The sequence below is a fragment of the Podarcis bocagei genome (assembly GCF_964188305.1).
Source record: "Podarcis bocagei genome assembly, chromosome: 8".
NCBI classification, from domain to species: Eukaryota; Metazoa; Chordata; class Lepidosauria; order Squamata; family Lacertidae; genus Podarcis; species Podarcis bocagei.
Genome location: NC_138133.1, coordinates 46,423,671 through 46,712,028, shown reverse-complemented (window position 1 = coordinate 46,712,028; position 288,358 = coordinate 46,423,671). Strand labels below are relative to the sequence as shown.

At 42.1% G+C, this 288,358-nt stretch overlaps 6 protein-coding genes and 1 long non-coding RNA gene across 14 annotated transcripts in view; 2 read left to right on the top strand and 5 right to left on the bottom strand.

The window, feature by feature from the left end:
• Positions 1 to 16,206, top strand: part of NPC1 (NPC intracellular cholesterol transporter 1) — a 43,801-nt gene extending 27,595 nt beyond the window's left edge. The window contains exons 17-26 of one of the 2 annotated variants that reach the window (XM_081205496.1): positions 569 to 658; positions 811 to 1,001; positions 1,551 to 1,666; positions 2,714 to 2,843; positions 3,796 to 3,993; positions 5,397 to 5,628; positions 6,992 to 7,105; positions 7,743 to 7,905; positions 8,250 to 8,300; positions 15,532 to 16,206. In XM_081205496.1, coding sequence (XP_081061622.1) covers positions 569 to 658; positions 811 to 1,001; positions 1,551 to 1,666; positions 2,714 to 2,843; positions 3,796 to 3,993; positions 5,397 to 5,628; positions 6,992 to 7,105; positions 7,743 to 7,905; positions 8,250 to 8,300; positions 15,532 to 15,536 — 1,290 coding nt within the window. In that variant the 3' untranslated portion in view covers positions 15,537 to 16,206. Of the gene's footprint in view, positions 1 to 568; positions 659 to 810; positions 1,002 to 1,550; positions 1,667 to 2,713; positions 2,844 to 3,795; positions 3,994 to 5,396; positions 5,629 to 6,991; positions 7,106 to 7,742; positions 7,906 to 8,249; positions 8,870 to 15,531 lie in introns of those variants that run through there. The other variant, XM_081205495.1, reaches the window with a different exon arrangement.
• Positions 8,780 to 35,645, bottom strand: RMC1 (regulator of MON1-CCZ1). 2 transcript variants are annotated; one of them, XM_081205497.1, is made up of 20 exons: positions 34,763 to 35,645; positions 31,397 to 31,473; positions 29,745 to 29,829; positions 28,524 to 28,580; positions 26,535 to 26,621; positions 25,643 to 25,783; positions 24,583 to 24,686; positions 23,387 to 23,476; positions 23,160 to 23,265; positions 21,558 to 21,669; positions 20,373 to 20,417; positions 19,438 to 19,491; positions 18,928 to 19,056; positions 18,511 to 18,617; positions 17,163 to 17,282; positions 16,290 to 16,367; positions 14,841 to 14,945; positions 14,571 to 14,639; positions 10,405 to 10,630; positions 8,780 to 8,966 (listed from the first exon to the last, which is right to left on the bottom strand). In XM_081205497.1, the coding sequence occupies exons 1-20, from the start codon at positions 34,871 to 34,873 to the stop codon at positions 8,887 to 8,889; spliced, it is 1,983 nt and encodes a 660-aa protein (XP_081061623.1). In that variant the 5' UTR covers positions 34,874 to 35,645; the 3' UTR covers positions 8,780 to 8,886. The 2 variants fall into 2 exon arrangements, with proteins under 2 accessions (XP_081061623.1, XP_081061624.1); XM_081205498.1 differs by lacking the exon at positions 34,763 to 35,645 and adding an exon at positions 34,227 to 34,361.
• Positions 35,646 to 40,282: 4,637 nt separating this feature from the next.
• RIOK3 (RIO kinase 3) lies at positions 40,283 to 53,765 on the bottom strand. The gene is made up of 13 exons (XM_081205395.1): positions 53,561 to 53,765; positions 51,344 to 51,465; positions 50,554 to 50,699; positions 50,339 to 50,446; positions 49,496 to 49,605; positions 46,540 to 46,683; positions 46,071 to 46,198; positions 45,445 to 45,633; positions 44,388 to 44,547; positions 43,353 to 43,433; positions 43,179 to 43,268; positions 42,533 to 42,640; positions 40,283 to 40,518 (listed from the first exon to the last, which is right to left on the bottom strand). Exons 1-13 carry the CDS (start codon positions 53,633 to 53,635, stop codon positions 40,411 to 40,413), a joined length of 1,569 nt encoding a protein of 522 aa, XP_081061521.1. The 5' UTR covers positions 53,636 to 53,765; the 3' UTR covers positions 40,283 to 40,410.
• Positions 53,766 to 55,486: 1,721 nt separating this feature from the next.
• TMEM241 (transmembrane protein 241) lies at positions 55,487 to 104,662 on the top strand. Of its 3 annotated transcripts, XM_081205767.1 has the most exons (16): positions 55,487 to 55,707; positions 57,948 to 57,994; positions 59,621 to 59,698; positions 63,208 to 63,289; positions 66,585 to 66,662; positions 67,714 to 67,739; positions 69,419 to 69,470; positions 71,832 to 71,880; positions 73,231 to 73,276; positions 75,307 to 75,342; positions 76,636 to 76,670; positions 77,913 to 77,982; positions 80,104 to 80,197; positions 97,196 to 97,260; positions 101,974 to 102,032; positions 103,183 to 104,662. In XM_081205767.1, exons 1-15 carry the CDS (start codon positions 55,636 to 55,638, stop codon positions 101,981 to 101,983), a joined length of 840 nt encoding a protein of 279 aa, XP_081061893.1. In that variant the 5' UTR covers positions 55,487 to 55,635; the 3' UTR covers positions 101,984 to 102,032; positions 103,183 to 104,662. The 3 variants fall into 3 exon arrangements, with proteins under 3 accessions (XP_081061893.1, XP_081061894.1, XP_081061892.1); XM_081205766.1 differs by lacking the exon at positions 101,974 to 102,032 and having other exon boundaries at positions 55,495 to 55,707; XM_081205768.1 differs by lacking the exons at positions 66,585 to 66,662; positions 101,974 to 102,032 and having other exon boundaries at positions 55,491 to 55,707.
• Positions 104,034 to 106,622, bottom strand: LOC308593432. Its single transcript, XR_014010953.1, has 2 exons — positions 105,438 to 106,622; positions 104,034 to 105,074 (listed from the first exon to the last, which is right to left on the bottom strand). It is a non-coding gene; the product is annotated as an uncharacterized lncRNA (long non-coding RNA).
• A 3,043-nt stretch (positions 106,623 to 109,665) lies between these two features.
• CABLES1 (Cdk5 and Abl enzyme substrate 1) lies at positions 109,666 to 160,397 on the bottom strand. Of its 2 annotated transcripts, XM_081205752.1 has the most exons (10): positions 158,821 to 160,397; positions 129,850 to 129,921; positions 125,276 to 125,368; positions 121,911 to 121,988; positions 118,323 to 118,425; positions 117,908 to 118,064; positions 117,040 to 117,143; positions 114,848 to 114,954; positions 113,641 to 113,848; positions 109,666 to 113,400 (listed from the first exon to the last, which is right to left on the bottom strand). In XM_081205752.1, the coding sequence occupies exons 1-10, from the start codon at positions 159,504 to 159,506 to the stop codon at positions 113,260 to 113,262; spliced, it is 1,749 nt and encodes a 582-aa protein (XP_081061878.1). In that variant the 5' UTR covers positions 159,507 to 160,397; the 3' UTR covers positions 109,666 to 113,259. The 2 variants fall into 2 exon arrangements, with proteins under 2 accessions (XP_081061878.1, XP_081061879.1); XM_081205753.1 differs by lacking the exon at positions 121,911 to 121,988.
• Positions 160,398 to 176,128: 15,731 nt separating this feature from the next.
• On the bottom strand, positions 176,129 to 212,656 carry RBBP8 (RB binding protein 8, endonuclease). 3 transcript variants are annotated; one of them, XM_081205747.1, is made up of 20 exons: positions 212,522 to 212,656; positions 207,794 to 207,836; positions 203,046 to 203,174; positions 202,798 to 202,893; positions 201,965 to 202,077; positions 200,294 to 200,369; positions 199,048 to 199,199; positions 198,434 to 198,535; positions 197,546 to 197,634; positions 196,648 to 196,727; positions 194,730 to 194,875; positions 194,032 to 194,213; positions 193,641 to 193,767; positions 193,103 to 193,194; positions 192,161 to 192,275; positions 190,539 to 190,709; positions 189,946 to 190,015; positions 188,981 to 189,077; positions 181,023 to 181,164; positions 176,129 to 176,672 (listed from the first exon to the last, which is right to left on the bottom strand). In XM_081205747.1, exons 1-20 carry the CDS (start codon positions 212,631 to 212,633, stop codon positions 176,575 to 176,577), a joined length of 2,232 nt encoding a protein of 743 aa, XP_081061873.1. In that variant the 5' UTR covers positions 212,634 to 212,656; the 3' UTR covers positions 176,129 to 176,574. The 3 variants fall into 3 exon arrangements, with proteins under 3 accessions (XP_081061873.1, XP_081061871.1, XP_081061872.1); XM_081205745.1 differs by having other exon boundaries at positions 194,032 to 194,875; XM_081205746.1 differs by lacking the exon at positions 203,046 to 203,174 and having other exon boundaries at positions 194,032 to 194,875.
• Positions 212,657 to 288,358: the final 75,702 nt, after the last annotated feature.

Below are 288,358 nucleotides of genomic sequence, written 5' to 3'. Positions count from 1 at the left end.
TGGTAGTTTGTAAGCTCTAATTGTTGCTTCCACCACATTGCCAATGCAGTATGGTATACTTTTTATTCTGGAGTTCTTGTGATCAATATATTAGAAGATATTAGCTACCGTATTTTTCCATGTATAAGACTAGGTTTTCCCCCTAAAAAATAATGTCAAAAATTAGGGGCGGGCTACATCTACAGATACATCTCCCCCCATTTTATTAAATCTGAGTCCCCCAAAATAGGGGGCATCTTATACATGGGGTGTCTTATAGACAGAAAAATACAGTATATTTTACAGCAATATTAAGTTGACTAGCAGCCTTCTGTCCATCATTGCTCAGGAATTCTAAGAAACCGAAAAGCCACTGCAGTAAAATTGGTGGTTAAAATCAGTTCAGTGTTGAACAGTTCAGTTCACTATCTTGATTCAAAATAGCATCCAATTATATCCAAACATAGATGTGAACCTGAACCTTGATATCAGGAACCAACTTGTTTAACAGATGCATAATTCTTTGAATGTGTAAATAAAAGTTGTTTCTGTGAATTAAATCACTTTTTGAAATATCACCTATTTTTAGATATCCATATTTGTGGGTGTGCTGTCATTCAGCATAGCAGTTGCCAACAAGGTTGAGATTGGCCTGGACCAGAGCCTGTCAATGCCAGATGTAAGTGACTTTTGCATGCTATGCCCCTTTTTTTCTGTGGGAAAAACAACTGCAAACAACATACTACCCTTGTCTTACCATATATAGGGTAGAGAGAAGCATTATAGGTAGCTTCATATTTTTCTCATTCCTTCTCACCTTTTTTGTATAAGGACTCGTACATGTTGGATTACTTCAGCTCTCTCAGCAAATACCTGCATGCAGGTCCTCCAGTATACTTTGTGCTAAAAGAAGGACATGACTATACTACTTTGAATGGGCAAAATATGGTGTGTGGTGGAACAGGATGTGACAACAACTCCCTAGTTCAAGAAATATTTGATGCAGCAGAGATTAACAGTTAGTAAGTGTTCACTTTTTTCTTCATAAAGTCTGTTCAGCAAATAAACTGACCCAGACACTGCAATCATAATCTGAGGCCCTTCTTCATGTGCCTCTTTGGCGAGAGGTCCAGAGAGTGACAACTTGAGAATGACCCTTTTCTGCAGTGGCTCCCTGCTTGCGGAATGCTCTCTCCAAGGAGGCTTGTCTGGCTCCTTCATTACATATCTTTGGACGACAGGCAGAAGCATTCTTCTTCTCCAGACTTTTGGCTAATTTCATAAGGATGAAAGCCACTTTTCTGTTAAACCCTCAAAATGATTTACAATCAAATTAAGTATATTTTATGGTATGGCATTTTGTTGTAAAATACTCATCCAATGGCAGTTTAAGTTACATGAGATGAACTTTGAAATTCTGAACACTTCTACTTGTAGTCTAGGAAAACAATTGCTAATCCTCCAGACAAACTAGACTGTTGTGCATACTTAACATTTAGTAGGAGAAATGTTCTGTTTTGAAAGTTCATTAATAATGTTTGGGTAAAGGTGGCTTGTTTTTCATATTTTAGCACAAAAATTGGCTATGCTCCTTCTTCGTGGATTGATGACTACTTTGATTGGGTCAAACCACAGTCAACTTGTTGCAGAATCTACAACACCACTGGGCAGTTCTGCAATGCTTCAGGTACCATTTGTTGCCTTTGTACACTCCCTTAAACACGTCTTGCTCAGAATTCTCCTGTTGGGATGTGTGGAATTCTTAGCATGCTTTGATGCCAGCCATGCCTACCTACTTCAGCTTGCATATTTTACATGGGGGCAGGATGTGGAGTATGCTTTTAAATTCCTATATTTTGACAAATACAGCTAATAGTTTAGTGTTGATAACACATATTGTAGATTAAGAACTGGCCTGATTCATATCAGCATCATGGAGGCAAGTCCCCTTTCTTGCTTCCAGCACTTTTCACAATGTTTACACACAGCTGAGTAATGTGTTGTGTGGTGTAGCAGCAACTGCTACTGCTATATAGGGAACTGCTTCCTGTAGAGCTTGCTATGTGAAGCACTTCTGTTTTAAATTTAGGAAAGTAGACTTCTTAGCTTTGTGCCATCTTCATTTGGGTTGGATTATAGACATAGCAACATTTGAATAGACTCCAATGGCAGTTGCTGCTAAGAAAATGCTTACATATGAAGATCCTGCTGGATCAGGCCAGTTGCCCATCTAGTTCAACATCCTGTTCTCATAGTAGCCAACTAGTTGCTCATGGGAAGCCTGCAAGCAGCATGCCTGAGCGCAAAAGTGCTCTTCCCTCCCGTTGTTTCCAGCCACTGGTATCCAAAATCATACTCCCTTCAACTATAGAGGCAGAACCTAGCCATCCTAGCTAGCAGCTACTGGTTGCCTTATCATCGCATGAATTTGTCTAATCTTTTATAGTTGTCCAAGTTGATGGCCACCACTGCTTGCCATGGGAGCAAATTCCATAGTTGAACTATGCACTGTGTGAAGAAGTACTTTCTTTAGTCTGTCCCGAATCTTCCAACATTTCATACATAGTTCAGCTGGGGTGTTCCTCTAATTGAGTAACTGCTTGGGTGTCTTTTGCACAAAAATATGGGGCTCTTCAGCTAAGATCTTGGTTCTTTGATGAAACTGCTTTATTGTGAAGCAGGGTTTTTTTGTGTGTAGCCAATTAACATACATTTCCCAACAATGTTTATGCAGTTGTGGATCCATCCTGTGTGCGTTGCCGGCCACTGACTACAGAAGGGAAGAAGAGACCTCAGGGTGAAGACTTCATGAAATTCCTGCCCATGTTCCTCTCTGATAACCCTAATCCAAAATGTGGCAAAGGGTATGTGTCAACAGGGGAGCATTTAGAGGGGGCACATTTTCCTTCAAAGTAAAACTTATTCTGACAAACACTGTAGTCATAAAGCATAAGAGGCGCAGACCACCAGTGGTAAATGAGGCATTTGTGTGTGGAGTGGCAGCAGTGCCGCATCTGATGGGATCAGGGAGTGTGAGGTGATGAAATCAGGGCAGCTCTGGGCTGGCGACAGTTTTGTCCCACAGATGTGTGCACACCTTTGCAAAGTCTGTCTTAACTTGGAGCTTCCCTGTCCTCCCTGCCACATCCCAGAAAATGTTGTGCTGCCGCTTTCCATACGTACCCCTGCTGTTGCTGTGCAGTACCAATCTAAGTGTCAGGCCTTCATTCTGACAGCCCAGAACATTGCCTTCTATTGTTTCACATATCTATCATTGCGGTCCTTGAATAAAGCATCACAAAGCTGGCTCCTGCATTCATTTTGCAGAATTGCATATTTGGGCACAATTGCGCTGGGTGTTCAGTTGGATCCATAGGTTCTCTCCTTTCACACATCCTTCCATCAGAGAGGTGCTTTTTTGTGTGTGGATCCAACTCATAGGGTGCTGGTTTCTTTGCCTAGAAGTCAGACAGTGGTAGTCCAGGGCCTACTGAGGAAGATGACAACACAGTATCTGGGGTGAAGCGAATGACTGTCTTCCACCATTTTACATTTGCTCTGTGCCTGTTCTTCCATTTGCCTTCCTTCTTGACAGATGAGAATGATGTCAGTTGAAGGACACTGGCCGCCTGCCTTGGCAAAATACTGTGTTCCCTTATCTCTCTAGATTAGCAAATTGTTACACAATCATAGAGTACTGTGCCCAGGAGTGTCCTAACAGCATTGTAGAAGCTAGTTGTCTCTTGAATGCCTTAGATAATTTTAACCTAATAATCATTCAGTTGATTTGTGTGCTAACTGTACTTTTCTTTACAGAGGACATGCAGCATATAGCTCTGCAGTTAACTTTATAAACAACTCTGAAGTTGGAGCTACCTACTTCATGACTTACCATACAGTGTTGAAAACCTCTGCAGACTTCATTGATGCAATGAAGAAAGCACGTGTGATAGCAGACAACATTACTAAATCCATGAGCACTGAAGAAAAGAACTATCATGTATTCCCCTACAGGTACGTGGCTCTTTCTCCACCTCTGTTCCCCCCTCCCCCTGCCAAATACTTAAGTGTTACAGGGTGTTTTTTTCTTTGACTTACCTATATATACCAGCTTTTAACAGCAAGAAGTTCTCATGGCAGCTCATGGATATTAAAACAGGAAAACAAATGGAACTGTTATACACTATTAATTTCTGAAGACCTGGTGCAATGAAGTTCCATCATGTCTCCAAAAAGAGACCAAAGAGGAACATAACAAACCTGTCAAGGGCCTGCACACCAGAAATCTAGACCCACAGCTGTGTTTCTATTAGAAACTAATTTGGGCAGCATTTGGATAGTGCCTAATCAGCTAATTTTAAAACCTTGGGGGATTTGTATGGGAAAGCGCGTCCATGTTTAGGCTATACGGGGGACGGAGACGGGGGGGACAGCACTTTTAACAGAATGTGGAAGCAAACCCAGTGGTAATATGTTTTTGCCAACCTACACAGATGGGGCATTTTGTACTAGTTGAGGCTTCCAGACAATGTGTGTAAAATCAGTACAATGTAGCGTGTGTTAAATAAGCCCAATCTTGGGTGAAAAATATACATTCTGGTGGGTTGAATGTTGGTTGTTACTGAACCATGGGGTGATGATGTTGACCTAGTGTGCAGTAGCTGTAAAAAAAAGTGAATTCCATGTTGGGAGGTCATTATGAAAGGGATTGGACATAAAACTGAATATCAAAATGGCGTTGCACAAATTTCAGAGCCGTAGTTTTTAAGAACAAGAGTTTACACCCTGTAATATACCGGTAACAAGGGTTACTGAATTGTCCTGAAACTTTCCTTTCCTTTGATGGAATGCTGACGGCCAGGTGGGTTTAGCTCTCCCTAGTGTTCAAAGGCAAGAACGCACGTGCCTCTCAGGAACTTTTACCCAGCCCTTTCAAGGACACAACCTAGGTTACGTTCCTCCCAAGTTGCTTGCAGCAGTAGCTTAGCAATTCTTTCAGTATTCCTGCTTTTTCAAGCCTTCATATTTTTCCTTGATCTTTAGTTTGATTTTTGGGAAATTACTTTGCATAATTTCCTTTAATGGCGAAAACACTATAAATAATTGGTTACTCTCTGAATGAATGATTTATTACAGTCACAGACCAGAAATATAGACATATAGTGATAGAGAACATATACATAGGTTAAAATTATAAGCGAGAGCATGACTACTCTCTCAATCCTGGTTTTTTAAAATGTCTAGATTAATCCTATTCCCTCTGCCAAACTTTTTGAAAAATCTGAAAGTGGCATTCTCTTTTGAGAACTAGACGAAATTAGTAATTTAGAATTAAGGCATCAAAGTAGCCAAGCATTCAAAAGACTTATTCTGTTAATCTGTTACCAATGTGAACATTTTCTATTCTCTTTATATAGTGTGTTCTATGTTTTCTACGAACAATATCTCACTATTGTGAAAGACACCGTCTTTAACCTCAGTATTTCCCTTGGATCAATATTCTTAGTAACAATGGTGCTGCTTGGTTTTGAAGTGTGGGCTGCCATTGTTGTTACCCTTACCATTGCTATGATCCTGGTCAACATGTTTGGAGTCATGTGGCTCTGGGGCATCAGCCTGAATGCAGTTTCATTGGTTAATCTTGTCATGGTAAGTTCACCCTCATCTTTTTTTTATCTGCTCTCTCAACTTTTGGCGTCAACAGCAAATGCTATGTGCCGTTAGCCAATGTGGTGCCCTTCAGATGTTGCTGAAATAGTACCTCCCTGACAATTGGCCAGGCTAGCTGGAGCTGATGGGAGTTGGGAGTCCAGCAACATTTGGATGGGGAAGCATGTTGGCCATCTCTGCGCTTAAATTTCAGTGTGGGTACTTCATACTATGTGACTATGATCTTAAAGGGCTCTTAGACACTATCAAAACGTGTTTCCAAAAATATCTGCCAAAATCTGGTTCAGAATACTGTAAATCCACTGTTCCACTGTAATATGTTATGTAGGCAAATTTAAAATCATAGAACAGGAGAGTTGGAAGGGACACCAAGGGTCATCTAGTCCAGCCTCCTGCAATACAGGAATAACAGCCTGGATACCAAATTGTAAAACAAGGGCTCTTGGTCCACCCCACCCCACTGGAAAATGTTGCAGTGTACCCTTTAGTGTATGTTATCAGATCCTTTGGCCAAGGGGTCTAGAAAACAGAAGTTGGCATCAAATCCAAGGGTCCCTGTTCTTACTTTGTTCTCCCCTCCTCCCAAAAACTTTCTTGCAAAATAACATGAACTTTCCTCTTTTCAACTTTGGAAGGGCTGAATGACACTGAAGCCTAATCCCAGCTGCATTTTTTCCTCTGCTATGTCTTCCTCAGTCCTCTTTTGTTTTCAGAGTAGAAAGAACATGAGGAATATAAGGTGCTCCCATTCCACTCTCTCCTCTTTGCCTTCTCTCCGCTAGCCTCACCTGCCAGCTGATTAAAGCATCCTGGGGCTGTTGAGGCCCTGCACTCATCAGTAGGCCAGAGAGTAAGAAATGCTTTAGCACAGACATAGCTCTCTAGCCTAAATGCATAAGTCATTTTCTATGTCAAGAGAACTACTTCTAGGTGAGGAGGCTTTTTTACTCAAGGGCTGAATGTTCTCTTATGAGAAAACTTCCATATACTAGTGACAGGCAATTTATTTCAGACATTTATATACCACTTAATATTCAGAACTTCTAAGTGGTATACAGAAAAAGTTTTTTTAACCATGCAATGAATAATTTAAAATGAATCATAAGACATTAAAAATGAGTCCAGGAAAGGTACAGAGCTGATATAAAGGGAATGCTAAATGTTGGATAAAGATGCCTGGAGGACCATATCAGGCCTTTGACCCCAAGGTTCCCCATTCCTGCTGGAAGTAAAGATACATAAGTGTAGGAAACGTCCTTAAAAAAAATAATCAAACCCAGAATGTTGAAAATGGAGTATTCTGTGGCAGTAAGCTCCTTAACCCATGCTGTCTTCTTTCCAGAGTTGTGGTATCTCTGTTGAATTCTGTAGCCATGTGACAAGAGCATTCACTGTTAGTACAAAAGCAACCAGAGCAGAGCGCGCTGAAGAAGCATTATCCCACATGGGCAGCTCTGTAAGTATTTTGTTTTGAAAACTATTCTGTTGTGGCACTAGAAACCACTTAAGGGTATGCTCCTATCTCCTATCTCAAAACTCCCATTGTTCTAGGTGCATTTTGTGACAGGAATTTCATTAGCACAAGCGGCTTCTGAGATCTGGCCTAAGGTTTCAAATTAAAACTGCAGTGGAAGGAAAGGACCTTTTTCTGCCTCTCCATTTCCAGCTACTCTCTGAAGATTGGAGAAGAGACTCTCTTAAGGATATTAGGGGAATATCCTTAAGGATTAGTAGTGGGAAAACTAGACCATGTGAATAATGAACATAATATTTTAGCAGCAGTTCATTCATTTTCAGTGTTGTATTCTTATTATTTAAAAAAGCACACCTAGACATTGTTGTTGCACCCATAACCTAAGCTTAAGGTGCCATTTAGCTCCTAGCTTTCATATCTGTTTCTAACACTGCCTATCTCCCTCTCAAGGAGGCCTGAAAGCTGGTACAGAGCATAGCCTGTAGTGACATACTTACTGAGAGTGCAATATAAAGTTAATTAGAATAAAAACAATGCTTTATAAATGACAGTAGCAATTTCCTGTTATGTTTCAATTAATGCATTGCATAAAACTAAACACTGTTTCACCCTTTGTCAGGTTTTCAGTGGCATTACTCTCACAAAATTTGGAGGAATAGTAGTGCTTGCCTTTTCCAAATCCCAGATTTTCCAGATCTTCTACTTCAGGATGTATCTAGCAATGGTACTACTTGGAGCAACCCATGGTCTAATATTTCTTCCCGTCCTACTTAGTTATATAGGTAAGATCTTGCTCAATATGTACAAGTTGACCTGAAATTTTAACTCTCAAGGAAGTGTGCATAGGGGTGCAGCTTGAGCTTCATTCTGTATTAATGTGATGTCTTGAATTGGTTTGTTTATGCTCATAGTGTGTAGGATATGACTCCACAGCATGAAGGCAGGAGTCAAAACTGGTGGGGTAAATGCAGAAGTCTCTGCCTGCAAGGACAGCTCTCATCCCATCTGAGAACACCTTCACTCAAAGGAAAATAATTATTTCAAGCAAACTGATTTTGGGATACTACTTCTGTCTCTGCAGAACCAACCACTATCAAACTGGTAACTTTTCCCTTTTCCTTCACAGGACCCTCAGTAAATAAAGCTAAAGCACGTGCAGCACAAGAGAGAAACAAAGGTACAGAGAGAGAGAGACTCTTATTCTTCTAGCCATTTTAAACAAAGTGGTCAGTGGACTCGTTGAATTCTACCTGAAGCCCTTTTCACCATAAGTTTCAGCAAGTTTCTATGACTACTGTCGCACAACTACAAACCACTATTACTGGACAGATTAGAGATCTACCCAAGTAGATGACCAGTAGTTCTGAACAACTTGGACCCAGGAAGTACTGCATATTTCAGTTACAGTGTTACTAAAATTGGAAGGATCATAAATTATTATTATTTAATACATTCTAGTTTTTATTCTTGTGAAAGTGTTTCACACAATGAATTTGCTTTCCTGATGAAATATAAAGTGACATGTATGAGAATAGATTGCTGACCCACTGACACTACTTTTTAAATGCAAGTCAATGCAATTTGTGGCTCTATTTTTAGGAGAGACAAATGAGCCATTAGTGGAAAAATAAGATTTTAATAATTTGCCAAAGGGTCTGTGTGTATATATACTTTATTATAAAATAGGAATTTTTGTAGGTCAAAAGTATCAGTACATAAAATGCAATAAATTAAGTTTATACATTTCGTATAGCTTTTCTACTTCAGAAAGCAGTAGGCTTCATTAGTGCTTGGTCTCCAAATACCTGTTTAAAAAACACAACATGCTCTTCACAGTGCTCTCCTGTAAAACAAACAAAAAAGACTGTGTGGAATTAAATCTGAAATACCTTCCCACTACTTTATTTAATTTGAATGCAGTTCCTGAGGATTTCTAGACTGGTCACACCTGTTAGACAGGACCACTGGTCCAGCTCAATAACATAGTACATCAAAAAAATTGCACTGAAACTTTGTACCAAGAGTTGATGAACTGGAAGTAGTTTAATATGTACTACTGTTGTATGCTAAGTTACTACTATGACAAAACTGGATTCTCAGCACAATCAAAATAACATGCCACTTCAGCCAGCACTAGAATAGTTTCTCTACCCTCCTCTTGTCCAAACTTCAGCACAATTGTCCATGACACTATCTTGGCAATATCTGTCACAGTATGAAATTACATTCAGACTAGCCGATTCCCATAAGCCTTGTATTGCCGCAAACACTGGGACATACCTAATCAAACTGAGGGGAAGGAGGCCTTTCTGTGTTCTTTATCACTGTTATGCTTAAACCCTGCTACTAAGAAATCCACACCATGGTATACCTGAAAGAAGGCCTTTCATGATTTGAGTGTGGAGGACTTTCAAGGTAAAAATGCATGCATCTAGGCACCTATACTCTTCCCTGGCCAAGGGAAGTATTCAATTAAGTCATATTCAGAGTACCTCCATTAAAATAAAGAAACAAGTTAGCCACAGTTAAGTTAAATGTGGTTGATGTTGAGTATAATGTATCTAAACAGCTACAGCGAAATAAGTCCTCCTTCTACTTGCACTCTGACTAAAAGTGAATTCCTAAAACCCAAAACATATAGCAGCAGACTCCCCACAACCACTACCCATCTATTAAATGGTCTTTACTACAGTTGTCATTGTCTATGAGAATCTGTCAAATCAGTATTCAAAATGTAGACACAGTGCCTTTAATTGCAGAAATGATATTTTAAGAGCAAAACAGTACAGTTTGTGGTGGGTTATCTTTATTTGAACTCTGTAAATCAGTGCTTTAAACTTCTTTAAAAGGTAGTGTGTTCTAAAAATGTATGGTCTAGACAGCTTACGGAGGGCAGGGGCAATTTACCACAGGTTGTGTATTAATACCTCAACTGTTCAGTTATCTTAATAAACTTGTACGAATATTCACTAAAATGTGGCCAAGCTCCATTTAAATGGCTTAGCCAAGTCCCTAAATTCACTCTATAAACCACAGCAGTTTTTCCAATTTTCTCTTAAGCAGGCTCACTGAAAATATTTACCAGTAAAGCAGATTTGGAACCAACGTTGGTTGTAAGTGGCCAAAAGTACAAGAACAGATTGCTGAACCTTGAGTCTATCCCAGCTTACTAAGATTTACAAGACACAATCTTGTTTAATAAACTTTTCTATAAAAAGATAAAGGCTGGCTGGGATTATCTTGACACACTTCCCTCCCCGCTTTGCAAATGGACACTTTACCTGGAGTGAAGCTAGGGTTTCCACGCAATCGCTGATTTCTCTGCTCAAAGAACCTGAATATGGTATAGAATAGCATCTCATCTTCCGTCTGCTTTGCTGCATCAAGAAACTTTCGAGCAGAAATACTATCATGGCCTCCAATACCTCTGATGAATCTCAAGGCAGCCAGTACCTGATGTTTAGACAACAAAACTTCCACTATTTCATCATTTGCAGTAGAAAGTCTCTGAAAGCAAAGTGACTACAATTAGTGCCTGCTGAACTAATGAAAGCCCTAAATCCAACACACAAGGGGAATGATCTTGCCATTTATTACGGTGGACGATGAAGTGTTCAGATTGGGCTGTTCCTCTTGCAAGACACTCAGGCAGGAGCAAAGAATTGTGGGAGGTAGACCCATCTCTCCTCAGTTTTTCCCCCTCCTGCCTAGGACTGAGCAGTTTGGCTCTCCCAGCTCTCAATGTTTTGTTGACTGCTAGTCAGCTGAGTCCTCTTTAACTACTTTCTTTGTTATTCTTAGTTACTTAGTAATCTTCCTCTTCCTTAGTTGTTTACTGCAGTGTTTCCCAACCGGTGTTCCGCGGCACACTAGTGTGCCGCGAGACGTTGCCTGGTGTGCCGTGGGAGGGAGGCGGGCGAGTCGGGCGGCGAGAGGCGGGGCGGCGGCGGTGAGGAGAGGAAGTCGGTGAGGAAGTCGCCGCGCTGGAAGGCCAGCAGCGCGCGCGCCTTGGCCAGGCTCTCGCCCGCCTGCGCCTCCAGGCATGGCGCCTCGGTGTCGGGCGGCAGCGAGCCCAGGAAGCGGCCCAGCCGGCCGGGGTCGCCCGCCTGCAGCAGCGCCTCGCACACGCACGAGACCTGCTCCGCCGAGAAGCGCGGCGAGCGCGGAGGATCGGGCGCGGCGGAGGCCAGCCCCACGCTTGGAGAGGACGCAGCAGCCGTCGCCAAACCCGATCCTCCTCCTCCTGCTCCGCCGCCATCCTCTGGCTCTCGACCGGGAGGAGCCTGCGGCGACGGGGCGGGCGCCGAAGTTGGCAGAAGTTGGCACGCCTCCTCGGCAGTGCCTTCGTCCTCCTCCTGCCTCTGCTCTCCTCCGGCGGCGGGGGCGCGCCACCCTCCCCGGCCGGGGGGCTCGGCGGGGCCCGCGGGGAAGGCCATGTTCACGGCGCGTGGGATCGCGGCCCCCCTCGCCCGCCTCCGGCCCGCTCCCCTCCCCCTGCGCGCTGCCCTAGCCGTGCGGGTCTCCTCCCCCTGCGCCGCCGTCCCCTTTCCACATCCTAGGAGCCGCGGTCCGCCTACCGCCCCCGGGCCGCGGCGCGGCTCCCAGCCCGGGCTGGCCTCCGCCTCCTGGGACGCGCGCCCACCTCCGCGGCCCCCCAAACTTCGGAGCAACTCTCCAGACGCTTCTCCCCCGCCTCGGTCTCCCTCCTTTCCACTTCTCTTCCCCCCTTCCTTCCCTCTTTCTTTCTCTTTTTCTCCCACCCGCCTTTCCTTCTATTAACTTTCCTTTCCCCTCCCTTCGTCCTTCCTACTTTTACTCCTGGGCTCCTCCCCCCTTTGCGCAGCCACAAATCAATCTCTCTCTCTTTTTTCCCCTCTCTCTCTTCTTTGCTCAGACGCAAAAAAGCGCCGCTTTTTGGAAATCCGGACTGCTGTCCCCGCTGAAATGATACTTTAAAAAAGGAAGAACCCACTGGCTCTTATTTCTGTTTAAAGCAGTAGATCCCGAACTCTTTTGGCCCACTGCCCCCTTGGTTCCACATCCCCCAGTGCCCCCTATGCTTACTCTATAGAAAGCATTACAGGGGTTAACGCGGCTCGCTAAGGAAGATATTAATAGAATTCTGCATTTGGGGGGAGACCCTAACAGTCATCTACCATTACCTTCTATGCTGTTACTATTTTTTTTTTTTTTTACATAAGTAAAAAGTGACCTTTCCCCATCTGGCATGGTGGTGTGCCTCGAGATTTTTTTCATGAAACAAGTGTGCCTTTGCCCAAAAAAGGTTGGGAAACACTGGTTTACTGGCAACTTTGCCTGTCTTTGTTACTGTTTGGTGTCAGTCCTTTTATGTGTCCTCTGCTGAGGTAAAAAGAAAAAAGCACCATTGTCTCCCTGCTAAACATGTTTCCCTATTCTATGTTCAGTGTTTTACTTCTATTTTTTTATTAATTTCTTAATTTTTATCTTTTTTCCTTGTTGCTGGCTGTTGCCAGCGGTTGAGTTGCCTTTTCCTTCAACTTTTTTGCGTCACAGACTGCCTGCTGCAGTGACTGTGCGCTGCTTCCCTAAACAGCCGCTCAGCGCCTTACTCTCAGCGTCCTTTTGGACCCTTTATTCAGCGCATCAGCTTTTCTACAAGAATTGCTGCTTCTGCAAAGAAAGGTTAAGGGACAAAGATAATAAGCTTCCAACTTCTTTTTCTCCTGTCCGCTGCAAAGGGCAGTTGCGACATGTTTTGCCTGCAAAAATAACGGAATCAGCAGTCTGCTTCAGTGGCTCAATTTCTTCCCACTAAATTTTGATGGCGTTCTTATGAGTCTCTGCAAGGCTTGGGTGCCTCTCCACATAAAAAAGTGAAACAAAAGTTGAAGCAGCTAAACCTTTCCGTGTTAAGGGCCATCATTTCCCCCCCAGTGTTGTTGGTAAGGTAAACAAACCTCCTTCAGAGCAATCCATGACTCAGCCACGCAGCCCTGGCTCAGTTATCTAGTGAGGTTTGACTGCCACCTGCTGGCAATACAAATGACATAGCCATGTCCTCTGATTCTGAGCCTGAATTTCAGGGTTTTGCTGATACCCAATTAGGGTCTAATGAGCAAAGTTCATTGTCACCAATGGGTCAAGGTTTATCAGAAGTTTTGAATGTGAACTTGCCTGCTTCTTTAATTGATCCGTTGAAGGATGCCCTTCTCACCTCCTTATCATCAGACCGTAAGCATGACTGCCTTATCACTGGCTAAACACTTCTGTATTTTCCACAAAGACGAGGTTGTGCTTCACACTGATCCTACTTTTGTACCAAAAGTACTTTCAAGATTTCATATTCAACAGGAGTTGGTGCTTCAAATGTTTTGTCCTAATCCGCAGCATCCAAAAGAAAAGGCTTGGGCATTCTTTGGATGTGCGGCGGGCTTTGAAGATCTATATCCATCGTACAAAGAAGATTAGAACTACAGGTGTCTTGTTTGTGTCTCTTCATACTTCAGCTCTGGGAAAGAAAGTTTCTTCTGCCACATTATCCAGATGGCTACGTGCTTGCATACTGTCGGCTTATGAGTCTCTTAAGTTACCTTCTCCATCACATATATTTCCACGTTCTACCAGTTCAGCTTCTATGTCGGCGGTCTTTGCTGCCAATGCTTCCCTGCTGGATATCCGTAAAATAGCTACTTTGCATTGGCCAATATGTTCACGAGACATTACAGGCTAGATCTTTTACCCTCAAGTGATGCAGCCTTTGGCCGCACAGTCCTTCATCAGGTTCTATAGTTAGCTCAACTGCAGTTGGGTCCCGCCCAGTTGGGAATTGATGTGGTATGTCCCAATCCAAACACTTCATCGTCCACCATAAGAAATAGGATGATTGGTCTTACCTGAATAGCAGATTTATTAGGTGGACAATGAAGTATTCAGAACCATCCCTATGTGGGTCTGCAGTTGAGTCATTTTCATGAGCAGGGTTTATTACCGTATTCATTATATGACATTATAATTTATTATATGCCTGAGTTTTATCATGGAGGGTTTGTTTTCTTGACATGCAGGTTTTCCCCCCATGCTGCTGCACATTACTTTCTTTACTTTCGTTCCTGTTCACGTGTGAGGCAGGGGGAGGTAGGCCTTGTGTTTAATTTAGTTTTAGATTTTTGTCGTGATGCTCCTGCTTGGCAAGTCGGAAAAACTGAGGAGAAATGGTCTACCTCCCACAATTCTTTTCTCCTGTCTGAGTCTCATGCAAAAGGAACAGCCCAATCTGAATACTTAATCATCTACCTAATAAATCTACTGTTCAGGTAAGACAAATCATCCTTTCTATACTCTGGACATGAAGATTATATCTTTGCCTTACTTAGAACCTCTGATCATTTATACTTGTTCATGATTGCTTGTTGGTATATAAGCAGACAAGGAAATCACATGTTAAAAGTTTTCTCTGTGTACTTACCTTTAACATATCCAGGGAGAGCTGATGTGCTGGAGGGTAAATGCTCTCTAACGACAGTAACAAGCAGGCCTGAAACAGGAAGTTCAACAGTGTCTTAATACTTCACAATTATGTGTTAAAACCTAAAAGTAGCATGGTTGAAAATAGTGTGAGCCAGAGTCCAGATTCCTGCTATGAAGATATACCTACAACGTCTGGTGAAAGGGCAGCATAGAATTAACCAAGAAGCAATGAAAGCCGTATGGTGAAGGACGAAAGAAACTAACTTACCAGAGGTTTTGAATCACTGAGAACATGATATTGCAGGAACTGGTGAAGCATATAGAATAGGTTGTGCTGAACAAGGGTTTTGATAACCAGTTCATATAGATAATGCTAAGGAGGCAAGGAAAAAGACTGCTTAAACCAGTAGTAACTAGGCAAGTATTTAACTACTATGTTATCACCTTAGTTCTAGGGGGTGAAACACAAGAAAAGTTAACTGAAAAAGGGCACATATACATGCAGGGTGTTGTTGTTTTTTTAAAAAATACTATAATTTTCTGAATTCAGTACTAGAACTTAGTAGAGCTAAAGGCTACTAGTCTGTATAGCAGAGATGGGGAACCCGTGGCCTTCCAGATGCAAACGCCCATCATCCCTGGCCATGCTGATGGGAGTCTGAGTCCAATCACATGAAGAGGGCCACAGGTTCCCCTTGCCCTGCTCTGAACTCTTCAGATAGGTTAGTAAGCTCTTTGGCTGCAGCTCGTCCTACTTCAACCTCTCGGCCAGCTGGCCAATGAGAAGAAGGCAGCAGGAACAGATATGAAGTCTGAACAGAGCAAGGTTGATCCTTGAAGCCTCTGGATTTTTCTTCAACTTGAGCTAAATTCTTTTCAACTCCATACTTTCTCTGTTGGGAAGGGGTTTACTGGGTTTAAGAATACTCAAACAGATTTTTCTTTTTTCTCTTCTGGAGGTTGAAAGGGAATTGAGACATTTTCTCATGAGCCTGCCCTGTTGATAGTTCCCTATAGCATTTGTGGCCTTTGGAGCAGGAAGACTGGACAAGCAAACGGAGGTTCAAGTGCCTGGATGGAAGGAGCTGTAGCTGAAAGCAACTTGAAACTCAATACTACCTTTAAGACTAATCCAGCCTACCTAACACTATTGGGTGAGCAGAGCTCTCCATTTGAAGGAGGGTAATGCAGTGTATGAGAGGTGGTGGCAAACGAATGGACTTTCTCCAACTGTATGGGTGCATGTATATTCACATGTGAACTAGAAACCTTACACTGAAAGATGCCGACACAAGGGCTCAAAATTAGCACACTTACAAAGGCTCATTTCCAATCCTGAATATTTGACTAAGCAAACACTCCAGCGTTTCAGAAGGAAAAAAAATTGTACAATTGTAGCTTTGATCCCAACACATCTGTTCATTGCTAGCCCAAACTCTTCATAGTGCTATTTGTCATATTTATACTTAGTTGATATCTATAAGTTGCTCTGTCACCTCAAATTACCTCTAAAACTTCATATATCATTACATGCAAACTAATGCAACGGTTCTGTAAAAGAATGTGGAATGTCTGTATAAGGGGAATGAGCACATTTTAATTTTACTTAATAAACAGCTTTAATATTTCAAAAATTGGTAACCAGTGTGCAGTCTAAAAATAGTTAACCGGGATAGAGAATCATAATCTTATATAACAAGACATTTTAAGTTTTTACCTGAACAGCTATCTGGAATTGGTTGAGTGAGCGAATATACTCCATTAGGACAGCTATAGTGAACTTGTGAGGTGCTTCCTAAACAGGAAAAGGAGAATTTACTAAAGGAGATGCTTCAACTCCAATAAAGAATCTGTTTAAATCAGGAGTCATTTTTTTTAGTTTGTGGACTCATTTCTACCTTTGAGAAAGTGTCACAAAATGTCTGCCGGGGGGAACGTGTCCCATTCATGACCATCATTAGTCGCAAAACATTCATTACAGAAGTCAAACTGGTGAGCCTAGAAGGTAAGTAACTTGCCCAAGAGGCAGTACAACAAGGCAGAAGTGGGGTCTGAGCCCCAGAAAATACGCGCTCTCTCTCTCTCTGTCAACCAACTTCCTCTCTCACACCCCACCTGCAGCCATAGTCCTTGCTTCCGCCTTTCTTCCCATGGCCTCCATCAACTCAATTTTTGTCCTTGTACCTACAACACACAGGTACAGAAGTCCTCTCTGCTCTTCAGCCAGTGAAAAGGTTGGCTATCATTTTAGGAATGATGTGGGCATGGGCAGTAAAAGCTCAGTGAGAAATAACAAGCAGCCAGAGGAGGAGCACTACACACTAGGGAGACCACCTGTCAGATAAAAAATATATCTGGTGCAATGTGAAGAAGACAGCATGTGGACATGATAAGGACCCCCAGGTTTAAAGTGTCTGATTGACAGCTATTCAGACTTTCTTCCTGCTTCAGAGAGACTGACAAACTACCTTCTGTTTACCACAACAGTATTAGTTACTGTCAGCTGTGATTAATACTCGCCTCCCTTTGAACTAACATATGAAGACCTATGAAGTTAAATCAGCGTGCTGGTGTGTCTTTATCAACCAACCTTTTTTTCTGTAAAAACAGACAAAACATGCGTATACATGTCTGACTGATCAATAACTGCCTGGGTACGAACGGGCCGTTTGGGAGGTGGATTGCTTCTGCTCTGCCCAGTTTCTAGTGCCTGAAAAATACCAGAAAATATTTTGAGATATAACATATATTGAAGGGCTGATAGCACTTACTAATTTTATACCTCAACACCTAGATACACTGGGTTGTATTTGACAAAGCCATACTCGAGTATACCCACTGAAATTACTGAATTTAAGTAATGTTTATTAACTTAATCAGTCTACTCAAAAGTGACTTAGTCAGCTACCACGCCTTACTTGGTAATAGATTCCAATGACTAACCAAAATCCATGTTTATGTCTCGGGTGCCTCCTCCATGAGGGTGGCAACATGAGAACGGGCCTTTTCTGCAGTGGCTCCTAGTCTGTGGAATGCTTTCCCCTAGGGGGGCTCACCAGGCGCCTTCATTACGTATCTTTAGGCACCAAGTGAAAATGTTTCTCTATAACAGAGCTTTTGGCTGATTAAACTATCTATGGCCTTTAAATGTGTTTGTGGGAGGGGGGTTATTGGTTTGTTTCTGGTTTTTTGTTACAAAATGAGAACACAAAAGATGTATTTTTATGTAGCGAACTGCCCTGTGATCTTCAAAGAAAGGAAGGTATACAAAATAAGTAAAATCAGGATTAAACCAGAACTATAACTTTAATTAAAATGGCAATGCCTTCAAATACGTAAGACTATAAGAGCCTGCTGGATCAGACCAATGGCTGTCCTGTTCTCACAGTGGCCAACCAGATGCCCATGGGAAGCCCGTAAGCAGGACCCGAGCACAAAAGCACTTTCCCTCCTGCAGATTCCAGCAACAGGGACTCAGAAGCATACTGTCTCCATAGTCATTATGGGTAACAGCCAATGATAGCCTTTATCCTCCATGAATTTGTCTAATCTTCTTTTAAAGCCATCCAAGTTTGTGGCCATCACTGCCTCCTATGGGAGTATGTTCCAAAGCCTAACTATGCACTGCCTGGAGAAGTACGTTCTTTTATCTGTCCTGAATCTTCCAACATTCAGCTTCACACATTTAGTGGACTTTGGTGTGGAATTATTTTTCCCCAAAAATTAAAAATTAACTAGTTCCTTTTTTAGGGATTGCAGTGATCATATTTGAGCATTAGTTACGTGTGTGTGTGTGTGTACATATATTAGAGAAGCTACTTTTCATTGTGCAAGGAATTACAGATTTGAACACTGTCAAATCAGTGATCAAAGATTACTGCTAATCAGAAACGGTATATACAAGGCCCATGGCAAAGAAAATGATGTTCATAACTTGCCATATTGTAAGTCTGCTCTGCTTCCAAGTATTTCTTATATTCATGATTGAGTTTGTCAAAAACGGTAGCAACCACACTCAATGATCCTCCGTCTGGTTCACTTAACACTGCAACAAAAAACACACACGATGAAATTAGTGGCAAGGAACACTGGCATATTAAATTCTGCAAATACCTCTGAAAATTAGTATCTGTATTTATGCATCGCTCCGAACCACATTTCATACTACAATAAACTAGCTGGTAGTCACCATAATATAGTTAACCTTAAATCTTATGCTAACTAGAGGCCAGATAACTGATACTTTAGGTACGTAATATGGGAATGGCATAGTGTGCAAGAGAGTGCTTTTAGAATTAACTTTTTACAAAGTTTTTCAAAAGAACATCTCCTGGAAACTGGAAGCAAAATCTTACTCTGAGAACACACAGCAAGAATAACCATCTTGCAATCTTTTCTCTGAAGAAGAAAGTCCATTAGTTTTCCTTTGTCTGGTAAGAGATTTACTATAGGCTCCAGTTTCACCTGCAGATTCCAGAGGTAACCTGGAAAGAAAAAAAACCCAATAGCAAATCCTTTTCCAAAAGGAATCTAAACTTACAACAGTAATATGAGCCACTTCCAAGCCAGACTTTACATATAGCATCTTTGTCCTTATATAATGCTTGTACAAACAGACTCCAACATCAGACCAAAACATTCCCTTACAACCACATTATGATACTATACTACATTAGAAGTTACTGACTCATAACTAGCTTTTCATTGAGTCAGATATTCCACCAACCCGCTTGAGTGTGGTTTTTTAATATCTTAAATATGAGGATACAACATACTTGGTTGTGGTTTGGTTTTTTTTAAAAAAAATAGCATTTTAATTACACAAACTGATGAAAACAGAAGAGTTCTGACAGCTTCAGACATACCTTCGCTTGCACTGATGATAATATCAGGCTGAAAGACAATCCAGGATGAAGAATCTAAATGTTAAACAAAACTCCACAGAAATGTATTGGCCGTAGAGTCTCTATAAGGTCTCAGGGGTCTACAAAGTCACTTCATGGCACCTCTTAAATGGTGCCAAAATTACTATTAGGATTGCTATTTGTCAAAATTGGGGGGAAATGAGAACACCATCCATGAAAGAATGACTAACAAAATCTGAAACACAGTATGTGTGGTTAGGCTGACATATATGAAGAGAGGGTAGACAACTAGATAATATCTTCATTGAGAAATGGAGCCATTTCATAATGTACTTGAATAATAAGGTACAGAAGAAAGTAAACCAATTTGTGCTACTCTGAATTTTGTGTCATTAATTTGTTATGCTTGTGTGTTTGTGTATATATATAAATCTTTTCCTCTATTGTCAGCTCTAGATATCCCATTACTCTATTTTTATTCTATATTCTTTGGCATATGTTATTATATTTGGTTATGTTTTGTTAGAAATAAATATATGATAAGGGAGGGGGGCAAAAACAAAGTCACTTTATGAGATGGATCCAAACAGTTATGTGACTAACTTAATATACAAAAGGGAGATGTGCAAGATTAATCCTGGCACCCCAACCACCCCCAAGTCTTATCACATGATAAAGTTATTGATTCATAAGGCTGGGGAAATAAGACTGAGCACACTTAACTGGGCATAAACCCATCTGAAGGCCCAAGCATAGGACTGTGTTGCATGCCAAATAGTGCTATTTTATACTCTTCAAGATTCAATGCATATTTCTATTGCAATATTTTTCAATTCTGCTCCCTCCAGATATAAAAAGCAACATGTTTATCAAACAAGAGAGAGAAAATATCTGGGGTTCAGTTTCAGAACAAAACACAAACTGTTGAAGGATACAGAGTTTACAGGGAACTGGGAACTGACTGGTTACAGAAGCTGGACCTGCACATGGAGAAAGAAATTGTATCAATTACTCATGATCCTGAAGAGATTAATTTGTTTTGATAAAGATTCACAGTAGAAATCTATTCCATATCAATATACCTTGAAGAGTTAAGGCTATGGTCTAGGAGGATTATGCCCAACAAATTCATATAAAACAACAAATTCACATAAAAAATAGATAAAATAAATATATTGCTTATTAGCATTTACTAATGAATTAGCTACAGTACTAAATCCTTTATAGCCAACACAGAGGTTGACTATTTGTTGCACAGGGTCCCCAACGCCTTCCCTCAAGGGATCACTTTTGTTTTAGAGCTATAGGCATATTTAGAATTCTGGGTGGAATCTGGAGAAAGTGCCCATGAAATGGTGGTTAAGGAGCAGCACCACTCCTCATCTCCTGTGTACCATGTTGTGACCCAAATGTCAGAACTGAGCCTGCAGAGACAGGGCTTGCATAAGGGCAGAAACAGACACCCAGGTGACACAGGATGGAGAAGGTTATTTGCTAGGTGGTTTAAAGCTCCCAGCACCTGGTCTTCACACTTTCCCTTGATACTCCGGCTACACTCACTGTGGGTGGAGGCATATGGTGGGGAAGTGACCGAAAAGGGGCTTCTCAGTACATTTTCATACAGCTCACTCAAATTTCCATCCATCTTTGTATAAGGATCAGGAAGCAAAGACTCTAGCCAACCTCAGAGAGCTAGTCTTCATTTTCCAAATCCCGTTCAAATTGACAACTGAACATGAAATTTTCAGTGTTTCACATGGAGCTGAAGACTACTCTGGTGTAGAGACACAGGCTGCTTAAAAGCTGCAATCATGGGGGGAGGGGCAAACACAAGAAGGGGAAGCTTCTAAGCAAGGTCAATCCCGGCTAGGGGACCTGCTAGCTCTCTCCAGGCAATGACAGCCAACGGCTGCCTAGAAAGGATACTATTTCTTCCCGTGAACAAGATATTTGAAACATTTAGCAAAAGTTAAACAATATTATTCCTTAGTTGTTAAATAAAATGGAAACCCAAGTGATAGATGCACAGTCAAATGTTACATTTTCCAGTATCTCTTTCTTTAGATCTCTCTACCAACTAGATTTCCAAGCTAGTTAAACAGAAAACAAAAGACCCCTACCTGCCACAGGAATCTGATAGGGTTGTATAGATCGAGCTGGAAGTACAAGCTGGTGAAGGGTAACTGTGCCATCAGATTCTCCTTTGAGTCTGATATCAAATATAATAGAGGTCTAAAATTGACAAAAAGAAATAAGTTCCTTTGTGATGCACATCAAAACTAGTTCATATGTATATGGAAAAGTGCAAAAATGGTGGAGTAGCCTTGTCAGACTTCTTATATGAGGTGTGGAGGACCTTCAAGGGCCAACTGCTAACAGAGTGTGGGGCCAAAGCCAAAACTCACATACAGCCCATTTACAATCAGACCACATGCACATACTTAGATGCATGTCAGAATTACAACTTGTCCATTTAACCACCCTAGCAAAATCCAGTGCTGCCAGTAACCAGCTGTCTTTTGCCTAAACTCACATGTGAAGTTATACTAGCAATAGGTCAACATGCATACAATCTCATTCACCAATGTCCCCCAAATACTGAGCACAGCTATTTTGCCTGCAGGCCCCCTTTTGCCTCTCCTTTCCCCACTCCTCTTGTTCTCTTGGTTTAATATGACTTCTCCCCAGTTTCATCACACCACAATATGCAGTTATTGATTTACTTCTCTTCCGTCCTCCTCCATCATTCTACGGTATGATAATTACACACATTGATTTTTAAAATAATCCACTAATGACACATGGTGGTGGGCTTTGTTCCTAGACTATCAACAGCCATCGACCACTGGAATAGCAAAGGCAGGGCGGAGCCTCTGGAACAGCGGAAGTTCTGTTGTGCTAGTGGAATTCTTTTTGCACATGAAGGTATCTAGATCTCACCAAAGGGCTATTGGGGGCTACTAGTTGTAATGGCATGGGACGCGGGTGGCGCTGTGGGTAAAAGCCTCAGCGCCTAGGGCTTGCCGATCGAAAGGTCGGCGGTTCGAATCCCCGTGGCGGGGTGAGCTCCCGTCTTTCGGTCCCAGCTCCTGCCCACCTAGCAGTTCGAAAGCACCCCCAAGTGCAAGTAGATAAATAGGGACCGCTTACTGGCGGGAAGGTAAACGGCGTTTCCGTGTGCTGCGCTGGCTCGCCAGATGCAGCTTGTCATGCTGGCCACGTGACCCGGAAGTGTCTGCGGACAGCGCTGGCTCTCGGCCTATAGAGTGAGATGAGCGAACAACCCTAGAGTCTGTCAAGACTGGCCCGTACGGGCAGGGGTACCTTTACCTGTACCTTTTAGTCGTAATGGCTATGCTCTGCCTTCACAGTTGGAGGCAGTAATGCTTTTGAACACCAGTTCCTGGAAAGCACAGGAGGAGTGAGGGCTGGCTGCTCTTGTGCTGGAAGCCTGTTTGCTGCTTTCTCACAGGCATCTTGTTGGCCACGGTAAGAAGAGGATGCTGGACTAGAAGGACCATGGCCTTGATCCAGCAGGCTCTTTCCATGCTCCTAAAAGATTTGTCGTGCCCGACACAGCTACAACTTTCAGCTAACTTTATTCTTGTATATAATGAATGATCTTAACAATCTGAAGCACAAGCAGGCAAAGGAAGATAAAATGGAAGGCTTCAGCTGTTCATGTTTAATATGAGAAATAAAACCACAAGGAAAAGTAGTACCTCAGTATCCTGATGATGAACTACCACCAAGTTGTCCACAACATTTAGTGCAAACTTGCCAGTCCTGTATAACTTCAATATATGCAACTTCTTGCAGGAGCCTTCTCTGTGGTAGATTGAAGCATGGAGAGACAGAGAGCGTATTATCATCAAGAGCATTGATTTTATTATTATTTTATTATCCTTTAATCTTAATAATCAAAATTATAAATAACAGACAAACTTGCCTTGGTAAGTGATAAAGAACTACTTCAGCTCCTGTGCTGTTGGATGTCCGTGAGTGGTGTCTCAAGTACAGAACATAAAGTTGCCCATATCTAAGGAGATAAAATTATTCTATTTCATTATGAACTCATGAGTAAATTTCAAAGTAAAGGGTATGGATGGATTCTAAGGTCTCTCTTGAAAGCCATTATAATTTACAATACTGCACTGTGGGTTAAACCACAGAGCCTAGGACTTGCCGATCAGAAGGTTGGTGGTTCGAATCCCCACAACAGGGTGAGCTCCCGTTGCTCAGTCCCTGCTCCTGCCAACCTAGCAATTCCAAAGCACATCAAAGTGCAAGTAGATAAATAGGTACCGCTCCAGTGGGAAGGTAAACGGCGTTTCCGTGCACTGCTCTGGTTCGCCAGAAGCGGCTTAATCATGCTGGCCACATGACCCGGAAGCTGTACGCCGGCTCCCTCGGCCAATAAAGTGAGATGCGCGCCGCAACCCCAGAGTCGGCCACGAGTGGACCTAATGGTCAGGGGTCCCTTTACCTTTACCTTTATATTGATCATGCTTCTAAATAAAGGCTCACAATTCCGTAAGTGGAATCCATCACAGTAGAATCATTATTTCCTTTGAGGAAGACTTAAAAGTTTCCTTAACTCCTGCACTGAAATTAATACAGAATTAATTTTAAAAAGGTGCCAATCCATGGAACTAAGGATAGGTGCGACTTCGAAGCTGCACAGAAAGGACCAGTATTTTTCAAGTTGAAAGGAAAGCGGAATTGAAAGATTCTGGGCTGAAAAGATGAAATGCATTATTGTAGTAACCAAATAAAGAGAGTATAGTAAATATAGGGAGGATTGGGCCAGGGTCTCTGCCTGTCTCAGGCAGTTCCTTTTAGGGGAAAAAATCAATTTTAAGGTGTTCAAGAGGGGACTCTTGAATTCAAAACAAACTAGGCTTCAGTAACTTGCTCTGCTGTGTACATTTTAAGTTTCTTCTTTCCTTTGTTCATTGAAATAAGTGGGCTTAGAAAGTGGCTGTTATCTGTAGCTATTTCACATCCTCTCTTAGGAAACAGAACCGTAGAGCAAACCAATTGCTCAGTAAGAAAGAAAAAAAGGAAGAGACATTAAGATCAACATGTCCACATTTTAGAACATAAATCTAAACGGAAGGAAAAACCCCCAACGATAATACTTACATTGTAGCCATAGCAATATCTCTTTCAGAAAGACTGAGTTTGGACGCCTTTGGAGCTGCGGGTAATTCAATTTCAAACTTGGACAGCTTTGACATAGTTCCACCCTAGAAGAAAGCATGTTGAAAGGGTTGCATATAATTCTAATTCTATGTGGTTCCTCTTATGGTTTTCATAAAAATTATCGCCTGCCTATAATATTTTCTCGCAGAAACTTGAGCGTGCCCAGTACCAAGCAGTAAAATGAAGTTTTAAACTTGCAATTCTAAATTTGCAACTTAATATTATACTCGTTGATTTTAATGATCCACAAAAATAGGTTTATGATTGAGTGAACTGTTCATTAAATAACCTATCCGAGGCATCCATTTCGCTACTTAATATTCCAACATTAACTATTAAGTAAGCTAGCACAAACTGAAGCTAGAAAATGTCCAAGGAACTTTGTCATCTAAAAATATTCTGCTGGCACTGAATCTGTCCGCCCCCCGCCCACCTTACAGTTTTTTTCTCAAAATTAATTTGCAGCTGTGACCTGCACTACTAAATCAACTTACAAAAACCTCATCTTTGGGGGAAAGGAAATTAAGTCATGGGGTTAAAACAAAAGTTATACATTATGACTGACTTCTGACATGTTTGACTGGAGACTTTTCCTTTGAAATCTTGACAACATAAAAAAAAATCTACAGGTCAAAGCAGGTGCTGAATAGAAGGTGTGTTTTTCATAAATTCTGGGGACAGATGGTAGATATATGAAAAGTAGCAGCGATTCGCTGCAGCTCCATGATGCTTCCAAGTTCCAACACACACACACACCCTCCTCACAAAACTGTCTTCCAGATAAACCATTTGCTGACCAGAGCATACAAACAGCACCTCCAAATGCCATATAAAACATAGCCAAGCTTAAAACCAAAGGCAGTAGGAAAGGTGTGTATATTTGGGAGCAAATGAAAGGCAAGGGAATGTAATGAAACGAAGCATAGTTTTAAAAAGCTCTCTGAGCAGCTAAGTAAAGCAATGTGGATGATAACACTGGAAACTCGACTACTACTACTACCTTAAAATAGAACGGCTGTAGAACATTTCCAAGAACTGTGGTAGACAGAAGAATTACGGAACTCTCAGGACAGTACATGTACCAGTTTACGTTGATATTCTGACTCTTCAAAAGTTTTAAAATTCGCTTCTCTGGTAACACCTGAAGACACAAACAAATTCCAGTATATTTCCAAAAATGCAATATATTTTACAGTTGCTAATCCTAAGAAATATTTAAATTTGCTCTAGGTGGGAAGACGGCATGTGCAGAATCTGGTTGTCAAAACTTCTGAGTTGTGTGATGATGATGATAATAATAATAATAATAATAATAATAATAATAATAATAATAATAATTTATTTATACCCCGTCCATCTGGGTGGCTTTCAACCAAATATTAAAAACACAATACACAGCATCAAACATTAAAACTTCCCTAAACAGGGCTGCCTTCAGATGTCAGGTGTGTATCAAAGTGGAATCAGGTAACACTGATTCTTCAAGCAGCTGCACTGGCTCCCTATATGCTACTGAGGCCAATTAGATGTACTGACATTATGATATAAAGCCCTGACACAAATACTTTAAGGAGAGCCTCTCCCAACATCCATCACCTCAAGTCTTGCGATCTGGAGGGGAGGCCCTTCCTGTGGTCCCACTAACTGCTTAGAATTGGGAGCACTGCTGATAGATCTTTCCTGCAGTATTCTATTAGAATATTCATTTCCTTCTTCACCAATATGGGATTACTTAAGTGTGGAAAGGAAAATTTAAATTTCAAAAGCCAAACACAAAATTACAGGATTTAGCTCATCTGGCACTGAAATGTCACTTGGCCTTTAAAACAGAGCAAATATGGCAGAACAACGTAACATACTTAAAAGAAAGGAGATCAGATTGTTTTTCTTACCTGATAAAATTCAATTCCCTGATCTGTTATGAAGACGATTTCTGCAGAGCCTGTCCAGCAGAATCCTAAAATGTTGGCATTCTTGGTCTTTAACAGCAAACAACATTCAGTTGAAATAGGCGAATATGCATACAAGTTCATTTAAGGCAGAATTATCATGGGTCTCCTGTTCTAGTTTACATGTTTCAGTTCCAGCAGTAAATCTAGAAAGGAGTCCCCCACGTTCAAGAGTGTCACAAGTGCTTGTGATGTGCAAGTAAAGCTTCCAAGCAAATATGAATCCTAATTGACAATATTTTATCATATACAGTACATTCTGCATGTTTGTCACTATGCAAATACAAGTATTATAATATCATATACCCTTGTCAAGCATCCTAAAGCTTAGTTTATAATAAAGAAATATGAAACTAAACTTAGAATCTCATCCTATGCATGCACACTCAGAGCAAATTCTACTAAGTTCATTGCAACATTAAGCTTTCAAATGCAACTGAAATATTCAGTGAAGATTTGTAGCAGTTATACTGTAAAACAGGACATCTGATAACATGGCTATCTCATCACCCTCTCACAAAAAAATGCAAATCCACACATGTTAAGCAAAGGCATCCAATGTCAGTCATGCAAATCATAATGTTGTATCTGTTACTTGTATCTGTAACTATCTGTGCTAGATGTTACTCATAATGCTCCATTCCAAATGACTAGAAGCATGGTGAAAAATGGAGAAAGCAAAATTAATCTGAATTAATTCTAATCCCCTGAGTTGTGGGGGGATTGAAATATTCTGCATCAGTTGCTAGGTTTAAGAAATATAAAAAATAACAGGAGAATGTTTGTTGCATGCTAATCACACTGCCCACTAAGGATCACACAAGAAGCAATAGGCTTAAACTACAAAAGATTGACTGGAGCATTAGAAAACACCTACAAGCAGTCTTGAGGTTTTCAGGAAAAGTTGGTCAGCCATGTGTCAGAGACACCAGAATCACAGAATAGTCTGTCTTATGACACAACTTGTGTACTTTTGCAGAAAGGTGAGGAAATTCATCAAGAACACCAACAACAGAAAACTGCTGTATTGGACTCTTTCACAGTGACTCTAAAAGCTGCTTCACATAATTAGAATTTATCACATGGATGTAGGTTCTATGAGAAAAATTGCATGTACACAGTTCAGACTACCCTCTCCATGCATTCAAGAACACATGATGAAGAGACATGGGACAGCATGAGCTAGGATAGCTGTTTGCGCAGAGTTAGTGGTTTCCTGAATCCACTCAAACAGGTAAATTACAAAACTGGATTTTTGAGAAATATGGGAAGAATTGATTCATATCACTATGAACATCAGCACAGTGAGCTAGCTTTTTCAAGATAGGATAACTGAAATTTTATCACGTGCTTACATTGAATAAATGTTTCAGAACAGATTGCAAGACTAACTAAATGGGAAGAGAAACTGCACTTCAAGGGTAGATTATTTGCACTGCAATCTCATTAAGTGGCTGAGTACTTTTCAAAATTGATTATAAGCAAGAGAGGTTCCTAAAAAAGCAGAAGGGCTCTGCCTCTTGAGAGAGGACTGTTTATTATACATGCTTGGGAATTCTTTGTTACTTTCTACTGCTTGTTCAAGAACGGATTTGGGGATTTTAATACTTCCAACTATCAAATCTGATCCACTTAAATGAACAAGCTTTCTCCTCCTCACCTCCCAATGTTCATCACTGTAAAATGAGAGCTACTGGCTAAACCTTGCTGATGGTCAACATTATTTTTAAAGGCAAGAATACTGGTGTTAGTGGTCAACTAGAACCTAAAGCATTCTGAAGAACTACAATAGCAGCATAAAAGTGAGATGACTCCATTCTGCATTTTGAAACTTTTTTTATGAACCAGCAAACTGAAGGTTAATGGAGGTTACAATATTTTAAAGAGTTAACTTGGTTTAACTAAGTTAACTTAGTATTTGTTTAAATGTACCTTGCATTCTTGAGTATATTCTATCTGTGGGAAGTCTGGAATGAAGTTCAGAAAGTCCTAGAACAACAAGAAAAGCAGCAATTAAGAAACACGTAGGCTGAAACCACACAGTGTTAGGTACATCTAAGCTCACTGATTTTAATTTACTTAGCCAGGGGTGAGCAAACTTTTTCAGCAGGGGGCCAGTCCACTGTCCCTCAGACCTTGTGGGGGGCCAGACTATATTTTTTGGGGGGGGGAATGAACAAATTCCTATGCCCCACAAATAACCCAGAGATGCATTTTAAATAAAAGGACACATTCTACTCATGTAAAAACACACTGATTCCCAGACCGTCCGTGGGCTGGATTTAGAAGGCAATTGGGCCGGATCTGGCCCCCGGGCCTTAGTTTGCCTACCCATGGCTTAGGCACACCTAACTGCATAGAGCAAGACTATTAATATACTTGAATCTCTCTTCTTCGAAATTAAGACAGGCACCTAAGAGCTTCTTTTCTGTTTTAATATCCTACTTTCCACCTAAATGCTCCCTAAACTTTAATTGGACATGGAATGCAATACTGTTCAAGACACTGAAGAAATGTAAAGGAGAAAATTATTTACAGACAAATGTAATGGTGAGTCATAATACTGTCATAATTCAGATCCCAAGCTCTTGCCTCCAGAGCTGCAGTTGCACTCAGGGTAAGCTAATAGTAAATATATTAATACAAAATAAAAGGGAAAAAAACCTGCAGAGAACCCATTACAAGATATCAGCCACCAAGGACAAAAGAAATGGCTATAAACACTCCCACATGCCCCTAGACAGAGGTTTAAATAGAATAAAGAAATAAAACCCAAGAGGCTCAATTCGATCAAGTTTCTTTAATCTTCCTTTCCCTAATTACAGTGGTACCTTGGTTTAAGAAAGATTTGGTTTACAAACTCAGCAAAACCAGAAATAGTGTCTTGGTTTGAGAACTTTACCTTGGTCTAAGAACAGAATCTGAATGGTGGAAGGGCACTGATGGTGGGATGCCTCGTTAGGGAAAGCGCCCTTGGTTTAAGAACGCTTTTGGTTTAAGAACGGACTTCCGGAATGGATTAAGTTTGTAAACCGAGCTATCACTGTACTTCTAAGCCACAGTAACTGTATTAACATTATCAGCTACTCTATTAGTCTACATTTCATTGTGCTTGACTATCTGAGTTATTTTTTAAAACTTGCAATTTCTTACCACATTCTTTGATGTTCTCTGGACAGCCAATATTTTGTTGCCCAAAGAAAATTTGATGCACTTCACTTCCCCTTTGTCTTCCATTCTATAAAACAATAAATTGTCAGAGGAGATAATTTATGGCCATTTTACACAGCAAACCTATACACATTATTCAGAAGGCATGCACACAGTGGGCACCGCTCCTAGTTATGCCAGGAAGCCAAAAATCAAAGCACAAAATAGATAACTGAATACTAGCAATATGCCTGCGATTATGGCAGGTTGGAAAGCATGTATGTCTGTGCTAAGGGAGGTCCTCTATACTACCAAGGTTCCAGTACATACACTGCCCTCCCTGCCGCCACAAATTCCTTGTTAATCATAGATGTCAACCTTCCCTTCTTTTGCAGGAAATTCCCTTATTCCAGCGCCGTTTCCCGCTGCTTCCCCGGATTGTTAGATATCCCATAGATTGTTCCTAGGTCAGGTGAGGCTGCTGATCCCTTATTTTCAAGGCTGCTGATCCCTTATTTTCAAATCTAAAAGTTGACAGCTATGTTGTTAATGAGTGCTGGATTTGCTCAGTATTGTGGATAAAATGTATTATTATTACTACTAATTAAATTTCTATATTGCCCTTCATCTGAGGATCACAGGGCAGTTGACAATATGAAAACAGAAAAATATATACCATAGTAACTAACAGAAACAATACCTCCCCACACTAGCTGACCCTTCTATTGTGTCTCCCACAGTGATTTATTTTTCTTAAAGGAATGAATGGCAAGAGAAAGTAAAGGGACACTCTTAAGGAAACCATCAGGAAAGGAGTTAAAACCAAGTCCTGCCCCTGCTCACCCTGGGGTCTGAGGGAGGGAAAAAACAAGACATCTGCTATATTGAAACAAATAGCATTCTTTATTCAGAGGGACTTTTGGAGGATGCTTCTTTGTTTAAGTTTTGCACAAAGTTTATTAACAAACAAAAATAATTTGAATTTGTTGTGTCTTAAGACCAAAAGACAAGGACCTCCTGACCCCTGTATACCGCAAGCCGATCACTAAGACTGCTTTCTGGAAGGCAAAGCACCATCACTAAATTTCAGAAACCAGATTTAATCTGTTTAAATTCAGGAGCTCTTCACGCTATGAATGTGGTGCTAATATTTATATTTCTGATGTTTTAATCTATGTTTTAAATGCTGTATTTTTATGTTTTATTTTTCACTGTAAACCACTTTGAAACATATACTGAAAGGCAGGATGTAAATCCCTTAAATAAATGGCCAGATTATGTTTCACCTCAACTGTAGAAGCTTAAGACTGCTTATAATTCAAAGGAACACCTGAGAAGTGAGCCAGTCAGAATGACAAAGATAACGAACCCACAGCTTTATGCTATGATGATTCCAAATATGTCACAATCTAAAAGCAGTCAGCCAGAGTAGGCTGTATACATTTCTTTAAAAGTTGTAAGTCTTGTGTATTAAATGAAACACAAGTGGCCTCAACTAGTCACACAAATCAGCATTTTCAAAGAAGCATTCAGTTTTCTCTTACAACAAAAAAATTGTGTTTTGTATCAAGGTAGAATCTTAGACACTGCAACTAAAGCCCAACTCCAGGCTATCAAGAGATTAAGCAGCACACTCTGTTTTAGAGCACATTTACCTGAATGAGATGGGATTGCGGTCTTCCAAGCCTTTAACTACGACCCCAGTAGCTCCACCAGATCGAACAGCAAAAACCTAAGTAATTAAAAAGTTAATATCCAGATTTAGGTTCATTTTAGTACAGGGTTCTTAACTAACTGTGGTCAGTGACTGAAATAAATCAATTCATTCATTCATTCATGGTTCTTAACCTGTGGTTCATGGATGGGCTTCACAGGGTCAATGAACTAGGAGCAAAAAAATAAAAAAAATAAAAAATTGATGCAAAAGTTTGTGTATATATGATTATGTGCATTTTTCTCAGGAGGGGGTCAATAGCTTTCATCAGATTCTCAAAGGGATCCATGACGCTAACAAGGTTAAGAACCACTGCTCTAGAAACTTTCAAAGTAAGATAAACATCAGATTTTATAATTGCAGTGGTACCTCGGGTTAAGAACTTAATTCGTTCCGGAGGTCCATTCTTAACCTGAAACTGTTCTTAACCTGAAGCACCACTTTAGCTAATGGGGCCTCCTGCTGCTGCCACTTGATTTATGTTCTCATCCTGAAGCAAAGTTCTTAACCCAAAGTACTATTTCTGGGTTAGCGGAGTCTGTAACCTGAAGCGTCTGTAACCTGAAGCGTATGTAACTCGAGGTACCACTGTATTCCTTTCTAATTATGAATGTAGTTTAATTTAATGCATTACTCATTTAAAAAACTGGTTTAACTATTTTATTTAAAATATAAAGGACCAGTTCTCATTATTTTCTCTAAATGTCAACAGTTGCAGTTCCTTCTTGGCCACTTGCATGCTGCTCATGGGTCCTCCCCAACTAGGGCAATGTGAGGCTTGCTTCCAATGACTTCTCCCTACTGATAAATGCTAGGTTAGAATATGTCAGTTGCATAATTCATTCTTACATGATACCACTCCCAAAGATTGCGCAGAAGCTGCAACTCAACTGTTGGTGGCCTTGGGCAAGTGGTGGCATATAAATTTGTACAAGCTGCCAGTGAGCTTATGAACCCGAAACAAGGAACTCAAAGGCAGTCAGAAGTCACATGCATCTCAGAGATCACATCTCCTCAAATACACTTATCTGCCTGCTAAGACAAGGCTCTGCTCCAAGTTCCTATTCAGGTAATGGTGGCTGGAATGAAGGGCAGTGCGCTTTCAGTAGCTGCTCAAGTTTCGCAGCTTCCTTTGCCTCATTAAGGGAATTACCCAAGTGCTTTAGCTAGTGAGGACAAGGAAATGGGTTGGCAAGAGTGAAAGTAGAAACTGTTTTCTACAGTTATTTTGTTTGTACTTATTTGCTCTGGGATGTATTTTATGCCTGGGCACATTTAGAAAGGCAGGATAGAGATGGTTTAAAAAACCAATATGCTTATTGGAAATGTTTACTAATAACCAGACTGTGAACACACAGAAAAGCCACAACGTCCATAACCATGAACAGCTAAAAAGGGTGCTTCTGAGATTGTGAAAATTTGTGTCAAATGTTCAACAACTACAGGCACACACACAGTCAAATGTGTGTTGCAACAGTTCGCACGTGGGAGAAAATGTTTTTTTGTTTGTTTAGTCCAATTACCAGCAGAAGGATGTCACAGCACATATCTGTTTAACCAGACCAAAGAGATGTCAAAGCTACAGTGTGGCAAACACAGGCTTTGATGTCAAATTTCAGATTCCCAGTTGTTTTTAAGACCAAGCTCACACGAAGCCCGTTCAAGAAACTTAAGCAATCACATGGAGAATCTGTAACAAAGAGATCACATGAAAGCACCCACTAATTAAATTAGTGTTTCAGACATGTGATTGTCACTAGAAGTTGTATTTTTCAAGAAAAATATTGCAAATTATATCAGTTTTCGCTCTTGCATTAAGAAAAGGGATAGAATTTTATCTCATGAGTTATTTATGGCACCTTTAAAAAACTGATTCAAGAAAAAACTATCTCTGCTAGCAAATTGAAGTGCTGAAGGTAAACTCATGGTAGGTGCAGAGATTGTGAAATGGACACCCAATTTGGCCTTCACCTTTCTGCCCATAGCATGATTTGTGTTCTATTAGTAAACTGAAGCAAACTGTCTATATGATGCAACAATGTGGACATCCCTACCAGGCAAAGCAAGTACTAATTCCAGAGAGCCAGAAGAACACCCAAAAAAGCCAATGTTCAGAACAGAGAGGGAACTGAACATTTAACATTTTTGTAGAACCGAAAGCATCAGTAAGGGCAGTTTCCCCACAGCCTAAGACACAATGAGCTGCACCTGAACTTCCCCTTCTTTGCAACTATTAAAAGAAGTTCCTTGTTCCACCTGGTCATTTTACAGATACAAACATTTCACAAGATAATAGGCAGTGCTGCCCAACATCCACCCTTCTTACTGGTTATATTACTTCAAACATATTGCAGGAACCATTTTTCTGTAAAAAGAAAAGCAGCCATCCTACAACCAAGTTGGAGAGCCTTGCTGCAGCTCCAACAGCTGTGGGTCAAAATTCTCACACAAGGCCTGCCTACAGCACTAAATCTCTTTCACTGAGAAGACTCTGGATCACAGTAATTCTCAGGGCTGTTTCCATGACTGAGTTGTTAATTTGTGTGTTAGTTAATAGATCTTTATGGACACATAACTTTTTTCTGTGTATATATTTGCTATTGTTTTTATTTAGTTGTTCCCCACTCCGGGATTAAACTATGTGATGATGACCAGGCTATAAATATACATCATCATCAGTATTTACAGAAGCCACCCATTCCAGTAGATCTGGATTCTAGCAGTGGCTTTCAACAGCTGAATCCGGATTTGCAAGTGGATGGAATACACACCCTTCTAAGATGGTCCACAAAGCACAATTCTTTCCAAGGAAGGCAAAGAGAGGAGATTCATAGGATTTTTATTTTTTTAAGACCACAGGCTTCCTGCACATTTAAACAAGTTTTTCTCAAATTTCGCCTACCGCCCTTTTCCCTCTCATCCCTGCATTAAAAATCCCACCTGCGGAGCAACTGTTGAGAGGTAGAGGAGAGCCCCACTCCCCCAGGAGAGCCCCAGGAGAAAACAAGGCACGAAGATGGGCCCACACTGCGGGAGGAAGAGAGTGGCAAGAGAAGCTCTGGAGCTATAGACTGCAGCTGCAGCTGGGGGTTTTGTTTCTGAAGGGAGGGGCCGGTCTGGGAAAGTTGGGAAGCTCCTGCCTTTGCCGTATTTATTATTATTATGAGGCGCCTGCTATCCCAGGGGTGGCGGCGCCAGCGAGCCGCGTGACCGGCCGGTTCCACGGGGGTAGGAGCGGGGGGGGGGACGGGCTGCCCGGCGGGTTCCGCCCCTTCCCTCGGCCCTGAGCCCCACCCCACCCCCTCACCTGCTTATTGGCCTCGTCGAAGAAGACGCAGTTGACGGGGCTCGCCTTCTCGAAGTGCACGGGCCGCGCGCACAGCGCCAAGTAGTAGTCCTGGCTGGCGGCCGTCGCCATGGCAGCGGGAGAAGAGCCCCTCGGCGCCAAGCAACCGGCCTTTCCCCCCGCGCGCCGCTTCGGGCCTTCCCGCGCCTCTTCCTCTCACTGTCCCCCTCAAACCCGCTTCCCACACAACAAGCCGGTTCGTGGTGGATGCGGCTCTTCCTCCTCCTCCTCCTCTGGGCGGCCGCACAAGCGCTTCCCGGTTAGGCGGCTCTTGCGCATGACGAGGGAGCTGCCGGCGGCCCTTAAAGGCGCCGCAGGACGACGCGGCAAAGGTGCCGCTATAGGCCGCTTGACTGGAAATGTCGCTCCGCTTTTCCCACCGGCAGAAAGGGGGGTGGGAAAAAAAATTATTGCTGTTCTTTATTAAATTTGTACGCCGCCCTATACCAGCAGGTCTCAGAACGGTAACAAAATAAATTCACAGTATAGAAACAAAAAATACACGATGAAAATAAAAGCGAAGACCACCCAGCAGAGCATCTGATCAGATCGGGCCGGCATTGCAGCTTCTCCCGGTGGCCAGGCGGCCTCTGAGGCGACGCTCTGCAACTGGCCTTTAGACGTCTTGCCACCCAGCGGTTGGGCGATCTGGGCCTCCGCTGGCGTCCAGCTGAGGGGTCGTCACAGCAGGAGCATCAGCAGCGTCATATGCCTTAAGCTCGCCACCTATCCCTTATAATAAGCGACTGTCCCTTATTCCAAGGGGAAATGCTGCTATTCCTCCTCCTCCTCCGCTGAGACGAACACTGAGCTCCTCCCTCCCGTCTCCGCCGTTGCCTCCCTCCTGCGTGCCCGCGTTCTCCGTCTCTTTCTTTTTCTCTACCCCTTCCGTTACACTAAATCCAGGGAAGCGGGAGATACTAGGATGCTGCTGCCGCTGCTGCCTGGATCCTCGTTGCTTTTACGTGCTTCCCTGACCCTGTTCCTTTATAGAGGGGGTAGGGTGGATATTGCAAACCTATTTGTGTACCAAGGAACCCCCCCCCCAAATAAAACCCCACCACCCAGACTATTTAAAGTGCTTTAAATGTGTACTGCAGATGAGGACTCAAAATCCCCTTGCAAGAAACTGTCCCAGTCCTAAATTCACTTTCAGCTTTGAAAATAAGTCCCAATTAAGTTCAATTGAATTTACTTTCAAATAGAGAGGATGGAAACCTTAAAATGGTTGTTGCCTTTATTTATTTAAATAAACTGATGCAAATATTGTATAAAGGACAGGTCCAAAAATAAAGCACACATGGTAACCCTAGTGGTTAGATGAACTTATTTATGATGCATGTGTGTGAATGTGTGTGGCATTAGCAGCCACATGGAAAAGGATGCTGGAGGCAAAGCTCTGAGGAAGAGAAACAGAATTTGTTGCTATATTCACCTCTTTCTTTTTATCTGGTTTCTACATATACCATTCTTTTGACAAGGAGAAATTCAGCAGGTGGGGAGGATGTGAGTCATTGAAATTAATGTGCATTGCGAACTTAGAGCCGTAAATTTCATTGGGTCTCCTCTTTACGAGTATGACCGGCACTGGAAACAGCCCATTGCAATGGATTGCTTTAAAGTCATTTCTGCATCAGGTAAAGTAATTTTTACACACACACACACACACACACACACACACACACCAATTCCCCACTCCCAACTTGCCCCATATTTTGCCTGACCTGTCCCTTATTTTGCCCGGCCAAAGGTGGCAACCCTAATGTCAGTGCATGCTAAAATGTCAAGAAATGGTCCCCAAAGGCATGTTTGAGTTAAAAGTGGGTCCTGGGTCTGTTGATACTGGCAGCTGGCAGCTTTCCATGGTTGTGGGCATTCCCAGGCCTACCTGGAGATGCCAGGGATTGAAACCTGGACCTTCTGTGTTGCAAATGTACTGAGCTACAACCCCAATTTAGCAAACAAACATTTGCTGCAATTCTGTACATGTTTATTTGGCACCAAGTTCCATTGAATCTAGTGGGCAGTGCTTCTAATGTACAGGATTACATAAATCCTAGACATTTGTCTAAACTTCAAAAGCAGATTTAACTAATAGCTATCACAATTTCTTGACCCCGACCCCCAGATTTCATAATTACACATTGTGTGACCAAGTGTCCAAATCTGGCCATCATTAGGCAATGAGGTAATAGCTACCTGCAAGCTCTGCACTAAGTTGCCTGCTACTCTCAAATGCTGAGGAGCAAGGTGGGTCATTGCCTTAGTTAAAGGAAGATGCAGTTGCCCATCAGGTCAGCTTCTGGACAGAGAATAGGCGATGCACACCATCTTGCACATCTCTTCTGCCAACAAAATGCCACAGAATAGACATGTTTCCCACTTTGGGGAGACATGGCCCTCAACATGACAAATATTAAAGCATTTTACTTTCAATGCTTTTGTAAGCCAGGGAAGGATCACTTCCAGAAGAATCCTGCAATCAGTATTGGGTTGTATAAACAACTGTATCCATTATAACTGGATACGCAGAAGCATACTTGTACTAAGTTCCCAGAGCAGCTAAATGTCAATGTAATGCTACTTTGTAATATTAAAATGAGAAAAAAGTTTCTCATGACCTCAGGATTAGCATTACTCTGGGGGAGGCCTTCAAGATGTGTTTAGAAAAAGGCAACAGTGGATGTACTATTTGTCTTTGACCTCTTTGGACCAGTACTGTCAAGCCTCTTACGTCCTACACACACTGCCCAACATAAAATCAATCAATTGCTGTATTTGACTAAAAGCCATTACAAATCCAGTTACAAAACCAGCAAATCCAATAAAACCTGTTAAGAAAGATCCAGAAATAAGCAACCATTTACAATAAATCAAATTAATGAATCCCCTGCACAATCTAGTGTTGTCTTTTATGTGACTAGCACAAATACTTTTAGTGGCTTTTGCGAATAAAGCTGCTTTATATGTGACAAGTGTGGCGCAGTCATATAATAGCCAACATATTTTTACTTCAGGGTTCTGCAAACATCTGTTCCAAAAATCTTTCTGGGGTTTTGATAGAGCTGAGCTGACAATGGAGTATGTATGTAATGGGGAAGATTTTCTAACTTCACCTGCCCCACAAATACAGAATCTTAAATGCATTGGAACTTTCCTGTATCTTCCATCTAAGACTGATGTGGGCATTGTTTGAAAGTGTAGAATTGTAAAAGCAGTTCTCAGGGAGGCAAAGGGAGGCCTTTTGCTGTTGGAGAGGGTTTTGGTTTTACTTACAATACCAAAATTTGTGAAGGTGGCTGTAGTAGCTGAATCGTTAAGACCACCATACCATTTCCAAACAAATGCTCTTCTAAAATGTGTTGGGGAGGGGGGATTATTGGGCTGTCCTTGTTTTTATTTCTATTATGTATTTTGCATTTTTATATTGTGATTTTATGTTGTTGAACCGCCCTGAGACCTGCGGTTATAGGGCGGTACACAATAATAATAAAAAATGCAGGTCATCTGAAAGGTTGGTCAAAGGGTATTTTAAATAATAAAAAAACAAAGAATTTTCAATAGTTCTTAATACCCAATTTAGTAAAAGCCTATCAGGAACATCATAATAGTTTTAAAAAGCATACATTACACTTCTGCTACATTCATTGGATGGCTGCATTTGATTGTACTTGCCAATGTCTTATTTGAAAATTGATCAGATTTTATATGGACAGTTAAATACAATGCTTACTTTAAATATCTTTTCTACAGACCAGCCTCTCAGCATGTTACACTCATTCACTTTTGTGAGAATGATGGATTTTGAACTAGAATGTAATTTTTAAAGCTGGACAAAGACAAAAGCTGGACACAAAAAACCCTACACGAACACAGGGACAAGATCAGATTTGTTTATTATCCCTCTTATTTTTGCATGGAACGAGCTTTTCCATAGGCCACTATGAGAGCTTCACACAGCAACAGTCTCTCACTACAACATAATGAAGGGATCTAAAAGAAGAAATCTGAAAACAAAAGGTGACCATTCTAAAATTTTACCACCCTACTAAGTCCATTAATCTAATAAATCTGTCAGTGAATGAACTGTTTTTTAATACTGACCTTAGTGAAATGATACAATTTAGTTACACTTAGGTACACTCCAAGAATGAAATCAACAATACATGAATAGACAGGCAAGTCTCTCCTCAACTTCCATATAAGATCTTGTAGACATGTTCATTGTTATAGGACTCTAGATTTCTTATACATATGCATCACCAAGGATTTGTGTTCTATTGGGTTTTTTGTTTATGTGGTCATATCAACTGCATCAAATTGTATTACAGTGGTACCTCGCAAGACGAATGCCTCGCAAGACGAAAAACGCGCAAGCCGAAAGAGTTTTCCGTTTTTTGAGTCGTTCCGCAAGACGAATTTCCCTATGGGCTTGCTTCGCAAGACGAAACGTCTTGCGAGTTCTTGCGAGTTTGTTTCCTTTTTCTTAAAGCCGCTAAGCCGTTAATAGCCGCCAAGCCGCTAATAGCCGCTAATAGCCGTGCTTCGCAAGACGAAAAAACCGCAAGACGAAGAGACTCGCGGAACGGATTTCGTCTTGCAAGGCACCACTGTACATGAGAGGCTACGTTTACATACACATGCGGAGACAAAAGATGTTTTCTGAATCACACCTAAAGAATTTCTTGTGCAAAGATGTAAATTTACTATCATCTCGTTTATGCATTTAGGATACAACTGTACAGAAGCTTCTTCTGCTGTGCATCCTTACTAATTTTGTGTAATTTAGACTTGTTTATATTTTCCCCCAAAGCTACCTCCATGTGAGAATCATACTAAGGTGCCTTCTGTTCAAGTATTGTTCAAGAAACAAAGACCAAATATTTTTGCTATTGATAATCCAGTATCAAGTTTCTTCTTTCAGCATTTAACATAATGGCCTGCATATTTAAGAATCAAATTACAGGAAAAGAGTTTTTTTATTATTGTGTAAAAATCATATAAAATGTTTTAGGCTGTTCTTAGTGATTAATATAAATTTTGTATATCGAATATTAAAGTTTTTGTAAAAATAGTAAACTTTTGATATGAAATCAATGTTGAATATAGTTATGAAACATAATGTGAGCCTCCCTTTAACCATACACTATTAAAATTAAAGTCTGTGCATAAACCATACGCACAAAAAGTTTTAATCTTTTTCCTCCATCAGGTATACCAGTATGTAAAAGTGTAAGGGGAAGGAAAGAGTATCAATCACTCTTTCCCATTTTTATGTAGTACTTCAGTTTAGTCTGAAATTGTGATATTAAATAAATTAAATATTTCATCACACCATATTCTTAACTCAGCTGCACTGACCTGAAAAATTCATGTCAGATTAAAAAGGAAAATTACTTTCCATTGTCAGAGAGCCATGTAGTTGACAGTCCCAGTGACCTAACGTGGGCTTGTCTGAAAAAACACACCAAAGCACCAATGCACGTTCCCTGAAGTTTCATTTATGGCATTCTGAGTTGACCATAACTTCTGTTGCTTTTGGCAGCTGACATTTAATCACTGCACTTAATGTAAGATGCAAAAAAGATGTTTCAGTTCAACTCAAAGTGCTATTCATTGCAAGATGTTGGTGGACTCCCATAATCACTCGGATATAGAGACACCTTTTTCCCATGATTTTGAACATGATCTTCACTCATCTTCTCCAAAGCTTCAATCTATAAAACAGAAAGACACATAGTAGTCAGAAACAGACTATATTTAAATGTACTGCAATTCTGCTTGGCATGATACCAATTTGCTGAACTTGTACTGCCTTTGTCTTCACCTTTTATTGTTGCCAAATTACTGATCAGCTCATGTTTAAACAATTGTGAGTTCATGCAGCATACAAAAAGCCTGTTATTGAGCTTTGCCGATTTTATTTTCTTCCTGTTTCACCAGCATTACGATCCTTGACATTTTTTCCCTTGCAGAAACAAAAAACAGTGGTGCCTCGCAAGACGAAAAGAATCCGTTCTGTGATTCTCTTCGTCTAGCGGATCGTCTTGTGAAGCAAGCCCATTGAAGGATTAGTGGATTAGCGCTATTAGCGGCTTTTAGCAGCTTATCTGCTGATCGGATCAGCTGATAAGCGGCTTAGCAGCTTAGAAAAAAGGGGGGGAGGGGAAAAAACCAGCAGGAACTCGCAAGACATTGTTGTCTTGCAAAGCAAGCCCATAGGAAATTCGTTTTGCGAAGCACCTCCAAAACAGAAAACTCTTTCGTCTAGCGAGTTTTCCGTCTTGCGAGGCATTCGTCTTGCGGGGCACCACTGTAGATTGACACACCATATGCAAGATAGTCTCACCTGGTAACAAAACATCTTTTGTGCTGGGGAAAATGGACAAGGCATAATGGGAAATGCAGACAACAGCACCATCAGCTCAGCCCATGCACAATTATGTCATAAGAACAAGGAGTTAGTTGGGATTTTCATACATAGTTTAGTGAAAATACTACTTCTGTTGAACCATTCCCAGTGGTTCCTATACAAGCATATTCAATGGAAATATTACCTGCGTGTTTAACTAAGAGCCAAATTGAAGTCAAAATCACAGACCCATATTAGTGAAAACAAAGTCCACAGAAACCAAACAACTGCAGACAACTAATTCCTTTGAGCCTCAGATCAGAGGACCTTTGGTCTCGAGTTTCCCCAAACAGCAGCAGTCTATGCCATATGGCAATCTACTACTGAAACTGCTTTGAAAAGCAGTTTGTGTACACCTGACTATTAGCTTAGGTCTTCGCTGAAATGTAATGTTAGTTTATGGCTTTGGTGGTTGCAATTACATTGTTTTGCTGATATGCTGTTTGGTGTATAATTTATGTATATTCTACAGTTTCATTGTTACCACTCTAGAATTGCTAACTGCAGTGAAAAACACAATACAATTGTTTAAAATAAATGTTTATTGTATGTTACAAATAATTCATTAATTTTAGAGTTTTAACAAGCCTGTTTTCAATTTGAAAAATTCTCTTAAAGTTGACATTGAACGCCAAACCCAAATATACTATTTTTGAAGTTCACTACTCTAACTCACAATACTAAAAAAAGAAAGAAAGAAATCCAGCAGGCTTTTTATCTGAGTTCTGATTTTATTGTTTTAATTCATTTTTGTTTCATTGTACTGAGCCTTCTCCATAGCACTCAGATTTGACTGTAATTAAGCAGTGAATATAATGTCTAAAATTAGTAGCAAAATGAGTATAGCTAAAGCAAGAACAATTTCCCTAAGAACACATTCACAGCAGAAAGCAATATATTGTCAGATCAAGTTAGGTCTGGTTAATTCTTTGTGCCCCAAGACTCAGGATTTTCAGGACTATGATAAAAACGGGTTTTCTGAAAACCCTACATTTGCTCACTTTATTGGGCAGGTTAACGCTTTGTATCTTGCAGAAACCAAGGGTTTCACTAAAATGGTACATGAATAAGTTTCATGAATAGTACTCACACATATTCCTAGGGGGACTGCTTCATATTTAGACAGAAAGGCTGGGTCACACAAAGATAAGAGGCATCTCCAAATGCATGAATAACAATGCAAAAAAATTGGGCTCAACTCTGCCTTCATAATGCAGATTTCTCTGCACATTCTAAGAGCTTCTCGGAGTGCAGCCTAGTGAATAAGATCATATTTATACTCCCCCTCCCCCACACACACCAAGGTGGGGAGAACTTACCTCAGCTAAGAAGTCCACTTCATTGTCAGCTGCTAAGTTTAAACCTGAGACAGCATTGAAGAGCTCTCTTTCACCGAGTGTTTCAGATACACCATTCTTCTGGAAGAACTTTCATTAAAAGCAAAGATAAGTTTAACCACTGAATTCATAAAAGCATTCCCCCCCCCCCTCTTTCTCACTTTCTTTCTTTAGTCTAGCAGTTGTTTGAGGTAGCTATTATTTGTGGACATTTGGACTTGCAATAAGATTTTCCTAAGCTTTCTAGCCTGCATTTCTCCCACACAAATACAAGCATGTTTTATAAGTCTGTGTTGTCTTATTTTCGAAGGGGAGTGGAGTCTCCAGATCAAGGCCAGGGCCTTGAATAAAGTCTTTTGATAACCTATTAAAAAGACAGCTGGTTTTTTGTTTTTGTGTTTTTTTCTATTACAAGCAACTAAGGGACCAAAAATCAATTACAATTTAAGATGTTCTCAACTCTTCCTTGAATGTCCCTGAATATAATTGTCTCTCTTCCCCATTAAAATTAAACCTACATTTTCAGAATGAAGTGATAAATATTTTGATAAAACTTCCATATACATTTTAAGATATATGCACTTCTACAGATACAAATACAAAATAACAAGATTGTCAGACGCTTTACCTGTGAAACATTCCTGCAATCTCTAAACAAGAACTGGAGTCCATGTGGGTGAGTGGGCTCCACAGACTGACTGACATCAATTAACCAGACCTATAATATAAATAAGATGAGTATTTCAGATATTTGCATATGGGACCATCTGTAGTTATTTTTCTCCATGCAGAATCTGCTTACCTTTCCCCCTTGCCACAGCATGTTGTATTCACTTAGGTCAGCATGAACTAAACTGCACTCTTTATACAACTGTTGCATCATCTAGAAACAAGCAGCAAGTTATTAATGGGAATGCTCTCCATGCCACTAAATTATTATTCAGTATTACCACTAAAGACTGATTAAAAATTGACAGTGTATGCATGAGTACATGCATGCTGGATACAGAAAACAACCATATGAAAGAACCTTTGCTTATTTTTTCAGAAACAAAATATTACCAAATTAAATTACCGATAATATTTGGCATGCTCACTCTAGTTAGCTTATCTGAACAGTGCAGAATTGCAATTGCATATGACTGATAGGCATGTTTTTAAAATGCCCTAATCACTCTTGCTTCTAAAAGTACTTAGCCATGACTTTTTATAGTACACTTACTACACTAAGAAAGACTGTCAATCTCGGGCGTATTAAATATAATCCAAGTATTGTAGGACTCTAGGAAATACTGTTGTAAAGATAATTGCTGGTTTCACAGAACCAACACTTTCAGTGGTCCTGTATTCGAATTTTTGTTCAAGCTACTTGTAGTAATCTTTGACTCCAATACTGTTCTGACTAAAAAGACAATATAATTAAAGTACATAGTAAAACCACATAAACACATCCATAATAAATAAGCCTATTAAAAGAGCATAACAGTTAAAACAACCATCAAATAAAGTATTTCAAGACCAGGGAAATGCTTGTTGAAACAGGTGCATCTTTAAGAGCAGGTGGAATGCCAATACTGATAGGGCCTCTCATGTTCCACAACATTGGTGCCCCTAATGAAAATGCCAGATTCCATATTATTACAATCCAATAATCAGGCCATGGAAAAACTAATGGGCTTCATCTGATGATCTTAACAACCTTACCAGACAGCAGAGGGACCCTAAATGCACATTTATATAAATTTAATAAGTAAATAAATAAATATTCATCAATTATCTGTTACTGAAAAGAACTCTTGCCAATAGTTTCGAGACAAGACAACTGTATTGATCTTACATGAAGAACTTGATAGTAAGCCTTCTTCATATCTTCGCTACTGAGTTTTACTTCTTTTAGTTTAGGAGCTGGAACTTGATCCTGGCCAATGAAGGACATAACTAAGACATGCTTTTTAAGGGTAACCACTTCTGGGCAAGGAATGCCAGCTGCTTGCATTCTGTGAATAAGACATTAGAGCATAAGAATTTCCAGCTAGTCAAAAACTCACCAAACTACCTACACTGTCATACCTGTTTTGACTCAATTAGTTACTGGCTCTTTATAAAAGCATACAGCAGGTCCGTGAATCTTCTCTGCTGAGCAGGCAAGATCCTTAGCTCACCCACCTCTGGTGGGTCACTTTGACAAATGTGACCTGTCACCCACCTGTCAATCACCTGACATCAGGTCACCCATTTCTCCTTTGAAGTACAGCTTGAATGCAAGCCAATCAGTTAAAAGACATTTTAGCTGATCCAACTGAAGCTTGAAGTGACTGCCAATCCAGAAAACCCTGTGTGATTCCGTATTGTGAGGCTCTTATCAATCCTCTGCACCAATGTCTTTCCCTGCCCCACACCTAAGATCATATACAACTTTAGGTGTGGGGTGGGTGGATTGGGGGCCAAATTAGGCACATTTGTACCAGCCCTAATTAGACTTGTGGGCTGCAGATTCCTCATTACTGCCATATAACATTTTAATAACAGCTTTAAATGTATTAACTAATGGTTGTACTCAATTATGCTTTATTTTGGATTTTTATATTTATTTTTAACCATACTGTATATTTGTATAGCTTTGTATTTTATTGTATACACCAACTGGAAAAGTGAGCATGACAGGCACTATATAGTTTTAAATAAATTAAGATTTAAAGCAAAACAGTTACCTGTATAGCAGCATTCGGATACAGCAAATAGTAATTGTAAAAAATGTAAAATATTTTATACATAAAGGAACATGGTTCAAGACACGTAGTCAATGTTGAAAGGAGATTTTACATTGATTCCCAAGTACTTGGTTTTCAACAAGATGCTACAGCTTATTCATACCTACACCTACATTTCTATACCTTTTTAAGTTGTGCATTTCTTTCTCAGCCCACATTCGGATTATCTTTCGTGGATTCAGTTTGCTGAAACGATCTCTGAACCTATAATCATCTTTGATATACTTATCACGATTTTTAAATTCATTCAGAGTTGTTTTAAACACCTTTATGGCACATTCTGAAGGTATGGGGCTAGCATCCTCACTCAAACTTTAAGAGGAGAAAAAGAAGAAGTTTTAGTTACATGCCTACAAACCAATTTTAAAGAAGCTTCAACCAGTAAAACAGATGAGAAAGTATAGATAAGGCAAAAGACCAGAACATATTTGGAAAATTATTTCATTGCATTATATCTCAATATGTCAGCTTTGAAACATTTGACCATTGAACTAGTTAAATATTCATTTTATAATGATGTATATTTTACATTACTAGATTTAAATATTTAACTTAAGGTTTCATGATAGCCTATATTATTATTTATTTTAAGGAAGGGGGACAAGTGTGATGCTGCATACTTCCACTGCAACAATTTTATAAAATCTAAGCTAACAAACAGTATACATGTATTCCAAATACTATGTTGCTCTGCAGTTGCTCTCAGTTTTACACAATACAAGTATCATAACCATATTTTTTAAAAATACCTTCCTCCATATGCATGAAACACCACCGACTCTTTTCCTGTACTTATGCATCCAGTGATGGTCTCCAGCATTCCAGAATTGACCATCTTATACAAAAGTAAGCGTGTTTTAGGATCTACTGCTTTCTCCTGCACAAGAAGAGCGGGGAAGATAAATTTTTATTATGCTGTATGTTTAGTGCAGACAAAACGTTCCTTTGATTAATCTACAAGTGCTATGAACTTTAGCTTGATCAGGTGCTTTAAATTTTAAAACGATCCTCTATATATTTTTCTGTATCAATTACTTCAGACTTAACACTCCCATAGCATAAAACAACCTATTCAGCAGGTGCAACTGTCAAATAATGTTCTGCTATGACTCCAGAAAAGTGTTAACTTTTCCAGTATTCAGATATCAAGTTTATTCTAAATAATACAGCCCTGCTAAACTATGCAATTTTCATTTTGTCTGAGTCACCGAAACGTACAGCAGTGGAATGTTCCTTCTTCTCATGGAGCCTGGCGCTTCGACGTTCCTCGGAGTATGCATGCTGCTTTAAGGCATTGAAGACATGATTGGACAATTTTAGGTCCATACCAATTCCATCACCAACTTGAAATCCAGGTGCAAACTGTGAAGACAGGTGAAATTCAGTGAATGACATGGAATTTTCTGTGTGTCTGAAAAAGTTGCTGATAGGGGAGACCTACAACTGCAACGCGTCCATTACTTACTGTAGCTCAGAACAGCAGAAAAAAAATTTCCCCATATTATCATAACAAACTAAAGAGAAGACCTATGGGAGAGAGACTCACTTCAGGCCAGTTTGGGAGCTTTAAGACAGAGCAGAAATTTGAACCCAGATCTCTTAGCACTTTATCCACTAAAGCACACTGCAGATGACAGTAATACAGATAATAAATTTTATTGTTCTTGTCAGAGGCCATGACAAATACAAACTACAACAGACCAATATAGTTATAAGATAGAATAAAAATATGGGGCAACTATACTATGAAGCTCTAGTACAGGGTTCGGCTAGGTGACGCTCATGGTCCCGTCCAACTCTACAATTCTATGAGCCTATGAAATCCTTCTACGAAAGATTCGGGAAGAAGTAGACTCCACCGTGGGAGCAGGGCCGGGGCGGGAGAGTGCTAGAGTTCTGTCTAGTCAAGTTGAGTGGGATCAATTCCAATCTGTTACCTCCGAGGATGTGGACAGGCTGCTTGGACGAGTGAAACCAACCACCTGTCTCCTGGATCCTTGCCCATCTTGGCTTATTAAAAGCTAGCCGGGAAGGACTGGGCAATGGGCTTCGTGGGGTGGTGAATGCTTCCCTCCGTGAGGGAGCCTTCCCAGACCCGCTGAAAGAGGCGGTTATTAAACCGCTTCTTAAAAAACCATCTTTAGATGCGGCCACGATGGCCAACTATCGCCCAGTCTCAAATCTTCCATTCCTGGGCAAGGTGATTGAGCGAGCGGTTGCCGAACAACTCCAGGCACGCCTGGAAGAAGAGGACCATTTGGATCCCTTCCAGTCGGGATTCAGGCCTCATCATGGGACTGAAACTGCCTTGGTCGCACTGGTTGATGATCTCCGGCGGGCTAGGGACAAAGGTGAGAGCTGTTTCCTAGTTCTGCTGGATCTCTCAGCGGCGTTTGATACCATCGACCATAGCATCCTTCTGGACCGTCTTGAGGGGCTGGGAGCTGGGGGCACTGTTATACAGTGGTTCCGCTCCTTCCTCCTGGGCCGTGTTCAGAAAGTGGTGGTGGGGGATGAGTGTTCAGACCCCTGGGCTCTCACTTGTGGGGTGCCTCAGGGTTCTGTCCTCTCCCCCATGCTTTTCAACACTTACATGCGGCCGCTGGGAGAGATCATCAGGAGGTTTGGGCTGGGTGTTCATCAGTATGCGGATGATACCCAGCTCTACCTCTCTTTTAAATCAGAACCAGTGAAGGCGGTGAAGGTCCTGTGTGAGTGTCTGGAGGCGGTTGGAGGATGGATGGCGGCTAACAGATTGAGGTTGAATCCTGACAAGACAGAAGTACTGTTTTTGGGGGACAGGAGGCGGGCAGGTGTGGAGGATTCCCTGGTCCTGAATGGGGTAACTGTGCCCCTGAAGGACCAGGTGCGCAGCCTGGGAGTCATTTTGGACTCACAGCTGTCCATGGAGGCACAGGTCAAATCTGTGTCCAGGGCAGCTGTTTACCAGCTCCATCTGGTACGTAGGCTGAGACCCTATCTGCCTGCGGACTGTCTCGCCAGAGTGGTGCATGCTCTGGTTATCTCCCGCTTGGACTACTGCAATGCACTCTACGTGGGGCTACCTTTGAAGGTGACTCGGAAACTACAACTAATCCAGAATGCGGCAGCTAGACTGGTGACTGGGAGCGGCCGCCGAGACCATATAACACCGGTCTTGAAAGACCTGCATTGGCTCCCAGTACGTTTCCGAGCACAATTCAAAGTGTTGGTGCTGACCTTTAAAGCCCTAAACGGCCTCGGTCCAGTATACCTGAAGGAGCGTCTCCACCCCCATCATTCTGCCCGGACGCTGAGGTCCAGCGCCGAGGGCCTTCTGGCGGTTCCCTCATTGCGAGAAGCAAAGCTACAGGGAACCAGGCAGAGGGCCTTCTCGGTAGTGGCGCCCGCCCTGTGGAACGCCCTTCCAGCAGATGTCAAAGCGATAAACAACTACCTGACATTCAGGAGACATCTTAAGGCAGCCCTGTTCAGGGAAGTTTTTAACGTGTGATATTTTATTGTATTTTTGGTTTTTATGGAAGCCGCCCAGAGTGGCTGGGGAGGCCCAGCCAGATGGGCGGGGTATAAATAATAAATTATTATTATTATTATTATTATTATTATTATTATTATTATTATTATTATTATTATTTAACCAGAGACATTAGGGGGCATTCCAAGGTAATAGGATACCGTGCTCCCTTCTGGATCTGGATCTCTGACACATGCTTCAGAAGCTAAGAGATCATGGCCCAGTTTACATGCCGTGCTAAACTATGGCTTGTTTAGATGAAGTGTGGCTTGCTGAACCATGGTTTGTTGGCCACCCAGTGCTGGACACTCACCAAGCTACAGAGGCATGAGGTAAGAGCAGCCAGAAAACAAATTTAGCTTGGGAGAAAACAAGCCATGACTTGTTTGTTCAACATTCTATGAGTTACCTCACAGATGGGCAAACTATGGTTACAACAAACTAGGGCTTAGTGTTATGTGCAGATAGAGCCATATAATTGTTTTTAAACAGGTGCATAGAACAAGTTTAAATACTGGCATAGATACTATCATGACATTTGTATCAAGTACTGGGTTATCATGGGAAGTGAAGCAGTATATATCAAGAGTCAACAAGTGTTTTGCAAGTAGTCATGGACCAACTTTGGAACGTCAATCATAAACTTAGGACAGAACTTACATTTTCCATTCGAGCAGTATTCTTTCTTCCACACACAACCTCATCATGCTTGGTAGTAATATCTTTTCCTTTTCCTATAAAGCCTTTCTTTGGAGTAGTAGTGGGCTTATCTATGAATAATAAAAATATTGCACTCAAAATACACTTCCAAGACTAGTAAATGTATGCAACCTTTTTAGCCACATGTACAAAGCATTCTAGGGCACAAATTACACTGACGCTATCAATATATATATATGTATAGTTATATCATATGGTTCCCTACACAAACTACCCTGATCCTTTCCATTTCATTTGGCTGTTATTTCTTTGCAGCTATAGTGAACAAAAAGGTCTTAGTTCTTAGGGAAGCTTGAGAAAATCTGACACTTTCATATCCCAAAAAGGGGGCTCATTTAGTAAAGATTTTTTTGAAATGTGTTGCTAATGCATCATATTTAATCAACGTAACTAGAAAATGCATGAACTACTGACAAAGTTATTGGAAGGCTGCAGCTTCCCATTCCTGAATCTGTCTCCTAGACAATCTTTGCACAAGAGAAGTACACATAACTGCATTACTCACATTCCTTCCTTTTCTTCTCCTCCCTATACTCTATTCTAAATTTTTAGAATTCAAGCTACAGTTTAGCAGGGATTTGCCTTTTGCTATTAAAAGCACTCCCATGTGCTCTATTAAACATTATAATATTTAAAAGATAACAGCATATTATGTAATTCACAGCGTGATCTTCATTAAGCAGTTGCCAATGGCCTCACAAAACACTTTTTCAGGATCCTACAATACGAAAAACTTTGCTTATAGAAATGGTATATTTCGTAAGCTTTTAATCCAATTTGTACCTGCTCTATAAGGATCATGACGAGTATCCTGCCAATCAACCTCATCTTCAGAGCTGTCACTGTCTTCAAAAGGATGTACCTTGCGGTAGTTCTCAAAAGATATGGACACTTGAGAAATAGAAACAAAAATGTATATGAGTTAACAGTTGTTATAAGGGCCACTGAGAAACAGAAAGATTCACCCTAACAAAGAAATCATGACTCATGATAGTAACCTTTGCTATCTCCATTGAACTTCTTTTCTTCACGTCGAAGCTGTGCATCAAACTCTCTATCAAATTCCATTTGCAGCATCTGTGCCAGCATCAAGTCACTGGAAGTATCAATATTCTCCCCACTAATAAATGATCCTTCAACAGCCCTGGACATGAGAGACCAAAAGAGAACACTTAGCGGGACAATTCAGCCCTTGGTACTCCAACTAAAAATATAGTACATTGTTAGCTGCCATATAATATACGTTGCAGAGGAGGAAGTTGATTGCTTTGTGTAATTAAAAAGGAAGGAGGTGGCTATGCAATTTCTTCATTTTAAAGGAGCCTGGCAGGACACTAAATAATTTCCACACAGTATACAACATGGAGTGTGGTAATTCTACTCCCTTCCTTTTGAATACAGCTCACTTAAAACAAGGAAGCAATTCAGACTCTTTCAGGCACCTTATGTAAGAGTCATTTCACTAGGCACCAACTTTTTTCCTCTCTCAAACCTGAAGAGAAAGCTATGGCAGCAGCAGGTAGGAAGGGCCGTAATTAGCTTTTTTACCCCCAATGAAAAGACTTTGTCAAGCCCCAATATTGACTTTAGCTATTGCTACAATAGTTTCCCAAAAATCACACTCACCATCTGACTCTATGCATATGTACTCAGAAGTTCTACTTATGTAATATATACTTCCAAGTACAGGTGTGAAGAATTGCATCTGTAAAAAAAAAAATGCAGGATCCCACTAACAATTAACTAAGTCTGTAATAAACTTTCATAATGTAAGGATATTCAACTTACGATACCACTTCAGGAAAAGAAGAATTTTCTTCTTCTAACTGTAGCTCTTTAGCTAGCTGTTCACTCATGACATCAGCAAAGGAACATGATATTGTGGTGTTTTTAGGAGTTCCCCATGGACACTGCAACAAAAATAGATATCTTTTTGGCTATGGATAAGACAGATAATTTTTCTTTGCATAAAATCCTGATGTCACATTTCTTTGTATAGATACACGGAAATACACTGTGTAAAATGAATCCAGACTTGTGAAGTCACAGAAGTGAGTCATACTACTTTTTATTTAAAGACTGAACAATGCCTTTAAAAAGTACAGTATGCATAAAAATATATCAGCATTTAAAATATGAGAGCTGTTTAAATATTTGCCTCTATAATCCACTCAATTTCTGTTTCGGATCTGAAATTGTCACTTTCTCCACTTAAATAACTGATTATGTCCAGGATAAGACAGTCTCCCCCTGTTTTTTCACTGATCATTGCCAACAGTGTTAGAAACCGAGATATGAAAACTAGGAACTAAATGACACCTTAAACCTAGGTTATGGGCACAACAATGGGATGTCTAGACACACTTTTTATAACAAGAATACAAAGCTGAAAATGAATGAACTGCAGCTAAAATATCATGTTCATTTTTCACATGGTCTAGTACTTCCCCTGCCCACACCTTAATATCCTTAAGAGGGTCTCTTCTCCAGTCTTCAGAGAGTAACTGGAAGTGGGGAGGCAGAAAAAGGTCCTCCTTTCCTTCCATTCTGCAGTTTTAATCTGAAATCTCAGGCGCAGTACTGCGCCCAGAGCTCAGAAACTGCTCATGCTAATGAAATTCCCTGTCACAAAATGTGCTTAGAACAATGGGAGTTTCAAACACTGAGTGCCAACTATGTATCATCCTACAAAATACCTACTGATAAAAATCAGAAGGGTTTGATTAGCTGACGAATATGTGTCCACACTGATCAAAGATCCACATGACAGAGAACAAATGCTTTTTACCATGCCAACTTTATTGATAAAGGACCAAAGGTCTGGCTTACAAAGAACTCTTCTCTCAGAAATTCATGTTACATAACACTAAGGCTGATCTTGCTGCTCTGAACTAGATTGCAGCCTATCTGCTCCAGCTTACATTAGTGAGGTCATTGAGAGTTAGGAATTATTAAGAATTTGTAAAACAGCTGTTACTTTAAACGTTACAGCAGCACACCCATAAATCTAATTTATGAATGATGGACCCGTTAATGGTCTCTCTCAATGAATACCAGGTTTCAGAGCACTACAAATGAGTTACTTGGCTCTGAGCCCAGCACCATATCCATCTGTAGCCTCTTATCAGAAGACTGACAAACAGGCAAGCTTATCTGAGCGCAGACTCAAAATTGCTTAAATAAGTTATTACTCCCGATCATTACATTCTAACCTTGTTTTTTTTTTTGGGGGGGGGTTACGACCAGGTCCTTGAAACAATGAGAACCCTATACCTATTTGCCTCTATGCTGGCAAAGAGTATTATTATTTACTTTGCTCACTCAGCTATGTCCCACCTACCACCTTTCTGCCACATAGCCTCCAGTGGCTATGAAATGGTTGTTCCCTCACCAGTCCCCAATTCTATCATCACAGGACCCCATGGACCATTTACTCGTCTCTGCCAGCACAAGGTTGGCCTTCTGAATTAGAGCAACCCTGTGGGGCAGGGGGTGGAAAGGAAAGGAGCCAGCGGCGGGGTCACTTCGAACAATAAAACCCGCGCCCCCCTACCCGTCCCAACCAGTGTGGCGGGAGAAGAGGCAAAGCCAAGGCCTCCTTCTCTGGAGGCCTGACACCTCGTTTACACCCGCAGAAGGACGAGGCGGGCAGAATCATACGAAGTGAGTGGACTGTACCACTTCAGGTTCCGCGAGGGGAGGCAGCGTCGTTTTTCTTAACTGTCACCACAACATTCCCTGAGAGGAAACCGTGTGTGTGTGTGGCGGGTGGGGGGAGATATTTCATTTTGTTTCCTCTCAGGTAATTACGCGACGAGGCCTCCGCTCTACTCGCTTATCAATGGGGGGATCCTCCCCGCCGCCGCCCTTCCGTGCCTGAAGCGACGACGGAGCCCATCCCGCCACCTCAGGCCTCCTCCGCTGGCTCTCGTTCCGGGGGCGGCTGGATCTGGACCAGGCCTGAAGAAATTCCTCGGGCACGTCCGCCGCCCCCCCCTGCCTCACCTTGCTTTGGGGCCAAGCTGGACTCGCGCTCGCCTCAGGAGTGGGGACGACAGCAGCGATTGCTCCGGGCTCCATGTTAGGCGTGCAAAGGAACGGAGATGGACGCCGAGAGAAGGAAGAGCAGCAACAAGGCAAGAGGGCGCCTGGCAGAAATAAAACTTCTTCCGGCTTCTTCTCCGCTCGCCTCAACTCCTCCCGCCCCTTCGCCGTCGGCGCTGGTTGCCTATTGGTTCGCTGAGTACACGTCTCGGTGACGTCACTTCCTTTGGAATCTCCCCTGCCCTAAGAGGTTTTTGTGTTGCTGTCGGCGGCCGCTTCGCTTCCTGCTTTGTAGTACGGATAAAACCACTCCGTCCCTTTCATTCGTTTATGGCACGGTTTTCTCACAATGCCGTGAAAATAAACCAATGACCAAAAAACTAAATCAGCGCTGGAACCTACGCTTTTGAATAAATGGGAACACGAATGGCTCCTCAGCGATGACCTTTAAATCCATCTTCTCTTTCAGATGAGAAATGCCTGTCATTTGGGATTCGGCACCCCCACGACTCGGGTTTCTTTTTCAATCACAGTCTGCAGCTCTGGGGTTCACCATTGGGAAACATCATAACGAAGAGTTGCCCTTGTCCACTTCCTATAGATTTTTTAAAAAGTGTGCATGGAAAGGTACAGAAATATTTGTGCCCAAGTTCAAGAGTGAGAAAAGGCAGTAAAAGGTGGGGGAGAAGTTGAGACAGTGGCGTAGCGTGGGGGGGTGCAGGGGGGGGCGGCTGCACCGGGCGCAACATCTGGGGGGGGGGCGCTCGCACTCGCAGTGCTAAAATCAGTGCTAAAATCCACGGGTTAGGGGGCGCAAATTACTTGCCTTGCCCCGGGTGCTGACAACCCACGCTACGCCACTGAGTTGAGATGAGGGACCAAAACACACAGCACAGAAATAATCCAGCTCACTGTGGACAGGAAACAGCAGTGTTGTTCGGTCCTGTTTATTGAACAGGTGTGAATCCCTAGCAAAAGCACCCTTAAACTGAATGTACTGTACAGTATATGGACATTTGCGAATCAATCACGCAAGCACATAGAATTAGAACATACTGTAATTACCCATTTGTAAGGCAGCACCCCATCTGGAAGATATGTGGAGCACTTTGCAGTTTTCATTTTTTTTTTTTTAAGAAATAGACAATTTGTTGATTGCTGAATTATTGTTAACGTCAGTTTATTCGGGGTTATTTAAATAAATATATGATACAATTATTCGTTTACACCAGTGGTTATGTGTTAGCTTCACATTATCCAAGTGCACCATAAAATGTACCAAAAGATAAAAAATTTGTAAGAGAAACCAAGGCACTTAAACTGCGCGTTTCTATGCTATCACTCCCTTGTGTTAGTCTGCTGAAGCAAAAACAACAAAGAATCTTGTAGCACTGAAAGGCTAAAAGCTTTATTGTGGCATAAGCACGCAAGACGATTCATCTTTACATGGATACTGGGTGGAGATGAGCAGCTTCCTTCTTTATAAAGTTTCTGATCCTTTGAAAGGAGTTTCCATGGCCGGGGCGAGCAAACCTAACTCCATAATACATTTGTATACAGCCGTGCTTTCTCCGATTTAGGTCTTTAATCCTAAAAGATATTTGTTTTGTCCCGTTTGGAGTTCTTGCATTTTCTTCACTGCCGCCACCAACGATAACCTTCTGCTCTGGAAATCTGAGGACAGGCGGCAAAAAACCCAACACTTAGGGAAAAAGAAAGGTGGAGTCCAAGCGACATCCCTCTCAGAAAAGACTAACCAGCCAGACGGTGTATAAGCGCATCATAAACGGGATTGAGGCCGCGTAGAGAGGAACGGGAAGAGCGGCAGCGCATTCTTTTCCTTCCGCCCTGGGAAACCGTTGTCCCTTTAAGAAGGCGGTTCCTGGGGCCCTTTTCTCCGCGCCCATTGGAGCAGACTCCAGAGCAACGTGTCTCTGTCATGGCAGCCGCATGCAGTCGCTCTTCCAGGCAGGTCGCCGCAGTCGGGAGAAAGTGCCTTTCTTCCCTGTCCCCGGACTGGTGAAATGATTTGACAGATGTATTTAAAGAGACCTGCAACTGGTCTCGCCTTCTGTTTGTTCTACTTGTCTTCTTATTTCACCAACAAGGTGAGGCTGAGAGAGCTCTGCTGGTTTAAACTGCCCTTTATTTCGACTTTAAAATGTTCACAGGGTCGCAAGTTTTGGCTGGTCTGCTAGTTTTTATACCTCGGGAAATTGAACACCCTGTTTGCCTTTTCTCTCCAGCATCGGTGAGCTTGTGTTTTTCTCCGAGACAATGAAAAGCTGCTGATTGATTTTCAGTTTCTTTCGAGAACTGACTTTTCTCCTCGCAGCGACTTGCAGCTACCGGAATCGACTTAAGCCCACTCTTAAACCCCACACGGGTCGGGGGGAGGACGGAAGGGTTCTCACATTTATCCCTGGAAAGCAAGAGGTTAATTAATAAGCTAAATTAATGGCTTTATATAGTTGCCTTAAGTGAAGGATAAAGTAGAAATACTTCTAGGGCTGTGTGAGAACTCTTAACAAAACTCAAAACAATTAAAAATCATGCACAAAAGGTCATATGGGGTTATCACATCCCACTCAGCCTTAAAGTATATACATGCAGACAATAAAACATGCTCTCAAGCGATAAGAAAATTGTGGCAGTTTTATTTGTATTATCATTTGAAAGCACAATGTTTTTTGATAGTTTGTATACACTGCAAGTCTTAAATATTTAGGTTTAGGACTCTGGGTTTTAACTATTAAGAAATAATTTATGGATTTCTTCCATTTAAATGTATTGGCTTTGCCACCCTGAAGTTAGGAGAAAGGAAAAAAACCTAGACACATTTACTGGTACTTGGGAGCAAGTCTCAATGAGGTACTGTACTTCAATACAAGCTTCAGACAATTTTGTTCCCTCCTCTGTGACAAGTGAAATGTGTAACCTTTCCAGGATCTACAGCCACTTCCAGACCTAATCTGTTGCTGCAAAACCAAGAAAAGTCTTTGCAGTTCCTTAAAGACTAAGGCTGCAATCCAAACCCTACTTACATTGGAGTAAGCCCCATTGAATTCAGTAGGACATACTTCTGAGTAGACATGGTTAGGATTGTTCTGTATTAACTTTTGTGGACTAGATCTGACAAAGTGAACTGTAGTTCAACAAAGTTTGTTTGGAACACAAATGCCTGACAGAACATGTCTTCCTGCCCGCCCCCCATCTGCTTGTGCCATGAGATCTTTAATAGAGACCCTCTCCTTGAGCACCTTCCTTCATGGAGATGTGTTTTGTATGCACCAAGGAGAGGCCTCTTCTGTGGCAATACTGTACCACATATTTGGATCTGAGAGGTACCTGGCACTGACCGCCTTTTTGTGCCAAGTTAAAACATTTCTATTTGCTCAAGTATTTTAAAGAGTTATATTGCCTTAATCTGCTTTTAGTTTGTATAGTCTTGTTTTGCCCCATAATCTATAAATTGTTTGACAAATGTGTTACTGCATCTGTAGCTTTGATTAATTCTCATATTTATTGTATTCCGTTCTGGAATCCACCGAAGGACAGCTTAGAAACAGTTTACATAAATAAAATAAATTAGGCCATCTTGTATTTGTTAGTCTTTAAGGTGCTACAAGTCTTTTAAGCATCTTTCTAGCATCTGTTACCTTTAAAACAGAAAAGACTGGAGTCTTGCAACATCCTTTAGAAAAATCAGATTATAGGAACACAGGGATGTATGAGAAGCAACAGGCTGTGGTATTTTCAAGGCAGAAGGCAAATGAACAATGAAGTTCAAGGGGGAAAGTATGTAAGAATAGCATGTAATTTAATCAACCAAATTAAATTACTTGCAGTGTGTGTGTATGTACTGTGTGTGTGTGTGTGTGTGTGTGTGTGTGTGTGTGTATATGTATATGTATATTGCTTTGGTTTGGTTTATGGTTAAGGCAGAACCAGTAAAGGTCATGAGAATCCTATGCAACAGGTAGCTTCTAAGGCTTTACTTTAAATCTTCTTCAGCTTACAATGTCTACTTGCAACTCCTATGTTTGAATTACGGGAAAAAAATGTACATCTGATAAGCCAATGAGTTTGGTAGATTCTCTTACTTGAAGTGGTCACTTAGTTAATTCAAATTGCACTCATTAATAAGTGAGTTCTGTCCCAAGTAGCCTATTCAGGTCAGGGCTAGCTATGACTTGTTTCTTTTTATTTTTATGGCTGGGTTCTGTTTCATTGCCTGATCCATTGCATCCATTGATTTCTGTTAAAATTACTTGAAAAGTGTGTGTGTGTGTGTGTGTGTGTGTTTATGTTTATGTACTATCCCCTAACTTGGTGTTTTGTCTTCCAGTATGTTCTGTCTGTCCTGAAATTCACCTACCCTACTCTTTTTCAAGGGTAAGTATTTCAAAAGCGCATTACAAATGACAGAATAAGTAGGTAGCTGTACCAGACAGAGGCTAATGTTGGTGTATACAATTGCTGTATATCCTCATCTGGGAAACGCCTATATGTTTTATTGTTACAACATGTTATTCACTTGTCCTAATTCTTAGCTCTCTGCTTCTGTGTCAAAAACTGCTATTTTTTCACCAGCCCCTCCCTGTAGCTGAGGGGGAAGGAATGTGCCATTTTCCAAGTTTTGATAACTTTCACTCCCCATTTCAAATGTTCAAGGGCTTCAAATATGTCAAATCCTATGGTCAGCCTACTTCCCACAAAACAGCAGAGGAAGGCTGTACAAAGGCAGTTTAACCAAAATCACAAGGCAGAGTGCTCAAACTGTTCTGAGGGAGAGATTTGATTGGTGGTTTAAAATTGGCAGCTATGGGGGGAAAGGGCGGGGGCAAGACCAAGATGGTAGGAAAGAGAGTTCTTATTTTCACAGTGGCTTCTGAAAGTCTCTGTCAAGTTACAACAGTTCTTAAGATTCTGTGTGACAAACCCAGACAAAACAAGTGTAAGCTGATGGTTATTTGAGTGAGGATTATCTAATTATGCATGAGGTGAAAAAGTGAATAGAGAGAAATGTGTCTCCAGTAAGACTAGAAAATGGGATCACTCAGTTAAGCTGATGGGCAGTAGACTAGATTGACCATGTTGTGTGGGGGAGCTGACATAATGCCCTCCAGATGCTGTTGGACAACAACTCCCATTATGACTGTTGCCCTTGCTGCTTGGGCCATATGGAAGTCCAACAACATCTGGAGGGCATGATATTGACGACCCTTGCTGAAGTGGCTTGCTTTGGGCCACCCAACAAGTTCATAGCAAGACTCATAGCTTATACAGTGGTACCTTAGGTTAAGTACTTAATTCGTTCCGGAGGTCCGTTCTTAACCTGAAACTGTTCTTAACCTGAAGCACCACTTTAGCTAATGGGGCCTCCTGCTACTGCCACGCCGCCGGAACCTGATTTCTCTTCTTATCCTGAAGCAAAGTTCTTAACCTGAAGCACTATTTCTGGGTTAGCGGAGTGTGTAACCTGAAGCGTATGTAACCTGAAGCGTATGTAACCCGAGGTACCTCTGTACAGCTTACCTGACACTAATTCATATAATATTCTTTTAAATTTATATATGTGTGTGCATCCTAATCAATATTTGCATTGCATATGTTGGATATACAAACTAGCTTCAGTGTCACTTCTGCAAATGGCCTTAGAGAAGGAGAAGTTGGCTTAAGCTCTGTTCCCTGTGGCATCAACAGGTGGAATCTTTGATTTTAGAATTTAGCAGTGTAAAAGCTTTGTGGTTTTGCTCCACTTAAGCAGCTGATGCTTTAACTACAGGTGCGGGTGCATCTACTGGCTCTGCAACAGCCCAAGTTGCCTGTTAGGAATATAATTTGTTGTTTTGTTCCATCATCATAATTTTATTTTGTTGCCCTTTATACTGCCAGTCCAATGACTGAAGGCAGCATATGATCAGACTGTGTCACTCATGGAAGAAGCCTCTACTGTGAGTAATAATTGATTTGGGTTAATTGTTTAGAAACAGAACATTGTACGTGTTTCAATTGCAGCTGGCAGACACTAGTTGGTGGATTTCTCCTACACATTTCCTGGAAGATTGGCTGGACTGAGATCAGCAGCAGTTCAAGGTACAATGAAATTGCAGTGTAAGAATATACAGACGGTATTCCAATTAATATTCACTGGAATATGTGTCATCTTATTTCAGATACTTGGCTGTGGTTTTTACCCCATAATGTTGCAAGAACTGTGTAGTGGTAAAATAATAATAAACATGCACACACTTTTTTCTGTATGTAACTGGAGTGTTTTCTTTATGCATTTATATAACTTTGCACATATACTCATGAGATTAAAACCATAGGATAGGCCACAGTTTCATCAAGTGTCTGTGGACAAGTGTGTAGGCTTTTCTCTTCCAGCCCCCTGTCCCATTCTTATATAATTAGCATGGTCAAATGAAGATACTTCCCAACTCTATAGGGCATTTTAGATTGCATACAATCTAGAACTGAGAAATCTGCTGTTTGCATCTTAGTATGCAAGATCACTTACTTGCTGTTTGACTGTCTAGCCCAGGCATCCCCAAACTCGGCCCTTCAGATGTTTTTTAGGACTACAACTCCCATCATCCCTAGCTAACAAGACCAGTAGTCAGGGATGATGGGAACTGTAGTCCCAAAACATCTGGACGGCTGAGTTTTGGGGTGCCTGGTCTTGCCCAATTATGAACTGTTTGGGATACAGTTTTAGGAATAGCTGATTTATTCCATGGAAATCTAGTCTGATGTTTAAATTGAACACATTAAAAAAACCTCTCATGAATTTGAGAGGCAAAAACCCACAGAAAAAAATACTTCATTTTGTCCAGGGTTATGTACGTAAGTATATAAGAAGAAACCCCCTGATCAGGCCAGTGGCCCATGTAACCCACTCTCCTGTTCTCCCAGTGACTAACTAGATACCTATGGGAAGTATATGAGCAGGACCCGAGTGCCCCACTGCTCTTTCCTCTCCCAGCAACTGGTGTGCAGAGGCATAATGCTTCTGAAGGTGGAAACAGAACATAGTCATCCTGCCTAGTAACCATTGTTAGCCTTCCCCACTATGAATTTGTCTGATCCTCTTGGGAAGACATCCAAGTTGGTGACCATCACTTCCTCTTGTGGAAGTTGGTTCCTGTGCACTGCGAGAAGAAGTATTTCCTTTTGTCTGTTCTGACTCTTCCAGCATTCAGCTTCTTTGGAATCTGGATGCCCCTGTGTTCTAGTATTTTGAAGGAGGGAGAAGAACCTCCCTCTCCACTTTCTTCTTTCCATGCATAATTTTACACACCTCTATCATGTCCTCCCCTAGAAGAATAGTGACCTGTGAGATAAAGATCTGTGCTTGGAGAAATTCATTCTGAGCAACGTCAGTAGTTCTGTTCTTCCATTTGTAGAATGGCTGCACATCAGGGGATAGATATCTGATGGAGCTCCAGGGTGGCATTCTGTGATAGCAACTGAACATTGTGGTAAGGGTGGCTTAAATATTGCTCTCGTCACCCTGATGCTTTCTGTTAAAAACCAAAGCGCTGTTGTCTCCTAACTTGGTTAAATATTGTTCTGCTTTGGAGCTTAAGACTTCACTCCACTAGATGTCAGTCTAAGCAAGGTAATCCTAACACAGAGACTTTCCTGCTCCCTGCTCTTGTTGAATAAAAGATGGCATGCAAAGGATGGCATCCCGCAGAAGACCTAAAGTTAAAAGGGGAGGAGTGTAAGGAAAGAGGCACTCCTTAGGGTACCCAGAACTCAAGCAATTTAATGCTTGGACATGGAAAGAACTGACAGCATGGATGAGGCAGAATAGGAAGTCTGTTTTCAAGAGGCATGCTTCAGAATTCTGCACTGGCTGCAGCTTCTACCCCTTCTTCAAATGCAGCTTCATGCAGAATGTGTTACATTAGTCAAGGGGTCCCCAACATGGGCATAGCCAGGATTTATTTTGCGGGGACAGGCTTTATATTGGGGTGGGGCAGCACCAAATTATCTGTGATGAAATTAGTTAAGTATTTTTATTTACTTGATTTGGGGTGGTAGCTGCCCCCCCCTGCCCTCTGGCTATGTATTTGATCTTTGTGTACATATTCCCTACAACATGGAAGATTACTATCTTATAGAAATATCAGCACTGGGGTGTCTTAAGATTTTGATCAGCAACAAGGATGGAAGACTCAGGCTGTGTGCAAGTCATGAGTTCCTCGCTCTGTTCATTGAGCCACAGAATAAATGAGATTTTGGCTGTTGGCTTCCTTGGTGCCTAAAGTTCCCTTCAGTCTCATTTGCAGAAATACTGAGTAGCATCAACCCCAACAGATTTCAAAGTGGGTGGGGTGACTCATATTGTACTTGTGTCTGTTTGCAGATGGAAAGATACAGGAGCTGCTTCTAACTCCTTCAGAAATCTAGATCTGAAAGTAGGCTGTTTGTGTAGACATAATTCTCCAAGAACCTCTGTATTTTGTGTCTAGAATGAACACACTATGCCTTGGGTGATGAGTGCATCCACACAACAACCTTAACTTGCCTATTTTTCCATCAACAAAGGAAGCCTAAGGATGAGAGGGGTATTTAGATTTTGAGTGTGTGCTGAAATTTCTCTGATTGAGATCTTTTAACTCCTTCACAGAAGAGTTATCTGCAATGCTCTTTGGGTAGATGCCATGATGATCAATCTAGATTTGTAGCATAGGCATGTCTTGTGATCTCCAAGTTACCATTCCGATTCATGGAATACTGCATATTTCTTTCATACTTGTCAAGGAATGCACAACACAGTGCTCTATGCAAAGTCATTATAGCAGATTCTGAGCCTGACTGTTGTATGGCTTGGCATGTTAGAGTGATGACTGCTGTTGAAGCATTTCCCGTAGTGCTAGACATTCTTTTCCAGCCCTGAAAAAGAATCCCTCTTGGCAGGATTGAGTTCTGAAGTTCCATCGTGGGAACGGTTCTAATGGCCTTTTCCATTGCATTTTAGATGGTCACATTGGACATGCAAACATTTCAGGGATTCCTGAGACTTCACATTGTGGTCAGTGATCTCTGTTTTCCACATGGAGACCTCATTCTCAAGCTTTAGGGCTTTATTTTTCCACTGCTACTTCAGTTCAAATGACATTGCTTGTTTTAAGGAGGCATCTGATTTGAAGTTACCAGCAAAATAATTATAGTAGTTGTCAGTTTGATCCAGATAAGATTTGGGCCCGGTGTGAGGAAAGAGAATTTATGTTGTATGAGCAGAAGTTGGATTGAATTCAACTAACTCATTGCTTGAGCAGAACAACATACTTAAAAACAGAATCAGGAGATTACACTGTAGAGGCACGTCATCATTGCAGATTTTCAGAAGAGCTAACCCAATAAGGATACTTGGATACACTGCATATTTGCAGCATGGGAATGGTCAGATACAATGCCAAGAGATGTATCTTGCAGAGCTTCCAACTTCCTTCATGGCTCTTAATTACACCTGGTTCAGGTTCATTTCCCTTTGTTTAGTCGAGGAAAATGTTTTGGGTAGATGTCTTTTGATATCGTTTGTATACAGAATCTGGCATAGTCGTAACTGTGTGCGCCATTTGTTTTTACAGAACTGAAGTGCTGTCATGGCTTCCAGCTTCTGCACTCTTTGTGGGCATTATTTATGCAGGTTCCAGGGCACTGTCCAGACTGGTAAGATACAGGCAAATGGAAACTAACATGCTTTTTCATTTGTTGGTGTTAATGTTTTACTCCAGATAGCATACTAAGGTTAAAGTCATTGACCTAACTGAGGTTAAAGTCATTTGTAAAAACACTAACTGCTGTTTGGAAGCTGTGAGCGTCATCTGGAGCAAGTTTAGGGAAAGTGGGGGAGGAGAAGGGGCAAATCCCGTCGCACGAGTGGAAATCCTTGTGCTGACCGGATGGTTTCTTTGCAAACAATTCCCCAATTTTCAGCTTTGCGTGTTATATTGTCCCTATATGTACATTGGTGACAATAACAACCACTTTTGCAAATATGATGCATGAACAGTATCAACAAGACTGAAATGTATATCTCCAGCTGTATATAATGCAAAACTGATAATTAATGATGAAAGAGGTTATATATATATATATATATATATATATATATATATATGCTTTCGTAGATTTTCATATATATAAAATAAGCTGCCTTGTATGGGTGTAATGGGTATAATGAGCTCCAGCAGTAAAATAACTAAGAATTCTCAGCACAAAACAAGTCACCTTTAACAGGAGCCAGAGTTCATTCCCTTCCTCTCTTTCCTTTTGCCCTGGGAATTAGCACATGAAGCACTTACATCCTCTATAAGGCAACTGGGGAAGTTTAGTCTATGTGACTCTTCCTTTTTCTGTTGACTTACATCCCATAATCTCCCCCTCCCCACTTTTTTCTGTTACTCCCGCCTCTTCAGAATCTACTGTTATGATGAGGCCTTAGCTCATTGTACATGAATATGAAAGCTGCTCCATTTTGACACATGAAATAGATAGGAGCATAAAATGCATTTTCATTGTTGTTAACATGATTCCTAAATTAGTGCTCAAATGCCTATTGCCACTACTGTGGTACATCATATAACTACATATAGCTTCATTTCCAAATCAGTCGAGCTGGTTTTAATTATGATGTTTGCTTTGTCCCTTTGGTGAGTAATTCTGCACTGGATGAGAGCCAGTGCGGACACGTAGTGGGGAGACCCGGCTTCAGATTCTTGCTCTTCCCCAAACTCAGTCTCAGTTCCTCTTTAAAATGGCGGTGTTAAGATGGGATTGTGAAAACACTTGAAATGCAATCTACACAGTGGCTGTAGAAATGGGTCTTACTTAGCTGTGAGGGCATGTGCCTGCCTATTTCATCTAAGAATTTACATTTCAAACTGAAATGAGAATTTCTGGAACAACAACTGGCTGAGATGTGTTCGTGAGATAGTGGAATTGAGGAGAGGGCAATTTGCTTATGCTGGCTAGACCAACATACTGAGCTTCCTTTTATAAAGACTAAAGCTCCTAAAAAATATCAGCAAAGACAATAGACATCTGGCGAAGGTTAGCTGAGCTGGGCAATCTGGAGCCACTGTTGGCAGCAAAACACATTTCTCTTGGCTCTAGAAAGAGCCAATAGCGTATGGGAGGGGAAGGGGTGTGTGAGTGTGTCTGTATATACATGTGTGTGTTAAAACTTGGCTGCAGAAAAGGAAAAATGTAAATTCTGGTGTCAGCTTTCTTAGACATTGCTTCTAGTATTTCCTATTATTGTGCTCCAGTTCAAGTGGCCTGTGTTAGATGACGGGCTCCGTTTAACTTTCTGCCTCAGCAGCAGTGAGGGGCAGCATAAATGGTAGGTAACAAGGCCAGCAGTGGAACTAGGAACTGTTCTTTGTTTTTAAAATATATCTGTATTGATAAAATATAATCAACACTGACCCCATAACAAAATGTACACGGCAAAACATGATGTGATGTTTTTACAAGAGATTAACAATAATGATTGGCAAATTATTGAGCATGGGCGGCATGAATTGTTTTTTTGATCCTACTGAAGACCAGTCAGCAACTGACTGGTGATGTGCCATGTTTGGCTGTTCATTGAATACCATTTCTTGCAAATACCCAAGTATTTAGAATGTACTTTGTTAAGTGGGTGTGTCTTAGGTCCAGATAATTTGTTATGGCCTACATGTTTGTTTCTACAAAAAACATTTCTAGTGAAAAAATACAAGAATAACAAGAATACAAGTGAAAAATACAAGAAATTGTTTATGCAAAATAAAAAAAGATCAGTGGCAGACACCTAAAATAAGTATCCTATCAAATAAAGCTGTTCCTTTAATTTACAAATTCCGTTTTATACAGAACTAATTTATAGTATCCTTGCATGTACGTCTTAGAAGACAAATTAGTTTGACTAGATAGTCCATATTCCAAGTTTTCCATATAGGTTCCAGTTTGGACGTGGTTCGTTTTTGGAATGACGAGATGGGTTTCATTAGCTCAAGGGTTCCCAACCTTTTCTGACATGGGGGGGGGGGGGAACGCTATATGGAATCAAGAGAGCCATTAGCAACACCCTCTCTCTCCTAATTTACCAGATGGCTCCACTTTTCCTCCAGCTGCTCAGTTGTCAATTTACATGTGTATGAAGGCTCAGATCAGCATCTTGGGTATTTGCAGTGCTTTTTCCCCCCTGGGGGGATGCAAGAATACGTATACACCTAAACCAGGGGTCAACCTTTTTCAGCCATGGGCTGGTCCACCGTCCCTCAGACCATGTAGTGGGCCGGAATATATTTTGAAAAAAATAATGAATGAATTCCTATGCACCACAAATAACCCAGAGATGCATTTTAAATAAAAGCACACATTCTACTCATGTAAAAACACGCTGATTCCCGGACTATCCGCAGGCCGGAAGAAAGCGATTGGCCCACGGCCCTTAGGTTGCCTACCCCTGCCCTAAGCATTTTGTGAATCTTTGTACTTTTGTCCGTTTACTTTATTTCCCCCGATTTGAACTATAAAATGGTGGTTTTCTTGAGTAAAAATGAGAGTACCCCTAAATATATTTTTAGGAAAAAAAGCCCTGGGTATTTGAATACACATTTTTGCATGCTTATTTTTTTAAAAAAATCACAGTGGGTTAATAAAGAAATAGATCAGAGTTTTGAGCATGTATGAAATTGACACAGACTGAAACTAGGCTAAACATTCTGTCCTTCTTGGAGAACTGTTTTTCCTCATGGTGCTAGTTCTTAGCACTATGCTCATGGGAGAAATCTAATGCTTTGTGTACCACCTCATTTCATACCTCTAAGCTCCTACAGCTGTTTATAAGGGAAACTGTATGCATAGAAATATCTGGTTTTTAGGACAACCCAAGAGAAACATGAATAAGTGCAGAAGAGGATCTTTTCAGAATATGCAGTGCTAATCTTATTGGTCACATTTTCTCCCTTGACAGCCAATTCCTATCTTTCTTACCTTACACAATGCTGCAGACGTTATAGCTTGTGGAATCGAGGCATTTGTGCAGAAAGAGGTATGACAAAATGAATTTCCTGTGTTGTTAACAGCCTGTGCCAGGGCTTTGGAAATAGTGAAATTAGTGTTACCATGTTTTCCCAGCTCTGCTAAATAATCCAGTTACTAATTTAATTTAAATTTTAATAAGGGAAATACTTCAAACGTTTTCCTTTCAGAAATGGAAAGAAAATTATTGAATTCTGTGGGAAGAATGTGTATTTTGAAGTCTGTAAAAGGGAGCCGAATGATGGTGTCACTCTGAAGATCCATAAATAGCTCAGATCATTGAACCAGAGAGGGGGGGAAATACTGATTTTGATGCAGTCCAAGAGTTGTATCCTTGGTAGTTTTGCCTTAGTGAAAAACCCCTTCCACAAATTGGGACACCCAATATTTTTCAACTGCAGCCCTATAGTATTCTGTTCCAGCATTCCCAACCACCAGGAGCAGCTTTCAAAGGGAGGAACTTAAGCAGGTAGGAAGAATTGGTGAAAATCAGATGCCCCAGTTTATATAAGTGGGAACTCTTTCCACTAAGGCTATGGTGAGGAACATTTGGTCTAATTGAGCCCTCGGTTAAAAGCTATTTGAAGTATAATGTAGATCCTACCTGAACAACAACAGGGAGGGAAGGCGCATTTCATGGAGAGAGGTGTTTGTTTGTTTTTTTAAAAGATGAGGCCACCACTGAAAAGGCCCTGCCAGAATTAGCTCCTGCTGTAGAATTAGCATTTTGCAACAGCTGTAGCTTATGAATCCTTTTTAAAGGCAGACACACATAGATTGCATTACACTAAGCCAGTCTAGAGGTAACCAGGGAAATATCTGCTACATCCAGATAGGGTCACAGCTAGTAATAAGGCAATCCTAATAATTTGGCTGGGGTATGTGTGCAATTTTACAAGCTAATTTATTTAGGAACTATTTCAAGTTGAGCTCATTTTTTCTTCTACAGGTACCACAATAATAGAACTTGCATTTGGAAAACTGTCAGAAGTCTAGATGCATGTATAATAACACATTTTCTTTCCAGTGTTTTGATTGCATTTTATTTCCTTTCTTAACAGCAGACCTCTAGACTAAAAATTTGTAGGTAAGTTTCTCAATGTATAAGTCTATAGAGAATTTCACAGAGGGCCTAGATTTCTCACAGATTGCAAAGTTGGTCTTCTAGTCATCGTAAACTTCAAAAAGGACAAGTTTTTAATGCTTAAATCCAGAAAAGCTTTGAACATAAAGATGAAACTGCCTAGAAATTATATTACTCAGCAGGTTGACACACAGAGTCCCACCATAACTTCTCCAGGTGAATCATAATTCCATGGTTCTTTTTCTTGACTCACCTCTTGGAGTTGTCTTTCTGAAGCCAACACAGAGTTAAGCCTCCTTAAGTTCATTAAAATCAGTGGGCTTAGGCATCCCTAATTATTCATTGGATTTAGGCCTAGGACCAATTTGAATTGGGTGTGTCATTATTAAATTAGATTCCTTTTTAAATACAGTACAGTATTGTTTCAGAGAATTATAGTAAGTGCTTAGAAATATGTATCTGTATTTGATGAGATTTGGATCAGAGGGGATGAAATAATTGTGTTTGTGTGCATATTTTTTCGAAATGCTTAAATACACAATTTCCAAAAGACCTTGACGGCAAAAGATTGTTCACAGGCAAACAGAACTATGAGAAGATATTCTATAAGAATGATTCAGTAAAATATCTCAAAAATAATAAACATATTTTAACTTTGTGTTTAAAAGTAACTCAACTTAATAACTTAAGAAAACTTTTTGGAATTCAGGTGTTTTTGTATTAAGCCAGTATTCCCCCCCTCCCCCGCAGATTATAGCAGCTTCAGAGAGGTGATTTACATTGGAGAAACTGTGTGAGAGAAAGGACTAACTTTTTCTAGCATGGCCAATTTTTATCCTGCTGTGATGGATACGTTACTGTACTTGACATCATGTGACACCAGGTGTGGGATAACTAAAGTGCGTCCATGACAGCTGCAGTGGGGCTTGCATTTGGGCTGCTTACATTCAGCTCCAACTGCAAGCCCTGCTTTTGGCAAAAGGATTTGCAGCTGTGGTTTGAATTCAAGCTGGGTCTGCAAAGCAAGAATAGGGCAGATGGGGTCGTGACAAAAGCAGAAGGGGATGTTGTAAGAAGGGGCTACTACACATTGTGTGTCTTAACTTTTTTTTCTCTTCTCCCAAGGGGCAATTTCAGTGACTATGTTATTCTCATCCATTTGATCATGCTTGTTGCTTGTCATGTGGCAAATATAGTAGTAGTTGGAATAATAACAAAACCGAAAATTATGAATAAAGCCAGGGCAGGGCTTTGGTTACAGCAGCGGCAGACAATATGATGTTGGAGTCCAGCTTCCATTATCACTGACTATTGGTCATGCTGCCTTGTGCTGATGAGATTTGGAGTCCATCATCATCTGAAAAGTACCATGTGTGCTATCCCTGGGTCACCATGTTTGAATTGAGCATGTGATCAAATCTCCATTCAGCCATGAAGCTCACTGGATAACCATGGACTGGTCAATATTTCACAGCTTAACCCTAACTTACAGGGTAGTAGTGAGGATAAATGAGACATAGAACTACATGTACTTCCTTGAGCTATTTGGAGGCAGGATGAGATAGATACAGGATGAGATAGATAGACAGATGGATGTATTTAATGAAATAGAAATATATAATTCCTCTGAGAATGCATTGCAATGAATGTCAGTCATGTGGCATACTGTTTCTTCCATGCAGAGTGCTGACTCTTCTGGTAGCAGCAGGGTGCCTTCCTTTCTGTGATCCACAGGTAGGTAGGTTGGTTTAAAAAATACAATCCTAAGATGACTGTGAAATGGCTGTCTCCTTCCATTTGTCTTGCTATTGGATTCAGGAAGTGAACATTCCCTCTTGCTTGTGATTGGCTATTGAGAAGAAAAGGCAGGAGGGCACAGGCCAAGCAACAAAACCTTTCACAGAGGCAGGTCCGCCATAGCAAGCCCTAGGAAACAGTTTGCTGAAAGGAGTCTAATGCTTTTCAGGTGTAAAAATCTTCGGGGCATCTGCATAGAAACAAGCTATATTTTCAAGCGAAATCTTCATGTCTTTGTTTCTGAATCATTTTGTATATATGGATAATATTTTAGTCAGCCAAATAAGTTTTTTTGCACTGGAAATACATTAGGCACATTTCAGTAAATTGTTTCTTAGTGCCTCTGGAAGTCTCCTCTTCTCTCCCCACATGCATTATTGCACTTGTTTTTAAAAACATACAGCCATGTCCATGTTTACTCAGAGCTGTTTTTAAGTTTTGAAGAGAGAGTAAATAGTGGGACTGTCTTCTCCGTGAGCCTGCCTGCCCACTCCTCTCCTTTGCAACCCACCAATATCTGAATTAGGTCTGGGTGGGACGCAGAAGGGGGCCTTCTCTGTGCCCTCGGTTGGTTTTCAAACTCTCTCCCTAGGGAGGCGCCTCTCGCCCCCTTTTCCATCACTTCTAAAACACCTTTTTATACAGGCATCCATCCAACCTGCCATTCTCTTAAGTTTTCAACCTTCCTGGTTAATTAGCTTTGAATTCTGTTTTACCTCCTTTTTTGTCCCTCTTATAATTTGTATTTTTCTTGAGGTTGCCCTCTGTTAAAAGCTGCCTCAAACATTAATGGAAAGGCAGGCTAACAACTTTTAAAGTGATTAAAACAAGATTGCAGCCATAGCAGGCAAAACTTAGCATTGAAGAAAAAAGCCAGTAGTGCGTGACAATGAGAAACCACCACCCAGATCCCTCTCTCCCCAAGGTAAGGCCTGTCTATGGGGGGGCGGATGCTCACACATGCCCTATACTTTGACAGAACATGTGGAAGGGTGGGGGTTGTGGAGTTGCAAGCCCTCCACCGCCAGCACTTGGTGTGACCAGCCTCCATTTCATCTTCATGTTCATCCCTAGTACAAACAGTCTATATGCACATCAATGTAGCACTCCTCCACATGAAGGGAGACCAGAGTCAATGTCCCCACTTTGTTGTGGTGAAGCTCTATGCTGGATGCGATCCGTGCGGTGAGGCAGAGCCACAGCCGCCCTCCCAGCACCACTGCAGCTTACTTGGAAGGAGCTGGCATGGGGCAGGGTGGCAGCAGAACTGCATAGTCCTGACCTCACCAGCACCTTGCCTTACCACAGGTCCCTCCAGTATGCTGCAGCAATGCTGGTGTTGGGAGGGTGGCTCAGTCCCATTATGCGGGCTGCTACTCTGCGCATACACTGTTGTGCATGAATCGAGCTTCTTTACATGCCAGTCAGATTTGCAGGCATGGACACAGCACATCTTGGTGGCAGTGGTGGAGCTAGCCCTCAGTCCCTCCCATAAAGGTAAAGGTACCCCTGACCATTAGGTCCAGTCGTGGACAACTCTGGGGTTGCGGCGCTCATCTCGCTTTATTGGCCGGGGGAGCCGGCGAACAGCTTCCGGGTCATGTGGCCAGCATGACTAAGCCGCTTCTGGCGAACCAGAGCAGCGCACAGAAACACCGTTTACCTTCCCGCCGGAGCGGTACCTATTTATCTACTTGCACTTTGACGTGCCTTCAAACTGCTAGGTTGGCAGGAGCAAGGACCAAACAACGGGAGCTCACCCCGTCGCAGGGATTCAAACCACCGACCTTCTGATCAGCAAGTCCTAGGCTCAGTTGTTTAGACCACAGCATCACCTGCGTCCTCCAGTCCCTCCCATACAAAGCACATAATACCTTGTGTTACACCAGGGATTGCCAAACTGGTCCCTACTACCCACTAGTGGGCGTTTCAGGATTCCAGGGGGGCAGTAGGGGTTCTACGCCACATGTTACTGCAGCACTGGTAGGCGGTAAGGAAATTTTACCATCAAGAAAAATGCATTAGTGGGCGGTAGGTATAAAAAGGTTGACTACGCCTGTGTTACACAATGAAGTCTGTTTTCGATGTAGATACCCAAACACATGTCTTATTGTTTTTGTTGCTGCTACATGAAGACATGATATCAAATGACTAATAAATTAAACTGAAATTGATACAAAGTGGCAGCTCTTTTTAATATATTGTTTTTCCTAGAACATTTCTCCTCCAGCAACTACATCTTGGAACCATTTATGAAGGAGGGTTTATCTCTCTTTGCTTTGATGTTGTATTTTACAGTTTGACACAGATGGCTATTTTTGGGTCCTTATCCATTTGCTATGCATTGGTAAGTTTTTAATAAATTTGTGAAAATTAAGCTCTAATGCATAAGTACTGCTCCTTTTCATTTTAGTAGCGTTTCGGCTGAGGCTCCCAGTTTTCTGGCTTTTGTCCCTCAGTACAATAGCCAACAAATTGCATAAGCGGAGTTTGTTTGTATTGCTTCCACTTGGAACAGAAGCTTATTGTGTGTTCCTTCCAAAGGTATATGAATGAATCCAACTTTGCATTGAATTGTATGACACCATGAAAATGGAAGGGAAAACAAATATAGGCAGATCAAAGCTCTGAAATGATTTGGAGAGAACAGAGCACTGAAGAGTGAGAACAAATAAAGGAAATGAGATTTTGATCTATACTGGTTGGAAATAAATGCATAACTACAAAACTGGGCATTAGCCAAAGTAGCTTAAATGCTGCATAAAAGTTTAGATTTTTCTAACTGCAAATAGATTTTAACAATCACATTGATACCAAATTTAAATTGGTCCCTAGCTGTCCACATTATGACTTGGGGCTTATCCGCTCCAAAGTGTTTGCATTTCTGTAGTCCACATGCCATTACCCTCAAACAACACCATTCTCAATGCTTTCCTCCTATAAATTCAGCTTTATCCTATATGGAGATAATCCAGTGTTGAGGGAAATCAGACTCCAAACTGCTCCAGATCATTTTTGGGGGCGTTTTGTGGTGGGTGGATCAATTGTCACTTTCTGCTACTCCCCTTTCCATGCCCACTACCTCATCTGTGATTTGATTTCTTTTCCAGCAGTGTTCATAACTATTTCTGGTGTGCACCTGAATATTTCCCTCCCCCTTGATCCTTCAGATTTGCACAAATCCAGAAAACTGCACAAGCAAACCACATCAAACATTTCAATACCCAATATTTTGCCCAGCATTCTTGAAAAATGTGTGCTGAGAATCACTTTAATTGCTTTTAGTTCTTTTTCAGCCCTGCTTGTAACTTTCTGATGGCAGAACAGTCTCTCTCTCCTCTCTGATTTGCAGAAAACCAAAAAACTGCACAAGCAAATTTACAGTTGCCTGACCACGTGCTTTTTGTGTACTTCCTGGGTGGGGAATTTTTTTTTTAAACAGGCTGCATGCAGCAGTATCTGCATACGTGCCATGTTGATATTTAATCAGAATCAACAAATCAGAAGGAGGGGGGAAGCATAAAAGGGAATGTCTACTGGTATGAATGGGAAATAGTGAAGTTGCTTCTCATATAAAGATTCAAGTACTTGTAGGTGTAGACTACTCCTTCTAATCTGAATGGTGGTGGGGATAGATAAACGGCTAAATAATGCTCAAGTGTGGACTTTTACGTGTTTTGTGTCCTTTTATTCACAGGGGCTTACAAAGTATATTATAATTCATGGAGACCTAATTCTCTAAGGTGATTTCCCCCTTGTTTTTAAAGAGGGTAAAAGAGAAGAACCACCATTACAGAATAATAAAAAAGATCAGGAGAAAGAGGTGTAAAGGTTTTAAGGTTTAATGTTTTACTATGTTTATATATATGTTGGAAGCTGCCCAGAGTGGCTGGGACAACCCAGTCAGACGGGTGGGGTATAAATAATAAATTATTATTATTATTTTAATTACAGATTGTTGTCATGACTGTAAGAACAAAGGGACTGAGGCACAGCTGTATAGTCAGTGATAAACTGAGGTCTCCATATCTCTGTGGTCAGTAGAATCCTGATGGAGACACTTTAAAAGAATTGGATAGCACTGGGGGGGGGGGGGAGCCAACCCAAGCATCCAAATTAGAATGAATAATCTGTGCACATGGTTAAAGATTTGAAGAGAGAACAAGTTTTTGGGGGAGGGGATAAAGAGGAGGGAGGAAGGGGGGAAATTAGGATAAATGAGCAGGGACAAAAGTATATACTATTATGTATAACTAATAGGGGGATGATTTTGATGCATGTTATTGTTAGATTTTTGACTGAATGATTTTTTTGTAAGTTATTCGACATCCCTGGATGAAAGTGTGATTATAAAGAAGGGGGGGAGAGAGACACTTAAAAAAGACACTTTAGGGCCCCCCCTTAGTTTACAGCACCCCAAATGAATAAATTCACCAAGTAGACTATGGCAAGAGCTACCTGAAATACAGGTGAAACTCGGAAAATTAGAATATCGTGGAAAAGTTCATTTATTTCACCTGTATATGGTCATGAATCTGGAATAGTGAGCTGTAAACATCACTCCCCTCTGTATCTCACACATACAAGAGTTACTTACAGCGTGGTGGATTTTGCTTGTGTGCTGCTTTGAGAGTGGGTCTTGGCAAGAACGCAAGGTTTACATACGATCAATCAACCATTTAAGAGCAACTTCTTCACTGCAGCTTTAATGCTCATCTTCCCTCTTTTCTCCCAATTTAGAAGGATATAAATTCTGTCCAGGACATAATGGCTTTGCAACTGGGTCACACGGCCTAGTAATGTAGTTCTCTGAGAGCGTTTCTGTCGAGAGGGTGTTATGGTCCTGCCATTTGCTTTTGACTCCTTTAATGTTAGCCGCAATTCAAAACTCTGTGACTTTGTGCTTATCAAAGAGCCAGACAGCCATGAAATGGTTGGGAGTAAATTTAAAATAATGTTAGCTAGTTAGTTCTAATCCCCCAGAGCAGATTTGGGGGGGGTGCTAGGAGGGGCGGGGGGAGTCTTACTCACAGTATATATTCCCCACTCCTCTATAGACCAGAACCCTCTAAATGTTGCCTGATTACAGCTCCCATCAGCCTTGACCCAGTGGCCTTGCTGGCTGAGGCTTTTGGAGTCCAGTAACATTTGAGGCACAGGTTCCCCTCTCCTACTGTAGACCAGCTACCCTGCTAACTTCCGAACATGAGGAAAATAATGTTGCCTTTCATTTATGTTTTGGACAGGAGTGTTATACCTGGAAACTTGGCAATGCCGTTTTCAGGAGTCAAAACACTGTCCCGGCAATTTCTTTTCAGCTGCAGGGCAGAAATTCTGGGAAGTTGAGCCAGGGCTGGTTCTTACCTGTTCTCATGGCCTGCAAGGGTCAGTCTGGCCTGTGCACTCTCTATGACTGGCGGCTCACATTGAATGGGGTTGTGTCCCCTGGATAAATATAGCTCTCCACCTTCCCCAGGGCAATTCTTCTCTGGCACTCAACTAGGAGTGCAGAGAGGTTGTTTGTGTGCTACTGAGCTGTGACTGAACTCCTGTGCTAAAGTCTTGGGTTTGCCAACAATAGTCAGGCAAGCAGAAATCTGAAACATGGGTAGTTTTGCCCAAATCAATATAAAGAAAACATGCCATGAGTAATAATATAACATTAACATCATATAATTTGTTTTTTAGGGATTCTTAGGTATAATATTTGGTGGAAATCACTGTGTTTAGACCTCCCCCCCAAGTAACAGATAAAATGATTTTCTTCTTTTAGTGATTCTCAGCAACAATATATAAACTATGCATTCAGGTAAAACTTTCATTCTTTCTTTCTCTGTTTGTTGTTTTGCTTCAGGGCAATCCTACCTGGGTTTGATTTCCTTTGGAAGAGAGAGTAGTGAAGACTTGTGCCTTTGGGGGGGGGGCGGCAGTTTCCATAATATTTGCTTTATTTACAATTCTACAAGTAGAACATAAGTCTAGGCAAGCAGTGCATGCACCCCCACTGTTTAAAGAGAGGCATCTTAAATTCCAAGGTGCTTCCAGACTTTATCTTCCCTCCCCTGCCATTCTTCACATGCACACCCCTCCACCTGCACCCCAGCTCCCTTAACTCAGTGTTTTTTATATTGTAATTTCATGTTGTGAATTGCCCTGAGATCTACAGGTATAAGGTGGCACACAAATTTAATAAATATAATAATAATAATAATAATAATAATAATAATAATAATAATAATAATTATTATTATTATTATTATTATTATTATTATTATTAATAAGTGGGGAAGGGATGTGTCACCTTATGGAGGCAGAGAGGGCTTGAAAGTGAGGAGGCAAGTTTCTTTTGAAATCTCAGGAAAAAGAGTAGCTGATATCAGATTTCCAGAGTCATGACTGCCACTTTCTTTTAGTAGCATAACCACAATTAAGTATGAAAAAATGATTTGCATAATTTATTGCAGAACACAGCTTTTTTGGGGGCAGAAATTGAGGGTTGTTTTTTTTTTTTAAGTATAGTACTCAATCTGCTCCAACTCCATAGACACCCAAGTTGGGGGGCATTAATGGGGTCAATCATATTCACTTTAATCATTCATAACAGTGAAAGGCAACTGAAATTTTTTATTAGCAAGATCATGAGGTTATGGGGCTCCAAAGCTGGTTTTGCATGCATTAATAGTTCATTATGGAAGTGTGACACACTCTCAACAGTTTAAGGTATAATTTCATGCCTCAGAGCAATCACTGCATTCTGAGGAATCTAAATGGAATTTTGCCAGAGGGAAAAAGCATAAATCTCTGGCAGCAATGTTTAAGAACCTTGCATCGACCTTATCACACATGCCTATATACACACAAAAATAATCCTGTAGAGATATCCAGAAACCATTTCTGGTTATTGTATTGTTTCCTAAAGGGATACTGTCTGATGTGTGATGGCAGAGGACAAAAACTCACATCTACACACTTTCTATTGCCCTTTAGCTCAAATTGCAGAAGCGTCTACATTATTTAAATTACAAATTTGGTAGATGGCATAATCTGTGACATCGTTGTTCAGTCTGGGGAATTAATACTGTACTCTCTTTTTTATTTTTAGTGTGGTGATGTTGGCTTTTGCATCCCACCCAGCAGGTAAAAGAACTAAAAATTATAACTGGGTTTTTTAATTATATGGGTATGGTTTCATTTTCTTACATATGCTGTTTAGGAATATAATCTGTTAGATACACCACCACCCCCGATCTGTAGGTCTGTGTGCGTTCAGGTGCACAGGTGGGTCACTTGCATTTAGGTAGGTATCTGTTCCTTTTAATGGAGTTAGCTGATCTGTACATACAAAACTACATCAGTGGGGAGTGTCTCCTTGCACTGAAATTATTGAGAAATCTTTTCTAGAAAGGGAGTTCTGTTTGCCTATCATAACAATTGCATGTAGATCAGGCATAGGCAAACTCGGCCCTCCAGATGTTTTGAGACTATAACTCCCATCATCCCTGACCACTGGTCCTGTTAGCTAGGGATGATGGGAGTTGTAATCCCAAAACATCTGGAGGGCCGAGTTTGCCTGTGCCTGATGTAGATCATACCAGTAGATTGAGGTGTGATTTAACTGGGAGTTTTAGAAGCCGGAATCAACCTTAGAAACTTGGTCATACTACCTGATATTTTATTTTGTACAACGGAAGCACAAACATTTATTTCTGTTATTGGTTTTTAATGGGATATAACCTGGTCCAAACTGTAATGCTGAAACTGAAGTTCTGGTGCTGACTATTTAGAATGTTAGTTGCGTGCTGCACCTTCTCTGAACAGCAGAAAGTTCAGAGCACCATGCGGATTTACAGATTGAAATATGGGGGGGGGGGACCTGGAGAGTTGGGGAGCCTTCGCAATTAACTGTCATTTATAAATTGGCATCTTGAGCCACCACATAGAGTGTTCCAAGTTTACAGCAATATTGGATCAGTCCTTCCAAGGCCAGTTTCCAGCTATGTTGTCTCATATTCTTCTAAGCCAGTAGTGGAAACAAATTAATTCCTCATGACCATGAATATGCACACAGTGAACAGAGCTTATGCTTTTCCATTGGAAAAGGCAGTATCCAACATAGATCTTTTTGCAAGTGGAAATGTGTTCACTAAAAACACACCACTTCCTTTTCCTGCAGCCTCTCTTTGAACTGCTAATAAGAATCAGGTGCAGCTCAAAATGGTGAGAAAGGGGCCTTATAAGAGTAATGGCAAATTAAGGAGTCCAGAAGCTGTAAAAACATGTTTAAACCAAAGGATACCTGTTAAATGGAGTTTCTGTATAGAGATTTAACTGAGTGTTTTTTGCTAGTTTTCCCATTGAATCAATTGTTTTATTCCACAGGTGATCTCTTTAGTGCCTTGGAATTTCCATTCCTTTACTTCTACAGGTTTCACAGCAGTTGCTTTGCCAGGTAATATTCCTTTACCAGAATGAGTTTGTCAAAGTTAGTGGCATGTAAAACCTGAAAAGGACAATATTTTTTATGGCACAAACCACCGAAATGCTGAGAAGGATCAAGAACTCAGCTCTCTCATTCTTCTCCACATCTTCCCACCCCCCCCCCCCGTGAGCTGGGCTTCTCAAAGCATATGTTGTGTGATATTTTTCCACAACACTTTTGGGATGTCAAAATTGCTCGGCATCCTATGACAAAGTATTCACTGAAGGCATCTCTTGAAGGCTCAACATTGGATTAGTCTTCATAAATCACATTGTTTTCAGTGATTACAAAGAATTAGACCATAATACCCCATTATTAGCATGTGGATTTATTTTCCTGTACATCTTGTTATTTGGAGGACTTTGCAAGTTAGTTAAAAGGGAAAAGTTTAACCAAAATCCTATTAATTCAAGTGGAAACTGCTTGCTACCCAGGAAGAATTGAATTCTTTGTTGTTCATCTCCTAAGCATGTAAGTAGTACATGTTGCCCCAAGTTCCATTTATTTATTTATTTAGTGGTGAGATCTGCCTCTCATACTGCTGAGTGGCTGCCTAGTTATTTTTAGGTTCAAGTGTGTCCAAAACCCCTAGTTAGGCCGGTCTTTCTGCACACTAAGTAGTCATGCCCAGGATTGTACTGTAAGGCGATTTACAATCCAGGGAATATCTGCTTAGTGATTAAGTGCCATTGCTTAATTTGAAGGGGGAAAAAAGCTTTGCTCTATTGGACATGCTATAAATTTTACAGCAACATTTCCATGGGTTTAGCTGCTGAAATAACAATAAAATACATGAATATAATGAATTAAATGAAATAATAAAATATTTGTATCCTGCTCTTTCACCAATAAGCTCAGCTTGGCTTCAAGCTTGATGGCTGAGTAGATATTTGAATCTGGGTTTCCTATATCCAGACAGAATGCTGTAGCCATTACAGAACGCTGGCTTGGATCCTGAGCTTGGATGCTGCTGGTGGGAACATCCTAGGATCAGTTTCTGTTCCTGTGATCCTGTCACCCATGGAAGAGGAGTTTGCTCATCCCAAAAAGTATTTCCAGAAGGATGGTGGACACTGTAGAACAGTATTGCAGCAACTGCAGGAGGAAGGGGGAACTGGTGAAAATTACCTCCTCCTCCCTTCTGCCAGTGGGACTGTTCAGAGAAAACAAACTGAGGAGCCAAGCCACTGCCCTTTGCCCTGTCCAATAAACACTGCAGTTTTCAGTGTTCATCTCTGTAATGCTGTTACTTTTGAAGGATGTAAGGGCCTCTCCAGATGTCATTTCTATGGTGCGTTCCTGGTTATTTGTGCTCATGATGGTTATCGTGGTCGTTATATTTGATCCCACTTTCAAAACTGTTAGTGCCTGCAGACATTTCAGAGTGGGCTTAATGCTTTGTTTTCAGCCAGTGCATGCTCCATAGTTTCCTGCTGAAATCCTATTGCTTTTTATTCCACAAGTATTCCAGGGGTTGTTTGCATCCAAAGCAGCACTAGTGGAATTCCAGTGGGGCAGTGGCATTGCTGTTTCCTCCCTTCTGCACATCCACCAAATCTTATTTGGAGGGTCCCCCAACCTTCTGGAACACATTTTCAATGCTTGTAGGGGGCTATGGGGTATGGGGAAGCTTCATTCTCTAGTGTAGGTATCTTGCACTAGTACAGGATTCCTCAAACTTGGTCCTCCATATGTTTTGAGGCTACAGTTCCCATCATCCCTGACCACTGGTCCTGCTAGCTAGGAATCATGGGAGTTGTAGGCCAAAAACATCTGGAGGGCCAAGGTTGAGGAAGCCTGCACTAGTAGAACAAAAGTGTTCTTCCCCAGGGTGTCCCCTCCCCCCAGTTTGTTGTGCTATAGTGCAAGGGCCCCCACAGACAACAATAGTGCAGTAATATTCTGGAAGCATTGCAGAACATCTCATAAAGTGGAATGATTTGTGGGGATGGTCTAGTATAAATCTACCACTATTGCACTATTATTGTGTCAATGACATCTTGCAGAATACACCCTCCGGTCTGGAGGGATCCTTAGTCGAAAATGAGAATTCTCTCCATTAATGGTGCTGTCTACTACCACCTTCTGCAGCGGTCTTCTGGGATTCCTTCTGACCTTATATACAATGAAGCTGAAAAGCAACACATCCTTAGGACAGTATGCAGCCTGGAGTTTCCTAGCAAAGGTAAGATGTGTGCAGCTCTGTTTTGGTTAGGTATTTAAGAATGAGCATCTGTCACTCTTTCATATAACTCTAGCCCATTCTCGTTATAGTAAAGGTAAAGGGACCCCTGACCATTAGGTCCAGTTGCAGACGACTCTGGGGTTGAGGTGCTCATCTCGCTTTATTGGCCGAGGGAGCCGGCATACAGTTTCTGGGTCATGTGGCCAGCATGACTAAGCCGCTTCTGGCAAACCAGAGCAGCGCACGGAAACGCCGTTTACCTTCCCGCTGGAGTGGTACCTATTTATCTACTTGCATTTTGACATGCTTTCGAACTGCTAGGTTGGCAGGAGCAGGGACCAAGCAACGGAAGCTCACCCCGTTGTGGGGATTCGAACCGCTGACCTTCTGATCAGCCAGTCCTATGCTCTGTGGTTTAACCCACAGCGCCACCCCGCGTCCCTATTCTCATTATAACCTACTGTAAATAGTTTTTTCCTCCAACTATACTTTATATCCACCTTTATTAGATGAATGGATCATTAGAGTGGCAAAAGGATGGTATTCATCCTCTCCTCAAAAGCAAATTAATGTGTGGGGTGGTAATTCTAAATGGCATTTGTGATTGTGGTTCGAGGACCCGACCCCGGTGAAGTGAAATGAAGACACAAGGACACGTGATTTAAGGTTAATGGGCTAGAGAAAGGCCACAACTTTATTGGTTACAGCATTTGAAAAGGTATTGGCTTAGGCATTGGATCGAAACAATTGGGTTCTTCACCAGTAGGTGGAGCCTGTCGATGCTGATACGACTATAGGCTCACCCCTGCTGTCACCGAGGGTCGTGCCAAGGCCTCCCGCCAAGCAGGCATCGGACGGAATACACGACCCCCAGATTCCTTTAACGGAATACCCCTAAAAATTGAAGGCATAGGCGATGGCCACACCTAGCACTTCCACACAGCGCAACACATTATTCCAATGCCTAACCTACCCCCAATACCACAAAAAGAAAAAAGTTGTGACGATTGCTACGAGGTAGGCGAAAAAACCAATTAGCCTAGTGCCAAATGGAAAAACTCCTACCAGGCCCCCCAGCCAACCAGGGCGACCAACCTAAGGTCCATAGCAAGGCCGAAAAACCTGAGCCCTAACTAAAGGGAGTGGAGGGTGGGTGACTCGTGAGGGGCGAAGGCAGGAGGAATGAGGCCGAGCAAAGGCTGGCGCTGCAGCTAAATGCTGCTGAACACGCCCCCACCGTGGCCCCCGGTTGGATGGCCACCGGGGGGGGCGTGAGCGCCAGCCAGGTGCGTGGGCAGCAGGGGGCCACGCCCCCTGCTAGCCGGAGCTCGAGCCCCGACCACAACCCCTCCCCTCCCCTTCGTGGAGGAGAGTCTTTGTGGTTCGAGGACCCGACCCCGGTGAAGTGAAATGAAGACACAAGGACACGTGATTTAAGGTTAATGGGCTAGAGAAAGGCCACAACTTTATTGGTTACAGCATTTGAAAAGGTATTGGCTTAGGCATTGGATCGAAACAATTGGGTTCTTCACCAGTAGGTGGAGCCTGTCGATGCTGATACGACTATAGGCTCACCCCTGCTGTCACCGAGGGTCGTGCCAAGGCCTCCCGCCAAGCAGGCATCGGACGGAATACACGACCCCCAGATTCCTTTAACGGAATACCCCTAAAAATTGAAGGCATAGGCGATGGCCACACCTAGCACTTCCACACAGCGCAACACATTATTCCAATGCCTAACCGCCACCCGAGCTAAAGGCTCGCCGCCAATACCCTCAAAGCTGCAACCAATCCCAGATGTTTCTAATGACACTAGCTAACCAAAAATCATTCCCCATATTCGATAGGTGGACACCGTCATCCCGGTATAAAGCCTTGTCGCTAATCCGGATACGGTCATGATAAATCACTTGGCCATCCATAAAGCGCACCCGCCGGGCTACCGCCCGATTTACGAGTTTCCTGGTTCTTTCAATGGCCATCAAGTTTTGCGCACCGCGCCACACAGTTCTTTTCAGGAAGGAGGACCAGAAAACCGTCGTTCTGGGACACAAGGCAGCGAATGCATCCAAGTCTCTTTTTATGCTTGACAACAAGTCCACACTCCTTCTGTTGACAAGGTCATTCTCCCCTAAATGAATCACCAGGACGTCGGGAGAGCCAAGCTTGGCTACTTTCTCCCGCAGCAAAGGCATCAGTTCTTCCCAACGCATGCCTCTTCTCGAAAACCAGGAAACTCGAACATCACGCGGCAGACCAAGGTTGGGTGCCAGGCCGCAGTTCACCGCTCGCACGCGGGCCCAATGAACAATGCTGTGACCGCAAATCCACACGTTTCTTCCGGGCGTAGCTGGGAATAAAGATAGAACAAAGGCAGGGTAAGCAGACTAAGGGGTAGGCGCAAGGTTGCGAATATATGACTTATAAACATTGGATTTCCACCGGCCCAACTCTTTTATCCTTTCTGCCGGCAGCCCCAGGTGCGCGGCCGTGGTGGCGGCCCCGATCCTGAACGAATGTGCAGCGTACTCATGGGGGGGTAGGCCACAAGCCTCAATAGCCTTGCGCATTACTCTAGTGAATTGGCATCTCAACAGGGGCGACCCGTCCTCGTGTATCAGGAACGGTCCCGGGACGGCTGGTCTGAGGCGGAGAAACCGCCTCGTGTCCTTCACTGGACATGGGCCCTGCTGGGCGGACGCCGTGAGCTTGAGCAGGACACCCTTGCCAGTCTGATCGGTCTTGGACTGACGCACCAGAATTGACACAGCAGATTCGGATAACTGTACATCCTCACACAGGAGGCCGCGAGCTAAACCCCGCGCACTAGCCTCACACACCACTTCACCAACTCTGAGCGCACCAAAAAAGGCTATAGCGTAAGCCGCCGAGAAGAGTCGCGCCTCAAACTTGGACCCACAGATTGTCCTGAGCTTTACGCGTATCTGAGATAGCAATCCATAAGAAATAGGCTTACGACCGGCAGACCTGGGCGGTTGCAACCTGCCCCAGCCCTCAATGGCTCTACGGATCAGAAAATCGCTACATGGGTCTTGCGCAAACGTCGCCTTTGAAAAGAAGCTGATGGCTGCTACGTGGATCTTTAAGGTTTTCGTAGCACGTCCGAGATCATCCAGATGGGACAGGTACTGCAGGACGTCATCAGTGGTGGGGGGTATGTTATGTGACAGCCCAGACAAACCAAACCTGAAACCCAGGAAATCACACCAGGCCTTCTTATAGGACCTGAGCGTGGAAGGTGCCACGGACGCTAATACTCCCTGTATCACTTTGCGTCTCCAACGTTCCACAGGTACTCCGGAAAAGGTTCGGGCAACAGTTGTGCTCCAGGTGCGAGCGACCGGAAACGAGGAATCTGGAATCGAGACAAGGCGTCGGCTATATCATTATTGGCACCTGGTACGAATTTGGCTGAAAATACGATATTGTACTCAAGGCAACGGAGGACGAACGCCCGCAGGAGAGAGGAGACCCTCGCAGACCGCGATGACTGCCTGGCAAGAATGTTCACCACCGCCAGGTTGTCGGTCCTGAAGCACACTCGGTGATCTCGGAACTCCTCTGTCCAGATGTGCACGGCCACTACTATTGGAAAGAACTCGAGAAAGGTGAGATCCCGCGTGATGGCCTGACCCTGCCATGCTGCGGGCCAGCGTTGCGCGCACCAGCGCCCTTTGAAATACAAACCGAAACCTAAAGACCCTGCTGCGTCCGATTGAACCTGAAAATCGGATGATAGATTCAAAACATCCTGCCAAAGAGAAACCCCGTTATACTTTCCCAAAAAGGTTGTCCAGACTTCGAGATCTGCTTTGACCAACCTGGGGAGGCGAACCCTGTGGAGGGGGTGTTTCAGACCGACTGATAGTCTGGCAAGGCGAGCACAGAAGGGGCGTCCGGGGGACACCACCCTGCACGCGAAGTTAAAGTGGCCCAATAAAGATTGAATTTGCCTAAGGGTGATCTTCCTAAGCTTAAGAGTGTCCTGAATTAGTTGTTTAAGAGCTTCAATCTTTTCCACAGGTAAGCGGGATGACTGGGCCACTGTGTCCAGCTCAATGCCAAGGTAAGTCAACCTCGTGGCTGGTCCCTCTGTTTTCTCAGCCGCAAGAGGGACCCCAAGGTCCTCGGCCAGGGCTGAGAAGGCCTCCAGCAAGGAGGCGCACTCACCCGTGTTGGCTCCGCCCACGAAAAGAAAATCGTCCAGGTAATGTGTGACACCAATGGTATTTGCCCTGAAACGCAAGGCCCAGTCCAAGAACGTGCTGAAGGCTTCGAATGCCGAACAGGCAACTGCGCAGCCCATTGGCATAGCCCTGTCAACATAGTATTTTCCCTGAAATTTAAAACCCAGCAACCGGAAATCCGCGGGATGCACTGGCAAGAGGCGGAAGGCCGATTCGATATCACACTTAGCCAACAACGCCCCGGGGCCGAAGCTGCGTATCAACTTAACTGCCTGATCGAAGGTGGCGTATTTCACTGTGCATAACTCGGGCGGGATGGCATCATTGACCGAGCCGCCCTTTGGGAAGGACAGATTATGAATGAGCCTGAATTCACCGGGGGTCTTCTTGGGCACAATGCCTAGCGGAGATATGTGCAGATTTGGTATGGGAGGACTATCGAAGGGGCCTGCAACCCTGCCTGCACTGACCTCTTTTGCTATCTTTCTTTCAGCCACTTCCGGTCTCTCTCTAACTGATTTTTGATTGGGTGAATCTTTCGCAATTAGTGAGCCCGCTATGGGAATACGAAATCCACTGGAAAAACCTTCCCTGAGGTAGGAAGCAGCATCTTTATCCGGGTAAAGAGACAGAAGATTACAAAGAGGGACGAGCTTGATAGGGGAAAAAGTCAGACCCAAGACTAACTCACCGTCTGTTCCCTGCTGCGGGGGCCCCCCTGGAACTGGGATGATGGAACCCCCGGCCTCCACGAAAGGGCTGCTTCCCCCCTTTTAAGCAGGATGTAACGGGGTGACCCCCGGCGCATCTCTCGCATTCGTGTGTGAATTTACAAGATGGCCTTTGGCAAAACCCTTTGTTGAACTCCCAGCACACCCGACGCTTAAAATCCTTCCTTTGGTCACTTCTGGTCGACCGATATGAGTCGGCTGGCCTCTTTTCCACGTACGGACCAACGGCCACGGACCATATTCCATTCTCAATCTGATCCCAGCGTGCTAACGGGATCCTGGAGGCCTTCCTTCTGAATTTCTTGTCATAGCTTATGGCCGCCGCCTCTCCCGAAAGGGCACAGGCCGTGCGAATATGTGAAAGGTAGGCAACAAGGTGAACCGCCCGCTTGGGGTAAGCAGCGACAATCGTCCCCATAAAGGCTTGAAAACCATCGAGCCAATTTTCGAATGTCCTAGGCACAGAAGGGTACTTGCTCTTTCTCTTACCATGCGAGGGCCTCTTTTCGCCCCTACCTAACTCCTCTGCTGGGGGCACCAATTTAAACATGTCCACAAACTCACCATTTAAGATTTTTGCTCGCAGTTTAGGTGATAAGTGATCACCCGGTATAACATCCGAGGTTGAGTAGGTGGATGTGGTGGCATCTTTTACCAGAGCCCCATCTTTCCACTCCTGGGTCCCCCCAAACTTTTTACGATGGCAATTGGCCCTCCTCGACAGTGCCCAGTCCGGGAGTCCAGAGATTTCCTCGCCCTTCCCCCAATAGGAACCTAGAGACGCGTCACTGTCATACTCCGAAGAAGAAGTACCTGTATCATCATCTGAGTCCTCCTTCCGAGACCTGCTCTTCCGACATACATGCTTCTTCTTTTCGCGCCTCTTTCCCGAAGGCTTCTCCACTGGCGCTGCAGCAACGGAGCTCTCCTCCTCCTGTTGCGCCTCTTCGGCCGCCGACGAGGCTGCAGAATCGGGCGACTGGGCCCTGGGACGCTTGTCCTGTAAGCGATTAGAAGAGCTAGGGGGAGCAGGGTTGTTACTGCGAGTAGACTTAGAGGTAGCTTTCCCCCCCCGCGCCCGAGACCCGGATGTTGAAGCCCGTGACTGGGACCTAGTCCGCACCGGCTGTGTATCATTAAAAAAGGCGGCCGATGTACTGGGTAGTTCGTCCCATTGGGAAGATTGAGAACTCTCAGGGAACCCCTGGGTATCCGGGATGACATCAGGGGAAGAGGGGGGGCTGGGGTTCGCGTCCGGGAATCGTTGTTCATATTCATCTATAAAAGATCTGAAAGCATTTAGGAAGTGGGAGACGGGCGGCCTTGTATTATTACCCCTGCCCTGTTGTCCCCGTGATACGCTCCCTGCTGAGCTGTGTGTGGCCACAGGCGCGCGCTTCCTCTTAGGAGCCATAAGGTGTGCCTTGTACCCTACCAATGCAACAGTGTTTGCTAGTGTGTGTGTATGCGTGTGAGTGTATGTGTGAGTGTGTGTGTATTAATTAATTACTTAAGGTTTTTTTTTTTAAATTATATATAAATGTCCTATTATTATTATGTATATATCGATATAATTAATTAGTTAATTAATTAATTAATTAATTAATTTCTTTATTATTTATTTAATTTATTTCTTTATTTATTGTGTATTATCTAACTATCTGTTAATAGTTTTCTATTTATTAGTTTCCACTATAGGTTGTGCTAAACTGATAAGCTAATAGAACAAACTATATCCTACTAATTTGCCTGTGCCACCAGGAGGCAGTGGCTCAGCGGGCCAGTACCAGGCAGTAAATCAGGTATATATAACTCTCCCTTTGCGTGTTAGCCAGGTGAGGGCAGCAGCTGGGAGAAAAGCCGCTCCCACTAGATTCCAATTACTAACAACAAGACTGCTGCCAAGGTTCAACTCCTCAAACAAAAGAACAATAGCTGAGCAATTTACTGACTGCCAATATACTATAGATGGCTGCAGACTGCTGCCAAGCTTCCCTTCCTCGCACAAAAGAACAAAAGCTCAGGAATCCTCTGCCTGCCACAGGTGAGATAAGCTGCCAAAACCTTGAGAATGTGCCTCTAGGGAACAATAGGCTTAAGTATCGCTCGTTAGCGTTTAAATTGCCCTGCTGGCCAGCAGCAACAATGGCGTTTCTACGACAACAAAGGAGCTAGCTGAAGAACAAAAGGTGCTCTTTAAGAAGCAACAGCAGAGGCGTTCCTATGACAACCCCACAGGGTCCCCAGGCAGACCAGGAAATAAGCGAACGCTCTTTCAATAACCAAAGGAGGGGAAGGGAAAAGATACAGGATCCAGAGTACAGAGAAGGAATGAGACTAGGTAGACCAGGGGACACCCACACAAAGATGGTAGGGTGGGGAAGCACTGAACTTACAGGGATGTCCAGCACAAAGAACCAAGCAACATGGAGGCCAGCGGCTGCAGTGAGAGGCAGCGACCACGTGGTGCTGCCTCGAAAACACCCTTTTCCGGCTCTGAGGGTAAGGGAGGGGTTAGAGAAGCTACTGGCAGCAGGAAGGCTAAAACAAGGACAGAAGCAGGCAAAGTTTTTTTTTTTTTTTTTAAATGAAGTAACCCAGGGAGGCACGAAGAAAACCCGCAGGAGGAAGCCCCACAGCAACGGGATCAGGAAATAGAGAGACCCCGCCTCTCCGTAAACACAACACAATTGACTGAGACTAAATTGAATAAAGAAACACCCAGCAACACGGAAAACTATTCCCCTTTAAACCACACACTGAGAGTCAGAAACCAACAGGGGGGGGGCAGTGAGACTATAAGGTTGGCGAGCACGTGGGGAGCACACCGTGCCCTGCTGCTTGCGACCAAATAGAAATAGCTCTTCCTCCCCACGCTAGAATCCAAAATGCAACAGGAGAGGCAAATGGTTAAGCGCAAATCACCGGCCGGCTAAACAGAGGGAGAAGAAGCCACCCCCGTCTGGATCCTGAGAAATAAAGGTAGCCCGGCAAAAGAAACCCAAACCCCCCCAAATAAGGTCCACAAAGAACAGGCAGGAGCGGGGCTCCAAGCTAGCAGGCAAGCAGCGCCGCGAACACACGCGCACCCACACGCACGCACGCAGTTTCAAGGAAGTTTAGGCAGCCGGATTAAGCAGCTCTTCCGAGAAGTACGAGGCAGCCGCGTGGACTATCCCTCGACGGAACGGAGCAAGCGCGCGCGTCAGCTGTTGCCAAATGCGCCTGTCAGCTGTTGAGCGGCTGAAAGCAGCCTGTGGCGGCTAAGATAAAGGGGGCCACGTGGCTGTAGACTTTTTACCTTTGAGCGAAAAGCAGCGAGTACTTCTGACACCCCCTAATAGGATTCAGGGCAAAACGCAATTTAGGCGGCAAACTGAGGGGTTTAGGAGCGGAGGCAGGCAGAGCAAAACAGGACAACGTGCGCCCTACAGCTGATGGGCGGCTGAAAACAGTCGGCAGCGGCGAAGATGGGGGGACCACGTGGGCTGCAACCCTTTCCCTTTAAACTGCACGATCAGGGAAGAGTTCCCAACTAGAACAAACCCCAAGCCCCAATAGCAAGAAAAGACTGCCCGGGCGATCCAGAAAAGATCGCTTAAATCCTTCCCCCCACTGCGCGATCCGGCAGGCAAAAGCAAGCGAAAATCGAATGCGCCCGTCAGCTGTTAGGCGGCTGAGAGCGGCGGTTAAGAAGTAGCTCTCCCCGAACCGGCAGGGCAGACGCAAGTGGGAAACTGAAATGCGCCCCTCAGCTGTTAAGCGGCTGAGAACGGCGGCTCGGAAGCAGCACCCACGTGTGCTGTTGCCCGGAGCAGAGAATTGCCTGCCGCTGCGGAATCCAGGAAGCGGATCCGTAACAAATTACAGGGGATGCGCGCAGCAAACTCAGCCAGAGGCGCACAGTCTACGCACAATACCGAGTTAAAAACTGAAAAGGGGCAACGCAAAATACTTCCCTGGCTTCCGACGGCAGCGGTCTCCAGCTCTGCTGACTCGTGAGGGGCGAAGGCAGGAGGAATGAGGCCGAGCAAAGGCTGGCGCTGCAGCTAAATGCTGCTGAACACGCCCCCACCGTGGCCCCCGGTTGGATGGCCACCGGGGGGGGCGTGAGCGCCAGCCAGGTGCGTGGGCAGCAGGGGGCCACGCCCCCTGCTAGCCGGAGCTCGAGCCCCGACCACAACCCCTCCCCTCCCCTTCGTGGAGGAGAGTCTTTATCGGGTCAAACTGGGCTGCAGTATTATTCTTGTGTGATAATAATTTGATTTTTTGAATGCACCTGCAGATTAATGTATCTGAAGAGGTGAAAAAGTCAAGGGTTGAATCCCACAATAAAATGACATATATTCATCCAGTGTTACAGTATGGAACTGTATCAGTTTCTAGACACACAATTTTGGTTCATCAGTAACAGTTTCCATGGTGACAACCTCATTTCTGGTTACACTTTTATTCAGAGATTAGGCTCCAGATTGTATCATGGATAAAATTAGTGGCAACGTGACCATTGGCTTAAATAAGACAACCGATCCAATAATGATTTTCATGGTGATCATAAAGATCCTTTTTTTAAAAAAAAAATCCTTAATATTGTATCCGTGATATGTTTGGGTTTTTCAAATCCTCACAGTATCCTCTGTGAGCATTGCATGTTTCACATCAGAGAACCTGCACATGAACTGCGAGAGGGGCAAATTCCTCCTCCTTTGGTTTCCTGTTCAAAAAAACATGCGTGCGAACACTCATTCTGTTGTCTTAATTCAGTTTCAATTTTGGGTCCTAAGTATGTCTTACGTATCTGCCAGAATGCATATATAGAATTAATCAGAATTTGACAGTTCAACCTGTGTGCAATTTCAATATCTGAACAGGATGTAGGGGGAAAGATTGGGGCAGGTGTCTTGTTGCAGCTTTAAGCAAGTTTTTGGTTGGTTTCCATAGAGATAGCTTGATAATAGTCGTGTAGCATCCAGCACTAATTATTGCACTGAAAGTGCTTCAAAGTCTTCAAAACTGTCTCCATAACAACACCTTGGTATCTAACATAATTATTAAATTTATCGAGGAAGTGGAATTAAGTATCCCTGGCTCTTTAAAAATACAACATCAGTAGAAATCCTTTAACAAGCTGATACCACATTATGGTCACATTGTGATGATAAGCAGTGTATACACTTGATTAATCTTAGATTTAATCTTGTTCATACTATTTAAACTATCAAAAACAATGTCTAAAATTGTAATACAGCATTTTTTTACAGCTCTCAGTGGATTAACCGCACTCGGGCATCTAAACAGAATATGCAGGAAGGCAGAACTGCATAGTGTGGCTATGTACCGTTAGTACAAATAATTATACAACATGACTAGTTTGCAATGAGTGTTTGTAGAGCAGCACCCTGGCTCTGGAATGAGCTTCCCTTGAGTAGGTTCTGGCAACAATGGAAAACATTCTTATTTTACTAGGCCTTTGAGCATTAGTGGCACATTTAATTTATATTGTCCTTCAGATATGAGAAATACTGTGAGTGAGATGGTTGGGTGCTGGTTTTAGAGGTTTTAGTGATTTACATTTTACTTTTAATTACTGTGATGCATTTATTGCTTGTTACTGGATGTGTAACTCACCCTGCATGAGTCTGACCAAACTGTGGGAGGCAGTGGAAGACAGGAGTGCCTGGCGTGCTCTGGTCCATGGGGTCACGAAGAGTCGGCCACGACTAAACGACTAAACAACAACAACTCACCCTGCGACCTTAGGGTGATTCAGTGAATGAATTAATAAAAGTAGGAGAAAGTTGCCTATGCAGACCACAATTTAAATGTAGACAAGAAGTGCCCAAGGAAGAGAATGAAGAAATACTATTTACATGGTAATATTGTGAGTTAATGCAGTAACATTATTATTGCTGAGTTACAGAACTAGGATAGAATATATTCCAGTCTTGCATCAATACTTCATCCTTGCCCGGATATACAGTTATGCTTAAGGGCAACAGTCTTTGCAAACCAGTTGATTACATTTCCCAGGTCCCAACCCTTGCAGCCATTCCATGGTCCCAGGGCATAGTCTGAAGGCATATGGTGCAGCATTCTTGATGTAGCCTATCAGGTTTGAGATTGGTCAGTACCTAGTTGGAAGATCAACTGGGAATCCTAGATACACACCACACTGAGCCCCATCATGGCAAAAGAGCAGGATCAAAATGTAATAAATAAATAGCAACTGGAAAGCAACCATCTTTTCCCTTCCCATCATCCATCATTACTTCTTCCTTTTAGAATAGAATAGAATCATAGGGTTGGAAGGGATCCTGAGGCTCATCTAGTCCAACTGCCTGTAATACAGGAATATGCAGCTGTCCCTTATGGGAATTGAACCTGCAACCTTGGCATTATCAGCACCACACTTTAACCAGCTGAGCTATCCAGCTGATCTCCTGTGTGTGAGACTATCACATAAACTGTGTGAAAGATCCAACCTGAGTAGCACAGAATAAGAAAGATGCTTATTGGTGATCAATGCCCAGTCAACCACAACCACATCAAGTTAAATAAACACATCGTAGACCCATATCACTTTTTGTTATGCAACGCCACCTCTACTGACTCATGCTTCCCACTACAAGAGGGAAACTGGCTTCCAGGATCTATCAAGGCTAAATTTATCAATGAGAATTATCCATATTTCTTTCCATCCCCACCTTGGCATTCCAATGTTTTTATTTAGTCTCTTTCTTAAGTGATTTATATTTGGGAAATTCTAAGCTGAACTATGATTCATAAACATAATTTTAAATGGAAGGGAAAGAATAACAAGTCTTTGTCTGGGAGTAATTTCCATTGCTAATTTGCAAGTACAGATTCCAGATGTTCAGTGAACAGAGCATTGCAAAATATGCTTATACAGAAGATTTTAAAATTACACCATTTATATCAAGCATCCTTCAAAGAGAGTACAATTTCCATTCTTATATAACACAATAGTCTAATATTTCTTTCAAGATCTGTTGTATTTTGTTTTTTTCTTTATGGCTCTCAAATCTTACACAGAAAACCTGTCCTTCCACTCTGTATCACTAAGTGCCATCCCAGGTGGAGGATTTTGAAAATGGTGGAGTAGGTAGGAGCATATGGAAATATGGATAAAGATAAGGGAAGGGAAGGCAGGTCAGACACCTTTTTGGTACCATCTTTTCTTCTGGTAAATGCAAGGTAGTTGAAGAGAAATATCTGCTGATAGTTACTTTGGCATGTATTACCACAGAAAATGAAACATATAGGGTTAATTTGTCTTGGCTGTGTCCACCTATGTGCTTGGTGCAACCACCACCAGTGTCTAAAGCACTTTGATACAGCTATCTAAGATACTGCAAAGCTCAAAATATACATTATGCACAAATTATTATAGCAGTAGCTAGCGCATTATCTATTTTAGAAAATGAAGTCACTTCTGGTGAAGGAGCAGAGGGAGTGAGCACATGACCCTTTCCCTCCCACCATTTCCTTGCTCCAGCTCCCACTCACTGGATCCCCCCCCCCCGTGGAGTTTCAAATGCATGTTTTCCCTTATTCTGAAGAATTATTATGGGCAAAGGAACTGTGATACACAAAGGGAGCTTCTTTGCTCACAAGAGCATTGCAACTCAGTTAGAGAGACCAGCCCATTTGACACATGCCGTCACTAGCATTTGAGAATGGACTGTCCTCTTGAGAGGAAGAGGAAAGCCAACATCATGCAAGTGATCATTCTTCCATATTTATGCCAGACTTTCCCAATATGGTGCTCCACAGATGCCAGTGAGCATGACCAACAGTCAAGGATTTTTATTTGCAAAGGTTTCTATACTTCTGATTATGCCAACATTGAAAATGTATATATCACGGTGGTGAAGAGTACAGTGGTCCCTCGGGTTACATACGCTTCAGGTTACATACGCTTCAGGTTACACACTCCGCTAAGCCAGAAATAGTACTTCAGGTTAAGAACTTTGCTTCAGGATGAGAACAGAAATCGTGCTCTGGCGGCATGGCGGCAGCAGGCCCCATTAGCTAAAGTGGTGCTTCAGGTTAAGAACAGTTTCAGGTTAAGTACGGACCTCCAGAATGAATTAAGTACTTAACCCGAGGTATCACTGTATACAAATCATCAATAAATTAGATTCACAAAACTAGTACAGAATACATCATTTTATTGTCCAAAACATCTGTGGGGCACCAGGTTGGGGAAAACTGCCATACACATTGACTCCTGGCTTTCCAAACTGTCTTCTCCAGCATGATTTCATAAAATGCTTTTTAAATTATCAATGTGCAATTTTTGTAAAAAGCTACAGAAAAACTTTACAACATTTTATCTCTTCATAGAGAACTAAAATGTTGAACAACCCCAGTTTTCGCTGTCATTCCTTGTCCCTTTCTTCTATAATAAAAATAACTTGTCGATTTTCTTTCCATTACATCATCTGAGAAGCAGCAAAAACACGCCAAAAAGTGGCAGAATCAAGACTTTAACTGTATTATTGTTGGGGCGTAATCTGAAACAGCGTCAGCAAAGCAGTTTGCTATCTGGCCTAGGAATTGTTTTGTTTTCTATGTTGTCCCAACGGAGTCATGAACTAGAAAATTAAATTATAAATGGAAAATTACCATAGATAAATATTCCCAAATGTATGGACATATTTGTGAGGACAAGCTATTTTTATTGATGAATGACATAAATAATGCTTTTTAAAGATTTCTTGTGCTGTTTCCAAGCCCACCTCCCTCCCAAACGATTACAACTTGACTGAAGTATGATAACAATTTCCCATTTCACAACTGCTGACAATTGTGAAGAACATGCCGGCATTTCAGTAACTTGTTAATATTTAGTCAAGAGCTGATTCCCCCCCCCCCATGCTTTAAAACTGTCGGCTTAGAATAGTGAGCATGCCTGGAAGGCTATATAAGTCCCTCAGGCTGTTGAGCACGATGCCTAAATGTAGCCTTCATGTTCAGAGGTCATGTCTACCACTGAATACCATCCGCTTTCACAGGATTCTGGGTAGAAATGATGGGAAACCACAGATGATGGACTTGATGGGTTTTTGGTCTGATTGAGAAGGACGCTTTGGAGATGTGGTTGTGAATAGACCACAGCATGTCAGGGGAACCTGTGGCCCTCAGAGGATGTTGGGGTCCAACTCCAGTCAGCCGCAGCGAGCATGCCAGTGGTCACAAATGATGGGAACTTAAGCATCTGGCAGCCCACATCTTTCCCATCGCTGGACTAGAGGAATTAGCTCACCTGTGCAGACACGATAGCTATTGTGCAGCTTCCTGAATTAGTTCAAGAGATTGTGCCTGCTTTACTACAGTTTTATAAGCCTCAGCAATTTTGTTGGTTTTGGTGTTTTTTTTTAAAAAAAGATCAAAATATTAATCACCACTGGTAAAGAAATGGTTTGGGTGATGAAAGCTGCTCTTGCAACATCATCCCTTCATGTTCACTAGCCTATCATTTTAATTCCTATTACAGTGGTACCTTATGCCTCACTCCTCAATTCCTAACCTCCTTACTTGGCTGCTGTGGTTGCAGGTAGATAATTCCCTCCCTACACCATTCCTTAGGAACTACATCTCTTCCCCCCCTTTAAAAAAAATTATTTATGATTTCTGCATAAATAACGTTTTTTAGGGCTCACCCATTCTGTTGTTTAACGGGGATAGTAAGCTTCCTGCACCCACATTAATTCTCTGTTGTCTATATGATGTTCTGCTCTAAATCACAGCCTTCCTACATTTCCCCCTCTCTCAGTCCAGATTTTATCATACGCTCTTCTCAGTGTATCCCTGAAAATCCGGACTGAGGAAGAGGAAAGCATTGGTAGGAGAACATCATACGGACAACAGAGAATTAATGGAGGTACAGGAAGTTTGCCATCCACACTAAACAACAGTATCGATAAGATCTCAGGGTCTCTGAAACCTGGGTTGCTGCCATAGTAGTGGCCTACATGCCAAGGAAAGAAGGTGATGCTGCCACCAACTGACCACATCCACCCTAGTTTAGTTTGATACACGTTTCCTTTGGGCCTTCCCTCACATTAAGCTGTAAACATGAACTCTGGCAGATCTAAGAAAAGGAAAGAGCCATGTGTCAAACAAGCAAAACATGAAGTTGTCTCAACAAGTGCTGGACATCAGAGCCCTAAGCAGCACTGATAAGAAGCAACTCGAGTAAATAAAGTAACCTTAATGTATTTTCATAGCAATTAACTTCTGACCTAGCCTGAAAAAGTCACATGGTGCAGAGCAGCATCGACACTCACAGACACACAGCCAAGGAAATTATATTCCCTCTTCGGGCGTCCCCTCATCATCTCTAAATTCCGAGCATTAAGGATTAAATTGCAATATCCCCCTTCCCCTCTAATTCCTGAGCATCTTGATGTTTTGCTGGCCTTTAAGGATATAGAAAAGAGCATTAACGTGATTGGAGAGTCCTTATTTTTTAAATACAGTGGTACCTCGGGTTAAGTACTTAATTCGTTCCGGAGGTCCGTTCTTAACCTGAAACTGTTCTTAACCTGAAGCACCACTTTAGCTAATGGGGCCTCCTGTTGCTGCCGCGCCACCACAGCACGATTTCGGTTCTCATCCTGAAGCAAAGTTCTTAACCTGAAGCACTATTTCTGTGTTAGCGGAGTCTGTAACCTGAAGTGTATGTAACCTGAAGCGTACCCATTAGCTAAAGGCCCCATTAGCTAAAGTGGTCTTCAGGTTAAGAACAGTTTCAGGTTAAGTACGGACCTCCGGAACGAATTAAGTACTTAACCTGAGGTACCACTGTATTTGGTTAGAAAGCATATCCAATTTCTGCTCAAATGGAGTTAGGGCTGTTTATAGGGCCTGCCTTATTTTTTTAATGTACTCATCTGAGTCTCTACCCTCATCCATTGTGGCAGCTGTTTTCCCTCCTTTGGAGGCCTTCATGTTGCCTTTAGGCTTGTGACTGTCAGTGTCTGAGGCCTCTCCTGAAGCCTCAGGCAGAGCTCCCTCTGTTTCTTCCTGAAGAACTAACTTGCAGATTTGCTTTTTGGTCCCTGTATTCCTTGGATCATCACCTTGCTGAGGCTTGTATGAAACTTTTTGATTAGATGTCAATAGGATCCACTCTGCTTCGATTTTGTCCCAGGGTGATTGGAGACACAGAATTATGCCGCCATTTAGCTTTCCAGCAAGCCATGCCCCTAGGCAAACAGACCCAAGTGATTAAAAGAGCTCAGGATGTAGCTGGACTCTTTTGGAAAATAACTCAGAGAACTGTGCCAATCCGCCTCAGGAAGGCTCACCCAACGTTTTGGGTTTGTAGGGTGCTTTACAGTTCAATAGCTTGAACATGCTGCAAAAGCTCAATGAACTTTTGTTTTAGAATCTTAAAATTGCCTTTTCCTTCCAGCGACGCATGGTAGCTTTTGTTTGTCTCAAGAGGAAATATGCCTTCCCTCTCAAGACAAACAAAAGCTACTATGCGTCGCTGGAAGGAAAAGGCAATTTTATTTAATTTTTATGGAAGTTGGGGATATGGAAATCTTAATATTTTATGCAACATTTGACAGTAACACATAAAATGGATTTGCATGTAAACAAGATCAAAACCCATCAGCATCATGGCACAGGCAGGTTTAAAAGATGCACTGTCTGACAATGATTCCAACAAATAGCGCTGTCAGTTTAGTTGAATGGGTCCTTGTGGTTAGAAGGATGCTGATAGCAACTTCAACTTAAAAGGCAAAATATCTAAGCCAATTTAAGCAAAATTAGAAGAACATTTGGCTTGAAGACAAGAAAAGTGGTACTTCTGTGTTCTGCAAGGTAATGCCCTTCAATTATTTCCTTAAAATGATTAATCTACAATTGAATCAGTTAAAGTTTGGAGTCCTGGTTTTAAAAAAGTTTTCTTAACTTTCTGTACTGTCCCTCTCTCAAAATATCTCTTTCGAGTGTTAATATTCTTGCAAATGAAGTTACGGGAAGTTGATGTAACAAATCACCATCTTCCTTGTCTTTTCTAGGTTATAACAGCTGCTCTATCCCCATTCTTCTTTGAGATTGCAATGAATGTACCAACAGCCTGTTGGTAAGTATTGGGGGGCGGGGAGATAAAAATTATGGCTGTTCTGAATTTGCTGTTGGATTTCCAAATTATGTTCATTAATTTCTTCTGATTTTAAACAAAAACAGTTAAACAACATTTTGTATAATAAGAAGAACGCAGAGTAGTTTACAATACATAATCATACATACCATAGTAACAAACAATATTTTCCCCACAGTTAAAAGGCCATAGGTCTAGGGGAAGAGGAATGTACAATGTGATAGGACACATCAAAATGGCTCCTTTGGGGAAGGTGCATGGACTATGCACAGCAAAGGAATACCAGGAACATTGGAATCATTGGACAGGAGAAAAATTGTACAGAAATGCCATTAGATTAGCAAGGGCCTCAATCATTAATATAGATAGAAAGAAGGTGGCTAAGGGTGATGAGGATAAAGGTTTATAAAATTAGGCATGGAGTGAAGAAACTGGAAGAGGTTCCACACTCCTGATCTAGAGTGGAGGTTTTCAAGCAGAGGCTGGACAGCCACCTGGCGATGATGCTCCAGCTCTGGATTTTGTGCATCAAGGTGAGATATCTTACAGGACCTCCACCAATTCTGTGATTCTTGTTAGGGACATTAAGGTTTTGCAAGCATCCAAGCAAGTGAACAGTTAATTTCAAACTAGGGGTGGTAGCCAGTATATCTTCAGTGCTATGATATGGTATCATGCATAAGATACGGAGCGGACACAAAGCAATGGATCCAAACTACAAGAAAGAAGATTCCACCTAAACATTAGGAAGAACTTCCTGACAGTAAGAGCTGTTCGACAGTGGAATTTGCTGCCAAGGAGTGTGGTGGAGTCTCCTTCTTTGGAGCTCTTTAAGCAGAGGCTTGACAACCATATGTCAGGTGTGCTCTGATGGTGTTTCCTGCTTGGCAGGGGGTTGGACTCGATGGCCCTTGTGGTCTATTCCAACTCTATGATTCTATGATATGTTGAAGTTTAATAGGCACATGTTCAAGTAAGTGTTCATGGAAAGTTTGCAATTGGGTCTTTCTCCAACATCCATACCAGAAAGATATGGATGTCTCGCACATCCATATTGCTGACCTTGAGCCAGACATCCTGGAGAGTGAAGTCAAATGGGCCTTAGAAAGCACTGCAAATAACAAGGCCAGTGGAAGTGATGGTATTCCAGCTGAACTATTTAAAATTTTAAAAGATGATGCTGTTAAGGTGCTGCACTCAATATGCCAGCAAGTTTGGAAAACTCAGCAGTGGTCAGAGGATTGGAGAAGATCAGTCTATATCCCAATCCCAAAGAAGGGCAGTGCTAAAGAATGCTCCAACTACCGCACAATTGCACTCATTTCACACGCTAGCAAGGTTATGCTTAAAATTCTACAAGGAAGGCTCAAGCAGTATGTGGACCGAGAACTCCCAGAAGTGCAAGCTGGATTTAGAAGAGGCAGAGGAACCAGAGACCAAATTGCAAACATGCGCTGGATTATGGAGAAAGCTAGAGAGTTCCAGAAAGACATCTACTTCTGCTTCATTGACTATGCAAAAGCCTTTGACTGTGTCGACCACAGCAAACTATGGCAAGTTCTTAAAGAAATGGGAGTGCCTGATCACCTCATCTGTCTCCTGAGAAATCTCTATGTGGAACAAGAAGCTACAGTTAGAACTGGATATGGAACAACTGATTGGTTCAAAATTGGGAAGGCTGTATATTGTCTCCCTGCTTATTTAACTTATATGCAGAATTCATCATGCGAAAGGCTGGGCTGGATGAATCCCTAGCCGGAATTAAGATTGCTGGAAGAAATATCAACAACCTCAGATATGCAGATGACACAACCTTGATGGCAGAAAGTGAGGAGGAATTAAAGAACATTTTATTGAGGGTGAAAGAGGAGAGCGCAAAATATGGTCTGAAGCTCAACATCAAAAAAACGAAGATCATGGCCACTGGTCCCATCACCTCCTGGCAAATAGAAGGAGAAGAAATGGAGGCAGTGAGAGATTTTACTTTCTTGGGCTCCATGATCACTGCAGATGGTGACAGCAGCCACGAAATTAAGAGACACCTGCTTCTTGGGAGGAAAGCAATGACAAACCTAGACAGCATCTTAAAAAGTAGAGACATCACCTTGCCAACAAAGGTCTGTATAGTAAAAGCTATGGTTTTCCCAGTAGTGATGTATGGAAGTGAGAGCTGGACCATAAAGAAGGCTGATCGCCGAAGAATTGATGCTTTTGAATTATGGTGCTGGAGGAGACTCTTGAGAGTCCCATGGACTGCAAGAAGAACAAACCGATCCATTCTTAAGGAAATCAGCCCTGAGTGCTCACTGGAAGGACAGATCGTGAAGCTGAGGCTCCAATACTTTGGCCACCTCATGAGAAGAGAAGACTCCTTGGAAAAGACCCTGATGTTGGGAAAGATGGAGGGCACAAGGAGAAGGGGATGACAGAGGACGAGATGGTTGGATAGTGTCTTCGAAGCTACAAACATGAGTCTGACCAAACTGCGGGAGACAGTGGAAGACAGAAGTGCCTGGCGTGCTCTGGTCCATGGAGTCACGAAGAGTCGGATACGACTAAACAACAACAACCAACATCCTTCCCCACAAAGTAAAATGGCAGTATTTCTGAGCTATCATATCTTTTATTATTCCGGGCTCATGAGGAATAATGATATCATTACAAAATGGTTTGCACCAAAATGGTTATGCAAGAGCTTGCCTTTTCAGGAGCAGTGGCACTTGCATAATTTGCAAAAACAGCCTAGTGGTGAAGCTAAGAGTTTAAATGGATGTAATGCTATTAAAATCCAGACAGCTTTGCATGGTTTGCTGTGTAAAAATGCCCTCTTACCAATAAAAACTACAAAAATTTGTTTTATTTATAAAGTTCCATAAGGAGATTTGCTGTTTCATAAACTAAGCCTTGTGGCTTAAAATATAAGGTCATAACACTGAATTGTAGAAGAGGAAATGGAGCTGAGCCAGCGATTTGTGGATTCTTCTTGTTGAGTGACTTAAGAAAAGAGCTGGAGACACGACTTCCCCCTTGCTCAAGATGAATGAAGTGTGAGCTGACATCTTTAGAAACAAGAGACAGCTCCACTGAACTCTGCTACCTCTGGAGCCCTTTGTTCAAGCTGTGTTGTTCGCAAGATTAGTGCAGAGTAGGAAATGTCATTGCTAGAATGGTGATGGGAGAAGTGAGAAGCTGAGGAAGTGCCTTTGATGAATGTACTGCATGGACCGTTGTGTCATAGACCAGTCTGGCAGACTATTGTATAAACGGATAGGACATCAAAGTGATCCATCCAATTAAAGTCCCATTGTGAAGGTTACTTCCCAAGCTTTTTGTTCCATTGACCATGCTGGCTGGAACTGATAGGAATTGGAGTCAAACAACTGGAGCAGCAAAGGTTGCCTATTCTTGGTGTGGTGCCTAGATTGTAGTACTGGATAGATGTGAATTCAAATGCCAGCTCAGCCCCAAAGCTTGCTATATGACCTTGGGGCCAATCTCTCTCTCTGTGAGCCTAACGTGACAGATGAGGATGTTGAGGATAAAGAAGAGGGGATACCATAAATGGTGCGATAAAATAAAAAAGAATTCCAACTAGCTACATTTCAAATAGGCTCTACCATTTTTCTTTTTTACTTTCTGCAATGATCACCAAGCAGTTTCCTTATCTGAGAGCTATTCATGGAGCAGATGTGCACATAGATTGAGCCCTAGAAATTATTGTGTCTTCTCTCTGACTCCAAAAGCATAAAGGCTTGGGTCCAAAGAACTGCACCAGGCCTCTCCTTTTCCTTCCTGATGCAAAGAGCTACTCTTTAAGGGTCAGGGAACCCTCTGAAAGAGTTTGTGATAGGACATGAGAGAGGATCTTCAGAGAGATGAATTGGGGACTGCATTCCAGTGAGAGATCAGATCATAAGATGCTTTGGATTCAAACTACTATGTTGATAATGTGTGGAGAACATCAGTCCTGAAGGCCAAATGAGGCCCCTGGATGCTCTCCAGACCCTCCCCAGCCTTGCTTCACCCTCCTCTAATGTTTATTTCCTGGCCGGACTGTGTTCTGGAACCGATAAGGACACTTGCTACTGCAAAAATGTAAAATTTACATTCATTGCTCCACCCACCACTGGCGATGTTGGTCCCAAAAGGCTGCCCAGAAGGGGATGCAGCCTTTTTAAGAAGAGCATCATATGTAACATTAAATCATGGTTACTACCATGTGCTGTTTTAGTTATTGATGTTTGCATCAGGCTTTACAGTGTAATAGACAACAACTGTGTGATGTAGCAATTTTGTGTATGGTTATGATCTCTCTCGGACGCGGGTGGCGCTGTGGGCTAAAGCCTCAGCGCCTAGGGCTTGCCGATCGAAAGGTCGGCGGTTCGAATCCCCGCGGCGGGGTGCGCTCCCGCTGCTCGGTCCCAGCGCCTGCCAACCTAGCAGTTCGAAAGCACCCCCGGGTGCAAGTAGATAAATAGGTACCGCTTACCAGCGGGAAGGTAAACGGCGTTCCGTGTGCTGCGCTGGCTCGCCAGATGCAGCTTTGTCACGCTGGCCACGTGACCCGGAAGTGTCTCCGGACAGCGCTGGCCCCCGGCCAATAGATGTGAGATGGGCGCACAAACCCCAGAGTCTGTCAAGACTGGCCTGTTCGGGCAGGGGTACCTTTACCTTTACCTATGATCTCTCTCGCAGCAGGATTTGACCCAGTAGAGAGATTGATGTTGACATGGAAACATATAGGTGCAGGCATGGCAAGTACTTACTTTGTTATCCCCACATCATGCTTAGAGCCATAAGAAAGAGAGGGCAATTACTTTTTTAGAAAAAGACCAATTCCTTGATCCAAGCCAGTTATTCAGAATTTCCTAGGTTAATCAAGATTTATCCATCAGGCACTGGGAGGACAAGTGGTATTCTAGAAGGAAGTAGCCCCCTAACTGTAACAAAGACCACCCCTTCCTTCTTCCAAGAGTGTTAGGTAAAGGGACCCCTGACCATTAGGTCCAGTCGTGACCGACTCTGGGGTTGCGGCGCTCATCTCGCTTTATTGGCTGAGGGAGCTGGCGTACAGCTTCCGGGTCATGTGGCCAGCATGACTAAGCCACTTCTGGCGAACCAGAGCAGCACACGGAAACGTCGTTTACCTTCCCGCCAGAGCAGTACCTATTTATCTACTTGCACTTTGACGTGCTTTTGAACTGCTAGGTTGGCAGGAGCTGGGACCGAGCAACAGGAGCTCACCCCGTCGCAGGGATTCGAACCGCCGACCTTCTGATCGGCAAGTTCTAGGCTCTGTGGTTTAACCCACAGTGCCACCCGCGTCCCTTCCTTCAAAGACCACCCCTTCCTTCCTTCCAAGAGTGTTAAGGTTCATTAAATCAATAAATAGTTCATAGAGCTTTGTGATAGTTAGGACAGGACTGGAAGAAAATCCAGAGTGTTATCAGAGGGCAGAGGGTGCAGCATTAATAGTCAAATAACATGTGGAGGCCCAAGAAACTCTGGGGCCCAGTGCTTGGAGTACCTTCTACATGTCAAACGACCTTGGCTGCCAAAATGTTCCTTTTCCCCACGCGGTGCAGCCATGCATGTATACAATTGCTTCTGGCATCCAGAAGGCTTCAATGTGTGGCTCCACAAAGGTGCCCTGACCGCCATTGTGCTCCTAAGTGAGGGACCAAGTTCCCGTCATCTTGAGGAACCAGGGGTAAGCAACTGGGATGCCATCATACTCTCAACAAATTACCAGTGGTTGTTATTCTATTACTTAAGGAACTGAAGAAATATCTCAGCATGAAAATTACCAACTGTTTTGGCAATGCCATCTTGTTCAGTGAGTTTCCTATGAATTGCCCAAGTGAATCTTTGTTGATAAAGCTTCTCCTCTGCTTTCTTCAACAGTCTTTTACTTGGTGGATTTGCTGAAGCCTCACTGCTTTACATCGAAAGGACTGGCATATGAATATATAAGGAGAAATTATGAAGAAGAGAATAACCAAGCATTCCCATCAGGGGTAATAGTCAGTGACTGAAAAATCCAAAGCAACAGCAGTGAAGATGTGCAAACTGCAAGTGACTTAATTCCATGTTCTTCTTTCTTCAGAGCCATAAAAATGTTATTAATAGCAGTGCAGAAAGTCAGGACTCCGTTAACCTTTATACTAGCCAGGCTAAACTAAATTGTGCAGTATCAACTAAACTAGATCACTACCGTAAAACCATCTAGGCATGCACAGCTGTAAGAAAGGTGCTTATCCTGCCCCCTTTCCAACCTTACTTCGAGTTCTGCACCATTCAGAATTTGACGACTGTCCCTTTATCACAATATAAATTATAGGACCGTAGTCTCACTTGTGAAGGGAGAATGGATAAGCTTCTTGGTCTGTGGCAGATTTCCAGGTGTATTTCCAGGTACAGGGAAGACTTGGTAGTATTTTGTGCTCAGTCTGGGACATGCATTGCCCAAGTGGTGTGCTTGCTGCTTCCTTGCTCTCCCATCATACACAACTCCAGTGAAACATGAAGAAACAAAGCCACGTGGGTCTGCTCAGAAAGAAAACCTGTTTAATGGGATTTGCTCCTGTGTAAATGCGTAAGGGTTGAAATGTGAATCCACTGCGGAAATCTGTTTGTATGTGCATGCAGAGGAAGAGGGCGCACTTTCTATGTGTTCTTGAGTGTGGACACAGACAAGCACAATGTCCAACAGCGCAATCGGACGTGTCTTTTCAGAACCAAATCCTATTGAATAGTTGTGTCATGATTGCAGCAGGAGGTGGCTAATTTTTGTTCCATGATTATAAGCAATTCCTACTGAGCCTTAAGCATGAGCATTTTGAAGATTGGCACTTGGGAGTATCTACATGAAAGCACAAGCAAAGCGACTGTTTCTGCCATACCTTGCAAATAGGTACCAGTTCTGCAGGCGTTCTTGTCAGAGTTTCCATTCACTTTAAGGTTATCAACCAGGTAGCTGATGATCCTCCACTGATGTATAGCACCAGAACAGCTGTATTTTTTGTGGAACACTTCTTCTGTATGTTTTTTAAAACAAAATTAGGCTGAGTGACCTTATTCACTGTGAAAATAATACTGTAACCAGCATATATTTGGTATACCCTCTTATAAGATGGAAGTATCACATTCAATTATTCTGTCTGCATAAAAAATCTAAGAGATGTTTAGTTCAAGATTTGGACTGCCCCCCACCCCCACTTACCCCAAATATCTGAAAACCAGAAACCACAATCTGATGTGTGTTCATGGACGCTGGAAAGCTCAGCTAATAGAAAAGAGTACCTTGAAGTGATAACTGATTAGCACAACCAGGCCATGTTGAATGTAAAATAACTGAGTAGTAAATCTTATTTGCATTTTTCAATGTGTCTTTTTTCTGTCTTATATTGTTATCTATTATACACACACACACAAAAGCATTTACACATCTTAAATTCCAATAGGTGCAATCCCTACAAGTATACAGTACAGTGGTACCTCATGTTAAGAACTTAATTCGTTCTGGAGGTCCGTTCTTCACCTGAAACTGCTCTTAACCTGAGGTGCCAGTTTAGCTAATGGGGCCTCCCACTGCCGCCGCGCCGCTGCTGCTCAATTTCTGTTCTCATCCTGAAGCAAAGTTCTTAACCCGAGGTACTATTTCTGGGTTAGCAGAGTCTGTAACCTGAAGCATCTGTAACCTAAAGTGTCTGTAACCCGAGGTACCACTGTATACAGTTTATAATGCAAATCTATATATGGCTCCTTGGAAGTAAGTCCCATTGAGTTCAGTGAGGCTTACTCCTGGGTTAAGGGACACAGGTGGCGCTGTGGGTTAAACCACAGAGCCTAGGACTTGCTGATCAGAAGGTTGGCGGTTCGAATCCCTGCGACAGGGTGAGCTCCCGTTGCTTGGTCCCTGCTCCTGCCAACCTAGCAGTTCGAAAGCATGTCAAAGAGCAAGTAGATAAACAGGTACCGCTCCAGCGGGAAGGTAAACGGCGTTTCCGTGCGCTGCTCTGGTTCGCCAGAAGTGTCTTAGTCATGCTGGCCACATGACCTGGAAGCTGTACGCCGGCTCCCTCGGCCAATAAAGCAAGATGAGCGCCGCAACCCCAGAGTCGGCCACGACTGGACCTAATGGTCAGGGGTCCCTTTACCTTACTCCTGGGTTAGCATGCATTTGATTGCAGCCTCAATCTTTGCTATGTTTTTGTAAGTATACTGACCTTCTTTTGTCGTTTCCTCTGCAACTTTGTTTCACTGGAATATAGGCAGTTTCCATAGCAATGTTAGCCTTCTGCTCTCTCTCCCACTCTCAGCCTTTTGGTTCTGGACAGCTGCCCCTTCAAGGGTATTCAGATGCCATTATCGCTCTTCATATCCTCAAAAGGGTTGAATTATGTACGGTACTTTTTACTCAGTCATTAATCAAAAGCCTAATGCAAAGCAAAAATAAATAAATAAACCCCTACATGGTTCAAGCTTCAAAAGGCAATTATTTAGGTAAAGTGAAGCTTTCATTCAGGCTCGCAGCCTGTCAGTTTGGAATTGAGAACAAATCATACATCTATGATGGCCACAATATCATTATTATGGTGGTAGCAGCTGCTACCTGCGAGTACAAAATGGGTCTTTGTATCTCACAACAGGTTGCCATCTTGTTTGGGATTTAAAGTTGCTCCAGACTACAGATCCATGACTCATTTTGGTCTAGAAAGTTGCCTCCCATCATACACCTACCCACCCACTCCCCTCTTCCACATGGCTGGGGAGCCTGATTAGCCAAGGAGACACACACACACACAATGTAGAAGAGCTAAATATGAACAAGTCTGTAGGCACATAGGTCCCCTCGTATGTTTGCTGACTGTGTGGCCAGGGATATGATGCTAAAGGCCCCGCGTGAGAAACATTCCAAAACTGGTGCACATGTACAGAAAGATATTAAATGGGATGTGGGTGGCGCTGTGGTCTAAACCACTGAACCTCTTGGGCTTGCCAATTGAAAGGTTGGTGGTTTGAATCCCTGTGATGGGGTGAGCTCCTGTTGCTCGGTCCCAGCTCCTGCCAACCTAGCAGTTTGAAAGCATGCCAGTGCAAGTAGTTAAATAGGTACTGTTGTGGCGGGAAGGTAAATGGCATTTCTGTGTGCTCTGGTTTCCGTCATGGTGTTCCATGGTGCCAGAAGCGGTTTAGTCATGCTGGCCACATGATCTGGAAAGCTGCCTGTGGACAAATGCCGGCTCCCTCGGCCTGAAAGCAAGATGAGTGCCGCAACCCCATAGTCGTCTTTGACTGGACTTAACTGTCCAGGGGTCCTTTACCTTTACCTAAAGATATTAAGTGGGGATGCATGAAATGGAAACTGAGAATATTTTGCTATGGTTGATAATTATTTATTTATATGCCGCCCATCTGACTGGGTTTCCCAGTGGGTGGCAATACCAATGTGTATAATTTAGCACCAATTATATATAATTTATGCATCAAAAGCATAACCAAGCAACTGGTTTCAAAGGGAAATAAACTTTCCTAATGAGATGCTGTGGAAGTCCTATTAATAATATTTTGAGGAGATACACATAGCCGTAAGAGCTTTAGTTTATTTTGCCTTTAAAAATTAATGTTTTTTTTTAAAAAATATGGCTAAGTGGTAGTTTTATTTATTAAACAGTGTATATTTTTATACTTCCTTATGGGCACTACTGGAGGTTTTTGTTAGGTGTTATAGGCAAAACTGATTGATTTTATGTTACCTGTCAACAGGCTGATGCGGCATCAGCAATGCTTAATTAACTGCATAATAGAAATGTGGCTGGCAGCCCTAATTATTAATACATCTGGGGAAAATAAAACACTTTAATCCTTTCCTAGTCTAGGACTAGAAAAGCTTATTTAAAACATGACAGCTCCAAGTGCCTCTTAATAGGTGCTAATGGCTTTTCAATAGGCCGTATGTAGCCTATGGCAGCTGGCAAGTCCTGTGTTAGATTAGCTGTGTCCTCATCTTGCAGATCTAATAGTTAGATATAGCGTAAAGGTAAAGGGACTCCTGACCATTTGGTCCAGTTGCGGACGACTCTGGGGTTGCGGCGCTCATCTCGCTTTACTGGCCGAGGGAGCCAGCATACAGCTTCCAGGTCATGTGGCCAGCACGACTAAGCTGCTTCTGGCAAACCAGAGCAGCGCACGGAAATGCTGTTTACCTACCCACTGGAGCGGTACCTATTTATCTACTTGCACTCTGACGTGCTTTCAAATTGCTAGGTTGGCAGGAGCAGGGACCGAGCAACGGGAGCTCACCCCGTCGCAGGGATTCGAACCAAAGACCTTCTGATCAGCAAGCCCTAGGCTCTGTGGTTTAACCCACAGCGCCACCCGCTTCCCTCATGTATGTATGTATGTAGCATACACAAGCTGAATAGAAAGGTGTTTTTGTGCTGGCATAAGTCCTCTGTTTAGCAGAATACTTTGAAAAAAAACTGGACATCCCTCTTGCAGGAGTGTAGAGTTGTGATCTTTATGGTGTAAACCAGGCTTCCTCAAACTTGGCCCTCCAGATGTTTTTGGCCTACAACTCCCATGATCTCTAGCTAGCAAGACCAGTGGTCAGGGATGACGGGAATTGTAGTCTCAAAACATCTGGAGGGCCAAGTTTGAGGAAGCCTGATGTAAACCCATGAAGTAGGTAGAAAGCTCTAACTCCTCTGAAGATCACAGTACCGTTCCTCAAATCTATACATCTCCACTAAGAAGTTATGATCCATTGTGTTCAATGGGAGTTGCTCCCTGATTAAGCAGGTGTAAAGATTTTAGTGTGCCTGTTACACCCTTGAAAATTATCGTGAACCTAGCAGGTTATACAAAATGGATTTAGATAAACACGGAGTTGTTTTTCCTCAAGTAGTACCTTTCCTGCAATACAACAAAATAGAGGGAAGATATTTTAAAGTTCAAGTGCCTCAGCTGCCATTTCAGAAATGCTTTGCTTAAACAGATAAGTTAGTTTTTATTTTAACATCCTTTTAGGAGACATCCTCAGGACTCCCGTGGATTGCTATGATTGCCTCTGTAGATTTTATAACCCTCCTGTTCTCTTGCATGGATTATCAGTTCCAGGCAACACACAGGATAATTGAAATCTTATTCTCTGGATTTCCTGATAGCTCCAGGCATAAAAATACTGTATAAGCTATAAAAGGATGGGTTAAATTTAGCACTTCGCAGTATTTTTAACCCTTCTGCAAATACTGCCAATTGCAGTTTTACTATCACTTCAGTATGTTGCTATGAGTAAGAAGCATCTGAAGAACTGAAGTCTAGATAGTGGCTTAGAACTAGAGATGCACCAATGGAAGGCAGTGACTTTTCTTCCCAGCCTCCTCAAAAGCCTCTTCCTATATTCAGAGAGCTGACAGGAGGAAAATTCCATAAAATCAGGCAGATACACCTTCTGCTCTGCTCATGAAAGGTGCCTCTGGCTCAGGTTTTTGGAGATCCCCAGTTCCTTCACTGTTAAGTAGGCTTCCCTGATGCTCAGAAGAGGCATTTTCCAGAGCTACTGCAAAGAGGGGAGTGGGGGAGTAATTTTCTATCCACACCCTTCAATGGGCACATCTCTGTCTCCAAGCCAGTTTATTTGCATAAGATAGAACACAACAAGTAGTTCTAATGAAATTTCACGGGGAAATAGTCCATAGCAGAACCTTGTACTTAATATTGTGTGACATCATGGTGAAAAAGATCAGACCCTTCACACGCCAGTAACTTGAGTTTTAGGATTTTCCTGCCAAGTGGTAAAATTCTTACTGTTTATCAGGTGCAGGTGTGTAATAAAATGACTGTTACTGTCCAGTATCGAGTCCTGTGGATGCCCTATGGGGCTTTTGCATTTAATGATACAGTCAAAGTTCACTGCGCTGAGAACCCCTGCCCTTTCTTACACTGGAAGCTGCCTTGTCCAGAATCACACAATCAGTCTCTCTAGCTCAGTATTGTCTACTGACTGGAAGCTCTGAAGGATTTTGAGAAAGTGTCTTGGAGATGCAAGGGGACCTGGAACCTTTAGTTTGCAAAACAAGAGCTCTGCTTTCCTCTTTCTTACCTGCATCTTGCCAACAGTGCTAGCTCTTTTCAGACAAGAGGAGAGAGGTGTTCCCATGTTAGCATTGCTGTTGTATTGCAATGTTTTTCCACTGCTATTAAGACTTCACTTTCTTGTCCCTGTGAACAATATAGACGTAAACAAAAGCTATTACACTATGCTAAGCCTACTTGAAAACCACTTGTTTTTCTTTTCATTTAAGTTGCAGAATTTTAAATATCCACTGAATAATGAACACTTCAGGAACGTAATGGTAGCAATGAAGCGAGAGACACCAACAATTTAAACTTAAAGACATACTGTATTTAGGTATCGGCGGCCTTATTGTTCCTGCACCACCACCCCTACACAACTTGTGTAACATTGTAGGCAGGCAGAGCTTTTGAAAAGTTTCACTTGCTTGGGTGTATGCGGAGAAAACAGCTTTTCAAAATAATAATCTGTACAATACAGTGCATAGTACATCATCTCAAAACATTATGAAGAGAAAAGAAATGTATTTTCGAAAAGCCCATGTCTTTTTTTTTTTAATGGAACTATTTACAAGTCAAAATTCTTGGTTTTGAGAAACAAAAATACGGTAAAACCTTTTTTTCTTTTATTCACCATTTCATTGCTATTTTTAATGCAATCTTGGAGAAAGAAGGGAGAATTACTATAGTTTACTTCAGTCGTGTTTTGTGCATTGACATTTCATCAGTATGGCTTCAATTTACGCTACAAAGTTTTTCCATTTTTGTCGGTGCTTTTATGCAAAACGCCTTCCCCTGTAACTCCTTCTCCCCCCCCCCCAAAAAAGAAGCAGCCAAACATTTCTGCAAATGAAAGCAGGATGTTTCCAACAAGCATGCCATTCAAGAATCCTGTCCAGTTTGTTGATGAGGGCTAATTTCCATATCTTGATTCTGCATAAACCTGCATAGATATTGAAAGGATTTAGAACTGCATTTGCACTATGCAAACCCACACTGAAGTAATGGCACTGCACATGTGTACTTTCTGTCCCTGGTAGCCTCAGAAAGGCATCAGCTAAGGATCCACACCCACTGTGCAGTCTGTACCACCTCTTTTCAAAGGAGGAGGGATAACATATTAACAGGGATACTGTCCCACAGCAAATAGGAAAGGAATGTGGGTGAATAGCTCTCTGCAGCAACAGAGGGTCTAGGGACAAGGGCTCTCTTTTCCCCAAAATTGTTGAAGGCACAGATGTTGTTTCGGGTTAGGTGGCGGCCAGAGCACAGGGTGTTCCTTTGGTTTACAAAGTGCCATCATTCTCCACTTTGAATTTTGCCATCCAAGAACAGTCTTTCCATGCAAAATGATAACGGTAAAGGAATTATAAAACATCCTGTCTGATCTTATGTATGCACTTGGGTCTTAGGCCCTCCAAATAATATGCACTGGACCACAGCTGAAGCCAGACCCACCTTAAAGTGCAATCTTTTAAAATGATTGTTTTAATCAATAAACCTTTTAACTATGCATTGCAGAACAGTTTTTGGTCTTGAGGCTATGCAGAATATACATTTTGGGGTTTGGCTAAATGAAGATACAGAAAATGCAAATTCCCTTAATTTAAATGAGGATTTCCTTGGAGTTGCAGAAAACTATATAGTGTTTTTCTCCATTCTTCAAACTAGCTTATGGGAATACATCAATATGGAAGAGGGCAAGTGAGCGAGAATTCTGGAACTGGTATTTTTTTTACTTTAACAACAGAGTTTTATTCTTAGTTCCTCTAACAGATGTATCATTCAATATATTTTTAGTTTATACTTGCAGTATACAAGTCAGACAATGGAGCATTCGTGTTTGAAAGCCAAAAAGAGGAAGCAAAGCTACACCAATAAAGTGGATTTTTGTTTCAAAATCTACAGGCTTCAATGGAGTTTTGTATTTGTATATTTTCTTGGCTGTACTTTTGTTCCCAACTTCTGTCATTTCCAGTGTCACTACTGACTACTACAGGAAAAAAGAGAAAAAAAGTGGTAGATTATCTTGGTGGACACAACTGTTGCTCAATTAATTGTATTACGCTATAAACAGTAAAATACTCAACTTTATTAAAATCACTGTGTCAGCCAAGAACTGTGTTAACTGAATCTGCACTAGAAGTGGGACATGTACATTAACTACATATAAAAATAGTAATTTAATTCTTTGTTGTATGTCCTCTAGCATAGTAGCAAGCACATCCAGCTGTCATGATCTTCTCATATTGTGTATATGTGTGTGTGTATATACACATGTATATACACACATATACACATGCAGGCGGAATGTAACTAAATAGTTGGGCTAGCACAAGGATAAGTGCTATCCAACGGGATTTCCCCGCTCTCCTCCCCCTGCCCATGCCTCACACTGTCCCCAAATTGCTCTGGAGGGCTGGAGGAAGCCTCAGAACATGTTTAGGCTGTTCGTGGGGGGTGGGAAGAGGGCAAGAACGTTCCCTTGCGCAAGGAGAAATTCGTCTACAGGCAGAACATTCACCTTAGTGCTACATTATATACAACCCCAAATGCACACATACAAATATTTAGAAAACAGAACACACATGGGGATTGTATAAGCTTTGCATCTCAGCCTGGGTTTTGTAATTTATGAACACAGCTAAAGTACTATAGGTTTGCCAAGTAGTGAAGTATGAAAAAATGTAACAATTTCAGTGGCCCCCCCCACTCTGAAATTTGATTTGTACAGCCAATTCTATTTTAAAACAACAGCAACAACAACAAAAAATTACCCACACTTGAGGCAAGTGTCTGTTATCAAGGCCCTAGGCGGCCGATTCTGGCCGTTGGCTGTACAAGTTGGTTTTTAAAAAACACTGTTTAAACATACAGCACCATCAACGTGCCTCAGAATGCACTCTAACATAGAGCACAAAATACAAACACTACAGAGTGCAAGTCTAACCATCTCCACAGAGGGAAAGTACAGAGGTTAGAAGTACGCATGTGGCTTAGAACAAGACACTTTCAAAATGTCCTCTCTCTTCCATACTGAACATTTGAATGGCATCACATACAAAAGTGAAAACAAAAGCAGCTGTTGGTTTCTCATTTGTAGGTGTCATACTTTTTTTTTTTTAAGTAGTGTAATCTTTATATATAAAAAAATAAAAGATGTTGATGTGGGGAAAACAAACTAGCAACCAGGGATTATGCCTGGTTATTCAAATGAACCCGGATTATCTCCCTTTCAGTAATTATGTCTTTAAGCAAATAGAGAAAAGTTGTCCTCTGGCCTTTAGTAAACAAAATTCTAGCAATGATCCAAGGCTTCCTTCCAGCTGATTCCAAACCTGCTCAGCGTCTCTCAACTAAATCATCGTCCCACCCACCAGGAAAAGTGCACTTTCAATAACAGATACAAAAATAGATTGGCACGTTGTTGACACAGTGAAGGTATCTTCCACAACCCGTCATTGCTTTAGGAATCCTTTTGTAATATGGAAACCGCTTCTGGGAAAGCTGATGAGGTTTCCACAGGAGCAGAATGTATAGTTTAAATAAAGTGTGAAATGAAGGCTGCTGTTTTATCTTCCTTCTCCTCGCAGTAAAGTTTATGGGGAACTCAAGGAAGTTCTTTTTTTTGTCCAAGTGGTGTGAATCTGCTCCACCTACGGTTCACTCACATGCAACTCATTCATCACTTGCGTTGAGTAGTTAAAACAGTTCGTCTAGCCTGAGAGTCTTAAGGAATTATTCCTACGATCAGGTTGAAAAGCTGCACTGAAAAGAGACTAAAGGGTGTTGGGGCATCTGTGCCCCCATTTTTGCATTTCCAGTAGTAACTGCTGCTCTTATGAGCTCAACAGGGAAAAAAAGTTTTTAAACCCCTCCCTCTTCTCGGAAGGGTAGCCTGTGCTAGGAATGCCGGACCAAGCGTCTATAATGTGGCATCACTTCATGTTCAGGTAGATGGAGAGCAAATTCCAAGGCCACTAACACTGGGAATTCAAAGGCAATCAGCTCCCTCCTGTTCAATCGGAACTTCTCTTCCAGTTTCTACAACAAAGCCAAACAGATTGGTGTATTAGTCATGTACTTTAAACAGCTTCTTCCAATTGCACTGGCAAGTTTAAAATAGGTATCTTTGGTATTAAAATTACATCCAACCTTTCTGAGCAAAGGCCAGCGCACGATATAATGAAGACACAGCAATTCCTTTCAACTAAGCCACTGCCGGGTCAACCCTCCTTCACTGCTACTTTTTGTGGTGAAGGTTTGTGGCCTGGGGGTACTTACATCGATGAGATGTTTCACATCATGCTTTTTGAGGTCACTGCCGATTTTGGCAGCGAGTAGGACACATGCTCCAGCGCAGAGCTTTCTGTTCTGTTTGTTGAGTTTCCCCTTGAGAGCAAGCTTCTCAAAATAGACGAAGGCCATAGCCACGGTGGGTTCCTCAAAACCACACTCTTCTTGAGCTAGTTTGCGCATCTCTCGCTTCAGGCTGAAAGGGGAGGGAAAGGTGTGTTGCTGAAGAAACACAAAGACTGTAATAGCAATACCTATAATTCAGAAGGCTTGCCTAAACACCACCAGTAAACTGCCAATATATCATACTGCTATGCTTCACTCTCAGCACCTGCGAATGTAGTGTCCCCTGAATTTCTGAACATTGAAATGTTCACGTTTGAAGTCATTTTTTTCTGTCCAAAAATATTATTGCTAGTCTTGAATCTCTAACTTCTCTCATTTTGGGCAAGATGGTGGACTGGAGGCAAGGAAACAGAAGCAGGCAAAGGAACTGGAGCTCCTGAAATACTAATGTTCTGGCCCAATGATAGCTCTTCCATAATTCCTTCTGCTCCCTAACTTTTAAGTATCTGCTGTTGCAGAGGACTGAAAAGGTGTTGATACACCTGCACAAATGGGACAGGGGCACAAAGAGTACAGCACGGCATTATCCCATTGTATTCGGCCTTGGCTGCTCTTAAGTATTAATGGAATATTTTGTCATCAACATCTGTACCCTGTTGTGCTTCCCTGTATACAACTCGAGGAGCCTGCTGATCACTGAGAAATAACAATTTGTGAAGTTTGCAATGCAGCAGACATCTTTGGACCAACACGTCTCCAATTCAACAATAGAAGAACAACCTTTCATCTATTAAAATATACCCATGATTCAGTCTTGCTATCATTTGGTTGCAACAGCTTTCACTAATTTCAGAAACTCTCTCTATCCCTTTTTCAGCGGTTTTCACAAGAACATTCACATCCTTGTCCTTACCTTTCTGTTCCTTTAGATATTTAAAAACACTGCAGGACCTTAATATGTACTTAGACCACATGATCCCTGTCTTATTTATTCAGCTTTCTAGTCTAAGCAAACAGATGGTTTCTTCTGTAACAATGGCCTTTGGAGGTCACTGTTCCAGAAAACCTACTGTTAATATTTTACCTCCATCTACCACACCTATTAAGGGTAACTGCACGGCAATGGTACCTTCTTATTTTACTGAGTGTCAGCTTGATGTAAGGAAACTTTTCCTTGAAGGTCTCGTTCATATCTTTCTTAAGGTCTGATGGCTTCACATAATCAATTACTGTTGTCTGTAAAAGATCGGGGGGGGGGATTCAAGGTGAATTTTCTCAAAATTTCCAGTAGAATCAGCAAAATTAATAGTTGCACGTTCTTATCCTAAAAATGATCTTAAGTATACTCTGGCAATAGCCATCAAGAAGATGCTTATCTAATTATTGTTTCAGAGGGTCATCAATTTTAATCAATCATCATAAAATGCAACAGAAGGTTATTTGGTACTTTTAAAAACTGCTATCTTGGCATAAACAGTCATGATCTAGAATTCATTTTATCAGATGCATGTTGTTATTGTCACTTGGTATGTGTGTGCACATGCACCCACCCACATTTATTCTATCTATCTATCTATCTCTCTATCTTTAAACAGTAGGGTCAAAAGGCCATAGTAGCAACAGGTTAATGAATGGCTCACTCTTATAGTGCTCCTCTAGATAACCTATTTATGGAGCATTCACTCTCAGTTTGTGGAGAGGTTATGAGAGAACATATACCCATTCCGCATTCATCTTCATTTGCTTGCAGGAAGTTTATACATCTTTCTGTATACATTCAGTTCACACTTTTCAATGCACTTCCCCATCACTTTCCTAAATTGCAAAAAGTGCAGTAAAAGTAGCTTTGTTGTGCTAGGGCAACAGGATGCTTAAAACCACTTTAATAATACACATTCTTTGTGCGGTTCCAGCACAAGAAAAGAATTAAGTCTACCCTCCTAGAACACAATCTCAAGTGACAAGTTCCAGACTAAACTACATTCTTGATATTGCTGATGAAAATGCACCACATGGTGTCTCTTTCACCTTATTATTATTGTTGTTGTTATGATGTTGTTGTTATTATTGGTTTCTATTTGTTGCTCATATAGGATATTTTGTTTTTTAACGCTTGATGCTTTGCTGTGTTTTTATGTATGTTGTAAGCCACCCAGAGTTGCTGGGGAAACCCAGCAAGATGGGCGGGATATAAATTAAATTATTATTTATTATTATTGTATCAAATTCTGCAGTTGTCATTTGGTCCATTATAATTCCATCCATCCTGCTGACAGAATTCTATTCAAAAGGCTAGAATAACAGACGAGACAATGCCCAACTGTTGCTCTATTCTGAATGCAGTGGACAAAAGCCAATTTACACCACTACTTGTTCAGACCATCTCATATGTCTCAGTGCTCCCAATACGTGTGTGTGGGTGTGTTTCCTGGTCTCACTCACTCAACTTAGTTTGTGTCCACACCCATAAGAGACAATAATTTCTACAGGGCTGCAGCTGCCAAGCTCTAATGACAAAAGCCTGCCAACTAATGAAAGTTTAATTACACACCGGAGCTCAACATAGAGAGAACAAAATGTTCCATGCTGACATAAGGGCTACTCTTTACTCTGCCCACTTGTGAAATGTGGTAATTAAAGCTGTATTCTATTCAGGACTACAGGCCTATCTGCTACTGTATACAGTAGTTTTAAGAGCCAAATTAGATGTGACAATGGGCGCCATGTTTTATCTTCGTATACTGTGTTCATGTATAAAGTGTGTGGGAAAGAGACTAACATCAAAAGGAGAGAGTGAGTGGGCGAGAGGAGCCGAGTAGGAAAATAGTTATGTTCTTTGAATAAAATACAGTGGAACCTCGGGTTGCGAACGTGATCCGTGCGGGAGGCACGTTCTCAACCCGCAGCGCTGCATCTGCGCACCCGCGTGACGCGATTTGGCGCTACTGCGCATGCGCCGAAACCCACAAGTAATCCGTTCCGGTACTTCCGGATTCGGTGCGGTCCGTAACCCGAAAACGCGCAACCCGCAGCGTTCGCAACCCGAGATATGACTGTAAAAAATAAACTAACTAAATGGCAAACCTTAGATTTTCGGCCAATGAAATACAGTAGCATAATGTCGTTTGCCCTTTCATTGATCCACAGCAGCTTTCATATCCCAAAAGACAAAGCATTTGTCATTTATAACTAGGATTCTTAAATTGTTACTCTCAGCAGAGATAAAGAGCAATCAGTTTAAGTAAGGCAAATTAAGGCTTCAAAGTTTTAGCCAATGTATAGTTCATGTTCAATTTTGTCACATTATCAAACACTACTCACCATATATGAAGGGAATATTAACACCCGCTTGTGCTTCCCACAGGGCCACTGAGGATCATCCAAAAGATTAGGGTCATACTCAATATAATCTCCCAGGTCACTGCCTATGAAGAAGATCAATGCATACAAGCAACTGCATAAGGTAATGTGAGAGACATAAAATAATAAATAACGGAAGACAACCTTACAGTCGAATTGCAGAACACTGCCTTTGTATGGGCGATTCAGCTTCTGAAGTGTATAGTTAAAATTGTGAAGGTGAATGTTTATTTGGTCTTCAGTGGCAATCTAGGGATGGGCAAGGAGCACTGAAGCAAAAAAACCAACATACTTAACCAAACAAGCCAGAAGATGTGCATTGGGAAAGATTACAGGCTTTCTACCTGAATGATCATAATGTAAAATATGAATTTTAAATCAGCTCCATTAATAGACAGCAATTGATATTTATTTTTTCCATATAATGTTCATAAGTGGACTTACTGAAGATAGAACAATGTTAATGAAAGCCTTAATGTACAAATGGCTGCACTGCATTGAGAAAGCCTCTAACATATCTGGACTCAAGAGAGTGCACAGTCCATAGGTCACGCAACAACGGCCAAAAATGCTTGCTACTGGTAGATACAGTTAAAACAGTTCCAGGGTGCCCTGAGTGTCGGCCATGAGCTACCACAAAATCTTCCAGAAATATTAGAAGGTTCAGCAGCTGTCGTGGGGCCTAGGGGTTATGTGATAGCTAGATCTCATGGGCTTGGGAAGGGGTGCACAGGTTCACAGAATGCAGCTGAAGACAATCGCGCCAATTTATTCCACAAAGTTCCATTTAGGCCGAGGACTCAAATGCATATGTATTCTAAAATGTTACCTCCATCCATGCTCCCTTGGGTGCTGTTAGCCCTTCCCAATGAAAGGCTACGATGGCTTGCATTGCGAAATTGTGAGAAGGATGAGGTGGAGTCTATCGTGTTTCTTCGTCCTCCCAAAGCGTTGGTTGGGAAGAGAAACTGGGTATAAGAAACAGTCTAAGAAGAAGAAAAAGAGACACACAATGTTGATTTTTTTTATTGCTCCACAACATGAAAGCTCGTGTAAAGAACCTGTTTACTTTAAAACTTGAATTTCAAGAACTGAATGTTCTGAATTTTTACAGATGCTTAGAAGCCACTGTTTCCTTAAAAGATAAGAGAATACTGCTGCTTAAGAAATAGTAACTATAGGATACAAATGTGATTTAACATTTGATTCACGAGATTATATGTTGGTAGGATAAGTAGTCTTACCTTCCCATTGGCTCCCAATTCCACACCTTCAAGGCCAACTATGTCTTTCAAGCAAACTCCTGCCGCAGAATGGCATGGCCTCCCACCTTCTGCTTTCATATCCCTGGGAAGCAGAAGCCAGTGGTTAATATATTTTGCATGTAACTAGATATAAATCTTGTTTGTTCAATGCCCATTCTCAAACACAAGTAAGAAAATAATGATAATTATGTAGAACAGTACTCTCTTGCCAAAAACTTAAATGCTAATACTAATAACGAACACAAAATCAGAATACTCTTGCCCAGGGAAGCAAGCATTAGGCAGAAATCATTAAGCAGAAATAACATTTATTGGATTATCTGAATATGGATACAGGCCTATAAAAACCTATGCGGGAGTTCTGCGGGGCATTCTCTCTTTAAGGGAGAACAATGGTCGAACACTCCAACATGTGAATAATTTAAAGTGCAATTAAAAATTAACCAGGTTTTTTTAAACCTGGGAACAAAATTGAAAAGCCAATGCTCTGTGCAACAACAGCAGCCTCAGAACACAATGCTTTTTTGAAATCTTATTCACTGTATTTACATGCAGTTCAAAATATGGGGAGCCCCTGCTTATGAGACCTGGGGAAGGAACCCGTGGCCAAAGAACTGCGTGTGGCACCAACTTTCTGTAGGTGGGGGGAAGCTGGGTGGGGTGGAAGAAAGAGAAAGAGAAGGGGCTGACCGAAAGAAAAGGGGTAGCTCTGCTCACTTTTGGTTCCTGTGTACAGCCACCATACAGGCCCCAGCAGATTACCGTATTTTTCGCCCTATAGGACGCACTTTCCCCCCTCCAAAAATGAAGGGGAAATGTGTGTGCGTCCTATGGGGCGAATACAGGCTTTCGCTGAAGCCTGGAGAGCGAGAGGGGTCGGTGCGCACCGACCCCTCTCGCTCTCCAGGCTTCAGGAAGCTCTGTGCAACCCTCCGGAGCCCGGTGCCAAGCCGCGCCAGCCTCCGGAGGGTCGCGCAGAGCTTCCTGGGCTCCGCGCAGCTCTGCACGACCCTCCAGAGCCCAGCATTTCGAAGCCTCGGGTGTGCTGAAGAGCGCGCCCGGGCTTCACACAGCTGTCCGCAAGCCTGGGGAGACCAGCGCAGCTCCCTAGGCTTGCAGATAGCAGGCTGTTCTGGGGGCTGGGGTCGGGGGAAGCTCGGGCTTCCCCCACGCCAGCCCCGTGCCTGGGGGGAAAATAATTTTTTTTCTTTATTCCCCCCCCCAAAAAAAACTAGGTGCGTCCTATAGGGTGGTGCGTCCTATGGGGTGAAAAATACGGTAATCCTTTGACAGTATAAGGTTCTCCACCCTTGTGGTAGGCAGATGAAGTCTTATAATAGTCTGTATTTCAAATTCATGGAAACTGAGTGTAAGGGTCAAATTAAATGTGACCATATGGGACGTGGGTGGCGCTGTGGGTATAACCTCAGGGCCTAGGACTTGACGATCGCATGGTCGGCGGTTCAAATCCCCGCAGCGGGGTGAGCTCCCGTTGTTCGGTCCCAGCTCCTGCCCACCTAGCAGTTCGAAAGCACCCTTAAGTGCAAGTAGATAAATAGGTACCGCTTTATAGCGGGAAGGTAAACGGCGTTTCCGTGTGCTGCTCTGGTGCCGGTTCGCCAGAGCAGCTTCATCACGCTGGCCACGTGACCCAGAAGTGTCTGCGGACAGAGCTGGCTCCCGGCCTCTAGAGTGAGATGAGCGCACAACCCTAGAGTCTGTCAAGACTGGCCCGTACGGGCAGGGGTACCTTTACCTTTACCTAAATGTGACATAACAGTTTTTGAAAATAAAAATAGTTGTTAGTTGTGTATAGCTGGATTCGTTTGGAGTAGGTGCCCCATGAAACGCCGTCCCATCGGATGTCAAGAACATAAACATCTACATGATTCTTAGAAGACATCTGAAGGCAGACCTGTATAGGGAAGTTTTTTAATGTATTGTGTTTTTATATTTTGTTGGAAGCTGCCCAGAGTGGCTAGAGCAACCCAGTCAGATGGGTGGGGTAAAAATATAATAAGGCGGAGGAGGAGGAATCTCTCACTGGTACAAAGGCAAATGCCAGTTTCAGAAGAGGAATTTGAAAAGTAGGTGCATGCTATATGATACAAGCCCCTGAGAGCATCTCTCCAGTATTAAAAGAGCTCCAGTGGCCTTTAATTAATTTCTGGACACAATTTAAAGTGTTGGTTTTAACCTTTAAAGCTTGCATGTAGAAACCTGCTAGTGATGGATGGGGCCAGAAGCATACCTGGCACAAGAAATGTTGTTGCTGTTTATTATTATTATTATTATTATTATTATTATTATTATTATTATTATTACTTTAAGACCATCAGAAGAGCTTGGACCCAAAGGAGGAGGAGGAGGGACACAATACCTTGCCTAAGAATATACTGTCCTCAGGAAGTCCTTCCTGAGAGTGGTATGGTAAGGGAAGGGAAGGGAAGGTAGAGGACGGTACAGGCTGGTGACATTAACCCTGCCACATGAGAATCCCTTGCAGACAACAAGACAGTCAGGTTGTGCATCCACAGCAGTGACCAGAGAAAGAATGACCGCTGGGATGAGCACAGAGAGAAGATACGCCATGGTGCATCTGTAGCAGCACGACGGGCGCCTTCATTTGCTCCAGCTGCAACAAAACATGTCTCTCCTGTATTGGTCTCTACAGCCAAAAGCAGGCGCTGTAATTCTACTATGGTTTGACTTTACTCCCAAAGGCACACTCGTCCACTGTCTCTTGAGACCGATGCCAACACGTACAGTACAGATGAGATGGTACCAAATGAATAAAACGTTGAGGTACAGTCTACAGAAGCAAGCTTTGTCAGAACATACTGCAAGGCCGTGTCAAAAGCATGGGCTTTCAAGATTCCCTTGGGCCATTTGAAAGGGTAAAAGCCCACTGTGTTGCAATGCCAAGGAACGTGATTGTACTGGTGCCACTTTGAAGTTGTGGCGCTGCATTGGCACTACAATCCTTCATCTCTAGTGCTATGGTTGTGCAGATGACACACCACCAGGCCTTTCAAGAACCATTTTTTTAAAAAAAGAATAAACAAGCAATTTTTGAGAGCTGACAGAACAGTCCAGAAGTATGATTAAAGGATTGCATTTGGTTTGAAGTGCCACCTCTATCTATAAAAAACTTTTATTTCAGATACACCACACTATTAATGCATTGTTAGCAAATTCAAATGGTGTGAAGTGCGGTCAGTCGCACATCAGATAAGACATCATTTATACTCTGTACATCACAAATAACAATATCACTTGCTTTGATTTCAAAGACAATCCATTCCTAGTCATAGCATACAGCAGCTTCTCCCTTGGTTCAGAGTATGCCACGTTGTGATAAGGCCAACTGCAGATCTGAAATGCTGAAGAAAAACTGCAGTTCCTGTTCACTTCTTTTGGAAGTGCAGATACTGATCATCTGTCATGGGCAAACATTTTTAATTAAGTTTACCGTTTTTTAGAAATGTCATCTGCAACATCCCTGATGCATGTAGCACATAACATTTACCCAGAAAATCTCAACAGGTATGAAACAAATATACATACCCAACATGGCTACAGTCCCGATACGGCAGCACTGAAAATATGCTGCAGAAGGATCTTCTGCCACTAATAAGGACTATTCTAGAAAACAAATAAAGTAAAGGCTATGATAGAGGGTAGCAAATCCAGCAATTCAATTCAATTCAAACTTAAAACTTTGCTCGGCAAAAACTGCTTTCCGCTATCCTACATTACAGTGGTGCCTCACAAGACGAAAAGAATCCGTTCTGTGATTCTCTTCGTCTAGCAGTTTTTTCGTCTTGCAAAGCAAGCCCATTGAAGGATTAGCGCTATTAGCGCTATTAGCGGCTTTTAGCGGCTTATCTGCTGATCTGATCAGCTGATAAGCGGCTTAGCAGCTTAGAAAAAGGGGGGGGGGAAACCAGCAGGGACTCGCAAGACATTGTCGTCTTGCGAAGCAAACCCATAGGAAATTCGTTTTGCGAAGCACCTCCAAAACGGAAAACTCTTTCGTCTAGCGAGTTTTCTGTCTTGCGAGGCATTCGTCTTGCAGGGCACCACTGTACTTTCTATTACACTGTTGCAGACGAAGTGGATCTATTCTCACTCATAAACTGCACTGTATGTTGCGCTTACCAACATCTGACAGGCCAAGCACCAAAAACTGACATAGGACAAGGGAGGCTTAACACTTGGTTATCAGTGCTTTAAGAGAGATCACTACTAATCATATCTCCAGTGGGACAAAAGGGGGAAAGAGCCTTATGCATAGCAGTCTGGGTGCAGAATGAAAAGCTTGGGACTTGAGCCAATGAATATCCATCATTACTTTGCTCTCTCTGCACCATTCTGAGATTCAAATGGACAACGGGGGGGGGGGGAGTGGCTTTAATAACGAGGAAGCTGGTCCTCTTAATTTGGCTAAAGAAATTGAATAAAAACAAGCTGGTAACCCTACTTCACTTGTTCAAACATGGTTCACTGAGTCCTACAAATAATGTATTTAAGAAAGTGTGTGTGTGTGTATGTGTGTGTGTGTGTGTGTGTGTGAGAGAGAGAGAGAGAGAGAGAGAGAGAGAGAGAGAGAAGAAGTATCTGTCTTTGGATGTTTTGATCTGGTTATTGGCATAAACCTCCAGGAACAAAACCAACAACTGTCACTGTTTTTTTGTCACTTTCATAACTTCACATATCTTTGACAAGGAAGCCCAAGGGAAACTATTAATGGGTCAGACAGCTGTGTTTTGTTTTTGTTTTTTAAACACAGTGCTGTGCCAGAAATGGTTGAGAAATAAATGGGTCCTCTAGTCCAGAGTTCATAAATGCAACGATAATTGGAGTCTGCCAAACAGATGACAATACAACCACTTCTGCATTAAGAGATCCAAAATCAAACAGATGGCTTCACTCCACTGTGTTTTCACACAAATTTTTACACTAACTACTGCAGTTCAGAGCAGTAATTAAGTCTGCAAAAGCATCTGACGTGCCAGCCTTTTCAGAGCATGCAATCTAATGTCCCTGTATGGAATGAATTTTGCATGAAATGTGCAGGGCTTCCAACTGTAAATGCAGACAGAACTGGAGGGAATAGGCCATGTTAGATACCAACGTACTAGGAATGTCCCTTTAACCTCAGCATGCAATTGCGCTAGCAGTGAACATCAGGAAGCACTTACAATGAACTCTTCACCCTTCAGGTGAGGATTATAAATCATCATTAGCACGCAATTCTACTTTTAATTGTGTTGTCCTATTGCAAGCAAAGAGGAAAACTTCTTACAAAGCACAGCATCGGAATATAGAACAAGATGCAGATAGTAATCAGCCATTTCCCTTAAAATTAAAGTATTCATGATGAAACAGAAACCCTTGTTGAAACTTCACACATATAAAGGATTTAGTTAGCCTATAGCTCTACAAGGAGGCAAATACCCAAAGGTATTTCACAGCATGTTCAGTCACATCAGTGGGGCAAATATCTTTGATACTACACAACAAAAGAAAACTCACTATGAACATTAGAGGAAGTCTCAGAGGGAGAACACACACTTTGAATGCAGAAGATCTCATGCTACAGTCCTGGCACTGCTGCTGAAAAGCCTCAGGCAGCCAAAGATGTGAAGGACCTCAATGTCTCAATGCTGCCAGTCAGAGTAGGATATATTGTGTTAGACAGACAAACAGGCTGACCTGGTGTAAGGCAGCTTCCTATGATGTTTCTACAGTGCAGTGTGCTGTACTCTTAATCTGAAGCACGTTGAACTATCTGGTCAACCCTTAACATTAATCATGCTGGGAAACAGGATTGAACAGAAGTTGGCCTACTGCTGAGGCAGAAGCAGAGTTCTTAAATAGGCAACACAAAACGGCTCAGGCAAGTTTCATAAACACAAAAACAATACCTCCCCCCCCCCCCAGGTTGGAACACTTCTCATTGCTAATGGCTGACAAGAGATCTAGCTACTAAAAAGGAGCTCTCTGTTTTCCAAAGGCATTTTAGCACCCAAAGCTACTGGGTGCTTGGAGCACTCAATGTACTGTATCTCCTCACCCACCAAAAGCCCCTCAGGCATGCTGCTGAAATTCCTTGGCTTGACTATCCCCCTACATTCATCCTGACTACTTCCAAAAGCTTAGCAAGCACCAGAAGAGACATCTGCTCTTGGATAGAACCTTGCAAGCAACATTGTGCTTTGGTCCCACTCTCCATTCTGTACTTTTCATAGCTGGAGATTCTTGACGGCCGCTGCTCACCCAATGTAACCTTAGTTGGCTTCTAGGGCACCTGCTCACTGTTTTTAAAGTCCAAGTGAGGCCTCTTGCGTAGTATTTCATCTCCCTATAACATGCCTCCCTTTATAATTCCTGCACCTATAGAGCATACACCAAAAGTGTTAACCAAGAAGAGAAATTTATTTCAATTGCTACTTTTGCCAATGGGCTTTGCCAGACAGATAATGTCTGGCTACCATGTTACAGGCAGTATAGAGATAAGCATCCATGGGACGAAGCTTCTATCCTTCAACTGCAAAGTGTATAAACTCTCACCTGCAATGCTGCATACTGTGTGGGTAGCAGCCCCACCCACATCCAGTGGTAGCCCAGGATGGGGAGGTTGTTCTCACTGTGGGTTAATCCTGCATCAGTAAGCGCTTGTACACACTACCACTTGGCAGTGGATAATTTGCCACTGCAGATCCTGGGGCAATGATTTTTTTTTTACCATTTAGCCCTGCTTGAAGACTACAGAATACAGAGGTAATTCTCTGGATATGTCTTGCTTTTCCTTGCAGAGGATTCTTGCATTAGGAAATGTGGTGATCTGCATACAGAATCCAATTTCCACATGTAAAAGATGACCATTGTCTCCTACAAAGGCACACTGCTCTTTGCCTGCAAAATACCTTCCATTCCTTGTATCGTTCTGTCGCATGTTCTTGATGAAATGAACCTTCTTAAAGTTCTTTGGTCTGGGTGAGCCTGACAGAGTCCGGCATCTGAAAAATAAAGCAATTGAAACCAATTAAGTTCTCTGCTGAATAGCCAAAATATCTCAACACAAAGGCAGGAAGGAAAGACCAGACAAATTATTCAGTTCACCATCCTCCCCACTCAGGAGTCTGTAGCAATAACGAAAACAAGAATGTCTAGAAACAAAAGGGGCTTAAAAAAAATAATAGAATGAAGCGATATATTTAAAAATGAAAAACAGAACTTCCTGGATTCTGTTACAGATCCCAGGAAAGATGAGATAGGGAAATGGAAGAATGTAACCATCAGAATTCTCTGTAATAGTGCAAACCAAAATGTTTTTCAGTTTTTAAACACTTCATAATGGGTAAAGTTCCTTTTGCTAACAAAAGTAACTGGATTGTGCAAGGAGGTCTTCTCTAAAATATGTTTGGTTCCTCTTTTTCCTCCTCTTTTAAGTCTGTTAACACACTCCCATTTACCCTGCATACAGTATGCTCCCACCCCTGGTTTGGGAAGTGATCTATACGCAAAATTAGCCACAATGTGTTGTTTCTTATAAAATACTGCATTGTGATGCATTTCCCTTAAAACCAGCTTTGACTATTGCGAGAGAGAAAAAGAATGCCCTGGGTGTAAAGCCAGTAATGTGTGCACAACCTAAGCTGTAGGAAAGTGGTGCAAAACGCAACAAGGGAAGGGCAAGATCAAAGGCACCCAACAGAGGAAGGGCAAAGGATAAAGCACAATTAACTGAGGACTGATTGGCAACAGATGGTGCATGAATTGTGACAAGTGGATACGGTGGTCTAGGAAGGGATCTGAGGACATGAGAGGTGTATAGGATAAATGCACTGATGTAATGGACACACAAAAATATGACAATGAGAGATGGAAGTGAAGGGATCTGCTAGCACACAGAGAGCATGTTTTCAGCTTCAAAAGTGTATTTTCACATGGCCCTTTGCTGACAAGCAATCTTAAATCCAATGTATTTGATGGAGGGCCATTATTTGATCTTTAGGCAGGTTAGCCAGATGAAAAGAGGGCAGGGCTCCTTTAATAGTTGTACAGAAGACAAGACTTTCAGCAGGCATAGCTTTTCCTGCTGCCATTTCTCCCTCCACTCAACTATTCCTATCAGCAGTCACAATGGGCTCCAATTAAAAGAATCCCCACTGCGAGCAGAAGTCCACTGGAAACAATCTGAAATATTAAACATTATTTATTTCTTTGGGCAATTATAGCTGCATTTGAATAATTTATGATTGCACTTCACAATGCTCTCATGAATGCTTTGTTACATACGGTCTAAAAAGAACAGTCTCATTAAGAGGAAGCAACAGATTTTGCTATTCAGGTTTTTTGCCCCTTAGGAGATGAGGAAAAGGTTCTGTTCAATTTGAATTAGGTGGATTTCAGTAGTAAATACTGATAAGCTAAATTACTCAGGCCTTGACCTATGGAGAACTTTATAAAATTTCTGTCTTGCCAAGGGGCTATACCACAGGCAAAATGCACAGGGTGTGTTACTTTTTAAATACCGTATTAGCCTGAATATAAGCATCACTTTTTTCTCAAATTCCAACAGTGAAAAGTTAAAGTGCGGCTTATATTTGTGACCTTAGGGTATGCAGCCAGGAGCGCAGGGCAAACAGCGCCAGGAGCGCGGCGCCAGCCCCACTCATAGTCCCCGTCCTCTCCCCCAAGGCTGGGAAGGGAGAGAGTGAGGAAGTGAAAAAGCCGCTGGCAACGCAGCACCCTGCCCCCGCCCAGTATGCAGCCAGGAGCACCGACGAATGGAGCAGCTTATATTCAGGTATTTTTTCTCTCCCCATTCCAATTTTAAAGGTGCGGCTTATATTCGGGTGTGGCTTATATTCAGGCCAATACGGTAATTATACTGCTAAAACACGTATATCATATCATATATCATATTTCTTCCATTATCAACTGCAAGTGCATTTCAATAAGAGCTCTTTTTTTAGTTTGCGTTTCTTCATAAAACAAAAGAAATTACTGGTTATGGTGTGCACCTGGATACAGTAAAGATCCTTTGGAACGGTTTGAAACAAGCAATTTAAAAAGCTGGAAAAAATGTATTAAGAGATGTTAAAAAGTACAATGGAAAAATCTGAACACCCTTTGGATGAATGGCATGTATTGGCCAGGCAAACGTAACAAATTCCACGGATAGCAAACAGTTAGTGTGATGGTTTCTATTAGCTCATTTTCGTATAGGAAACACGGGAAAACGGGACAAACACAAATGATAAAAACGTTTTCTCTTTATCACAAGCAAGTTCAAAGTTTGTGTAGTTTTTAGGAGTCTGTGACTTGTGTCCCTTTCTAACCTTATAGAAGGATGAGATTGGCAAGTTATTCATTTCTTTATTTTGTCTTTGTGAATAATTAATCATGTTAAAAAAGAAAGGGTTGTGAATAAACAGTTCTTTGACTCTGAGCAAGGCTGCCTCATGTTATGATCTTGTTTTGGGTTCCTAACAAAGCCCCAGCTACAGTTGATCCTCTGTCCCTGGTGAACACAAATGCTTTGATGAAAGAGCAACACTATCCTGAATTGGTAAACAGATTATTAGTCAGTCATGCAGCGTTTGGATTCTAACAGGGTACATAGTATCACAGAGCATACTGCATTGGCGGGCTAACTTTGTAAGAGGTCTTTACAAACGAATTTGCCTTCTGGAGGCACCTATGTTTGCAGCATTATGAATATATTTGGCATGAAATGTCAGATGCTACAGGACAGAGACCTTAAAAGCTACGGGTTGTCAAAGAACATTGTATTTATATAAGGTGTGCCCCAAACAGCCATGTGTATCACTTCAGCAGTCCCAAGAAGTTCCTTGTGGAGTGAATGTTCATCAGTGATCAAAACAGTACTTGTAAAGAGCTCCAATGTTTACATTCTTTTTGCACTGACCAAGCTGAAACAATTCTATAACAGAGTCTGTATTTTGTGAGGACTCTTCACACATAACAGATTTAAATTGCGCTTGCTAGTCTCACTTCCTTGTTATGTCAGGCAGGGGTGGAGACCGTCAAATCTAGGGGGCCAAATGTAGCCCTCCAAACCTTTCTATTTGGTCCTTGAGAATTTCCCCTGGCCACACATTCTCCCTCATACCTCATTCCCCGAGTGCTTTTGCCTGGATGGAATGTGTTCTTGAACTGTGTTAATCCTCTGCTCACTTTTGCCTGAGGCTGTGCCCAATTTTGTCCCCAGTGGCATGTGGTGTTTGGAAGGTTGCCCATGAAAAAATGTGGACCTTGGTCTGGAATAAGTTCTACAAGCTTGCTATACGTGTTCATTGTAACCTATAAAGAAGCCAATGTGGCAGGACCTATACTGTATTAGACATACTGTATTAGACATAGGCAAACTCAGCCCTCCAGATGTTTTGGGACTACAACTCCCATCAACACTGACCACTGGTCCTGTTAGCTAGGGATGATGGGAGTTGTAGTCCCAAAACATCTGGAGGGCCAGGTTTGCCTATGCCTGATCTACAGTGGTACCTCAGGTTAAGAACTTAATTCGTCCCGGGGGTCCGTTCTTAATCTGAAACTGTTCTTAACCTGAAGCACCACTTTAGCTAATGGGGCCTCCCGCTGCTGCTGCTGCGCTGCCGGAGCACGATTTCTGTTCTCATCCTGAAGCAAGGTTCTTAACCCGAGGTACTATTTCTGGGTTAGTGGAGTCTGTAACCTGAAGTGTATGTAACCTGAAGTGTATGTAACCCGAGGTACCACTGTATATGCATACGGAAGAGGATCAGCCCTTCCAGCAGAAGCTAATGTGGTAGGAGCTGTGGAACCAATCCAGTTCACTTATACACAATATGGAGACATCTTTTCCTTCATCTCAACCCACAAAATGTATTGGGTCAGCCTTGCATGCACAGAATCCCTTGTGACCTAAGCACACAAGGAGTAGGGATGGACACAGCCCTGATCTCTTCCCTCACCCCCTGTCCCTACAATTATTCCACATGTTCTTGGGTGGAACAATATCAGTTTTAAAGAAGTTCTGTAATGGTCCAAATTCTAACAAATGTCAAAATAAACGGCAAAGGGGAAGGGGAACAGAAAGAGAAGTTAGAGAGAGCTACCGCGCTCAAGTCCTAGTTATGTGGGCACCTGGTTCGCCACTGTGAGAACAATGCTAGACTAGATGTGCCTCTGGTCTGATCCAGCAGAGTTCTTAGATGTTCACATGTAAAGCCTGGCCTGTACATGGGGATGACGGTGGAAACGGGTGCAAACAGGGCTGCAGATCAGAAGAGGGCAGTGGCTTCAAAAATAAGGTTGGGAAGATGAAAAGGGGGGTTAATAGTAGCTTAGTGGGAAGCGAGGGGATTAATGTGGGGAGAGTGGCAGAGGAGTTGGTGAGCAAGGGGGCAGAGCCTTTTGCCAAGGCATGCCAGTGGCATAATCATTTACAGGAAAAAAACAACATGCATACACTCTGTATACTTATAGTTACCTCCGTAAAGGAGCATTTTCCTCAATATCTTCTAAAGTCTCCAGTGAAGACCTTTGGGAAATCAACCGACGTCTGTGAAGGGAAGGGAAAAAAGAACAATTAAATACTAAAACCATATGCAATTTATTGCCCCAACCTAGACAAATAATAACATACTTTTTAAAACAAAACTGAGCTGAACTGGGCTAATTTAAAATAAAAATATAGAATAAAACTTTTCTGCTTCTTAGTTTCCTTCACACTTCTCTTCACCATAAACAAGGCTGTCATGCAAGAGAGGTTATACTGCAAGATCTCAAATGATCTCGGGCAAATATTCACTACTTCAAACCCCCAGTTTGATCTAAGTGTTTTAAAAGTAAACACTTGTTGCCCAGATATCAGTCTGTAGATCTGTATATGCACAGTAAAAACGTAAAGGGACTCCTGACCATTAGGTCCAGTCGTGACCAACTCTGGGGTTGCGGCACTCATCTCGCTTTATTGGCCGAGGGAGCCAGCGTACAGCTTCCAGGTCATGTGCCAGCATGACTAAGCTGCTTCTGGCGAACCAGAGCTACGCACAGAAACGCCGTTTACCTTCCCGCTGGAGCGGTACCTATTTATCTACTTGCACTTTGAAGTGCTTTTGAACTGCTAGGTTGGCAGGAGCAGGGACTGAGCAACGGGAGCTCACCCCGTCGCAGGGATTCGAACCGCCGACCTTCTGATCAGCAAGCCCTAGGCTCTGTGGTTTAACCCACAGCACCACCCGCATCCGTATATGCACAGTACATGCCATATAAAAACCAGTTCTCCTGTCTTCAGGCTTTTCAAACTGCTACTGAGGTTTTTCCTATGCAACCTGCATTAGGTGGGCAACCTGCAGCCCAGAGCTCAAATGTGGCCCCTGACATCATTTTCTGTGGAATGCAATGTCTTCTTAAACTTTCATCTGAGTTTCTTCCTTCCTTCCTGTTTGTTTCCTCCTTGTTTGTCCTGGTTTTTAAGATCATAAGATCAGGATCATAAGAACCATCCTTCTAGTCCAGCATTCTCTTCTCACAGTTGCCAACCAGATGTCTCTGGGAAGGCTGCAAACAGACCTGAGTACAACAGTACTCTTCCCACTTGCAAAATTATTTACACCAGGAAACAAGATGCCCTTTTCTGTTGTATGAGAAAAAAATATTTCCCTTTACGACTCTGGAATCTCAAACTCAGCAGCAGCTTACAGCCCTGGGGCTCAATTATGACCCCTTGCAGGTTGCCAGGTGAAAGAGCTGTCAATCACTATCTTCAGCTCACATTGCTCGCCTTCCTGCTCCCTATATGTCCTCTATGCTTTCGTATGATGAAGCAGGAGCAACAACAAAAAGACCAGGGGGAAAAATGGAGAGAGGAAGGTGGCCACATCACAGAGGAGACAAGAAGAAAGGGAAGGGGAAGCTGTGGTGGCGAGGGTGAGGGGACGTGAATGAAAGGAAGTAAGATCTTCCTTGGAAATGAGGCGACGACTCAATATTTTTTAAGCATACATGCTTAAACTTTAGTAATTTGAGGGGGGAAATGGAGCAAGATAAAATCAATTCTAGAAAAAAACTGAGTATCATACAATGAACATACAATAGATAGTATCAGATTGCATAATCAAAACAAAAGAAGAACTATAATCAGATTGCCTAGGAGGGAAGTTGGAGAGACTTAGAAGTTTGTTATCTCTTGCAGAAGAATCAAAAGGTATTACCACATTTCAGACAGCATAAATAGCTTCCTGTTAACAGGGTTATACAAATAAGACTACACTAATTATTAGATATTTATATACACACAAATACACATGCACAGAAATACAGCTAATGCCATCTCTTCCATTATCTGCATTAGTGATTTGATTTGTTTACAGCTAACTTGGAATCTCTGGAACATTATTCTATTTTATCTCTTCCTGGTACTGAGAATTTTCTGTTATGTTCTTAAACTTCTTTATTCTTTTGTTTTGGTAACTGCTTTGGGGATCTTTGTTAGAGCTGAAAGAAGGTTTGTAAATATTTAAAACCACAATACATTCATGGAGGAGTAACAATAAATAAACCATTAAAATTTTAGAATGCACAAGCCCCAAAAGTTGAGGGGGAATAATGACATCTTGTACACCTATTGTGTTGTTCAAAATCATAGCCTGCCAGCTACAACATGTATATCAATTATTTGCCAATGCAAATTCACCTGTGATGTCATTTGAATTGGATTTGTAATGTTTAAAAACAAAAACAGAATTGGGTTCATACACTTCTCTGCATTTTGTTGTGGCACTAACCTTGTGTTTAGGGTTTTAAATAACTCACCACACACACACACACACACACACACACACACACTCATTAAGAACATCTAGTGCTAATTTTATTCTGATGTAAGATTTCTTACTAAAGACCTTAGTCACTGGCTATACTAGCTCACTGGAAGGACAGATTCTGAAGCTGAGGCTCCAATACTTTGGCCACCTCATGAGAAGAGAAGACTCCCTGGAAAAGACCCTGATGTTGGGAAAGATGGAGGGCACAAGGTAGAAGGGGACGACAGAGGATGAGATGGTTGGATAGTGTTCTCGAAGCTACTAACATGAGTTTGACCAAACTGCGGGAGGCAGTGGAAGACAGGAGTGCCTGGCGTGCTCTGGTCCATGGGATCACTAAGAGTCGGACACGACTAAACAACTAAACAACAACAGTGCTAGCTAGGGCTAATGGGAGTTGGGATCCAACAACATCTGGAGGGCATTGTGTTGGCTACCCCTGGTGTAAGATGAAGCCTGCCAAATTCAGACACAGCCCACTGGGACGTTCTAATGGGAACAGAACAAGAATTCATTTCAGCAGGACTTACACAGAAACATTTTCTGGTCTTGGTTTACTGCACGGATGAGGAACCTTTTGCCCTCCAGATGTTGCTAAACTAGAACTCCTATCATCCTTGGCCATTGGCCATGCTTGCTAGGGTTAATGGGAGTTGTAGTCCATCTGGTTCCTCGCTTTAGTGAATAGCTAGCCTGCAGAAGAGTTGTGGGAAACTCAACATCTTTTTTGTTTTTAAATAAAGCAGGTTTAATAGACGTTCTGAAGAAGATATCAAAAGACCCGCTCTTATTTCATGACTACAGTAACAGCGCATTAATCATGCAGCTCCATCTAGAGCAATTTATTTCTGGATGCATTTAGCCTTTGGCTCATCCCCTTGTTGGCTTAGAAGAATACATTATTCTTTTATACAAGGGAGCTTCTCATCCAGCATTTCATACTGTCTCTCCACCTATAAGCATACAAATGCATCTTCCCCAAAGGATGATGTCATTGAATTTTTAACCTGAGGTCTATTTTTAGTGCTATGCTTTTGAGCTCTAAAAAAATTCTTCAGTGACCTAGCAACTGATGAAAACTGTGATAGTAGAGAAAGAGCTCCCAAAATACATGAAATTAAGACTCCCTGTCAGTCAAATGCTTTGGTTTCATCCCCTTCCCATGCTAACAGCCTTCTCTCCTCACTTGGTTGGTGAGGAAAATTAACATTTTTTACCCTCTTTGCAAACGGAATAGCCTCTCTCTCTCTCTCTCTTATTATGGTGGTGAGGACAAGAAAATACAAGGCAGCACAGTGTGACAATACAAACATGAATGGTAGTGGAAAGGCCCCCTCAGCAGCACTCCTCTTTGGCTCAAAAAAATTAACTGCCATGAATTATGTTTTGTTGGCTTATGGTTTGTTTGGAGGAACAGGATGGGTTTTATTCTTCTGGTCTGTTCATAGCATTTGATTTTTTTATTTTTTGTTGTTGTTTTCAATGAGTGCTTCCCAGAAAAGTGCCGCAGAAATATTTAATTAATAATAATAATTTAATGTATTTATTTATTACAGTGGTACCTCGGGTTAAGTACTTAATTTGTTCTGGAGGTCCGTTCTTAACCTGAAACTGTTCTTAACCTGAAGCACCACTTTAGCTAATGGGGCCTCCTGCTGCTGCCGCGCAGCTGGAGCACGATTTCTGTTCTCATCCTGAAGCAAAGTTCTTAACCCGAGGTACTATTTCTGGGTTAGCAGAGCCTGTAACCTGAAGCGTATGTAACCTGAAGCATATGTAACCCGAGGTACCACTGTATTTATATTTTAAAAGTCAATCTGCTATATGCAATACTATTCAACACAGTGTTTTTAATGCATGTTTTCCATGTCTCAGCCACTGGTCTGACCAAAAAGGGGCAGCTGCTGAAGAGGTGGAAAATTAAGCCTGACATTTGTTTTTACAACTTGCTGCATTCTGTTTACAGACACTTACTCACAGGGCCATTTTTCTCACACTCTGGAAATTCCTGATTTCTTATATCATATCATGGATTGTTGTGCTCTTTGTAAATCAGAGCTTTTATTGCTTTTATTTTGAAAACTGCTGCTGTTTTATCCTAGATTATGTAACAGACTAACAGCATCATTCTAACCAAGGCTACTCAGAAGCAAGTCTTACTAAATTCAATGGGGGTTAGGTGGGATTAGAATTTTAGCCTACTATACTGAAAAGCCAGAATGTGAAACAACATATCTTTTACTGCTGTTTTGCACTAAATAATCCACTAAATAAATCAACATTACAGCTAAGAGCCAGCAAGGCAAATTCCAATGAAATCTTGGATAAATGAGGTGATAAGTCACTGCCTCATACATAATGCTGTAAAAAGTAGGATTAACATTGACCCACCTCACAGAAATTGTGAGCTTTTTTTTTAATATAAATTTTTATTAGTTTTACAAAATTTTTAAAACAATACAAACATATAAAAAAGACATACAAACACGTATAGTTTCATGACCTTTTTTTCATAAACCTTGTTTCTCGGACTCCCTCATACCTCCCCTTTCTGCATCCCAATGTCCCAAATTTTTCCAGCAACTTCTAAGTTAGTTCTGTCAAACATATGTCTTCTTAATCTTTCCTTCAGTCTAATCTTATATCGCTGTAACCCTTTCTTTCTCAAAACCTCGACATTCTAACATTCATCAAGTTTATAATAGTCCTTAAGATAAATTTTAAATTTCTTCCATTCTTCTTCCGCCGTCTCCTTCCCCTGGTCGCGGATTCTGCCAGTCATCTCAGCCAGTGTCATATAGTCCATCACTTTCATCTGCCATTCTTCCAGAGTGGGTAGATCTTGTGTCTTCCAATACTTTGCGATAAGTATTCTTGCTGCTGTCGTAGCATACATAAAAAAGATCCTATCTTTCTTTGACACCAATTGACCGACAATGCCCAAGAGAAAGGCCTCTGGTTTCTTAGGGAAAGTACATTTAAGTACCTTTTTCATTTCGTTATAAATCATTTCCCAGAAAGCCTTAATCTTCGGGCACGTCCACCAAAGGTCAGAAATTGTGAGCTTCTGGGCTTGTCCACATGGTAACTGGGTAATGGTAACAACAACAACAACAACAACAACTTGACAATACAATGTGCACAACTAGTTGCCTACTAGCTCATGTGGTGCTGCCTACCCTTCCGAATTCCCTCCTGTTATATTTTAGACAGGCGCTGTCCCTGTTGCCTTTTCAGCGCCTAGTGAAGACCTTCCTCTTTCAACAAACCTTTTAACTGGAGATCCTTATCCCACAGTCTGCATCTGTATTGGTTCTATTTTAATTGTTTTTTAATATATGGAATTGTTTTTAAATGTTTGTCTTGGGTTGTATGCAATGTAGCACTAAGTAACTGATTCCACTGCTGCACAGATTTACGCTTGTGCCATGTTTACGGGGAAGACCCCAGAGTACACAACAAAGAAAGAAGCCTCCTCTGTGAAGAGTGCAAAACACTGCTTGTATAGCCCTACCACATGCACACAAGACCAAATCCGTCAAAAAGTTAAGCAGCAGAAGATCTGCCAGCACATCAACGTGCTCCATTGTAGAGAAGGAATGGAGAACATCCCAAGAGTCACAATCTTCATGGAGATGTGAAAACACTAAAGAAAAGAGTTTTAGTGGCAGCCAAGATAGATCTACTCCATTTATCAAGAGTTACCGTATTTTTTGCTCTATAAGACTCACCTTTTCCCTCCTAAAAAGTAAGGGGAAATGTGTGTGCGTCTTATGGAGTGTATGCAGGCTGCGCAGCTATCCCAGAAGCTAGAACAGCAAGAGGGATTGCTGCTTTTGCTGCGCAGCGATCCCTCTTGCTGTTCTGGCTTCTGAGATTCAGAATATTTTTTTCCTTGTTTTCCTCCTCCAAAAACTAGGTGCGTCTTATGGTCTGGTGCGTCTTCTAGAGAGAAAAATACAGTAATTCCTCTTTAGCCATGATAGTGCAAGACTGTGCCACCAAAGTATCTAAAGTGGAAGCACAGATACAGCTGCACATGGAAGAACAACACCTTTCTTGCCCCTTTAATGTAATTAATTTTATATGTGAAAACAACTGCCGTTTTAAGCCACACAACTGGGGAGTAGATCTGACCCCTGCCTCCTGAACAGCATATTCCATGCCCTAGTCTCAAGCAGAAGAAACAGAAGCAAAGAAAAAAGGAGCACTTGTTCCAGTCAAATTAACTGCATTACATGAACTACACAAAAGGGCAAGAGGTTCATTAAAATGTGTCACAAAAACAACACTTCAAGGGCTCTTTCAACACATACATGGGAGCTTTGCTGCAAAGAAGAAAGAATGTTTGAACAATAAAAGCACTGTTTACTAGGATTATGCCTATAAAGCATAGTTTCATTGCTGCAGTTGCCATATCTCACTGAAGGAGTGATTCATTGGCAGCCCAGCCCAGCAGAAGTCGCAGAGTGTGCATCATTAACAGCAACTTTAAAAAATAAATGCCCAGTGTTTTAAAAATGCCTACCAATGTGCTGCAAATTCTATTCTATCCTTTTCCCTTAATGACAAAACCAAAGTGTTTTATGCATTTTATTTTTGGGAATATAAAGTGAACAGTATTCACTGATTACCAGTGGTGTTTAGTCACCCATACGTGCCTCTAGTTTCACAATAATTATAACTGTTTGTACAATTCCTCAACCAAATAACTCACAACGTACGGTAAGTTACAAAAAGCAAACCTCAGGTCTCCTCGGATGAGCAGCAGGATCCTCCAGCATATCTCCATTCTGCCAATTATCCCAGATCTGGACATCCTAACCCCAGGACTGGAACTGTCTGGTTATATATCCCTCCTGCATCTCTCCCAGGGCCATAGCAGCAGAAGAGATGGTGAGTAAAGCAGGGCCCTTGGACTCAGCAGCTCCAGGACCCAACTAGCTGCACAACAAGGCTACTCTGGAGGAGAAGCACATGGGAAACACCTGCTAAGATCAGGGCCTGACCAAGAACCAGGAGGGTGTGGAGTCTCCAGATCCTTCTTAAGTGCCATGTCTGAGCTGCTTAATTGTTGAAGCAACAGCTCTTAATCCAATCTCCAGCCTGCCTGATCAGGGAAATGGACAAGCAGGTTGTGCCATTTGTGCCTTGTTAGCTACTGCAAGTACTAAACTTCTCAGCCTGCTCTACACAAAGCCAAGTATATGAAAATACTGCACTGTCTGGATCTTCAAAAATTGCTCACTCTACTCCTGCCAATATGCTCAAAGAAATGCTGCAGAGTTGTTCAGAAAGATTACCTAAGTAAGCATCGGGAAATGTCAACAGGGAGAAATGATTTCAAGTCGGTCATGTGCCCATAATTAGGCTACATTATTGAGAACAAGCTGCAACATGGATGAAGATAAAGAAAGACTTCTATGAGAAAGGGACAAAGGATATGAACATTGATCCCTGTTTTGTTTTTAATCACTTGTTGACTATGTGCCAAACGAATCCTGCTATACAATGAACAGGACTTTCCATTCACTAGAAATGATAAATCAAACTACCGTACTTTGTCCTAAAAGCAGTGTGATATGATCAGGTTAACATGGAACAAAAGCTTCCCTTGTCCTTTTATTTAAGTTTTGTTTTCTCTCCAGTGTTCTCAGATTAAATCACAAATTTTCCATATATATACACACACACACACACACACACACACACACAGCTTCATCTTGGTTGTTTTTTTTAATGGTATGGTAGATAGCCACAGCCTACATTCACACTCCAATTTATTCTGTTTCACTGCCGTTACCCTAACTGCTATTTTGCGCAATTTATTTGAGCTTTCAGCTGACGTAAAAGCAACTTCCGGAAAACTAATGGAATTTAACGGAATATAGCACTAGTTTAATGCTTATTTCCATGCTATTTGATTTCAGAAAAAATCTGCTTGCAGCTTCTGAAACTTAGAAAAATCGCATGAGGCAAACTTTCCCGCCTTTGTGATGAGCTGTGGGGCGGCACAATGGCGCATGCCGCACTCGTGGTTCACACTTTTTTCTTTGTCTGATGCGGAAGTGTGTGCCAGTGTTTCAGCATAGAAAGTCATGCCAAGCAGGTAAAGCCTGGAAGAATGGCAGAAAGGAGAGGAACAGGGACAGCATGGAGGAATGACATGTGTGAATGACATTTATCACAACATGGCAGAATAGCATTTGAGATGTGGTGGAACAGGCAGACACAGCGTAAAAGGAACTTTAGAAAGCAGGCTGGAAGCACTAGCTTTATAATCATTTAAACTACAGTGGTACCTAAGGTTACATACGCTTCAGGTTACAGACTCTGCTAACTCGGAAGTAGTACCTCGGGTTAAGAACTTTGCTTCAGGATGGGAACAGAAATCGTGCAGCAGTGGCACAGTGGCAGCGGGAGGCCCCATTAGCTAAAGTGGTACCTCAGGTTAAGAACAGTTTCAGGTTAAGAACGGACCTCCAGAACAAATTAAGTTCTTAACCTGGGGTACCACTGTAATGCAATAAATTCCACGTGTGAATGAAGCAAACAGTCTGACTGTCCGGTAGGGGTAAGCAAGGATCCCCTTTGGCAACCAGCAAAGCAAGCTATTGTAAATTAGGAGAGAGCTGGTCCTTTTCTTCTTTTATGCTCACATTAAGTCACACTTGGCCAACACAGCTATAAGCTCCTGTTACTCAAGAGGCTATAAGTTGGTATATCTGCACATGTGCACATTGCTACCACTTTTATGAAAGGTCGTATGAAAAAAATGTCCCAATGCAATTTCTGTTTGTCTCTTCCAAGTCAAAAAATTGAAGAGCATCCTGACCCCAACACCACACCCACTGTTATGGTCTCCCTTTATCATTCTTACAGCTATCTACCAGCACAACTTTGCTCCCTGAGCTATTCAGGACAATACAACTGTATCTTCCAAAATCTGGTGCTGTGGCAAGATGTTAGCAGCCAGTATTACAGATATTGAGTCCTGGGTTGAGGGGCTCACAGAGCTAGTATCACATAGGCACAAGGACCAGTGGAAGTTCCACTTCAGCCTGCTATAATGGGGATAGTTTGACCAGCGCTTAGTACAATTTCCACAAGACTCTTTTAAATCCTAGCCTTGAAAAACATAAGAAAATATCTCCTACCACACATTTAAAAAGTGCTTTGTTACTGCAGAACTGTTTACAAGGATGCTGGCACTGGCCTTTCATGCCAACATGAAAGCATCTTTCACTGAAAGATAATCCATAAAGAACGCTGAACTTTTCAAAGAGATCTGAGTAGAAACGAAGAGGGAAAAGGTCACTTTTAAGAATTATACATTTGTTTTTGTCCTTTGAAGCAGACAAAGATGCTGGTAGCTACTTCCAGTTTTTCCTCGCCCCAAACTGCAGTGGGTATTATATATCCACTATATAAATGAGTTCAACCTCCTATTTCTGCTTTTAACAGAAGAGATTCAACTTTGTGCCTTTTAAAGATAACAACAACACTGAAAATAAAGCTGAAATGGCAATGGTGTTCACATCATTCCACCAGTGCAAGATGGATTCATTGTACAAAGACAGCAAAAGTGCATTTGGTTCATTCCTTCTTCCTACTTGTACATACACTTCTGTTTAATCCTCTTCAAAGTTTTAAGACAATTCTGTAAAATACAGCTTTGTAGTGCTATAGTCCTGAACAGTTTTTTCACTGGTATCAGTTAGAATTTTGCAGATGAAACACAAGGACTTCCAGAAACTAAAACTTGAGTTATGACCACTAAAACGTCTCAAGTGCTACAAACATAGAGCACTTATTTATTTTACTTATAAACCACTTTTCACCTATATAGTCATAAAGCACAAAACCTCCTAGAAAACTGTAAGCCACTGTACACAGCTATAGCTCACAGGCAGGATGTAAAGACTTTTCTGTGACTATTGTGATGCGGAGAGGGGATACTATGAAAAGAAAACAGAATTGCTGTACAGAAATAAGGTTGGGTTAACAAAATGAAACCACCATTCCAGTGATCCCCATTGAAGAACTTGAAGAAAAGTAGGCGGAGAGAGGTCTCTTACACCTCCACATATTCCTCAATGTGTTCTGATTCAAAACAGTAGATACTGGGAATGATGAGAAGGATGCATTTTTTTAGCCTTCCTCAAAGTAAATGTACTCACCTTTTGCATTCTCATGTTTATATATGTCATTTGAGATTAAGGACAATGGGCATGATGCAGGACACTGCAAAGGACTGGCTATTCCCTGTTCTCCTAGTTATTACCAATAAATGAAAGACTGGTGGACTGGATCCAGACAATATCTGTTCATTACCAACTTAAATCTTGATACAAACCACTAGGTTTAAATGACTACAGACGCTTAGTGTTGTCTGATTACACAGGAATTATTTGGTTAAACATTGTTGTTGTTGTTTAGTCGTTTAGTCGTGTCCGACTCTTCGTGACCCCATGGACCAGAGCACGCCAGGCACTTCTGTCTTCCACTGCCTCCTGCAGTTGGGTCAAACTCATGCTGGTAACTTCGAGAACACTATCCAACCATCTTGTCCTCTGTCGTCCCCTTCTCCTTGTGCCCTCCATCTTTCCCAACATCAGGGTCTTTTCCAGGGAGTCTTCTCTTCTCATGAGGTGGCTAAAGTATTGGAGCCTCAGCTTCACAATCTGTCCTTCCAGTGAGCACTCAGGGCTGATTTCCTTAAGAATGGATAGGTTTGTTCTTCTTGCAGTCCATGGGACTCTCAAGAGTCTCCTCCAGCACCAGAATTCAAAAGCATCAATTCTTCGGCGATCAGCCTTCTTTATAGTCCAGCTCTCACTTCCGTACATCACTACTGGGAAAATCATAGCTTTTACTATACGGATCTTTGTTAGCAAGGTGATGTCTCTGCTTTTTAAGATGCTGTCTAGGTTTGTCATTCCTTTTCTCCCAAGAAGCAGGCTTCTTTTAATTTCGTGGCTGCTGTCACCATTTGCAGTGATCATGGAGCCCAAGAAAGTAAAATCTCTCACTGCCTCCATTTCTTCCCCTTCTATTTGCGAGGAGGTGATGGGACCAGTGGCCATGATCTTCGTTTTTTTGATGTTGAGCTTCAGACCATATTTTGCGCTCTCCTCTTTCACCCTCAATAAAAGGTTCTTTATTTACCCTCAATAAAAGGTTAAACATAGGGGACCCAAATACTCCCTTATTTTGTTAACTTAAGTAGATATGTTTTTTTAAAAAGAATATGAAAGCACGCCACAACAATCTCATCTGGTGAGTGAAGTCATCCTTATACAGTGGTGCCTCGCAAGACGAAATTAATCCATTCCGCGAGTCTCTTCGTCTTGCGGTTTTTTCGTCTTGCGAAGCACGGCTATTAGCGGCTTAGCGGCTATTAGCAGCTTAGCGGCTTAAAGAAAAAGGAAACAAACTCGCAAGAACTCTCGTCTTGCGAAGCAAGCCCATAGGGAAATTTGTCTTGTGGAACGACTCAAAAAACGGAAAACTCTTTCGTCTTGCACGTTTTTCGTCTTGCGAGGTACCACTGTACTCACTTCTCAGGACTAATTCTAGTCATTATAATTTGATTTATACACATTACTAATGTAATGTATGTTCAAAGGCAGGCTGGACAGTGGTAAAATCATCTTATTACATGTTGGCGAGGAATAAGCAATGATTACCCTCTACAATTATACTGAGATAGCAATGACAGTGTTTACATCATTGTTTGGATGAGATTCCGTTTCTAAATTGGGAACAGAGCATCTCAAAACAATCCTGCATCGTTATGTGTAGGTAGATCTGAGGTTTCCAAAATGAGCCTGCTAATCTATGAAAGAAATAAGTATATTTAAACCTACTATAAACAAGCTTGATTTGGAGATTAACAGCCCCTGAACTTGATTCAGCCTAGAGTTTACATACACAACCGAGGAACAACCCTGGAGTGGGGAACTGATCACAAGCTCCCTCACTTCAGCCACGCTGAAGTTCATCAAAAGACAAGCAAATATGGAAACAACAGCAGGATTATTCCATCTTGAAAACCAATTTCACGGTTCCAGAAAATTCAGACAATAATATAGTGAAGGATTAACATAGACCCCTCTCTCCCACCATGTAGATAGCCACTATAATCAAGTGAGCCTTCCACATGAACAGTTGCAACCCTGCTGGGCTGCTCTCAACAGAATAGTAAAAACATGATAAAACATCAAACATTAAAAACCTTCCCTAAACAGGACTGCCTTTAGATGTCTTCTAAAAGTCAGGTAGTTGTTTATTTCCTTGACATCTGATGGGAGGGGGTTCCACAGGGTGGGCACCACTACTGAGAAGGCCCTCTGCCTGGTTCCCTGTAACCTCACTTTTCGCAGTGAGGGAACCACCAAGAAGGTCCTTGGAGCTGGACCGCAGTGTCCAGGCTGAATGATGGGGGTGGAGACACTCCTTCAGGTATACAGTGGTACCTTGGTTTACAAACTTACATAATCCGTTCCAGAAGTCCGTTCTTAAACCAAGGCATGCTTTCCCATAGAGGCGGGGGGCTCAATTTACAAATGGAACACGCTCAACAGAAAGCGGAACATGTTTTGCTTCCAAGGCAAAGTTCACAAACCAAAACACCTACTTCTGGGTTTGCAGCGTTCTTAATCCAAGTTGTTTATAAACTAAGCTGTTCTTAAAGGAAGGTACTATTGTAAAGAGGCCCAATGTGTATTATTCTACCCTCCATCACTGCCCATATATTTTGAGGGAGAGAAATAATGTGAAATGAGCATCTACATGATTGGGTCCATAAAGTCAGGCCTACTTCTCAATGAAGGCTATTTGCATGATGAGGAGCAAAGGGTCATGTTGCTCAGTCAAATTATTTCAATACTGCCCCTGTGAACATGTGACTGTGGATGAAGTGTAGATTCAGAGTTGGCGTGATGTTAGATCTGCCAGCTTATTAATTCATGTAGCTGTCAGCACCCTTCTTGCATTGGTGGGGAAACATTTTTATTTATTTATTTATTTATTTATTTATTTTTATTCCAAAATGTAAGCCACTCTACATTCAAAAAAGTACCTAAGCAGTGTACAGAAACAGAATATAAAATATAATGCAGAACACAAAAAAGTATTAAAACATATTTGCATGTGTGGACAGGGGGTCAGTTTGGATCAGCTTGCTTTTGTTTTATTATGTATTTTGTGTTCTCAGTTTTGTATTTCCATGTTGTGAACCACTCCTATGATCTTTGGATGAAGGGTAGTATACAAATTTAATAAATAAAATCATAATGAAAATTTGAAGGAATAAACTAAATTGGAAAGCCATGGTAGAAGGCTTCCTTCACTTCTAAGGGAAGAGAAATCCAGGGAAAGTATGGTGTTAATAGTGCTCACAAAAATGATTTCCACAAATAGGACATGCAAGTAGATTACTTACAACAATTTGCACAAGTTAACTGGCAGATAGCACAGCCAAACTAGCTGTCTATTTATTATGGCCAAGTAACAAGTGTGGTCCCTTTTCCTTTTATGCATGTTGTAATATAATTTTCAGGTTTGGGTAGCCATCTGCAGAGATCAGAACACATCTCCAGATGCAGGTACAGTGGTGCCCCGCAAGACGAATGCCTCGCAAGACGGAAAACTCGCTAGACGAAAGAGTTCTCCATTTTGGAGGTGCTTTGCAAAACGAATCTCCTATGGGCTTGCTTCGCAAGATGACAATGTCTTGTGAGTTCCTGCTGGTTTTTTCCCCTCCCCCCCTTTTTCTAAGCCGCTAATCCACTTATCAGCTGATCCGATCAGCAGATAAGCCGCTAAAAGCCGCTAATAGCGCTAATCCGTCAATGGGCTTGCTTCGCAAGACGAAAAAAACACTAGACGAAGAGAATCACAGAACGGATTCTTTTCGTCTTGCGAGGCACCACTGTAGTAGCTTTTACTGTGTGATCATCTCAGTGCTGACAACAACCCCCATAATCTTCATAGTTAAGAAATGGGATGTTTTGTCTTGACAGACCATCCTAACTGATAATCATGCATTTGCTCTGTCAATTTCTCTGTGCACTGATTAGCAATTCTCTTATCAGTGGATGCATATCTAGTCCTTCAGTTTATGAGACTCAACAGAACTTTCTAACAAGCTGAAGCCTTAGAACCTCTCTGCACAAATGAGCATTAGACTGAAAGGAATGTTTAAGCTGTACGGTCTTAATTCATACAACATTCTATTTGCTTTCCTTTCCTTTCTCCCATTAATAGGTTTCTTTTTATTTGCTACCTAGATTCATGGATGTGCTTTCCCTTCCTGAAAGAGGGATACAAATAAAGATTTGGCTCACTCCCATCCCTCTTAATGTCTTTACAAGGTTTGCCTTCCTCAGGCAGCAAATTGTGAATTACACTGAGTCAGAGTATTATCAACCCTGAAGCACACCACTAAAGAAAAAATCTATACTTGGCAACTTCATTGCTGTCACAATATGCAATGAATTATGTGAGATTATAGTCTCTGAAATGCTTCCTGACTAAATGGACCTAAGCTTGTATTTTTGTTTTACTAAACTAGACTGACAAAAGAAAGCATAAAATGTGGATGATAAAAGTTTTCAAGGGACGTGTACTTCAATCTTTTGGAAGATAGCAACACGTTTTTATTTTTGACATTTTTTATTGTTAAATCTCGTCAAGTTGTTTTATGGGGAAGTGATCTGTAAATAAAATAAACAAATAAATAAATACAGAATTTCCCACTAACATTTACCCAGAGAATTTCCAAACCAGCACTATGCTTTCTGCACCTACTAAATTTGGGAGGCTGCCAATGCTGGGGTGGAAACAGCAGATAGATACAGTGGCTGGTGCTACATGTTATGACTATGTGTACAGGCCATTTTCAACAGATTCCACATGCTGTTTGGAATGTGTACACCGATAACTCAAGATAAATTTCTGCTAATGCAATGTGGTTACTTAACCATTACAGATTGTTTATTTCTCATTCAGGGAGAAATTCTGAATTAATACTGTTTCAGAATGACAGCAAAGTGAAAAAGAAGATGAAGTTGAGAAGACATGGATATGGAAAGATTTTAAAAAATTGTCTCTGGAGGTTCCTAGAAATATGTACAAACTGGTATAGTGGAGTTCCATATGATTTGGTTTAACCTAACCTAGCCTGGTAGCAAATATGCTTTGCATTATGCGATCTCACTGCTTTGCATGTTTCAGGCATTTCTTATTTAACTTATTCAGCCTCAACAGGTTATAGTCTCGACCCATGCCTTGATTAAAAAACACATGCACACAGAAAAGTAAGTATCATGGGGAAACTAGGCTACAGCCCTTGTCCCAGAGGTGCTAGATTTCTATTTGCAGAATATTTTTTATGGAGGATCATTCAGTCTTGTGAGTTCCCAGATGTAGTCTGAAGTTGGTATAGTACAGGAAAAGAGAGTTACCACATCACCGAGAACTAGGTCTAGAGTCCTTGAAGATTCGTAGGATTGTACAATTTAACTATTATAGTTGTCTCTCCTGGACCGTCTACCATTGGATGATCCACTGTTGCAAGAGCAAGACTCCCCTCTTTCCAATTTCTCTACACCATGCATAATTTTGTATACTTTTATCATGGCCCCCTGCCCTTACCTACCTATTTTCTAAAGAAAAAGCCTTAAACACTATAGGGCACTGGTCTTTAGCTGATGGGAGAGGACCCACTTCTGGGTTACAGCCTGGTCTAAGGCGAGTCACAACAGCAGACCACCACAAAAATATACCACTTAAAAATTAAAGCAACAGGTCCCCAAATGCATGTTTGAGTTAAAGGTGGACCGTAATCTGAAAAAAGGAAGGCTGCAGTTATAGGGGACTTGCTCCGTTGCCCTGATCAATCTGATTGCTCTTTTCTGCAGATGCTTGCTTAACTTTGAAAGTAAATATCACTGATTTCAATGGAACTTGTTCCCAAGGAAGTGTGAACAACTGCAACCTGACAGCCTGGTTGGAAATCTGGACTGTCATGCCCTGTCTTGATGATGGTCTGGGCTAAGAGTCCTCTTCGCATCCCACCCTGAGCCTTAAAGAGATGAGTCAAATCTCAACCACAGCAAGAGCATAGGAGAAAAGTTGCCTGTGTTTAACTCCTTCTCTTCATCCTACTGCCCAATAGTCAGGGTAGGTGGGTAGGAGGGGGAGATGATATCAATTAAGATGGGGGGTGAAGAAGAGAGCAGCAGTAATATCTTTATTAACATGGTGTCTAATTAAATCAGGGACACTTTTTAAAAATGCATGGAAATGATTAATCAAAAGCTGCAACCCTAATTTAAAGTCTTTTCAGATAAATTATTAACATGGTGGCATTCATGGAAGGAAAGCTTTTACAGATAAAAAAACCACACAGAAGTACATGTGTGAAGTACAGGGCCCTCCATTTCAGATTCATTAACAGCCAACAAAAAACCAGGAACAGGAGTAGAAAACATAATCTGAAAACCAAGAGAGAATATAAAGAATTTACTAAATGGCACACCATTAAAATATGAGAGGCCTGAGAGATTAAAACTATTCACCGTCAGATACCCCTTTATTAAATTAGAGAGAAAACAGGCACTTCCAGAAAAGAAAAAAAAGGAACATGTCCCTTTTGCGATGACAAAAAACTATAAAAACTATTGCTAAAGAATATTCCTCAGACAGACCATGGCAATCAATAGAGTGCTGGGGCAAAGATGTACTTGAAATCCTAGGTGTATGGAATGTCAAATTTCTAAGCAAACAGAAAAACATTTATTTGTTTCCATCCATTCTAGGCAGTGTTCAAAACTCCCATTGAGCTCTGGGCAGAGTAGCGCACCTAAGATTTCAGATTAAAACTGCGGAGTGAAAGGAAAGGAGGACCTATTTCTGCCTCCTTACTTCCAGCTACTTTCTGAAGACTGGAAAAGAGACCCTCTTAAGAATATTAGGGCGGTGGACAGAATGACTAGACCATGTGAAAAGTGAGCATAATATTTCATTTTCATTCATTTTCAGCTTTGTATTCTTGTTATTTAAAAAGTGCACATAGACATTCTGCTGTTGTGCCCATAACCTAAGTTAAAGTTGTCATTTAGCTCCTAGCTTTCGTATCTCAGTTTCTAACACTGATTATAGGTTCCTAAGGGTTGAAAACATCTGGCTTGAAAACCTTTATTGATGAAACTCAGGTGTTCAAATAGTTGTGACTACTCAGTAGGAAGGGAAAGGCAGTCTGGATATACTCAAAAGCACTCTTGCCTTCGTTGTAGCATTCCATGTTGCAGAGATGAGACAGGTTCTAAAGGCAGAACTTCAGAATTAAGCTCTAGCAGTGTCAGTGAAACAAAGCACCTTAAACTCCACTAAACCCATCTAAATGCACCCTGAATTTACAGTGAATTTACTGCAATTCCCCCCTCCTTTCTTATACACAAAAACATCAACAGCTTTATTGGATGGGGGCTGTGTGCGTGTGTGTGTTTGGGGGGGGGGAGTAGGCTGGTAATTTTATTTCTTGTGAACACATGCACAACTCAAACCTAAAGCACACTAATTAAATATAATCTAGTATGTTAAATATAATCCAGTATGTAATTACCTAAACTGCTAACACAAACAGAAAAGACAAGGAACTCTGATTATAGCTTTACAGCATATTCAGAAGCTTTGTGAAAACAAAAATGCACAGTGCACCAGGTCTTGCATGATGTAGCCGGTCACAAAAAGTGACTGTATTACTTTGCTGATAATGGATGGAACAGATCCTACCAAAGATATCAATTCTTTCAACTGGAAGTTCAAATTGCAGGAACATTACAAGGTCAAAAAGCATACAGCGTAACAAATGACTGAAGAAAAACCGGACCCTTTTCTTTCAATTCTCCCCTTCTTCTAACCCTGACATGGCTTCTCTTTGATAATGTCTATCTAAAGGCTCACCTTGAGTTGCATTAATGTCTTTCGGCAAGCAATTTCAGGGCTGCACCTACTCATCCTGCTGATAAGGCTTGTCTGCCTACAAGGCACCGCTTCCACATTTATAAGGGGCAAAAGGTTGCCCCTGAGTTGAGTATTTCTTGGGTTTATGCCAAGAATGTGCATACTTAATTATTCATTTTATATCTAAATCACTCAGAAAATTCAAACACAGTAAATGTAACTACATAAAGTGACTAAGACTGAAAAATTAAGTTCATTAATCAATTTGACTCTCTGAAGAATGCAAAATGCTTGGTGGGGAATTTACTGCGAACATATTATAAAAGTGCTCAGTGGACTACACGGGGGTAGTCACTTGAAACAGTCCCAAAAAGAGGAACTACATCCCCCACGAAACAGAATAAGATTTGTGTCACATGTGTATATGCTAATTATAGGGGTGATACTGTTTTGCTTGTTTATTTTTTGTTATGTATTCTGTGTTTGTTACGTACTGAAGTTCTCACCCTGGGCCAGCAGGGGGATGCTGTAGATAGTTATGCAAATAAGGGATCGAAAGTGACGCTCAGCTTGAGCCGTGTAGGCGAGTCGGTTTGGCCAATCGTGGTTCCAGACGGGCAGTGGCAGTTGGTGAGAGCGAAACAGCTTTCCTTGGCGGACTGGAGTGAAGACTTGGACTTGCGAGTCGGTGAAGGGGGGGGGGTGTCAGACGGAGCCGGTCGGCAGACCTTAGCGATGTGGCCCCTTCTGGAACACTTCCGACAGATGGCATCTCTGAATTGACACTTGGCACGGGAATGGTGGCCTCCACAGCCGGCACATTCCGGTTGGTCCTTGGACTTCTGTTGGAACTTCCTGCGCTCCTGCTTTGTCTGGTGCACGTCATCGTTTTCACTGGAGGATGCCTCATCACTGCTGGCCTCTTCATGATGCACTGGATCTGGCTTCCTAGCAAGACACAGGCTGCTGGCCTTGTGGATCTCTTGGGTGGAGCATTCGGCAGCTTCCGAAGCCACGGCCTCCTCAATGGCCGTTGCAGATGGATGTCCCGGACCCCGCAGACGATTCGATCCATCAGGGCATCATCTAAGTCTCGGAACTCGAAGTGCATTGCAGCCTGTCAAAGGGCGGCGGTGTAGTTGTTAATTGACTCCCCCTCTGCCTGGTTCCGGTGGCAGAACGCATGGCGGGCAACAATCTTGGACGCGTAGTGGTTGTGGAGCTTCTCTTTAATCGTGTCCCACGGTGCTGCCTGGACTGCTACAGGCGCAACCAATGCTCGGGCCGTCTCGAACACCTCAGGCCCACAGAGGCTGAGGAATAGGCCCCGCTTACACTCCTGTGATACTTCCATTAGCTCGTTGGCTTGGAGGTAGCAGTCGAACCGAGCAAGGTAGGAGTCCCATGATTCAGAGGCTGGCGCAAATGGCGGTAGAGGCACAAGTGAAGCCATGATTCCGATACCGATGTGGAGGCTATGGATGGAACACAGTGCTCTAGCCAGAACAGTGAGCTCTGAATTGGTTCTGTTCAGTGATTTCGCTCAGTGTTTCAGCTCAGTAATTCAGCTCCGCTCAGAGAGTGGCTGCATCTGGCTGTGCTCTGTTGTCCATCCATCCCATCCTCGTCACCAGTGTTAGGTTGTGGGTGAACATATCAGACGACACAGCGATTCTTCAAACAGCTCTTGTTTATTCACAGGCCAGGACAGAACTGAACTGAAGGGTTCAGTCAGCCTGCTTATATAGAGCTCCAGTACAATGTAACTGTAACAATTTTCTAAAACTATCCAATCACTAAACATCACTTTCAATCCCTTATTTGCATAACTATCTACAGTATCCACCTGCTGGCCCAGGGTGAGAACTTCAGTACATAACAGTGTTCTCATTTTGTATTTTTTTGTTGTGAACGGTCCTATGATCTTTGGAGAAAGGGTGGCTTACTAATAATACTACTAGAAATAATAGTAACGTGAGACCTGCCACATTTTTGTTTTGCTGTGTAGTTCTCAGTGCCTAACAGTAAATGCTCCTTTTAAGGGTTCCAAACTTAACTCTCCTCACTATACTCCGTTCCATCACCCGTTTTCTATTTTTGTTTTCCAACTGACACTAAACAGCCAGTGACTACTGAGCATGCTCAGTCCTCATGGGCTTGTTTGTGGGCGGGTTTCCCCCACATATCTTTAAAATGTATTATTTAATACATTTGGGGTTCCCCAAATCATACTGACACCTCCTGCTTGTTTCACAGTAGCTCTGTTTTGGCCCATTTCAGTTGGTACTTAGCACCCTAGTTCACTATTAAAGGGAGTGATTAAATTCTTTGGAGTCTGATTTTTTTTAAAAAAACAAACAAACTCCAAGTGGGAGGTAGTGCCATTTTAAAATAAACATTTCCACATCTCACATCAGAGACTTCTTTTAAGATGGTGCCCACTTCATCATGTGCATGTTTCGCCTAAAAACAAAGGAATAATCCTGTTTTCTTAAGAAGCGTTGTTTTTACTCACATACAAATCCTCACAGATTTAATCTACTGTATTCTAATTAATGACTAGAAAGTATGTTTGCCATTTCATCACAGTCAACTGATCTGTAAAATACAGTAAATAAGAATGGCAAGGGCTCGTCTCTGCAGGTACACTGATTCTAAGAGCAACCTGAAAGACAGCAAACAGGCCTCACCCTTCACTGATCTGAAGGCAACAACCTTTATTGTGAACTGGTCTACAATGCAAAACTTTCAGGGAAAGCATATCAACACTTTATGCAAAATATGAAATCCATTGTCTTCACTTCCTATTGGCATGTTATATTTATCTCGTGGCTTTAGAATTCAATAAATATTTCAGTCACCAAGAAATAAACTCTAGATGACACCTTGTTCCACAGTCTGCAACTGAAACATGTTGCTAAGGAAATGAGAAGTGGAGAAAGTTTTACTTGGTATTTTGTTAGGATGTGGTGATTTTTTTAAAAAGAACTATTTTCATGCAGTGTAAGAACTTAATTTGTATTCTGTGTCTGGTTCTGGGTTAGGAATCTAAATAAAACAGGAATCTAAATAAAAAAGGTTCACTATTTTGCGAAGACACCAATATCTAAAGTTAGTCCGCATATGCTTGAGTTCGGCCAAACAGAAGAAAATGTGAAGGGAAAACAAAAACTCAAGAGTCATTTACAATTTATATGTTTCACTTTGAAGTCTGTTGCTAGAATCACATAAGAACATGCTGAAGCCAAAGCAAACTAATATATCATCAGTATATTCTACTGGCATAGCTGGTTCTGTCAGGGGATTTCTCTATGAGCAGAAGGCTGTTCTCCCTCCATTTCCTATCCAAAAGTATGACTGTGAATGCTTCTTGCAGTCTAAGAATGACTAATTTGCATTATGCTTGGAAACTTCCAGTGCAGTGCAGTCTTAAGCATACAGTATTTAAGCAGAAGTCAGTCCCACACAGTTCTATGGGATTTTCTCACTTGTAAGTTTAGTAAGGATTTCCCTGCTACGAAAAACAAAGCAACAATTAGATAAAACAATTCCGAATGACATAAACATTCAAGTCTTGGAGAAATAGTGAAAGAAGTACAGTGGTGCCTCGCAAGACGAAATTAATTCGTTCCGCAATTCTCTTCGTCTTGCGGGTTTTTCGTCTTGCGATGCACGGTTTCCCATAGGAATGCATTGAAAATCAATTAATGCGTTCCTAGGGAAACCGCCTTCAGACCAGGTCCGGGGACAGTCTGTCCCCGGACCTCTTCTGAAGGCTGGGGGGGGGGGGACAAGGGCTTTTCTTCCCACCCCCAGCATTTTTAAAAACCCTGGGACAGCGGAGGACTTCTCCGCTGTCCGGGCGATCTTAAAATGCTGGCGGGCGGCATTTTAAAATCGCCCCGGACAGCGGAGGACTTCTCCGCTGTCCGGGGCGATTTAAAAGCCCCTGGGAAGGCAGGCAGGGGGGAGCAAAGACTTTCGCCCCCTGCCCGCCTTCAGAAGGTGTTCCCACCCCCCCGCCCGGCTTCGCAGCAGCGCTACGAAGCCCGGCAGCTGGGGCAGCTGTTCCCGCCCCCCCCCTTCGGAACATCGTTCCGAAGTGGGGCGGCTGGGGCAGCTGTTCCCGCCCCACCTCCCCACTTCGGAACAGCGTTCGGAAGTGGGGCGGATGGGGCAGCTGTTCCCGCCCCACCTCCCCCCTTCGGAACATCGTTCCGAAGTGGGGCGGCTGGGGCAGCTGTTCCCGCCCCCCCTCCCCCCTTCGGAACATCGTTCCGAAGTGGGGCGGATGGGGCAGATGTTCCCGCCCCCCCTCCCCCCTTCGGAACATCGTTCCGAAGTGGGGCGGCTGGGGCAGCTGTTCCCGCCCCACCTCCCCCCTTCGGAACATCGTTCCGAAGTGGGGCGGCTGGGGCAGCTGTTCCCGCCCCACCTCCCCCCTTCGGAACAGCGTTCCGAAGTGGGGCGGATGGGGCAGCTGTTCCCGCCCCACCTCCCCCCTTCGGAACATCGTTCCGAAGAGGGGCGGCTGGGGCAGCTGTTCCCGCCCCACCCCCACACTTCGGAACAGCGTTCCGAAGTGGGGCGGATGGGGCAGCTGTTCCCGCCCCACCTCCCCCCTTCGGAACATCGTTCCGAAGTGGGGCGGCTGGGGCAGCTGTTCCCGCCCCACCTCCCCCCTTCGGAGCATCGTTCCGAAGTGGGGCGGATGGGGCAGCTGTTCCCGCCCCACCTCCCCCCTTCGGAACATCGTTCCGAAGAGGGGCGGCTGGGGCAGCTGTTCCCGCCCCACCCCCACACTTCGGAACATCGTTCCGAAGTGGGGCGGATGGGGCAGCTGTTCCCGCCCCACCTCCCCCCTTCAGAACATCGTTCCGAAGTGGGGCGGCTGGGGCAGCTGTTCCCGCCCCCCCTCCCCCCTTCGGAACATCGTTCCGAAGTGGGGCGGCTGGGGCAGCTGTTCCCGCCCCCCCTCCCCACTTCGGAACAGCGTTCCGAAGTGGGGCGGATGGGGCAGCTGTTCCCGCCCCACCTCCCCCCTTCGGAACATCGTTCCGAAGTGGGGCGGATGGGGCAGCTGTTCCCGCCCCACCTCCCCACTTCGGAACAGCGTTCCGAAGTGGGGCGGATGGGGCAGCTGTTCCCGCCCCCCTTCGGAACAGCGTTCCGAAGTGGGGCGGATGGGGCAGCTGTTCCCGCCCCACCTCCCCCCTTCGGAACATCGTTCCGAAGTGGGGCGGATGGGGCAGCTGTTCCCGCCCCACCTCCCCACTTCGGAACAGCGTTCCGAAGTGGGGCGGATGGGGCAGCTGTTCCCGCCTCCCCTCCCCCCTCCGGAACATCGTTCCGAAGTGGGGCGGCTGGGGCAGATGTTCCCGCCCCACCTCCCCACTTCGGAACATCGTTTTAAAATGCTGGGGGTCGGCAGCGAACGCTCCCGACCCCCAGCATTTTAAAACCTCCCCGGGACAGAGACTTCTCTGCTGTCCCTTGGAGATTTTAAAATGCTGGGGGTCGGCAGCGAACGCTTCGCTCCCGCCCGCCAGCATTTTAAGATCGCCCGGGGCAGGTGGGGGGAAGGCAGGCGGGGGGAGCAAAGACTTTTGCCCCCCGCCGGCCTTCAGAAGAGGTCCTCTTCTGAAGGCCGGCTGTGGGCGAAAGTCTTTGCTCCCGACCGCCAGCATTTCCCTATGGGCTTTCGTCTTGCGATGCAAGCCCATAGGGAAATTCGTCTTGCGAAGCGCCTCCAAAACAGAAAACCCTTTCGTCTTGCGGGTTTTCCGTCTTGCGAGGCATTCGTCTTGCGGGGTACCACTGTACCAGTAAAGAAAAGAAAATTTATGTAGATGTCACACTCCAGATACCACTTTTCTTTAGAAGGTAGCAAGTTCCAAAACAAAGCATGTAAAGAAACCAATATCCATGATGCATGACTACAGCTGGTATTTAGCTGATAATGCCTCAAGGAAAATATGCCATATATCACTTTAGACATGGAATGACACCAGAGATAGTAAACACAGAAGCATAGTTACTGTCAATAAAAAAACTACTGATGCTAGTCCAAAACAACAGGGAGTCATTTACAGAGTGAAATTCCCACAGTATAAATGATGCAATTTTGATTATAGACACTGACGGCAGGAAAGTAGGCATGAAGCTGAAATGCACTTTTCAAAAGTAAAAGTACAGCTGATGGCAGATTATTATTTTTAGTCCCTACAGATCAACAGTTAAGGTGGCAAAGTGTAAGCAGCAATAACCATTTGTAGCTGTTCTTGTGGCTCTTCTGAAAAGCACACAAGACATTCCACTGATTTCACCGGCACAATGCCGAACAGAAACCAGTATTTACAGCTAGACTAAATATTTTATGCCTTTCTGTAAACTGGGAACAAGGTCTGTTGCCCAAAGAAATTAATAAATAAAGGCATCCTCACTATGACAAAGGAGAGAAGCCATAATAAAAAAATGCACCTGTGCCACGTGAATTCCTATACAAGTGTACAAGATATAAATCTGCCTTCATGTGCCTCTGTAACAACAGTGCTTGAATGGATGAGGGCCAATAAACTGAAGCTCAATCCAGATAAGGCAGAGATAGAGAATAGTTTGGCTACCAAGGTAAATAATGTTCAACCAATTATGGGTGGGGTTGCACTCCCTTTGAAGGTACAAGCTTGTAGATTCAGGAAGGCGGGTGTCTGCATCTATTACTGTCACTGGAGGTACAAGTGGCTGCTATGGCACAGAGCACCGTCTACCAGCTATCTGGATTTTGATAACCTGGCTTCAGTCGTCTATGCTAAGGCTTTTCAGACACTGCAGCTGGTGCAGAATTCAGCGGCCTAATTCTAACAAGGTAGTCTAAATGTATAATACCAGTTCTGGCCCAGATGTGTTGACATCCGCTATTCGAAGTGCTGTTTTAGCTATAGAACCCTAAACAGCTCAAGACTCCAGTACTTTACATATCATCTCTTCCAGTATGAAGCTGTCCAGAACCTTAGGTTGTCATTGGAGGCCCTCCTCCTGCTCCCAGAAAAGGACTGTGGTTACAAAATTTTGGGAAGGGAGGTCCACCTGGTGCCAACATTACTGTATTTACAGTGACATGCCATGACTTTCCTTCACTCCGAGGCATTTGGTTGTTATTTTCTCTCTCCTTCTGCTTGATTATTTTTGTCAGTTCACTGTTTTAATAATTGGCATAGTGGTGCAGTTGGGGAAGGAGGGGTAGGAGTTAGTTTATGATCACTTCTAGTTTTTTTTACTATTGCAATGTTTATATTTTACTAAATAAATAATAATAATTTTATGATAAGAACTGTAGCTTACTGACACTGTGTTGCCTTCTTATTCCTTGTATTCAGATCAGCCTGGACTGCTATCATGGCCCAGACACAATTATATGATTTCAATTGTAATGCTTGAATTGTCCTGCAGCAGCTGAATGCTTGCTCCACTGTTAATTGTTTTGTTAAGGTCTGATCATGTTCAAAGCATTTAGGGGAACGGGTTTGCTCAAAAACAATCAGCTATCCGTGCAGGGTTGTAATTTGAAGCCTGTTATTTATTCATCAGTCTCTGCCTACAAGACAGCTTTTTTTAAAAAAATCTTTTAAACAGGTAAACAGAATGCTTACACTTAAGCAAACATGCTGTAGCAGCTCCCTATTAACTAGAGATCAATGCTGGAGAAAAGCAGAATGAGAGTGATGGGGCGGTGCATCAACTCATGAATAATGCATGATAACAGCCGCAAATAAACGAAGGATTAAGATATCAGATTCAGAGACAGATCACAGTCAGAAGAAAATGCTGCTGATTAATAAATGCATGTACATTACTTTACATCAGGGATGGAGAACCTGTGACAACGCAGATGTTATCAGGACATGTTGGCTGCAGGGCCACAGGTCCTGCTTAAGATTGTACTCCACCTCTTTTCCACCTCTACATTGCAGAGATGTTCACCCTACTTCTAATTATTTTTACTAAAATCCCCTGGAATGAAGAGGATGTGCAAAGAAAAGGAATTAATATGCTAAAAAACCATTCTGACAGCTTATCAGAGGGCAAAAGTATGTGTGTGGGGGTGAGAATGAGGTTCCCCAAACAATCTCTTTTAGCATACAAAGGTTGGACAACATGGTTTCTTGCCACATGGAAGATGTTCTACTTGTCATATGAAACCAGCTTCTTGAGCAGAAAAGAAAGGTGGGGCTTGTTATGGCTCTAGGTGTAACTTCAAAAACTGGAAAACAGGAGGAGTGGCTGTCCTTTGGTCATCTAGTTTTAGCATTTTAGCATGCCTTTAAAGGCATTTCGGAGCACCACACAAGAAAATCTCACCCCTCCAGAACAACACACACTTCCCAAAGTATTTACTTAAAAGCACAAGCCTTCAAGCCAAAACAAGCTACACCAACATGATGGATTACATTTCTAGCAGGGCTACCTAGAGGATGTTTTGCGGGTGTCCCTTGCTCTGAACTGGTGACAGTGAGATACTTATCCATCCTTGTGGAGTGACCATAAGCCCCCAGTCCTTTCAGTGGTCTGTGGCTTGACTTAACAGTGCACTGCTGTTTACTCTTACTCAGACTAAGTTCCACTGTGTTCAATGGAGCTAACTCCCAGACACTTGTATATAGAATGTAGTATTGTTCATTTTTTAAAACTTGGGGCAGAAACCAACAGACTAAAGAGCCAACGTGAAATGCTTCACTAAATTCAGTTAAAAGCATAAAAGATCCCAAAACATCCAAGTGACTATCAACATCAAAAACCTTGCACTGAATGGAAAAGCTTTACAATGCTTCAAAAAGTCGCTCAGGGCAGTTTCAGGCTCTGACAAGTTGCTAGATGGAGAAAGTTCTAATGTGTTTTGGTAGAGCACACATATGGTATTTGTAAAAAGAGCATCCTCCATTAACCCTAGAGAGCACTTTAGATATTATGGTCAGACTTTGATCATAGGAAAAAACGGCACAAAACAAGATGTTCCAGAACAACCCCAAATATTTGTTCAGTCGATGAAACTATCCCCAAAGCACCAACGGAATTCAGCACAGCCTCTTTGCACCAATGTCACCAAAGCTTATGTCAAAGCAAGGTGCCAGCAACTTACATGAACAGTAAGGGAGACTACTGTGAAGTAGCATTTGACTTAAGATGGAAAAAGATTTGCCTGTAAACTTTTGAGCACTGTTCCTATTTTTGTAAAAATGTTTGCATTTTAAATAAGAAAAGATCCATCTGTTTTATATTAAGTGCATAGGGTTTCAGTAGTATGGTAGTGAGCATGCCAAACAAGCAAACCATTTCCACAGAAAAGGATAGTATTCCTTGCCAAATGCATTTCTTAAACATTAGAATCATACTTCAAGGGTCGTGTAGTCCAACCGTCCGCCAATGAGCGAAATCCCCTGCTACAGTGGCCACTCAGTCTCTAACTTTGTACTGTAATAGGTATTTTCCTACCACCCAGTTGTGTTTTTCTCACATCACCTCCTACTACTCCAAATTCTACTATTCAAGAGATAGTGAAAAAAACTGCATTTGAAAAGGCAGTACACATCAAAAGTTCTCAGATAAGTGGGAATTTAATATAATTAAATAAGTTCTAAATAAATTACACAAGCTGGATCCCAAGTAAGTAAAGCAGAGTGCAACACCCAGAGAGGCATGGTGATGAAGTAAATTTGTAGATTAAGTCTAAGTTTACTAATATAACCGTTTAATGTTTATACACTGCCAGAAGCATGCAGGTTTTGCAAAGAACACAGAGGGGACAAGAGTCTGGTTCCTGCCTAGGAGGTTTCAGGTCTACATTTTGGAAGCTCTCCAGCAAGTGGCACACCGTGTGGCACACTCTGTACACTTCAGCAATTGATATCCATATCTCACAGAAGCATCTCGCATCTGAACTCTATAGTTCTTCTGGTCCCTCACCTTAGTTCAGTACGAGAGAAGTATCGGTGAGGTCCTATATATATTTCCATTTCACAACAAACAAGGTCTTATAAATCTTTCTCCGTTCACACAGTGGATTAGATTCTCACAGAGAGACATACTGCAGGCAGAAGGGCCATAAAGAAAAGCAACTGTCTTACCATCCTGGCTGTAAGTACAGCAGTGTAATTAAAGGCGTTAATGAGTACTAATCCCTACTGTATGATCTTTGGTATGTGCTCGCCTAATCCCTTTACCCAGAGTTTTGACTACAGTTCAGCTACCTAATCATCTGAGCAGCCCTAACGCAGCTTTCACCAACATGGTGCCCTCCAGATGTTCTTTACTACTTGCACTGGCTGAGGCTAATGGGTGCTGCAGTCCAGAACATCTGGGAGGGTCACCTAGTTGGCGAAGGCTGTCCTAGTCCCTCTGAAACCACAGTCCAGAAGGAAGTGTCTTCGAGCATGCACAGAGTGCTTCCCCCACACCAATAATTCAACCGACCCCCATACATCTTAGATGAGGAGTGAACTTTTTTCAAGACCCCCTCAAACCCTGGCACTTCACTTCAGAAGGTGGAGGCCCTTTATTTTTAAGGAAATAATTCGAGTCCTTCGGCGGCAGGGAGTCCTGAAGGAACGAGAGAGAGAGAGAGATCCCGAGCCCCTTCTGGGTGTAGACGCGTGTGCCTCACTCACCGGGACCTCTGGAGCTCGAAGGCGCTGGTGCCCGCAGGGCCTTGCTCGAGGCAGCAATAGTTCTGCGGGACGGCTCTGGCGAAGGAGACGGGCAGGATTCCCTGAGTGAAAGAGTTGAGGCGACCTCTTGCGCCGCCCGCCGAGGGGGTCCCGCAGGAGCCCAGGAAGGCGGCGGCGGCGACGGGCACCTGCACGGGAGCGAAGGCATCTTCGTCCTCATCCTCGTCCTCTTCCTGCTGCTGCTGCCCAGCCGCCCTCGAGGGGCTCGTGAGCCTGGCGCCGCCGCTGCAGGAGGCGCTGGGGTAAGCCTGCGGGGCGACGGGCTGGAAAGCGCCCAGGCTGTGGCGAGTCCTAGCGCTGCCGTTGCTGCAGGCTGCTGCTGCAGAAGCCACCCTCGCGGCCGCCAGTGCTGCAGCGCCGACGCCGCTCTGCTCGCCGCTGCCTCCTCCTCCGACGCCGCCCTCGTCGTCTTGCGGCACGGCGGGCCGCCCGTCCAGCGAGATGTTGGTGAGGAAAGAGAGCGCTGCCTGCCTGCGCCGGGGGTCCATGCGCGGCGGAGGCGGCGGCGGCTTCCTCAGGCAGGGCTCCAGCTGCTGGTGGAATGTGCCGCCGCCGCCGCCGTTGTTGGCACGAACTGGGCTGCTGCTGCCGCTGTTGGCGGCGGCAGGAGCAGCCGCCGCCGCCATTGTCTGTCGCGCCCGCCCGCCGCCGCCGCTGCCTCTCCCGCCCTCGGAGTGGGCAAGAGTGATAATCGCCGCGATAGGCACGAGCTCTCAGGCGGCGGGCGGAGGGTCAGCACCCGGCGGCAGGGCGGTGGAGTCGCAGCCGCGCAGCGGAGGGGAGTCGGGGCAGGCATGGCATGTTTCCCTCCTTCCTCTCGGCTGCCTGCATGGACAGCGCGCCCGACTTTGTACAGCCGCCGCCGCCTCCTCCTCCTCCTCCTCCTCTTCCTTCCCTCGCGTCCTTTTGCTCCAGCCTTTTTCTCTCTCCCCCCCCCCCGCCCTCCTTGGCCAAAGTTATTGGCTTTTATAGGTAACACTCGCCCCGCCAAGCGCTCGGCGCAACAACACAGCAATCACGTGTGGAAAACAGAAAGCTGGGAAGAAAAACAAAAGCTCCGGCCTGGAGGAGGAGGAGGAGGAAAAAAGGGGGAGGAGGAAGAAGAAAGGAGGAGGAGGAGGCTGAGTCCAAGTCTAAGGAAGCGCCTTCAACCTTTCTTTTTCTCTCTCTCTCCTCCCCCCCTCACCCGCTGCGTGTTTTGTAGGAGGAGATGTAGGGAAGGTGGAGTCTGCCTGTGTTGTGCCACGGCACATGGCCTTGAGGAGGTTACATTAACAGGAATAAAAAGGGCGGGCACCTAGGAGTTAATGGGGTGTAGAAACTCGTGGATTCCTCACAGGCCTCAGGGGGCCCTTCGTGAACAAGAGTGTGCGTGGATATGCTGCGTGGCGCATTTCCCTCCCCGAGATTGTTGAGGTCATGCTGCAGCTGCCCGTTTGACCACTAATTATGAGGGTTCCCTGAAGATCCACCCCCAACCTGAAGGCTCTGGTCCTAGTTAGTAAACACCCTATCCAGAAGGTGCTGGGTGTTCTCTGTTTAGAAACGATTGCAGTGTTTCCCAAAGTGTGGTACGTGAAAGGGTTTCAAAGGGTACACAGCATTTGTTATTTATTTATTTTACTCTACTACATAACGTTTAGATAAAATAGTAGTATTATAACTACCCCCAAATTTTATGAGAGAATGAGAAAGGGTACTCTTGTAAGAGTAAAATCTCAAAAGGGGTACTAGATTATTTTTGGGAAACGGCTCTATTGAATTGCTAATCAAATGCTCGTCGCTATTGAAAAGTTGATCCAGCCCAATGTAAGGATTATCTGTATATAATTTAAGAGTTTAGGAGGGCTGCAAACCACTTCAATAAACTTTTTTTAAACTAGAAAAAGGAATACAGGGAAATAGATTTTTTCCCCTCATCTGAGCTGTTCCAGGTTTCTTGCATTAGCTCAGACCATCATTTGTATAATATTTTTACTAATTTTCACAAAATCATTTTGATGGGCTTCCTTACCCTGCCCTGCTGCTTTCTGTGTCCCGGGGAGTGAGGAGAAAATGACTAAAGAGGCCACATTCCCTTAACTGCACAGTATTATCATTTTTATTTATATTTCTTACTCACCCTTCACCCTAAGGTCACAGGACAAATTACAACAGTGTAAAAAACAACAAGAAGAAACACAGTTAACAATTTACAATCTAATGAATAGGTTGGTTATAACTATATATCTCAAGTGCCAAAGGCCAGGAAAAAGCCTTGTGTCTTTAGCAAATCACAAAAGCTATATAATGGAGGTGCCAGACGCATCTCTGTGTGGAGGGAATTCTGCAGTTTAGCAGGTGCTACAGAAAATGCTGTCTTTCAGGCTGCCATCCCCAGAACTTCTGATAGCAGTGAAACTACCCTAAGCAAATTTAGACTGTTTAGACTGCTTTTTTCAGTAGTATGTGAAATCCACAACTTGCCAGTCTACTATTAGAAAAAAAGACAATTGGCTGTGTGTCAGAATCTTTGCCAAATCCCTCTCTGTGATATCTGTTGTAGTTCAGTGGCAAGAGCATGTGCTTTACATGTAGAAATCTAGATGGACTATTGGTCTGACTCATTAAAAGGCAGCTTTTTGTGTTTGTTTTTCCATGTGTTCTTAGAGGAAGGAAATGATTTGTAGGCATAATCACACTCTCTTGTGGCCTCATTGACTCCTCAGTGCAAATCTGCAACATGTTGGCTGGTTGGCACATTCTGGGATGGTCACAGCTACCAACTGGTACTTTGGCAATTGGTTGATATTTGAAATACATCGGAAGTTGCCACACACTCAACAGCATTTACCCACTTAGCAGTATTGAGTGAGGTAATGTCTATTTATTTCTTTATATAAGAAAATCGTACTCCTTACTATATCACCGATACACAATCTTAATGTCACTTGTCTAATGGACAGACCATCCATGCTTCCATTTCTCACAGTATGAGGGAGGTTGTTGAGAACTCCAGGCAAGCTGTCATTTGTGTGGTAATGTATGCTGTATTTTGAACATTCTTTCTTGTCTCTCTGCAGCCTCCCACACCTTCCAGCAGACAGCTTTTAATGATACACTTTAATGGATTAGCTTTATTCTTTAAAGTGTAATACTTTGCTCTTATCACATACCCCAGGTATCTAGCATGAAGAGCATGCCAAAGACGACAATTCTGTTGTGCTTGGCAAGGGCTTTTGATAATTTAGCATACATCTCTGAAGATCACCTGCGTAGTAAAGTGATTAATATTCTGCTCTGACTTCTAATCTTTGTTTTGGTCAACAAATAACTCTTTTTTTGCAGCCGGAACTCGCCGGAACTCAGTTCTGGCACCTCTCAGGTGGGCGCCATTGCCATTCTAAGAGCTGTTTATGGTGAATTCTGGCACCTCTTTTTCTACAAAAAAAGCACTGGATCTACACTGTACGATGTCAAAATTGTAGAGTAGATCCAGTGAATTGGAAAAGAGGACATGTGACAAAATGGGTGTTCTGCAGTAATTGATTTGCATTGCCTCACTCCCTTATCCCCTTACCTCCTTTCACTCAGCAATTTCCACATTCCAAAAGGAATTGTTAACAAGGCTGTGTAACCCTCACCCACATGCTACCATTCCCCCAATTTCCAGCTCCATCTGACAACCAACACGTTTCTCTCATATGTTTCTGTTACCACAGAAATATAGAGCCTTAACTTTTTCTAGCTTCCAGTTTTTGGTATCTTTGTGAAGCTGTGATACCTTCTGGATACAAAACTAAAACCTTTGTAATTGTATTTTCACACCCCTTGAGTGCTATTATATCCAAGTTCTGCTTCTTGTGGGCTTCTCATGGACCGGTTGGCCCCTGTGAGAAATGACTGCTGGACTAAATGGGTCTTTGGTGTTGTGCAGCAGGATGCTTCTATCATCATGTCCTTTTTTTGAACTAGATATTCCATTCATTTAATATTCTACTTGTCATCACAATCTCACAAAGATGTCAATAACATTTTTAATCTACTGTTCCTTTAATCATGGCCTCAGAAGCAAGTGAATTCTCTCCAGGGCCGTTGACACGCTGAAAATTGGTTACCTACATAAAGGTCTAAGAAGCTTAAAATTCAATGTTTCAGGTTGATTAAAATTTAACATCAAAATCCAAAGTGAGGCAACTCACTAAGCTTTCTTCTAAAATCTTAGCATGTTAAGAGTCTGCAGTTTGATTCCCATTGGTATTAAACTGGACTGGGAAAGAACAGCTTGACAATACGTGGAACATGCTGATAACTACAAATGAAATAACTCCTTAGATGCCAGACTTAGCTCAGTGGTGGAACACAGACTTTACATGCTAAAGGCTGAAGGTTTAGCCACCAGCATCTCCAGGTAGAGTGAAAAGACTCCACCAATCGATGTAGAGCCCGTCCATACACAGTCTGTACATACATTGTGAAGCTCTTGTACTGTCTTTAATTCTCCCTTGACCATTCAGTGTTCTTCTCCCAACTATGGCTGTCCCACATTTTTTCTTCCCTGAATCTGAAGATTTCCCGTGCAGACAATGTGACTCTCCCTCTCCAATTTGGATTTTCAAGTCCACATTAAGCTGCGGTATGGGCAGACCCATAGGTGGTGCTGAACTAGATGAACCAGTGTTCTGACTCAGTTTAAGGCAGGTTCCTGTGTAAGCTGACACAGAAGGAATGATTCTTTCATGGGACAGTTACACAGCAGAAGCAACTCACTCAAGCATGCCTATGATTTTCTCTTAACTGCAGGATAACTGCTCTGGAAGATTAGGAAACCTTAAATGCACTTGTAAAATATTCTGTCCACAATTGACAAGCTATAATTCTGTTTTTATTTTTTGCTATCTAATAACCATGCTGTTTGAACTTAGTCAACAATTCTGTTATACACACATATTCACACATATGTGTATGCTATAACTCACAAGGTCAGCAGTAACTTACAAGGTGTAAGTAAAGTAACATTTTATTAAAAGAAACAAAACAGGTCAGGCCTAGTGAGCACAACTCTTCCCAGTACGTCTTGCCCCAATGAGGCAGTTGCGAGGACTGAAAGTCCCTGCCTTCCCCCTGCTCTTGAAGGCTCCTCCTCCCCTGGTTCATTCCCAAGCAATCTAAGGCTCCTTCATCCTGTCTGCCTCTGCTCTGCACTCTTCATACCTCTGTGGGTTCTGGGAGACTGGGGGTGGGGTGGGGAGCTGGTCACAGCAGGAGGAGGAAACTCCCTGGCTTCTTCAGCAGTTTGCCTGATCTCTGCCTCTTGGCCCCCCTCCGCTCCAGCCTCTGCTTCTGCCTCTGATTCCGAACTGCCCTCTGCCACAGCCTCTTCCTGCTCGCTAAACCCTGTTACCTCTTCCGCTTTGAACACCTCCTTCTCCCAGTCTGTTCCCTCTTCTCCCTCTGACCACTCATTGTCATTCCACTATCGCTCCCCTGGCTTTGAGCCTTCTTCACTTGGATGTTCTCCAGCTAGTGCCTCCCACCACTCCTCTGCATCTAGACAGTCCATGACATCAACTCCCTACCACAAAAAAATGAATTGAACTGAGGTCTCACCTTCAGTGCACAATTAACCCATGTAACCTAGAAGCAATGCTTGTCAAGAATAATCAGGTGGTTCACTTCTCCCTTTCAAGGAATGCAGCCGTGCAAACACACCCTGTTACATCACCCAGCCCTTATGTAACTAATTGATAAAATCTTGAACAAAAACATACACTGTGTGCAAAGTCACATTGCAAAGCACAGTATCACAATTTGAGATGGAATGTCTATTTTATTTTAGTGTGATTTGAATTCACATGTTTATGTTTGCAGTTAGGCTACTTTTGGAAAAGTAGACAGACCGTGTTTGGATTGTTGGGGTAAAGTTTGTTGTTGAAATAATAATGCCCTCTTCCATATATTTATGTATATAGCTAAATATTGCCATGCATTCTTCTCACATTACTTCTTTCTCTAGAGTTGGAATGAGCAAATCTGGTCAGCTTGTGTTATGCAAACATGAAATCAAACCTCAAACTGCCTTGCAATGGAATGATCCATTTTAAAATATCTTTATGTTTAATGGTAAGCAGGGAAGAAATAATCCTATCCTTTGTGTGTCTGTCAGGCATATGTACTTATCCTACTGCAGTGTTTATGCTGATCTTACTTGAAGTTGCATGCATGTTTGGTTAAATAAATATATCTTTTTTGGTATCACAATCAGCAGAGAGTCTTGTGGCACCTTATGTAAACATTAAACAATATATGTGCACAGAGTGAACAATCTGGGGACAGAAGAAGTGAGTGCACTTTGCAGCTCAATCCTAGTCAATACGTATGTCCACTGAGCAATAATAAGATCACTCCGGACTGTCAACCTATTCCTGGTCAAGGATATGCTAGCATAAGGATTCTGTGCTTGTGTGACACAATTGTTCTGCCTTGTTGGTGAACACAACCAGCTCAAGGGGGGGAAACAGTTTAGATGGTGTTTGAAAAGGGTGGAGTGGAAGTTAGTTGGGGTCATGTGCTTTTACAGGGGTAACTCCCATTCCAAACAACATACTGTTATACACATTATATTTCGCAAAATTAGGGAGCAAAGACCAAAGAGTTTTGCAATACTCCAAGGAAGAGAAGGACAATTCAATAACACCTCTTATTCCCCTGCCCCCCAAGGGTTATAAATATGAACACGTCAAATCCCCAGACCCTTCTTTCCATTCCCAGCTATTGATATTGAACTTTCCATCCAAGAGTTATCTACATGTATTAACGGCCAGTTGAATATAGTATAGTAATCTATAGAATATAGATATAGTAATCAAGGTTAGACTGAAAAGTCTCTTTTGGAGTAGAACTATTTAAAATTGGGTTACTGCTTTACTCTTAAAACTGATCTGCTGTTGTCTCTTACTGAATCAGGCTTATCCGTTTTCCCCTCTGAAGCCTTTTGCTTGCAGGTCAGGGTCAGATATAGTACGTTGGGAATTTTCCAGTAGGTCGTTCTAATAGTCTTCTATAACAGTCTTGCTTGGAAGGGGCATATCCTTTTTTGACCAATCCTGTAAGGTCTGCATGCCTTCCAGAATCCCATTCATTGCTGAGGACAATGTCAGCTGGGGTTTCAAGGCTGATTGAATTGTTATCGAGATCTTGGTTAGATTTGTTAGCAGTTCTTCCCAGACTTCCATGTCTATTCATTTGAGGTGAATACCAGATAGAGACTACGTACTGCTTTTCTATCTAATTCTCCCCATGTACCCACATGTTGAGATATCCGGTATTCTGCACATATGTGCTTGCACACCTTGCATTAGCAGAATTGCCTGTGCTGCCTCTGATTTGGAATCCCCATGTAATTGCCTGGCAGCACTAGACCAATGCATCTTAGTGTGTTCCCACCATTTGAGTGTGTTCCTAGCATAATTTATTTATTAAATTTCTATACTGCCCTTCATCCAAGGATCACTGGGCAGTTTTTAATGTAAAAACATAAATATACATACCATAAGTAGCATTTCTGCTACTTACCTCATCCTGTTACTGTCTCAGTAGCGTACTATGTTCTGATTGCATCAGAGCAGCATACACTCAGTGACATAAGGGGGGGGGGGAATTAAAGCGTGAGCCTGCTTTGTTTTGAAAACAGCAAGTGTTTAAGGTTAGGCTTCATGAATCTCTCCGTGCATTGTCTTCCTTGAACTGGACAGCTTTGTCTGTTGAGGTGAGGGGCTGAATACGAATATAAAAACAAGTTCTAATTGCATCAATCTCCAAGCTTTCAAGTACAGAGACCTCCTGAATCGGCATTGAAATGCATCTCCTGTATCCTCTAGACTCTTGTTTAAAATTTATTACTACCTGTGAGCCATAACATCTGGTCACCTCTGCGTTTTGTGCAGTAGACATCCTAATTAGCTGATTAAGTATCTCCTGTACCTTTTAATTAGCATCTCAGCAGAGTTCCTTACAGTTTTGTGCATTATTTAAAAACATAAAAATAAATCGCCTATGCTCTCCCCATCTATGCTTGTACACCATGGTCAGATTGTAGATAGGGAGACAGTGGTGCATATATAAATATTAGCACTGAGTCAAAATTTAAAAAATTTAGGGGGGGGGGGAGGCTGGAAGAAAATCCAAGATGTTATTTTAAGCAATTGTGAATTAGCATTTTACTGGGACAAGCATTGGCAGAAACTTTTTGTTGTTGCCCTCTTTAATTTGCTCCCATCTCCCCCTCCCCCAATTTCATTCAGAATGCCGTTGCATCATGATAGCATTATTCTAACTATGGCATTGTGGAAGCACATGGTGGCCCACCAGGCTGCCAATTCAAGCGATGGAGCTATTGAGTTATAAAGAAAAAGAGGAAAATGACATAAAGCTGCCCTTGTAAGAACCCCCCACTCCAATGAATAATTGCCTTCCTAAATAAATATGGTGATTTACAGGTAAAATGAAGATTTTTCAACACCTTAGTCCTCTTCAGGAATTCTAGCTCCCATGCAGGGCAACACCTCTGATGTCATGATACAACCTGGAACCTATGCAATCTGGATTCCAGCTAACAATGAAGCCTTCACACATACAGCTATATGCACAAAGTTCAAGCTGCATGCATGGACACCAGAAAGAGAGGATCCCTGGCAGGCACAACATCAGGGGCAGGGATACTTGCTGTGGTTCAATGCCTACGTTGCGTAACATAAAATCAAATAATAATAGGGTCATTTTCATTTTCTCAGCCAAACTGCTCATGGCTGAGAGGCCCTGACTACATTGTCATTGCACACACCTCTGATCAAGGCTGATCAAGCCTGAAGATGTCAGCAGGCAACCCTTCTATAAAGGCTGTTCCAGAATTTATGCAGCGGTGCATAGATTTTAGGTGGGGAGGACATGGACAACATTACTTCTCGACAGGGGCAGCTGCCGGGTAAGAAACAGGCAGTGGAGGTGGAAGATAAATTCTGAAAATATTAACGAGTAAGGGGTCTTACTGGGGCAAGTGGTAACTTTTGTTGTTTTCTTTCTAATTTTGTTGGGCTATGTGTGAGACAAAGACACAAGAGAGAAAAAGACCCATCCCAGGCTGACCACTTTGCCTTCTGAAGTGCATTCATTGAGAATGATGCCAGTTCACTGCATTCCACTTAGATCAAACAATTCTTTACTTTTAAGTCTCACTATATATCACTATATATCTTCCATGGTTTGTTACAGCATAGCAATAACTGCAAGTCTACTTTTCATATCAGCTTTCTTGACAATCTGAATGGCGGTATAATGGAAATGCTCCTATCAATTGCAAAGAAATGATAGCTACTGAAGTTTTGTGAAGGTGTTGGTTTCTTTTTTTATCCACCTCCTGCACCCCTCCCGTCACACTCAAGCAGCAATGTTAAGTAGCAGGTGTCCTCAGTGCTTATTTAGTTACATCTGAAGCTGGAGAACATAAGAAACAAAATGCAGATTATATTCCTTTAGATAGATTACATTTAGTTTCCAGTGGCTGGACCAGGCAAAGCAATATAATTTTTTTTTGCCAGTGATGCATAGCAATTCATTTTTAAAAGATATTTTAGATGGCATTTTTTGTAACATTGTTATAGTATATGAAAATATCGCTTTCCCACACGACCTCCAGCCAGCCTCAAAGCATCGGCTCTAGATATTTTGGTCTGGACTGGAGAGGAAGAGTTGGAGAGCAGGGGGAAATAGGCATTTAGAGGCTTTTTAGAGGGTGCTCCCCACTTTACGATGGGACGCGGGTGGCGCTGTGGGTTAAACCACAGAGCCTAGGACTTGCCAGTCAGAAGGTCGGCGGTTCAAATCCCCGTGACGGGGTGAGCTCCCATTGATCGGTCCCTGCTCCTGCCAACCTGGCAGTTCGAAAGCACGTCAAGTGCAAGTAGATAAATAGGTGGGAAGGTAAACGGCGTTTCCGTGTGCTGCTCTGGTTCGTCAGAAGCGGCTTAGTCATGCTGGCCACATGACCCGGAAGCTGTCTGTGGACAAACGCCGGCTCCCTTGGCCTATAGAGTGAGATGAGCGCTGCAACCCCAGAGTCGGTCACAACTGGACCTTTACCTTTACCTTTTACCCCACTTTTCACTTATGTGTGTGGTCCCAACTGAACGCCCTAGGGAGACATCTGTAAAGGCATCCTTCTCTGTAGTTTGATGATGCGTTCTGGTGGACTCAAAAGCTGTCTCACTATTCTGTGACATTTTGATTGGCCATAACAAGGGATTTTTTAAATTAAAAAAAGTGGCAGCCTTGGCACCCCAATGTAACATACCTCTTTCTCTGCTTAGCTTATTTTGATGGCATTTCTCTGATCAAAACTTACTTATCTGGCATGCAGAGGATTAGCAAATTGCGCAAATGGCTATAGCAGAGCATAGCCATAGTTTATATATTTGTCGGAAGAAACCCAACCCTTGAGACAAGGGGTTGGAGCATACTAATAAGTACAAATTGGACCTGCAACAAAATGTTATAGTGTGAAGTTCATGGGTGGAAGCAGCCAGCCAGCCATGCATTCCTTCAGAATCTTCCATTCTATTCTCTCCCCCCCCCATATTTTCCATCTCTTTCCAGTCATTTAGCATTCTGGGCCCACTGAGCATGCTCAGTCCTCACTGGGCTATTGTTGTTACTGTTGTTTTGGCTACAGAAGGATGCATAATTGGATTTGCATTTGCTATATATGATATAGAAAATTAAGGCTACCAATTCAGAGATTATCACTTATTTGTCATTCAGCCGAATTCTATGTGCATTCATTTGTAAACCAGTCTTACTGAGTTGGGTGGAGCTTATTCCAAGTACCGTATTTTGCGCCCCATAAGACGCTCCGGCCCATAAGACGCACCTAGTTTTTTGGGGGGGAAATAAAGGGAAAAAATTATTTCCCCCCCAGGCGCGGGGCTGGGGCAGCCCGAGCTTCCCCCGACCCCAGCCCCCAAACAGGCAGCTCTCTGCAAGCCGTGGGAGCCCAGCGGTGGTTCCCGCTGCTTGAGGAGAGATCCGCGAAGCCTGCACGTGCTGGGATCAGCGCTTGCAGGCTTCGGGACGCCTGCAACTCTCCCCAAGCAGTGGGAACGTTCCCGCTGCTTGGGGAGAGATCCGCGAAGCCTGCGCGTGCTGGGATCAGCGCGGGCAGGCTTCGGGATGCCTGCAACTCTCCCCAAGCAGTGGGAACGTTCCCGCTGCTTGGGGAGAGATCCGCGAAGCCTGCGCGTGCTGGGATCAGCGCGCGCAGGCTTCGGGATGCCTGCAACTCTCCCCAAGCAGTGGGAATGTTCCCGCTGCTTGGGGAGAGATCCGCGAAGCCTGCGCGTGCTGGGATCAGCGCTTGCAGGCTTCGGGATGCCTGCAACTCTCCCCAAGCAGTGGGAACGTTCCCGCTGCTTGGGGAGAGATCCGCGAAGCCTGCGCGTGCTGGGATCAGCGCGCGCAGGCTTCGGGATGCCTGCAACTCTCCCCAAGCAGTGGGAACGTTCCCGCTGCTTGGGGAGAGATCCGCGAAGCCTGCACGTGCTGGGATCAGCGCTTGCAGGCTTCGGGATGCCTGCAACTCTCCCCAAGCAGTGGGAACGTTCCCGCTGCTTGGGGAGAGATCCGCGAAGCCTGCACGTGCTGGGATCAGCGCTTGCAGGCTTCGGGATGCCTGCAACTCTCCCCAAGCAGTGGGAACGTTCCCGCTGCTTGGGGAGAGATCCGCGAAGCCTGCACGTGCTGGGATCAGCGCTTGCAGGCTTCGGGATGCCGGCAACTCTCCCCAAGCAGTGGGAACGTTCCCGCTGCTTGGGGAGAGATCCGCGAAGCCTGCACGTGCTGGGATCAGCGCTTGCAGGCTTCGGGATGCCTGCAACTCTCCCCAAGCAGTGGGAACGTTCCCGCTGCTTGGGGAGAGATCCGTGAAGCCTGCACGTGCTGGGATCAGCGCTTGCAGGCTTCGGGATGCCGGCAACTCTCCCCAAGCAGTGGGAACGTTCCCGCTGCTTGGGGAGAGATCCGCGAAGCCTGCACGTGCTGGGATCAGCGCGCGCAGGCTTCGGGATGCCTGCAACTCTCCCCAAGCAGTGGGAACGTTCCCGCTGCTTGGGGAGAGATCCGCGAAGCCTGCACGTGCTGGGATCAGCGCTTGCAGGCTTCGGGATGCCGGCAACTCTCCCCAAGCAGTGGGAATGTTCCCGCTGCTTGAGGAGAGGTCCGCGAAGCCTGGAGAGCGAGAGGGGTCGGTGCGCACCTACCGCTCTCGCTCTCCAGGCTTCAGCGAAAGCCTGCATTCGCCCCATAAGACGCACCCACATTTCCCCTTCATTTTTGGAGGGGAAAAAGTGCGTCTTATAGGGCGAAAAATACGGTACATAGGATTGCAGCTTTAGTGGCCAAATTATTCTAATTGCCAGTGTTGTGTTCCTGGGTGGAAAATATCCTGATGTAGACAGTATAATTTTCATGATTGTACAGGCAAGCTCAACATACTTTTTTAAAAAAATGCCCAAGCTTATGATTATAGCACTGAAACAAATTGAAAAACTAAACAGCAAGTTTGTCTGTAAGGAATGGACTCTATAGGAAACACAAGTTTCAGGCCAGTGTAGCTAGAACTTTTCAAATACTCCAAAATGGATAAACATGTAGAGAAGCCATGTCATAGAATACTTAAGTTTCGGTATATGTTTAGACCAGAGCTTTCCAAACTTTTCATGTTGGTGACACACTTTTTAGACATGCATCATTTTGCGATACAGTAATTCAATTTTACTAGCAAACCGGAGGTTAAACTAACCCCTTTCCAGCCCTGGGAACAGTGTTCATCCGACACACCTACACACTGCAGCCGACATACTAACGTTGTGACACACAGCTCTGACTTAGATACTTTCCTGGTATCTCCTTCCCTTTTTACAATTAAATGTTTTTTTGTTTTATTTCTTGCATGGAGGCTGCATGCACAGACCATGTTCATAGCTGTACATTTAAGCACTACTACACTACGTGTAGAGTAAGTTTTGAAGAACAGATTGGTTTTGCACAGGCCAAAAGACAATTGGGTCAAGTCAACCTGAAAGCTGTACATTGTTACTGTAACTGGAAAAACCAATGAAATGTGCAACCTGTATTTAACTTACACTAGTTGTCTCCTATTGGAGAAATGATGGGCGTGAATATCCATTAATGCATGTCTGCCAAATCCAACCAATATTCAGTGTAAGCAGAGATACCGGTTAGTAAAGTATAGTGCTTAAGAGACCAGGTTGTTTTGCAATTTATCTGGGGTGCTGAACATAAATACCAACTTTTATTCCAATCTTCAAATGTGTGAGGGAGATACAACGTTGTAGTATGTTACCTTCTTTGAGTTTCCTTAATGTGGCAAGTAGCGCTGTGGTCTACACCACTGAGCCTAAGGCTTGCTGATCGGAAGGTTGGCAGTTCGAATCCCCGCGATAGGGTGAGCTCCCGTTGCTCGGTCCCTGCTCCTGCCAACCAAGCAGTTCGAAAGCACGTCCAAGTGCAAGTAGATAAATAGGTACCGCTCCGGTGGTAAGGTAAATGGCATTTCCGTGCGCTGCTCTGGTTTCGCCAGAAGTGGCTTAGTCATGCTGGCCACATGACCCGGAAAAACTGTCTGCGGACAAACGTCGACTCCCTCAGCCAGTAAAGCGAGATGAGCGCCACAGCCCCAGAGTTGTTCGCGACTGGACTTAACTGTCAGGGGTCCTTTACCTTTACCTTTTAATGTGGAGTTCAGCCTTGAATGTGAAGAGTATCCTAAACATACACACCAGCTTTAATTCTGGCATTTTATTCTACATTTGAAGTGTTGCATAATAATTGCACTTTCCTTCTCGCTCCTTGCAAACAGGTGCAGGGAATTGAGGTACATGAGTTTAAAACACAGAATCATATTCTGAATATAGCTACATGATAGCTCAATCAGCCCTGTAGCCAGCCACCCTTGGTTATGCGAAGCAGCTGCATTTCTAGGTGCAGCTTTTTGGGAGCAAGGGGCATAGCATCAGCCAATCTTCTTGCTACTCACTCGTGGACAGGATGTGAGGGCCAGGGCAGGAAAAAAGGAAGATACTCCTCCATGCAAAGAGTATGTTAACTTACATAATGGGCTACGTAACATCAATATTACACAAAATTTAATATGAACACCAAGAATTAGATGACTGGCATATTTATTTGTTTCATAAATAAAAAGGATGTTCAGGATACAGTGAACAAAGGGATACCAAAAGGTGTAAAAAGTGGGCTGGTGGTTTGTTGGAATAGCAATGTGTAACAATTCCAACAAGTGTAAGTTAAGGGTTAACTGGTCCAGTGTTTTAAAGCCAATAGGTGCTGTAATACCAAGAACCGCTTTCCTCTGGTTGCACCCTCTGGTGGCTGTTGCTTAGCAACTTGGTGGAGCAAAATTTATTTCCTTCAGGCTGTTTTTTAAAAAAAGAAATAAAATAAAAAAGCATGTTCATTGTGCTCTAGCTGCAGTAGTAGTTTCATTCTGTTGGAAGCCTGGCCTGACCTGCTGTCTGGCTGCTTAACCCTTGCCAGGCTCTTCACATTCTGAATTCAGTCTGCTAGCACAAGTGAATATTCCTTTGACTCTGGCAGTTGGACAACACATCTGAGGGGAGCAAGTTAGCACAGAACACAGGACAGCCTGTGTGTCACACCCAGCCATTTTCTTCGGTACCTCATTGTTCTCCCTGTCAGTCCCCACACCACCAAGGTCACCCCCCCCTTTAGAAAACTTGCCTTGGAAAAGGAATACTGTAGCAAGGATGCATCTAGACCAAACAGATGTCAGCAACATAGGCAAAAAGAACAAGGGATTACTAGCTGTCTAGCTCATGAACAGTATTTCAAACAAATCTTTCAATATAGAAGGCTATATTTACAAAACAATCTCAGGCTACCATTTCTAAATGAATACCACAGTTCTCTCAATGGGACCCCCCCCCCCAATATACTGTAGCCAGTTCTCAACCCTCACAAGGAAGTGCTGTACTACTAGGTATCTACTTAACTTAATATCACACCAAGAAAAGAAGTGCTTCTTTGTGAGTTTCATGCAGTGTCAGACAAAAAAGAGGGGAGCTTTAATGTGACAATTTCAACCTTGTGCAGAGCTATCTTTCATACCCACACATATATTTAAGGCACTCTTATACTATTATAACTTCTACGACTTTCCCCAAAGAATACTGGGAACTTTAGTTTAAGGGTGCTTTAAATATTTCGGGGGGGAAGCCATAACAGTTAAAAATGGTATGATAATGCTTTAAACACTTTAAAGGTATGATGTGGATACTTTGTCTGATTCTGAAGGAAGTGAGTTCACCTTTTAATTTCTGTCTGCTGTAAAAGTATTTTCCCCAGAATATCCTGGGGTGAACATTCAAATGAACTCACGTCCTTCAGAATCAGACAAAGCTTCCCAAGTTCAATTTGTTCCTTTCTTTCCAGAGTGGAAAGAGAACTTCCAGAGTAATTACACCTCCTAGGTAATCCATGGTGTCAGTTATCTAGTTCAGGTTACTTGTAAACTAATGTAAATAATTTAGTGGTTTGGTTTAGGACAGAGGGTCAAGTCATTCTTAGAGTAGTTTTTATTACTGACTCTTTGCTCTCCTCCTATAGGAGAAGGATTCTAGAACTTTTCTCACTATCATGGAGCACATGGTATCAGCATTATCTGATACATTACACTATACATGCAGAAATGGCTTCGTTAGTTTGCTCTCCCCCCTCCTAATTTCCCCAGCCTCATTTCTTTATTATTTCATGAGTTTGTTCTGCACTGCAACCCATTTCTTCTGAGTTCTGGTGTAAGCAGGGGGTTTCGAAGGAGCACACCTGTGGTCCAAAACCAATAGTGGCACTTTTACAACCAGATTGTCTATAGCGACCTGAGAAAATAAACAGCTGAAATGATTAGCAAACCCCTCCCAAAAAAAAAATCAGTTCCAGAATTGTGATCATGCAGTTCCAGGATCTTTCCCCTATCTAAGACTATAAAATTCCTATCACACCCTCCCCTATGTTACCACTGCAGATCATGGGCATTAATAAAACACTGAGGGGGGGGGGGAGCAATCTTGATGAGATTATGATTAATTTGGTGCACCAATTTACTGACCTCACATGCAGTCCTGTGATTCATTTCTGTTACTACAAATACCCATTGAAAATGTTTTCAGACTCAACTCTTCATAGTCCTTCTACTCTAACTTACATGCTACCTGAGCAGGAGACCTCATGCATGTTTACTTGAAGGCAATGGCCACTTTGTTCATTGAGGCAGAAGACTGCAGCTTTAAGAAGCATCTAGAGATATGTTGTAGGAAGAACAACCTGCAGAGGATAGCATAAGTGTAGCACATGCTACACTCAAAAAATTAACAAAGGAGCCAAAGGTTGGAACACGAAAATATGGGTGGTGGTGTATTTTAAATGAATCTTCCACCTTTAGCACAAAATAATTGGATAGATAGTATGAATAGTAGTTAGAATACTTTTTTAGTCATAGTGGTAATGATTTAATAATTATGTTAGCAGCCTGATTTTTCATTTTATTCCGGTGTTGATATGGGGAACACTGCATTTAATAGTTTTGAACAGCATGAAAAATTATTGTATTCATTTTAAAGTTCCCACTAGTTGAGTTTTTTCCTATGTAAGGGATGCTTTTTCTCAAGTGGCTTGGTGTGGTCTGCACATCCTGGTAAGCCAAACTATGGCTTGTTCTCACTGCACAAATGGGAAGGCTCTCAACTTCCTTTGCCCATGCCACACAAGGGTGGGGAACCTTTGGCCCAAAATTGGTTTGCCAGGTGTCTCCTATTGGTCTGCAGGTCCAGTTAAATCAGGCATAGGAAGCCTCTTGTCCTCAGATGCTGTTGGACATCAACTTACATCAGCTCCAGGCAGAGTGGCCAATGGTCAGGGATGTTTGAAGCTGTAGTTCAGGGACATCTGCAGAGCCACAGGTTCCTCATCCCAGTGGTAAACCATAGGCAGTGGCATGCAAGCCAGATTTTTGTCTCGAATTTTTGCTGTATTTGTTAGGGGGGCTTTGTAATGATGGTGTAAGATTAATAATACAACTGCTAAATTATGAGTGTTAACGCATCTGTTGGACAAATAAGTATTTAAATCCAAAATAAAAGATTTGGGAAAGAGCAGGTAGGAAGAGTCATAGTTAAGAAAATCCATTTTTATTAGATTTTTTTCCAAAAATTATTACAAAAGGAAAGTGATTACAAATTATTTAAGTTATCCAGTGCAACATGGAAGCACCCTCTAAAGTTCCAACTAAAGTTCACAGGAATCTCCTACACCTGAAGTTAGCAGCTGCAATGTGCTTGGCCCCCAAAAGTGACACCAACTTACACCATGTAAATGTAGCCAGTAGGGAGATGAACTGCAGACTCCAAAGGAACAGAAAACAGGTCCTCCAAACTACAAGGTGCAAAATCAGGACAAGACACAAACATATATACAAAACCCAAAATATATATACATTAAATAGTTGTGTTTAGGTACCATGATTTTAAGATGGATTTATTTTTTCCACTGACTTTAAATATTTATGGAAACAAACGAAAGGATTTCTCAATTTGTAAAAGGTTATTCCTCAAGTTATGTTTTTTGTTCCTTGCCTTTTGGAGAAAACATCACATTATAAGGCTGTCTTCTTTTAGGACGCTGGCAGGGAGCAAGGTCCTCTTTTATGTAACCTAAAAAAAAAGACACAACTAAATTTCAACACATGATTTGGGCAAGAGAAAGCACTATCAAACAGAGCTGGGAGAAATTCCTGCTTATTTCAGTGTTAAGTGGCTTTTAAAATTTTTATATTAAAAATTGTAAAAAAGTGTCCATACAAAAAGTCTAATGTTAGAAGCAATATACAGTGGTACCTCGGGCTAAGAACTTAATTTGTTCTGGAGGTCTGTTCTTAACCTGAAACTGTTCTTAACCTGAAGCACCACTTTAGCTAATGGGGCCTCCTGCTGCCGCCACGCTGCCGTTGTGCGATTTCTGTTTTCATCCTGAAGCAAAGTTCTTAACCTGAGGTACTATTTCTGGGTTAGTGGAGTCTGTAACCTGAAGTGTATGTAACCTGAAGCGTATGTAACCCAAGGTACCACTGTAATCATTACCATTTCCTAAAAAATAGTGGAGAAATGTTAGCTTGGGTAGTACAGCCTAAGACTCTTAATCTCAGGGTTGTGGGTTCAAGCCACATTTTGGGTGAAAGATTCCCGCACTGCAGGGGGCTGGACTAGATGACCCTTGTGGTCCCTTCCAACTCTACAATTCTACAATTATATGATTCTGTTGAAGTTTTTCTTAAAAGTTTAAGGACTATTTTGAAAATAAGTTCAATGTTACTGAAGTTTCTCATTTCAGGATTCATACACATAACATGGAAAGAATCTGTCCATTGTCTATGAAAAAACCTCTCCTCTTCCCTGAGGGGAGGTGTTGTGAGCGGAAATCGCTTCCCGCGCTTGCAGGGGGGGGCATGGCCGGGCCCCTGTGTCACTTGAGTCCTGTGCCCGTGTCACGCACCCTAGCCAGTCAATCCGGCTGGCTGGGGGGCGTGGTTTAGCTGTTTAAAAATGGCCATGGGCACACAAGCACTGCCTTGTTGTTCTGGCTTCCTCGGATCACCTGCCTGCCCTCCCTCTAGGTTTTGCTTCTGCACCTGACCTTGCTATGGACTTCGGTTGGTCACCTTGGTTGTCCAAGGGGCCTGGTAGGAATTTTTTCTACTTGGCAGATTGGCACCAGCCACTTGGTTTTTCGCCTACCTCGTAGCAAATCGTCGGAACTTTGTAAGCTTTGGTGGTTAGGCATTGGAAAATGTGTTGTGTACTGGAGGGGAGGTTGTGGCCATCACCTACCCCTCCCCTTGAAGGGTATTCCATTAAAGGAATTTGGCGGTCGTGGTTCCTGTCTGATGCCCAGGTGGTGGGCCAGGGCCATGGCATGACCCTCAGGTGACTCTAGGGGAAAGCTTCCAGTTGATTTGCATCAACAAGCTCCCCCTACAGGTTGTTAACCCTTGTGTGACTCCCTGCAGAGCGGGCAGGAGTCAAGTATAGTCTGTTCAGATCCAGTGCCTAAGCACTGTAACCAATAAAGTTGTGGCCTTTTTTAGCCCATTAACCTAAAATGCTTGTGTCCATGTGTCTTATTTCATCACTAAGCGGGGAGCGGGGCCTCGAATCACAAATTTGTGAAATTATTTGCGCTCTTAACAATTTATCTGGTTAGAATACATTTCTTTTAAAAGTTTGTACTTGAAATAAGCTTCTGATCCAGGATTACAAAGAAGTATATTGGATTTCAGCCAGGAGTGATTAGGAAGCGTATGCCTGTGGAACTACTGCAACCAAACTATTGTGGTCAGCATACCAAACAGTGTTATTTGGCGTTTTAAGCTTCTTAACCGCTATTGTGGCACAGCTTTTAGTTCCAGATGTAAGGGTAACTTTCTATGTTGAAACAGGGAAACAATTTGCTAGCATACTATAGTGGTTACAAAAATAAGCTTAGAGTGGAGGTGTCCCTGGTTCATTTTTCACCACAGTAATGGACTGATTGGGCGACATAGGTTACTATCACTTCGACTCAGGCCTGTGTCTGCAGGGAGATAATATTGAGTCTACCAAGTAAATGTTTCTGAAAGTATGTTTGTAATGTACTTCCAGCACTTAGGAAAAGTGCTAAATAAATTGAAAATATTATCACTTGCTATTATTATAAAGATTAATGAATGTATGTATTAATATTTAACAGGGTGCACAACTAAGACATTTAAAACACTGATGAACTCTCATGAGAAATGAATGATATTGCAAAAAACCCCAAAGACTACCAGTACAATCCACTGAAATACATGATCACACTCCCATTTATTTTAGCTGTCCTAGTTTAAGTTTCCATAGCACCCCAGCCAAGACAATTATCTGGTACATACCTATGTCATACAAGCTGTCCTAGCTTTATTTATAAGAAATGTTTCTTTTGAGCAATAGTTTGACACACTGGGCACAATGCTGGTTATGCACCTGATGATGAAATCTTGCTTGGCTTAGGGTTTGAACATGGGGTATATTGAACATGGATTCAGTTTCCCCTATTAGCAAAATCCAAGTGAGCCAACTGGTACTGGCAGTTCTCTGCAGAAAGTTTGTGGGAGGTCTGGGCTTTGCTAGGTCCCTATGTTGGACATGGCATCCCTTGTACAGAACAGGAAAGACTCTATCTGTCCCAAACGAGTAATGCCTGAGTCTTGTCTAGTCTTCCTGCTAGTAAAACAGGTGACCTGAGCTCCAGAGACAGGACAAATTGGCTCTCTGCTGTTCCATCTCCTCGCATAAAAATGTTAGTTCAATAAGTTGTTCCTTGTTGTGAAGTGCCACTGGCAGTGAAGAGTGAAAAAAGTTAGGCGCCTTTCTCAAGTACACCCACTTAAATAATGGCATTCTAAATACCGGTAACTAAGAGTAACTTTGTGCTTGAAAGGCTTCTGGCATGAAAACTCTAAACTAAACAAGAGGTATTTTATGAGGAAGCTGATGATCTCTAGATACTCTTTAAAAGGAAATGGGATTGATATAGTTTTTTTCATGGCTTCCTGCATATGAAAGCAGTATAGCACTAATCTACTGGGAGATCATTTAATGCCTAGATTGCATTTAGATAAAGAATGTGTGTACTGCAGCAACTAGAAACTGATTTAAGGAGGATTCCACCAATGAATACTACTTCTGATTACATATACAGTGGTAAACTATACAAAACATATTTTTTCTTGAATATTTATGTGCTGAGTTTCTTTTTCTTTTCCCCACCAAACTATTTCAATTTGGTCACATTTGCACATCATGGTAAACCATGATTAACTGTTTACAACAGATGCACAGATGGCTCCTGTTTCATTGCCCCCATAGTGTGAACAAAAAAAAACTACAAAATCCCTGACTTAGCATTACATTTGAACCATTTGGCTTATGCAAACCAAACAGAAAGCAGGAAGCAAAGAACAAACCCTTCCTTCACACTGTGGTTTGACTGAAACAAATCAAACCATGATCTCCAGTTCAGATTTAACACTAAGCCAGGCATCATTCTTTAGTGCCAGGAAGGAGCCAAGCAGGTGTTGTTTATGTGTTCATAGCAAACTAGTAACTGGTTTACCATGAAGTGCAATGCAGCCATTGTTTCTCATTCTGAAACATCAACAATCCTAAGTTCTGTTATCAGGCAGGTGGGTAGCTAAGTAAAGGGAACACTTTGTTAAGTATTTGAAATACTTTAATAAATGTAAAAATAGTGGGAGGAATTTAACGTCACACTAAAACATGTTCCACCAATGCAAGCATTTCTGCTTGTGCAATGGAATGACCTCTCTCCTCCGTCCCACATGCTGTTCTGGTTTTTCTCCCAACCCTCTCAAAGCCAATTTTGACATACATGGGCAGGGGAGGGGGGAAAGCCCCTCTGTGCTAACAGGGGCCCTTGCATGGGCTCCTACTAGTGAAAGTACTTAGTTGAATCTGGCCCAGTTTCCCCCCCGTGGTAGTTCTGTAGGCTGGTACTGTAGATTCCTGTAATGTTCAATACAACCCAATTGGCTGATGAAACATTAATTTTAATATTTGTGAACTGCACTTTCATATAAACTATCTCAAGGCAGTATACAGACTAAAAACACAGTATTACAATAAAACATCAAACGCAGCAGTTAGAGCTGGTTGGCAAAGAATCTCAGGTTTTAAAGTCCTGTCACAATTATATAGTTTTAAAAATATGTCTAAAAATGATCATGCCTGCCAAACCTGTATTAGCAAGGATCATGCCTGGCAAATTTGTGGCAAGGAGTTCCACAGGGCAGTGCCTGTCCCACTAAAGACTCGGTCCCTGATAAAGGCCAGCTGAACCTCAGGGGTCTAGGCGACCACCAAAACAGCCCCATCAGAAGATCTCAACCATCAAGTCTGAATATGAAGAAGACAGATCTGTGTCTGTTAGTTGACTGTACCACCTTTTAAGCCACTATTTCACATACTTGCCTCTTTCAACACACATCTGGGTGGATGGGAATCCGACTTCCCAGAAATTTTCTGGTGTATCAGGAGGAACATAGCGAGACCGATGCCTTGAACAGGCAGCTAACTTCTTTTCCCTCTCCTCTTCTGGAAAATCTGCATAGTACTAAAGAGATATTGCAGAAACTCAGTATTAAGAAATAACTCCTGAATCAGAATACCCAAAAAAGGTTCTCTTACTTATCCCCCCCCCCCGGCACTCTTGAAAGAAAGTGGTTTTCTAGCTCCATTTCATTCAAGGTTTAGGCCAGGGTTTGGCACAGAAACTGCTTTGGTTGATGACTTCTGTCAGAAGAGAGACAGGGATATGTGTCCCTATTAATTATCCTTGACCTCTCAGCTGCTTTTGATACCACCAACCATGGTATCCTTCTGGAGTGGCTGCCCGAGTTAGGGATAGGTGGTACTGCTTTGTGGTGGTTCCGATCCTGCTTGGATGGTAGTTTCCAGAGGGTGATGCTGGGTGAGTGTTTGGAAATTTCAGCTGGTGCAGAATTCAGCAGCATATTTCACCAATTCCGGCCTGACAGTGGTACAGTGTTACTCTTGTCCTTCCTGCTCCCCATTTCACCTCATGTCTATACTGATTCTAACTGGATAATATATTAATGTTCCTTTAGAATGAGATGTCTGTTGCCAGATTTTTATTTATTTTAGAATTTTAGAACAGGTGTGTTTTACAATCTTTTTCCTCTTTAAAAGTTTGGTACACCGTTTCCTGCTTCAGGGTATTGAGTCTAGGCGACCTTTAGCTTCTTTGCAGTTTGACAGTTCTAAGGTTCCGAAAACAATGTACAGTATATTCCCACTGACCTGAATAACAGCTACAAACTCACACATAAAGGCTCCCTAAGAAGGCTCCATAATACTTCAAGAGGGAGTACATTTACTCCCCTTTGCGTTCACTAAGATAATATGCTGTGCTTCAAGCCATGGTCCCTGTCAGAACTGTATGATACAGATATTGTGCAGTACCACATTGTCTATATGTATTCAGAAATCTCTTTCTTAAAGCTAAATTCTTGCTTCAGTTGAACTAGAAATCTAACAGCTTGCAAATTCCAAACACTGAGGAATCATAAAAACGGTCTAATATATAATGCCAAAAGGGGCATATCATGTAGGCAGTGAGTAGAAAATATCAGTTTCTGAAGAGCGGTGCTTAGAAAACGTGTGGGATTTTAAAGGCTGGTTTACACATTCAAGTTCTGGTGACTGAAGGGATGAAATGCATGGGCAAAACAAACATCACATTTAACACATTCACATCACCTCCCATGCAGTGCTTATCCATGGAGTCAGTTCACACATTCAGCTGACCTAAGATTTTCTGCTGTGGTAATGGTGGGCCTTAAGGACATTCCCTAAGTTTTCCCTACTTCCATCGACAATGAAAAGAGGAAAGCAGAGGAACCTAACATCTATTTTTTAAAAAAATAATAATCTCAAGAAAGGGTTTAGGCAGAGTTCCACAGTGCCCTGCATTCTTTTCTTAGGATTTTATTTCATTTATGAAGCTTAGTGTACCAAAAAAGGTGCCTTTTGGGCAGGATTTTTTTTTAACCAAACAACACGAAACACTATCATATTGGCTGTACAAAATAATGAATGTAGTCAACCCATATAGAATCATAGAATCATAGAATCATAGAGTTGGAAGAGACCACAAGGGCCATCGAGTCCAACCCCCTGCCAAGCAGGAAACACCATCAGAGCACTCCTGACATATGGTTGTCAAGCCTCTGCTTAAAGACCTCCAAAGTAGGAGACTCCACCACACTCCTTGGCAGCAAATTCCACTGTCGAACAGCTCTTACTGTCAGGAAGTGCTTCCTAATGTTTAGGTGGAATCTTCTTTCTTGTAATTTGGATCCATTGCTCCGTGTCCGCTTCTCTGGAGCAGCAGAAAACAACCTTTCTCCCTCCTCTATGTGACATCCTTTTATATATTTGAACATGGCTATCATATCACCCCTTAACCTCCTCTTCTCCAGGCTAAACATGCCCAGCTCCCTTAGCCGTTCCTCATAAGGCATCGTTTCCAGGCCTTTGACCATTTTGGTTGCCCTCCTCTGGACACGTTCCAGTTTGTCAGTGTCCTTCTTGAATTGTGGTGCCCAGAACTGGACACAGTACTCCAGGTGTGGTCTGACCAGAGCAGAATACAGTGGCACTATTACTTCCCTTGATCTAGATGCTATACTCCTATTGATGCAGCCCAGAATTGCATTGGCTTTTTTAGCTGCCGCGTCACACTGTTGGCTCATGTTAAGTTTGTGGTCAACCAAGACTCCTAGATCCTTTTCACATGTACTGCTCTCAAGCCAGGTGTCACCCATCTTGTATTTGTGCCTCTCATTTTTTTTGCCCAAGTGCAATACTTTACATTTCTCCCTGTTAAAATTCATTTTGTTTGTTTTTGCCCAGTTCTCTAATCTGTCAAGGTCGTTTTGAAGTGTGATCCTGTCCTCTGGGGTGTTAGCCACCCCTCCCAGTTTGGTGTCATCTGCAAATTTGATCAGGATGCCCTTGAGTCCATCATCCAAGTCGTTGATAAAGATGTTAAATAAGACCGGGCCCAAGACAGAACCCTGTGGCACCCCACTAGTCACTCTTCTCCAGGATGAAGAGGAACCATTGATGAGCACCCTTTGGGTTCGGTCAGTCAGCCAGTTACAAATCCACTGAGTGGTAGCAGAGTCAAGACCGCATTTTACCAGCTTCTTTACAAGAATATCATGGGGCACCTTGTCAAATGCCTTACTGAAATCAAGGTAGGCTATATCCACTGAGTTCCCTTCATCTACCAGGCTTGTAATTCTGTCAAAAAATGAGATCAGGTTAGTCTGACATGACTTATTTTTCAGAAATCCATGCTGACTATTGGTGATCACAGCATTCCTTTCTAGGTGCTCACAGACTGTTTGCTTAATGATCTGCTCCAGAATCTTCCCTGCTATTGATGTCAGACTGACTGGGCGGTAATTATTTGGGTCCTCTCTTTTCCCCTTTTTGAAAATAGGGACAACATTTGCCCTCCTCCAGTCTGCCGGGACTTCGCCTGTTCTCCAGGATTTCTCGAAGATGACTGCCAGTGGTTCTGAGATCACATCTGCCAGTTCTTTTAATACTCTTGGATGCAGTTCATCTGGCCCTGGAGACTTGAATACATCTAAACTAGCCAAATATTCTTGTACTGTCTCCTTAGTTATTCTGGGCTGTGTTTCCTTTGCTGAATCATTTGCTCCAAATTCTTCAGGTCGGGCATTGTTTTCTTTATCGGAGAAGACTGAGGCAAAGAAGGCATTGAGGAGTTCAGCCCTTTCTGTGTCCCCTGTTTGCATTTCACCATCTTCTCCTCTGAGTGACCCCACTGTTTCTTTGTTCTTCCTTTTGCTACGAACATACCCATAAAAGCCTTTTTTGTTGCTTTTAACCTCTCTAGCAAGCCTGAGTTCATTCTGTGCTTTAGCTTTTCTGACTTTGTGTCTACACGTGCTGGCTATTTGTTTGAATTCCTCTTTGGTGGTTTCCCCCCTTTTCCATTTTTTGTACACATCCTTTTTTAATCTTAATTCAGTTAAAAGTTCTTTAGATAGCCACCCTGGCTTCTTTAGGCACCTTCCATGTTTCCGTCTCATTGGTATTGCCTGACGTTGTGCTTTTACTATCTCCCTCTTAACAAACTCCCAGCCATCATGAACTCCCTTTCCTTTTAGTATTGCTGTCCATGGGATCTCACCCAGCACTTCCCTAAGTTTTATGAAGTCGGCTTTCTTAAAGTCAAGAAATTGAGTCCTAGTATGCTTGGCTGCTCCTTTCCGCTGTATAGTAAACTTCAGAAGAGCATGATCACTCGCGCCTAATGATCCTTCCACTTCTACCCCACTAACCAGGTCATCAACATTGGTTAGGACCAGATCTAAAATGGCTGTTCCTCTTGTTGCTTCTCCCACTTTCTGGACAATGAAGTTGTCTGCAAGGCCAGTGAGGAATCTGTTTGACCTTATGCTCTTGGCTGAGTTTGACGTCCAACAAATATCCGGATAATTGAAGTCCCCCATTACTACTATCTCCCTTCCTTTTGCATGCTTGGCCATCTGTTCCAGGAAGGCATCATCTATGTCCTCCGTTTGGCTTGGGGATCTATAGTAAACTCCCACAATGAGGTCTCTGTTATTCTTCTCTCCCTTAATTTTGACCCAAATGCTCTCACATTGGCTTTGAGGTTCTAAATCTTGGATCTCTTCACAGGTATACACATCCCTGACATATAACGCCACTCCTCCTCCTTTCTTGTCTGGTCTGTTTCTCTGAAATAGATTGTATCCCCCCATTATTACATTCCAATCGTGGGACTTATCCCACCAGGTTTCAGTGATGCCTATTATGTCATATTTAGTTTGCTGTACCAAGAGCTCAAGCTCATCTTGTTTATTTCCCATGCTTTGCGCATTAGTGTACAGACATTGAAGTCCATTAATCATTCCCCCGTGTCTCTTATTTAAGGATTTTTTCCTCCCACCACTAGGTCCGCGTGCTGTTTGCTCCATTTGGTCTATGACATTTGGATGATCATCTTCATTAATTGATAGACTCCTACCTTCAGGAGCACTGTCTCCCTCCCCCACATTAGTCAGTTTAAAGCCCTCCTGATGAGGTTTCTGAGATTTTTGGCAAAAACATTCCTCCCAACCGTTGTGAGGTGCAGCCCATCACTTGCCAGAAGTCCATCTTCAAGAAACTGCAGTCCGTGATCTAAGAATCCAAACCGTTCCTGTTTACACCATTTGCGAAGCCAGCTGTTCACTTCCACTATTTTCCCCTCTCTCCCTGGGCCACGTCGTTCAACTGGGAGGACAGACGAGATGACAATTTGTGCATTTAGTTGCTTCAATTTCCTGCCGAGAGCCTCGTAGTCTCTTTTGATCTTCTGGAGGCTATTGCTTGCAGTGTCATTGGTTCCCACATGAACCAAGAGGAAGGGGTATTTGTCAGTGGGTTTTATGATTCCTTGCAGTCGTTCAGTTACATCTTGGATCTTAGCCCCGGGGAGACAGCACACTTCCCGAGACATCTTGTCAGGCCCACAGATCACTGCTTCTGTTCCCCTCAGTAGGGAATCCCCTATCACCACTACACGCCTCCTCTTGGGTTTGGTCGGGGTTCTTCCGTGAGCTGTCCGTTCCAAGGTCGCCTGCACATTCCCTGAGGACTGACTTTGCTGCTCGTCTTCATATACCTGATCGACTGTAATGAGGGAGAGATCCTCAAATGGAGTCTGCTCTTCGTCTTCCATGCTAGGGGAGAGGACCTCAAAGCGATTGTGTATTTCTAAACAATCAGAGTGAACCCTGGGCCTCCTACTTCTTTGAGTCACGTTTCTCCATATATCTGGCTCCTGTGTTGATGAACTAGCCTCCTTCTCAGGGGGGTCCCCTGTCTCCTCCTTGGTGGGGACGGTGTGCTCTGTTGCTTCCAAGAAGAGCTCCAGCTCTCTAATTCTTTGGAGCGTAGCTACACGTTCCTCCAGTTGCTGGACTTTGTCTTTTAAAAGGGCAATCAACATGCAATTGCTGCAGGTGAAGCTGCCTGCAACCTTTGGCAAGATGGCAAACATTGCGCAGGAATCGCAGGCGACTGCAGCTGTTCCCTCCCCTTCCATCTTGAGATCGTGTTGTTGGGGGTGGCTACAGAGGTCCTCCATCATAAAAAGCTTGAAGACAGGACAAATAACTTCGCCCACAAAAAAAAACCTAGGTCTCCCCCAACAAACGTTTGAGACTAGCTCCCCTAAATCTAAAAGATGGATATAACTGCGCGCGCCGTTATAACACACACACAAGAAAACCCTTTTTGCTCCTTCTTCAACTGCTGCCCTACAAACTGATAGCTCAGTTGGTAGAGCATGAGACTCTTAATCTCAGGGTCATAGGTTTGAGCCCCATGTTGGGCAAAAGATTCCTGCATTGCAGGGGGTTGGACTAAATGACCCTCGTGGTCCCTTCTAATTCTACAAATTCTATGATTCTGCCTCACATCCCATTATTTTGGTGCAATGCTACTGCTGAAATTCCACCTGCCTTTGTGAAAATAGTTTGCTTGGACTGCTTATATCAAAAGCCTCTTTCTGTAAGTGTTTTAAAATTCTGCCTTTATTCTGAACATTTCTTCATTATAAAAAATATTCCCCATGGGTTTCCAATCTCATAGTCACTGCTATGAGTAACTCACCAAAATCTAACAAGAGACAAGTTCTTAAAGAGAAGTTTTGCACTGTGCAGAGACAGGAAATTAAAATTGTTCACACACAGCTCTTGGCACAAGACACAGAGCTGCTTTTATGTCCCTTTCTTATTATTCTAGGCTTCTGGATTTCACATATTTTGGAACAAAATTAAGCTTCACAGTAGGCTATAGATTAAGCTATGTGCAATACAGAAATGTATCGCAAAGTTTTTATTAAGTTTGTATTAAGCTCCTTATTTTTAAATATTTAATTTCAGAAACATAGTTGAGTGTGTGTTTTTTTAAAAATGGGAAGAATAGATAAGATGGAAATACAAGTTAAAAACAGTAAATGGAATCTCTTACATGGTATAAGACTCATCTATGCTCCCCAACAAATTGTAGAATACATTAAAGAATGAATTACATGTGCTCTTACAGCCAGAGTAGATTTGATTTAAATCAAATTGATTTAAATCACTAGTCAGTAAGGCTTGATTTAAATCATTTTTACAGAAAGGTTCAACCTTGCTGGTATCCTCTTAATATTTACTACCAGAGGAAGGTTTCATTTTTGGAATAACAAATTTTCAGAGTAGTTTTTAGTTACATCAAAAATTACTGATTTGGTTATACTATCAGAAATACATAGACAGATAATTATGAAATTATTGTTTATATCTGGACAACTTTTCTGCTGTACTTTATTGGAAGGAGAAAAATAATCATTTACTTAATAACAGTGTAAACAATTTATTTAACTAAAACAATAACATTATAGCATATGTATCCATGTTTGTTAACCGATGTGATTAAACTTTTTTAAAATATTTTTTTAAAAAAACACACCTTAGACTGAGTTTTAGCACACATGAAAAACTTTAAACAAATCCTTATTTCCTGATGAATAGCCTTTGGACTATAATGTAACTTAAATAGAAAACTATCTTTAGAAAGATTTTTCCTCCAAAAGCATTTTATTTTAAAAAATCCGATTAAAAAAATCTGATTTAAATTTAAAAATCCAAATTTTTTAATTTTTTAAAAAATCATTGATTTTTATCCACTCTGCTTACAGCATAATTAGATGAAATTTGTATCAGGTTATTTGATGCAATAACTTAAGACTGGGGAGAAATGCTTAAAGTAGAAAAGCAGTTTATAAATTATTAATATGTATTATTCCCTTGTGATGATAAACGGTCAATTTCAATCTTAGTATGGATTTTTTTTTATTATCCTAAAACTATGTAGGCAGTGTCTAGGGCTCTCTTCCAACTGCAGCCCTCACCCCATACGAATAGCAACTTCTGATGTCAGGGGATCCTCGGAAGCATGAGTTAAAAACTGTAAATCTCAAGTTGCAGGAGACCCTGTGCACCTATAGAAGTGTCCAGGAGATTTCACAGGCATTTTCTGTTTTAATCTATAGTCTATTTTTGCACTGTTCAAAATCAGGAGTCTTTATTGCACTCTGTTATTTCTATTTCTTCCCAATACATATTATAGTCAAGCAGGTAGCTAAATATTCAAAAATAAGGGTCATGCATACCTTGGTTAAATGCACACTGCACCATTTCATCAGCTATGCTACAGATATAAGTCTCTGTATATGAAATTCATGAGATACCTAAATTATTCTATTGAATAAACAGAATGAGGTTCATGATATCAAGGAAAAATAATTAACTTACTATTTCACATTCCTTACAAGTGTGTCCAGGTAATTTTTTCCTTTCTTCTTTTTTACGGACCACCTCAATGTGAGGAAAATCTAATACAGTGTTCCTTCTGGAAAGTAAACAGAAATTGCAAGATCTAAACAAGGTTGCAAATATTATTTTTTGCATAAGAAAACTATCATTTACTTATTTATTACCTGCCTTTTACCCTAAGGTCCCAGGGTGAATTACAGCATTAAAGCACATTGTTATAAACAATTTTACAACTTAAAACTATTTAAGACAACTATGTTGGTTTAATGTTTCATCAAGTTGCTTTAGCAATTTCGGTTTTGCTGTTGCTTTACGATTAATTATAAAACATACTTAAAATGGGATCTATAACTGTTGTGGCAGCTAACTTAAATATTGTACATCTGAATATTTTGCTGCTTTTTATGTTTACTGCTTTTTTCATGTTTATATAACCAATGAGAGTTAAGAACAGACGGCCACCATAATTGTCATTCAAATCCTGTTCACTTCAAAAGGATTTGACCACAGTATTATTTTAGGTATAATGGGCAGAGGCACAACATATCAGTGCAATCTGCTAAATACTGTTACTGTTAATCTCTGTTCATCTTTAAAGGGTGCTGAACAATGGACAGAGAGGCTTGGAAGGAACGGTAAGGATCCCATGTTAATATAACTGACAGTAATGGAAGATATATCCCTATGTCTTTCATCTTCTTCATTCTCCACAAACTGGAAACAGGTATATGTTTAATCTACAATTAACTAAAATAAAGCAGTGCATTTTTACACTCAATTCACATTCTTTATGACTCTTCTCAAAGTTTACTTGATCTTTTTCAAACTACGACATCCCAGTTCTGCCATGTAATCACTTGAAGAAAAACAAGCGAATCATCTTTTTTTATACAGAAGAAGTCTGGTTGCCTTAAAGATGATTTTCACAAGCATATGGTATGTACCTTTCATCACTTTTATAATATGATTCCACAAAAGCCTTCTGTTTGGTTTTATCTTGTTTGTCTCCATGCCCTGAAAATATAGAACACGTCATCAATTTAAGGAAACGAACTTGGTCCCAGCCAACTACAATATAGATTTCTCAGTACTTGAAAACAATGATAATTTCCCTTGAACACCTAGATCTTTTAAAAGATAATGACTTGGTTTCGAATTAGCCCTCCTTGAATGGTAGGGCTCCTTCTCCTTAGAGGGAACTGGGATCTAGTAGACATTCCTGCTAGAGTACATGGGTGGTGCAGATTTTTTTGATAGGCTTCCCCTCCTTCTGCAACCCCCTATGCTGCCTCAAGCTGCTTTCGGAGGGTCCCTCAAACATCTGGGGCAGATGTCCATTGAAAGCAGAGAACTGTCACCTACTTCTAGCAGCAGGAACATCCCATTAGTGGAAGACCACTCACAAACAGCTCTCCTAACTGAGGTTCTGCTGGCAGGACCATCCATGGTTGAAATCCTATGTGCACTGAAAATAAAGCTTTAACTCAACCTCACCCAATGTTGGCAGTGAATTACAAGTCTTAAAACAAATACATACTCTGTAAGCTTTTCTTTACTGTTGACATTTCCTTCTTTTCTTCCTCTTCCGCCTGACAAGACTCCCTATTGTTACATCCTAGGGCATTGTCATCTTCTAGATAGGATTCATATTCTTCATATGATGTCCGATCAAATATTTCTGCAAAGGTGTCATTTCTTCTTTTCTCTCCTTCGACAAATGTGAGCAACAATTATTACTAGCATTGTTCTTGACACCTTGAGCTAAAAAGCAGCATGATCTATTTGAATATTTAGTAGCAGATGAATAAAACCAATCAGGTTCTAAAACTAGCTTTGTTATTTATTAACTTAAGGCATGCCATCTTGATTATCTGAAAGATGGACCAACCCATGACTTAAATAGCTTCTTGGGAAATTTCTGGTAGATACTAGAATATAGGAAGAGAATAGTGACAATTTTAAATCTTCTTTCTTGGCATTGTTCAAATTTGTATCCTAAAAGGTGGGGTATAAATAGCTGTAACAAATAAGTTTCTTAAGAACCTGCAGGGTATTGGGGGGTGTGTGTCTTACTTTTAAATATGAACTGGCTGAGGGCTTTTCTTTCTTTCTTTTTTAATAATCTTGCTGCCAGTTTAGGCTGTGACTTTGCTGCCCTCAGCAGCCTGGCAGGCTTCACTGCAACATTCTGATTGGGGCATTCCATCTCAAGAATGCCAAAAAGGCTGCACAGAGCAGGCTAAAGGTGTTTTGTTGTGTGTGGGTTTGCTTGTTTTTGCAAACTAAATAAATAAGAAATATCTTAAAGCATCTCAACTTTAAAGGTAAGAGCACCCACAATTTTTAGAATTCTCTTAACCCCAACTCACTAAAAACTTTTACAGAAGCCCCAGTTTTTAGTTATCATCGATAGTGGTGGCACCTGAATAATTAAGTGGACCTTAGTTATCCCAGATCCAAGTATTTAAAGGCTTTGATAGGGCAAGTCTAGCATGTTGAATTCTACCCTGAAATGAACTATTCACAAGTGAAAATAAAAAGGAAGCAAAGTTATATGTACTGGTTGTTAGCTCTGAAAAGTAGACAAGCTACCATATTCCAGGCCTGTTGTAGTTTCTGAACTATCTTCCAGGATAGCTGAACGTATAGTACATTACAGCAGTACACTTGAGGAGCTACCAGACCGTACGGGTCATATAAATCACCTCCATAAAAGACACACAGCTACCAAGTTAGACAAAGCTCAAGAAACATACACCAGGCCATAGCTTACAACATTGCTGGGTCCAGAAGACTATAATAAGGACTATGGTTCCTTATGGCAGAGTTATAAGGCTATAAAGCAGGAAAAAATACACGGCTTATTTTCAAGTCAAACATAAGCATTTTGAACTTTTGGACCCAACCAACTGTTCTACTGTCCTCATTCTCTAAGCTGTGCATTGTTGGAGTGGGGCTTATTCTTTTTATCTTTCCAGTGAACTGATGGACTGCTCATGCATTTTCCATCATCCCTTCTTAAATGCTAACCAGGGAAGTCATCTTGGTACATGGGGCAGCCATGTGTGTGCCATACATCTCTATATGCAAAGGAGCTTGTAACTGTTATATTCAGTTTTTCACTTGCGCTATTAAAACAATCAAACAAAAATAACTTACTTGAACTGTTTACTTCTTTATGTTCTTGATTTTTCATTCTTACTAGAATACTATCACTGACATATGTATAGTCCATGTCTACAGTCTCTGCTTCAGTTCTTGTTTGGATCCCTTCCTTTTAGGCAACAGAGTCACAAAATAATTATGTAACTTTTTTTTTAGGATACTGCAACCAAATACATATTTTAAACTTCTATACCAGAGCAAATACCAGGAACAAAAAAGTGCTCAGACTGTGGATCACATTTTAAGATTCTGCAAGAATCCTTTGGAGGGTTAGATCATTGGAGGGCGTTATCACTTGCAAGCTGTGTAACATGTAAGCTGAGAGATCTCTGATCTAAACCTCAGCATCTCCCATGATTCACCAGGCCTGAAAATATTCTTCAAATCATTCTCCAAAACTAGTCTATAAACTTCCAAACACTTGAGGATCTATCACATAAATGACACAAGCAAATGCACTAACTCAGTTTCATGTTAGCAAATGAACTATTACATTTGAGGAAGCAACCAACTAAAGTCATTAGTATTTTTGAAAAACCAAAACAAAACTGAATGAGCCTCTCTTTCAATGAAAGATATAATACTCCCTCTGTGAGATGCAGGCAAACTGTCCTGAGTAAGACTCAAGAAAATCTGAGTATCTTTTTCTTAATGAATTATCTTTCTATGGATAAACAATTTCCACTTGCCTTCCCAAGCTGGTAGAATTATACAAGAGAAACTCAGAAACTGCAGATCCGAATTGGCTTTCTAAGCGTTTGCAAGACCAGGAACTAAGTTTACATTTTTCTATCGTTTCTGAAACTAACATTACTTCAAATAGGAACCATTCTAGTCTTGCTTTATTTTGAGTAAAGCATAACAGGTTAATAGCCATAAATAATATTTTGGTTTGTTCTGGGAGCTTAGTAATAGTCATACTATAAGATTGCTTACTTTTGCATCTATCAGAGTAACATCCATTTTGTATTGGGAAAGGTCTGCTCCTGGGTCTATGCTCCACTGCACATTTTCCAAGGATGAATTATCTTCAAAAGAGAGAATTAATTTGTAAAAGAAATGAATGTTCTAAAAGTCTTAGAATTCTAAGGATATGCAGATCAAAAAAAGAGACAAATAGTGACTATTCCACTAATAGTTGCTATAAAAGGGCAATTTTTCAAAGGTATCCTCAAGATCGATGAAAAAGTGTAATAGCCCTGGAATTGGCGCCACTATTTTCCTTTTCATTACTGTCAATAGAAGGGTGGCTTTTTGTTTTAAGGCTGACTGAGGCAAAAACCTTGCGGAAATCCACTCCTTTTGCCCTGGCTGAAGCAAGTTGACAGGATTATGGATGTAGCAGACACTCGCTACAGATCTGTCCCTAATGGGTATGTAGGATCTCTGTTAGATGATGGTAACTCCAATAAAAGGGCAAGACAAAGAACACCAGTGTTCTGATATTTCAATAATATGAAGAGTTACAAGGTACCTTGTTCCTTGTGCAGATTTGCGGCTTTTTTCACTCTGCAAGGATTTGGTTGAAGCACAGATGCTGGCTCACCTACTGCAGTTTGTAACCGTATCCTCTTATTTGTTGGTTTATGGACACCAGCAGCCTACCGACACAATTACAATGTTAAAAACCTTTTGGCTAAATATTATGTCTATGCTGTTCATAATTCATATTAGCCAGCTGATCCCCCACCCTAGATCCCCCACCCTAGAAGTACAAATAAGTAGCAATAGAGTTCCACCGGCAAATGTTGCATAACTGTCACGTGAACTCTCTCTTCAGCAAAGAAGCAAAAGAAATGCTACCGTTCCCCGAAAAAGTTCCGGTGATTATTTATGCTAGGTAACAGTGTTGCTCCCAAACTTACCTCCATATCTTCAGAGGTGTCTGATTCCAGGACGTCATTTGGTGGATTACAAAAGGCAGTGATCTCTTCTTTTATTTGTACTTGAGGTTCTCTCTCCAGGGATGCTTCCTGTACACAGGGATCCTCTGGTGAATCTTGGCTCATTAGATAACCAACGATGGTTTTAGATGAATAATCTTTCACTGGTGGTTGAAAAACATCACAAAGAGTTGCCTGCCTCAGCCTAGTTTTGGAGGTCTCAGCACTTACATGGCTTTTTCCTTGACAGCGAAAACCCGAAAAGCGATCAGATAAATCTAAAGGCTTATCAGTTATATTATCTCTATTGATAGGAGGATTGTCTGCATGGGAAGGGAAGGCATTTTCTTTTTCAGAGCTGATCACATGCCCACTCCTTTCATCAGGTTTCTTCCTTTTAGGGCACCGGCTGCCTAATTGTTTCTGTGATGGAAGAAGGAAGTCACTCTTGCCTGTCTCATCTTTATCTAAATGTGTGTTGGTCACACATGTTATGGGCTCATCTGCATTCTGTTTCAGAACCACTTGCTTACCGGTTGGAGCCTGGCTGATAACAGAGGTTATTTCAGTCCCAGGGTTAAGCGGTACAACAAAAGCAACATCTTCAGATACTGATTTCACTTTCTCAGATCTAGAATAGGAAGAATTGTTGATGGAGTTGTTTTTCAGATTTGACTTACGTCCTGTTGCTAACACAGAAGAGGAAAGACTTGTACTGAGGCCCAAGCTGCTCTTCTTCACATTTGCAGAGGCTCCAAAAACAGGAGAAGGTACCTTAGAATCCCAGTCTGTAAGTGGAGAAGCGTCCTCAGGTGGATCTGAAAATCTGAATAGTTAAAAGTTGAAAGTTTTTCCCCCCCGCTAATGAGAACTAGTACAAAAAACAAACCAGTCCATTGAAAAAAAGTAACATCCAGCATAAAACTGCAACTGTTATTTAAGAGAGGAATTAAATTATCACTCCCTTCTGAAAGACTGGATTTATTGTCAGAAACATCAATATAAGCAGAGCTGGACACACTCCACACTAAGAAAACCCTGATTTTGAACAAAGGTTGCAGTGTAGGGTCAATAGAGGTAAGGATGAAAGGCAAGTAGGTTTGTTCAATATCCTGCTCAAAGATCCTTGGGTTTCTGAGTCTTTAGCACAAGCGTAAAGAACCTTTGGCCCTCCAGATGCTGGAAGGCCCATCAGCTCCAGGTAGCATGGCAACAGATGATGTGAGATATAGTCCAATCACAAATGGAGGTCCACAGATTCCCCATCCATGCTTTAGCAGATGCTGCCATGAGGTTTTAACCTTCTGTCCATATTTATTATGCCTTTTTGTAATACATCAAATAGGACCTCTGAACTTTTAAAGAGGTAAATGGTTTATTATTTTAGAAACTGCAAATAAAAACATTATAGGGTGTGTGCATAAAAAAGAGACACCATAAGACCAGGATTGGGGTTGAGGTTGAATCCTGACAAGACAGAAGTACTGTTTTGGGGGGACAGGAGGTGGGCAGGTATGGAGGATTCCCTGGTCCTGAATGGGGTAACTGTGCCCCTGAAGGACCAGGTGTGCAGCCTGGGAGTCATTTTGGACTCACAACTGTCCATGGAGGCACAGGTCAAATCTGTGTCCAGGGCAGCTGTTTACCAGCTCCATCTGGTACGTAGGCTGAGACCCTATCTGGCTGCAGACTGTCTCGCCAGAGTGGTGCATGCTCTGGTTATCTTCAGCTGGGACTACTGCAATGCGCTCTACGTGGGGCTACCTTTGAAGGGGACCCGGAAACTACAACTAATCCAGAACGTGGCAGCTAGACTGGTAACTGGGAGTGGCTGCCGAGACCATATAACACCGGTCTTGAAAGACCTACATTGGCTCCCAGTACGTTTCCGAGCACAATTCAAAGTGTTGGTGCTGACCTTTAAAGCCCTAAACGGCCTTGGTCCAGCATACCTGAAGGAGCGTCTCCACCCCCATCGTTATGCCCAGACACTGAGGTCCAGCACCGAGAGCCTTCTGGCGGTTCCCTCACTGCAAGAAGCCAAGTTACAGGGAACCAGGCAGAGGGCCTGTGGAACGCCCTCCCACCAGATGTCAAAGAGAACAACAACCACCAGACTTTTAGAAGACATCTGAAGGCAGCCCTGTTTAGGGAAGCTTTTAATGTTTGATGCATTACAGTATTTTAGTATTTTTTTTGGAAGCCGCCCAGAGTGACTAGGGAAGCCCAGCCAGATGGGCGGGGTATAAATAAATAAATAAATAAATAAATAAATAAATAATAATAATAATCAGGCATATTACCAAGTACTTCTATTCAGAGTACAAAATATTGGCAGGGAAACCATATTAATTTTTCTTATTACATGACATATATTAAAAATTCAGATATTGTCAGAAAATCTAAGTATGCTATTTTCTCATGGATTATACTCTTTCAAACTAAAATGTGGTAAGTTTTCTTCACTATTATATTAAATATGTTATAATACATTGCTATAATAAACATTGCTACCAAAATTTATTCTATGAAAGTCCATTTAGCTTCATATGTAAAATCTTCATTTTTTTTTTTAAAAAAGAAAATTCTAAGACTTACTCCAAGTTGTCACCATTACTTTTAGGAAACACATGAACCAACTGTTTTCTGAAATCTCCCTGTGCTTTATTCCGAGGTTCCTATGAAATAATAACACCACTTTACATTTTGCAACTTCTGGTATGGCACATTTTTTAAGAAGCTCAAAATGCACATTCATATTTAATTCCGTGGCCATGGATTAGCCAGGCCTATGTTGACAGAACAATCAGCTTGAAGAAAAAGTAGAGGCAGGTCTGTATGCAAACCCCGGATTTGGTGAATGGAAGAGGAAATTGAGAATGAAGCACCTGGTTGTGCATGTAGTTATCTGTCAAATTCTAGATATGCTCAGAAAAGCCTGCTTCTTTGAGTATAGTTCCTTGAGCTGGATTAGTGTGATTGCATTCAGCTTATCTGATATAATTTTATTTAACCAATTATGTGCTGAAGCTATAGCAAAGGGATCACATTAAATCAAATCACTGCAATGAATGAGTTATATTTCACCAACCAAGAAATATGAGCTGCAATTCTAAAAGATATGGTTCTATACCACCTTCATGCAATTTATTTCCAATTTACCATGCAAAAAATAAAATAAAAATGTTCAGCCTCCAAAGACATAATAAGTATACAAGTGCGGCATACATTTCTGAAAACCAACATTAATTCCCAGTAATGAAAAATTTCAAAATGAACTGTAATTTTCATTTAGTTTTTGACACAATAAATGGATAACAGTGATTACACAGCGATTTATACACAGTTGATTGTCTCATCTGCTGTCATTAGCAGTTGGTTGGTGGTACTTTTTGCCAAATCTTGAGACAAAATAAGCAAAAGAAAAATTGGTTTTCCCTGTGAGAGTTTATTTCCCAACTAGATTTTTGTGGCAGATCATGAAAACAGTACTCACAGGCTCATCAAGTCCAAGTGTTTCTGCAACAACTGCTGCCAAGGCAAATGGTGATCTTGCAGCCGTGCGCTCTCCTGCTATTTTTTCATCTGTACAAATGGAGAGAAGAAATCAGTAACTCAAAACATGCATGATAAAACATATTCCACTAGTACAGATAGGATTAGGTTTAAAAAAGAGGTCCATAAATTGAAAATTGTGTAATAATAGAAGTATGATTTCTTCCAAGGCAATTAATTCAACAGGACATTTCTGAATCCTTGATTTTTTAATTTTAAACCTATTTCTTGAATGCTCAAGTTAAGAAACAATTTAGATGAACATAATAGTATTTAATAATATGCAAGTTTGCAGTAGCAGTCTCTTGAGGTTCCTGGTTTCTATTCAACTCTTCCCTATAGGTTAGGAGGGGGAATGGTTTCCTCATAAGAGTCAGCAAAATGCCTGGGCAAATGGGCAATCTCCACGATTCCTGAAAGGGCTGCTAGTCCTGGGTCATATGTCTCCTCTAACGAAGAATAAACAGACCAAAGGACCGTAGAGAGCACTTTTCACACTGAGGGTTTTTCTTATTTATTCAATTCCATTCATGAATCGCTCCCCATAAAATACCTCAAAGCATCAAACATCAACAATTAAACAATTCCATATGCAAAAACAAAACAGAACAAAATTCAGATCAAATACAGATATGAATTTGGATAAAGATCTCCACTAAAAGCTTCATTTATTTAAAATATTTATAAACTGCTTAATTAAAAAAAACCTCTTAAGCAGTAAAACAAGAAAAATCTTCAATTATACAGAGTGATTACCAAGGAAAACTGACTGTACTCTTTTCCACTATCACTAATTTAAATATATAATGGCAAAACTTGCTAAATTTACGTGATACTGGGGAGAGCTGTGGGTCGCAGGTATCAGCCACCAATACTTCTTCTTCAGGACAGACATCCCTTTGGGTGGATGAAAGAGGGATCTTCCCAAGCTCTAGAAAGAGAAAAATAAAGGTCAGAATCAGATACAGCATCTTTATAAAATGAAGTTTATTTATGGCATCCTACAGCAATTCCTCCTAAATGGTGGTTCTCTGCCTTGTGCTTGATCAAGAGCTGCCCCTTGCCTAGAGGTATTCTCCCCCATATTCAGATCCAGAAACAGAGCGAGCAACAATGCCCAGCTCAGGAGCAGCTCCTCTCACACAGTTTTCCCCTCTGACAACTGACCTGATGGGAGTTAAGACTATTCCTTGTTATGGAAATTCTAAAATAACTGGCTCTCTGTTTGTGGGTATGAGAGGATGGAAATACTTTTACTGTCCATTAGGTGGTAGTCTGAGACAAGTTAGTAAAGAAGCATTGCTACCAAAAATTCAGAACCATTTCCTAGTAGAAAGGAAGGATTTGGAACTGTATATTTTTATATTGTATAAAGAGGACCTCCTTCAAACTGTAATTATTCTTAATATTTTTAGCAGGGAAACAGATTTTGAAAAAGCATACTCCGAGGTCTTCCTGTCTGTTCCAAATCTGGACCCTTTTGTTCTGTGTACTGGACATGTCTAGTCTCCTGTTTTCGGCGCAGTTGATTAACCATTGAAAGTGACTGAACAGGTGAATCTGGAACGAACTCTTCCATGTATTGTTCTTGCTCCCTAAGAAAAATGGACAAAATTAATGTGAAACCTAAATACTACAAAAAACATAAAGTGTTGATCTGTCAAGAGTGTATTAAGGGTCACTGGGAATTGGTATCTGAAGAAGTGTGCATGCACACGAAAGCTTATACCCAGAACAAACTTAATTGGTCTCTAAGGTGCTACTGGACAATTTTTTTCGCCTTCATCAGACCAACATGGCTACCTAACTGAATCGGGGAATGTAGCCTTAGAGAAGGCAGAAATAGTCCTTTTAAATTCTAGAAAAAGAGTGGCACTGCCACTTAGAACAGGCATAGGCAAATTCCGGCCCTCCAGATGTTTGGGACTACAATTCCCATCATCCCTAGCTAACAGGACTAGTGGTCAGGGATGATGGGAATTGTAGTCCCAAACATCTGGAGGGCTGGAGTTTGCCTATGCCTGGATTAAAAGGAGGGAACCTGGCAGAAGGTGCTAATAAAAAGGCAAGTGGTGGACAGAACAAAGAATGTCTTGGCAGGTTGAAGCTAAAATAAGTGGCTGAGACATTGGCAGTGAAAACATAAATTATAAACAAAAGATCAGGGAATCAGTGGGACTATAAAGGAATAGCTGGAAATGACAACAGGCTCATTTACCAAACCTTTCACAAGTTCTGGTTTGGCTTACCAGCCAAGCATATTTCGTAGTTGCCAGAGATCACTCCTTTTGCTATGATCCCTCCCACCAGTCACCTACAGGCGCTGGAGAACAGAGGTAGAAGAGACTCTTAGTGGAGTAGCAGAAACACCAAGTCTCTCTTTCACTGTTTCCATCTGCTCCAAAACTTAACAGCATGGTATGAGATACACTGCCTCCTCACCTCCCTCAACTAGAAGACAGTAGGATACATTTTTTTGTAAAGTGCTGGGATGTGGAGTTACTCTGGTATCCAACTTTTCAGCACTCCATGAGCAACTCCTTCCCTCTCAGGAAAGGGAGGGTGTTACACTGAGATGGGACAGGGTTTATCTGATTTATTGTGGTTTGGTTATCGTCATTATCCATCACTTCCTGGACAACCTTTCCCTACATCTATTTGCATAGGTACAAACAGGAATTATACTTACTCTATCTTCTCTTGCATCTTCTGAAGCTGTTCAGAAATCTTCTTATTTTCATCCTGTAAATTGTTTCTTTCATTCACTGAAATATGCAAAAAAATGAAATAACATGGCAATTTCCAGTTGTGTTTTATTTCTTCATCAGTCTTCTTAGGAAATCCATTAGATGACTAAAAAACTCACTTGCATGTACTTGTACTCCAATACATTTTGTTTTCATTCTAAATAAAGAGTTCCAGCCAAGTCACTAACAGAATGTTATAAATGCAATTTGTAACTTAATTACATCAGACTGATTAACTGTGAAATCCAGCAACAAATTACTTACTAATTGACTTTTTCATCACATGAGAATATTGCTCAATAGAAAGAAATGAGACTGGTGATGTAAAGGAAAGGACATTTTAAAAAAGTACTGGTCCTACTGTCTCGTGTGATGTTTGGAAAGATGTGCCTTTTATCCTATCCTTGACCAAAGTCATGATGCTATCCAAATTAGTGAGCATTTGTGAGCTATACTCCCTTCACAAGAAAGTAAAGTAATAGTTTATATCCAGGAACTTTGATTCCCTTTAGAAGGCCCCTGAACCTAAGATGTAGAAGAGTTCTCCATTTGTCTATAAGCAAAGCAGCACAATAACATTAAAGGGAAAGTGGTAACATTACAAAATTTCAATGAATCCAACAGTACCTGATTAATGGGAGGAAAATACATCAACATCCTCCACTCTTCAAACAATCAACATAACAATTGTATAGCAGAAACACTGTATAATGGTGCTAGCAGAGCAAACACCTCCAGGAGACCAAAGCAAGTCAAGTCAAACACAGAAAAGGTTCAGCTCCTTCCCCTCTACCCTGCAAGCTAGTCATAAACCAAATATAATCTGGGTTTGGGATGGAATCTTTAGGCATCTATAGCAATAAACAGACTCTGGCTCAATTCATACACCATAGCAAACCACAGCTTGTGCTTACCCACAACGCTGTTTTGAGCTGTCAAACATACGGTAAATACAAATTTAGAACTATTTGTCTCCTATTGTTTTCTATCTGTTCAGAACTATGATTTGCTCTGGTTTCTATAGTGCAGCAGCTTCTTGAGGCAGAGCAATTCCTAACTCTGTAGTGCTGCTCTGCTTCTGTTGAGATGATGGTTTGTCACTGGTTTCTGAATTCAGATGCCATGGCAGACAATTGGTACAAGCTGTGTTTTGCAAGTTATCTTCAAACTGTGATTTGATACCTTGATTTGGTGGTACCTTCCCTAACCATGGCTTGTAAACTTTCATAGGTTTGGATGTAAAAACAAACCATAGCTTGGCAGGATATACCTTTGTGTGTGAGCAAATCTTATCCAAAGAGCATAGGAAAAAAGCACTTCTCTATATTTTAACTTATTATATTAACAATTTTGAAAACAAGAAGTGTTTTATTAGACATTCCAAAATTTAAGAGGCTAACAGTACAATCCCACATATTAGGTACAATGGAGCCTATAAGTATAAGCCTGTTTGGGGAATGAATGGTCAATCAGACATAATGAGCATTTTCTGTGTACAACGTAGTATTTAAATATAGAAAAACTAACTATTACTGACTCAAGAGTGTGTGATAACAGAGCACATGCAAAGAGGTCTCATTGTTATGAAATGACTCAAGGAAGATAAAACTCACTCAGTTCTGTAATCAGCTTGAGGTTCTGTTGCCGAATATTTTCAAATTCCTGCTGTTTTTTCTTCATGTGCTCTTCAGTTACTGCACAACGATCACATAATCCTGCTCTTAACCTATAGAAATTAGAAGATAAAGATATGTTAGATAAGCATAATATTTTTTTTAAGTACTAGATAACTCAGGGCATACCACTGATCTATCAAAATTTCAAAAGCAGGAGGTTCCTGGCTTAGCTTTTGAAAAACAGGGGGGCCAAAGTATTTACTTAATTGGGAACCACTGCACAAGAGGCCATAAATGTCCAATGGAAATTACTCCTTAGTAAGTGTGCTTAGGATTACAACCTGAAGTGGCATAGATGATCTAGAATTTTAAAATCTTGGCTATCAACCATTCTTATTATTATTAATGTGAAACACCTTTTTTGATACATGGCAATCAGAAGCACAATTCTGATTTTACTATCAAAGACTTTCCTTCAACTTCTAAATCTTTCCTATCTGCAGAACAACAAAATTGTTCTGGATGATCAAGTTAGCATACATCTATTTGAACTTATTTCTTGACACACACATCATACAAGGTTACATGCTTCATAGCACTGAATGAACTTCCAAGTCCTTGAAAAAATTGTCCAATACAAATCAAAAGGCTTTGATTTCAAAACTTAAAATAGTCAGGGAGAGCATCCCTTATCACCTCTTCCATTTAGTAAGCTGTTTACTACTCAGTTTGATACAGAAGCAGCAAACAATAATCTAATCGGCAGGGCTTTCAAAATAAGAAAAATTATGGCTAAACCTTACCATCAAAATGGGGTAATTTCTACTTACCGATCTTCTAAAACTGTAATCGTTTCATGCAATGATTTTTGTTGCTCTCTAAGCTGCTGGTTTTTGGTGTAAAACTCTTCGAGTCTTTCTGCGTCCCTAAACATATATGAAAATTAATTTACAGCAATTGTATATGTGATATATGCATTTTCATTAAGCAGAATTCATATTAAAGTTAACAAAGTAAGAAAACTGTGCTAACCAGACTAATAAAACGACTCATCTGCAGTACAAAGCACATTACTCACATGGTCACAGTTCCATTGGCTTCCGCTATAAGTAACATGAATTTGACAGAGGAGAAGGATGGTGCTTGATGGAAGAGGGAAGTGGTAGCATAGTACAACAAAATTATAGCTATTCTGCGCATGTGTTTTCTGTCAAGGAAAGCTTTGCATTAGAATGGGCTGCAGGGAATTATTAAAATGAGAACAGATAACCAAATTACAGTGCAAGCCTATGCAGGTTTTCTCACAAGTCCCAGTGTGTTCAGTGGAGTTTACTCTCAGGTAGGAGCATGCAGTTGTGAAACCTTAATGAATAAGAATGGTGAAGTTGTCCTACATGCATGGATAGGATGCTCACAATTTTTTTAAAAAGAAGCAGTATATAGGGAGGTTTAACAATTTCTTCCCCTTAGCTGCGATCCCCATGAACCCCCTGCAACATGGAAATGACCTTATAAAAGACACTCCCATGGTCTCAGTGAAAATCAGAGTCCCTTATGCTCAGCATTAAAAATAAAGATTGATGATACACACTACACATTTAATATAATGTGTGGTAGTTATGTCCCAGATTGGTTTATAGAGCAGGGGGAACATGGTGGAATCAGATAAATAAATAAATACAGTCGTACCTTGAAAGTCGGACAGCTTAGTTCCCGAATGTTTTGGCTCCCGAATGTTGCAAACCCAGAAGTGACTGTTCCGTTTTGTGAACTATTTTTGGAAGCCAAACGTCCAACGGGGCTTCTGTAGCTTCCGATTGGCTGCAGGAGCTTCCTGCAGCCAACCGGAAGCCACGCTTTGGAAGTCGAACCAACTTCCAGAACGGATTCTGTTCGACTTCCAAGGTACAACTGTAATAGTCTGGCCAAACTATTATTTGATTAATTTATTCAATTTATATGTTGTCTTTCTGAAGGAGCCTAAATTAAATGCAGTGGTGGCAGCACTGCACATTTACACATGGTATTGGCCTGATCTTAGAAAAGGGGTGGGATGGAAGGTCCACATCTAATAACAAACAGGTGTGCAGGTGGGAAATGTACAATCCTCTTGTGCACACCCTTTAGCTCTCTGCAACTCAAGCCGTTCAGGGCTGGTTTTTGTTAGATTTAGTCAGTGGCAAGAAAACAAACACAATTTAACTAATGCAAGAAGGATTTTTACTAACAATAACTGCAATTATGTGAGGATAACATGGAAGCCATATTAACTGTAGCAACAACTGATCTGGCACCTCTTTTTAAATGCTGGCAGTCAAGTTTTGAGAACAACAGACACCAAATATAAACACTTCTATTCAAAACTGGCTGGAGTGTGTAGTAGTCTTCCAGACTTGCTTCAGAAGCTGCTATATCTTAGGGACTTAAGCTTGCAGCTCTGCTTTGAACAGCTACTGGGTGGCATTAGGCAAACCAGTATTTCTTACTCACATGAAACAAAGGGAACCTTACAGTGATACTGTACTGACAGTACTTTAAACAATAGTGCTATCCTGCTATCCTATGTGTGTTCACTAAGAAATTCTCACTATATCCAAAAGGGGGTTGCTTCCATTTAAGTATGCACAGCATGCAGATCAAACAAACACTAAATAGGATTTCCAGCTTGAGTTTCTCACACACAAACCTGAATGCCTGTTATAGGCATAGTGATTGTGCCAGTAAAGAAAGTAGCCACATAAGACAGCATAAGAAATGCACAACATGGTGGCCTAGGCAATTGAATGCAATCCGCTAATCATGCATAAAAGTCCCTCCTGTGGCTCAAAAAGCTTCCAATTTTAGTCTAAAGCTAGAATTTATTCTAAAGCTAAGCAGCAGTTATATCAGTGTTTCCCAACCTTTTTTGGGCAAAGGCACACTTGTTTCATGAAAAAAATCTCGAGGCACACCACCATGCCAGATGGGGAAAGGTCACTTTTTACTTATGTAAAAAAAAATAAAAAAATAGTAACAGCATAGAAGGTAATGGTTAGGCTAGCATCCCTCTTCCAAATATGCTAGGTTTTTATTTGCAGGGACTGTTCTACATGGGAAAGCATTCAGCACTGTCATTCTCCCATCTGCCATCTGAATTGGTACTATTCTGGGTCAACTTACTCTGCTGCATGTGTAGATGAAAATGGCACCAAGTGTGGGGGAGGGGGCAGAACAGGTTTCAGATACAGGATATTAAGCATACACGTACTTCAGATTGAACTGGTTGCTTGCTTTGCAAGTTTTCATTTCCCAAATGACTGCCTTGGCAAGCGCAATACCTACCAGGCTCAACGCCGGTCTAGCGCTGCCGCTTCCCGCGCTCTCAAGGACCCGGGAGGAGGAAGGCGTGAAGGGAATCCCGAAGGCGCGAAAACCTCGCGCATGCGCAGGCCTTCCGCCTGCGACAACCCAGTAGGCCGGCCGAAGCGAGCGGCGATGGGATGTGGGAGGGAGCTCGCTCGCCGCCCCGCGTGTGCCTATGTGGGGCACGTTACAGCCCCGTGACGTCAGCGCCACGCAGGCAGCCAGGCAGGCAGACGGCGAGAGCCCCGCACTGGGTGGCCTCTCCTCGCCGCCGCCGCCCCGCCTCTCACCACCCGACTCGCCCGCCTCCCTCCCACGGCACACCAGGCAACGTCTCGCGGCACACTAGTGTGCCGCGGAACACCGGTTGGGAAACACTGAGTTATATTACATTAAAGCAGAATTTCTAAGCAAACTTACCTGAGAGCAAATGGCATTAAACTCACTCAGACCTACTTCTGAGTAAACATGTTCAGGCTACTTTGTTGTAATGATGTCACTTGCTATGAAATATATGTCACTGTACACAGAGTATTTACTATGAGTGAAGCATGGGTAGGATCACTTGGTTATAAGTACACTCACATTCTAAGAACGGAGCAAAAAGTGTAAAAAGAGAGAGAAAATAGTGCATGATGGTCATGATGCTGCTTGACAAAACTGACAGGCTCTTCAGTTATGAAAATAGCCTTCCTAATGAGTGGTCCCTGACCCTGCATTTCCAAGACCATTAGCCTCACCGCTGAACCAGGGTGCAGCATAAGGAGCTCATTGTCTGGCTGGTTATCAGTGCTGAAATATTAAACCTCAGGTATTCAGAAAGAGTTGGGGAGAACAAGAACTCCTATAGAAGACTGTTATATCTACAATGCACTACTTGTAGGATGATTCCAGCAAGTAATAATTAAGCCATTTAGCTTGGTATGTATTAAATCTCAAGAGAAAGTCATCAATAATACCCATCTTCCACCAACTCTGAGCTGAGGATGGAAACTTTTTAACAAGGAGATATACATGACAATATTATTCCAAACACAATCACTCTATAACAAAGTTTAAATTGAAGTTGGAGTACAGAAATGTTTTTGGAAATTTGTGTACAGGCTGAAATGAACTTAGCAGATGTATCTCCCCGCCCCCCCAACATTAGCAACTTTATCCTATACAAGTTACTTAGAAACATAAGAGCCCTGTGGATTAGGCCAAAGGACCATCTAATCCAGCATTCTGTTGTCACAGGGAAGCTTGAATGCAGGGCTTGAGTACAATGATACTCTCCGCACTTGTGATTCTTAGCCACTGGCGTTCAAGGGCACACTGCAGCCCAACAATGAAGGCTAAACACAGCCTTCACAACTATGTGCTGTGTGAATAACTACTTCCTTTTGTCTGTCCTGAATCTTCCAGGGATTTAGTATTATGAGAGGTGGAGAGAAAAAATCCTCCCCATCCACTTTCTCCACACCTGCCTAATTCTTGCCCACTTCTATCTTGTTTCTCCTTACGCACATTTTCCTTTGCTCATAGGGAAGTTGTTCCAGCCCCTTGATCGTTTTGATTGCCCTTTCCAAAATCCTTTTCAACTCAACAGTAACATTTTCAAGGGGAAGCAACCAGAGCCGTTTGTAATATTCCAAGTGTGTTATCGCCATAAATTTGTATTAATGGGATTCTGATACTGGCAGGTTTTCAATTCCTTCATAATAAAAGTCTTTTTCACAGCAGCTACACAGTGGGTCAACACCTTCATCAAGCTATCTACTACTCAGTCACTGCCAGTTCAGGCCCCATTAGTGTATATGTGAAATTAGAATTTTTTGGCCCCATGTGCATCACTTTACATAAAATTGAACTTGCCATATTACTGCCTATTCACCCAGATTGGATAGCCCTCACATTCACAATCCCTTTTTATTTCAACAACCTTAAACACTAGTCTCAATAATGATCCATTAAGAGGTTACTTTCTACAACTTTAAGTTGGAGAACTATTGGAGAACTATTTATTCCTATTCTCTGCTTTCTGCTGCTTAACCAGTTACAGAGCCATAAGCAGACCTCTCCTATTATTCCTTAACTCCAAAGCTTATTCAAGGCTTTGACAAGTGACTTTATCAAAGGCGTTTTAAAAGTACACCTATATCTACATCCTTGCTGATATTCTACAAGGTTAGTGAGACAGGACTTACCCTTGCAGAAATCATGCTGGTTCTGCTTCAGCAAGATTTGATGAATTTAGAAGTTCCATGAGACTTGTTCCAAAGAAAGTGTGCATAGTACTGCAGTTTTAATGTAACTGATTGCTAAACATAAGAAATGTTGCCTCTATTACAATCCCTGCAATATTGTCCTTAACCTTTTGCTTTATCATTCCTAGAAAAGGAGATAGTAGGCTCTGTCTGAAAAACCAGCCTCTGAGGACCAGTTAGTAAATGCAACTATTTCCATCAAATTAAGAATTATAGCATATGAGGAGATACTTACAAACACCTTTCTGTTTTCAGCTTGGTGATCTTTGCCAGTAATCCTAATGAAAGAGAAACAGAAAAGCAATAATTTATATTTTGAACTTCCATATACAAATTAGTGAAGAATAATGTCTTTATATGTATATGTAGAAACTACCAACAAATGCATACATTTGGAGCTAAATTATAGGGTTATTGTTCTGAACAAGTTATTTCAGAAATTTATAGTTTGTTTTTCAGTTACTTCAGTTCTCAAAAGAAGGTAATGAACCAATGGTTCCTAGGATGCTGTCTCCAAGGGTAGCCCTGAAAAAAAGCACATTATAGAAATCTAGCTAAGAAGTTGCTAGCACTCCAGATGGAAAAGAGAATTGGTGCAACATGAATGCAAGAACTATTTCACTCTTCTGTTTTGCCATCTCCCCTTGGTCAGGGTTCTGGGCATTATTATTTTTTTGGCTAGTTACTAAGGCTGGCCGAAATTTATTGACCCTGGTAATGGTGACTACTGATTGCTTTAAAAAAACTAAATTCATCAGAGCTCATGCTTCTGTTTTGAAAGCAACAGTCATACCACACATGCATGAAAATGACTTCAAAAGAAAAATTAAGAGCCCTCCTTTCCTGTCTTCCCTTATCTCTTTAAGCACTTAAATATGCTTGATCATGTAGATCAGTTAGGAAATAGTTTTTCTTAAAATGTGGCTGCAATTTGGCAAGACAATTAGATATCTGGAATTAAGACCCCTAATAAAGTGTTCTGCTTTAATCCTTCTCCACACCCATCAGAAGGAATGAGACTGCACAACAATGAGGCTCCTGTAAGAACAGGTAGTCTGTTTGGCACAATTTTTGGTATTTTAACACTAGCAGCCTCAGTTGCTACTGAATAAGCTGTACTACGAAGGCAAAACTATAGTAATACTACTTCGCCTGAATTCAGGAATTATCAGAATATTTCAGAAATCTTTCTGGAGCAATCCTAAATCAATAAATTAGAATTCGGGTATGAAGTCTGTTGTATAAATTCTGAAAAATTATGTTTGCTTTGCAGATCACTAGAACTTTTATTTTTTTCTCCACTATTCTCTTTCAATAAAACAGACTGCCTCATAACCCATCAAAGATGTAGTATTTGTGCTTAAATCATATTAGTCCTAATGAGATTTTTAAAAAGTAAGTAAACTTGCCTTAACGGCGTTACCCTTGTGTCTTCCCAAGAAATGTATGAGAGACAGAGAACACAGACCAATACCCATTAAATGCATGGCAAGAGTAAGATTTACCACTTACTTATATCTGCCAGCTTGCTGCGCACACAATTTTCATTTAGGTTAGATTAAACTGAATTATAACCTATGAAATTCTGCAAAGGGTGGAACTACACATTACACACATTTCCCAAAAGAGTGTTTACTGTTCAACAGTAATGTTTGGATATTTGTGAGGGAAACTGGAGGGTGAGTGGTGAGGTGTCTTATCCATGCTCATCCACTGATTCTCCTCCACAACCCTCTTCCCAGTACTTCACACACATATCCACGTCACCCAATTTGATTTATTTCAGGTTTCAGAGTTGGATGCGTGTGGAATGTTGGGGGGGGGGAGGGGAAGCCATCGGGATGGATTACAAGGGAAAGGTTTGCCACCTCCCCCCATAAAATCTCCCCTGAAAATTCCTCCCTTACACTAACAAAATATATACAGTGGTACCTCAGTTTTCAAACATCTCCGTTGACGAACGTTTCAGAACTTGAACGCCGTAAACCCAGAAGTAAATGCTTCAATTTTCGAACGCACCTCGGAAGTCAAACAGCAAACGTGGCTTCTGCTGAGTGCAAGACCCTGAAGCCTAGCTGTCAGCTATTGAGTTTCAGTTTTCGAACATTTCGGAACTCGAATGGTCTTCTAGAACAGATTATGTTCGAAAACCGAGGTACCACTGTAGTTCCATCCTTAGCATAAGGTTTTTCATAACCATGTTAACATCCTGTGCTTTTATTCTGATAATCAGGCTTGTGAGTTCATCATCACACAACAATGGATTTGTCTAATTGAAGCCATGAACCAAAGCAGAGAGAAAAGTTGTGACATGCAATGAAGGTTGCGTCTGAAGCCTAGGCATTCAGCACTAAGTGTAGTATGCAACTTATTAGACTGTATTTTCCTCCAAAGCATGTTGTTAAAAATTAGAAGAAACATAACATTATCATTTGATTGCTTTCTTGGTAGCACAAGGATGAAGTTTGCACATGGAAAAACAACAAAATGACACAGTACAACCAGTGTAAGCACCAGGCACTTATTTCTCTGGCTACTGTCAATTTTGCTGACATTTAGAATTCAAAATTCATGAGTCAGCTTTAATTCATATTTATAGACCTCAGGAGCAAGTAAAGTCCAGGCAAGTCTGTGTTTGATGTGTCTTAAATATCACTGTACCCAGTTCTATAGGAGGGACCCCACCTTTTGCAAAAATTAACTATCCTTCAGGCATGTCTTTGATGTACTCATGCAGCATCTAACTTTACTAATCATTGTGTAGAACATAGAAACAAAGGTTTAGGCATGAAAAAATCTGCCTTATGGCAAGGCTGCACTGACACACCCATAGTCAATCTAACTAGATTTATTCAGTGTCATTTATTTCAGGGGGACCTATTTCCAAGAATATACAGGCCTATGTATTTTTGAAATGTCATGCCCAAGTTTTTATTATTCCAAACTGCAAAAGAACATTAATTACACACATTTTTTTTAAACTTAAGTTTTCTGTTATTCGGCTTCATGACATAAAGGCACTCCTTAGATTGCAAAATCCTGAGTTGATGATGCCTCAGTATGTGCCTCACTGACGACATTCCACCCACTGTAAAAACTCAGCTGAAGAATGAACTGAGCCAAAAGGATTAAAGCTAATAAACCTAGTAAGTTCAGTAAATGATTTGTGGCCTATAGAAGGTAAAATATATTGAGGAAATTACTATGCCTCGCACTCCCCATCTTTTATCAGCAAGGAAGTGTATTGTTGAATGCATTAACCTGGGCTGTTTTAATTATTCTATGTGCAACATTCCCAGATATCACTTTCTTTCTTGGATTTTAATCTGGCCTGCTACAATCCTTGGTATCCCTAGTAGCTTGGACAGTGTTTTCTGCAACAGGCAAAACACAGTCTGTTATTTGGATGTATCTGTTCCCCAATACAGTGGTATGAACTTAATTTGTTCCAGAAGTCCGTTCTTAAACCAAAGCATTCTTAAACCGAGGCACACTTTCCCTACTGAGCTCTCCTGCCGCCGGTGCCCTTCCACCATTTGTCTTCTGAGGCAAAGTTCACTAACCGGAACAGCTACTTCCAGTTTTGCGGAGTTCGTTGCCTGAAATTTTCGTTAACAGGACTGTTTGTAGACCGAGGTACCATTGTACTGTATAGGCAGGGGCGCCGACTTATAAAAAACATTGGGGGAGCCCGCGAAAGCTCATGAATAATAAATAAGCTCATGAATAATAAATAAGCTCATGAATATGCAGATAAAGTGGCGCCGCCTCCTCGTGAGCGAATAGGGGAGAGCGTGCTGCGCCTATTAATCAGCTCAGAAGGAAATTGGGTAGAGCTTTTGCTCGGGAGGGAGGGCAGGAGGCATGCAGCCCGACCCTGTGCATTTTGGGCTGGGGGAGGGGCGGCGGTGGCGCTCTGCTGGAGGGGCGCCCGAGATTATTGGGGGGCAGAGCCCCCCCAAACGAATTTTTGAGGGGGCTCGGGCCCCCTCAGGCCCCATGGAGTCGGCGCCTATGTGTATAGGCTAGTTTGCTAGGTGAAATCAGCTGTTGGTTTTCTTCCTGCCCTTTAAATATATTTGTTGCTTTTACCCATTTTTAATTACCGTATCTTATGTGTAAACTGCCTTGAGACGGCAGTTTGGAAGGCAATTAATAAATTAATTGTAATAATAATAATAATAACTCTGATGTTGCCTGTTAATATTGCTGGCATTCCTGGGAATGAGTTGCATGATTCTGTCTGCATATAGAATGCAAATGCATGAAGTCTCACAGCTGCTACTTCTGGCATGTGTGCATGTGTGTAAGATATATCTCCTGTTATGAGACGGGGGCTGCAATCTTATAAGACACAAGAATCTATATCCAAATGAAAGGGGCTAAGTTCTCACTTAAAATGCTTAGATTTGTTCTGCATGATTAGCTCCATCAGGGTCTCCATAAGAATCTCTTGTGGTTTCATTGTCACTTCTACATTCCAAGAACAACAGCTAGAAAATACTTATCATGTACACCATACACCTTTCTCAATTTCTACATCATAGATACTCTGGTGAGGATTTAGACTGGAAACTACATCAGCATTCTGCAAAATATTAACTCTGTTTCACAGCTCATTGTAAAAAATCCAGCAGGAGAAAGACTGATAAACCAGAAAATCTTATTTTAAGATTATTCAGTTCCCAGAATGTTCAAAACTTCAGTATGTCTAGGTACAAAACATTCTGCTTAAGCAACTGAACATTGAAAAGATCAGGTCTAGTCAAACAATATCAACTCAACATCAACCCACATTCATCTGTAATTATCATACACACCCCACAATATGATTAACATCTTGCTATGTTTTCACCAAATGTTTTCTGAACAAGGCACAAATACCAGCTGATCAAGAGATAATTATGATGTATTTATTTGGTAAACACACTGGCCTGTTATAGATCAGCAACCATAATATTACCTTTTACTTCTTTATCGTGGCATTCCTTCAATTTGGACCACAATTCCTTGAAGTAATCAGGAGCAGGTTCTGTGGAGTTTGGACTTCCACAAGTTCCTCCAGAGGTGCTCATCTTGTGTTTTCTGTTTTGAGTGTTTCACTTGTCTTTATGCAGTTCTTGCTGTTTGCCACTCTTTTAGTTTTACATCACACCGCTGATTTATTTTAAAAAGAAAATTAGATACCTGCAATGACAGGTTGAAAACATTTACAGTGTATGACTTGCAACAGTTGGGAAAACACAGCTTGTTTCCTTAAGCTCCTTTTCTTCCAGCAGGGGAAGCAATACGGGGATGTATTATTCTTACATACAGGTATGCACGTTTGGTAACAGCATCCTTTAATCTTCTAGTTCAGGAAGTCTTTCTTTTGTCTGTATGCTACAATTTTATTGCCTTGTATTGTTTTACTTGCTGATTGTTTTACTTGCTGATTGATTTATGGCATGCTACTGTATTCTACTGCATAGTTTCCTTTATGGCATGTTACTGTATTCTACTGCATAGCTTGCTTTAATATAATGCGGGGGCCTTTGGGCTGAAAAGCAGTACATAAATGAAATGAATGGTGATGATGATGATACCCTTGTATAGCCTGAATAGTAATTAGCTCAGGCTAAGTGGCCTTGAATTAACTTGTTTCCTCTGGAACCTGTAGCCTAGTGCCCAGGGAATCAGGTACAGTGGTGCCCCGCAAGACGAATGCCTCGCAAGATGAAAAACTCACTAGACGAAAGGGTTTTTCGGTTTTGCGTTGCTTCGCTAGACGAATTTCCCTATGGGCTTGCTTCGCAAGATGAGAACATCTTGCGCTTTTTTCTTAAAGCTGCTTGAAGAGGCGCAGTTGCGACGGACCGTGCTTCGCAAGACGAAAAACATCGCAAGACGAAAAGACTCGCGGAACGAATTATTTCCATCTTGCGAGGCACCACTGTACAAGTAACAACAACAGTCTTGTGGCACTTTTAAAAACTAATACAATCACTGAGGCATAAGACTTCAACAGATGCATGGAATGCACACTAGTCTATAAAAGCTTATGCAATAATAAATGTATTCATCTTTAAGGTGCCACAAGGGTCCTTGTTGTTTTTGCTGCAACAGAATAGCAGTCATCCATCTGTTAATAGGTACAAGGTATTTTAAGGTAATTGAAAGACTGTTTCCAGTACATGACATGCAATTTCCTTCTATAAGTACCAATTCACACTGTTCAGAGACTGAGTTGCCGCGCCCTCACTTGGTGAACATGCCTCACTTGTGCCATTTTTCTGTGGAAGTAAAAACCAAGCCTAAGACCATTTATTTTAAAGTTCTAAGAGTACATTTTACTGATATTTTAGGGATAGTCCAGAAGTTCACCAGCAGGTGCACTACTGCACCCAGAGCTCAAAAACTGCTCACGCTTATGAAATTCCCAGTTGCAAAAATGCGCCTAGAACTAGTGCTTTTTTTCCTTTAAAAATGTTTAGGGGTACTCTCATTTTCCTACTCATATTGAAATACTGCCCCTCAATGAGGCCAAACTTCAGATTCACAGAATGTTTACGGGTATGCGTCCCTTTGCATACCCCCAGAAAAAAGCACTGCCTAGAATAATTGGAGTTTCCAACGCTGCTGGTATCCAACAATGCCTGAAAGGCCACATACTCCTGCTTTTACAGACACTCATTTCAGTGCAATATTCCCCCTCCGCCTCCATTTCAGAGCACACGATTTGAAGTTAAACGGATCACAGTTGAGCTTTAAAAATCTTCCTGTATTCTCCACATCTGGCAGTTAAAGAGTAAAACAGATAAATAAACTCCCCTCGCCCCCGCCCCCGCCCCATATCTACCTCACAGAGCTCCTGTGCCTTCAACACACCCCAGAAAGCTATGGGTTTGTTTTGCAGCTTCAGTAGCATTGCAAGAGGCGAACATCGAACAAGATGCAGGGCAAAGCGATAAAGGAAAGTTCTTCAACACGTGGCCTGACCTGAAGCTCTTAGCCGGCTACCCGGCTGGTGGGGGAAAGAAGGAAGAGAGGAGGGGGGAACAAAAACAAAGCCTCCACGTGACACGCGGACCCGCCCCCGGAAAGCGCAGCGCGCTCCTTCGGAGTTTGAAAAGAGCGGCTTTTTCAAAAGGGTGATAGGAAGGGGAAGAGGAGGGTCCCCTTTTTCTACAGCTCACGCGCAAGGTGGCCTCTTCCCCCCCCAGCTCCCGCTCACAAGGCCCAGCCTCGAAACCGGAGTCGGACCAATTTATAGGGTGGGGGTGGGGTGTTCCTTGTTCCTGCTCCCGCGCTGACGTCGGGCAGGTTTAACCGCAGAAGCGGCGGAATCTTTGGTTGGCTCGCTGTGGCTGCGGAGGGACACAGGGCGGCGGCTGAATACGGCCGGCCGGCCGGCTTCGAGCCGTGGAGGAAGAGGAGGCTTACAGGAGTCGGAAAGAAAGAGGCGCCGCGGGAAAGTCAAGCGGCCGGCAGGGAGCTCCGCCTCAGCCGGGCGCGCTCTTGTTACCTGAGGCAGCTGCTCGGTGGATGGAGGCAAGCGGCGGGAAAGAGAAACGGAAAGTCGGAGGGGTCATACTTGGCCGCCGCGCCCGCCTTCCGACCGGCGAGGAAAGCGCTTCGTTTTCTGTTTGTTCTCCCCCGGCGTCTGCGACCGGCTCGGCCGAGGTGCTTTTGGCGGGACGGAGCTGCCCCTGGTGGCCGGAGGCTGAGCTGGCGACTCTCCTGCTCTCCGCCTCTGAGGGGGATTTCCTTCCCTCCTTGCCAGAAAAGACTCCCCTCTTCCCGCTTTCTTACTGGCAGGCTATTTGCTGGCGGACCATCTGAAGTAGCGCAGGAAGATCTGGACCAACCTACCCCCCGCGCAGGTCCATATAGCTCAGCGTAGTCTGCACTGACTGGCAGCAGCGGCTCTCGGGGTTTTAGGGAGACGATATGTCTCGGGGTTTGAAGCTGGGGGCTTCTGCACTCCCGGCGGATGCTTTGCCACAAGAGTTACCGCCCTTCCCTACTTAAGGCAGCAGGTCCACTTTTTCATCACCATGCTTATCTAGTGTTTGCCCTGGTAGAGAAGCAACGACGGGGGGGGTGCGTAGGAGAGAACCCAGCAACTAGGAGTCACAAAGCAACTTAAAGCACCTGCACTTATTTTTATTGAACATTTTTGCCAAATCAAAATACTGTCAGTATTTTGCAAACGGGGTGCTTTAAACAGAACAAATGCCATAATTTATTACTGTTTATTAGAAACACTAGTTTAAAGTTCTTCACCCTTTCAAGTTGGACTCTTCAATTTGGGGCAACAAAGTGGGGGGAGGGGGCATTATTCCTTCTTCCTCATTGGGTAAAGGTAAAGGGACCCCTGACTATTAGGTCCAGTTGTGACTGACTCTGGGATTGCGGCGCTCATCTCGCTTTACTGGCCGAGGGAGCTGGCGTACAGCTTCCGGGTCATGTGGCCAGCATGACTAAGCTGCTTCTGGCGAACCAGAGCAGCGCACAGAAACACCGTTTACCTTCCCGCCTGAGTGGTACCTATTTATCTACTTGCACTTTGACGTGCTTTCAAACTGCTAGGTTGGCAGGAGCAGGGACCGAGCAACGGGAGCTCACCCCGTTGCGGGGATTCGAACTGCCAACCTTCTGATCGGCAAGTCCTAGGCTCTGTGGTTTAAACACAGCGCCACCCACGTCCCTCTCCCTCATTGGATAAACAATAAAGAGGGGGGGTGAAACTTGAGTGTGTGGAAAGTGCTCACCTTTGGAGGTGATAAAAAGAACTGAAAAGAATGTTTTCAATGCATTCATTTAAGTTTTGTGAGATGTGCATACAACTCTGTTATACGGATGATTCCTAGTAAAAGACTACTTTCCTGCAGAGATATGCACTTTATCTATCTAAGCAGAAAGACATTCAGACATTGACAGGTGTTGCACAGAGCAAACGTGCTGTGTCAGAATATAAATGTTGGGATCTAGATACTTCATTTCTCCCTCCTCAATAAAGTATCATTCTTATGAACTATGCAACTTGCTACTTTCCTGGAATCTGCTCTGCTTGTTTTCATGAACCCTGAACTCTGGGGGTTTGATTAGAGCACTGCACAGTGGTTAACCCTGATCTGCTTGCAATATTAACAGAAAATGCTCTCTGTAACTACAAGTGAAATTATGCAATTGTCACTTGAACCTAGCTGTACTCCCTAGGAATGTTCCTTAAGCTAGCTTCTGCTTAGACTTCTAAATTCAGAAGCCAAATTGGCTAGTAATAGAAGAAATTTAGGCCAGTGCCAAACTTTTTAAATACACTCTTTCCTGCAATGTCACATTTCAAACAAAGTTTGTGTAAATTTCAATTTAAAAGGGGCAGTAATTTTTGGTACTTGTCCGAGGTAAAGAACTGTAAGGTACTGCCACTGAGGGATATAGGGCATTCTTTTAAAAATTTTGTTTGTGTGATTTAGGTTTAAGATACTTCCAAAGTCTCTAACATTTAGCCCCTAGCAATTAGTGAAGAGGCCACAGCTCATGCTTTGCATGCTGTGAAGTCCCTGGTTTAATCCCTGGCATTTCCAGATAAAAGAAGGTTGTGGCATCACTTGCACAGCATCACAAACCATAGTTAATTACACTTTGTTTGTTTTGTACCAGCCCCATTAGTGTGCAGAGGAAACAAACCATGATCCCTGATTTAGCATTATATCCAAACCAGGCCCTGTGGTATGTTTCACTCTCAAAATACCATAATCTTCCAAGATTTGTTCATGGCTTGCTAATTATGAGAGAGAGAAACCATTAATTCTGCTTTGCCCTTACAGTTAAGTCACGGATCATGTTTTGTTTCCTCCACACATCTTCAGGGGGTGAACATAGCAGCCCAGAAAGGCACAATGAAGATTATTATTTATAAATAATATTTTGTAAAATATAACACAACATATAAAATGTAATAAAATACATATGAAACATATTAACGGTTACTAGTCATGGCTACACACTACCTTTAGTATCAGAGGCAGTATGCCTTTGAAACCAGTTGCTGGGGATCATGTGCAGGACACAATTTATTGTGCTCAAGTCCTGCTATTCAGGGACATCTGGTTCGCCATTGTAAGAAAAGAAAGATGCATTGGATAGGCCTTTGGTATGATCCAATAGGGCTCTTAGGAGAATCCTCCTAAGCATCTTCATATTCACCATGATGCGCAAACTAGGTCATTGTGGAATACCTCTACTAGAGACCCTGGCAAGATACTGCCATTCAAAATAGACAATAGTGGGCCAGATGAACAAATAATAGAACCTGATGTAAAATAGCAGAATGTAGTGAAAGTGAACATGAATACTAAGGCATCATTGTAATGCAGTGGTTCCTAAACCCCATGAAGCCTTTGAAAATTGCTGAGGGTATTGGCAGGCCATTTAATAGTTTTTCTGCATGCTGTAGCAACTGTAATGTGTTGTGCTAAATGCTGTAGGGTTTTTAATAGCATTTTTGCAGACACACTGGATTATCTGAATGCAGTTTGCAGACCACGGCTGGTCTGTGGACCACAGTTTATGTAGCACACAGTTAATCATTTCAAATGATGCAACAGGTTCATTTTGAACTGTTGATATCAGAAGGCAATGGTGGCTCCCCCCCCCCCCCCAGTGTGTTATTCACTCTGGGTGAAAAGCACGTTTGAGGGTAGTAAGACAGAAGCTGATTTTCAGGAAACTGTTTGCTCTGGCAGGTATCCCCATTAAGGAACCCTAACAAACTTCTAAGGTAATTTCCTACTGCTTTAGTAGTAAAAGTTAGTAATCCCCAAGATTATTGTGGAAGGCATTCATGGAAACAGAATGGTGGTGGGTGAGACTATGTGGATGACTACTCAAATATAACATGAAACTACTGTGTGAGGATACCTATGGATAATTATCTAGGGTTAGTTATCTCAATACATTTTATAATGATCAGTGATATTAAATAAACATTAATTTGTTGGTTTTCTTACCATCATTTACTCTTCTCTAAGTGAATATTATTTTAGCAGAAGGCTTTAAAAAGTTCTAAGTTCTCATGGTTCTCAGTTTTTGGTTTAAATTATTTTTGTATCAGTTCATGCAGAAAGCATATTTTATAATAAATGTGGGCATGTTGCTGCTTTATAGCAGAGCTGCATGCCAAAATATTTCACTTGTTATTATGAGGAAGATACAGTTATAAGTCAATATTGAAAAACATCCTTCAGGTGAAACCATGATTGTTTATGTTCCCAGATGGACTTCTAACTTTCTTCTTTGAACAGCACAACAGCCCTCATGCCATAGAAACAACAATCCATAATCTACTGAAATGAAAAACTGATCTGCCATACATTCTGGGGAGCAGCTCCTGTCCCCATTATATAAAAGGCATGTTAATTACACAAAGCTGATAGCATGGATTTTTGCATGACAGCCGAAATGCTGAAAACAACTTTCAGCTGAAATCTGGGATTTGAGGCAGAAAATCCAAACTATTTGCTTTACATACACAAAATCAGTTTTCTCTTTTAAAAAAAATCTAAGTTTTGCAAAACAGCAAATAAAAAAACACACACAAGCTCATTTTAAAACCATAGCTATAAAACACACAATAAATTAGGTAACTGGTAATTTGCTGCCGTTTACTGGTGGTACCCCAAATGTGCTTTGCCTACAAAGTTCTATTACTTTGTCATACAGTACTTTTATATGAAGAACTATTAAGTGCAGATAATAGACAAGGCTTTATTGCATGTTAAATAGATTCAGGGCCAAACAGAAAGCATGTAGCCCTGAGCACTGTGAGTCTTACCCCCACATGCTGAAGGACTTGACTCAAGCCAGCACAGTGGACCATTATAAGAGCAGGGTAATCTTGGCTCAGGATCCTTCCCTCTGTTGCGAACTTTTCCTATGCAGTAGGAAACTTGGGTACTAAGAACTGTGTATCGCAACCATTTGGAATACATACAAACATATTCTACTTTCCAAAATATACATTAATTAAAAAAAATATAGTATAAAGAGATTTTTTTTAAAAAAATGAAAGCTCTCAAAATCTAAATGTGTGAAACAAGTAAACTGGATGGAAGTCAATATATTTCAGGCGGTCTACTCTGAATTTAAGTTAGATACAACTCATTAGTTTTATACTGATGAGAACATATTTTCCCAAACATTACAATGATACTATCTAGCTGTACTTTGTACACTTAAAGGCCTGTTAAGTCTGCCATTCAGTTTTATATCAGTTGTTACAGTCACCTGGCATTCTTCCAAGAAATAACAAAGATAACTGTTCATCAACTTGGATATGCACATACCAAGCTGATACTTCCTCTGTGAGATTATGCTAGATCTCACATAATGCACTGAGCTGTTAAAGTACTTTAAAACATAGCCCACCAGGTACCAATATTTTACTTTTTACTTGCCTCGTCATTAGAAAAATTCCTATTGATTTTGTAAAAATTCCTATTTAAACCAAGCTCTCTTGAGAAGAGAAACAACTAGAGGATTTTCTATTCTCCTTTTAAAATCCAGTTAAAAGGGGGATAGGAAGAGTCACATTTACTTTAAACAAAAGTTATTTTGTCCCAACAGGCATGACAAAACCTGTCTTCATTCCTTTCTATTCAGCTCAGCCAGTACAGTACTTAGGTTCAGTAAGTTAATCAGTTACCAGATTCTATAGCCTTTGTTTTCAAAGTCTAATTCTTATTTGACATTGTACCTGGGAATATACTGAGATCTATATCCCTTGGTTTTAAACCGATCATAAAGGTGGGACTACAGTTTTGGTAATCCTAATTTTGGATAGCCTCTTCTATTTGTTATTTAAAGCAAATAAGGACTTGACCTTTTAATATGCATATAAATTATGGCTATGCCGTATCAAACTTTGGAAAGATCATTTTATGTGCTAAATATTAAATTATTTAGGGGGTTGGCAGTGGAAAGTAAAATACAATTTTAGCATATGCATAGCATTTACCATATCATATTTCCATTGTGAGATTATTGTGTTTACCACATATTCTACACACAGAAGCTAAGACACGAAAGTAAGAGATTTGCCATAATTTATGTAGCAAGTCACTAGCAACTCTATTATTTAGGCCTTTCTCCCACTTCTGTTTTGTGCACGAACCTATAGTTCTAACTATGCCTACTTAATAAAAAATCACTAAAAGGAACTGCAAAATGATGTCACCAGTAGCCATATATGATACAACAAAACAGTAATACTTTAAAAAACACCACAGAAATAAAATATACATCTACGCTGCATAAGAAAATAAAAATTATGTGATAGGACTACACAAAATGCACAATAAAGGGAGATTTTTAAAACTTACCTTTTGGTGGTGATTGTGAAAGGTTAATGTGACTTTGCTTTTGATCAGGAGTGGTGATTGTTTATTGTTAGCTTTTCCCTGAGCTTATAAACATCAAGCACATGTAGGATGAGGGAGCCACTGTGGACCACAGTGCAGAATGCTGAGAGAAGTTCTGCTGCACCTAAGATATATACAATGTGCAATGGATAACCTAATATGTCTTTCATTTAACTGGCTGGGCAGGTTTCTGCATTCTCTGGGACATGGAATCATACCAGAATTTGTTGGCATAACAGGCCTGTCAAACCAGTTCCTTGGTAGAGCAGGAACCTGTTCAGCCAGTACGCATCAAAGGGCAGCTCAACATGCTGCGGCTCAACTTCACTCTGAAGCTTCGTAAGTGGTGAATTATTCACGCCTCCACCAACTCCCAACTTAGAATGTTGTAGCCTCCAGCAAAACAATTTACCAGAGGGTTGGGGAGTGCTGTATCCGTATCAAATACAGCAATATCCTATTGTTGCAAAGTCTTCGTTATTGCATATCTAGATGAAGTGGTTGATAGATGCATTTCATTTATGAACGGGAAGATAGGCAAGTAAACACTTTGAAACAAACCATAAAAATTGTTTTCCCCTCAAATGAGATTTAAATATTACAAATGGTCAAAACAAAATCTGGGACCCAATACAAAACTGTTTTGGGTTTTTTTTTAGTTCTGGATAGAAAATACTCCATTAAGTAGTGGAAGAGTTATTCTATTGCACATGTGATTAAAGTGTAGGTAGCACAACACCAGGGTACTTTCTGGAGTTGTGTTTCGTATGATCTGCTTTGGTACAGAAGGTGTGTGCAGGAGAGGCAGGTCAGAAGAGATATGTGTTTAAACAAGTAAAATGCAGTAGCGAAATCTGTTGAAACATCATTTGCTGACAGTGAGATATTCCTAATTCCTATCCTGCTGCAGCCTATTGAAGGTTTTAAAAGCAGTTATGCTTTTGCATTTTTGTTTATTTTCTGAAATAAAAAAATGAAAAACAAATAAGAAAATATTTTCATTACAGTATTTTCTTATTTGTTATTCATTTTTATATTTCAGATAAAAATAAACAGGTGTGTGACAATTAGAATGTGCATAGCATTATAATACAGTTACACTTTATATTGTTTATGGCCTTGTAGAGATCCCCTTTAACTCATAGTTAGTAAAGAAACAGACTCTAACCAAATCCTATGTTCTTATTGAACTATATACAGTAATCAGCATTTTTCACAGTGGCAGCATGATTTCCAGTGATTCCTAGAACGTTTTATTCTTACATAAGGCCTTTTCAGACTATTAATTCACTGAGCAACTACAGTAATGCACTGTAGTTGATTGTTAAATACTATCCAGATGTATTCCCTGAAGAAACTAGACCTTTGGCTTGCATGGGCAAAATCTTTCCTAGCATACCAAAGCTGGCCCAAGACATTTTGCTGCCTGAGGTAAAGGACAAGATGGTAACCCCATCTTAGTGAGGGGAGCAGACTACCTGAGAGTTGGCATCCCCAATGCAGTGTTTGGGGGCACTGTGGTGCTCGGAAAATTATACCAAGGCATGCGCCAGGCTCTCCATTCCTCACTGTGCTGGACTGACTGTGAACATGCGGACATGTTTTCTGTTGAGGCCCTCCTACTGTGTTCTAACTGGACACCAGCAGACACCAAGAAAGGAAGAGGAAGGAAGAAAGGTAAGGAGGAAGGGGGAGCAAAAAACAGAGAAGCCATAAAGATTGGGAGGGGTCCACCCCTTCAAAAACAAACAAACAAACAAACAAACAAACCAGAGTAACCATGAAGGGAAAGATGGGGAGGGAGATGGAGCACCCATGAAGGGAGAAATGGGAGGCAAAAGCAAAGAAACACCTGGTAGCCATGAGTGAAGAGCTGGAGGGAACAAAAACAGAAAAATGAAAATGGCCATGAGAGGAAAGATGAAGGGAACAAAAAAACAGCAGCCATTTTGGTTGAGTGAGCTGTTACTTCATGCTACCCTCCCTCTAATGTTACCTTTCGGCACCAGGCATTCAACTAGGCTTTTAAAATATGTTTAGGGGTATTTGTGTTTTGCTTTGGTGGGGGCGCAATGTTATATATTTTGTGCTTTCACTTTGTATTTTTATGCCCTGTGGTCGTTCAAAGCAGGGCAGAATATAAATTTAATTACGGTATAATTATTAAATAAATTAAATAATAACAATGATACCCCAGGCATATGCTGGTAGACGTTTGAAAGGGCTGGGAAGAATATTTTTTCTTCTATGCAAATTGGCCAGAGGTAGAAATGGTTTAACCTTCCCAAGAGTAGCCTCTAGTTTAAGCTTCAATTTGTCACTTAGGATGAAGTAGTTGATACTTCTTCAACATAGTGCATTATTTAAAGGACTGATGCCACAATAGGCACTTAGGACAAAAGGGGGCTAAGTAAAGCCCATATGTTGTTGTTGGCATCTGTCTTGGGAGGCAATGGAGGAGTGCACCTTTGGGGGTGAAGTCAAACTATTGGAAGGTTGCAGTGTCTGCTGCACCTGTAAAGATATGTTTTGTTGCAGCTGATAAAGGTGTCCGGTTTTGTTTCATGTCCAGACACAATATGCATCTAAGGACCCTGAGCAACCAGTCTACTCATAAGTAACCAATCCCTGATGCTCCTTCATGGCCATAGGAGCCAGCTCCTAGGGGCCAAGGTCCTTTCGCCCCCCCATAAAATATTTGAGAGTGATGCCCCCCCCCCAAGTTGATAGGCATTGCCACTGAAATGGGCATCGTGTGATCAATTATGCAGGGCGGGGTTTACCTGCCCCCCACCCCAATATTTTATTCAAGTTGGCATCCCAGTTCATGACCAACAGCTGTGGTTAGGATGTGGTTTAGGAAGTTAGAGTCTATAACTATAAGTTAGAGTCTTGTGCCTTCCATTTGTGGGAAGCAACACAGGTATCTACCCTTGCTGTGCTTTATCTTGCCTGAAGTTTGTGATGTTGATGTTGGACAATTGACAATTGACAATTGGGACTGGACTACTTCTCCAACCCTGCTCCATTGGTGAGTATTTTGGTGAAAGTTCTATCCTCTGTAACTGCGACCTGAGCATTTGAAGACCAATAGCCCATCCAGTCCAGGATCCTGTTCTCACAATGGCCAATCAGATGCCTATAGGAAACTCAAAGGCGGGACCGAACCACAAGAGCACTCTCCCCACATACCTCTGGTTTCCAGCAACTCTAGCCCTTAATGACATCCCTGGGAACATGACATTCCAACTCCCATGAGCCACAGCCAAAATAGACAATGGTCAGGGGTTATAGGAGTTGGAATTCAACAACATCTGGAGGGCACAATGTTAGCTACCCCTGTTCAGAGCAAAGACAGCGGCATAGGTAGCCACTCATGCCTGGTGCGGCGCGAGTATCCTGCAGCCGTGGGTGGAGCAAGCCGCCCATGGGGGTGGTGCAAACTGCCCATGGGGGTGGGGCTAGCCAAGGCAGGGTGCGCTGCGTGGAGCCTCTCTGCAGCCTTCCACACAGCTGTAGAGTGGCTTTGGTGGTGGGCTGATGCAAGCCCCACATTGCTCGAAAAAGCAGCTTGGAGCTTGCAGGTGGTCGGCCCACCGCCTCCCCCTCATGAGAGACGCGTGGCTCAGGCACGCTGCAGGCCCCACGGTGTGGCAACAGGTGCCCCCCACCTCACCTAGCTACCAGTTGCGTAGGAAGGGGTGTGTGGTGGGTGCGGGAGTTTTTTGTTTTTTTTAAAGTGTCGTGAGCCTAATTTTTTAAATTTTTAATTTAAAAACACATATTTTTCCTTTTTTAAAAATAATTTTTTATTAGTTTTCCATACAATTATACATTTTTATCCAGATTTCGACAAATTGTCTCTTTTTGAACTTCCTTCAATGTCTCTGAAAATCATCCATATTTATATCTTTAATACACATTCCCTTCATTCGTATTGCCATTAAACTTCCCTTCTCCATCTATTTCATATTAACAATACTTCTCTGTTTTTACAGTGCGTCTTGAAATCCCACTAGCGTTGTATTCACGAAAAAACCACATATTTTTCCATCACCCCCCTCAATGATGACACCCGGGGCGGCCCACACACACCACACCCCCTTTCCTACGCTGCTGAGCAAAGGAAAAGTGACAAAAAACTACCAACGTGCTCCCTTTGTGTAACACTTTTTAATCTTACCCGAGTTGACATTTTTCTGTGAATGACATGCCATTCCCCATTTCTAGAACTGGAGTTTATATCTTCCATGTGCTTGAGACTACTTACTATACATGGTCAGGATATTATAGCACTGGTACTACTTCAAGTGTAGTGCCAGTAACACTCACACTAGCAGCAAGAGGTGATCAATAATTATCGGTATACCAGTCCCAGACCTAAATTAGCTTGTTTAATCAATATGCAAGATCTTCAAAAGTAGCTAAGTGCCAGGCATTAAGGATTACAAATCCTTGCTCCAAAAACACCTGAAGAAAAAATAAATAGGTGAATTAAGTTCTTCTACTGGTTCATATCTCAAGCTGTACGTATAGACAATAACAGTTGCCAAATGATTAGCAGTTGGAACATGATAAATTATGTACATGCTTCGCTTACCTTGTATCATTTAGCCATTATTACTTTAATTGGCCCTAGCAACATTTACTTCCCCCCCATGTGTAATAGAAATAAGAGTTTGAAAAGGGTTATTAAATGGTATTCAAATGCATGTATAAAAATAGTATGCAAAAGCTATGCTTTGCAAATGATTTCAAAAAAGGAGCAAACTTTGAAGAAACCACAGAAACTAATAAAGCTCAGATGGGAGGACAGATGTACAGTATTTACACTGCAACCTCACCACCTCAGGCTATTGTTTCTTACAGCTAAGCAGGGTTGGGCTTGGTCAGTGTAACTGAATAGAAGACTTTCAGTTAAATGTGCAGCAGGAAATGGTTCTGATGATGTAGTGGATTAGAATGAGTAGGATTAATGTCACACCTTATGTCATAAGGAGGAACACTAATTGCCGGAGGTGCTGTAATTCTGATGAGAGAGAAGATTTAGAGAGCTAAGCTAGACATAACATGCAAATATATATATATATTTAAAATCCTGCTCAGTTTATTAAAAAGCAGTTTTGAGGAGGAGGCGATTTAGAAGAAGGAAACAGCATGTGTATATCAAGGGAGAGGAAAATGTATGTGTTTAACCCTTTTCCCACCCATTGCTTTTCTGCTTAGACTGTCATCCCTCTGGTTTCCAGATGACAGATTATTACTTCAGATCTGTGTCTGGACAATTTGAAATTGGGGGTGGGGGTGGGGAAGAGAACGGAAATTTGGTGTGGAAAAACAATAAAGCTACTATTTCTAGAACACCAAATCTTGCTAGAACTTTCAATCTAAAAAGACTGTTAAGCAAAATTAAATATAATGCATACGTACAATTTCTTTTGTTTAAGGAGTCTATCGTATCATGTTTAGATTTATATCTAAGCTTATATTTAAAAGCATTTCTAATTAAACTCCCACAAATGTGCGCTTCATGAATGAAAGGAGAACTGCATATATGAACAAATGAAACATATTTCTTTATACACCACTCAATTATAAAAAGCTGCAAAGTGTTTTTTTAAAAAAAAATAAGAAATTTGAGAGAGAGAAAATCACCACCCTGCATAAAACATACAAAACTTAAAATACTAAAGCAGATTGAAATTACCCCAACTTTCTAAGCATCCGGGTAGGTTTGTCTAAACAAGACTGTTTCTAGCAGGCACTAAAAACAGTGTAGTGAAGGAGCCCGATTGACCTTAATAGGCAGGGAGTTCCAAAGTGCAGGTGCTAAACAAATGTGGAATGGGTATTATGTTGAACCTGTAGTGGTGCCAGTTCTACTGATTGAAACAGTCAAGTGATCACATGTGGGATAAGATAACAAATTTTAATTTTCTAAATGAAATGCTTTTGTGTATTTAACACTTGTCCTGAAAGACCTACATTGGCTCCCTGTACGTTTCTGAGCACAATTCAAAGTGTTGGTGCTGACCTTGAAAGCCGTAAATGGCCTCGGCCCAGTATACCTGAAGGAGCATCTCCACCCCCATCGTTCTGCCCAGACACTGAGGTCCAGCGCTGAGGGCCTTCTGGCGGTTCCCTCATTGCAAGAAGCAAAGCTACAGGAAAGCAGGCAGAGGGCCTTCTCGGTAGTGGCGCCCTGTGGAACGCCTTCCCATCATGTCAAGGAGATAAGCAACTATACAACCTTTAGAAGACGGCAGTCCTGTATAGGAAAGTTTTTAAATGTGTAATGTTTTATTATGTTTTTATATATGTTGCAAGCTGCTCAGAGTGGCTGGGGCAAACCAGTCAAATGGATGGGGAATAATAATAATAATAATAATAATAATAATAATAATAATAATGGGCTAAGAATTTTAATTAAGAGGTTCTCTGTTTCAGTTTATTTGTATTAATTACACTGCAGATGCAGAGTACTGATATTTTCAACTATACAGATTTAATATGTCACTGAGGAAGAAATATATTCATCAGATGACTGGCTATGTTATAAAATAGTTATGGAATACATTCATTTCAGTCTAGATGGTGATACTATCAAAATAACAGGGATAATTAATTTGCTTGAGATTTTACTCAAATAACTGTCTTGTCTATCTTATTAGTCCATCTGTTAATGCAAATATTGTGGTATCTTCATATAAGCAACATTTTGAAGTTACTATAGTGATAGCAGTTAGGGAGGGAAATCTATTTAAAATAAAGTCTTCATTTCTGCTTTTCAGAAATGCAGACAGAATAATTTTAAATAGATTTTCTTAGTTGTAAACGTATTTCTTTCTGTGCACATTAAATCCATGGATACAGTTCTGTGCTTCTGAAGTTATCACAACACAGCAACTTGTTTTAAGGTGAAAGGGTTTAGTTTCACAATCTTTCTTAAGGAAAAATAAGTTAATGGTACAGGTGCAGACTTGCTCCCATAATAAAGGTATGCACAAACATTCATATCTACAAGGACTCATTATGGAACGTTTACGACATACTTCCCTGTAGCCATCAAAAAAATGCCTGATACTCTTATGACGAATTTGAAAAGCATAGCCTCCACATCTAGGAAAACTATCTAATATATATTTCCTTTGCAGTATAGTTAAAGGGTAAGGTGCCCCTAATCTGGAACTGGCCATTGATAATCTAATCCTATGTGTCCCTCCCCCAAATTTATGGTTCAGGTGTGTAGCAAGATAGGGCATCCAGCTTAACTCCCCTCTTTCTTTCCAGCTGTGTTGATGTGCAATTTCAGTGCAAATACAAGCTGCCTCTCACCATGTCATAGGTAAAGGTAAAGGGACCCCTGACCATTAGGTCCAGTCGTGACCGACTCTGGGGTTGCAGTGCTCATCTCACTTTATTGGCCGAGGGAGCCGGCGTATAGCTTCCGGGTCATGTGGCCAGCATGACTAAGCTGCTTCTGGCAAACCAGAGCAGCGCACAGAAACGCCGTATACCTTCCCGCTGGAGCGGTACCTATTTATCTACTTGAACTTTGACGTGCTTTCGAACTGCTAGGTTGGCAGGAGCAGGGACCGAGCACTGGGAGTTCACCCTGTCGCGGGGATTTGAACCGCTGACCTTCTGATCAGCAAGTCCTAGACTCTGTGGTTTAACCCACAGCACCACCCATCTCACCATGCCATGGCAGGCTGCAATTTCGCACCATAAGCCATTAAATTGCCAGTAAAAGTGTAGTGTAAAGATAATAAATAAATACAGTATATAGATATATATAGCAACAGTTGCCTGTTAGGTTGTGGCTACAATTCAAGCTGCTGTTTTGAAGCGCCCATCTAACCCAGGGAGTGTTTTTTCTCCATGAAGTACACGTGAGACCCTTCTGTAAATATTCTGGTTCCATGAATGAGAAGCATCACAGGAAAGCAAAAATCCCATATAATGTATAGGGGTCTTTCACCTATTCCGCACACGATGATGCTCTTGTAGTTTGAGAAAACCACCTACATTTTCCATACACCAGTGATGAGAATGCAATCTACCGTATCACTTCATCCAACTAATACCACCTTTTTTTTTTGTTTCTTGTGTCTCTCTATAGTTCTTTGAAGGGTTGATACCTGAAATTTCAGTGCCGCGCGTTAATTATTATCCAACCTGTTAAATAACAAAAATGGTGTGCCACCCTAAGTTCTACCACTCTGCTTCTAACCTAAACACCAAAGACGTCAATATTAACTCAGGGCTCATACATGCTTCTGTTTGTTCCATGATTTCTTGGCATAGGTAGGTCTGAGAGGTTTTTCTTTTGCCCCACCCCTTTCCCTGGGAAATCCCGCTGTTTATTTCTGAATCGGAACAAAGATCAATCAGGTTTTCTGCAGATAAATTCGTCGGTAAACAGTGGGTTTTCCTGGGGAAAGAGGCAGGACAAAAGAAAAACCTCTCAGGCTCATGCCTAGAAGTCATGGGACAAATGGAAGAAATCGCATGTGGAAGTGTGAATGAGCCCTCAGTTTCGGTTTGAGTTGTTTGACCAAACTGGATCAGGATGAATTAGAATTTCATAGATGGTTATGGCTGGTATAGATAATGGTCCCTGCATCCTATTGGTGAGCGTGTGGATGCAAAGGATAAAGGCTCATCCTTTTCCTTGTGCGTTCCTTATGATTTGTGCTCATGATGGTATTGGGACAGTTATGCACGATCCCGCTTTCAATACTTTCTGCTGCTGCAAAAGTTTCAGAGCAGACAAAAATGCTTCATTTTCTATCAGTGCATGTACTGTAGCTTCCTGCTAAAACCTTTTAACTTTTTATATTACAAGGGGTGCCTCCAGACCAGGCATAGGCAAACTCGGCCCTCCAGATGTTTTGGGACTACAACTCCCACCATCCCTAGCTAACAGGACCAGTGGTCAGGGATGATGGGAGTTGTAGTCCCAAAACATCTGGGGGAGGGCGAGTTTGCCTATGCCTGCTCCAGACTGTCACTATTTTGTGGGAGGGATTCAGGTGCACACCAGAACTTTAGATCTGCACAATTAAATGGTATTAAAACACTCTGTTGTTCTGGCACAGTAAATCCACTTTTTTAAAGTGGGGGGGGGGGTGCAATTTGGAAAGTGACAACGAAATACATTAAAAAATGTGGGGTGAAGGAATGATTAACAGGGAGAACTTTTGGCCTTCCAGATGTTTTGGACTCCCATCAGTCACAGCCAGCATTACCAATGGGCAGTGATGGTGGGAGCTGTAGTTCAACATCTGGAGGGCCTCAGTTTCTCCATCTCTGATCTACAGTAAAGCTTCTTTATCCTTTCTGTGTTCCACAACATAATCTAAGTCTTGGCTCTCATCTTCACTTGGTGATCTCCTATTATTTTTCTCCCATAGCCAAGTTCACATACCAATTAACCACCTGCAATGCTATCGAGCTGGAAAACATGGCAATAAAGCTTCATAGGAAATTAGATTCCCTTACCTGCAGTGTAATTAAATAAAACTAGAGAGAAAATGTGCATCAGGGTGTTTCTAATCTGTGCACAGGATGTGGAACACTGATTTTCATGAAAAGCAAAAGATTGACACTTTGTGTTGGATCAGCAGTTTAGCTTTGTTGAATGTAAGTTCATGAACTTACAAATGACCATTTGGGGGTTTTTTTCTCCAGAGTGATGGTGCTCGAATTACTGGGCCAGCCACATTATTTTCATTATTTGCAAAAACAGACTTGCAGGGGCAAAACAGGCATACAAAGGAAGGCCCCATTTGCACTATACATTTAAAGCAGTATCATATTGCTTTAAACAGGGATGGCTTCCCCCCAAGAAACTTGGAAACTGTAATTTCTTAAGAGTGCTAAGAGTTGTTAGGAAACCCCATTTGCCACACAGAGATGCAATTCTCAGAATTCCCCAACATGGTGCCCTTCAGATGTTGTTGGACTACAACTCCCATCAGCAGTCAGGGTTTTTTTATCCAGGGAGAACTCGGTTTCAGCACCTCTCAGGTGGGTACCATTGCCATTCTAAGAGAATGAGAGAGGCATTCATGGTGAGTTCTGGCACCTTTTTTTCTAGAAAAATAGCACTGGTTGCAGTCCAATAATATCTGGGAGACATCAGGTCAGGAAAGGGTACATTAGAGAAATGAAGTATGCAACACTTCTGAGCAGAAACAAAATGCTTTAGTTTCAATTTCAAACCTGCCCCTCAGTTTGACTCTTATGTAACTGTCTGGGAATAAGAACAATTGTTTAAATATTGAAACCCATAGTTGGCCTTCATACGCAAAGAACAGACCACCCAATAGTTAAACAATTAATTTTGCTTTACAAGAAGAAAATTACTGTCCTTAGGCAAAACTTATTTGATAACTATCACTCTTCTTAACTGGCCAAAAAACACACACAAAAAAACCAACCCTTTTCAGTTTTCATAGCTGGGCTGACTCATAACCAAAGTCTCGATAGCATGTCTTTCCCAAAGAAGGGCCAGTGAGAGTCTAAAACATGCCAGTGATTGTGTCATGATAAAAACCATGAGGCCTTCTAAGCCACTTTTACAGATGTAGGTAATAAAAGCCAATGTTTTCTCCTCTCTGTAGATTTGAACATTTAATGACTGAAGAATTCTACATAATTACCTCTGACTCATAAGCATGAAGGCACATTTAAAACAATTAGGCACAATAACAAATTCCAAAGCATTTTATATTGGATGTGGACTCCAAATATCTCCAGATGCAAATGTGTTAAGTGTCAGATGCTTGGATTAAGAATCTAGTCCTTGATAAATGACAAGGAAAATTAGTCATGATTTAGGACAGCTGTATAAAAAATGACTTTGCAGAACAAATAAATAAAAGGCACCAAAACACTGGTTTAGTTACCATAAGGGATGTCTGCACCCCTTCTGGACTCTCGTGATACAGGTGTTGGTGACTTGGATTTGGGCTGTTGTTATCCAAGACGCTGACACCATTGTTGTGATCTGAGGGAGGAAGAAGGGTGTTTCCTATGTTCTTGTCCATTGCTCACCTTCCAGTGTTGGTAGCAGCAGCAGCTTGGATGAAGGACTCCTGAGGTAAAAAGTCCTGTGTCCAAGTTGTCTGCCATTTGCCTTTCATCCAAGGCTCTGTCACAATTACTGCTAGCTGAGTGAAATCAGGAAAAGCCTTGTCCATGCCACAGGGGTCTTATCCACACCACCTGCAACCCCGCCAATCTCTTGGTCACACTGGAGGTGAAATTCTTGCACTCATAGGAACACAGGAGGCTCCTCTCCACAGTGACCAGCAGTGGTTTCCGCCAGCTGTCCGTGAAGATGTCAGAGTTAGAACCTGGGACGTTCTGCATGGAAGACATGTGTTTTCCTTCCACTGAGGTACTCAGCTGATGCTCTGCCATTGTTGTTTGGAACAGAATGGGGCATAGAGGGAACACCATTTCCTTCTTTTCCTTTCGTGTTCCACGGTGTAGTCTCCCCAGGGAAAGGGAATGGCACAGAACGTTACTTCATAAATGAAGGGCTGTGAATCTGCTTGGTCATCCTGTAATTTATTTCTGTAACTCCGTTAGGTATCCTAATGGACTAAACCTGTGGAGGACACCCTGTAGCTGATTAATGAAGCCTTCAGAGGAACTTCCTAATGCACAACTTAAGACACCAGAAATGAAATGTAAGAGAAAGGTGTCTGTTAATAATCTCTTGCTTGGAGAAGGCATCAAGCACTTAAACAAAACCCCCAGGGCAGAAGAGGAGGTTAACATAGCCTAGTAATATTTTAATTCTGTCATATAATCATAAGAGATGTTACCCCACCCAGGATAATTTGCTGTTTTGAAGGAAGAAATATAGCAACCTGTGGACAGATGAGCATGAGTTCTGATTTCAGCAGTGTGCTGTGGACAGGACTGCTCAGCTAACTCATTTGCCACTTAGTCTAGAGATTGGCTTGACTTGGGATTTTTGTTCTTCATCATCCATTTACTTACTTAAATGAACAAGGAGTGTTCTCTGCCTTTTCCTTAGTAGGAAAAAAGAACTATTTTACAGCATTATGAAGCTGCAGAAGATAGTTATCCAATGCACTGAGGTCTGTGGAAATCATTGATAATTTCCCCTCATAACAATCTCCTTCACTGAGATTACAAAGATGGAGAAGGGTACAGGAGTAATACTGATCGTACTAAATCATCATGACACTTCCCATCTGATCAAGCTCTGAATAGGCAGTCCATTTAGAACATTTTAAAAGGCAGTGAAGGTACATTAATGTCTTGTGCCACGTGTCAGGGTCTGAGTTACACTGGGGATTTCCAGGTATTCAGGATGTTGTAGGTTTTTCCAGTAAAAAGGAACAACTGAGAAATGACAGGAATAAAATGAGTGACTCAATGTGAACCTAGTGGAGCATACGTTTTGCATGCAAAAGGTCCTAATTTCTAAAACTCCTGTTTCAGAACCCCAGGGACCTCCTGCCAGGTATAGATAATTGTGCACTAGTTGGTCGGACCAGTGGAATAAAGCAGCTCTATGTGTTCCTAAGAGCCATTAGCATCTATTTTTCAGAAAGCATTAGATCCTTCCAGGGAGTTATTCCAAGGACAACTCACAAAGCAACAGTGTCACTTGGGGCAGGTCAGCCATTACTACTAAGCAGGCATTTGTGAGGCCACTATGTGAGAAATAAGGAAAATAATTTATATGAAATACAGCGGCGTAGCGTGGGTTGTCAGCACCCGGGGCAAGGCAAGTAATTTGCGCCCCCTAACCCCTAACCTGCCGCCGCTGCCAGCTTCTTCTTGCTGCTGCCTGGTATGGTCTGGTGTGGTTCTCTCCCGCGCTCAGTGCTGCGCTGGGCGGCCGCTGCACTGTCCCTCCCCCAGATAGTCCCTCTCTCTCTCTCCGCAGCGCACGGCTGCCACCCACCCCCTCCACAGTGGGCGGCGACCCAGTGGCTCGGATTGGATTCGCACAGCCAGCACTGCAGTGAGAGAGAGTGAGTGAGCCAGGTAGGGGCAGAGAGCTGCGAGTGCGAGTGTGGCCCCCCCAGATGTTGCGCCCGGTGCGGCCGGCCCCCCTGCACCCCCCACGCTACGCCACTGATGAAATATGAGTGGTTACCTTTTCTTGTAGTAGTGGTGGGGAGGATTTTAAAGCAAGTCTTCTTCTTGCCTTTTTATGGCAGCAATCCACATGGGGATCTCCTGCTGAGGACTATTCAACATGGCAGACAGAAGTTAGATCAGAATTCATTAGCAGATTTATGGGCAGTTTTGAAGAGGGCTTGTATAAGACACTGAAGCATCTGAGATGAGGTCAACCAACTAACTGCTTCCTCTTAATGCACTGAACTTCTCCACCTGCTTAGGTTTTTTTGTTCACAGTACTCTGAGGCTATCTTGTCCATATCTTGCTCTGAGGAATCTTAGAATCAAAGCCTAGGGTCCTTCTTCATGGTGAGGTGCTATGGGCAAAGGTGACCCTGGAAAGCGCTTGCATTGCTGCCACTGCAGAAAACTGAAAGTGAAAACAGGCAGTCTCCAAGGCCACTTTCCCCACAGTGCCTTGCTCTGACAAAGCCTTCCTCCTATTGAAGGATAGGTTACCTGGAGAACTCTTTAGCATCACCACATCTAGTTTGCTGCTGCGGCTAATAGACTAAGCTGGTGACTGTTTAACAACAGCAACACCTTAAAAGGCTCCCCCCTTCAGTTAGACTACCTAAAGAAAGTTTTGGAGGAAGGACCAATAATTCTTTTTAAGGACTGTGAGTTTGGCTCTGGTACCAAAACCTGACTCATCAGCTAAGCATAAACTCACAGACCCCCTTGTTCTTTTAATTACACCTCCTCTTTCCTGAACCACTGTCTAGTTAGTGGACCTTGTAGTTATAGTAAGAAACAGAACAGATGCTGCACACTGGGGTGCACATGCAGAGATATGTTTTGGGTGTGACTCAATGACAGAATGACATTTACATTTATGGCAAATATAAATAAAATCCAACTGTTAAGCTCCAGTCAGTTGGTTCTGATAAAGCTATTATTTAATGACTTTTAAACTATATATCTCCCTTTCACTGTGGTACAGCTGAGCAAGTTGTCTACTCCTGAGTTAGGTTTTAAGAGTTTACCATAATGTTTTCCCCACCTTTGGATAAACTATTCCCCTAACACTTTAAATAATCAACTCTTCCTGTGTGTGCATTTTTAAAAGGATTTATATGTTACTTTAGAAAACCAACTTTTCCTTAAGGCAGCTTAGAATCAGCATTAAAAACATTTTAAAACCAACAACCACAATTTTAAAATAAAAAGTAACAGCAGCGGAAAAACAATGTCTAGTTTCTTGTTAATCAGCTCCTAGTGCAAACATCATGAAATTATTCAGAGAACCCGGACAAATTATAAATCTGAAAAACTGATAACCGTTGTTTTCCTTTTTCTTTTTTTAAAAAAGAGCAATTACAGTTTGCCTTATGGTAAATTGCAGAGAACATCATTGAATTAGCTGATTTAATACCATGTCAGTCAAACTTGTGAATCAAATTTTATCCATGGCCCACTGAGCTCCAGCAAGATCAGTCACAGTGCTCAGTAGTTAATATCTTATTCTTTTTTTTCATACTCAACAGTGTCTGAGTCTTGGACACATGATATTGTAGATAATCACAACCTGGCAAACAGTGTACTCTCTGTGAGGTTAGAGAATCCAATAGGCAGCCAATTAGCCAAAATGAAACACATACACCAGTTCAGGTGGTCCATTGTTAGCTGAAAGAGAAAAGGGCTTGCTGTGGCATCAGCACTGGAAAAAGGAAATGTGTGGGCAGACGTGAGGAAGGTTTGACTCGGACAAGCGAATACTCAGTACTATTGTCATTCCATCTGGTGTGTGACCTGAAAGGGCTTGGCTCGGAGTTCTGTGCTCTTTCTCATGGTCCTTTGTTCATTGTTTTGCAACTGTGACTGTGAGGTTTTGAAATGCATAAATAGTTCCGATGTTGTATCAGCGATGCTGGATTACCTAGCACGCTAAGTATGCTGCACCGTGGGGCCCCAGCTAAGTTCTTCTTGTAATGCAATTAACTGGGACCTCCTCTGTAATTTGTATGGGAGAATTTTTCCTACTCGTGTCTCTGAGCTGCTTTAAAGTGTAATGGAGTTCAGGATACGCTGGCTAGTGTCTTTCACATGATAGGAGAACAATGGGGACATTCTCGGTTGCGATGGTTTTGTCATAATGGCAGCCTATCCCGTGTGAGAAACGTAAAGAGAATGCTCTTGGCTGGCGGCATATTTCAAGTGTGAGATGAGTAGGGGATCAAAACAATGCCTGCCTGTGAGGGTTTTTGTTTTACACCATTGTCTTTGCTTGCCATTCTTGGTGTTAGCAGAAGACACCTTATGATGAGGTGGACAACAGGAGCCACTGTCAGGGAGGGAGAGGTGCCACTGCGCAGCAGGCATCCTGGCAACTGTTAAGTTGTGGGTGAGCATATCAGACGACACAGCGATTCTTCAAACAGCTCTTGTTTATTCACAGGCCAGAACAGAACTGAATTGAAGGGTTCAGCAGGGACGCGGACTTAGAAAAAATATTGGGGGGGCCCGGGAAAGCTCATGAATAATAAATAAGCTCATGAATATGCAAATAAAGTGGCTCCGGCCCTAAATAGGGCAAGCCACGCCCCCCAGCCAGCCGATTGGCTGGCTGGGAGGTGTGGCCAGTCGGGATTCCCCTGTTCTCGCGGGATTTCCGGCAGTGCCTCCGATTAGGGCGCGCGGCTGGCTGGCTGGCGAAGGAGCAGGTGAGGAGGAGGAGGCGGGGGACGGCGGCGGCGCTCTGCTGAAAGGGCGCCCGCCCGAGATTATTGGGGGGGCTGAGCCCCCCCAAAAATTTTTTTGAGGGGGCTCGAGCCCCCTCAAGCCCCATGGAGTCGGCGCCTATGGGGTTCAGCCAGCCTGCTTATATAGAGCTCCACTAAAACGCAACAGTAACCATTTTCTGTAACTATCGAATCACTGAATGTCACTTTCAATCCCTTATTTGCATATGTGGACCTGAGTGAAAACTATCTATAGTATCCCCCTGCTGGCCCAGGGTGAGAACTTCAGTACATAACAGCAACAGCGTCACTGCTGCGCATCAGCAGGGAGGGGAGGATGTGTGGAGAGATTGGACCGATGTGGGCCTATGTGGAAGTGCCAGATTGTCTCCACCAGTACACCTGAACAGCTTTGGTGCTCTTCCCTCTAACAGGAGACCAGGTGCACAACAGTACCCTGCCCTGGCAGGTGTTTCTGATAGCTTGTGGGATAATCTGTCCTGGGTTGTTGTTTTTACTACACAACCCGGAGTCTAGTGCAAAAGCCATCCATTTAATATTAGAGCGACAGGATTATGTACTTTGAACTGAACACACAATCCTTCCACACAAAGATCAGCTCCTGGACACCCTACGTTTTCTTCACTTGAGCAGTGTAATTTAGAATGTGGGACAGGGATCATTTTGTTGCTGTTATTGGGAGTCAGAATCCTCACTGATCTACTGCAAATCATCCAGAGATCTACCTCCGCCACACCCCTGCTTTGCGGCATGCTTGTCAGAAAGGTGGCATTCCCCAGAACATTCTTCGACCAGGGTGGTCTTATTTTACAGAGGGCAGCCTTCAGTTGCAATGTGGCCATGCTCAATCATTGGGGGCAAGGTGGCGCACTTGGTGAAGGCTGTGATTGTGCTGGTGATCACATACCCTCCAACATTCAGAGGAAAATAGGGACTTTTCTCACTCGCCCATGACTGACTGTCCCGAGAGAACCTCTTAATCCCAATTTTATTTTATTCTTTAGTAGATTTACAAAAAAGAAAAACACACACCAAAGGGGCAAGATTAGCCATGGACACACAAAGTATTTTTTTAAAAAATTGAGACCCTTTGCGCTCTGCTCTTCTCCACATTCCTTCCCACCCAGGGCAGCCCTGTCCTGTGCCTGCCCTTCAGAGTCAGCGCCTCATGTGGGGCTGGGCCTTGGTGGTGGTAGCCTCCTCACCCACTCTTCAACAGCCACTAGGAGCTGTCCAAGGGAGGAAGTGGGCAGCAGCGGCCCTGGAGAGGCAACAGGATGCTCCCTTGCTGCTGCCGTCACTCGGGACAACTGCCGACTCATCTTCCTCCCTGAGCTTGGTGGTGGCAGCAGTGGCAAGGGAAATAGGGGCATCCCAGGATCAAATCAAAAGCCAGGATGGCATTCGTAATTCTGGGACTGTTGCTGGAAAATCGGGACACTTGGAGGGTACGTGACTATAAAGCAGAAGCAGGGCTGTTGATTTCATATTATTTAATGCGGAATTAAATTGCAGATTGACAATAATGTTTAAAAGTAATGTGTATCTGGACTCACCCTATTCTTATGACAGTAATCAGTTTTAAACTGTTTTAATGTTGTATTTTAAATTTGCTGCTTCCCATCCGGGTGAAAGATGGGTAAGAAATCAAATTAATAATAATGTACAGTATTGTTGAACCCAGCCCAAAAAAGTACAGTGGTACCTTGGGTTACATACGCTTCAGGTTAGATACACTTCAGGTTACAGACTCCGCTAGCCGAGAAATAGTGCTTCAGGTTAAGAACTCTGCTTCAGGATGAGAACAGAAATCCTGCTCCGGCAGCGCGGCGGCAGCAGGAGGCCCCATTAGCTAAAGTGGTGCTTCAGGTTAAGAACAGTTTCAGGTTAAGAACGGACATCCGGAACGAATTAAGTACTTAACCTGAGGTACCACTGTATGTGTAAAATAAACTTTTATTTTTTCCCAAGGAAGATTCCCCCTCTCAAAAAATGAAAAAGGAAAGAAAGAAAAAAGAGAGAGAAAAGAAATAAAAAACACTCAAAGCTTAGTATTTAAAAACATTATTATTAAGTTTCATTATTGTTTCTCTATATCTTTGATTTTCAGCTGGTGGGTTGGGACTCACCACTGGGTTGTGACGTGATGTAAGGTGGGTTGCAACAGCAGTCCTACCACCATACAAATGTATGGTAGAAAATTAAATAAGGCATCCCCAAATGCATGTTTTGATTAAAGATGGGTTCTAGTTCTGAAGCAGTTGAAGACTACTGCTCTATATAGTCTCACTCTACCGTCTTGGCAAGGGTGGGGTAGGCAACGTTCCATTTATGCTTACTATAATTCATAAAGCAAAACTTACAGCAGGAGAAAAGAGCACTTTATTGTCTTGAGGTTGGCAGATCACCCAACGTCTCCTCCCAATTTAACAAGCGTTAAGCTTCAATGAGACGCAAGATACATCAAGGGGAAAAATATAGCCGCGAGGCTAATGATGACAACAGCTGCCAGCAAACTTTCCACTGGAAGCATGTAAAGACTTGAAACGAATCTTAGCTCAATTTTTGTTTTAGCAGCATCAGCAACATGTCTGTGCTGGCAGAAACTCATAGTGCATTCCTTAACACTAGGGACTCTAGGCTTGCATTTGAGAATTATTAAATTCACTCGCAGCTGTGTGGTAGTAAAGGAGTGTTAAATTCATTTATATGTATAAGAGATTCAAAATTAATTTGCATAAGTTTTCTTCTGGTTGCCAAGGTGAGAGTCAGGGGAGGGGCAAGGAGTTATGCAACCTAGAGAACCCTACTTCTGTGCACTAGAACACTTGCTTAGCCCCCTCCCCAGCACTTGAGACTTAACCATGACTGTCCATTTTCAGATGGTGTTTTTGTTTTGTATGCTTTTGAAAAAAACAGAACTTTACTCTCAAAGATGCTGAATTATGCGCTCAGTGCTAATTTCCAGGAGGTGCTTTATCTGTAATAGGGTGATAATTTGTCAGGAGGCGGGAGAGGTGATGATTTTTGTTGGGATCAGTCCAATTTTTACTGCTTTTTTGGGGGGCGGGGAAAAGTATTATTAAGTAGCTACCAGCATGAATTTGACTAAACTGCGGGAGGCAGTGGAAGACAGAAGTGCCTGGTGTGCTCTGGTCCATGGGGTCACGAAGGGCTGGACACAACGAAACGACGAAACAACAACAACACTTAAGAGGATCAATGTAAACAACAAAGCCAACAACACTTAACAAAATTTAGGAACATAAACAAAAAAATCACTAGCCAGAACCTCCCCCAGTCGAAGCAGATGGCAGTGATTCATACTCAATGCAAAAGAAATACAGTGGTACCTCAGGTTACATACGCTTCAGGTTACATACGCTTCAGATTACAGACTCCGCTAACCCAGAAATAGTACCCCAGGTTAAGAACTTTGCTTCAGGATGAGAACAGAAATCGTGCTCCAGTGGCATGGCGGCAGCAGGAGGCCCCATTAGCTAAAGTGGTGCTTCAGGTTAAGAACAGTTTCAGGTTAAGAACGGACCTCCGGAATGAATTAAGTAGTTAACCCGGGGTACCACTGTAATGCAGATGAAAATCATATTACTATTATGCCTTCCATACCTCTAAAGACGCTGCTGGTAACTGTTGTTGTATGTTACCCCTATGAGCCTAAACAATAAAGTTCCACCAAATTGTGTAAAAGGTTGGGTCTCTCTACTTCCCTTGCAGGATTCTCAGCTGTTGTGTCATTCTCCTCAAAGATAGCAATGTTTCAGGTATTTCCATACCATACAGAAAGTTTGAACAACTGATGGTTCATGGCATGAAATCATGCTCAAATAAATCATCCTCAAATAAAGACATTAAACTGTGTATCGCTTTTCCAGCTCTGAATATATATGTGTGTGTGTATCCCATATTTTTAAATCTCACAAAAAGACATGTCAGTCAAAAATGAAAATCGACTGACTTACAAGTGAAATGTGCAAGACTCCAACGGGAAGGGTAATGGAGGGCAAAGGTACACAAGAGATATCAGGCAGACCTGGCCTGAACAAAGTGGTACCTCCACAATAGTTTTCTGCTGAAAACCACCTGTCCTAGACTCCAAAAACCTGCATATGAGCAGAGTGAAAATTAAGGAAAACACTGCTGAGAAAGGACCTGGCCATGAAAAGAGTAAATGAAGAGAACTCTGGTGGTAAGATGATTCTGGCACACTTGATATGATGCAGAGTCACTTAGAGTCAGTGGTGCAGCTTCATGCTCCGGCACCAGGGGGCGGGGCTGGCGTGCGTCCCGGGGGCACCACCCGCAGGGGCGTGACGGGTGTCCTGGGGGCGGGGCATGCCACCTGCAGGGGCATGGCGACCAGCACGGGCAGAGGGGCAGCCGCGATGGCACCCCACCGGGATTGCGCTGCCAGGGGCAGTGTGCTCCCCCCGCACCCCTCTTCATCCGCCAGTGCTTAGAGTAAGACTGTCTATGCATTATTATACCTTCAAAGTACTTTTCCTCCCTCAAAGAATTCTGGGCACTGTGGTTTGCTAAGGGTTTCTGGGAACTGCAGTTCTGAAAGGAGAAAACTACAATGCCCAAAATTCTTTGAGAGGAGAAAACGTGATTTGAGCCTATAGATATATGTGGGTTTGTGCTGGCAAATTTGAGCTACTAACTTGAAGCCTCAGTTCCATCTGTAAAATGGGAATTAGGGAACAGTCTTATGAGAGTGAACATGATGTGGACTGTGATGCACAATTAAACTAAATCAAAGTACAACTTCGTAATTAAATGCGTTTTTTAATTATCAATATTAGTAAAAGTATGTTTTAGCATCAATTCAGACAGATCTGTATGATGAATGGTGGTTATTCCCAGATAAGACCTGATCAAATCCACTTTGTGCAGATTTTGTACTTGGGTAAGAAGTGTGAGGTTGAATTCAGTGTTTCCTTGTGGTTGTGCCACTTTAGAAGACATGTGACCATTGTACTCATTCAAACAGGTTCAAACTTCTTCACGCTGAGTAGGAAGAAGTGAAGCATGGAAAGGCACATGTAGAAGAAAACATGCCTGCACTCACCGCACTCACTTGCTGGGTTACTTGTGGCCACTGCGTAAATCCAGGAATAAAAGAATTGGAAACACCAGATCTCCCAACTGTCCTTATTTTCCAGGGACAGTCCTGGATTTACAGAAGCCATCCCAGTTTCTGATTTGATCCTTTAATGTCCTGCTTTTCCTTAGGACATCCTGCTTTTCATCAGAGAAATTTTGAAAGGGGATGGAATAGGTTGTCCCTATTTTCATTGGAAGGTATGGAATTAACTTCAGCAGAAACAAAACATAGCTCTTAGGAGTACCTATACAGCATGTCTTTTTGCTGACCAAACTAAACATATAACTTGGGGGCATGCTTGATTTCCTGATTGTCATAAAATCTGAATGTCTGATCCACATTCCAGATAAAGATGTAATCCTATAATACTTTATGGGGAGAAAGTTTCATTGAACTGGAAGGTTCTTACTTCTGAGAATTCCACTGCCTGTTGTGCTAAAGGCCAAACTAGATGGGATGTTGGAGACATCTGATCAGATTTCTCGTCTGCTTCTCTCTTCCTCACTCAGCATTATTTTAAAAGGAACCTTGCTCCCTTCCCAAAGTGGATTGGGACCATAGCCCTGAAGGATAATTCTTAAGGGTTTCTCACTGTGCTTTAAATCATACCCCCTCCACAAGCTATTGTTTGCCCCTTCAGGGTTGGGGAAATAATATTTAAATCCACATCTCTGTGACATTTGAACCAGACAGCTAGTATCATTTACATTTTCATATTTTCATAGGAAACAGATTGCTCCTGCCAGCCAGGTCTAAGATAAAAGGCCCTGGAGATGATGCCATATCCAGAAAAGAAAAAGAAAAAAAATTACTAAACATGTCTCATATCAATTCTGGCAAGTCACTTCCTCTTACAAAGCTTCTGGCAATCCAGAAGATCATGTTGCAATAAAGAAGCATCTCTAAGGTGTCAGAGGACAATCTCTTCAGTTTTCAAACAACCCAACATTGCTGCTCTTCTAGAGTTTATCTTTATAGAATGAGCTAGCCACCCTACTATGTCCTGGAGCAATTTGAAACAAAGTTTAGGCTCCCCGCGATGCTCTTTATACCTAGTAAAAAAAGTGTTCCTACTTATCAGCATAGAAATTGCCTTTAAAATGAAAGCCCTTAAATAACTACCTCTTAAAGCTCTTTAGACACGACATCTTTTCCAACCTCTCTCTGTATGTAGAATGCAATTCAAATGAATGCTTCTAGCACCCTCTAGTGACATGTTGCTGGTTTTGTTAAGACAATCTTAATAGTAGTGCTACAATGGACTTCAAGAAACATGCAAAACTAATAAATGTTGCCTCGCACTAGTCAGTCATAGTAGGTCTTTCCTTCTAGTGAGCTAATGTGCTCACTATACCCAGTGGTTTTTGCTTTTTGTTTTTCAGGGGGAAAAGTGCCTAGGTGACAATCTGTGGCAAACACTTAAGTCATAAATATACTGCAACACAAATCATATTGCAAAGTTAAAAACATGTTCTACTTTCACTAAGACTTTGAATACAAAAGTGTGTCAGTACAATTAACTAGTGTGAATCTTAGGCATACATTGTAATTTTTGGTAAATAGTATACTGGTATAACATTTGCTGATGCAGCAAGTTATGGGTTTGTATAACAATTTGATCACAATAAATCTCCATTACTACCGCTGCTACTACTACTACAATATCTAACATTTCCTCCAAGGAGCTCAAGATGGCATTCATGGTTCTCCCCCCTCCCCATTTTATTCTGTGAAATAAGTTAGGCTGAAAGATGGTGGCTGGCCCAGTGTCACCCAGTGAGCTTCACGGCTGAGCAGTGATTTGAACTCTGGTCTCTAGTGCCCTAGGCCAACACTCTAACTACTACACCACAGTGGCTCTCACCGAGTCATTAAAAAAAATGTTTTCATGCTTATTTATAACAGGCATTATTAGCCATAGATAAAGTAGTATATTCCCATGGATGTTACAAATTTTGCAATATATTTGGGCGTACATTCAAATTCTTCTTACAGTATGACATCCACTGTTCAGTCCACCCTGACTTGGCAACTGAAGTTCCATAGCACGAAGTTGCATTCTTAAGCCTACCAATCTTGCGCTGTCTGGTATTTGAATAGAACTAACCTTAAATTAAATATTATAGAAGTCATTGTATATGGCTTCAGTTGGAGCAAATGTACTGTATTATACCTTTGGCTACAGTTCCACATGTTGGAATCCTTGAGTTCAACTTCTCAGCAGACCATAAAACAGTCGCAACGCTCAGCATATCAGTAAATCTGATTGATTGGTTAATATCACCCAAGTTCAAAGTAACACGTCCTGTCAAGACAAGTGGTATTTTCTTTAGTAATTTACCACTTCCTTCTTCCTCAAATCCAGTAGACAAAATAACAATGGAGAGGGAGAAGGAGGTCAGGTTGCTCCAAGCATTTTAAGAAACAAGAATGTTTTGGCATAAATTAAGTCTAACCTGTTACTATAAACATCAGCAGCCCTGAGTGGGAAGGCACGAGTGGAGCCCCACCTAAGTCAATGAAATATGTACATAGTTCAGACATACAAGTTAAATCCCAGGCTGCAACAATAAAGAGTAAGAACCCCAAGCCTTTTCCCAGGTTTTATCTAAGCAGGCATCGGTGCCCAGAGAGCGGCAATTCGGCTACTAATTTCTTCTCTGAAAGAATTGTGCTTCCTCTGTTTGTATAGAACTTCCTTCAGTGTTAACAACTGGGCCAGCCTAACATGTTAAAATACAATACCCCCATGCTACAATTGTTGTCACCTGTATTTTTTCATCGCCTGAGTTGCAGACAAGCCACACCTAAACTGAGTGAGGAAAATCTGAAGGCTATTTTTATGAACAGGGGCAATTTTGGTTTTTAGGCTTTCTGCCATTTAAAGCCTACATTGAGCCTCTGTTTCTGAACATACAGAAGCTGCTGCTCAAAAGATGTACTATAAGAAATCTGTAAAAAATACACATGAATTATTTCTATCTCAGGTGGGACCCTAAAATGGCTTACATCCAGAAAAGAATACAAACAGACAATAAAATATAACACGGTCATTCAAAACAGCAGAGAGAGATTCAAAACCAAACCAAATAACTGGTGGAATAACAACCAACATATCTACAATTTCTCTAAAAACTGCAGGAGAAGGAACCTGCCAAACCTCTCTAGGGAGAAGTTTCCACAGCCTGGGTGCCATACAAATCTGGCTTTACCAAGAGTCCATTGTAATCTATCTCAGTACCATAGTGATTTTATACCTCAGGTATTCAAGTGAGGACCAGAGGGACATCAGGTAACAATATGGAGTTCAGTGACACTAGAAAAGGAAGTTCTCTTTCACCAGTATGACAGAATATACCATGTGATATAACTTGGCTCCTATAAAAGCTTGCTATGTTTTCCACATCCTTTCAGCAATTAGTTGGGGATACCTTGCACTTTGTCAGTTGTTAGAAAACAGTGTAACCCATGAATGCTCTTCCATTGGAACAGTAGGTTGATTGGGTCAGAAATAATCTACCCCAATTGTCCATGGATATATAAAAGAAGCCCTAATGTGCATATTATGACGCTTCCATTTTAACTGAGGAGAAAGTAAGTGGTCTCAAGCAATTATGTGAAGTGCAATTGGATTTATATGAATAGTCTTGTGATGTTGGAATTGTCTCAGCCTCTATTCTCTTGATAGTAGACAATGTTATAGCCTCTCCCAAAGGTCTGTTGAAAGGATAGTAAAATTCTTCCTAGATCCATATAATTGTGGAATTTTTAAACTCAAGACTTAACTTAATGGATTATGACCCTCACAAATTTAGGAGCTGGGATGCTTTGTAGGGCGACAGCCTAGGTTCTCTGGTGCCAGAGGGCTTAGCACAGAATTTTGAAGGCTATGCATAATAAATCCAGTTCAGAATGAGCACAGGCAAAGGTACAGAAGACATTTCTAAAACTTATGCTTGATTCACATTTGTGTGATGTGCTTTTTTCAAGAATACAGCAGCCATCAGAACCAGAATCCCTGACTCCTCCCCCCCCCCCAGACCTCTGTTATTTTCAGTGAACTCATTGCTGGAGTTAGCTAGACAGCCAATGTATAGTTAAAGAAAATGACTCTTTCCTTAAATCTGGCAATGGGAGCAAATGGGAGCATTTATAATGATGCTAGCTCTTGTTTTCAGGCTGAAGGGAGCCCCAGGACCAGCTTGTCCCGTCCCTATGAAAAAGCATCTCTTTGAATGCATCCCAGAGGTATTGCAGTACAATCATAAATATGTTTGCTTAGGAGGAAACTCCACCATGTTCAATGGAATTTGGTTTGAATTAAATGCTTAAGATGAAGTCCAATGCTGTGTGAGTAGAGATTCACTCATGCAACACAACTTCCCCTGCCTCCACCCTAGGAGCGAGAGATGTGAGGATTGCACCTTTGAAGTTGCGTTATGGTGATGGTGGGGGAGGGGGAGGGGGAGAGATCACATTCACACCATACGTTTAAAGGACTATGCCACTTGCCTCTCCAAAAAGATATGGGAGAATGGGATGCTAATGTCCAATACCAAGATGAAGGTCTACCAGGCTTGGGTGTTGAGCACACTACTTTATGGAAGTGAGTCATGGGCAACTTACAACTACCAGGAGTGACAACTCAACGCCTTCTGCATGCGCTGCATCAGGAAGATTTTGGACACCACATGGCAGGACAAAGTCTCAAACAAAGATAAGCTCTCCCAAGCTCACATTCCCAGCATGTTTGCACTCAGCAATGTCTATACTGGCTTGGTCATGTCTACAGAACGGCAGATGGCAGGATCCCCAAGGGGAGTCGGCTTCAGGCACCAAGCCCATTGGCAGACCAACTCTGTATTACAAAAATGTCTGTAAATGACACATCATCGATGCTGCCAGGTGGGAATCCCTTGCAAACGACTGCAGTGCTTGGAGACAGTCAGGTCATGTATCCATAGCAGTGACCAGAGGAGGAATGGCTGCTGGTAGGAACGCAGAGAGAAGAAATGCCTAGACACACTCCTCCATTGTCTCCTGAGACAGATGGATGCCAACAACCACCTTAAACAGTCATGGTTCCCCCCCCCCAAATAATTTTGAGAGCTGTAGTTTGTTTAGGTGCTGAGAAAATATTGGCTGACTGAATGCATGGGGAGTGAGGTTGGGGTGGGAACAGGACCATACCAACTCATTCTGCCCTCACCGTCTGGGCCCCTTCAGTCCTTCAGGTGAACATACAGAGGTGGGGCCAGCCAGTACAATCTCTCACCTGCCTCCTTGTGCTTAGTCAACATGGTTGGAAAGGTCTGAAAGTGTCTCCTAGATTTTCTTTTATTATATATTAATAGGGGAGAGAGGAACGGGATGCGGGTGGCACTGTGGGTTAAACCACAGAGCCTAGGACTTGCCGATCAGAAGGCTGGCGGTTCGAATCCCCATGAGAGGTGAGCTGCCATTGCTCGGTCCCTGCTCCTGCCAACCTAGCAGTTCAAAAGTACGTCAAAGTGCAAGTAGATAAATAGGAAGGTAAACGGCGTTTCCGTGCGCTGCTCTGGTTCTCCAGAAGCGGCTTAGTCATGCTGGCCACATGACCTGGAAGCTGTACGCCGGCTCCCTCGGCCAATAAAGCGAGATGAGCGCCGCAACCCCAGAGTCGGTCACAACTGGACCTAATGGTCAGGGGTCCCTTTACCTTTTTAGGGGAGAGAGGAGGAGGAGGAGGAGCAGCTCTGGGGATCCTATTATCAGTGGCTGTCCACATGTTCTCCCACAAGATGTCCTTTACTCCTGATTCTATGTCTGTTAAGGATGGTCTTTAAGCTTCCTCGCTTCTGAGATTTCGGTATTTGTTGAGTTAAACATTGCAGAGTGCTTGAATGTCCCCACCCATGTGTGTCTACTTCCAGCTGACCATAAACCTTTATTGTATGTAAGAGTAGCCTCCCAAAAGGTGCACTGAGTTGCTCACAGTATCAGTGAGTCAGTGTTTGATGGGAGTAGCTTAGGGTGCCTGGTACCAGCTAGAGCAGGGAGGCTGGCCAGCAACAATACCCCTGCAATCAAGCTTCATGACAGCCTTAACAGCAGACTGTAAATAATAAAGGCATTCCCCCTGCCTCCCTGATTGGCAGGGAGCTGTGTGTCAGAGTAAACAGCAAGAATTGCAACAGTCCTTGTTTTGCAAATAAGTAGAGGCACATCCTCCCACTTGTTCTTTTTCTGGGTACTAGCACACAGAGCTTGTACATACATGAAGGCCAATTTCTCAACAGGCTAGACATGTGATGAAGCAGCAACACCTCCATACATGGGCTGTCATCCTACAAAGGAAATGTGTGACTATTTTACCACTCCACCTCACCCCCACCAAAAAGCACATTCAGGATTTTTGGGGGTGAATTCAGCAAGTTTAATTGCATTGTTACATCACCTCTATTGTCTGTTAATATTTGCTTAAGCAAAATACACAAATTAGTTTAAGATATCATCATCATTTATTTGTGAGATGCATTTCCATAGTTAAGCCATGCTCCAGATGGCATACATACATCATCAAAAATTCTTACATAATTCATTTTAACAGTTGCAAAAAATATAACAAAATTTATGCTGACATAAACAAAACAATAATAATAATAAGTATACAATGAAATTTAAATAAAGCGTGCACTGCCAAATGGCATGAGCATACAGTATAAAGGTGATTTGCTTTGTGAGCATGCACTTTGGATGCAATGATTCTAGCATCTTTCCCGTAAGATAATTACATTTATTGCTGTTTTCTGTGTATGCAATTAATCTTATGTAATCTGCCTTGTAGTCTGCAAGGCGGGCGTAGAGATGTTGAAGCTAGTTTCTGGAAAGGATCCAATGTTTTGTCAGAGGGATTTAATTGCAATTAGGAAAGTGGTGGGAAACCCATGAAAAAGTGTGGGATAAGTTATTGTTCGACAGCGAGACAATCAAGTTTGATGAACTGAATGCTCGTTGTTGTATAATCTCCCCACAAGCAAATCAGAATGACCATTCAGTAAAGAGTGGTCAGTGTATAACCCCAGTGTAAGCATTTTGCAAGTGACTCAGGATGCAAGTGCAATAAACATGTTGATCTGGAGGAGCCTAGGAAGGCCCTTTCCAAAGCTATTCAAATAGCTTTCCAAAGCTATTTGAAACTTCAGGCTCTTGCAATGTTAGCTGTTAGCTGTGACACTCTGCTGATTGCCAGCTTCCATTCTTTCAGCCTATACATGATCAATGTCCCTCCCCCTTTCCTTTTGTTGTTGTTGTTGTTGATCAAATCCTGACTTGTAATGCAGGGCAGACTAGCAATATTTATGTTAGAATGTTCATCTGGCTATGTGGTATCCAAGGATACTAAGAGTATAATGTTAAAAGTCATTGACAAGTGGTGAGTTATAACCGTAGAAACCGTTTTGGTGTTAAAAATTACTTGGAGAGCAGGGGCTGGGGAAAACAAACCTGACAGGGCTGGACATCCATCATTCACTCCCAGTGGCATTTTAAAGGAGCCAAGGACTTGCAAAGTAGGCATGGAAGGCCATTATGCGAAGTCAGCTGTGGAGATTTAAGGCTCAGCAGCTGTATGTGTGGTGATGGAACAGAAGACAGTGGGTGATAGACAAGAAAGGGGGAATGCGGCAGCTGAGAATGAAAGACAAGAAATAAACTTTACCCCCACTCCCCACCCCAAAAATGTACAAGAGAATTCAGACAATAGGCCTTCTGGAGACTGATGCTTTTCACAGTCCGACTGGATTTTGATGACCAGGTTCATCAATTTGAATTTATAATGAGCAGTCTATCATTCATACTCCCTTCCTATCATTTCTCTGTCTGTTAAATGGGAATGATGTTGACCTACTGAGAATGAATAAGGCTATATGATGTTGTCATGTGTTTTAATCTGGCTTTTAGCTTATCGTTGATTTTTATTATTTTTGAATGTTTGAAATAGTTTTTAAAACAATTTTTATTGATATTTTATTGTTTTATTCCTTTTTGTACATTCCTTTGAATTAAAAAAAAATTACAATCAAGCTTGTGCATAAATTTTATGAAATAAATGAATGTTGTGCCGGCAGCTTGGAGAGTGGTAGGGAGAGGGAACAATAACTAAGGTACATGCAGGCTGAAGTGTGTTATAAATGCCCACAACTTTCATTAGTCATGGAGTTTGGTGTACCCATAGGGTTTAGATCCAGTCCCCAGGCAACTCGACCACAGCCTACTCCCACTGTCCTGCCCCACTTATTAAGATAACATTTGGGAGCGGCAGGAATCTTGGGCCCACTACATTGCAACCCAATAATGTGGGTCCATCCTATGACAACAGTTAAATGATAGACCAAAAATGTTGCTACAAAGAAGTCAACTCCCTCTGCTTCCTCCCATTGTGGGGACCAATCATGAATGTGGGTATAGTTCTTCCTCAGTCTCATCAACCAGCATCCAACCTCTGTCCATAACAAGGCACTAACGTTAGGGTGGGGAAGTCCAGGATGGCAGTGGTCAAAGCTGGAGATGGACCTCTGATTCATGACCTAGGAATGGACTAGTGAGGAAGATTTCCTCCCAGGTCCACCCCAAGGTTCCATCTCCAGAAATCAGCTGGCACAGCCTCACAGCTGGTTGTGACCTATATTATGTTGGGTGGCTACTAGCCACTGGCCAAACACAGAAGGAGACGATTCAGGCTGGTCCCTCTGCCTCCTGCAGGACAGGCACAAAGTCCCCTACACCACCCTTGTAAGTGGGACCCAAGGCTTGTTAATATGCAGCTTTTATTATTAATAATAATGCTTGGAGTCCATAAATGGATTTCTACTTTACCATCTGGTGGGTATGAAAGAAAGTCCATGTTCTCATTTCTTTATTTTTTGGTCAAATGGGTGTGAATTTACTGGAAGAATACACTTAGTTTAAACGCCCACCAGAAATGCCAGGTGTTAAAGCAAAGTTGTGGCATGTAAAATAGCTTTTGAAGGGAGGCATTAATACCTGTAATTCATTACCAGCTGTATGCAGTCTGCTTCTTAACTCAGCTTTAATGTTCTTCTTGGATGACTCTTCCCTTTGAGTAAGAGCTCAAAAGAACATCTTTAGACAATGTCTAAATGTCTGCCTCCTCGGCTCGTATTATTAAACAGTATGTTATCAAGCATTGTTCTTTCTTTGCTTTCTCAGCTATCAACCATATTGTAAAATGCAATCCATCAGCTGCTTACTTGTGTTTCCTAGCCATTTCACTAAAGTCTTTGTGAATTTTCTGGAATTGATTCAGACAAGTGGACTGCAGATTGCAGCTAGGAATGTAGGAGAAATGTGATTTTGCTTGCTTTTTAATGACAAATTACACTTGTCAAACCAATATGCAGACTGAATTTTCTCTGAATTTTGTGGTGCCATTCCTCAGCCTAATAATATATAGAAAAATGCTTATAGTAGGGGCAACTGTGCATAAAAGCAACAAATATTAGTGAGAATAACATACAAAATGCATTATAGCAGGGAAAATTCATTGCCAAAATGTGTATATTAGTCAAAACTGCATATAAAATGTGTATATTGAGAGAAATTTGTACAAAAACACTGACAAATTTTTCATGAGGGCGTGTTCACAAGTCTGGTGTGTACAAGAAAGTTGTGGGCAGGGAATGGAGATGGCAGGAAGTAAGACTAAATTATCTATCCCTAAAAACTTAATTGTATTGTGCAGCAGTATCAGCAACCTTGAGCTTCAGACCTGGAAATACTGTTTTTAAAAGCTGACAGCTTTAGACAGAAAATCCAAGAAATCCCCTCAGCCTCATATTTTGCTCATCTGTGGTACTCCGGGACTTGCAGTGAGAAAGGAATGAGATCATCGTAATGTTGACGGACACTCCAGTGTGACGTGATAAAAAGCCTGCGCCAGTTTCTTTTTCGGCACAAGTTTCAAAGAGCCCTATAACCTCTGAGTTTCCATTGTAATGAAATGTTACACAGGCCTGTATGACAAATGATTTTGGGGATTAGCAGCAGGCTGTGGGAGAATAACCTCGTGACATATTTTGTTTTCAGTTCAACGTTTATCTCTATCAGGTTTTTTTCCCCTTTTTCTTGGTCTCTGAATTAATTTCAATAAAAACTGCAAGACTGCAAAAGGACTTGTGGAGCTCTTCAATAAAAAAGTCACTTTTATGTTCTATGATAACACTGAACAGACTCCAGACGCCCCATTCTCTTATCTTAGATATACAGTGCAGCATAACTTGGGGGAAAATAGAGGAGCTAAAGCAGCTATAAGGCGAGGTAACAGTAGCAACAGTAGCATGTTAACGCAGTAATCATTCTTACATGTGGAATATCTGAAGATGTCTTTTATTGATTTCAGTTTATTTAACTGTGTTAAACCCTGGAGATATGAATCTCATTTACAAGATGGTTCTGGCAAGGAGGCAGATTATTACAAGTGCACTGAGAAGATAAGGGATGAAACCAAAAGTAAAAGATCTATTTATTTGTACAGTATCAGAATCTTTTCATCTTGCTCTCACACACAGAGATAAATGAAGAGCAATAGAGATGTTAAAGAATGATATTGGCTAAATACCGTAGTAGTTTCTTCAGTGGGGGGAATAAATTATTTAGACCATTTTAAAGTCATCAGCTCTTTTCAAGGATTGCAAATATATTTACAAAACAAAGGAAATGTTCCTCTTTTTTCATCATCCGTTATTATACTTTTACGTCTCTACGCGCTGGTGTTTATTTTGATAACAGTGTTAATGCATGAAAAGCATGCACGAAAAGCATGTGTAATATAACTGCATGTTGCTTTATGATGACATGTACATATTGCACACATTTGCATTTATTTCCCAAAGCATTTACAATTAGCCAGTACTTATATACCACAGGACACCAAACTGGAGTGCTACCAATGCATTACCTAATCTTAATTCCAGGAGAAGCACTAGCTTCTGGCTAAATGGTTTATGTCCCACGGATAGATGCATTTGTGATCTGATGTTCTGCTTGAAAATCATTTAGATTCTAACATTTTAAAAGGGAGGCAGTAAAGGAAGTTGGAATGTGAACTGACTCCTATTCTTGTTAAAAAATTCAGAGGTTAGATGTGTTTTGGTTCACACGTTGTTTTGAGAACTGCAAATTAAGTTGGTTTGCATTAAAATGCAAACAAAAATGAATTTCTTCTTCATCCCTAGTAATATTAGTAATTCTACATGTTCCCCTCAAAAACCTTAAATTGACTTTTACATTTTGTTAAATTTCCTAATTTTAGTATAGCACAAAGCATTGTAGAAAACATTGACAAAACAGGTTCTGGTCATGGACAGAGTACTAGGGTTGCAGCTGACAGAGTTCCTGCTAATTGTGAACATAAATGAACATATTCTGGTGTAGAATAAACAGAATTGCCTTACCATGGCATGAGTCCATGCTCTCCGGAAGAAAGGCCACTGTATAGAGAGAGCATGATTTCATTTAATGTACAATTATTTGATTCGGCCAGAAACTGGACAAGGTATTTTTGATCTGCAAAACACCTGAATTATATTCCATTGTACATATTTTATAGAGTTTGCTATTATGGGACAACAACATTCTGTTGCATGGTCTGCTCAGGTGCCTGGTGTATTAATTAGTGAAGGCAGGCATATAACTAGAATAAAAGTAATTTTCGATCAGTAGATACACAATTAAAGCAATGTTATTCTCCTGCCACTTCAATAATAAAAGAGCTATATTTTGACTTCAGCTCACCTGCTGGTGCTTCCAGAAGGTGCATCCTGGATAAGTATTGCAATGCAGATGAAGATTTGCACCCAGATTCATGTCTATATAGGCTGTGTGCATGGAAACCTTCTTCCACGGGGTGATCTCCCTCCCTTAATTGTGGCAGTTACGTTTTGCTGTTTCATTGGTACAGTTACAATGGGGCAGTGTTTCAATGCAAAGAAAATGGTTCCTATAAATGAATAAAATCAAGTTGTTTAGCAATGCAATTAACCAGAATCACATGGAAAAACTGAACAGCAGCTGCATTTAGAACCCTGAATGAGCACCAGCTTTATGAAAATATGTTTATTTCCGTTCTGTCGATTAACAGAAAGTAGTGCCTTTGGGCAGCTTTATCTGAGTTTACTTGCTTCTTACTTTTCCCAGTAGAGGGTGCTATGAACTTCATTAAAAGTTGCTTTATTTTTTCCTCTGCTTTAAGCAGAAACTATTTATAACAGGATTGGAAGATTGCTGTGACTCTCAAACATCCAGAGACAATTTGCATTCTCTTAGGAATACCATGTGCAAAGTGAAAGGATTGTTCCATCTAGCTCAACATGGCCAATGCTAAGTGGGCACTAGCTCTTCAAGATTTCAGGCTGAGCCTTACCTGGAGATGGTGGAAGCTGCACCTGGGATCTTTGCATGCAAAGTATGCATTCAACCACTGAACTACAGCCTATCCCAAGAAACGTTATTGTCCTCAGTTACAACAGATCTCCTGAACAGTGTACCTTTTGTTTCTGTGATCGGCTAGGACCGGACAGGTGAAGCATTTCCCTTGCAAACCAACAAATGAATGACTTTTTCCAATTCCCATCACTGCCTCTGCATTTTGGGAGAAGCTGTGCTGTTTTTGAATTTATTTCTATCAAGCAGCTCTTAAAAGCAAGGATCTCTGCCAGAAAGAAAAAAGTAACTGCAGCCTAACAAGCTACTTGCAAAGACAAATTAAATACTTCTCATGGGGGAGGAGAAAACGGGAGAAGTTTATTCAGTCAATCAATCAATCAATCAATCAATCAGGCAGCAAGTAACAACAAGGTGGTGTGCAAAATAACATCACATCACATCACATCACATCACAACATAACAACCATAATTATAATAGTACAGGGGTGGGAGTTGGTGGATCATGGCCACATGCAACCTGGGCGTCCTCCTCATCAGCTTCCCACCACCCCAGCAATTAGGCTTGAAAACAGCATCCCATTAGGAGGGCATTTTCAGGGAGGGCTCAACCATCACCTCCATGTGGTATGAACATTTGCCAAAAATAGTCTTTGGTGCAACCCCGACCCGGTGCCCCAATTAGGCTTGAAAACAGCCTTGAAAATGGCCTTCCTGTTTTTAAGCCTAATTGCTGTGCGTGGAACATTTTCAAGGGGAAGCTGTTGAATTGGGATCATTTCAAAGCAGCAAAAGAAAAGAAAAATGGAATCAAGAAATTAAAACATTGCAGCACCAAACAATTAGAACAGAGAGCTTATAAATTCAAAAAGATGGAGTCAAGAGAATTCTGGATTTGTCACAAGATAATGAGCGAGTGGAATGAGTAACTCTGCTCCCCATCCTATATATACTTCTGCATTCTTCAGTCCCCCCAACCAAATTATCAGTCCACTTCTTAGCCAGATCTTACCAGTTACTCCTTACGGCAGCCAGTTCTGGGGCAGCTCCTGATTACATCAAATCTTACAGAAGACAGGATAGATGTTCTGAATTTCTGTGGCATGTTGCCCTGGGCTGGGGGCATAAGGAGAGAACTGGCAGTCTGCCCCAGGTGTAGAAATGACGAGTTGCAACGCTGTGATTTTACATCTTCATCTGTTCAATGTCTTTCTCTCAGACACAGATTTGAACTGTCCAGTAAAGCACGGCTAACATAAACCAATTTCCATATGTTTTTGTAGGCACTGAAAACGAATTTGCTCTTTTATGAGTTTGCTTTGTGCTCCACTCACATTTCCAGTGTTTGAACAATGTCATTTGCTGCCATAGAGTTTTGTTTGGAAAGTGTTTTGACGCTTGGGGCGGAAGTCAGCTTTTGACCAGAACCTCATATTTTGTTGCATACAAAAGTGCATAGCTCAGAGCTGCTTCCCTCCTCCTGTTCTCAAGATGTTAATTGTTCCTTTGTTTGTGGCTTGTGCTAAATGATTCAATTCCAGCCTTGGAGGTTAGGGGCATGGTGGTGGGGAAGATGGCAGGTTTATCCTGACAAGTCTAGAATTTCTATTGATCACAAAGATCCCCTGAGCTCAAACCCCTTCCAAAAGTCTCAGAACTGGTGCAGAGTGGTTACACTAAAAACTGCTAGGGTTGTCTCCTGAGGTTATTGCTCATGCGCTAACCCCTAGAAGAGATGGAGGCAAGTCTCAGGGGGTTCCCTCCCACCACCATACATCTGTAACTCTTTGATCAAATGCTTGGCAATGGGCATATTAATTTTTTTCTTCTGTTGTCTTTGCAGAGCTGGTCAAGAATTGATGTGCTGGATAAGAAGCAAAGGACCAGACTGCTCATGATACAACTTTAAATGGCATGTAGCATTTCAGACTTCAGGTGGAGGTTAAACCATCAAGGGTTGGTTTCATGCTGTGCATATGATGTGTATATTGTTATTGCACTACAAGAAATGCACAATGGACAGGTTGAGCTATTCATCAGAAAAGGAAATTCTACACCTGTCTATTGTGCAGTCATTTGTTTAGCGAAGGGGAAGTCAATGCGGTGTTTTCTAGATTGTGTTCTACTACAATTCCCATCAGGCTCAGCTAGCACAGCCAATTATCAGAGATGGTGGGAACTGTAGTCCAGCAACATCTGGCTACCTCTGGTTCAGACCCACTACCATTGGCTACCCCTGGTCCAGACATGTCATGTTTACCTGCATTGCAGGGGGGTTGGACTAGATGGTCTTCACGGTCCCTTCCGACTCTACAGTTCTATGATTCTTTGTACAGGGCTAGTGCAATGTCACGTTATTGCTTAAAAGAGACTTAAGGTAAATAAAAGTAAAAGATAACTCCATCATGTTGATGTAGAGCCGGGGTAGTTAACCTGTGGGCCTCTCAGTGTTGCTGGACTGCACCTCCCATCAACTAGCCAGCCAGCATGGTCAATAGTCAGGGCGGATGGGATTTGGAGTCCAGCCAAATCTGGAAGGCCATAGGTTTTCCACCCCTGCTGTTGTTATAAACAAAACCTGCCCTTTTTCCCTTATGGGGTATCCAAGAGCCCATATAGAGTCCTTACATAGGTTCCCAATTGGTAGAAGAAAATAACAGAGGCCAACCAGAGAATATTGAGAAGCAAAGCAGCTAGTAAGCCTGATCTTTATTGATTTGTTGCAACAGGGTACTCACCCACCACACACAGGAGGGAGGCGGAATCCAGAACCAAGGTGTGCCTGTCCTTATATAGACATTTTAAATTGCCTGCCCTGAAGCTCAAGACCACCCCCCCGATACATCATACCTACATCACAGAAAAGGCGGTCTACAGCAGAAATCTGAGTGCATTGTATATCTCGTCTGACAGGTTTACCTGTTAAAGCTCACTTGATTGGATACCCTGGGGAGCCTGGCCAGTCTTTTGTATTGATAAATACTTAGTTCCTGAGCCAGGGCACAGGCTGACCCCTATTCATATCTTAAATGTGCCCTTAAGACAGGATTTGTGAAGGAAAAGACAATGGGGAGGCTTTTCCATTTTCCTTTGACCTTACAGAGAAAACATTTGGTCAGTTTGGGAATCAAAAATGGTTTCAGGTCGGTCTTGCTGTGCTGAACTATGTACGTGCTTAGTTGATACACTTATGAACATTTAACATATATCTAAGACCTCAAAATTCCTATCACACTGTAGAGAACAAGCTCTAGGCTCCATGTTTTGCCAAATGGCAGCTTCCTTCCTCATTTTCAGATGAAATGTGATACACAACAACATACATGCAAGGGGGGGGGGGAGAAGATGTGCCATTCTGAATTATTTTGCACCGTCAAGTGCAACATATTAGAAGGCCAGCTTTTTAAAAACATATATTTAAACTTTCAACCATGTAAATGAGATTTTGTGTGTATTACGGTAAGAAGCCAGTTTCATCTAAAAGAAGAAAGATGGTGAGCAATGCCCATGAAGCTTGAGAAACGCAAAAAAAGTTTTCTCTGACTTGTGGTGCCTTCCTCCACGGAGGAAATAGTAATGGACCTTCAACTCCCCACCTTGATCCTTCACTGCTACACCACTGTGGCTAGGGTAGGACACTTGCCTTTTCCAGGGCACACTGATTTCACAGTGACATTATCACATGAACCTAAGCCAAACTATGGATTGGTGCAAATGTGTGGGCTTCTCAAAAGGAAGTCACTTTTCCCCCTCACAAGTCATTTTGCTGGTGCACTGAGCTAACATTTGGTTTAACATTTTATTTGAACCTGATCTTGTGGTTTAGCTTTCACAGACACATAATGAACCACAGGACGAACCTTGGTTATAGCTTGTGCCCTACCTAGAGAGGGTTAAATCATGAGCCCAGGTTTGGATGACATGGTAAGGCAAACAATGGTTCAGTTCAGCATAGCAGCAAAATAGCAAGGAGCAAAATGGGTGCAATCTCCTCTCCAGGAGCTCATGGCCATGGTTCGGCATAGCATCACATGTGAACCCGGCCATTGAAATCCCCAAACTGCAACTTTTCATTCCCCTTCTGTCAGAATTTTCTCCAGGAAAGGAAATATATCTTCATCCACTCCTGTTCTGAACTTCATAACTCAATTTCCTCTCTAGCTGAAACATCTGATCATTTAAAAAATAATAAAAAGAAGACAAGGCAAAACAAAACCAGTTTCTTCAGTACAAATTATATGCAGAACCAAAGGTTTCTGCCAAGCTATGTTTTTTAGCTTTTAAGCATAATTGCAAATGCATTCCAAGCCACTGAGTCCCAAAGCAATGGCTTGGGCCTTGCTGGTAGATGCTCAGCCCATTTCACAAGATGCCGGTTTAATTAACACAATAGCACAATTGTGAGAACTAAGTATAGCACAGACGACTTGAACTTCTAACCCCATTAGATGACACCTCACTTAGAGGAGAGGTTCAGTGAAGTCGTTTTCAGACTGAACTTTGGCGACTTGAGTGGGCAGAGTTGCTTCCTAAAGATTCCTCATTATGTAAATGATAAAGTGGTCCACAAATCTTATGCCATAGTAAATTTGTTGGTCTTTAAGACTCTTCATTCCTTCCCACTCCGCCCAAAGAAGGCTGGACCTAGGCCATTATACTTCAAGCAGTTGTTTTTATAATGGAAAATAAAGTTAAACCATTGCAACTTGAAATTATTCCTGTATAGTCCAAGAATGTCTAGCAAAATGAGCCATCAAGTTCTTTGCTATCCATTTCCTGTTTGGTCTGTAGATTCCTTTTGGAAGCTTATGGAACACAGACTTTTCAGAACACAATACAAACACTTTTCTTTTTTAAGATGATGCTATTTAGTAGTTTTTGCCCGTGAACTGTTATCACAAAGTGTTGGGTTTTCTTCTTGACTTGCAAACTACAAATATTAGAGATGTTCATGCTCGTTGCAATAATTGAGTGAACAATCTGTGTGTCTGCTCATGATTCAGATACTTTGTGTAAAATGCATTAACTGCCCTGTCTTTTACCTTGCATGGACCATCCTCAAGCTCCCAGTCAACCCTTTTGCTTCACACGGTCCAAGCCTACCTTTCCTCTGATTGCTGCAACTGAATCCCACTGGTTTTGACTCACGTGACTTCTTTAATATGATTAATGCCATAGCAGCACCATGGACATTCCTCACTTTTAAAGCCCTTGAAACAACAGTGGTGACAAAGAACAGGTTAAGTCCTAACAGATCTCTCATTTGCAAGGAATTACCTAAGAATGCTTCTAGAGCTATTGCTTGCGTTCTCATTTATTATGCAGTCTTTCCCCCTATTATCATTACCAACCGGGTGCTTTGATGTTTCATTCTATCGCTGTGAGAAATGTACCTTGTAAGTGATCTCAAAATAATGCATATAGCTGGTGGTGTCATGGAGCAGAAACACAGGGAGAGCGCCACTTCTGGTCTTTTTTCTGGAGCTTGAGGGATGCTGTCATTTGCTGGGGCAGCATTTTCCAGGGTTTTAAGTTTGGAAGTTTAGAGGACAGATGTGGCCTCATTATCCCTTTGTTGGGTATGGTGGACAGTGATGGGCCCAAGGTGAGCTTTATGGCTAAATCTCAGGGGTGTGGATTCAAGTGTACCCACTCAAAGTCTGACCCTTGCACGCTCCATTGCCTGACCACTGTTCCATGACTGCTAATTGATACTAATAAAATGGGTATTATGTGATGTACTCCTGCTCTTTGGGATATGGATCAACACAGCTGCCTTCATTTTGGGACTCTCATTGAGAGCATAGCTGTGGGCTCATTTTGGCAGCAGGGCCATGGGGACTGTCACAATGAGTTCCTGCACATCAAAATTTGCTGCTACATTGCTGTAGGAAGTCCATGCATAGCTGCCATATAGAGAGTACAAAAACACACAGGGCACAATTCTCTGGCAAGCTCCATAAAAGGAATACCTCTTCCTCTGAATATTCAGGTAAAAAAAAGGGCTCCAAATTGCATCCTTTTGCCTCAATAGACCCTTAACCTCATCAGCAGAGGGGGAAAGTGAAATTTGTAAATAATGATATTTGCTGTGTGGACGTGATAGTTAACTTGTAATGATGGATTGGATTCAGACTAAGGTGGTAATACTTAGTTCTCATTGAAATCAGTGGGACTTAAATCTTCACTCATTTGTCTCATGAATTTCCATGAAACCAATGTTCAACTAATAAGCAATGCAATGCAGTCCTGTGTGTGTCTACTTAGAAGGAAGACTCATTGAGTTCCCAGGTAAGTATGCATAGAATTACACCTTTAATCTAGATCCAATCACATTTTTTACAAAATGTTCAGTGTAAAACAGATCCACAGTTGTAACACAAAAACAGGGAAAGGGAATGCATGGCTTTCCAGATGTTGTAGGTCTATAGGGCCCATTATCCCTAAACTCAGCTAGCAGAGCCAAGCTTGGTGATCTAATGGGGTTGGACCAGAGGGGGGAGGTGTAGGCTGGATCCTAAGAATGTTTGTTTCAGGACTTGGCTACACCGGCAAAGAAAAAGCATTTTATATGCATTGTATATGCATTATAACACTGTGACACCAGATGGCGCTGTAGAGTTCCGTTTTTGCCAACCCGATTTCTCATACAAAGTTTACAACGCGTTTAAGTGAAACGCTTCTTTGATGTATCTAGATCCAGCTTCAGTCACATAGCTTGGCAGCCCAGCATTAAGTGGCAAAATGGGTGGTATACTTCAAACAAAACTGTAAAGCCTTTTTTTTCTTTCTGCCAGGCTTGTGCTGGCTCAGCAAACAGCAGCCCTGCTGCTGAATAGAATTTGGATCTGGCGTAACTTTACATCAGCTTGCTTTATGCCTGCTTCTTGTGTATAGGATTGCTCCCCTAGAAACATGCATGCATCCCAAGCAATAGCATAGCATATCATAACAGCAGTGTATCAACGCAAACATGCAGAAGTTTGGTTCTCATTGTGGAAGCAAATGAGTGTGCCTGTGTAGTTGCCCAGAATCAGGAAAGAAAATAATAGAAGTGTTTTTTTTTTTTAGAGGATTACCAAGTACAGTATTATTATTAATAATAATAATAAATTAACTAATTAGATTTATATACCACCCATCCAAAGATCTCAGGGCAGTTTACAAGGTAAAAACACAGGATAAAAACACAAAATAAATAGTTAAAACAAAAACAAAGCAAAAACAACAGCACCCTTCTCCCACGTATATTGCCTCCTTTTCAGCTTCAATTTGATAACATTAAAAGATCAGAGTAAAGCGCACCTGCAAGTTCTCCACAGGTTTCCAAAATCTGAACTGTGCTATTCAGTTTAAGAATTCTTGGCATGCACAGTATTGGATGAATCATATATAGCATAAAATCCATCTAGCAAGATCCGTCTCTGTATACTCCCATGTTGCATCAGTCACTTATATCTAAAGAATTCCCAAAACAAATATATAGAAATAAACACAAGAAAACCCCCGCTTGATTAGGAGATGATTCTGTGTTTCCTCTTACACATTGACAATCTTTTGACTATGGCCCGCTTCTCATATTACATCTCATACGCGTCCTCTGGAGTCAGCTGCACATTCATTCATGTAGGAGAGAAGATAAGTAGACCCCAAGGCCCTTTGCGCTACATGCATGTGCCGTACCAACAACACAGGCTGTCAGGAGTGCCTACCTATTTTTCTGATGCAACAAGACTAATGGTGTAATTACATTATACATATTGTGTGAATCAGCTGAGTGTTGGTTCCATATTCTGGTCCATAGAAATAAAATTGCCTGAAATCTGCTTGCACTGTTTCCCTGCCCATCATATGCAGATGCCACCATGCCACAAGTCAAGTCCTTTTTGTATACCACCACATCCCTGCTAAATATGGCCTTATTAACTTCCTTGCTAAAACCACCATCCTCTGTGTGGCGTATGCTATTTGTATCCCTGGCTTGCTATGGGCAGGAAGGCAAAATAAGCAGTGATTTCACACATATTTCCATTAGATAATAAAGCGATACTAAGAAAACAAAAACAAAAAACCCGCTGATATGCTACATCGTTCCTTGAAGCACTTTTACATGCCGGAAATCAGCCCAGATCATCCTAATGAAAGTGGTATCGTACAATATCATTTCACGTAACTCAGCAACAGTGTGGCAAACATATGGCATGGGATATGGATGGACCTAAATGATGATCCTAGATTTGTGCATCATAGATGGACTTGACCGAATCCTGGACCACGCTGGATGGTTTGAAAGTACCCTTAGTGCAAATCATACAGTTCCTACTGAGACCAGACATGATAGAAGTTTATAAAATGAGGTGTGGCATAGAGAAACTACATGAAGAAAAGTTTTTCTCCCTCTCTCATAACATCAGAGCACATGGACCTCCAATGAAGCTGAACGTTGGAAGATGCAAGGCAGGTATAAAGGAAGTACAGTGGTGCCCCGCAAGACGAATGCCTCGCAAGACGGAAAACTCGCTAGACGAAAGAGTTTTCCGTTTTGGAGGTGCTTCGCAAAACGAATTTCCTATGGGCTTGCTTCGCAAGACGACAATGTCTTGCGAGTTCCTGCTGGTTTTTTTCTCCTTCCCCCCTTTTTCTAAGCCGCTAAGCCGCTTATCACCTGATCCGATCAGCAGATAAGACGCTAAAAGCCGCTAATAGCGCTAACAGCGCTAATCCACTAATCCTTCAATGGGCTTGCTTCGCAAGACGAAAAAACCGCTAGACGAAGAGAATCACAGAACGGATTCTTTTCGTCTTGCGAGGCACCACTGTACTTCTTCACACAGCACAGAAGGCAGTGGTGGCCACAAACCTGGATGCCTTTTTAAAAGGATTACACAAATTCATGGAGGAGAGGCCTATCAATGGCTACTAGCCCTGATACTATGCTCTGCCTCCAGAATTGGAGGCGGCGATGCTTCTGAATAGCAGTTACTGGATACCACAGAAAGGGAGGGGGCTCTTGTGTTTGAATACTGCTTGCAGTTTCCCACAGGCATCCGGCTGGCCCCTGTGAGAACAGGATGCTGGTCTAGAAGGGCCATTGGCCTAATCCAGCAGGCTCTCCTTATGTTCTTAACCAATGAGGAAAAAACAATTAATAGAGTAGAGGATTGATTCCTAATGCCTTCCATGATAGATAATCTTGCATGTGTCCCAAATTTGGAAATGTAGTTATCGACAGAGCTCACCAAAAAGTGTTTGACTTCACCCAGGAAAACAGACTCCGAAATGTCTAGGTCAGATTAAATATCATTTAATTGCTTTAGAAAATAACATTTAACTGCCTGAGTAGCCAGTCTTTTTAATGATTGTTTTGATTTGCTTTGAAATGTTTTTATGTAGTTGTACACTGACCTGAAGTTTTGCAAGTGGGCAGTATATAAATGCTTCCATAAATATAAATTTAAAAATACATTAAACATTTTCTTTGTTGATAGAATTTTATTACTCCCTTCTGTCTTTTCCTCCTGCACTAAGGCTGCACTGTTATGCACATTACATAGCCTTGTTGAATACAATGGGACTAAATATGCTATCAGATTGCAATGTAAAACTCACAAAGTAGGAAACTTTGTTCTGTGTGATAATCCTGCCTTGACTCATTGGGATTCTGCCACTGCAGAAATTAAGCAAGAGAGTACAAATGCGCTTCTATGTTTGAAAAGACAAGGTAGCTCCAAATATTATTCGCTAGAGTAAGTCGCAAATCATGCTTTCTTCATGCTTCTATGGAATGCTGTACCGGTTTGCCATAACATTATCCATTCTAGCTGTTGACTCTTCTCCTCTCATTCAAGAATACCAGCAGTCGTTTTTAAAATGTGAATGTTTGATTTACTGATTGATTTTTTAATATATATTTTTTTTCAAGAAAGTATATAGGATTCGTGCTCAAATGCTCAGAGTAAAAGTATCATTACAAAAAGTTCTTACTCTGGAAGCAAAGCATTGTTTTGAGTTAAATGCAATGTTTCCCCTTCAATTTCTTAGTGTTGCCATTTTTACTCGGACTATAAACTTGCAGCTGTTTCTCTATTGTCAGTTGCTTTTGTTAGTGCCCCTCTCAGTCCCACCCTTCCTCTCAGGAGCTCTTAGCAGCCTCTTTGTTTTATGGAGAAGTAGGGGTTTGAACCTGGCATACCACAAAACCCAAGACTGTAGCCATTTGCACCATGCTGGCTTTGCTGTGAACAGCCCTAGTGGATAGTAAATTCTGCCAGAACTTATGGCCAATCAAGTGGATGGACTATGCCAAAATGGCAAAACTAACTGGGAAGTTCAGGAATCAAGAAGACAAGAATTTTTAAAAAGAATGGGAAATGTTTATAATGTATATACAGAATCATTGTAAACAGGTCAAAACATTAGCAGGATTTTAAATATACTTGTAATGCAACAGAACGTACAGATAACTTAAGAAGATGAAAAATTGGAGTAGTACTGAAAATAGAATCAAAAGTACCCAATGAAGGGATGGGGAGAAGTCAGGAGATTCAGAGTAATCTTGATATTTGGATTTTGTACTGTTTTATATTTTTGAAAATCAAATAAAAAAGATTATTAAAAAGTTCTGCCATGCATATGAGCTTACTTTTTTTCTTTTTGACATGTGGTCCTAGGATTGTGTTGAAATGTGACCCTGTGACTCCGAAACCTAACCTTGGAGTTAGCCCAAAGAAACAGCATTGGCTTTCAGATGAACTTCCTATGCCAGAATGGATACACCATGGAAGACAACCTCAGCTTCCACCATCTCCATCAGGTCCCCAGAGCAGTGGCGGATCTTGTGGTCTCAAATTTCCGTGGTGCCCTTTGCGACACCAACATCCTGCAGCCCTCTGCCTCTCATGCTCCATTGTAAATCATAATTGTAGTGTCCCTGGCAGCACTCCTGAGGCTGCATACCCAGTGTGATCAAATCAGTTAAAGGTAAAGGTAAAGGGACCCCTGACCATTAGGTTCAATCATGGCCGACTCTGGGGTTGCGGCGCTTATCCCGCTTTATTGGCCGAGGGAGCCGGCGTACAGCTTCCGGGTCATGTGGCCAGCATGACTAAGCCGCTTCTGGTGAACCAGAGCAGTGCACGGAAACGCCGTTTACCTACCCGCCGGAGCGGTACCTATTTATCTACTTGGACTTTGAGGTGCTTTCGAACTGCTAGGTTGGCAGGAGCAGGGACCGAGTAACGGGAGCTCACCCCGTCGGGGGAATTGGAACTGCTGACCTTCTGATCGGCAAGTCCTAGGCTCTGTGGTTTAACCCACAGCGCCACCCGTGTCCCATCAAATCAGTTACGCTCCCCTAAATCCACCTCTGTCCAAAGTTCCCCTCCATTTGGTCTGGTGCACCCATGGGGGCATGGCTGGAGGCTGGGCCTTGCCGTGGCGAGAATCCTCAGCAAGAACACCTTGTGGACACCGTAAACCGTTGAGACGACAGTTTAAAGCAGCAAAGCTGAGCTAGTTAAACCAACAGAGGCTGTTAGTGGCTGCACATTTCTGGGCAATACCCACAGGAGTTGTCCACAGCCCCATTAATCCGGCATACGTATGAGCCGTCTCCCGCTCTCCTCCCTAGATGTCATTAATACAAAGCACTAATTGGACTCCTTAATCAGAGCAAGGCAAAGTTGGGGAGCTGCAAGCAAATGCCCGTTTTGGCTGTCACAGTAATAACGGCAGAATAAATATGAGTCATGGTGGTGTAGGGCTCTGTATCTCATTTCCAAGGCCCGCCAGTTTCCCCCTTTCCTTCTCACTGTCCCTAGGGATGAGCGTGCAGTGAGGCTAGGCAAAGAGAGTGCTGTGCTTGACGGCATAGCCAGCAGTGTTGTCTGCTGGGGCTCAGAGAGTGAGGCCGCTCGGCTCCTTGGCGATGTTTGTTGTTGTTCGTATGGTGCAGGAACTTGGCAGGAGCGGAGCGGCTAGTTTCCCACTTTCAGTCCCACAGTCAGGAAAGTCTCACAGCCTGTGGAGGAGACAGGCTGACTGAAAGAGCCAGCCAGCTCCACTGTAGATAAGTTAATGTACACAGAGTGGACGTAAATTACCACGACCCTCAGCAGCAGGACATTGGCCAGGGCCTGTCAGAGAGAGGACAAACGTCGGCAAGCTGTGCGTCTCCCTGACATTTACCTCTAGATAGAGCAGCCTGCTGCCCTACAAGGAAGGACCTCTTGGAGCCAGAGTTTCCTTGAAAACAGCTGCGTGTCCCTGACACCTACAAGCTAATGCAGTTTTAATCAGGGGAATTAGCTGAAGGCGGCTGACTGTTTTCCCAAGCTATTTACATGGAGGCAGCATGTATGTTCTCCCTACTTTGTGACTTTATTGACAATTCCATTATGTTTCTTTATCTGTGTGACATTTTCCCTCCTCCTCTCCAGAGAGCAACAATTCTTTTCATCTCCACCCACAAACCCTACGCCATGCTCTTTGTTTACACAGTGACATCAGAAATGAGGTCTCCTCAAGACCTAGAAATTAATGAAATTATAAATAAAATCAGAGAATGATCTTGGCGCATGCCTAGTTAATGGTTTCCTGTGTGTTCTGAAGCATATTTCTTGATTAAGAGCCATAGAGACAATGTATAATGCTGTGTTTGCTCCAATGAATCCGCCTAGATTTTTTATTTTATGTTGTAGCCAATACATCCAGTTGAGATGTATTTATTTCAGATAGGATATTAAAGGAAAAGAATATTTGACTGAGAAATAGTGTAAATCATGGTTTGTATTTGATGTGTTGGATTGCTCAGCACTACTGATACTTTTTGGACCGTCAACACAACTGTAAAGCAACTCACAAACATCCGTGACCCTAAAAGCAGAATGCTTTATCCTAAAAAAATTACTTGAAAATAACTTCTATTAACTATAGTGAACCTTCCACTAATCCTGAAAGTGCTGCACTGGCTGCCAGTGAACTACCAAGCTGGATTCAAGTACCAGCATACAAAGCCCTAAATGGCTTTGGACCCAACAACCTAAAGGAACACCCCCCTCCATCTTGACAGGCAGGGGGAGCTCTGTTGGTGCTGCTGCTTCTGGTTGATGCCCAGTTGGCATTAACCCATGACAGGAACATCTAGGTCAGCGGTTCTCAACCTGTGGGTCCCCAGATGTTGTTGGACTACAACTCCAATCATCCCTGAGCTCTGGCCTAGGGACCCACTGGTTGAGAACTGCTGATCTAGGTGGTTCTTCTCTGTTTGTGGAATGCCCTCCCTAGTGAGGTGCACATGCTTCCCTCACCATTGTATATCAGCATACTATTAAAAACATCCCCATTTACCCAGGCATTTGATGGCTGCTGGATACTGGCCATCAAATGGCGACTATGAAATTATTCACTGAGGGAATGTAAATGCTTTTAAATGTTTTTAGATGTTTCAATTGTTCTTAAAATGATTTTTAAATGTTTAAAATGAATTTGTATTGTATTTTAAACTGTACTCCTTTAACACTTTGATGTTTGCCTACCAGAGCTCCTGTGGAAGAAAGGGGCAGGATGCAAACTTCACACATAATGTAAGTAACAAAATAAGCAAATCAAATGTTCTTCTGGGCCCAGATGTACACTTAGAACTTGCTGTAGAGGTGGGGCATCTGTTGTTGGATTACAACTCTCATCATTCCTGGATATTGCCCATGCTGGGTGGGACAGATGGGAGTTGAAGTCCAAGAAAGATTGCTGTGTTTCCTTTTTGGTTGAGTGGAAGCACCTTAGTAAGAACATGACACCATGGACTCCACATGCTCTAGAGGTATCTATGTAACAGCGACTAACAGTTCTATCCCTTGAGAAATGAGATTCATAGGGGGCAGGCGGTTGTGAACATAACTATTACAATCTGATTCCTAGTGACAAGTTGGTTTCAAAAACCTTTTATAAAATTAATGTCTGTGTTTGAACAGGTTTTCTCCCTGAGTTAATCATTAGCCCATTGCAAAGTTATTATTATCAAATACATCACCGAAGGTCACAGAAAGAATAAAACTCATATCTGAAACGTAATAAATAACACAACCATAACTTAGCTGAACGAGACTGTTACACCCTGACACCTTTTCAAGATTTCTTTGCTTTCTGGCAATGTAATCAAATGGTGCAAAGCTCTGCTTTCGGAGGCATGTGGTGAAATGCAAGAAAGAAAGTGAACCAGAAATGACCCATTGTGTTGCTTATGCACTCTGACTGCATGAGGAAAGCCTTTTGTTCTGATGTTTGGACTACGACCGGAAACAAACAGAAAAGCTTATCATACAGAAGAACAAATCCACACTTTGGCAAAACTGGGTGGACTTTTTAGTCACTGGAATTTTTTCTTCATGGAATAGTTTATGAGCAAGATATTTCCTGAATCTACATGTAACTAATTATTATTATTTTAATGGCAGTGTGTGGGAACTTTGTCTCCCCAGGTCCCATGCATATGCCTATAGATTCCTGTGAATAAACGCATACCAGAGCTTAGTTTAAGTGGACTGCAACAGGGCTTGCTTTCAGTGCCAAGACTGATGAATAAAGTATGCAAGAGGACCCGCAACAGAGTGTTGCAGTTTGGGAGTGCTTCTGTTTGGGATTCCAGCCTGCCATGTACGTTTCTGGGACACTCCATCAGAAAACATAAGCTAGTTCAGTGAAGTCCAGACAAACACCACAATGTGGACACATCCACACCTGCTGATCAGATAAATAAGCCTAGTTTTTATATACAGATTTTCTTAGCTAAATTGGGACAAGGAAGCAGTTTGGATAAATTTTTTTTATGTTGTTCCTATGGTATTTGCAGACACTTAAGGTTTTCTAGGAACTTGGAGCCATCACTAATCCACCAAGATAAACAATATCTCCAAACCTTCTGTTGCAGCAGAATCACAGCTTCTTAGCATGCAGATCAGGAAATTGCTAGTGCAATTGTAGGGTGGCCTCATAGGATGCAGGCATTCACCAAATGCTGCTACTACAAGGCCAAACAACAGACCCCACCAACTTATTAACTTTGTATCTTCTAAAATTCTGAATGAGCATATAATAATTTTCTCTTTGCCTTCTAAGCAGTCACTTCGGTTTTTCCTATAAAAGCTAATCGTCCATTTAGCTGTAGCTCATAATAAAACAGAGCGTTAAAATATATAGGTAGGTACAGAAGGCTCAAATCCATAAACAATTGATAATACGGTTCATTTTTTAAAAAAGTTAATTCATGGGAAATTGGGTAACACAGAGGGCTTCTAGATGACCTGTTTATTGTGCATTTATATTTGCTTGAAGGCAGTGCTTTTTTTCTCTTAAAAAATGTTTAGGGGTATTCTCATTTTGACACAAGAAAATCACCATTTTATAGTTCAAATAGGGGGAAATAAATACAGTAAATGGACAAAAGTACAAAGAATATGCATTACCTCATATTACTTCATATTATCACACATCCACATTCCACACTGCTTCACATATTAAACGCTTGCTTCCGCCTGAGACTCAGGAAACACCATGACAGGAAATGAGGGGTAGCAATGGAACTGATGATTCACCGTGCTAGAGAAGAAACTATTTTTTTAAAATAAAAAAATAATAGTTTCTTCTCTTGTTAGATTCACAAAATGTTTAGGGGTATGTGTACCCCTATGTACCCCCCGCCCTGAAAAAAAGCACTGCTTGTAGGGAAATTAGATGGCAATGTCCATTTAATGAGCATTGCACCAAAGAATCTTGGGAAGTGAACTTTGCTAAGGGTGCTGAGAGTTAAACCACTCTAGAAATTGTAGCTTTGGGGATCTCTTAACAATGCTCAGCACCCTTAACAAAGTACATTTTCCAGGGCTCTTTGGGGGAAGCCATTACTGTTTACAGCAGTATGATACTGCTTTCAGTGTATAGTGCAGATGGAGCCTGAATTTGCTGGTATGTGGCTGAATCTAGCCCCCAAATAGCGGCAATCGTGAAGTGCCTTAGGAAACCAAAAAGAGGTTCTAGTAACACAACATCAGTTGCATTAGTTTATGAGGGAAGCCTTCAGGATTGGGGAAAGGAGGATCACCCAATCCTGGAAGATGCCATACCAGTCATAGAAACTATAATAGGCAGGATTTTTGAAACACCTTTCCGGGAAGGTTATTCAAAGACAAAGTTTCTGCCCTACAAGTTAATGTAAGTTGATTCAAATTAAGCACTATAAACCACAAGTAGTAAGCCACAGAACAGAGCTTGGGTGCAGCTTGTGGTTTGTCTAGCATGCGATAAAACACAAGCATGGTTTTGAATGTAACATGAAGCCTAATTATCGTTGATCTGAAAGCAGTGCAAAGGCACCAGTAGGAGCCGGAGAGGAGCAAGGCAGCCACGACCTTTGCACACTAAGGCTCTGGTTTGGCTTAGTGTTTTGTTGGAACCAGGTCATTCTAAAGTGTGGTGAAAGAGTTTTGGACACCCATTCACTGCAGTCTGAAGCATTTGTTTTCAGGACAGCAAAACATAGACATTCTTTGAAATTTGCACTTCTCCGAATTTTGCCATGCAAAATTGCATATACAAAACTGTAGAAATTCACATTAAAATGCTGAGGAAATTTTACGGGGACTTTTTTTATTATTATTGCCAGCTGATGTAGAGATGCGGTGAACTGACTATAGGGATGTAAAAATGAAAGACAGAGAAACCAAAACTGACAGTTTTGACTATCCCTAGCTGTAAGCCACCCTGACTATGGAAGCGTGGGATATAATAAAATTTCTTAATGAATCATTCCTGTGTCTTAAAAAACCTCTGTACATATTCATGAGCTGTTTGTTTGTTTGCTATTTCATTTCATTTCTGTCCCATGAAACATCCCAAAGTGACTAATAAAAAACATAAAAACCCCTACAATCTACAATGCACAGGAAACTGTTAACTCTTCTTGCTCAGTTCCTGTGTGCAATGGGCTTGGCATCTCCTACACTAAACATGCCCCTTCAGACATGCCCACATTTTATCATATGCCAGGATTAGACACTCAGCCTCCCTTCCCTTCTGAACAGAGGAAAAGTGCTAGGAGCTCTTCATTGTGAGCAAGTTGTCATGGTGACAGATGTAGCTGTTTTCTTTCCTATTGATGGGAGTGGGGAAATTGATGGGAAGCTTTTTGTGGCCCTGTCTCTTTTTCTTCTCTCTCAGATACAGCAGCCATTTTGTGTTATGCCAATGCCCCCCTCCCCATGGCAGCCATATTTTTTTTTTTTTACTGTTGCCGTGACACCAGGCCCACTGCCCCCAAATGGTTGATGACTCCTGGTTAAGCTGATCAGTTAGATGATACTGTCTATAGTGGTAAGTCTAGACATGCTTAAATAAAAGTACTTTCCCAGTTCTTCAGGAAATACTTTGCTATATTACCTACTACCGAAGTATCAGTTTTTTACTTTGCTTGTATGTGTCCAGTACCCTTAGACGCCATTACAGAAAATGTAAATTTTGTAACGCAAAAGTATAATGTTCCCATCTGGTGATTGTAAGGGTACAGTGATAAAGCTGCATTCCTTGACAATGGGAGTGGTTTGGAAAGGGTGAGACAGTGAATATGTTTTACAGAGACAAATGATGCTACGATACAGTAATTGACTCTCATGGTTTGAAAAATGACTTTTTGGATGTGATCCCACCTTCTGACTTTATGCTTGTCAGGAATAGGATCTATTAGTTCTTAACAGAAATAATAATAATAGCAAGAGGCAAGGACAGCCGTGTGAATTGGCTTTAAATCAATGTTTCATGTCCCCCTCCTCCTTTGTGGGCTGTTCTTAATTCTCTGAAGTTAAGAGATGAGATTTTACAACCTCCAGCCCTTTTTGTCTTTTCTTTTTTTAAATATAGTGAGATTACTAACCTCTTGTGGATTTTGTTTTCTTTCTTTGATAGTGGTCTGTGTCCCAAAAACCAAGATCTCCTATATTGCTCTTAGATTAAAGAGAAATTAAACAAAAGAAGGAAAGAAACACTGGAAATGTTTTACATTTTGTTTCTCTTCAACAGTGTCATGTATGTTCTTTAAGCTGCTGTAGGAAATTCTACTTTCAGTTTATATCATTTATATTTTAGCTTATATTGTTGCATATACTTTCCTGGTCCATTCAAACAAACACAGCAGTGACCAATAGGTGTTCATCCTTCACCAGTTTAAATGGCACTCACTATGAACAGTTATTACAGGAACCTCCCTGGATGAGAGCTCAGTGATCTTGGTATTAGGTAACGTTTTGTTCTCTTTGCTATAGTAATTTGGACTGCAATATTTATTTTGGCGTTCCGCTCTTTAGTGCCTCGGCCTCAGCAAAATGCTTTGATGATATTTACAAAAGGAAGATGAAACACAGGAGACAATTTCTTGCTTATTAGTATAACCTTACTTATGACATAATATTTATTAGCATACAACCCTACAGTTTCTATGCAAGAGTTATTTAGTCTAATCAAAATTATTTTCTAGATTGGTGGAAATATTCCAGACTAGGGATGGCCAACTTTCAGAAGTATATGGTTTGTGAATTGTGAATACAGATGCTGGACCAGAAGAACAGCTGGTCTAATTTGGTAATCATCATCTTCTTTGCAAAGTTCTGAACCAGAGACTTCCTAGTTCACAAATGGAGTGTGTGTGTGTCCTGCTCTCTATGCTATATGGAAAGAGCATAGCTTGGTGCTAGAACACCTGCTTCACATGCATTTCCAGGTAGTTCTGGGAATGTCCGCCATCTGAAACCTTGGACTGGTGCCAGTCATGTAGAGAATATGGAACTAGGTGGACCAATGGTTTGACTGGGTATGAGGCAGCTTGTTCCTATGATCACTGCTGATCCAAATGGTTTGACAATACCAGCATGAGTTGTACAGTAACAGCAAGGATTGCACCAGTCCCTCTCCCCTGTAAAAGGTGGTACATTTTCTCCTTGTGGGGTGCTATCTGAAAGTAGCCTAAATGTACTGAGGAATTTATCTTAGAAACATTTTGAACTCCGTGATACACAAGTTAATGGTAAGGATAGTCAACATATGGTGAATACCCTGGCATAATGTGAAACATTTAGGGGCTGTACTCTTCTAAGCAGCATATTTCTCAAGTTATCTTCAGTAAGTAAATGAAGACATAGAATCAAACCCTTTAAAAAAAAGAGTTCAAATTGCAATTGTTTTTCAAATCTATTGATTGTGACACTAGTGTACTCTTCGTCTGATTTTTTGCAGAGTATAATTTATGCCTCCTCTTTTGGAGTGCTGTTTCATTTGGCCCATATTTGAATATACTGTCAAAAGAAAAGAATGCCCTTCTTGAAAACAGTATCAAATATTTTATACACAGCGCGTTTTAAAGAGTCCCTGTGGCAAAGGCCTGTATTAAATTTCATGTTCACAGTTGTACTAAAGCAAGATCTTACCCTATCTTTTATATTCCTTTTGTACATATCATCAAAGCATTTCACTTAGGCCAAGTCACTGAAGAGCGGAAAGCCAAAATAAATATTGCTGTTTAAATTACTAGGGCAAAGGGACCACAATTTTATCCAACACCAAAATCATGAATCTCTGATCTAGGGAGGTAACTGTAGTAAGGTTTCTACATTTTATAGATTTGGCTAACATATCAGTTTTGATTATGCTGGTTATTTATTCCTGATTACTAAAGACATTCTTCCATCTAAACAGTAATTTATCCTGACAGACTTTTGGACTGGGAACATTTATAGTAACTTAAAATTGCAGTTGCCCGTCAAATGAAGGTCCTTGTTCTTACATTCTTTAAATCTGCAACTAGGCCTCTTAACAGTTAGGAGTAAAGATAATGCATGTGAAGTAGTCTATTTCTTCTGGATCCTTGCTAGATATGGAGAACGTAGGAAGTTTCTTGTACCACATCTAGCTCAGGCCTGTCTGCACCACTGGTCTTCTGCTGTGGGTCAGGATCCAGTACTCTGTACCAATCCGATCTAAAGTATGTCATAACAGCACTGCCACCACCATAAAAAAGCATGGTGAAAAATTAATGTGAGCCCACAAATGCATGTCTGGGCTAAAGGTGGCATTTAGGATATCTTAATAGGAAGAATGTCATGAGATCACACAGCACTATGAGTGAGAACTGGTTGCAATGGAAATGCTAATCCATTGTGGAGATCCCATTTACACACATTCACGCAGCAATAACAACTGAGAAAATTACACTTCTCTGCAATCAAAAGTCTAGACCACCAATAAAAGACATCTAAGTAATGATGTATGGAAGTGAGAGATGGACCATAAAGAAAGCTGATCGCCGAAGAATAGATGCTTTTGAATTATGGTGCTAGAGGAGACTCTTGAGAGTCCCATGGACTGCAAGAAGATCAAACCTATCCCTTCCTAAGGAAATCAGCCCTGAGTGCTCACTGGAAGGACAGATCCTGAAGCTGAGAAGAGAAGACTCCCTGGAAAAGGCCCTGATGTTGGGAAAGATTGAGGGCACAAGGAAAAGGGGACGACAGAGGACAAGATGGTTGGACAGTGTTCTTGAAGCTACCAGCATGAGTTTGACCAAACTGCGGGAGGCAGTGGAAGACAGAAGTGCCTGGTGTGCTCTGGTCCATGGGGTCACGAAGAGTCGGACACGACTAAACGACTAAACAACAACAACAATCCATCCTCAATGGCTATGCTAATTTAGAGATTATGGTCTGGATCCTACCACAGCTGCTGCATTAGGACCACACTGGGCCACAGCTCAGTGGCAAAGCATCTGCCTTGCATGCAGAAGACCTCAGGTTGTGTGAACAGCAATGTGGGATGTACATAACTTAAATGAATAAATAAGAACAATATAATTTACATTTGGTTCCTGACCCAGGAATGGAAAAGAATTCACAAGCTGAAGTCTGCTACTCTATATACATCTCCCTTGCTGGATTGCATTTTAAGGCTGTATGATACATATCCCAGATACACTGTCCATATTTGTGAATTCTCCTCTTTCTGGCTTAAAATGGATCACGCTGTCTCGTTTTGTGACGAAAAGCACATGAAACCAAAAGGATTAATGCAATTTGTCCTAACCAAGACATTAGGGTTGTGTGCCCAGCCCAATAAAAGGAAATACATTGTTCATGATTTCATTTGCAGTGACAGAACAAGAGGAGGAAAGAGAGAGACAGAGAGTGAAAAAACAAAAATACAATATACAGGAGCCTAAGCTGAAACCTCATTTGTCACGGGAAGGGAGCTTTGGCACAATCCAGCCTGTTTGTAATGTCGTGTCTCCAGTCGGCTTGAGTCAAAGTTGGCTGCAGTTTCTTAGAACCTGCCTTTTGAGACTCAGTGGCTGCTTTTCTTCCCACAGATTTGATTACACTAATTGCACATTTTTTACAATTATAAAATCAAGGTCATGGGACAACATAAAATGCTAGAAATTGATGGCTTTTGTTTTTATCCTGCTTTTAGTGAGGTGTTTGTCCTTTCCCCCAGCTGCATTTTTAACTAGCCTATAAACATTGTAGATCTGTTGGACATAATATTTTATGGATTTCAGCTTCTTTTTAAAGGAAAAAACATGTAGGAACAATGTGATATGACAGAAGGAAGCTCTGTCAAAATCCTTGTGTGTGTGTTTTTTTTTTAAGCTGTAGTCCTATAACAGTAAATCCTATACTTCTGAATAGACATGCATAGGATCGCACTGTCAGGGCTCACCCAACACTTTTGCTTGACCCGTATTTTGATTGTATTGTGTGCCAATTAATTTCCCCAGATCTGAGAGCTTTTGCTGGCCCAGGCGCAGTGGAGCCAAGGACAGAAGGGGTCTGAATACAACACAGGTGGCAATAAAACATGTGACAGCCATATGGGATTAAACAGGCCACAACTTCTCCAAAAGATAACTGAGGCCAAGGCACGGGTGCGGCTAGTTTATATTTCCCGAGAGGGGCTCAGAAGGAAGACTGTGAGATGAAGTCTCCCCTCTGGGCTGTTCCCCAAGCCATGTCCATGAACTCCCCTGAGATTGGTTGCACTGTCCATGAGAGATTCTCTAGCAACCAGTGTGGTCCATAGTAGCCAACTCCTAGGAGCTGAGGGATCTTCAGCCCCCCCAATAAATATTTGAGGGGGCTGGGGTCCCCCAAAGTTGATGGGCATTGCCATTCAAATGGTGTGCATGCACCACGTCATGTGATAGATTATGCAGGGCAGGGCTTACCTGGGCTATTGTTCCGTGGCTGTGCCTTGCGAAAACTCAGCTTATTTCCTGAATCAGATCTTATCAGATGCATGGGAAATCTGAAGAGAAATTTTGCTTAACCAAGCTTCAGTTTGGTGAGTAAGACTGGATTTTTGCAAGGCTCAGCCACAGAACAATGAGAAAGCTCTCGGACCCGGGGTTCCATGCTGCTTCCACATCAATCTGTTTTTTATTTAATCCACATGCCAGTTTGAATTCAAAGTACCTATTTAAATGCATAATCTTAAATGCACTTTTAGACATATTTTTTCTCAAAACACACAAGCACATATTGTATATTTTACCTTTTTTTAAAAAAAATGTAATTTTAAAACTTATTTTATCCTAAAATATCGCAATCTAAAATGTAATTTTGAGATGAGAATGTCATTGCAAAATGTGGAGAAGTGTGACATCTGAAGAATGGCCGTCTTCTGACCTGCACATTAGTCTAGCAGTCTGGGAAGTTCAGATTAGGGCAACTCATATCAGGGTTTAAAAATAATGAATTCTCCAAGCAGCCATAATGTCTAGTTTGGCCCCGCTCTCCAGCTGCTAATACACACGCAACCATATTCCTGTTGGCCCTGTCAAAGGCTTGATGTCCAGTTTTATAGACCACCATAACCCCGTTAAATTGCCTCAGTCTGCTTTGCAGATGGTGGGGGGAGGGAAATAAGGAGAGGCGTGCATTTCTACATTTGTGAGAAAAGTGCATAAAAGACAAGGAATGAATCAACCAACCAACCCAGAAAGCGGAGGTGGATGAGGACTGTGGTTTAAGTGGGGATTTCCATCGAACCAACAGTAGGTGACAACTCATGTGGAATGAATACATACCAGACAAGGCATGCAATCCCTAATATTGATCTAAGAGCCCAAAGAACTGGGTGTGAAGGTTGGGAGAAAAGCAGTGGCAGAGGTGTTTCTTACCCAGTGTAAGTAATTGTCAAAATGGACAGCACAGAGAAAGCGTTTTCATTTATTATTTCAGTATGTATAGCCCAATTTTCCTCCATGAAGGATCTGCAAAAGCCCAGAATTATTTGAGTGGGTGGTGAAATATGCTTCAAATATGCTTTAAAGGTATAGCACATGGGTCAGAAACCTTTTTCAGCAATGGGCTGGTCCACCATCCCTCAGACCATGTGGTGGGCCAGACTATATTTTGAAAAAAATAATAATGAACGAATTCCTATGCCCTACAAATACCCCAGAGATGCATTTTAAATAAAAGCATACATTCTACTCATGTAAAAACACCAGGCAGGCCCCACAAATAACCCAGAGATGCATTTTAAATAAAAAGGACACATTCTACTCATGTAAAAACATGCTGATCCCCAGACCGTCCGCGAGCCGGATTGAGAAGGCAATTGAGCCGCATCCGGCCCACGGGCCTTAGGTGGTCTACCCCTGGTACTCAGCTTAACGCTCCTTTAAGAGTTGGGTTGTAAGGACAAAGGAGCGTGTGTGTGTGTGTGTGTGTGTGGCCAGAGCAGACAGAGAAGCAGCTGAAGCAGGAAGGTTGATCATGGTGAAGGTCTTTTATGTTAAAACTACATATTTGTCATTCATTTCTAGCTTTCTTCATTAATAGAAGGAACAACACAAAGCCCACTTTGTCACCTTCATGAAACGAAATCTTATTCAGCAAGTATGTAAAGGAAACAATTGCACAGTGATAATTAAATCTTACTGTTCTTAATTCTCCCCCACTTCCCCTTTCCCTTGCCTCTCTTTGTTAAATTTCCAAATTAAAAATTAATTAAAAATAAAAAGCTTATATGTATGTTAAATAGACACACCTTTGATTTGTAAATGCAGCAATTATTATATTAACACCCAGAGAGGTAGGGAACAATTAACATGAAGAAACAACTACAGCACATGTATAGTGATTAAAAATCACCACCTGAGGGTGTCCTGTTCCAGGTGACTCTACCTTCAGAAAGTAGGTGAGGGGAATTGGTGGCAGGACCTTATTGGTTGTGGTGACTTATCTAAGGAATGTCTTCCTCAGATGCATTTAGCTGCCCCCCTAATTACTGTATTTAAGATGCCTGTTGATTTTAGTGACCCCTGATTTTGGATCTGCATGTTCTTTACACCCCATCTTCTGATATTGTTCTTAGATTGGCTTAATTGTTGGGTTAGTTGCGTTTAGTTAATCATTTTTAAATTGTTAATTTGTTTGAGTTATTCTTTTATAAACTCCCTGTGGCCTTGTGCAGAAAGGCAGGAGAGAATTTCTTTAAATACACACATGTTGATAATATTAATATGAGATAGGACACAGAAGATAAAGGCAATGCACATTTGCCAGTATCACACAGATTGATTTCCATTTACCATTACTAAATAATATTGTATGCTTTCTGGATTAGGCAAGTGTGCCATCTTCTTCTACACAGAAGGTTTTATGGACATTATTACAGGTGAAGATGCCTCGCATATAAACACAGGTACAGAATTCGCTGAAGCAGTAGTCACTTCATCCAAGATTTGATTGTCATAAAACGATCTTGTGGACATGCTGTAAGACTACTTCTTTGACATTACAATAATTGTTGGTCTGCTAAAGACTACTGGAGACCCCAATAATTGGATCTTTGGTGGCTGTACCTAGTCAATGGGGGGACTGCTTTTCCATTTGGTGTTTGTGTAATTTAAGTTGCATTTCCCCCCTATATATGGGGGAAATTTATTATGATGCATGTGGTATTTCTTAATGTAACATTAGATATCCTACACTGGGAGGGCTGAATTTGTAAAGTCTGTAAAAAAACAAACAAAAACACCACAAAAAATCATACTGATATGAGTCCTTCATCACCCTTAGAGTATCACAGTGTTCAAGACTGCGCGGTGCTGAGACTTTGCTTCTGTAATACTTCAACAAACAGAATCCTTGGGCTATTTCTCTTCATTAGCCTCACGCAGCAGTAAAAATGTGTGCCAACGTTGGCCTCATGCAGAGGAACAATCAGAGGAAGTAGTTCAAAGAGGTCATTCCTCCCCTTTCCCAGTGACCTGTGCTTCCCTCCTCCCTTAAATCAGCAGCGGCAAAGATCAAGAAGCGTCAAAAGATTAAGATTTTCCACTTCGGAGCATTGTGTGCACATTAGCAGCATTACACTACATTGCCCATGATTCGTTTTTAATTTCAAGATAGATAGATATGACAGGCAGAGGAAGAACCACAGAATGGGATGTAGCAGAGAAACCGTGGGAGAGGAAGGGTGTTGGTTAAAAAGCTGTGGGAGATTAAGGCAAATACCGCTTTTCAAATAGATCTTTGTATTTTGCACAAGTTCCTTATGTGGAGAGAGAACAAAAAAAATCATTTAAAAAAATCAAGCTCCACGTGTCTTTGAAACTCCTGTGTTTCCTAAAAGGGCTTGCAGTTATGGTTGCCAGCTGTTTATTATTTTACTTGTCCATCCACATAAACTCATAAACCTGGCAGGTGGCCAGGACTGAAGACAGAAAAGCCTGTGAACTTCGGAGTCAAACTAGCTCTTAAAAAATAAAACAAGATCATATTGGCCCCATTTTTCTGCTTTGTCCTCACAGTTGCTTTCCAGGTACTGCTCTTAACCATTATATTTCTGACACCCCAGCCCTGCTCAGCAAGGTGGAAGGAACTGCTTCTGTATCTTCTTGGACTGCACTTGTAATGTTTATATAGGGAACAAATGGAGAAAGAAATGTTGTGGTTATGAATAGGATGTATCAGAATCATGTGGGTGTTGCTTGGGGAAGAAAATCCATCCAGACATTCTTTTTGTAGTGCCTTTATGATGAGTTGTGTCTGAAAAAGTTTTGGGAAGGCCACACTTCTTCATTTCCAATCGGTACATATCCTATAATGTCCTGCTGAAACCCCATAACATTCAATACTACAAATGTTCTGGGTTATTTTTGTCCCTCTTTGGTTGTACAAGTGCCTAAAGCCCTTTAAATACTACAACTGCTGTGTAGAATGGCAAACAAGTGAGTTCTTTTTGGTGGTGTGGCCATGTTGGGATCCTCACATTTGAAGAGGTATTTTAAGGGTAAAGGTAAAGGGACCCCTGACCATTAGGTCCAGTCGTGGACGACTCTGGGGTTGCGGCACTCATCTCGCTTTACTGGCCGAGGGAGCCGGTGTACAGCTTCTGGGTCATGTGGCCAGCATGACTAAGCCGCTTCTGGCGAACCAGAGCAGCGCACGGAAACGCCGTTTACCTTCTACTTGCACTTTGACATGCTTTTGAACTGCTAGCTTGCCAGAAGCAGGGACTGAGCAATGGGAGCTCACCCCGTCATGGGGATTTGAACTGCCGACCTTCTGATTGGCAAGTCCTAGGCTCAGTGGTTTAACCCACAGCGCCACCCACGTCCCATCCTTTTAAGAGTATTTCTACTTATAACTATTGGCATCATATTCTCAGCAGGGGTAATAAAACTGGCCTTGGTGAAACCAACCAACCACTCAGGAAGTATGTGATGCTTGGATTTCAAACTGTGACAGTGGCTCATGAAGAAACACTGATTGTGCCAATATGCCTGAGAAAGATTGTCTTTAAAAGTTCGCAGGAAGCCTTTTCACCAGTGGGGTACAGATGTAAGAGATGGATTCACGGAGTCATTGTAAGAACATTAAAAAATGCCATGCAGGGACCTGTGTGCACATCCTTTCCTTTTTGAAACTCAGTCTTGCCTGGATTTATAGCAATGGGGTTGAACAGAACAAGAAAATCAAAACGATCAGAGAATTCAGCCCTGTGCAGCATTGCATCCCAAGAATGAGAAGTGAAGTCCTCTCTCCCTTTCCATTACAGAGTCTGTGTGTATTGTTTAGCCTTTAACAGTCTTTTAAAGAACTCTCTGTTTGGAGTTGGATCAGCAGACTATCATTAATTTTCATAGTTCTCCTTGGTATAATGTTGTTTCCTTATCTGTCCTCTCGTTTTTCCTTTGACTCAGCCTTTGAACGTTAATCTGCTCTTCAGTGATGACTGCATCCACCCTCATATCGGATCTATTTGTTTGCATTGCTTGAGCCTAAACTGGATTGCAAATTTCTTCTAAGAGGTGGTGATTTTGATAACCAGAACAACAAAAACAAAAAGCTTCACGGTGTTTCAAGAATGCTCAGATCTTGGACCCTTGAGTAAAACCAGGGAGCTGTGATCTGGGTTTGAATTTCTCCAGATTTTGTGTGTGTTCATGTGCAGAAATCTACACGGAGGGCATGATTCAGAGCCCTGCATGCAGTAGGAAAAAGGGGGGAAGCAAATTTAAGAGTTCATAGGAACGCATAACACTTACTTCAACATATAGGATCACCTACGGTGGTCTACTTATCCGGCAGATAAGGCAATCTGGCACAAGTGGGGTGTGAAGACACTAGAACAAAGCAGATTATTTTCCCCAGTCTCTGCTTTAAACAGAAACACTCACATATGCTATTTCCCAAGTTCTGTGTTTAAGGCATGGCATGTGATGGGCGGGGTTTTTTTTTTATCTTGGTGCTCCACCCTCATCATTCCTCTGTGTGTTCCGGGAGACCAGGGGGAGTGGAGCTGGTCTCAGAAGGAGGGGGAGACTCCCTGGACTCTTCAGCAGACTGCTCATCGCTTCCTCTTGTCCCCCCATCCTCTGCTTCAGCCTCTGATTCTGAACTGCCTTCTGCCACAGCCTCTTCCAGCTCACAAAACCCTGTTGCTTCTTCAGCTTCTGACACCTCCAGTCTACTCCCTCTTCTCCCTCTGACCTCTCATTGTCATCCCACCACCAATCCCCTGGCTCTGAGTCTTCTTCTCCTGGGGCTTCCCTTGGGGTTTCCCCAGCTGGTGCCTCCCACCACTCCTCTGCATTCAATCAGACACACACACACACACACACACACACACACACACACACACACACACAATTCCCAGGATAATGGGAATTACTGTCTGGTTTTTGCAAGAACCCAGTTATTGTCTTATGTTCTCCTTGTAACAGGCAAACATTTCAAGGGACCCATGCAGCTTACCCTGGCCTACATTGTTAAGCTGCTAGTGACATGTCCTGGCTCATGATATCAGCATGGCAGAATCTTCTTCATGTGGTATCAATGACAGTAGCCCAAGCTCTGCAGTCAAACTGTCAAGCGTAGCCTTGGATGGTGCGAAATACTCTCACACTCCTCCTTGCTGTATTGTGACAGGACAATGTGTGATTGCACTAATAATGTGCAATGTCAACGTTATCTGTACAGGAAATAGTTGCCTGGCTGATGGTAGTGACAGCCTCTAGCTCGAAACCCAGAAGATTAAACCCAGCTGGTTGAGGGCGATCCCAGTCTAGTAAATTTCTCCATGTCATTGACTTGTATGGAACTAGGGGAAGCAGCTGCCTAGGAATTACAAAACAGAACAAATAGGCCCCCATTGTGAGGTTTCCCCTTTTGCTTCATGCAGTCATCAAGTTACCCATACTAGATCGGGGCTAGTTTATGCCACAGTAGTGGCAAGGGGGAAACTGCTCCACAAAAATGTATACAGAATGGTGTACATATCAGCTACTCTGTCAAGACTGTCTTTACTCTCTGTGTGAGAATGTTGTTGTTGTTGTTGTTGTTGTTGTTGTATCCCACCCATCTGGCCCCAGCCACTCTGGGCAGCTTCCAACCCCTATATAAATATAACCAAGCACTAAACATTAAAAAATCCTGATACAGGGCTTCCTTCATTTTTTCTAAAAGTTATGTAAATAAATGGAATTGTCTTTCACTGAGTCAGACCATTGGTCCATCAAGGCTTGAACAGTCTACACTGACTGGTGTTGGCTTTCTCCAGGGGTTCAGGTAGGAGTCTTTCCCAGCCCTATCTGGAGAAGTCGGGGATTGAACCAGAGACATTTTCTGTGAAGCCAGATGCTGTACTATTGAGTTAAAACCCTTCTTCAATCTTTTCCTCTCCATCCCATCTACTTCATGCTCAGCTCCTGGGTAAACCCAAGTCTCCTGATTATCTGATTGTATCTTGTCATTTCTGAAAAGTATATATTTTTCAGTGTTTAGAGGAGATTGTTCCTACTAGCAAAGCTGTAGAAGGAAATCACATCACCAGTGAAGGGACTGCCAGCCCCCTTGGCACTTTTCTTCTCATCCTGTTTTCGGAGCCCAGCGTCTGTCATCCATTCAATAAACAAGCAGCTTATCACACCATAAACATTTATTTAACCCCCCTCTTCACCTGGATCCTTACCAGCCAAGCAAAGGGCTTGATGGGGGTATCCCCTTCCTGTCTAATTACCACGGCAGACACACACACACACACACACACACACACACACACACACACACACTTTATTCTACTCTGCTCTGTTCTTCTGATACATCTGGAGAAGTTTGGAAGGAGACACTTCATTTCACATAGCTGATAAGTACCTTGTTTCCCTGCCTTCCACATAGCTCTTAGGGCACGGCCACCCTGCTTCCCTGAAGACATACCACTTATTCCATCCAACTGGAGTTAGCTCTAAATTCTGGAGATGGCAAGCACAGTTGTTTGCATTTCTTCTTTTAACAACTGACTGTGCTGGACCCAGATTGCAATTCCAAAGTGTGTCTGTGAGAGAGAGATATTTTATTATATATATCTCACAAGATATTCTTTGACTCTGACATCATCAGAAAATGGAATTGGTTAAGCATGTCCATTTCCTTAGCTCCCACAATATCCATTTTTCTCTCTGTGGACTTATTTTGTTTTTCTTTCATGGTGTTGCTCCCACACAATGGGGCCAATTTTTGCTCAAGACAAAGAAAACATAAACAGACATGTATTTGGAGTTAGCACAACGTCTAAGCTCAGATGACTCTCCCCCTCCTTCCCTGCCTTCCCCCCTTTTTTCCCTTCCCTTTTTTTTCCATTTTGCAGCATAGAAGAGATGCATTGGTCACTGCATGTTTTAACCATTAAACATCTGATTTACAGTAAGTGGGAACTGTGTGCCTCTTTTTGAGAGCTGCAGTCCTAATGTACATCAATCTAGGGAAAGTTAGCTAGATCAATGGAACTTAAACAATACTCATTTTATCTGGATCAGGGAAAGGTATTTAGGATCAGGCTGTAAGGGTTGCAAAAACAGGAGCAGCAACTTCCAATTCCAGCAAGTGTTTTGTGCTGTAGAGTTAGAAGAAGCATTATACTCATCCCTCTGCTTGCTGCAGGTTAACGAACCTCAGTTTGGAAAATTGCCTGCACATTATGCTTCATAACTTTCTTTTTAGAAGGTCTAGACTTTTTTTAAAAAAACACACAACACAACGAAAGCTCAGACTTTGAGGACCCTGCTGTAATTACTCCACTTGTACCATTATAAATCCAGTTATCTTAGGATGCCATGAATTTCTGTTGCTTGGTTTCCAAGCAATTCCCTTGTCAATCGCAGCTCTGCCTTCACTCATTAGCTAAAATCATAGGCAAATGGCGGCAGCAGCCAAGATACTTCATTTAATAGAAATAGCTTAGAAATTGCACATGGTGCTTTAACTATCTTTGTAGAAGGGCTAGAAGCATGCTTTCTATTTTGTTTAAATGAAGTCTCAGAGTCTGGTGCACCTGTTTGGGGGTGCCAATGAAGACCTTCATGGGTGCTGGGTTGGCAAACCCTGCCCAAATGGGCCATGCCTCCTTTAGCTTTAATCGGAGAGTAGGGAAAAAGAAGAGCAGAAACAGCACAGCACACTAAAATACTAGAATTCAACAGGGAGACTTCATTGTAGTCATGTTTTCAAGGTATCCTCTCAGTTAAGAGTGTTTATTTGGGCTACCAGCTGCAGGATACCCTAATTCTGCACATATTGTGCATACCTATAAACTTGTCATTAATTGTGGCACTCCTCAAATGCCTGAAGGGTGGTTGCCACAATGAAGAGGACAAAGGACATGTTCTCCACTGGCCCAGATGGCACAACTAGAGCTAATCGGTTTAAATTACAAGACTGTAAATTTTGTCTGAAGCTTCTTGATAGCAGGAACAGGTCAACAATGAAATAAGTTACCTAGAAGTTGTGATGGGGAAGAAATTCAGTTCAGATTGCATTTAAAGCTGAATTTATCAAATTTGCACTTTCTGAAACAGCATAAGAACCGAAACACAGGCATTCTTGAAAATTGTCACTTATCTGAATTTTGTGATGCAGCCAAACAATGTTTCAAAAATGCATATATTGGGGGTGGTGGTATAAAAATGAACATATCTGTGAAGATAAGATACAATGCAGCATTATATTAAACAGAAGTTGCTTGCAAAAATGTGTACATTAGTGCAAACTGCAGACAAAAGTATGTGCATACAGAGAAATTTGCACTAAAATGCTGGAGAATTTTCATGAGGGGTTTTTTAATGCAAATCTCTGCAGAAATGTGGACAACTGAATTTAAAACTGGAACAATTAAAGAGAGAGAGAGAGAGAGAGAGAGAGAGAGAGAGAGAGAGAGAGAGAGAATTGAAATTGACAGATCCTTTCACCCCTACCTAGAGGAGGGATAGTGGGCTCTCCTTTGTTGGAGGTCTTCAAGCAAGGGGTGGAAAGCCAGCTGGTGGAGATTCTTTGCTCTGGATTTTCTGCGGAGGGTTGGACGAGAAGACCTACAGATCCCCTTCCAACTCTGTGATTCTAAGTTTGGGTGGTTTGGGGCAGTGCTTTAATTAAAGTGCACGTGTATTGCTAATATAGAGGGTGAAAAGAAATGAGACAAAGAAACTGAAAGCTGCAGAATATGGAATAAACTTGTGAGTGTGTATAGAAGTAACCAGCCCAATGCTAGTTTCTGAATGCATTGGTTGAAGATTAGGAACAACTCCAGGAATTCAGAACTCTTAAATTAGGGGGGGAAGGATCCAGGTAATTAGAGTTCTGGAAACATCCCTAAGAGCTGATCAAACAGGCAAACAAGCATGAAAAGCAGTGCCGGTTTGAGGTGCTTATAAATATCCCACTGTAGACGCACGCAGCAAAATGAAAGTGCCCATTAGCATCCAGTATCCAGTTTTATCCCAGCAAGGGAATCCTCACACTGTAGCAGTCCCACTGGGAGAAGCAGTCGAAGGGCACAGCGTCCTGCTTATAAGGGCTGCCTGCCAACCTTTTGCAAGAATGTGTGTCTCCCTATTTTCCTCTACAATAAAATAATAATTTGGCAGAGCCGGGGAAGGAGATAGTAAATCAATACCAGATTGCAGACCTCGCTGGGAAACTCAGCCTATTTGTCAAAGCGTGTCAGCTTGCTATGTGAACTGAACCTGGTTCGAAGCTTCTGTACTTGCTACATGCTTGGCTTTAGGAAATGGAGAAAAAGCTCAACTCCGTGTGGTGCTCACAACAGGGTTAGCAATCATGGTAATGTGCTTTTGAAAAGTAAATGCTGGTTGGAGTTTGTTATCAAGATTTCAGCGCATGGGCAGGGGAGACTTAGGCCTTCCTTCACTGATTACAGTCTCTGTGAACTCCTCCTTATTCCCTGTCCATGTGACAATTGGCATTAGGAGAAAGTTCCCATTGGCAGTAATGACAGAGATTGCATACATTGCCAACTTGATGGCAGTCCCCTTGCCTCATGCCATGTATTTAATGGATTAATTGCTAATCACACTCTTAATGGCGCATGTAGTCAGGCTCCAAATTCATGGTGTTGAAGGAGGAACAATGCCGTTATTTGTCCAAATGGGTGCCATTCCACTAGTCTTACACTCAGTAAGCAATGTGTGGTAGGAAGGAATCAGTACAAGTAGAGTAGAACCTGGGAAAGACTGGGTAAGTAAGCAGCCACAATGGTTATATGAGACTGTGGGGCACTGAAGCCCTTGCAGGTGGTGTTTCCCTGCCAGCAGGAAAAGGAGGAAGAGGAACAAATTGTCGACTCAGCAAAATAGAGTGGAATACTAAAGAAATGACTGGATTCTATTTTCAGCCCTTATGTGATGAGTAGTTGATCATGTTACTTGTATGATGCCATTAACTTTTTTCTTCTTCCAAAAAATCTAAATCATTCAGAATGTCCCAGGAAACGCCTTTCTAGAAGTTTATCCATGAACACCCCATACAAATATTGTCTAGCTGCAATCATGACTATAACCCCCTGATGATGCCACAGTCTACTTAACAAAGTTTTTCCAGTTTGTCCCCACCCAGAGATACTTCAAACTGAAGCAATGAGCCATAAATAAAGAATATGGGGTTTGTTTTGTTTAGAGTTTGTTTGGTCTTTGCTTTGTCTCATTTGTGGAGGTTGGACCAGTTTTATTTCCCCAAACCAGCAACTAGGCTCACTGTGAGGAGGTTTGAGAACTCTGAGCATTAGAGAATGTTTTCAAACTCAGTTCCTCCAAGATGAAAAATGTAGGCTGAACAGGGCGACTGCAACAGACACATGCACTCTCAATCTCGCTTTTTCCCTCACAGCATTAAATTTCTCCTTATCTAAATGTTTTATAGCAAACATTACAAATACTACTTTACTTCCATTTTGCCCTGATGCCGTTTGGCTGCTCTTAGTGGAGTTGTTCGGCATTTGCCTCCTGGCGTCCAAGATCAGAAGCAGGCCTGAGGCTGTTATTTATTGCCTGGCTTTTGCTTTCGATAAGAAATATTCTTTCACATGCCACTTTCCTTTTACAGAAGCGCCCTGTGTCT

Excerpts from the sequence above, each read along its gene's own strand:
- CABLES1 (XM_081205752.1), bottom strand. The coding sequence starts at position 159,506 with ATGGCGGCGGCGGCTGCTCCTGCCGCCGCCAACAGCGGCAGCAGCAGC. Across the intron at positions 117,144-117,907 it reads CCAAGGGAGCATGGATGGAG|GCAGTGACCTGGGAGATTAT; the intron begins GTAACATTTTAG and ends TCTTCTTCATAG. Across the intron at positions 113,849-114,847 it reads ACACTCAGTAAAATAAGAAG|CCTGAAGCGAGAGATGCGCA; the intron begins GTACCATTGCCG and ends CTCCCCTTTCAG.
- TMEM241 (XM_081205766.1), top strand. The coding sequence starts at position 55,636 with ATGTATTTAAAGAGACCTGCAACTGGTCTCGCCTTCTGTTTGTTCTAC. Across the intron at positions 63,290-66,584 it reads CCAGGGCACTGTCCAGACTG|CCAATTCCTATCTTTCTTAC; the intron begins GTAAGATACAGG and ends CTCCCTTGACAG. Across the intron at positions 97,261-103,182 it reads AATGTACCAACAGCCTGTTG|TCTTTTACTTGGTGGATTTG; the intron begins GTAAGTATTGGG and ends TTTCTTCAACAG.
- RMC1 (XM_081205497.1), bottom strand. The coding sequence starts at position 34,873 with ATGGCGACGGCCGCCAGCCAGGACTACTACTTGGCGCTGTGCGCGCGG. Across the intron at positions 28,581-29,744 it reads AGAGAACATCAAAGAATGTG|GACTTTCTGAACTTCATTCC; the intron begins GTAAGAAATTGC and ends TTGTTGTTCTAG. Across the intron at positions 8,967-10,404 it reads AAACCCTAGCTTCACTCCAG|GAGAGCACTGTGAAGAGCAT; the intron begins GTAAAGTGTCCA and ends TTTGTTTTACAG.
- RIOK3 (XM_081205395.1), bottom strand. The coding sequence starts at position 53,635 with ATGGAGCCCGGAGCAATCGCTGCTGTCGTCCCCACTCCTGAGGCGAGC. Across the intron at positions 50,447-50,553 it reads GTTCAATGGAGATAGCAAAG|TGTCCATATCTTTTGAGAAC; the intron begins GTTACTATCATG and ends CTATTTCTCAAG. Across the intron at positions 43,434-44,387 it reads CTTACTATCAAGTTCTTCAT|ATGATGCAACAGTTGTATAA; the intron begins GTAAGATCAATA and ends GCTTGTTTCTAG.
- RBBP8 (XM_081205745.1), bottom strand. The coding sequence starts at position 212,633 with ATGAGCACCTCTGGAGGAACTTGTGGAAGTCCAAACTCCACAGAACCT. Across the intron at positions 203,175-207,793 it reads CTGAAAACAGAAAGGTGTTT|AAAACACATGCGCAGAATAG; the intron begins GTAAGTATCTCC and ends TTTCCTTGACAG. Across the intron at positions 192,276-193,102 it reads TTACTCTGATAGATGCAAAA|GAAGGGATCCAAACAAGAAC; the intron begins GTAAGCAATCTT and ends GTTGCCTAAAAG.